The sequence below is a fragment of the Peromyscus leucopus genome, chromosome 6 (genome assembly GCF_004664715.2).
Source record: "Peromyscus leucopus breed LL Stock chromosome 6, UCI_PerLeu_2.1, whole genome shotgun sequence".
Taxonomy (NCBI): domain Eukaryota; kingdom Metazoa; phylum Chordata; class Mammalia; order Rodentia; family Cricetidae; genus Peromyscus; species Peromyscus leucopus.
Window position 1 is genome coordinate 65,865,133 of NC_051068.1, and position 264,645 is coordinate 66,129,777.

A 264,645-nucleotide genomic window follows, 5' to 3' on the forward strand; every position below is an offset into this window, starting at 1 on the left:
GATACTGGTTATAAATTGATGCTGATTCCAGACCACAAGAAACACTGTGGCCTTCCATTAAAGTAGGGGTTTATGGAGGTCAGGTGATTAATGGAATTTTGGCTGAAGTCTGACTCAAAGTAGGTCCATTGGTCCCCAAACTCAGCCTGTGGTTATTTTCACAGTTCAGGATGTATAAATAGGATAGATATACTTAGAAGTTGATAGAATTCTCACATTGGTTCGCTGACCTGTGGATGAGGGCTATTATGGTTGGAAAGGCCAAATGGAAGCCTTTAGAGTTGTCTTTACCAAGGAAAACAGTGAATCAAAAACATTATTGCATCCCAGCAGAACTGCAGAAAAAAGTACCATCATCAAGGACTATTTGAAAAATGTATGGTTGTGGTGGTAACATCTCCCTTTAACTCTCCTATCTGGTTAGTGCAGAAGACAGGTGTATCATGGAGACTGAGAGCTGACTATCAGAAACTTAATCAAGTAGTGACTATTGTAGCAAATGTGGTGTCCTTACTTCAGAAAATTAACATATCTCCTGATACATGGCCTGGTATATTGTATGCAGCTATTGTTATAGCAAATGTCTTTTTCTTTGTACCTGTCTATAAAGACTACCAGACGAAATTTGTTTTCAGTTGGCAAGGCCAGCAGTATACCTTTATTGTTTTATCTCAAGGATAAATTAACTCACCAGCCCTGTGTCATAACTTAGTTAGAAGGGATCTTAATCATCTGTCTCTTTTACAAAATATCACATTAGTGCACTATATTGATGATATGCTGATTGGACCAAGTGAGCAGGAGGATGCAACCACTTTTGACTGGTTAGTAACACATATGTGCATTAGACAATGATGAATAAATCCAGCCAAAAATGAAAGACCTTCTACCTTAGTGAAATTCTTAAGAGCCCAGTGGTATGGGGCATGCAGAGATATTCCTTCTAGTAAGTAGGATAAGTTATTGCACTTCGTCTCTTCCAGCCACAAAAAAAATGAAGTACAACGTTTAGTTGTTGTGGAATAATCTTTTTGTACACTGTGAAGATGTGACACTCTGATTTGTTTAATAAAACGTTGAATGGCCAATAGTTAAGCAGGAATTTTGGGCAGAGGGGATGCTGGGAAGAAGGCAGAGACACCAGAAGATTCAGAGCAAGCAGGATGGGCATTATGGAAATGATGTAATAAAGCCACAAGGCAGAAAGTAAATTAATGGAAATGAGTTAATTTAAGTTATAAGAGCTAGTTAGAAACAAGCCTAAGATATCAGCTGAGTTTTCATAATTAATAATAAGTCTCTGTGTGGTTATTTAGAAGCTGGCTGGTGGGACAGAGAAAGACTCGATATAAATGATGCCCAATGTGGGGCACATATTTCCACATAAGACTGGAGAAAGCTTAAAAAAAAAAAGATTCCAAACACACAAAAACAGAGCCAAATGCAGTTTCCTAGTCCCACAGTCTCTCACATGGGCCATGGTACAGACACATCTCCCAGCCACTGCCTGCTGGCAGTGTGCCATGAGCTAAGCTACGAGACAGTTTAAGATTTTGCTCATACAGACAGAAAATGTTACAGATACACAGTAAAGCAGGTTCAGACAGAAAAAAAACTCTGAACAGGTTACAGGGTGTTTTAAAATGTATGAAGGCTTAAGAAAGAAAAGAAGATGAGTATAGACCACCATAAAAAAGTAAATGTTTGTAAATAATGAAAAAAGAATAAGCCATATAGAGATAGAAAATACAAAGGGAGTCTGGCTCCTGTATGGTGTGGTATTGATCTTAAATTTTTTGATTGCTGATGAGCAAACAATAGATGCTGAGAGATACTATATTATAAAAACTACTAAATTAAACCAACTTATATATTTTTAAAATATCTTAACTTCAAAATGAAAGTCAAAAATATGTTATTTTGGGGAAGAGGTTATGCTTTTGTTTCCACAGAAAATAAAAGGCTGTGGATTCGTTCAAGGTTGATAGAGATCAGATTTGATTGAGGGAGACCACCTGAAAATCCTGGCTACATAGAAATAAACCTAGAAAAACTATAAGACAAGTGAAATATATTTTATATGCTCATACATAAAAAAGTCATATTTGGCTGACTTACGTACAATGCACAGTTCATACTTGTATTAATACAGATATGTATGTTACTTTGAAAGTTTGTGTGTTTTTAGAGCAAGGGGACCAGACACCATTGAAAACAGATGGCCCAAGTGATCCAGCCTCTCAGAATGCCTCTGTTGCAGTTTCCTCAGAGTTCTGCATCTAGAACAGCTTCAAGGATACTGCCTGAGATGGTCCAGTTGCAGACTATTCTAGTCAGGATTGCAGATAAGCCTTGTGCTTTCTCATTGTACAGAGACTGAACAACAAATGTTATGGCTAGCTTTCCCAGGACATGACAATTATCCCAATTTTCTCAGGGTCCCCCAAAGATGCCAGTACCCCCAGACAACAGGAAGCAGTCTAGAGAACACAATGCCCACACTCCCAAGAGTTGGTGTGGTGGTTTTTTGGTCATTTGGTGGGTTGTGGATGTTTGTCATTGTTTAGGGGGTTTGGTGGTTACAAGTTGTTATTGGCCATGGTAAGGGAGAAAGCTAAACAAAGGAGATTAGAATCAGGGATCTCTTTCTGAAGGGAAAAAGGGGGATATATTATAGAAATGATGGGATAAAAGACTGGATTGTTGAGTCTACTTTTGAACAACCACTAGTGTCAAATATTTTACATTGATATGGATTTTTGTATATTGATACAAATTTAAGGTTATTTTTGTTATGTGGTATATATGCTTCTATTCATGTTTAAGATATTGTACCTAGTTGGGAAGTGGTGGCGCATGCCTTTAATCCCAGCACTTGGGAGGCAGAGGCAGGCATATCTGTAGATGTAACCAACAGTCTTATTAAATAAGAAACACAGAACCAATGTAAAAGAGAAAGCCGAGAGGTCAGAGCTCAGAGCTAAAATCTCACCCTTCCTCCTGCGGTGTCCCAGCTTCCCGAAAGGAGCTATATCCTGTTTGTCCGTCTTTTTATAGTATTTTGTTCTGCCTTCTCATTGTAAACCCAAACACGTGACTGACTCATCACTGTCTGTATGTACAGCCCCAGTCTTAAAGCATATGTCTCCAATGCTGGCTGTATCCTGAACACACAGAGATCTATGGATTAAAGCGTGTGCCACCACTGCCACACTTTGCTATGACTCTAATAGCTCTGACCCCTTGGTAACTTTATTTATTAACATACAATCAAAATCATATTTCAGTACAATTAGAATACCACCACACATATCTCTGTGAGTTCGAGGCTAGCCTGGTCTACAAAGTGAGTTCCAGGAAAGGCTCCAAAGCTACATAGAGAAACCCTGTCTTGAAAAACCAAAAAAAAAAAAAAAAAAAAAAGATATTGTACCTATGGAGCTCATTTTAAAGTGTAATGTAACTTTTTAGTTCTTGAAAGCTATTTAGGATAATAAAGAAATACAGGTTAATAGTCATCTATAACAATCAAACTTATAGTCACATTAGGTATGTTTTCAAGGTCAAACAGAGGTACATTTTAAATAGATAAGTGATCTTCAAATACTTCAAAGACCTAAAGAATATGGCACTTAAAATGTTTCAATAATATAAGGCTTTTTATGACAGTGATACACATCTGCTCCTGAAAGTACCAATTTACTTCAAAAAAGGATGATGGGCAACAAAGAATCTTCAATTAGAGTTTACTTTCTTTGTGGCAAAAGCTAGCCATTTGGGCAAAAAGCTGCCCTTGCCTTGACTGTTGACAGTATACTGTTCAAACTGGACAAGCAGGACACAAAAGAGTGATTGCCAAACTTTGCCAAGACAGGATAGGACAGTCCTTCAAAAATTTATGCTTCACAGAAAAGTCTGCCAGATATTCTAGGCCTGTAGGTCAAAGGTGGATGCCCCAACATTACAGAGGAAACGAGTGACTGTCCAGGCAACCAACTGTTTCTGTCATTTCCTATAGTTTTGGAAATTGCTTGCTCTGCACTTCCTTCAGGTAATATTATATCCTTCTTGGGTCTTTGATGAGGTTTAAGACTAGAGAGTTATACTTAGAGTTTTCCTTAGTAATGATAAAATGTAAATTAGGTACAAAACTATGGACTCATCAAGAGATGATAGTGGAGTATTTTCTCTGAATTTGCTAAATGTAAATGGACTGGACATTATGACTATAACTCTTGATAATTATTCTTATTGTATATAGATTCATTTGTTAAAGTGAATACCTTTCCTTTCTATTTAGACAATACCTGATAATTGTTCTTATTGTTTATAGTTTTACTATGTTAGAGTTAAAATGTTTCCTTTTTATTTAAACAAAAAGGAGAAATGTTGTGGAATAATTTTTTTGTACACTGTGATGATGTGTCATTCTGATTGGTTTAATAAAGAGCTGAAGGGCCAATAGCTAGATAGGATTTTTGGGCAGAGAAGATGCTGGGAAGAAGAAAGCAGAGACACCAGAAAACAAAACAAAAAAAAAGTATCAAAAATTTCCCAGGGGACTGCCCTGAGAAGATTTCTCCCAGAGTCCTGGGGAAGATGCTATAGCCATCATGGAGTAATCTGAGGGGGAAGAATCTAAGTGCCCACACTCTTATATCCATTTGCCTTATTTCTCTAAGACAAAATTTTATCTACACAGCTTCAGTTCCATCCTCACACTCAGCTCCTCTCTGTCCTCTCGTAGCCCTGACTAAGCCCTTCTGCTATTGATCTCATCTTCATTCTCCATTCCTCCATCTCCCATATTTCCTTCCTCTCCTACTCTCTTGGCCTGATTCAAATCCACCTACAATCTGCAGAAACTTTTCCTTGCTGCTTTTCCTCACCCTAACCCAGACTCAGGAATTCTGCCCCTGTCTTCACTCCACCTGGTTATGCAAAAAAAACAAAAAACAAAAAAAAAAACAAACAAAAAAACCCTTTGTTCTGAGTCAATACCTCTGGGATGCCACTAGGTCTGTGAAAGAAAGAATGCTCTGAGTTTCACTTGCACAAGAAATAAAGCTATGCATTTACACATGTGCCTAGGCCTAGAAAGACAGCCATTGTCTCCATAGGGGTGTTACCTAGTACAGATCAGCAGTAAGTCTGAGAGGCTTATACTGTTTGCCATAATGACCTAGGAGTTATGGGCTCACCAGAAATTGATAGTAGGAAACAGCTGATATGTTAAAAGCCGAATAACATCAAATATTCCTTGATATTTGACTTCTCCTCTAGAAGGATTCCTTGATCCTTCAAGGCACAGCTTTATCATATACAGCTGAATCTCTATTTCATATTCTTGCAGCCTGAAGCAACAGAGCAAGCAGGATGGGCACTACAGAGATGAGGTAATAAAACCATGAGGCAGAAAGTAAATTAATAGAAATGGGTTAAGTTATAAGAGCTAGTTAGAAACAAGCCTAAGCTATCAGCTGAGCTTTCATAGTTAATAGTAAGTCCCAATGTAGGTATTTGGGAGATGGCTGGTGGGACAGAGGAAGACTCGCTACATTTAGTGGGCCTATCTGGATTCTGGAGACAGCACATTCTTCACTCGAGTATATTACTCCAGTCCATATACCAAGTGACTCAGAAAGTTGCTAGCTTTGTGTGGGGCCTGGAACAGGAGAAGGCTCTCCAACAGGTCCAGGCTGCTTTGCAGACTGCTCCATCACTTGGACCATATGATCCAGCAGATCTTATGGTACCTGAGGTGTCAGTGGCTGATAGCAGGTTGCTGTTTGGTTGCTCTTTGGCAGTCCCTTGTAGGTAAACCACAGAATGGACTATTGGGATTTTGGATCAATGCTCTACCATCATCCTCAGACTACTGTTTTCCCTTTGAGAAACAGCTATTAGCCTGCTATTGGGCCTTAGTGGAAACTGAACATTTGACAATGGGCCACCAAGTTACCATAAGAGCTGAGCTGCCTATCATGAGCTGGGTGTTATCTGATCCACCAAGCCACAAAGTAGGATGTGCACAGCAGTAATCTATTATCAAATGGAAGTGGTTTAGACGTGATTGGGACCGAACAAGTACAGAATGCACAAGCAAGTTACATGAAGAAGTTGCCCAAATGCCTGGGGTTTCTACTCCTGTTACAATGCCATCTGCTGCCCAACGTGCACCGATAGCCTCATGGGGTGCGCCTTGTGATTGATTGACTGAGGAAGAGAAGATTAGGTCTCTGTTTACTGATGGCTCTGCACTATATGCAGGCAACACCCAGAAGTGGTCAGCTGCAGCATTACAACCTCTTTCTGGGACAACCCTGAAAGACAATGGCAAAGGGAAATCTTCACTGTGGGCAGAACTTCAGGCAGTACACATGGTCATAAATTTGTTTGGGAAGAGAAATGGCCAGATGTGCAATTGTTCCCTGACTCATGGACTGTAGCCAATGGATTGGCTGGATGGTCAGGGACTTGGACAGAGAATGATTGGAAAGTTGGTGAGAAAGACATCTGGGGAAGAGGTATGTGACTAGGTCTTTCCAAATGGGCAAAGGATATGAAGATATTTGTGCTCATGTAAATGCATATCAAAAGGTGACTTCAGCAGAAGAGTTCAGTAATCAAGTAGATAGGTTGAGCTATTGTGTGGACAGTCAGCCTCTTTTCCCAGCCATCCTTGTCATTGCCCAGTGGCCCATGAACAAAGTGGCCATGGTGGCAGAAACGGAGGTTATGCATGGGCTAGACAACATGGACTTCCAGTCACCAAGGCTGACCTGGCTGCAGCTGCTGCTGAGTGCCAGATCTGCCAATAGCAGAGATCAATGCTGAGTACCAGATACAGCACCATTCCCTTGGGTGGCCATTCAGTAATCTGGTGGCAGATTGACTACATTGGACTACTTTCTCCATGGAAAGGACAATGCTTTGTCCTTACTGGAATAGATACTTACTCTAGCTATGGATTTGCCTTTCCTGCACATAAGGCTTCTGCCAAATCCACTATCCATGGACTTACAGAATGCCTTATCCACTGCCATGGTATTCCACACAGTATTGCTTCTGACCAAGGAACTCACTTCACCCAGAGAAGTACGACAGTGGGCCCATGATCTTTGGAATCCTGGTCTTACACGTTCCCCACCATCCCAAAGCTTGTCTGATAAAATGATGGAATGGCCTTTTGAAGACACAGTTACAAGTGCCAATTAGGTGGCAATGGCCTGGAGGGCTGGGGAAGAGTTCTCCAGAAGGAGGCACATGCTTTGAATATATCTGGTATTTAGAAATAAATCTAATATATGGTGTCTTAGTTATGGTTCCTATTGCTGTGAAGAGACACCATGACCATGGCAACTCTTATAAAGGAAAACATTTAATGGAGACTCACTTACAGTTCAGAGGTTTAGTCCATTATCCTCATGGCAGAAAGTAAGGCAGCATGCAAACATGGTTCCAGAGAAGCTGAGAGTTCTACATCTTGATCTGCAGGCAACAGGAAGGAGTCTGACTGTCACACTGAGTGACACACTACTACAACAAAGCCATACCTCCTAATAGTGCCACTCCCTATGAGCTTATGAGGGCCAATTACATTCAAACTACCACATTCCACTCCCTGGCCCCCATAAGCTTATAACAATATCATAATACAAAATGCATTTAGTCCAACTTCAAAAGTCCCCATAGTCTATCACAGCCTCAACAATGTTTAAAAGTCCAAAGTCTCTCCTGAGACTCACGCAATCTGTAATCCTCTGTAAAATCAAAATCAAAAAGCAGATCACATACTTCCAACATATAATGGCACAGGATATACATTACCATTCCAAAACATAGGGAAGGGAGCACAGTGAGGAAATATTGAACCAAAGCAAGACTGAAAACCAGCTAGGCAAACCCCAAACTTTGCATCTCCATGTCTGATATCAAAGCACTCTTCACATCTCCAACTCCTTTTAGCTTTGTTGACTGCAACACACTTCTTTCTCTTGGGCTGGTTTCACTCCCTGTTAGTAGTTCTCCTAGGCAGGCATCCCATGACTCCGGCATCTCTAACATCTTGGGGTCTCCAAGGCAATCCAGGCTTCTCCTTCACAGCTTCACACAATGGCCTCTCTGGGCCTCCATTCAGGGACACCCTTGACACATGCCTGGCCTCAGCAGCTTTCCTTAGTCATGGAGAAATATTCCAGAACTCCTTTCTCATATCCTTGACTCTAAAGCCAGAATCATGTGACCAAAACTGTCAAGACCTGCTGCTTGTTGGGGCTGGAACATGGCTCCCTCATTCAATTACATCTTGATCAGTTTTCTGTTTTCAATGGTTTCCTTCACTGCCTAAGTTTGGCTGTCCTGAAACTGGATCTGGAGACCAGGTTGGCCTCAAACTAAGAGATCCACCTGCCTCTGCCTCTGGAGTGCTGGGATTAAAGGCATGCACCACCATACCTGGCACTAAACTGTTCTTTAATTCCTTTTCAAGTTGGAAACTTAGCTGGGTGGGATCTTGCCTGAGGTCACCACTCCCTTTATTCCATTTCTTAATCTGTTTATCTCCTTGAACACAAGACTTATTAGCTTCATTCCACTTCCTGGTGCTTCTTTTCTCCTCAAATTGTTCACTTTGTATTTCTCCTTGTTCAGCTTGCTTCTATATATCTTCATTAGAGTTAACACTAATAACCACATGACGGAGTCTATGCTAGGCTGTGTTGAGATTTCCTCTGCCAGTGGAGTTAATCCAAAATCTCTTCACTTTAGCCTTAGGCATACTCTTCAGACAAGGTCAAAAAGCAACCACATTCTTCACCAAAATATTACAAGAATGATCTCTAGGCAACATACTAAAATTCTTCCCCTCTGAAACCTCTTGAGCCAGGTCCCCACAGTTTACATCTTCCATGCTTCTACTAGTATGGCCTATTATGCAGTGCTTAAAGCATTTCACTGATTTTCTAACCCAAAGCACCAAAGTCCAAATTCCTCCAAACAAAAACATGGTCAGGCCTATCACAGCAATACCCCATTTCTGGCACCAACTTCTGTCTTAGGGTTTCTATTGCTGCAAAGAGACACCATGATTGCGGCAATTCTTATAAAGGAAAACATTTAATGGAGACTCACTTACAGTTCAGAGGTTTAGTCCATTATCCTCATGGCAAAAAGCAAGGCAGCATGCAGGCAGACATGGTGCTGAAAAAGCTGAGAGTTCTACATCTTGATCTGCAGGCAACAGGAAGGAGTCTGACTGTCACACTGAGCATAGCTTGAACAAAGAAGACCTCAAAGCTCACCCTCACAATGACACACTTCCTCCAACAAGGTCACACCTACTCCAACAAAGCCACACCTCCTAATAGTTTCACTTCTTATAAGATTATGAGGGCCAATTACATTTAAACTGCCACATATGGTATGGTTTCTTCCATAGCCAGGATCCATGGGTTCAGGAATCAAGGGATGGAAAAGAGAATAATTTCACTCACTATCACACTTAGTGACTACTAGGAAAATTTTCTTTCTGTCCCCATGACTTTAAGTTCTGCTAGCCTAGAAATTTTGATCTCACAGGAGGAAGTGCTCCTACCAGGAGCCACAAGAAACATTATTGAACTGGAAGCTCAGACTTCCCCCTGGACACTTTGGGCTTCTGATACCATTAAGCAAAGAGGCTAAGAAAGGAATAAAAGTGTTAGGAGGGATGATTGATCCAGATTACCGAAGAGAAATTTGATTGCTTCTAGAAAGATTATGTCTGCAATATAGGGGATCCTTTAGAGCACTTCTTAGTGCTACCATGTCTGGTGATTAAAGTCAATTGTAAACTACAACCTAATTCAGGCAGGATGACAAAGGACACAGACCCTTCAGGAATGAAGGTATGAGTCACTCTTCCAGGAAAAGAGCCAAGTGTGGGTTGATTTTTCTGTCCTGCCTAGCCAGCTCCCAAATAACCACACAGAGACTTATTATTAATTATAAATGTTGGCCAATAGCTTAGGCTTGTTAAAATCTAGATCTTACAATTTAAATTAATCCATATTTCTTATCTATATTTTACCATGTGGCTTGTTACCTTTCCTCAGTATGGCATGTTTATCTTGCTTCTTCCTGTGTTTCCTGGTACTCTGCCTTTCTTTATCCCAGAGCTCTTTCTGTGTCTACAAGTCCTGCCTAACCTCTTCTGCCTAGCTATTGACCATTTAGCTCTTTATTAAACCAATGAGAGCAACACATCTTCACAGTGTACAAAAAGACTATTCCACAACAGCCAACATCTGCTGAGGTGCTTGCTGAGGGTGGAGGAAATACAGAATAGGTAGTAGAGGAAGGTTATAAATACTAACTAAAGCCATGTGACCAGTTGCAGAAACAAGGATCATAATTGACATGAATGTTTCTGTCATATTTTGTTAAGCATGTGTTTGTACATATATCTGTGTTTTCTTTCCTTAATTTCTTTATAATGTGATATAACATCAATTAAGAGAGTATCAGAAGTTATTGTATTTAAGTTTGAGATTCTAAAAGACTGTTCCTCAAGGGACAATGCCATCTATTCTAAATGTTTGCAGTTGTATAAGGGATAGTTATATCATGTTAGGTGTAATTATGATCTGACTTAAATATATAATGCATTTGCAAGTGTACATGGGACAGTTTTATCATGTTAGATGTAATTATGACCTGGTTATTGTTTTCACTTAGAAATTAAGCATGACTTAAGGAGATATGATTGTGTATCAAGTTGATAAGGAGTGGACTGTAATGGCTATTCTTGGTTATCAACTTGACTAGATCTGGAATTAACTAAAACCCAAGTTTCTGGGTACATCTGTGAGGGAAATTTTCTTAAATAAATCATTTGAATGGGGATACCCACTTTTAATCTGGATCTTTTGAGGTGGAAGATCCACCTTTAATCTGGGCCACATCTTCCAGTGACAGCCTATATAAAGGACATGGAAGAAGGAAGCTTGCTCTCTGTGTCTACTTGTTCTTGTTCTGTAAGTCCATTCCTTCACTGACATTAGAGCTTACTTCTTCAGGATTCTGGCATATGCTGGAGACCAGCTGAGACATCCAGCCTCATAGACTGAACGGATACTGGATTCTTATCTTGGACCTTCCATTGGTAGACAGCTATTGATGGACTAGCTGAACTACAGCCTGTAAGCCAGTCTAATAAATCCATTATATACATACATATATATGTACATATATATACACATACACACACACACACAACACACACACACACACACACACATATATATATATATATATATATATATATATTATATATATATAATATATAGATAAAAAAAAGAAATTCATTCTTTAAGTTCTGTTCCTCTAGAGAACCCTAATACACCAGCATACCCAGCACTTGGGAAACTGAAGTAAGTGACTGCTCAGAGACTGAGCCAGCCTGAGATTTTATATTAATAAAATGCTGATTGGCCAGTAGTCAGGCAGGAAGTATAGGCAGGATAAGCAGAAAAGGAGAATTCTGAGAAGGGAAGCTGAGTCAGGAGACGCCAGCCTGCCATCCAAGGAGCAGCATGTAATGGCACACAGGTAAAGCCACAGAATACGTGGCAACATATAGATTAACAGAAACGGGCTGAGTTTAAGTGTAAGAACTAGTCAGTAGTAAGCCTGAGCTAACAGCCAAGCAGTTTTAATTAGTATAAGCCTCTGTGTGTTTACTTTGGGTCTGAGTGGCTTCGGACCAGGTGGAACACAGGAAAACATTTAGCTACAGAGATACTCAGTGAAAACACTATCTCAAAACAAAACAAAACAAAACAAAAGCATCTAGAGATATGGCCTAGTTGGTAAAAAGTGCCTTATAAGCACAAGAACCTGTGTTCAATACCATTATGTGACAGACTTGTTCTGGAAAGGGACCGACAACAGACCACAGTACAGATCTGACCGAAGTCCAACGTGGAGAGCCAGTGAGTTCTATTAGGGTTGCTTACAGGAATATGGGTAGGGACTTTCTTATAGGCACAGAAATGACTTAAACAAAGCTGTGCCATCAAATCCCATCTCAGCATGGGTGACAGACAGCTCACAAAAGCTCGAAACCTGGAGCACCGCACACGCTCTGCAGCAGCTCACCAGATTGTAGTGTCCTTTCCAGGTTGGTAGCTTAGTGCGCCTGACCCTCTTCCAGGCTGCTTGGTTGGTCTTAGAGTGCTGGACTGTCTGATAGTCTTCTTTGTACCTTGGCTTGTCTGAGAATGACCCTAAGTGGTTCTTATTGCTTATATATGCTTGGAGAGGGAGGGGCCTAGTGAATCTGGTCAGTTTCAGGGACTTTCTGAAGCTATTTTGAGTTGTCCACTTCCTGTCTTAAGGAGCGTCTCTGTAGAATAGAATGTCTTCCCTTCCCTTTGAACATCCTGCCCTAAAACATCCTTTTTCACCTCCATTTCATATCTTACATTTTAAAGAGGAAGGTTTTAACTTGAGAGGAAACTGCTATACATCAAACCGCTAGATGTAGCATGATCCTAATTGGTCTTAATACTAAAAACCCGGAGTCAGATATTGGGGTAAGTGCTGAAAGATCAGAGAAGTAAAGGAGCAGCCTTTACTTCTTTACTTTACTTTACTTTACTTTTACTTTACTACTTTACTTACAGTCACTTCTTATCTCCACAACTCCTCAGATGGAAAAGGGCTGAGCTCCTGTCTCTGTCCGGCCATATCACTTCCTGTCTCCTGTCTGTACAGACCTCCAGACCTCTATGGTTACCTAATGGCTACCTCCACCCTCGGATCTTGAAGCAAGCTTTATTTGTTAGAGCACAGACAAAGCATCACCACACCTAGAACTCACGCACAAAGGCCGAGTTTTGGTGGTGTTAACTGGGAATCACATTGCTGGGAAGGGGGGCAGGGTGGTGGTGCTTGCCCACCAGCCATTCTCGGCCTGCTCAGGACGCCAAGGCTGTTCAGAGACCCCCATCTTCACAAAGGGGATGAGGTTGTTTGGCACGGAGGCAGGAGGCTACCCACGGTTGTCCCTGGTCTCCACAAGCACACCGTGCAAGAGCACACTAGCTGTTAAGATAAGCACTCAGAAATTTCAAGTCGTTTCTAAAACAAACAAGATTCACAAATACCCTCCCCAAGGTTAGAGAAGCAATAACACCTCCAACTGGCCCAACGACGCTGGTCAATAGTCCACTGTCCTCATCCACGCCTGGGTGGTTTGTGTGTGTGTGTGTGTGTGTGTGTGTGTGTGTGTGTGTGTGTGTGTGTGTGTTACAGCTGTCTTTAACTGCTCATGGTCCTAAGAAGTAACCCCAGTAAATTCACTGGCTCACTAGGATAAGCTTCCGTAAAATTGTTGGTGTTCTATCTGATGCTGGTGTTCTATCTGATGTTCTATCTGATCTATCTCCCCAGGAAGTCACATCTTACATGCACACATACACCTGCACACACACACCCACACCCACACCCACACAAACTATAGCAAAGTTCATTCATCAGCCTGTGCAGGAAAAAAAAATAGGGAAATCTGATTTTAGTAGGTCCTAAATAGATGCTTAATCAGTTTCTTTTCTCTTTTGCTAACAGAGGTGGCAAGCTAGGAACTTGGAACGGATCAGGTAGGCCAAGACCGAGGCAGGCAAAGGGAAAGTAGTACAGGGAAGAAAAAAAAAAAGCCTGCAGAGCTTCCCCAGGCAAAAGAGACAATTCCTCCTCTCCTGTCTCAATGCTCCTTTTTACTTCAGTCTTGGGACCTCCTGATCAGCGACAGTTACTTGAAGAGATTTAGAAACCGTGATTTCACGAAGGGGGTGTGTGTGTCATGAAAATAACATTGCCCTGGAAAGGCTTTTTGCATTGAAGGAAAAAGCAGCGCCAAACAAGACACCCAAGCCAATCCGAGGGAAGCCGAGAGGGCAGGGCCGGCCGGTGGGCGTTCGGAGGGGCGAGGGCACTGCTCAGAGAGCGCCTGGGAGCTTGGCAGGGGCCGCGACAAACGAGTGGAAAACGAGCCGGCCGAGGAGGACGGGGCAGCAGCGAGCGCGGCCGACAGAGGCGCGGCCGGCGGACACTGCGGAAACAAAGGTCGAACCTCGAGGACAGCAGCACCGGGAGCAGCTAGGCCGCGACGCGCGGGCCGGGGGCGCGCGGGGCCGCCAGAGGTTGGGCGGCGCCAGGGAGGGGCGAGCGGCCAGCCGGGGCGAGCGGAGTCCGCTGGCGGGGGCGGGGCGGGGCGGGGCGGGGCTGGGTTGGGCGGGGCGTGGCGGGCGGCAGCGGGCCTGGCCTGAGCGAGCGCGCGCGGGGGCGGGGCCGGAAGCGCAGCGGCCGCGACGCGGACGCCGGGAGCGGCCGAGCGGGGAGGCTGTGGCTGGCGGGCGGGCGGGCGGGCACGGAGGCCGAGGCCGCGGCCCGGGCTCTCCGCGCCGCTGTGGAGGGCGCCCTGGCCCTTGCCGAGCCGCAACAATAGTGGGAGCGGGCCGCCGGACGCGATCGGCCGGCGAGGGGAAACGAGAACGACGGTCCCGGGCGCTGCGGCGAGAGAGACTTTGGGAGCCTGGACGTGCAGGAGCACACAAGCGCTGCCTGAGGAAATTGTCTCAGAAAAAGGCCGATCTGAGGCTGGGGCTGAGCACGGGACTGGGCTAGGTGGAGGAACCTGCAGGTCGAAAGGGAAAAGGGCATTTAAGATATCCTGGGGTTTTGGCCAATGCTACCATTTTGAAGGTAAAAAGCATTGCGCTTCAGGTGTTTTGTGATTTTTTTTTTTTGTGTGTGTGTGTGTGTCTGCACAATTGGCTCATTTCAGAATTCAAAACCTTTAATGTAAAAGATCGGTGTTTTGTTTTGATTTTTAAAAAATCCACAAATTTTGCTTCCCAGAGCTCCACTGGACTTCGTGTTGTGTACATACTGCTGTATGGTTTTATTTATTTTAACTGTGCAAATCATCTGGAAGATTTTTTTTTTTCCCCGAGTGCCATTTCGGATTTGTTCAGCCCTTTTTTGTTTTGTTTTGTTTTCCTTCCCTGGCATTTTAAGCATTTGGAAACGAGAGGTTTTTCAACCTTTGGAGCTTAAGGGTTCCCTTGTCAACAGAAGGACAGCTGGGAAAACTGGATTGAAAGGATGGTTTTTATCTGGCTACAGTTAAGACTGATATTTTGAAGTCACATTCTTTCTGTGGTTCGTTTTTTTAGCCCAGAGTGCTACCCTTAAAGAGATTTGTGGTTGACGTTTTGGTTTCTAAGAAGGTCATAGTTTTTCCTCTTTCGTTTCTTTTTATTTTTTATTTTTATTTTTCCATTTTCTTCTTCATTTTTTAAGACAAGGAAAGGGAGGGTAAGGGTCCAGAAAGGAGGAGACCATGTTAAGTGGTCGAAGTAGAACGCGTCTGCAGTTACCAGGCTCCTGACAGCTGGAGGAAAAAGGATTCAGTCTTCAACTTGGGAGGCCTTCCTCTCACCTTCCTTAAACATTGCAAGGGATTCAGGCCTGATCGAGACGTCCAAAGAAGCTACAGGATTCCGGAACTGTGGAGACACCAAGAAACCATGAGCATAAGATTACCCCATAGTATAGACAGGTAAGTTTGCAGATGATTTGGGGTTTTTCCAACACTTAACTAAAAGGACTGGGAGGAGGTGTTGTGGTTTGACTGACTGAGCTGTGGGATAGGTAAGGTAGGGACCGTGGTCTATGGGTATGTCAGTATCCATGTTTATAGTCCCTCTGTGTGTCCATGTCCAAAACCTACCTCCTAATTCTGAGTCATTTATAACCAGTAAGCAGTGCAGTGGAGAGGAGGGGAAGTGTTCTCAATAGCTTTTGCCTTAGACCGGGTGTAAGGCTGACTACACCTGAGTCCCCCACTAGCCAGCCTAGGGATGCCAAGCTTGGACCCAGCCTGGTCATGGGAACCCACGGGGTGACTGGGGACTAGCTTTAGATATTTGAGGAGGGTAGGGGTGACTGGCAGGGTTGTGGGCCTCCATCAGGCTGACTGTTATGGATGGTGGGACACAGTGGTAGGGGTGGTTCCCATTTAAAATGAGGAAGATGCTGCTCTTGGCCTGAAATGCTGGGACAGAAATATATCCCGTATCCATATAATCAGAATTTTCACCAGTGGTTGAAAGCACTCCAAAATGTTTAGGCCACATTAGAATTTCTTCCTCCTCAAGTTCAGAGTTTACATTGAGACCTACCAACAGTCTGATGCTTGAGGTTTAATTTTCCAAGCTGTTCTTAATAAGCTTGACTCTGCAAAACAGGCCTTCCCTCTGCTTGAAGCCGGAAGGAGTTGTTTTGGCTCTTAGGCCCTTGAAATCAGCTGGAGGCACATGATGCCCCTTCCCCCATGAGCCTGATCTGCCTTCCCGTTGCTGGTAACATTGCAGCTCGATCAGTCTGCCCTCCACAGGGCTGGTACGACTTCAGCAGGTGTCTGTCTGCCTTGTCATTTCTTCCTTCTGCTCTTCAGCTCTTCACAATCCTCCGAGGGGGTGTGTTTGGTGGACATTCCACACACCCTGCCTGAACAGAGAGGGAGGTGGCTGGAAGAGAACAGTCAAATGAAAACATAGTTTTAGGAGGTAGGGAAGAAAACCTGTAAGTCAGCAGCTGCCCTCTCTGTCCGTTAACCTTTGGTTATACATGCTAATAGTAATTTCCTTTGGACTGCGGAATGCGGCCTAAAATGCATAATGATCTCCCCAACACTGCTGTTGTGTTTTCTCAGGGTCCCAGTTAGATCCGTTTAGTCGGTTTCGGGTAGGGAAACTGCCTTGCAGTAGGGAAAAGGAGGCAACCACGAAGGCAGTGTGGCCAGTTGGCATCTCCCTTCCCCTTCCCGTTGTGGTCTTCTGTAATTTGCCCCTGGGAAAGAATAACTGAAACTGTCAGAGCAAGGAGGTGAAGGTGATTGCATGTCTGCCCTTTACGTTCTTTAGAAGTTGGGGGATTAGTACACCCAAATTAAGATTTGGGTGTCGAACAGTTTCTATTAATTCAGGGGTGTGAGCAGATGGCAGCCAGGTATGAAGTGGTGAGGAGGCAGTGGGGGCTTTTGGGTTAGCGTGAGATGCTCCTCTAGGAGCTTTCGTAACTTCACAGATCCAGATCCCAGGGTCCCAAGCGCTTTCATTGGAACATTTCTGTGAGGCAGGCAAGCCAGATACTATTCACGTTTTGCAGATGAGGAGACTGGGTGGACTTCTGGTTGGTCCGGTGCCATTTAGCATTGTCTGAGGAGTGTCAGGATCTAGTCTCAAACCTCAGTCTTCTGATTCTGGATCCCTGGGTCTTTTTGTTGCCCCTCCTGTCTACAGGGGTCTAGAGACTCACCATCTAAATGAGTCAGACACCATTTTGCTCTCTCTCTTAGGCAGTTGGGTTAGGTGCTTGTCAAGTGTTCCCCTGTACTTTGGACCTATAATCTCTGGAGTTAAACACCATGTTCTTCCATGGGATAGTGCAGTTTGTAGGTGAGACTTCTTGCCTTTATCTTGCCTGATTGTCCACCCCAGTCACAGGGTCAGTCCTGGAACTGAGATCCCCTTCAGGCTTCCTCTAGCTGACTTCTCTCATCTTGCCACCTTACCTATGGGGTTACACTGTTGAACTAGGCTCTGTACCTTACAAATGTAAATAAGTCACAATCTTCTTTTTGTCACTAAAGCTGGCTTCCCAACTTGCTATGTATCTGGGATTCACAATCCTCCTGCTTCCACCTCCCACGGGAAAATTTAGTCTTCTGCTGTGCTTGTAGGGATGGATTAGATGGAAACATTGGTTGCAAATTATCATGTCAGGGCTTCTGTTCTCGTCTAGTTTATCAATTTATTGTGTAAGGTTACGGTATGAGTGTTTTAGAAAAGTATTATTTCTTATTGAAAACAGTCAACCTAATTGGGAAGTCGGCATGGTGGCACATGCTTATAACCACAACCCCAGTACTCGGGAAGCTGAAGCAGGAGGAGTTACAGGATTGAAGCCACGGGCCACAGTGGATTTAAGGCCAGCCTGAGTTACACACCGAGACCCTGTCTCAAAAACACAACTCTCCCAAAGGCCACGTGGAGGTGCCACTGGTCTGAGCCCTGGAAGCAGGGCCTGTGTTGGTTTACTTGGTTTTGACCTGTCTGCTCAGGTTAGCGCCTGGCGTGTAGTCTTTGCCCCATAAATACTCAACAAATGCATGTTCAGAGACGCGAACATACCAACAAGTCGTGTCAGTGACTTCATCACGTAGTTAACCTAGGGTACATTAGAGAACATTTCCTTGGCGACATGTATTCTCTAGAAGATAAAGGGGCGGGATGGAGGCCCCTTATATTTAGAGACAATGTGGCTTCAATAAAGAAGACTGGGCTACCTACTTGGCAGCCTTTATATCAGTTTTCTCCTAGGGCCATAGAAGGCATCAAGTGTCTTTAGATAACTTTTCTCTTCATGATCTCCAGTTGTTAGTGAAGGGTGAGAAAATCGTGGCTGCCCTGTCCTTTGCAGTTTTTGTTCATAACATCTTTTTGGCCCTTCATTTGAATTGCGTTTGTATTGCAGATAGAGAGCATGTCTGATTCCTCGGGGTAAATGGTTTCGGGGGCTGGGTAGGTGAGGAGTTTGCATCCACAGAACAGCTTTTCTCTGCACAATGGTAGCTCATTTGAAGACCAAACCAGGAAAGTATCGTTATGCCAAGAATTCTTGCTCTTCTCCATTTCCTCCTGTATAAAGCAGAAGTGCCACACTAACGTCATTTCTAGTTTACAAGTTTACGATTGTGCCATTTGAAAATTGCTTATTATATCTCCCTTACAGGGCTGTTGAAAGACACAAATCAAATGAGATAAGATATTCCAAATTGCTTTTATAAATTGTGAAACTATATAAACTAGATGGTAAATTCATGGATTTGATTTAACTTTATGTACTACTTTATGAATTAAATAACCCCAAACAAATTAAAACTGGTGTGGTGGCACACCTTTAATCCTAGCACTTGGGGGAGAGAGGCAAGTGGATCTCTGATTTCAAAGCCAACAAGGTCTACAAATCAAGCCCGAGGCCAGCCAGGGCTACATATTGAGACCCCTGTCTCAAGACAATAATAACAATAATTTTACAACTTAAGGAGTATCAGAAAGTTTTACTATTTTGAGAAATTTAAGAAGAATGAATACATTTTTTGTTGCAGAAATGTACAAGGTACATGAAGTGTACACATAGTACTGATTGGGAGTATAGCTTAGTTGGTAGCATGCTTGCTAGAATGCAGGAAGATCTGGGTTTAATCACCAGGAATGCATGCCTATAATCTCAGCACTCTTGAAGTGGAGGTAGGAGGATCAAAAATCCAAGGTCATTCTTGGCTTCATAGGGAATTTGAGGCCATCCTGAGCTACAGACCCTGTCTCAAAAAGAAAAACAGCAATACTGATAGGTGTGGTGGCCCACCCTATAATCCCAGCAGTTGGGAAATTGAGATAGGAAGATTATGAGTTCAAGGTCAGTCCACTGAAGCCTTGTCTCAAAAGACCAAAAAGGAATAGTTTTCCAGTGGACACGAGAGTATATTTGTGCTCGTGTGTGTGTGTGTGTGTGTGTGTGTGTGTGTGTGTGTGTGTGTGTGTACATGGTTGTGTGCACACATGTATGTGGAGTTCAAAGGTTGACATTAAGTATCTTCCTCACTCACATTCCATCTTACTTTTTAAGACACGGTCCTCACTGAACCTGGAGCTTGCTGATTTAATGAGGCGAGGCTGGCTGGCCAGGGAGCTCCAGGAATCCAAACTCAGGTCCTCATGCATGTAGGGCTAGTACTTTTCCTACTGACTGTCTCCCCAGCTCCTTCCGAGGCGGCGTTCTGATGAATGGAAGAGACTTCTGCTTTGCCTGATTAGGCGTCTCTTTGTGTGATACAGTTCGAATTTGTGGCTTTTGTTTTTTCCTCTTCTTTTTTTTCTTTCTTTTTGCATTCTAGGCAAGTGCTCTACCACTAAGTTTCACTAGCAATCCCAGGAAATGTTTGATTGGTGATCCCATGCCATTGTAGAAGAATCTTTCAATAGAAATGCGGACCTTCAAACTGTTACCATCAGGGACCTCTTCCACCTGAGATTCCTGTCTCTATAGAACTCAACAATCCCCGGATATTTAATTTAGTGTATATTCTTATTTAAAGTACTTTAGAAGACTGGTTTCCCAGCACAGCAATCCTGATCTAGAACAGCAGAGTAAGTGCCCTGAATTGCTAGGGATTTTCCACACATGGAAACCCATGTGTCCATCTAGAATATGAGATAGGAGCTGACAGTGGATTTGCAGAAGAAATATTTGGTGATTAATCAGCATTATGAGCCAGCAGCAGGCTAAGCTTAATTTTGATACTCAAAATGTCCTAATAGAGCAATCTAATACTTTTTTTCCTGGTCAGAATACTGTCTGGCAAAGAAACTGCCCTCCAGTTTAGGAGTATAAACAAAACATAAAGGTGATTGCATCCATCAGAAGCCAAAAACAGATCTTGGTGGAGACTGTATAAGTAGCCCCTAAATGAACACATAGATAAGGGGGTTCTAGAAGCCTACAGCCTCTATGGAACAGGGTGTGGAGTCTGTGTCCCTGACTGCTTTAAAGATCCAGGACTTGTGTGTGTTTGAAATAGGTTGCTAGCTCTAAAATTCAGTAATTTATACTGAGTCTGCTTCACATTATCATAGTGGCATTACTATTAAAAATATTTTACTGGGAGTGGTGGTACACATCTTTAATCCCAGCACTCAGAAGGCAGAGGCAGGTAGATCTCTGATTTCAAGGCCAGCCTGATCTACAGAAAAAACAAAATATAAATTAGATTTATATTTATAAATTATTTATATTATATATTATATTTATATTTCAAAATTTAAATTAGAAATTAAAATAAATATCCAGCAAATAAAAAAAGAAAAAAATGGAAGACATACAGCACCCAGGGATAAGTTTCTAAGCCATATGATAAATCTTCCAATTAAAATTTTAAAATAATAAACTAGTAAAATATATTTTTGGGTTTGTAGTTGTTGTTGTTTTACTAGACAGGGTTTCTCTGTGTAGCCCTGGCTGTCCTGGAACTCACTTTGTAGACCAGGCTGTCCTTGAACTCACAGAGATCTGCCTGCCTCTGCCTCCTGGGTGCTGGGATTAAAGGTGTGTGCCACTACCACCTGGTTGATCACTTCCCCTTTTTATAATGTATTTTTTTATCTTATGTATATGTGGGTTTGGTCTGCATGTATGTCTCTGAATCTTCTGGAACTGGAGTGACAGATGGTTGTGAGCCATCATGTGGGTGCTGAGAATTGAACTCAGGTCCTCCTCAAATCAGCAAGTACTTCTACATCTCTCCAGCCCCTTCCTTTTTTATCTTAATCACTGTGTTGGGGAAAAACCCAAGCTTAGACCTGTAAATGTCTTCCATGGCCACTCCTCCACCCCATTGGTCAAACAAGATAAAAGAAGTTGCTGAATCTAGTCTCAAAAAATTAAAGACTATAAATCATATTGGAGTTTGTAGGGAAAATGCCAGCCTCTTGAGTTAATAGATATGGATGCTGGAGTCAGCTTTGCTTCTAGGTACATGGAAAAAATGCTTACCTGCTCTGGATCTTCATTTCCTTAACCAGAAAAATTAGTCCATTGGACTAGTCAGCCTCGAAAATTTTTTCCTTGAAATTATAATGATCTTAGAGCCTCTGGAAATGATGCCATGCTTTCAGTGAGCCAAGACTTTTTTGGTTAGCAATTATTATCTTGTCTCCCTGAAAAGTCATGAAAAAAAGGAGGGAAAGAGTGCCTGATGAAAAGGGAAAGAAAAATAGAAATATGGGAGTGTGGGAATGTGAAGAGGAACTGTTGTCCCTAATACAATTGGAGGCAATAGATTTAGAAAGTGTTTAAAGACACCCAGGTTAGATGGATTTGAAGGGAGAAAATCACAAGAATGAAAGAATGATATTGATAAAAAATGGTAGAGGATGGGCTGGAAAGATGGCTCAGTGGTTATGAGCACTTGTTGCAGAGGACCCTGGTTCGATTACCAGCACCCACTTGGTAGCTCACAACCATCCGTAACTCCAGTTCCAAGTGATTTGACACTCTCTTCTGACTTCTGTGGGTACCAGGCATGTACGTGGTGCACAAATATGCTTACAAGTAAAATACTCATATGCATAAATAAATCTGAAGAAAAAAATTTAAATAAGCAGGAGAGGAGTAGTTAAATTTTTTTTTTAGGTGGAAGGGAGAAGCCATTTTGGGCAAAGGGAACATGAACAAAGCTAGAATGGGTATGGACTGAAATGGTATGCTTAAGGGTCTCTGGAGCAGAGAAAAATTAAATTGATAATGTGTACAAGGTGGATGATAGTTCAGACTTTATGGAGGATTCTGCTGAGATTTATTATAGGATGGTTTTTAAAACAATATTTAAGGTCGGTTCGATGTTTCCGTGGGTTAAGGTGCTTGCCATCAAGTCCAACAACTTGAGTTCAACCCCTGGAACCCACATGGTTAAAGGAACCACTTCCTGAAAATTGTTCTGGCCCCCACATCATGTGTGCTATGGCAGTTATGAGTGCACATACACACAATTAATTGTAATACAAGACTTTAAAAAGTGGTGAGTAAAGTTGCAAATGCTGGTGTTGATATTTGAATTAGAAGAGTTCAAATTTGAGAAGTCTAGCTAGAAGTTTTTATAGCAGTCTCTGCAAGAGATGAGTTTCTTCTGTGTCCGAATAGATGGTGCCAGTGAAAAGAAAGAAGAGACTGGGTGCAGATGGCATTTTGGAAGCAGAATCAATGAGGTATGTTCGGGCTGAATCTAATGTGACTCCTGACTGTGAGACCAGTTGACTAGGGAAGAGACAGTGCTATTGATAGACTATCAGCTTCATTAACAGTCATTTGTCTCCCACTGGTACCCAGCAGTTCACTGAGTACAGAGTATTGAACAAATTTGTCTTGCTAAGACTCTTGGGTTAGGCCATTTCTAACGAATAGTTTCTGAGTCCTTCAGTGCAGTCTTTCAGAGAGGTGGGGAAAGGACAGTTGGTTTTGGGGTAAGCTCTTAGGAAATTGGGTCATGCTTTGAGAAGATTGGCGTATATTTAATGGATCCTGATTAATCATACTCTATTCGTAAATATCAAACCATATTCAAGGGATTTAGAAACCATACTAGTAGATGGGTACAGAAAACAGAGGACTTTAAGGGCGAAGGTTGTTGTGTGAGCCCCACTCAGCCACTGACTAGCTATGATCAGGATAATTTTTGTAAAGCCTTTTGTGAACTCTATAGTATAGTGGTAAGCGTTGTCAAAGAAAGTGGTTGCCAAGGACCCAGATTGGCCTAAATTTAACCTCACTTATCACTGGAAGACCCATGCTTGGGTTATCCATTCTTCTGTTGAGTCAACTGAGAATTGACAGGTATGGCTCTGGGATCATGGTGAACAAAAGCAGGAGTGGCTGAAAATCAGGTAGCTAGCTGGCATGATAGCACACGCCCTTAAACCCAGCTCTCAGTAGGCAGATCTTTGAGAGTTTGATGCCAGACTTGTCTGTACACTGAGTTCCATGTCTCAAGATAAGGAAGGAAGGAAGATAGATTGCTTAGGTGTCTGAGATCTCAATCCAAGGCAAATTCTATTTTGCTTGGAACCTACTTGTTTTTCTTTTTTAGGCTTAGCTGTCTAGCTTGGAACTCATGGCTTCCTTCTTTCTTCCTTTCAGCCTACAGCTTGCTAATTGTGGTCATATTGCCATTTCCTACCATCAGGTAGACCAACCTATTTCTGAGCCCACTGCATTCATTTTATTTTAACCCCTTTGTAACAAATGTTCTGTCTCCTCCAACCCCATTAGCCTTTTATTTCCTTAGTAATTAATACCACCAAACTCTACCATACATTTCTGTTACTCCTTCACATACATATAGCAGTTTGATTCTATTATTCTTTATTTGTGCAAAAGAAATGGTATAAAAGTTCATTTTAAAATAAACTTTAAAAAACTTGCAAATAAATAAAAACATAACACATCAAAATTAACCAGACTCAGAACCTATGAAGCTGCACATTAAATTTATGCACCATCAAAACAACAAAAAACCTACAACAGAATTAGAACTAGAAAAGCAATTACCTGTGTGTCCTCTTTCACAACTTGGATTACTTGTGTTTCTCATCCCCTTATATTAGCTTTTCTCGTTCTCTTTTCTTAAGTTATACTGCACTCATCAGGTATTTTTGTTTATATATATTTTATTGTCTAGATCCCACATATAAGAGAGAAAATGTGATTTTTTTTTTTGAGATTATGTGACCTCACTTAATAGTATACATTCTAAGTCCATCCATTTTTCTGCAATTTTTTCTCAGAGCCAAGTAGTATTCATATATATATATATATATATATATATATATACACACACACACACCAAATTTTCATTATCCGTTTTCCTGTTATTGAACAACTAGGATGATTCTAATTCTTTGCTATAGTGAATAAAGCAGCAGTAAAATAAAATCGGAATTTATGTAAAAGCTCATGCATAGCACCTAGCACATAGAAGACTTTGATAAAAAAAAAAAAAAAAAAAGTGGTGCTGTCCCTATCTTCACATGTTTTATGTCGGTTGTCACATCTTGTCCTGGCAGTAAAGGTTCAAGAACAGTGTGTCTTTTTTGCATTTCTGGGTGACCTTTAGTTCCTGGTTCTTGTTATATTAGGTGTTCTTTATACATAACAAATACTATTTCTAGACTTGAACTGTAGCTCACTTTTGACATTGCTGATTTCCTAAGAAAATGGTTCTAAACACTGCTGCCAGATGGGCTGGAGAGATGGCTCAGCAGCTAAGAGCACTCACTGACTGCTCTTCCAGAGGACCTAGGTTCAGTTCCCAAAAACTAACAACTGCCTGCAACTCCAGTTCTAGAGTATCCAATGCCCTCTCCTGGCCTCTCTGGCACCAGTCATGTATGTGGTGCATAGACATATGTGCAGGCAAAACACCCATGTGCACAAACACTGCCACCAGGAGCTGAGGTCAGGAATCCTTGTTCATAGCTGGGCGGTGGTGGCACACGCTTTTAATCCCAGCACTAGGGAGACAGAGGCTGGCGGATCTCTGTGAGTTCGAGGTCAGACTGGGCTACAGAGTGAGTTCCAGGACAGCCAAGTCTACACAGAGAAACCCTGTCTCAAAAAAACCAAAGAAAGGAAGAATTCTTGTTCATGTTGGATAATAGGCCTTGGGTACTTGGTAGTTATTGTGGGGACAGGCCAATCTTGTTTGAATTCTTGCCTTCAGCTTATCAAAGCTTTAGGGGTTTCCCCATCGGCAGCTTAGTTTCTAGGCTGCCTCTCCCCGACAGGAGTCTGAAGGCAGGATCGACCCTGCTGTTGTCTGTGCTGCCTACCCAGCGCTAGCTCAATTCATTCCACAGAGTAGAGCCCTTAGAAGCTTCTCTCCAAGAGACTGCGGCAGCAGAGAAAGGCCACTGTTGTTCTGGGAGGTGGTAACTGAAGAGAGTATAGTGAATAGCTGTGTGAAAGGGACCTTGTGTTAGGCAAGAACTGCAGACCCTCTTTTCAGAGCCCCAGAGACAAAGGAAAACACCACTTAGGTTTCAGTGTCTTCACAGGAACAGGGGTTCAGTATTAGGGGAATTCATTCATGTTGTCCCTCACATAAGGTTAATATAACAATCCTCACATGCCATGGTGCCAAACACATGGATTCAACGTGAATAAGATGCCTACTGTCCTGTCGAGGACTGGATGGTTTTGTGGAGAGAAGATAGATGTGAGGGAGTACCTAAACTTACTTCTGATAACATTTGGAATAGATGGGAAGGATACCTTGAGGTTTACAGACTTCCTGGAAGAAGAGACCTTCAGATTGGGACACAGAATGATAGCCAGGAAGGAGAGAGGAAAAGAAAATTAGGCAAAGAACATCTTCCTCTGAAGAGCAGTCTGAGCTTACTAGGTGGGTATCGTGGCCTTGGGAGTGCTGCTGGGCATGGTGAGGCAGGAACCACTTCATTCTGGGTTCAGGGAGAGGAGAGGATATGGAAATGGTGATAGACAGCCAGAGTTTAGTGAGAAAAGGAGAAGTCTAACTCCCTCTTTCTGACAAGAGGACTATTTTTCAAGATAGGACCGTGTGCCCAGGCCAGAGGTTGTTCGTCTCCAGTGCACATCAGAATCGGCTGGAAATTGGCCTGCTTAAAATATACACCGTTGGGCCCAGGTCCCTAATTCTGGCTCAGTAAGTCTGGGGCGAAGTTCCAGTCTCGTGAGAATTTGCATTTTTAACAGCTCAGGTGATACTGATATCTGTGTTCCATGCTTTGAGAGTGTCAACAGTGCCTAGTGACATCTGTGCTGTTAATTAGCTCTTCATTTTGTGGGTGTGGGATGTGTGGGTTTCTGAAGCAGGGTCTTACTGTGTCAGCAGCCTCGGATGGCATAGAACTCACTTTGTAGCTCAGGCTGGCCTCAGACTCAGTGATTTTCCTGTGTCAGCTCTGGAGTGTTGCTCCCGCTGCTGTTAGCTCTTGCGTTCTTACGGCAGCGCCTTTTTATTATTATCAACTGTCTGTGTCTAAACTTACACCGACATGGCTCTGCTCTCTTCTGTGAATTTCTTCAGTGGATGGTGAACACTGTGCCCTTACATCTACCACACTGTTAGAATCCTGTAAAGACTGCTTAAATGGGTTGAACTGAACCACATACATCACCTTCATCTGTGAAACCTTCCTCAGCCCTTTTCCTAGGGTTGTTTATAATTCCAAATTCTGCTTTAGCCCTGGAGAAGTAGCAAAAAAAAAAAAAAAAAAAAATCTCAGAGAAATGTCAAAGCTAACTGCCTAAATCAAATACATCTAATTTCAGTTTGGGACTAAATCAAGAGAATAAATTTCCTGACGTGATTCCCTAAACTGATGTGAGGTTCTGGATCATTCAATAGGAAGGACCTTTGGAATATCATTGATTTCTCTTAAAATGTTGGTACAAGTTCTCAGAATATTCATTCCTCCTGAACATGCTTCCTATGCTGTTGTTCTCAACCCTTGTAGTAGCCCACACCACGACCAGGCTTCTCTTCTCAAGGCTTTGAGGTTCTGTACTAGAGCCTTGGGCACTTCTCTTGAAATGGGGCCCACAGACCACACAGTAAGGTTACCAGAGCACCCAACCTTTAGTCTCTCATTGTGTCAGGGGCAAACTCCATGATAATGGGTTGTTTCTCATTATTTCTAGGTTCTCCATACCAGTGGCTCTGAGCCTGAGATGAAGGTCTAGATCAGGGTGATGGGAGATATACAAGGCCTGGCAGTTCCTGGGTCAGGGGTTTTTCTAACACTTCAAACCTTAAAGTCATTTAATTAAGAAATTAGAAGCCAGAAATCCTAGTCTGTGTGTGACGGCATATTCCGCCCTCCCCTGCCCCCAGCCTTAGGATAATAGCTGCTCTTCTGCGTTCCTGGAGACACACTCATAAAGTAGACCTGAACTTTAGGCCCGGCACATTGATTAAGGAATAAGCAAGACATGGCTTATATATTAAGTGTTAGGTAGTCTTCTCGGCTCTGAGAACACATTGGACTTTCTGTGGAAGCAAGACCTTCCACAAGCAATTAAAGAATTACTAGTTGTAATGCAAAGACCTGGATTCATAACTCTTAGGGGAAAAGCAGGAGGAAAGATGTGACAGGATTAAAGGAAATATGAGACAAAACTTGACGTGTTTTGTTTGTGTGTGTGTGTGTGTGTGTGTGTGTGTGTGTGTGTGTGTGTGTGTGTGTGTAAGTGGGTAGGACAGTAATCACCAGGGAGAAAAGGACTCAAAGGATGGGGATTTTAAACCGAACCCTCTCATGCCGCTCTGTTTCCTGTCAGTGTGCTGCTAGCTAGCCTTGGGCATTGCAGAGTCCCAGCTCCTTTTAGTTTATGTTTTACGTTTATTTATTTTTCTTGTGTGTGTGTGGGGGGGGGCGGGGATGCCATGGAACAAGACTGGAGATCAGAGAACCTTAATGACAGTCCATTCTCTCTTCTTACCACATGGGTCCTGGGGGTCAAACCCTTGTCATCAGGCCTGTCAGCAAGGACCTTTAGCTGCTGAGCCATCTCACCCCGCCCCCATCAGTCCCCCTTATGGATAGAGAAACAGGCTTAGAAAGCCTTGGTGACTTGCCAAATGTCCATGAGCTGAAAAGTGATGGAGCTGCGGATTTCTTGTTTCCTTTTTAATTCAGTGCTTAGCAAGTCCTGGGATGACTAGTACTGTTCCTGTTTTCCTACACTCTTGGCGAGGCTTAGGTGGCAAATAACTGCAAATCTTGTGAGGGAGCCAGACCTCACTGTTGCTGGACAGTGGTGAAGATGACCTCTAGGAATCAAGGCTCCTGAGTTGCTCCATATCTTCCAGCTAAAATGTCCTTGCCTTACAGGCTGAGGTTTGTATTTGCCATCCAGGAAGAGGGTGACTCCGCTTTTGTCTTCTGGTTGGTTAATGATGGGGAATGAGGAGTACCCTGGGGCTGGGAATTTCAGTGAGGTTGAAGAAAATCAAATCTCAGAGTCACTTGGCGCTCTACCACCAAGCAGGGTGGCATCTTTAAGCTGCTCCAGGCTTATCTTCGTATGTAATACACTTTAGTAGCTAAAACTGTGTATAAGTAAATGATTGGTAAAATATACCAGAAAGTGTATAGCGTTTTAAAGTATCTTTTACTTAGTCTTTGGCAGTTTCATAAGTGTATACAGTATGTCTTGATCCTATCCACCTCTAGGACCCCTTCCCATTCCCTCTGGACACCTCTCCCAACATGTTCTCCTCCCCAGTGTTTTACTTTTATTTTTTATAACCCACGATGTCCAGTTAATACTACAGGTGGCGTGTTGACTGCTCTTAGGCAGACTCTGTGCAGGTAAATGAAGTTAGTTTCTGAGTGCAACAGCCACGTTATATCCAGAAGACAGCATTTCACATCACTCCTCCCCATCCTCAGGCTCTTAGGTTCTTTGTGCCACATCTTCTGCAGTATTGCCTGAGCTTCGGGGTGGGGAGGGATGATACAGATGCCAAGTTTGGGGAGCTCCCAACAGTCAGTTATTCTCAGCACTTTGGTTAGTCACAAGTCTCTGTGTTAAATGTTGCTGTCTGCTAAAAGAAGCTTCTCTGACCAAGATTGAAAGCAGCGTTATCTAAAACATAAATATTTAGAAGGCAGAGAGACAACATGTCCATTTGTAAAAATATTGGTGGGTTCTACCCGAGGGTATATGACTTCCCAAGCCATGGGCTTTTGACCAGGTTCATGGAGCAGACCTGAATTCCCTCCTGTGGAGTAAGCCTTACATCCGTTCACAAAACAGTTGGTTATCCCCATAACCTTCCTGTCACTGGTGCACCAGTAGGTACCTCTTGCCTGGCAAATCGGTATGTTGTCATTGAAGATCCACTTCTGAGTAATACCACTGATGGCACTTCTCCCTGCACCAGCCTGGCTGCACCTTCGCACACTAGGAAAGTCCGTCAGCGGGGAAGAAGTTGTCAGATCAATCCCAGCTTGACTTCTCTGGCTTGTAACCAGTGTCTTCAGCTGTAGGGTCTTTCCACTTAGTTCTAATAGTCAAGCAAGAACAGTGACAATGGACTGTGCTGCTTACAAGGGAGTAGGGTGGCTGTCCCACAGCTGGCACTGAGATTTTCATTCAGTAACCCATGTCTCCTGGGAAAAGCATTATCCACACATGCAGCATGTCCATATTCCTTTTTTTTAAAATTATACTTTTTAATTAGCGTACAAAGTAGTGGATTTCCATGACGTTTTTAGACATTTAGTTTTGATTAACCAGTCACGCATCCTTTCCCTCCTTTTTCCTCACCCCAGTTCCTTCTTAAACCTTTAATCTCCAATATTCCCCTCCTCCTAATTTCATATCATGTGTACTTCTGTCCCCTCCTAACTCACCTAGGCCCTTTCTAGCTCTCCACCTCCACCAACACTGCCAATTAAACACAAATCTAAACAATTTGAAGCTAGGACCCACGTATGAGAAAACATGTGACAGTTGCCTTGCTGGGCCTAGGTTACCTGATTTAGTGTAATGTTTTCCAGTTCCATCCACTTTCCTGAAAACAGTTCATAATTTCATTTTTATTTACAGCTGAGTACAGTTCTATTACATATATGTAGTATGCTTTCATAATCCATCAGCAGTTACTGGACCTCCAGTCTGCTTGCATTTTCCAGCTGTTGTGGTTAGAGCAGTATGTGCATGGATGTCCATGTCTCTGTAAAACAGGGTGGAGTCCCTGGGTGTTTGCTGAGGAATGATACAGCTAGGTTGTAGGGGTTCTGTTTTTAGAAGTTTTGGGATATCTCCCCACTGACTTCCATAGTGGTTATACCAGTCTACATTCTCACTGACCGTGCTTTCCCTGTCCTCACATCCCTGGCAGCATTTGCTGTCATTGGTTTCTTGATGCTGGCCATTCTGAACGGAGTTAAGAAGAAATCTCAAAGTAGTTTTAAATTGCACTTCCCTGATGGCTAAGGATGTTGGGCAGTGTTAGAAAAATGTTTATGAGCCATTTGTATGTCTTTGAGAACTCTGTTCAATTCCATTTCCCTTTTTTTTTTTTTAATTGGGTTGTTGTTTTCTCGATGTTTAATTTCTTGAAAATTTCTATATATTCAAATTGTGCAATGGTCACCATTGTCTAATTCCAGAACATTTTCGTTACACACACCCTAAATCTTGGGCTGTAGCAGTTGCTTCCATTATACTGTCTCCTAATCTAAAAACCACGACTCTGCTTTCTGTCACTGTGGACTTGCCTACTGTGGATATTTCATATAGGTAGAATCATGCAATGTGTGGCTTATTGTGGCTGGCTTCTTCACTTGTGTGTTTTAAAGCATATTATAAATGTAGGTTTTTATGGCCCAGTAATGTTCTATTGAATGGATAATATCATTCTTAGTTTATCCATTTGTCAACTGGTGGATATTTGGAGCTTTTCCAGTTTCAGGCTATTAGGAATAATGTAGCTATGAACATTTATGTACAAGTTATTTTTAACTTTATTTTTAGATTTATTTATTTATTTTATTTTGTATTTATGAGTATTTTGCATGTATGTGTATCATGTGTACCGTGTGTGTGTGTTTGGTACCTGAGAAGGTCAGAAGAGGTCATCAAATCCCCTGGAACTGGAATTATGGATGGTTGTGAGCCACCATATACATGCTGGGAATTGAACCCTGGTCTTCTGTGAGAATAACAGTACCCTTAACCACTGAGCCAACCAACGTGTTCAAGTTTTTGTAGAGACATATTTGCATTTCTCCTGAGTATATAGTAAGAGGGGAATGGCTGATGATACAGAAATCCAAACTGATTTCTAAAGTGGTTTCACCATTTTATATTTCCATCAGCAAACTATGAGAGTGTGGTTCTGAAGAGCACGCTAGTGTCTGTTATTGCCTGCCTGCCTGCCTGCCTGCCTTGCTTCCCTTTTTCTTCTCAAAATTTTTTGTGTATGTTGAACAAATTTATTATTTTTATTTGTGTGTGGGGGCATGTCTGTGTGTTGTTCTTGAGTCTAGAGAGGGCACCAGATTCACTGGAGCTGGAGACAGGTGTGAGCTCTCTGAGCTGGGTGCTGGAGTGTAAGCTCAGGTTGGCTGGAGGTGCAGCAAGTACCCTCACTGCATCTTTCAGCCGCTTTTTTTTGTTGGTCATTCGTTGGTTGTTGATTTAGTTGATTTAGACAAGCATTGAATGTAGTGAAGGTTGCTAACCCAGCTGTCTGTCTCCTTAGTCTCCTGATGTGGGATTACAAGCAACTCTTCCATCTCTCTTGTTTCTTTTCTTTTTTTTCCTTCCTTCATTGTTTTTGTTTGTTTAGTTTTTTTTTTTTTGGTTGTTTGGTTGGTTGGTTTTTTTTTTTTTTTTTTTTTTTTTTTTTCCGTGTAATTTTGGTTGTCTGATTCGCTTGTAGAGCAGCTGCTTGAACTCACAGAGATCTGCTACTTGCTTTTATTCAAAGCAGTCTCCATCTACTGCTGTACTTTATTCTCACCATCTATCTGCTTGTGAGGGAGAGCTTAGGGATCCAGAGGAAGGATTGCTTTCCAGGGAACTTTAGTTCCTGTTTTCTCCTCTCCTTGGCTACCCAGGGCACTGCTTTTGACAGCTCTTTTAGAGTTGCCTCCCTTTTGATCCAGCCTGCCCTCCCTTGAATGGAGTACCTTCCCTCCCTCTTAGTGATTAACTGGGGAGCTACTTATCTGTGTGGTCACCCAGTTTGTCCCCCAGCTCTTGGAGAGCCTTTCCTGTGCAAGCTATAAGATTAGAAAGTGAATTAACTAGGGCAGGAGGATTACCAACTCTAAAGCTAGGAACTCTTGTCAGAAAGATGCAGGGAAGGGGTGCTGAGGAGGAAAGATGAGGTAACAGCCTACTGGCGGCATGAGCCCTGCTGGATGGAGTCTGTGGTCCTTTTCCCTGTACCAGCCTTCTATACTGTCTTGTGTAACAACTCTCGCCTCTCCCTGGCACCTTCTCTGGCCCTGTGTTGTGTGTTCCTTGCTCTTCCACCTGCCTTGGAGAAGATAATGAAGGCAAGTGATCTCAGCCTTTGACTAACCTAAAGGCTAACTGGGAGGCAGAAGGCCTTAGAATCTAGAAGCGATGCAGTGCTTTCTAAGAGGGCAGGTTGAAGGCCCTGGCCCTCACCAGGAATGCTCACAGTGGGGTTTGGTAAAGATAAAGAGCCTACTCTCCTTTTTGATTTTACTTTGAAGTCATAGTGGGCAGTTAACGGCTTCAAATAGAGATGTTTGTTGATCCCACGTTGATGTGCTGGCTTTGCACTTGAGGTTGTAGGGATTTAATATTGATAAGCACACGCTTAAGCTACAGTGTGTGGTCAAAATATGAAAAGAATAGTCATACAAGATGCCAGGGCAGTGACATCTGACACATCTTTTCAAGGGTCAGTGGGCCTAATTGCTGAATTAATGGCCTTTTTATTTAACTGTGGCACACACAGATTTCCTACACTGTGGAGAGGAATCGGTTTTTGTTTCCTTCCCCTGTGCATTTAATCTTCAGTGTTGTTGTTCAGAGATGGACTGCAAGTGAAATAAATGTAAAACACTTAGCAGGCTGGGCACCTCCCTATCTACAGACACATTTTTTTGAGGATTAGTAAATTGGCTAGTTTAATTGCTACTTCATCTAACTTTCATGACTTCATAGTCCACAGCCACTTATTTTGAGTTATAATAGTCCCTTACATTTGTGCAACACTTTGCAGTTTTAGAGTTTTTTTTTTAAACATAAGTTCTTTTTATAAAACAGCTTTATTGAGATATCATCACATGATGAAGTTTACCCTTCAGGGTATGCAGTTATCATTGTAACCTAATTCCAGACATTTTCATCATCCCCAAAAGAAATCTGTTAGCTATTAGCACTCACCCTCACCATACACTTACACAGACCCAACCACTAATAGACCTTTTGTTTCTATGATTTACCTATTTAGGCATTTCATATAGTATGTCATTTAGCATGGTATTTTGAAGGTTCATTGTTTTATAGCATGCTTAATTCTTTGTATCGCCAATTAATAAACTATTGTATAGTTAGTACTACTTTTATCCATTCATTGGTTGGTATGTATTTGGGATTTTTTTTTTTTTCTGTTGTAATATTACTGTGAATATGTAGGCACAATTTTTTGGAGTCGTGTTTTTCTCTCTCTTGGGTATGTACCTTTGACAGAAATCGCTGTATCATCATATGGTAGCTCTATAGTTAGCATTTTGAGGTACTGTTAGAATGCTTTTCAGGATTGGAGAGATAGCTCAACAGGTAGAATACCTACTGTGCAAGTGAGGACTGGAGCTCGGATCCCCAGAACCCATGTAAAGGATGGGAGAGTGTGGTGGCTGCTTGTAAATGAGTGTGAAAAGTGGAGATTGAAAATCTCTGGAGAAAACTGGCTTGTCAGAGCTATAGGTTCACTGAGAGACCCTGCCTCAACACATAAGGTAGTGTGCAATCAAGGAAGACACCCGTAATCAACCTCAGGACTTCATCCACATGTGCTGTCACATACATAGCACATACATACACCCCTCCTCCAAAAAATGTTTTCAAAAGTAGTTGCACCAATTTACATTCTATCAACAGTTTATGGGGGCTCCAGTTTCTTCAATGTATGAGGGCTTCTAGTTCCCCAGAGCTTATCAGAGGTCTTTTTCTGCAGTCATCCTGTGTGTATACTGGGATTTCTGTGTTTTGGGTTTGTATTTTTGTTACTGGTGTTGGACATCTTTTCATGTGCTTAGTGGTCCTTTGTACATTTCCTATTCAAATCCTTTGCCTTTTGTTTTTGTTTTGAGACCAGATATCACTGTGAGGCTCTGGCTGGCTTGAACTTGCTATATAGACCAAGCTAACCTCAAACTTGTGGTGATTTTTCTGCCTCTGCCTTCAGAATGCTGAGATTCCAAGCATGTCTCATCATACTTGGCTCTTTGCCATTTTTAATTTGAGTTGTTTCTCCTTTCATTGTTAGTGGTAAGAGTTTTGTTTTGTTGCTGTGCTTTTGGTGTCAGATCTAAAGCCATTGCCCAACCCGAGGTCTCCCAGTATTTCTTCTAGACGTTTTATTGTTTTAGCTCTGTTCTGGTTTTGTTTCCATTGCTGTAGTAAAGACCATGACCAAGAGAAAGTTGGGGAGGGACAGTTTATTTAATCTTACATTTCCAGGTAACATTCCATCACTGAGGGGAGTCAGAGCGGGAACTGAAGCAGAGACCATAGAGGAACACTGCCTACTTGCTTGCTCCTCATGGCTTGTTTAGGCTGTTTTCTTCTATACCACAGGACCACCTGCCCAGGGGTGATATCACTCACAGAGGGTTGAAGCCCTCCCACATCAGTTATTAATCAAGAAAATGTCCCACAGACTTATCTACAGGCCAATGTGATGCAGGCATTTTCTCAATTGAAGTTTCATCTTCACAGATTAAAAAAAAAAAATCTAGTCTATGGGTCACTTGAAATAAGTTGTGTACATAGTAGAAGATAGGACTTTAATCTCATACTTTTATATGTGGCTATCTGGTTGTTCAAGAATTTTGTGTTGAAAATACTACTCTTTTTCTACTGAATTGTCTTAGTAGCCTTGTTGAAAATCAGTTAGCCCTTGGGGTTAGGCAGATGGCTCAGTAGTTAAGAGTGTACACTACTCTTCCAGAGGGCTTAAATTCAGTTCCCAGTACCACATCAGGTGACAAACAACTGCCGGTAACTCCAGCTCCAGGGCCTTCACTCACACCGCACATACCCATACACATGTACACATAAGTTAGAAAATAGTATGTCTTTTAAAAAAGAAAATTACTGGAACTGGCCATGATGGTCCACACCCTTAATCCCAATACTTGGGAGGCAGAGGCCAGTGGGTCTCTGAGTTCGAGACTAGCTAGGTCTACATAGTAAGACCCTGTTTGGGGGTAGGTTATTGAACCCATAAATGTGAGTTTATTTCTAGGTCTTAATTTTAATCTGTTGGTTTATGTATGTCTGTCATTTTTGCCAGTATCACATTTGTAGCATAATGAATTTTGAAGTTAGTAAGTATACGTATTCCAGATTTAAGTATTTTTAAGATTGTCTTGGTTATTCATTTGTATTTACATGTGAATTTTAGAATGAGCTTGTATATAAAGTTGTGGATTACTCTCTTAACAATATTAAACCTCCTGATATCTTTCTATTTACTCGGGGTTCACCTGATAGGATCCCTAGTGAGTTGTAGTCTTCAGGGTACAAGTCTTAAGTCTTGGACAAATCTTTCAAATATTTTTGCTAGTCTTCCTTTTGTCTTTATAGAAAAATGTTTTCTTCATTTTTTGATATAGATAGAGTGATAGGGAAAGATTGGTAGAGTGACAGAGGTGTAGGTACAATGTCAGTGTTAACTGGATATTGATATTGTATCCTGCAACTTGGCTGAGCTCAGTAGTTTATAGGATTTGTTTCTTTTCCTTTCTCTCTTTTTTTCCCCTTTCTTTCTTTCTTTCTTTCTTTCTTTCTTTCTTTCTTTCTTTCTTTCTTTCTTTCTTTCTTTCTTTCTTTCTTTCTTTTTCTTTCTTCCTTCCTTCCTTCCTTCCTTCCTTCCTTCCTTCCTTCCTTCCTTCCTTTCTTTCTTTCTTTTTTTTTCTTTCTTTCTTTCTTTCTTTCTTTTTATTGTTGTTGTTCTTCTTCTTTGTAGAATCTTTGGGTTTTCTAAGTCAAGATTATGTCATCTGTGAAGAGTTAAATCTTCTTTTCCAGGGCTGGAAAGATAGCTCAGCAGTTACAAGCACTGGCTGCTCTTCCAGTGGTCTGAGTTCAATTCTCAGCAACCACATGGTGACTCACAACCACCTGTAATGGGATCAAATTCCTTCTGGTGTGCGTATAGACAGAGCATTCATATACATGAAATATATGAATAAATAAATCTTTTAAAAAAATCTTCTTTTCCTCCTGCCTAATCTGGATGGTTTTCATTATATCTTCTTGTCTCTATTGCCCTGACTAGATCCTTTACTAAAATGTTGACTAGACATGGTGATAGTTATTATTCTTTATTTTTATTCCTAATCTTAGAGTCTCCATCTTTTTAACCATTACAAATGATGCTACCTTGAAATTTTTAGATCATCCTCATTAGGAAGAGGAAAATTTCTTCTAGCCCCACTACTATGTTACTCTGACAGCAATTGATTGTCATACATTAAACCAGCCTTGCATTCTTGAGATAAATCTATCTCACTTGGGCCTGTGTCTCATCCATTTTCTATGTTGCTAGATTCAATTTGCTAATGTTTTAATGAAGAGTTTTGCATTTATTTGAGCCTTACAACAATCTGTGATTATAGTCCTCCAGAAAAACTGAAGCATAAATTAAATAGTTTGCTTGTGACTACATAATGTCAAGACTGAAACAGGAACAAAGACTTTGCCCTCGTAGCATAAATAACTCACTATTGGTTTCATTTCTTTGGACTGTTTGTTTGAGACAGGGTCTCACTATGTAGCCCAGGCTTTCCTTGAACTCACAGAGATTCATCTGCCTCTATCTCCCAAGTGCTGGGATCGAAAGCCTGTGCTACCACATGCAGCCTGCTTACTTAAAAACTATTATCAATACCATCCTGGACTGGAAACTCCCAAAGAGGGCCTTTGTAATGCTCTCATCATGGCCATACATTAGGATATCATATTGATTGCATTTTGGTTATTATTCCTGTGCTTTTCAATGTGCTCGTTATATCTCATGAGCACTAATGATGGGCAAGGTATGTGTATGATTCCACTTTCTTTTTTGGTACTCAGGACTAGTGATGCCTGTCCATTCCCCTTGCCTCAAATCTCTTAAACAACTCTTTACCTGGAATTGTGTACTTATCCCCTCCCCCACCTCTGTCACCATAGCAACTGCTTTACCAAAGACTATAATTGCAGAGAATTTACTGAAAGAATCTAAAGATTACATCTTTTCTTTGTCCACTTTTTCTGTTGTGTATACAGTCAGACTGTTACACATTTCACATTGAATCTAACCACTTAGATATCTGGAAAGTTTTTTATAGCAGCTTGCAAGAGAGAGTAGAGAATACAGGGCAAACATTTGCCCATGTCCATGTTGATGGGAGACACATGGATCTTTTGAATTCTCAAAGTCTACATGTAACACAATTGCTTCATCAATTTCAGCATTGTAATTTATCCCTTTTTTAGGAATTCCTGCCACTCCTTTCTAGCATACAGGTTTTTAACATTTTTTAATGTGCATGTGTGTTTTGCTTGATATATGTCTGTGCAACACTTGTGTGTGTCAGATCCCCTGGAAATGGAGTTATAGATGGTTGTGAGCTGCTATGTGGGTGCTGGGAATCAAACTCAGGTCTTCTGGAAGAGTAGCCAGTGTTCTTAATTGCTGAGCCATCTCTCCAGCCCCTAGTATACAGCTTTGAAAAGACACTTCATGGACCAGTAAAGTAGATAAGTGAGTAAAGGCACCTGCTGCATCCTGATGGTGGAAGGAGAGCACCAACTCCCAAAAGTTGTCCTCTGCCCTCCTCTTCCAAGATGCACATACATCCATAACACACACACACACACACACACACACACACACACACACACACATACACGCATATTAAATTTCAAAACAATTGTCTTAGTATTAAATCCTTGAGAGCATATCTTCTGCAAGCCATATACTAATGTATTACAAAGGCAATAAAATGCATTTTAAAAATTATCTGTCCTGATTATTTGTGTTGCCTCTCCACTGATTTGTGTATTTGGAACTTGCCTATGTATTAACCAATTAAATAACCATATGCATGTTTAAACATAAAATGCAAGAGTATATGTACTTACTAATTTTCTCCCATTTTAAATTCAAACAGCATTGCCTCATTTTATAATTTAATAGCATTCTGAAAAGGACTGACATTTATTGCCAGCACAAAGAATGTGTTTCTACATCTCTATTTGAGGAGTACATTTTATAGTCTCTAATACAGATCCAGTGCTGTAGTGCTGTTTTTTCTTTTAATAGCTTTGTTAAGATATATTTGTTTGGCTGGGTGGTGGTGGCACACGCCTTTAATCCCAGCACTCGGGAGGCAGAGGCAGGCAGATCTCTGTGAGTTCGAGGCCAGCCTGGTCTCCAAAGCGAGTTCCAGAAAAGGCACCAAAGCTACACAGAGAAACCCTGTCTCAAAAAAAAAAAAAAAAAAAAAAAAAAGATATATTTGTTTATATACATGCATAGATTTATAGAATTTAATTTGATGCATTTTGACATGTGTGTGCATATATGACACCATCTCCCAAATCAGGATAAAGAACATAACCAACATTGCTCTCAAAAGTTTTCTCATGCCTCTTCTAGAATCATAATTATGTACCCTCTTATGTTTGACTTCTTTCACTTAACACAGTTGGTTTAAAGTTAGTCTGTATTGTCATGTATATCAGTAGTTTGTTCCTTTACATTGCTTAGTATTCTATTTTGTAGATAAACCTTTTATGAACACCCACTCATGTGCAGGTCTTTGTGCAGGCATGTATTTTACTTTTTGAGTTTTTTCCTTGTGTAAGTATTAGAAAGATGGCTAGGTCATGTGCTAGTTATGTGTATAATGCGTTGGTCTGGGCAGTCGTACTTTATTGTTATGAGTGACATAGATAAACATCTGTATGTGCCTATTTGCTGTTGTCTTAGTTTTCTTTGTGTTGCTGTGATAAAACACTGACCAAAACCAACTTAAGGAGGAAAGGGAATTGTGCATCATTAAGGGAAGCCAAGGCAGGAATTGAAGTAGAAACCACAGAGCAATGCTGCTTACTGGCTTATTTCTTCTGCTCAGCCAGCTTTCTTATGCAGTCCAGGCCACCTGCCTAGAGATGGTACAGCTCCACGCACACAGTGCACTAGACCCTCCTCCAGGATCAATTAGCAAACAAGAAGATGCCCACAGACAGGCTCATGGGCCAATCTGATGGAGGCTACTCCTCAGTTGAGGCTTCCTCTTACCAGGTATGTCAAGTTGACAACCAAGATCAGCCATCACAGCAATGTATATGTCCTTTGTCCTTCTTTCATGTGTTTAAGTTTTTTATCCGTCTTAAAGAATTTTATTTATTTATTTATTTGTGAGAAAAGGCCCTGACTGTCCTAGAACTCTGTAGACCACACTGGCCTCAAACACACAGAAATCTATCTGCCTCTGTCTCCAAATGCTGGGTAAACGGTGTGCACCACCACTCCTGGCCTAAAGAAACTTTAACACTTACTTTGTGTGTGATTGAGGGAGGGTGATGGACATCAGAGAATGTGGTGGTTTGAATAGGTATGGCCCATAGACTCATGTGTTTGAATGCTTGGCCCATAGGGAGCACTATTAAGAGCAATAGAAACTCTAAGACAGGGAACAACTTAAGAGTTTGTCCTTTTTCACCATGTTGGCTCAGGGGATCCAACTCAGGTCGTCAGGTTTAATGACAAGTGCCTTTACTTAGCCATCTTGTCAATTTTTAAAATTGGATATATTGCAGTATTGGCCCAGTTATTGCATTGTGAGAGCTCTGTGTGTTCTGGACAGTTTCTGTGTTGGATGCCCTTGCTTTGTCTCTCCTGGACTGTGGCTTGCTATCTATGTCTTTGCTCTGATCTCCCTTGGACTGTGGCTTGCTATATTTTTGCCACTGTTCTCTCATATTCTTGCTTCATTTTGTCTTAGAAAGATGTCATTAAATTTGCACACAGTGAAGTACATTGATGTTTGAAGAGCAAACGTTCTTAATTCAGATGAAATCTAGCATCAGTTTTTTTTCTAAAGTTTGTGCTTTATGTGATTAATCTTTGCAACTTCAAAGTCTTAAGGTTTTCTTCTAGATTTTTTTGCTTCTGTCTTTTAACTGTGTTATGGTTTTGGTAACTTGTACTGTGTGTGACAGAGCAGTGAAGTCTGTTGTTTGTATGGTATGCACTTGTTGGAAGATTATTCTCTGTCATTGAGTTACACTGGCCCCAATGCAGAAAACTAGTCATCAGATGCACTTAGTCTACTCTGTCATTGACATGTGCCAGTCACAAGCTTTTATGATTGTTGTAGCTTTAAACTACACCTAGAAGACAAATAACACAATTGTTCTGCCTTCAGAATTATTTTGAGTTTTTCTGTATTGTTTTCCTTTTCATATAAATTTTAGAACCAGCTTGTCAGTTTCTACACAAAAAAAGTAAAGTAAAAAATGTTGAAGCTATAACATTTGACAATCACTTTGGAGAAAATTCCATTTTAGCAATATTCAGTCTTTTGACCTATGGACATGGTATATTTCTCCAAATATTTATGTCTGTTTTTGTGATGCTGGGGTTGAACACAGGCAGTAGGTTTTTCGCTATTTCACAAGCACTTTGTACATAGTAGCTCCTTCTGTCCTAGCAACCGTAAAAGGAACTATACAGCCCAGGGTAATTAAACATGAAAGTTATGATCTTCCCCAAGGTCATGAAGCTGGTAAGTAGTAGAACTTGGTTTCAGATCCTGCCAGTTTGGCCACGTCTTAGGTTTCTATTGCTGTGATAAAACTCCATAACCAAAAGGAACTTGGGGGAAGGAAGGGGTTTATTTCATTCTACATTTCCACATCACTGCTCATCAATGAAAGAAGTCAGGGAAGGAACTCAAGGCAGAAACCTGGAGGCAGGAACTGATGCAGAAGCCATGGAGGAGGACTGCTTACTGGCTTGGTCTCTGTGGCTTGCTCAACCTGCTTTCTTATACAACTCAGGACCACCGCCCGGGGAGGTACCACCCACATCAATCATTAATTAAGAAAATGCACGACGGACTTACCTATAGGTGAATATGATGGAGGCATTCTGTCCATTGAGGTTCCTCTTCCCAGATAACTAGCTTATGTCAAGTTAAGAGCCAACCAAGAAAGAGCTTTGGAATCTTGGCTCTTGATCACTATCCCGTACAGTCTCTGAAATTCCCAGAGCAGATGCAAAAATGAGAAGTAGAAACATCTTTATCGTATTGGCAGAATTATTACTTAGCTGACTGGCCATGAGAAAGACGTAAGTGGGAGACAGAGTGGAGAATGGGAAATGAAATTTTCAGTGTATTGGACTTGAGTATCTATAGGATATCCCCCAGGAAGTTTCAGAGAGGAGTCTGAAACTTGAGAGAGTCTTAGCACTGAGAAGTATTATAAGGTTGGCTAAGGCCGGAACAGCCTGAAAAACATGAGAAACCCCAGGTAAAAGACATCAGCATTGTCGAATGAGGTGAGACGTCCATCTCAGTGAGATCTGATAAATAAAACCCTTCAGATTTTTCAGTTGATGGGCTGGCTATTAATAATATTATTGAAAATAATTTCATCAAAGTTCTGGCAGAAGCCAAATTGAAATTCCTTTGAGCAGTCAGTAGAAGGTGGAGACATAGAGATGGTAAATGTGCACCACACTCTCGACGTCTAGATGAGAGGCAGGCCAGGAGACTGCTTGGTAATAGCTAGAGGGAGAGGCTGACTATGTCAGGAAAATATATTTTCCTCAGGACCAAAAGGATGTGGTTGTGGTCTCAGTAGGTAGAGCCCAGAGAAAGTGATAGGGTCAGAGTCATGAGTGAGATATGAACTTGTACTAGAAGTAGAAGAGACTAGGTGAGTGTTGGTGTAGTGTGAGAGGTTGAGGGAGAGGTAGAAAGTTGAAAAAAAAAATGTATAAAGGCTCCAATTATGTTGGTACTATAAGAGTATCTTTATATTTATTATAGCCTTAAAAATGGTAGTTGAGGAGAGCCGTCAAGTTTTGGAGTAGTGGAAGAACTGGCCAAGGCTAATAAAGCTGGACCATGGCCTTGAAAGCCTGACCATGGCTGCTGGCCTTGAAACTGCTTGCTATAATGCACAGTGGTATGATTTTCCCCTCGCTGAGTGTAACTATCTAGAAGTCAGAGCAGAGCCCACAGGTGGACTCTTTGGTTGGTCAAATCTAATGAGAAAATTGGACATGCAAAAGAATCAGGATTCCTGCAAACAAGAAATCAAGAAGCTGCTGTCACCTGAGAAAAAGCGAGACGGGTGTAGTGAGGTCTCTAGAAAGCCAGTATGCTAAGATTAAATATGTGTGGAAGAGGGGATTGAATCTGTGCATGTGTGTTTGTTTGTTTGTTTGTTTGATTGATTGATTGATCGATTGATTGATTGATCGATCGAGGATATGTTTATTGGGATGTTTCCCACTCATCTTGATTCAGATACTTCCACTACCACTTCCTCCTAGAGGAACATCCTCCTGTCAGCCTTGCTTTTATGTGTGTAGGTGGACAGGACAGTGGAGCAATCAAGTCTCAAGACAGCATTTGGGTGTGACCAAAGACCACAAGAATTTAAAGAATCTTGGGCATTTCACATCCATAGCATAGGGATTGGGGCTCTGCATCAGGCACTGCTTCTTCTGTTTCCTCTTCTGTTGGGGAAGGACGAAGGTGATCCTTTGTGAGAGGCATGTTAGGGAAGTCACTGTAGGAAGGCAAATCTGTGTTTTTGAAAGTGGTCATGTTGTGAGTAATGTCAGGATCCAAAGTGTAGTTACACAGTAAGTACTAGAAGTGAAACCATAGGAATTAAAGGAAAGTATATTTAAGGAATTCAAAATGGATTGTGAGACCCCCCAGTTTTTTTGTTTTTTTGTTTGTTTGTTTTTTTTCTTTGCTAGACAGAATGAGCGGAGAGGGAAATATAAACATTTGTATCATTGATAGTATAGTATTTTTACTTTGAAATAGCTCCACCCACTAGAAAAGGCTTTTGTTATGTGGGATATGGAGAGGGAAGGTTAGGAATAGACCCCAGTACAGTAACAAGATGGGAATGGAATTCAGTCCTGCAAAAAGACAGGTCTCCATAATATGGAGCAGCCTTGACCAACCTCAGTCCAAGTAGGTAGTCTGTTATTGATGTCCAGGCCCAGATGGCTCCATGCCCATCTCCACCACCATGTGCCTGCCCAGTAGCTCCCAAGAGCAGCACCCTTACCTAAAGACTGGAGACAGTACCAAGGAAGGGGAGTCTGACTTCTGTCTTGTCCGTTTATCCCTTCAGTCTTGCAGTACTTCTTCATGTAAACTGTTAATATATGACCTAAAAACATGAAAATGGTGATGAATGATTACTCTGTGCCAGGCATTGATCCAAATGTTATTTAGTACTTAACAATGCTGTGGGGTAGGTTCTCTTTTTATCTAGAGTCAACATAGATGACCCATTGCTACCTAGACAGAGCACTAGGCATCCAGCTAGCCTGTGTGTGAAATGTGAGGAAGTTGTATGAGAGTAAGTGCCAGGAAAGACCTTTTTGACATAGCCTTACTGAGATACATTTCACACATCATAACCTTCATTCATTTGACACTTGAGGGGTCTCTTAGAATGCCCACAGTTTTGCCATTACCGCTGCTAAGTTTCAGGATTCTTTTAAGGCCACAGATGGGAATGTCATAGTCTTTCCCTTTGCTGCTGTTTTCAGCTCAGCCCTAGCTAGCCATTCTTTGTGAATTTGCCTATTCTGAATATTTCACAGACATGAAATCATGCAACATAAAGTCTTTGTGGCTGTCTTTTGCTTGGCCTGATGTTTTGAAGGCTCTTCTATGTTGTAGCTCCTATCACTTCTTTGTGGTTGTTTTTAACTGCCAATTAAGATGGCATTACTTTTTCATTTGTTAACAGACATTTGGGTTGTTTCTTCATTGGGGTTTTATAAATTCTCTTGTTGGAAACATTTGTGTATATTTCAGGTGAAAGTAGGTTTTGAACCTTGGGAGTTGACTGCTGAGCCATACAATGCCTGTTTATCTTTTTGAAAAGCTGCCTGTTTTCTGAAAGTGGCCACACTGGTTTGCATTCCTACCAGCAACTTGTGAGTGTTCAGGTTTCTCCATGTCTTAATCTACATTATATATTTTTGCTCTGGGCATCCTGGTGGATGTAAGGTAGTATCTCATTATTGATTTGGCTGGAAAGTCATAGGGAACTAATAACAAATTTTATCTTTTAAGGTTTTTATAGGCATGAGTGTGCACATGCATGTACATGTGGAGAGAAAGGTATATTCAAATATTTGCCTATTTCTAATCATATTTTATTGTTGATGTCCAAGAGTTTTTACATATTTAGGTTATAAGTTCTTTAACATATGTGATTTGAAAATATTTTCTCCCATTATGTGTGTTGTTTTTTCAATCTCTTGATGGTATGATTTGAAGCACAAAAGTTATTAATTTTGGTGAAGTTCAATTTTTCTTTTTTCTGTGACTTACACTTTTGATCTCATATCTAAGACACCATTGCATAACTCAAGGACACAAAGACACAGTAGATTTTTGACGTCAGGAAGTGTGAGTCCTCCAGTGTTGTCCTTTACTCAGTATTGTGTCACTCTTCATTCTCACATGGGTTTTATGGGTAACACTCTGTGCCAAAACAAGTCATGAAAATCTGAGGTTCCAGTAAAGCTTCATTGAACTGTAGCTTCATATTCCAAAGTCTCCTTCCCTTTGAGATGCCTTGCTGCTTGATTTTTTTCAATGTTTTATGAATTTCGGGGTACAGATTTTTGTATATATCTTGTCAATTTATTCCTATTGCTTTAGTCTTCTTGCTGTTCACATGGGATTGTTTTGTATGTTTGTTTGTTTGTTTGTTTGAGATAGGGTTTTACTAGGTAGCTCTGGCTGGCCTGAAACTCTTTATGTAGACCAGGCTGCCTTTAAGCTCATAGAGATTTGCCTGTCCCTTTCTTCTAGGTGCTGGGATTAAAGGCATATGCCAATATTACTTTCTTAATTTTACTTTTATATTGTTCATTGTTATATATAAAAATATACTTTTTGTTTGGCAATCTTTTGTCTTTAAATTGTTTTTGTTGTTTAATGCTTTACTTTTGGATAACTGGTGTTCAGCATATCCTGTGTAGAATTGTGGATTTAGATGTAACCTTTTGCATTTGTACATTGCACAGAGTTAAGTTTGTTTTGTCTGTCTCCAGGCTTCTCAAGAACTTAAGTCTCCCAAGGACATTTTATACCTTAAGATATGTCCTAGATATCGAAATCATTTCTTTGTACCAGTCAATACTTGTTAGCCATTGACAAAGGTGAACATGTAAAGGTGAGCCAGGCATTGTGACAGACACCTAGAATCCCAGCATTCAGGATGCTGAGGCAGAAGGATGGGGAGTTCAAGATCAACCTTGGGTGCAGAGTAAATTCTAGGCTGTCTGAACTACAAAGACAAACTGGCTCAAAAATGTGATTTTAAAAAACACAAAAATCTAAGTTACTTAGGAAGCATATTAAGTATAAATTTGTTTCATATGTGATAGCAGATTTTTCATAAAGATGAAGAAGGTCATTTGACAGTTTTGATTTTAAAAGTCTAATGGTATACAGAAATCTTGGAATTAAACTGCCTCCAGGATTTCATTAAGTCCAGTCTTATTATTTACAGGTAATTTTTTACTAGGCAGTCTGACTTTCAACTTCCAGTAGACTTAATACCAATTTGTAACTTTTTTTGTTGTTTTGTTTTGTTTTTCGAAACAGGGTTTCTCTGTGTAGTTTTGGAGCCTGTCCTGGAACTCACTCTGTAGACCAGGCTGGCCTCAAACTCACAGAGATCTGCCTGCCTCTGCCTCCCGAGTGCTGGGATTAAAGGTGTGCGCCACCACTGCTGGCCCAATTTGTAACTCTTAATCCTAACTGTAGCCTTGAGGCTCAGTAGTAACTAGGAAAGGGCTGGCGAGGTAGCTCTGCGGGTGAAACTCTTGCCGTGGCAACCTGAGTTGATCCCTGGGGCTCATGTAGAGGTGGATGGTGAGAACAATTACACACGTTGCTGAAACACATACACATCATGTTCACGCACAATAATAATAGATTTTTTTAAAATAGCTAAGTGGAAAAGCCTTTGAAGGCAAAACCATGCCTTAGTTTTTGTTCCTCTCCTTATCCTGTGAAAGAACAAGAAATGAAGCAGGGCTCGGGAGAAGCAGGTGAGACGTTCTGGGAAGCTGAACAGAGGGAGATCTAGGATAAGCTGCCCATTTTTCCAGCTTCTCCTTATGTCATCATCTTCACGATCTGGATGAGCCAACTGGCTACCCAGGGTAGACTCGTTCATTCCAGTTCTCCCTCTGCCACCAAGGGACCCCTGAAAGTTTTATTTAACGGCTCCCCAGTGAGCTTGGGCTCTCTCTGTCTTGGTTACTTTTCCTGTTGCCGTGACAAAATACCCTGACAAAAGCAAGGCTTCCTCTGGCTCACAGTGTGAGGATGCATCCATTGGGTCGTGTGGCTCACAGTGTGAGGATGTAGTCCCATGGGGGGGGTCGTGGTGGCTCACAGTGTGAGGATGCAGTCCATGGGCAGGGGGAGTCGTGGTGGCTCACAGTGTGAGGATGCAGTCATGGGGGGGGTCATGGTGGCTCACAGTGTGAGGATGCAGTCCATCAGGGGGGGGAAGTCGTGGTGGCTCACAGTGTGAGGATGCAGTCCATGGGGGGGGAGTCGTGGTGGCTCACAGTGTGAGGATGCAGTCCATGGGGGGGTCGTGGTGGCTCACAGTGTGAGGATGCAGTCCATCAGGGGGGAAGTCGTGGTAGCTCACAGTGTGAGGATGCAGTCCATCAGGGGGGAAGTCGTGGTGGCTCACAGTGTGAGGATGCAGTCCATGGGGGGGTCGTGGTGGCTCACAGTGTGAGGATGCAGTCCATGGGGGGGTCGTGGTGGCTCACAGTGTGAGGATGCAGTCCATGGGGGGGAGTCGTGGTGGCTCACAGTGTGAGGATGCAGTCCATGGGGGGGTCGTGGTGGCTCACAGTGTGAGGATGCAGTCCCGGGTGGTGGCTCACAGTGTGAGGATGCAGTCCATCAGGGGGGGGGGTCGTGGTGGCAGGAGCTCATCCGCAGTCAAGGAGCACTCAGCTAGCTTTCCACCTCAGTCAATGTAATCTATATAAAGCTCAACAGACGTTCCCAGAGGCTAACCTTATCTATGCCCGAGGCTTGTCTGCCAAGTCGACAGTCAGTACTACCACAGGCTCCTATAGAGTATCCAACACTTGCTAGCTTAAACAATAGACATTTACCTTTCTCAACTCCGAAAGCTAGAGTCTGAGATCAGAGTGAGAGTGGGGTTGAATTCTGATGAAACATCACTGGCATGCAGTTGGACGGCTTCTCACCCGTGCTGATATGGCCTTTCCCCACACTGTGCTTGTGAAAAGAAACAGCAGTCTCCCTGGTACCTGTTTTTTCTATGAGTGCCAATCCCACCATAAGTGCCATACTCTCATGACCTCACCTGACCCTAATCACCTCCTAAAGGCCTGTTGTGTGATCAAACTTTTCCTGGGGAGATACAACACACGTCTACCACCCCAGATAGGGAACCCATGACAGATACCATCAGAGTCCAACTTGGTGAACCAAGAGTTTTGTTGGGGTTACTTACAGTAATATGGGTGAGGGATCACTTACAAGAGCAGAAATGACTCAAAGACAGCTGCATCACCAAAACCCACCCAGCATGGGTACCAGCTCACAAAGCTGGGAACCTGGAGCGCAGCCTACTCAGGTCAGTGGGTTGCAGAGGGACTTTTCCAGATGCCTCAGGAGAAAGCATCTTCCAGGCAGCTGGTCTAGTCTGAAAATCTTTGCAGCTTTTCTCCTCACAGAGTCTTCTTTGCAGCTCAGTTTGTCTGAGAGTCTTTGTCGCTTGACTTCCCTCTAAAGGGACTCCCTGCTTTTATTGCTTACTCTGGCAGGGAGGGACGGAGTGAATCTGGTCATTTTCAGGGACTTTCTGAAGCTGTTTTTGAGTTGTTTACCTTCCTGCTTAAGGAGCTTCCTATAAGATGAAATGTAAGCTGTTACACTACAAGGCCCTGTCTCCAGATTCCATCACATTGGGGCTCAGGCCTTCAGCGTATGAATTGGCTGGGTCCAGATGATTGTGTAGACACAATCCCTCAGTACATAGCAAAGATTCATTCTGCTCCAGTTTCTCAGATGTGAAATGATGTGAAATTCTCTCTAGCTTTTAGCTTTTATATGTGTAAAGTGTTTTTGCATTGTTTTGTAGTTTGAGATGTAGGAAGTATTTTCCCCCTACGTTCTCTGAAATAACAGAACTTCATAAGATTGGATTCAAATATCGATAGTCTTATCTTGTTCTTTCTTCATTAGGTACTTTTTGAGTGCTTCTGCTGTGTTCCAGGAACTATGGCTGACACTGAGACATTAATAGTGAACAAAATAACAAAACTTCTTGTCCACTTTGAACTTAACATTTTTAAAATTACATTAGAGATGAATTAAAATATATGAGGTAATAATGACTAAGGAGGTAAAATGGGTAATACTAGCAATGTGGTGCTTACAATTTTAGAAAAGGTGATCAGAGAGGAGGTCACTTCAGGTAATAATTTAGTTAAAGGATGGGAACAAGTGTTGACTTCTTTATGGCCAGATTGGAAGCTGAGATGCTCCTAGGGAAAGAGCCTTAATTCAGAATCTTACACGAGCCAAACCTGCTTCTTGTTCTTAGATGCCGTCTACTCACTTCTGCCTGCACTCTGCTCTCCTCAGCACCCCTCCTGTGTTGTGTCAGACACTCTGCTCTGATGAACAGTCTTACAGCCTCTTGGTAAAACAGTCTGTAATAGGATGTCCCATTCTTAGCCCAGCGCCGCCAGAACCGAGCGCGTCTGGCTTGGCGTCTGCAGCAGCACCTGTGGAGTGTGACATGGGACAGTTCTCTGTGCTCCTCTCCCCCTCTCGGTGCTCAGTTGTGCTTGCCCTCCTCTCTGCTTTCCCCACATCTTCCTGTGTCACCCTCTGTCCAGGTCTTGACTCCCATTCCCTCACTCTAAGTCTGTCTTTGGGGCTTTCCATTTTTCTCTTGCTGTGTTACCACCCATCTGTGTTTCAGCTCTAACCCGTACCTTCTCCCTGTATTTTTATTCTTTCTTGTACCTTGTGATGCCTATGAGAACAGAGATAACCCGGGAGAGGAGTTCTGTCCATTTCTTCAGAGTAAGTCACGTGTTGGTGTCAGTAGCCTCCCCTGACTCAGCTGTCTGCACATTCAGACCTGCAGGGGAAAGAGTCCGACCTTCAGCCTGTAGTCAGTTAGGATAGAAACAGCTGCTAATCTTGGCCAGTCTGGCCTTGCAAGAGTCTGTCCTCCGACCCACGCCCGTGGCACATTCACACTTAATAAATTATGGGGATGACATTCCACATTAGTCAAGTCCTTAAAGGTTGAGTGTGATCCAGGGAAGGCGGTAGCAGCAGGTGAGGAAACCTGGGTGTCACTGTTGCTGCTGTCTTCACACTTACCTCTCTGACATGAGCCTGCTGTTCCCAGGAACAGTCCTAGGTCCTCTCTATGGCAGTCTTTTGTCCATAGAATCATTTTCAGTACCTTTTCCCCCAAGTCCTGGAGAGACCCAGAGATGCAAGATTCTGCCCAGGTCTGCCCCGTTACTGCAGTGCTTTTGGTTGAATGCATCCTAGCTCCTTCCTTACCTCCTCCTCAGTCTTCAGACCAGAGCTAGAAGGACCCTTGTAATCGTCTAATTAACCAACCCTCAGATGCCTGGTCCATAAGATTGTGTGGTTCCATTGTGAATATCCCCAGTTTCTCGTTAGCCATCTGATCCCTTAGATTTGTGGCCATCCCAGTTACCCATTGTCATCTGGTTTGCCAAACAGATGGATTGGACAATGCAGAATGTGTGAGTTCTGCATCTTGTGGTAGATGCTCTGTGTGTGCACGCGCATGTGCGTGCACTAAACTACCACTTACTCATCCAGCTGGCCAGCAGAAAAGGAGGGAATACAGAGACACTTTAAAAGTGGAAAGGTGTCCTCTTCCCTTCGAAGAGCTGATCCCCCTCCTGGGGAAGTGAGAGGTACGGAAGTACACCGAGAACCCTTCGGCACAGTGCAGAACTTTTGAGAACCAGCTCCAGGATGAAGTGTTGGTATGTTGGTCATGCTAGATATGTCAAATGTAACTACAGTGGTGGATGGAGTGCCTGTGTATTGTGTGTTTTTCTCTTGATCTTGGTGTAAGAAACTAAGCGATGACGTGTTTATGACAACTAAGATAAGCTAGCCTACAGGGAAGATCAGTCAAGAGGCACTAAATCAGAGAACGCTTCCTGGAGTTAACTGTTTCAGGTCAGGTTTGGATGAAATTGGGTCTGTGCTCGATTGCTCTGGAACTTTTCTCCTTCACTTGTGTCACCACAGTTCTGGGGGCTCTAGAAACTGCCCTGACAACCTTCAGCTCCAGAAACCCTTCAGCATTTTTAAGTCCATTTCCTATTTGGAACACCATTGCATCCTTATTTTCTGTACCATCACCTTTGACATCACCTCCTGAGAGTCCCTGGAGGTGATCCAGTGTTAGGTGACTTCCTAAAGGCTTTCAGCATTATCAAGCAGGGCTCAGTGGAAACCTTAGAGCCCTGAAAATCCAAGGAGCTGTAAAGGAAAGCATACACTTTCTAAATGATTTGTTTGACGCAGTCCTAGAACTAAACTAAGCAAATCTGAGGAAGAGGCGGCACTGCGGAGCGGAGCGGAGAAAGGCGGCGCTGTGCAAAGTGCTGCTGTGCTGGGGTTTGAGTAAGGGGAGCGTCAGTCCTGCCATTGGGGGGAAGAGCAGCACGTTTAGAAATGAGGGCACTGCTGCTAGTCCTTCCTGAAGCAGGCTAGGAGCAGGTCAGAGAGCAGTGGTGACCCTCCAGGACCCGCTGCTAGCTGACACAAAGTTAGAATCCTAGATGCCTTTGACCTTCAGTATGTCATATTCCACATCCTGTTTCCAGGACTGATCCCATTCTGGAGAGTTGGAGGCTGCTTTCTTCCTTCCTTTCTCCCCCACCCCCTTCAGGTTTCTTTTTATTACTTTTGTATGTATGAAGGGTGGGGGAGAATGTCATATGTGTGGAGGCCAGAAGAGGATGTCAGATCCCCTGGAGCTGGAGTTACAGGCAGTTGTGAGCCACCATGTGGGTGCTGGGAACCAAACAGTTCTCTGCAAGCAGCCAGTGCTCTTAACTGCTGAGCAGTCTCCAGCCTCAAGGTTCCCTTTCTTGTTTCACAGAGCCCCTTTCACATTTGGGAGAATAGAGGACTCTCCTCCAGGAGGCTCCTTTCCAGTGTTCTCTGTGAGGGAGAGGAGGAAGATGAAGGGGAAAGAATGTTTCTCTTTGTGTGAATGTTATTACCATTCAGCATTATTTATATCCGAGAGTTGGGTTCTTTATTTTCTCTCTCTACTTCTTCAGTTTCCTGGAAGTGGGGTAAGGGTAGGAAGAGAGGACAAATGGAAATTTCCGTTGCATCTCTCCACTGTGCAGTGGTTGAGATGGGGTTGGGGTGAGTTGGGGGTGGGGTAGAGAGAGATGGAGTCAGCCCTGGAGGGAGAACTGCTGAGCTGATGGTATGGGTCTAATTATTCCTCTGCTTTGAGCTTGCCTGTAATTGTGGTTTCTGGGAGCCAGCACGTCCTGGAAATCTGCTGGAACAGCAGAGATTTGGGGTTTCCGCCTGGGATGGAGTTGAATTTTCCACTTGGAATAGCTTGCCCAGCACCCATTTCTGACTGGTAGCAGGATGAAGCCCTAAAGTTCAGAAGGGACAATAATCAGTATAGTTGTGTGACATAGAGCTTCCTTTGGAACTGAGTAAGAGTTATATACTCTGAAATTCTAGACATTGTTGAATGATTCAGGGAGGCCGTAGATAGCTGGATCTGGTGAAGGGCAGATGCTGAAAAGTTAGATCAAACTCTGTTCCTTATCTCAGGCAGGGGATTTACATGTCAGTTCCTCCTTTTTATAGGATTGTCCCTAAATAATAATAGGTGGGGAAATATTTACTAAGTCATCAACTTAAGTTCTCATTTCTCGTGGTAATAAGGTGTGGTAAGAGCTGGCATATTCTGAACATATATTATGTACCCTGCACCAAACACCTTAGTGAATTCCACCATTTAACCTCCTAATGATGCAGTGTCATAGTTATCTCAACATCGGATGAAGCTGAGAGGTTAAATATCTGGCCGGAGGCAAATGAGGATGCACTTCTGGGTTCGCACCTGAGACCTGAGTTCAAGTGCCACCTTCAGGTCTCATGGACCCCGGAGTCTCAGCCAATTACTTTATCTTCTGTAGATGTTTTCAGAGTTGCTCTGAGTATCAAATACAATACTTTCTACTCAGCCTGTGTGCCACCCAGTATTGAGTAAAATATAAAGAGTTTTTAAAAATTTCTGTAGTACTGGGTATGGGATTTAGGACCTTGTGCATCCTAGCAAGCTTTCTATCACTGATCCCTAGTCACCCATCCCTCAGTTTTTTCAGACAGGATTTCACTATGTATTTCAGGCTGGCTTCAAACTCAAGATCTTCTTGTCTCCACTTCCTGCATGCTGAGATCACAGGTATGTACTCTGTACGGCCATAATTTGAATTTGAATACAGAGGAAGCAAGCAGCCAACATTTGCTTTCCTGAGTTTGAGATCTGAGGTTTCAAAACACTGAAGTAAGTTAGGACAGATCTGTGCTAAAGTAAAAGTAGATGTTGAGAACTCCATGTTTCTCTCTAGCCAAAGAACAAAGCATTGGTGAGACATTTCCCCTGTGGTACTGGGAATTAAACCCAGGTTCTCATGCATGCTAGGCTAGTGCATTTTTACTAAGCTACGTCCCTAGCCTTTGAAAGCAGCGTTTATAGTAGATGTGTTCTTACACTGAACTGCTTGGGTTCAAATACCAGCTCCGTCTTACTGGAAGGTTGTAATCAAGCTTGCCTTTCCATAGTCCTGCTTCCTCATCTGTAAAGTAGCAAAGTTGTGTCTGCTCAGGAGAGTTGTTGCTGAATGCCAGGACCTGGCTTGAGCATTTTAAAGATATGTTTTTAAATAATCCAATCCTAGAAATCCTGTGAAGTAGTGGATACTATGATTATCTCTGTTTTATGAATAAGGAAGCTCAGGCAAGAAATTAAGTAAACTACTTAAGGTGACTTGGCTAATAAGAGTCTGGGGCATTAAAGACTGTAGAAGAGGCTCAGGGGCCTGTGCTTGTAAGTGTGCTTTATTTCAGTAAGTGCTTGAAAGCAGTCTGCCTCTTGCTTTTATCATTACTCTGTAAGAGCGTGCTAAGCATATGCTCAGCACTGTAGGGTTGGTCAACACAGGAGATGGCAGGCAGGATTTGGGCTCTTAAGTTGTTTATTATACAGTTGGAAGGAGACATGACCAATACTGATGAAGTAATGTGAAGTAAAGTAATGCAGTATGAACTCAAAACACACTAAAAGGTAATTTCATTCTGAAAAGGTTATTGGGGAAGTTGGACCAGTTAAGAGAACTTATTGGAGATTGTTATATTTGAATTCAGTTGTAGGAAACTGTGCTGAAGGGCAACAGTGAACCATTTGGAGTCCTGGGGTTTGGAAAAAGTTTGAATTTCAAAGTTAGTCATTCATCATTCAACACATTTTCATTGAGTATATATTTAGACACCACACATTGAGGCTTTAATCATCCTTAGACCACATTTCTGATGATGGTTCTGTAAGATGTTATCACCCATTGATGTCATAGTCATCTTCGTTTGTCTAAGTACACTATGATGTTCAAATAGCAATTAAATCACCTAACACGCTTCTTGGGATATGTCCCTGCATTAGGCAATACTCAGTGGAGACTGAGATCTAAGTGGATTGCTCAACTGCAATTGCTTCTCCCCATCCATCCAGATTTATCTTCTAGAGATAACATTTGCAGATTGGCATTTTCCAAGTTGAAGTACTGTTATTTCCATACTGTGGGTGGGCTCTTGTTATCATAATAAAAAATCATTATAATGTGGCTTGTGTCTGGATAAAATCAGTATATGTCCCTGGTCCCTGGGAAAGAAGTAGAGTGTATCTGGGTCATTCATTTCTTCTATCCATTACTCCCCAGCACACCACACTTTAGAACTAAGACTGTACTCTAAATTCTCAGACCCATAGTGTACCTTATTTAAATCTCTCTGCTACCTGATAATAAACTTAGTCAAATTGCATGCTCTGAAGCAGATGTTTGTCATTTATGTTAATCTATGGAAAGTACTATAAGCCCACTTTCCTGAACCAGTAATTTTTGTCTTAATACTCTTCATTGTCCCCCTCAAAATAAAATTTGATTCAATAGAGTGTGTGTGCATGTGTGTGTCACAGCAACATTGGCTGGAGGTAGCAGAAGCTGTTCTACAAACCCCTTGTCTTCCACAAAATGGCCTTGGACCTCCCCCAGTAGGAGACAGCAGCTGATTTCCTCTTTGTGTGAACAGACTGGTCCTGCAGACTTGAAAGACCTGGATGGCAAGATGACTGGAGCATTCTCTTGGTTTGTAGCCTCCCCGTTCCACCTACAGTGAGGCAGACACAATCTGAGTTTGTTGCTGTGGATTATCTTAGGCTAGTGTGGCAGACTGAATGTAATTGGCCCCTATAATCTCATAGGCAGTGGTACTATTAGGAGGTGTGGCTTTGTTGGAGTGAGTATGGCCTTGTTTGAAAAAGTGTATCACTGGGGAAAGGCTTTGAGGTTTCCTGTGCTCAGGATACTGCCCAGTGTCTCAGCTGACTTCCTGTTGCCTATAAGATGTAGCACTCTGAGCTCCAGCACCACCTCTGCCTGCACGCCGCCATGTTCTCTGTCATGACAATAATGAACTGAACCTCTGAAACTGTAAGCAAACCACCCCAATGAAATGTCTTCCTTATAAGAGCTGCTGTGGTCCTGGTGTCTCTTCACACAGTGAAGTCCCTAACTGAGACAGCTGGGTAGGTTTGTGCTGCAGACAGTGCCTTGTTTCTATCGCACCAGCTTGTCCGTCAGCCCGAAGGCATGGTGAGGATCAGAAAGAACCAGAAAGATCCCTTGCTGATGGAACTGTAATGAGAGCTGCAGAATCTGGCTACAAGAGAAATTGATTCAATTTTCCCTGGTTGGCCTTCTGTCAGTATCCTATCCAAATATGTGTTAAATTGGAAAATCCATGAGGGACAAAGAATTATGCAGTATTAGAACAAGAAAGGACCCATAATAATTTGTCTCAGCCTCTCACTGAAGGGAAGACAAACCAAGGAACAGAGAAGAAAGGGTGTATTGAGTTCCTACCCTATCAATTAATAGTTTTTCTCAATCTCATTACTTCATCTGTAGAAGAAAGTAGCAGTGTTACCCCACCATGTTATTGTCAGGATTATGTGAGTTCCTCGTTCATATTAATGTTTGTTATTTACCATTTCTTCTGATTTTTCATGGGCATGCAAAAAGACAGAGTTGGTTTAGAACCCAAGTATCTCACTGAACCCTACCCGCTTGCTTCCAGGGTTTGTTCCTTCTCTCCTGTGGCAGCCTCGGTGATTTTCTTCTCTTGGGCTTTGTCTGCCTTTACCGCTCTCAGGCAGATCTTAGATCTTCTGAGACTTGGTTTGCTTGTGATGTCAACTTGTACAGCTTGTAAGTGGTAGAATTGGTACCAGTGTCCCAGTCTCCTTATCTTCAGATGCTATCTTAGATACTGTTCTTTTCATCAAAGGTGATCATTTGCTGGAGGACACACAACAAAAACAAATCAATGTTGATTAAACATGATGGACAGTAGTGAACCATCTATATTAGAGATCTCTAAGATGGGCATATCTATGTTGGATAATTCAATTCATGTATTTTGTTTTGCATGACAGGTTGTAATTGTTTTGGCAGCAGCAAACTAATTATATTTGTCTTCAGGCCCTATACAAGAATAGCAGCCTTTTATAAAGTATTACTATATGCTGTGCATCCGCTAGATACTTATTAATTATGCCAGTCTTGTTTATTTTTGAGGCGTCTCACTATGTAGCCCTGGCTGGTCTAGAACACACTGTGTAGACAAGTCGGGCATCAGAATCTCAAAGATCTACCTGTCTCTGCCTCCTGAATTCTGGGATTAAAAATATGCACCACCACACCTGGATGTGCCAGTTTTTAAATAGTGCTGTATGATGGTTAGTTAGTATTATAGTTTTGTAGATAAGAAAACTAAAGTATGCAGAAAGTAAATTATTTGCCTTAAGTCACAGATATCAAAGGTAAAACCAGGGTGCAAAACCCATTCTGTTTAATTCCACAAGCCATCACACTGCTCCTTGATAATAATCTGAATTACCAGACATAGCTCAGTGACACTATGTCAGACATAGCTTTATATGAAGAATATGTAACAAATGAAGTAGAACCCATTGGAGGAGCTAGGGAGATAGTTCAATGGTAAAGCATTTACCACACAAGGATGAAGACTGGAGTTCAGATTCCCCAGCTCCCACATGAATGTCGGCTAGGTGTAGCTCTGCAAGCCCAGAGCTCACGAGGCAGAAACAGTGAATCCTTGGACCAAGATGGCTAACTAGACTTGCCAAATCAGCAATTTCTGGGTTCTAGTGAGAGGCCTATCTCAATATATATATTAGGTGGGGAACAATTAGGAAGACAATTTGACATCAACCTCTGGCCTCTACCACCACCACCACCCACACCACCACCACCACCACCACCACCACCACCACCACCACACCACCCCCACCACCCCCACCCCACACACACACATACTGGAGATCACACACATGAACATTCATGCATAAGCACACATAGCAAACATACATACATACACACAAAAGAAACCCCATAATGATATCTAGTACCTTGTGTGGTAGTTTTACTTTTTAAAGACTTGTTTATTTTTATTTTATATTTATTAGTGTTTTGTCTGTATGGATGTCTGTGCAATGTGTGTGTGTGTGTGTGTGTGTGTGTGTGTGTGTGTGTGTGTGATGCCCATAGAAGCCAGAAGAGGGTGTCAGATCCCCTAGAACTGGAGTTACAAACAGTTATGAGCTGGTAGGTGCTAAAAATCAAACCTGGGTCCTCTAGAAAAGCAGCCAGTTCTCTTAACTGCTGAGCCATCTCTCCAGTCCCCTGTGTGCTAATTTAAAAAATTAGGAAAAAATAGTAACTGTGAGTCTGTTCTAACAAAAGCTGGTAGGGACCAGTGTAGGGTTGGATAAAGCGTGAAAAAACGATGCACAGCCCAGAGTTATTGTGATTGATTGATTGTTTGTTTCTTTAGATGATATTTTTCCTTTGTTTATTTATCTGTTGAGAGTCATCTAGGCTGCATCCATAAATTGAATATTCTGAATAATTCTTTGGTAAACATGAATAAGCAAGTAACTCTAAGCTTTGCTGACTTACACACCTTTATAATATTCCAAAAGAGGTACAGATGGCCCAGAGGACAGTTCAAGTTTTATCAAGTGAAGCAGCCATATTTGGCCCCTCACAGTCACTGCTTTAGTTTCAACTCATACTAGAAATGTGTATAGGCTCTCTCTTCCCTCTGTACATGCTCACTGATTTTTCTTTTTTTTGCCAGTTATATTGCAGCTTTTACTTTTTTTCTTTAAGAATCTATACAATGCATTTTAATCATATTTACCTCCTCCCAACCCCTCCCAGATCCATCTTCATTCCATACCCATCCAACTATATGCATCCTTTTTTTACCCCCATGATTGTCTCTCATTTGAAAAGAACAGGGTTTTAAGAGATAACAACCAAACATGACAAAATAAAACATAGTAAGATAAAATAAAAACCATTACATTGAGGCTGGACAAGACAACCCAACAGAAGGAAACAAGCTCCAGGAGCAGGCACAAGAATCAGAGACCCACTTATTCACACACTTAGGAATTCCATAAAAATACTAAGCTGAAAGCTGTAATATTTACACAGAGGTCCTGGTGCAGACCGTGTGCTTGCAGCTTCAATCTCTGATTTCATATGAGCCTTGCTCAGTTGATTTAGAGGGTCTTGTTCTCCTGGTGTCCTCCATCCCCTCTGGTCTTACACTCTTTCCACCTCCTTTCCTTTGGGTTCTCTGAGCTCTGAGGAGAGGGATTTAATGGAGACATCCTATTTAGAGCTCTGTGTTCCATAGAGTCTCTCTCAGCATGGTGTCTAGCTGTGAGTCTCTGCATCTGTTCCCATCTCCTATAAGAGGAAGCTTCTCGGATGATGACTGAATAAGGCAGTGATCTGAGTAGAGCAGAATATCATTGGGAATCATTGTGTTGATCCCCTTTTCGTCCTTCCTTCCTTCCTTCCTTCCTTCCTTCCTTCCTTCCTCTCCTCCCTCCTCCCTCCCTCCCTCCCTCCCTCCCTCCCTCCCTCCCTCTCTTTCTTTCTTTCTTTTTTTTTTTTGACCAGTAGTGTTCGGCTTTTTCCCAGGTCCCTGGGCTATCTAGTCTCTGGTTCTTGGTCACCCAAGCGGTGTCAGATATGGGTTCTATCTCAAGGACTAGGCCTTAAGTCAAATCAGACATTGGTTCATTACTCCCACAAGCTCTGTGCCACCATTGCACTATCTTGCAGGCAGGGCAGATTGAAAGTCAAAGGTTTTGTGGCTAGGTTGGTGTTTACGTTTCTCTTTTGGTAGCCTAACAGAATACCTTCCCCACCAAAGACACTAGAACATGGGGTGAAGGCTCCATGTAGGCACCAGCTCTACTTCTCCATGTTCAATGAGTTGTGTGAGTGGTGTTCTCAGCGATAGGGTCCTGCTGTCCATTTGCAGAAACAACCTATTGTCTTAGCAATGGCCTGGGTTGTTTGAGGCAGCTACTTTTGCTTCTACAACTGAAAAAAAAAAAAAAAAAAAAAAAAAAAACTGTAGAAGTTCCCTGGGGTTGTTTATGTTTACTATCATATCGTCTGCAAATAAAGATACGTTGACTTCTTCCCTTCCTATTTATATTCCCTGATCTCCTTCAGTTGCCTTAATGCTCTAGCTAAGACTTCAGGTACTATATTGAATAGGTATGAAGAGACAGACAGCCTTGTCTCATTCCTGATTTTAGTGGAATTGCTTTGAGTTTCTCTGCATTTAATTTTATGTTGGCTATAGGCTTGCTGTGAACTGCCTTTATTATGTTTAAGTATGTTCCTTATATCCCTAATCTCTCCAGGATTTTTATCATGAAGGGATGGTGGATTTTGTCAAAGGCCTTATCTGTATATAATGAGATGACCATGTGAGTTTTTTCCTTTAGTTTATTTATATGGTGGATTACCTTTATTGATTTTTGTATGTTGAACCATTCCTGAATCTCTAGGGTGAAACCTACTTGATCATGGTGGATGATCTTTTTGATGTGTTCTTGGATTTGGTTTGCAAGTGTTTTATTGAACATTTTTGCATCTATGTTCATAAGAGAAACTGGTCTGAAATTCTCTTTCTTTGTTAGGTGTGTATGTGGTTTGGGTATCAGGGTGACTGTGGGCTCGTGGAATGAATTGGGTAATTTTCCTTCTGTTTCTATTTTGTGGGATAATTTGAAGAGTTTTGATGCTAACTCTTCTTTGAAAGTCTGGTAGAAATCTTTGCTAAACTATCTGCCCGCCCTTTTTTGGAGGGGGGCGCTGGGAAACTTAATGACTGCTTCTATTTCACTAGGGGATATTGATCTATTTAAATTGCTTATCTAATCTTGATTTAACTTTGATATGTAGTACCTATTGAGAATATTTACCCATTTCTTTTAGATTTTCCAATTTGGTGGAGTACAGGTTTTTAAAGTATGTCCTTCTGATTCTCTGGATTTCCTCAGTGTCTGTTGTTATGTCCCCTTTTCATTTCTGATTTTGTTAATTTGGATATTCTCTCTCTGTATCTTCGTTAGTTTAGGTTTGTCTATCTTGTTGATTTTCTCAAAGAACCAACTCTTTGTTTCACTGATTCTTTGTATTGTTCTCTTTGTTTCTATTTTATTCATTTCAGCCCTCAGTTTGATTATTTCTTGCCATCTACTCCTCCTGCATGTGATGGCATCTTTTTGTTCTAGAGCTTTCAGGTATGCTGTTAAGTTGCTAGTATGAGATCTCTCCGCTTTTTTCTTTTTCTTTTTTTCTTTTTCTTCTTTTTATGTAGGCACTTAGTGCTGTGAGCTTGCCTTACACAGTTTGGGTATGCTGTGTATTCATTTCCATTGAACTCTACAAAGTCTTGTTTTTGTCTTGACCCATTTTTATTCAGTAGACAGTTGTGCAGTTTCCTTGGGTTTGTGATCTTTCTATTGTTTCTGTTGTTGAAATCCAGCTTTAATCCATGGTGGTCTGATGGGATGCAGGGAGTTTTTTCTATTTTTCTTGCATCTATTGAGACTTGCTTTGTGTCCTAGTATGTGGTCAATTTTGGCAAAAGTTTCATGAGGTTCTGAGAAGAAGGTATATTTTGTGTTTTTGGAAATGTTCTATATCTGTTAGATCCATTTGGTTTATAGTGTTTGTTAGCTCCAGTATATCTCTGTTTATTTAGTTTTTGTCTGGATGACCTGTGTATTGGTGAGAGTAGGGTATTAAAGTCTCCACTATCAATGTGTGAGGGTCAATATGGGATTTAAGCTATAGTAGTGTTTCTTTTACAAAAGTGGGTGGGTGCTGTTGTGTTTGGAGCATAGATATTAAAAATTGAAACATCTTGGTGGATTTTTCCTTTGAAGAGTATGAAGCATCTTTCCCCATCTCTTTTGATTAGTTTTGCTTTGAAATCTACTTTGTTAGATATTAAAATGGCTAGACCTGCTTGGTTCTTAGATCCATTTGCTTGGAATATCTTTTTCCAACCCTTTATCCAGAGTGTATGTCTAGCCTTGATGCCGAGGTGTTTTTCTTGGATACAGCAGAAGAATAGATCCTGGTTTTGTATCCATTCTGTTAGTCTGTTGTGTCTTTTTATTGGGGAATTGAGTCCACTGATATTGAGAGATACCAGTGATTGTTGATTCCTGTTACTCTGGTGGTGGTGGTGGTGGTGGTGGTGGTGGTGGTGGTGGTGGTGGTGGTGGTGGTGGTGGTGGAGGAGGAGGAGGAGGAGGAGGAGGAGGAGGAGGAGGAGGAGGATGTGTGTTTGTGCGGGTGTATGTGTTTGTGCTTCCCTTCTTTTGGATTTGCTGGTGTGAGATTATTTATTCCCTATGTTTTCATGGGTGTAGCTAACCTCCTTAGGTTGACGTTTTCCTTCTAGCACCTTCTGTAGGACTGAGTTTGTAGATGGATACTGTTTAAATTTGGCTTTTGCTCAGTATAGTAATCTGGGCTGGTATCTGTGGTCTCTGAGTCTGCAACACATCCATCTGTCCAGGCCCTTCTGGCTTTTAGAGTCTCCATTGAGAAGTCAGGAGATATTCTACTAGGTCTGCTTTTATATGGTACTTGGTCTTTTTCCTTTGCAGCTTTTAATATTATTTCTTTGTTTCTGTGTTTAGTGTTTTGATTATTATGTGCTGAGGGAACTTTTCTGGTCCAATCTATTTGGTTCTGTATGCTTCTTGAACCTTTATAAACATCTCCTTCTTTAGGTTAGGAAAATTTTCTTCTATGATTTTTTTGAAAATATCCCTTGGCTGCTGGGCAGTGGTGGCACACGCCTTCAATCCCAGCACTCGGGAGGCAGAGGCAAACAGATCTCTGTGAGTTTGAGGACCAGCCTGGTCTATAGAGTGAATTCCAGGACAGCCAGGGCTACACATGAAACCTTGTCTCGAAAAACAAAACAAACAAAAATTCCTGGGCCTTTGAGCTGTGATTCTTCTCCTTCCTCTATTCTTAGTATTCTTAGGTTTGGTCTTTTCAGTGTCCCAGATTTCCTGGATGTTTGTGTTGAGATTTTTTTTTTTAATTTAACATTTTCTTTGACCATTTCTTCTATGATATCTTCAGTGTCTGAAATTCTCTCTTCCATCTCTTGTATTCTCTTGGTGAAGCTTGTCTTTGTAGTTCCTATTCAAATTTCTAAATTTTTCATTTCCAGAATTCCCTCAGTTTGGGTTTCCTTTATTGATTCTATTTCCATTTCTAGGTCTTGAAAACTTTTATTCATTTCCTTCCACTGTTTGTGTTTTCCTGGATTTCTTTAAGAGGTTTATTAATTCCCTCTATCTCTCCAACAGGCGTGTTTCGGTGGTTTTCTTGTGCCTCAGCTATGTTGGAATGCTCAAGGCCTGCTGTGGTCGGATAGCTGGGCTCTAGTGGAGACATGATGCCCTGCTGTTGTGTTCTTACACTGGCATCCAGGCATCAGGGATGAGTGATTATAGGTCTAGGTGCTGGTTTCTAGGTTTCTCTTGGTTGGGTGGGTATTTTGTTCCTTGTTTTCTGTTTCTTCCCTGGATTTTCAGAGTATGATGGCTGCATGTTGCCTGGTAGGAAATTTTCTTTGAACTTGGTAGTTGTTGTCACTGAGGGTTCCAGGTAAAATGTGTTTCTGAGTATTGAGAGCTGACACTTAGGAGTGGGGATAGGCTAGGAGTCTAGGGGTTCCAGGAAGGAGGAGAGCAGAGTGTACAAACAGGGTCTGCTTATTTTGTCTCCTTAGAATTGGGGGAGACGGTGAAGAAAGGTCACCCGGAGGGTCGGCTATGGCACTGGGGATGAGACTGATACATTGGCTCTAGAGGGACAGAAGGAGAGGGCAAGATCTACAGCCTACCCGCTTTTTTGGCAGGGTGGTTTTGGTTTAGCAGTGAGTGCCTGCCGGGGCTGGGATGAAGCAACATGTGAGGAGAGGAAGCTTAGGCAGGGAAGGTCTGTGGGCTCCACAGGAGACGGGGACAGAGGGAGGGAGCTGCAGCTGGTGTTCTGTTGCAGAACTAGGGATAGGACTTGGAGGCTGGGTTTGGAGGAGAGCAGGGAGGGGGGAAGGTCTTCGTCTAGCTTGTCTGTTTCCCAGTCTGGTCAGCTAGGTTGGAGGCCGGAATACTAGAATGAGTTGAGGGAAGGGAGGTTGAGGAGGAGATCTTTGTGATCCATCCGTTGGGGATGGGGTCAGAGAGGATTGGGAGACCAAAGCAAATTGTCTGCTACAGAGCTGGGCATGAGACTGGGGTGGGGGTGGATCTGGAGAAGCAGAAGGAGACCTGTGGCCTACCTGTTCCCTGACAGGATCAGGATTGGGTCAGCAGGGGTGCCTGCTGGGTTAGGGGCTGAGGCAAAACAGCTAGTGGGGAGAGGGAGGTGAAGAGCTGTGGGATCCACAGGAGATAGGAAGAGGCCAGGGAAGGCTGCCATGCTGTTCTGCTGCAGAGCTGGGCATGAGACTGGGGGACTGGGTCTAGGAGAAAGAGAGGGAAGAAAAATCTGCAGGTGGCCTACCTGGTTTTCTGGTAGGCGAGGCCTGTGGGCAATACAGGTTTTGACTGCCAGGAGTTGAAGGTGACCTTCAGGGCATCTCAGGCCAACCAACACAGGAGTATAGTTGGCAGCTACATGGAAGATGCTTTGCAGAAATACCTGCTAGGTGCTGTAGGGAACAAGTTAACGCAAGAGTTGCTCTCCCTTCCTTTAGTGTGAAGGGCTAGAGGCTCTGATTGCAGAAAAGGGCAGAGCATGGTTCGTCTGTGGCCAGAGTTGACTAGACCAGGGCTGTTCAATGGAAACAACTCTGTAGTTTAAATTTTGTAGTAACTACATAAGAGTGGTAAGAGACAGGTGAAATTCATTTTGGTGGTATGCATTTCATTTAACTGATTACATTCCAAATGCTGTTATTTCAATATAAAAGGCTATTGAGACCATTTATTTTTTACACTAAATCATTGAAATCTGGTATGCATTTTTATTTTTGCAGCACATTTCTGTATGAACCAGGTACCGTTTGGCGAGTACTCTTAACATGTACTATTCAGTGCAAGACAAGGCCATAAAGAGTACCCAGCATCAGCTCCCGGCAGCCTGCCCACAGGACTCTCTCCCTTGCCTCTCCGGCGTATTCTGACTGGTAGCCCTCTCCTGCGGGTGTATGTCCTCTGCCCCACTCAGTCTCTGGGCTCTGGTGGTTTTTCATCAGTACACTCTGGTCACTGGTGGTCAGGCTCACCTTTTAAAAAAACTCTATATGATCTTACTAGAGATGTGCTATGCCTTTCAGTAATACCCACATCTCTTCCATGTAAGGATGATGTGTGTGTGTGACCTGCCCAGTCCTGATGTCATTCTGTTTCCTACCACTGCTGTGTTGCTTTTCAACCTGCAGGGCTTTTGACATGCTAGCTCTCACTTAATTTTCATAGCTGCCATATGGGATAGGTAGGGCCGAGCAAGTAAACCATTTATCCATATTATTTAGGTGGAGAAACAGACTTGAGGAACTTAACAGGAGCTTTCCTAAGATTCTCCTAATAAGCAGCAGAACCAGGCTGAAACTCAAGTCCTTGGAGAATCTTTCCAGTTCCGTCTCTTGCTAGTTTCATTTCCTTCTCTTTCTGTAGTGCATTGGTACTGACAGTTCACTGGGGTCGCTGTGTCTTTTACTTTTTTCTGTGCCTATAAATGTTATTTCCTCCCTGTGTATTCTTCTACAACAGAGCCACTGCCAGAATCCTATCCTTTCCTGAGGACCCTGGGTAAAATCCTGCTCTTTACACATCCCTACTTTGGCCGGTCAATTCTCAACTATAATATGTAGTTACAACACATTTAAACATGTTTTTGCTTGCTTAGCAGATGCCTCACTGATTAGTATATGGGACTGCATCCTTTTCTAGTAGAAGATGATACATTTAGGTATCCTTACAGTGGCTCATATTTCTTCCCTTCTTTCCCATGGAAAGCCTTCCTACTTCATTTAGTCTTTATTAAAACTATGAAGTTGTGAATTTAGTTCTAATTTATATGTATGGAAGAGGTCACCCAAAGCCAGACATGCTTTTGATACCTTGATGTAAAATTTTGTTGCCTGTATTACCTATTACAAATGTGTCCTATATTATGTCTTCTGGGGCCACTGTGTGCTTTAGAGTGCAAGACATGACCACTGTTGAACTGGAAGGGTAGATGCCAATCAGAAAACACTCATACGACAATTTAGTTCCTGTTGAGGTTGGCACCATAGAGGGAGGGTTTGGGGAATCCAGTGTAGCTTCCCTGAAGTAGACCTAAAGCTGAATCCTAAAGAATGAATGAGTCTCAGAGAGTTGAGAACTTGTCAAGGGGGGTGAAACAAGAGGAAGGGACTTGTAAAGTTCCTGCAAACCATGTTCAAAAAATGTCAATTAAAAAAAAAAAAAAAAAAAAAATCTAGGCTGGGCATGCTGGTGCACGCCTTTAATCCCAGCACTCAGGAGGCAGAGGCAGGCGGATCTCTGTGAGTTTGAGCCTGGTCTACATGGTGATTTCCAGAGCTACAGTGGGACCCTGTCTCAAGGACACAAAAACAGGGAACCCCTGAAGGGTGTTGAATGTTCTGACTCATTTCTCTAAAGGACAACTGTGAGGGGCAAGCAGTAGCTCCTACAAGAGTTGAAGCTGAAAGTAGATGGAAGGAGGCCAGGTCTTCCAAGGTGAAGTCAGAGGTGCTGTAGAGGCATTGTAGAGGCCATGCTATGGAGGTGGATTCCTGGGGTGCCAGGCAGTCATGTGAGAAGGGCTCAGTTGATTCAATTACAGATCAAGGAACTTGAATTTCTGGCATGGGCCTGCATAGCACTGCTAGAGAAGAGAGTGTGTGGCCAGAAGCAGGGCTGGGCTGCGGCTAAGGACATTGGCTTCAGTTTTAACATTCTAGCTGTAAGGAGTTGGTGAAGGTGAGCTGGTCTTTTTTTTCCATAGCCTTTGAGAAAGCTAGTGGTACCACATTTTGTTGTTGGAAATCAGATTGGGGGCAGGGGGAGAGGACTGAACCTAGACTTGGGATTGTGTTTTAACTGCAGAAGCTGTGGGGTTGGAAGGGATGTTGTTGATTTGTTGTGTTGTGGTTTGGACTGTGTGTGTGTGTACAAGGAGGAGTGTATGCGCCCATGCATGCATGTATGAAAGGAGGCCAGGGTAAACTGCTGGTGTCATCTGTTGTTGTCCAACTTAGTTTTTGAGACAGGCTCACGGACTGGCTAGAGGCTGGCCACACTTGTCTGTTAAGCTATTGCTCTGCTAGCCGAATCCTCCTCCTCTAATACCCTCCTGAAATTAGAAAGGAGAGCTTTCCTGGCCATGGCCTGCCTGGGACTGGAGGCCTATGGATCTTGTTCACCTTCCATGTACAGTACCCTTGTTCATTCTAGTCCTCTTTCTCTTACCACTGACATTTGTCACGCATAGATCACTCTGATCCTGGGAGGAAAACCAAATAGTGAAACTATTAGTCTAGGATTTTCAAAGCACTTAACCGATATTCCCTCTTTCAGAGTCCTCAACAGTTCTGGAAGAAAGAAGGTGTGTCTTGCTTCATTAAGTGTACTGGGTGGGAGTGGGTGTGCCCACTCCACACATGGCATTGTGTTGGAACTTGTCCAGTAGCACAGGAATATTCTGGGGAAGGCCTCAAATAAAGACCAACAGGTGTCATCAGTATGTGTTCATTTCACACTTGAGAAAACTGAGGATACTTCAAAAGGATTTGGGTGTTTGTTTGTTTGGTTTTTTATTTTATTTTGTGTCTATGAATTTTTGTCTGTTTGTATATACACCATATGTATGCAGCACCCACAGAGCCCAGAAGAGGACAGTTGTAAGCAGCCATATTGGTGCTGAGAACTGAACCCAGGTCCAGTGCAAGAGCAGCAAGTGCTCTTACCCGCTGAGTTCTCTCTCCGTGCCCCAATAAATTCAAAAGTTAAGGGATTTGGGGGAGGGGGGTCAAATTTAGTGCTGTGAGCCCAGTATGAGGAGGGCACATAACTAAACCCTACCACTTGTGTATGTGGTGTGGCTCAAATGGGAAGGTATCCTGGCAGTTGGGAGCCAAGGAATACCACAAAATCCACACTCTACAGCAATCCTTACACAAGATATTTTGGGGAGGGAAACCCCCAGGAGGGTGGCTGAAGCAGTAGAGAACTGGGCAGAAGACAGGGATTATATAGAGGTTTAGGGGAGGAGGGGCAGAGAGAGGGGAGGAGCTTTTCAGGGTGGCCTAGGATTGGAGGAATTATGTGGCCTGATCTTAAGGCAAACTCAGATTGGTGGTATTTTTTTCTGTAGGGTGTGGCCTGGCCACTGTCCTCAAGGGACTGGAACATAGCTCTTAGGGAAAGTTAGAAAAGTCTGGGGGTGGGCCCTGGCCTTTGGAGCTTCTCAGGGGCAGGGCCTAGCCATTGAAGATGGACTTAGAGTCAGGAGCGGAGCCTAAAGGGGAATCTGTACAAGGCCTGAAATGGCTCACTGGGTAAAGCTGCTTGCCACCAAGCCTGATCGCCTAAGTTCATTTCTCATACTCAACACAGCAGAAGGAAATTGTCCTGACATTTTGGTGTACAGTATGGCACACAGACACATTGATGTGTGTGTGTGTGTGTGTGTGTGTAAGAGGGAGACAGGGTTTCTCTCTGTAGCCCTGGCTGTCCTACAACTTTCTATGTAGACCAGGCTGGCCTCAAACTCAGAGATCTGCCTGCCTCTGCCTCTCAAATACTGTATGCCACACCATTTGGACACAAATGAGTTCCAGGACACCCAGGGCTACAAAAAAAGACCTTGTCTAAAAACCCATGATGATGATGATGATGATGATGATGATGATGATGATATGCAGATTCATGAAGCATTTCATGTTTTTGAGTCTCACTGGATGCATGAACCACTCTTAAGGGCAGGCCCCATGCAGAGCAGTAGGTGACAACACAAAATGAACTCAACAATAGTTTTATAGACTTTCAGTCTCATATTCTGCTTTGTTTGGGCATTTATTTATTTTTCTTTCTGATTCTTTGCTTGTAGATTATGGTTTCCAATTTTGTGCTATTATGGATTTTGTCTGTCTGTCTGTGTTTCTTGTGCTTTTTCTTTGTGTTTTTCAAATTTTTTATTCCAGTTTGTTTGTTTGGCTTTCCTGATTTTGAGAGGGAGAAAGGTGTAGAATTGGGTGGGTGGGGAGGAAGGATCTGGGAAAAGTTTGGGTAGGGGAACCCTGATCAGAATATATTATATGAAAAAAGATATTTACAGTAAATACATATATATGTATATATACACACATATATGATAGTGGGTAGAATGATAACCTGTTAATGCTGACTATATGAACACCTAGAATCACCTCCACTTCTTTTTAAAAGAGATATAAAGCAAAGAACAATCAGACTGCAACCCTCAGAACCAGGGAGGCTACATAGCAGGGGGGACCCTAGGATGACTGTGGCTTATAGTAAGTTTTGGTTTTACTCAGTCACTGGGCAAGCCTCAGTGAAACATTTCACTATTAGGAAACATTTCACTATTAGGATATGAATTTGTACTGTATCAAGCTGATAATAGAAAAATAAATAAATAAAAATGGAAAGAAAAAAAGAACTACAATACAGCTGGGAGGTGGTGGCGCAGGCCTTTGATCCCAGCACTCAGGAGGCAGAGGGAGGTGAATCTCTCTGTGAGTTCAAGGCCAGCCTGATCTACAAACTGAATTCCAGGGAAGGCTCCAAAAGCTACACAGACAAACCTTGTCTCAGAAAACAAACAAAACAAAAAAGAACTACAATATAAATGTTCAAATGTTAACTGTCTTACTGTGCTAGTGAGTCCCAAAGCCTAGTCCTTGTACCTCTCTCCCCTGGGTAAGCAGAGAGCAGTGAAGACTTTTTGAACCATTTCACCTCTTATTGGTATATTTATTAAAAATATAGGTGGCAGAACTTGCCAGGAAGTTACAGGGGCAGGCTGTAAGCTTGATAACCTAAGTTTATTTCCTGGGAACCACATAGTAGAAGGAAAGGTCTGACTCCCAAAGTTCTCATCTGACACCCCTCCAGCAGGCCAAGGCAGGAATATTGTGATGTGCATATGTACACACAAGATAAATAAATAAAATGCAGGGGCTGAGGAATGGCTCATCAGTTCAGAGGGTGCACTGCTCTTGAGGAGAACCTGAGTTTGTTAGCAACTTCAGTTCCTCAGGCTGCCTCAGGCTGTGCACTCCCAAGCTCATACCCTCATCCGAATCTACATAGTTCAAAACAATAAACCCATAAAATGTAAAGAAAAAAAAAAAAGACGGTCTTACTGTGTAGGCATGCACTATCATAATCATCTTCTAGAATACGTTTTCAGATATATATACTCGCTTGCCTTTTGAGTATGAAATAATGAGAGTTCCTTTTATATAGCTTACATTAAAGCTAAAGTTATCCACAGTAGAGCCAACCTCGTTGGCGGAGGTGTGGGTGAGCCAGCCCTGAAGTTGTAAGCATGGGAGAGTTGTTCCCACTACTTGTCTGCTGTATGGTGTGTGAGAGGGTAAGAGATGCCCCCCATTACCCCTTCCCCTTTACCACCTGCAATAGAGGAGAGAGCTGACCATGCCCCTCACCAAGGCAACACAACAGAGCTGCCCAGTGGTCAAAGGTGAGGGTGACCCAGCCCCCATGTTATGAGCAAAGGAGAGCTGTCTCCATTATTCATCTGACATGTGGTAGCATGGGCCGAGGAGAAATGCCCCCACACACACACCTCCTGCCCATCAACACCTGAGACAGATGGAGGAGCTGGCCCTGGGCAACACAACCGGTAGGCAATACCTACCCTAATGATGTGGGTGTGGGAGAGCTGACCCTGAGGGTGTGAAGGCAGGAGAACTGGCCCCGCCCCTCACTCATTGCTGCAAGAGGTGAACTAGCCGGGGCAATGCTGCAGAGCTCACCCTGGTGGTGAGGACAGGGGAGAACTGGCGGGTGGACCAACTCTACAGCTGCCCAGGCCTAGAACCAGGGTTATGACTTGACCTGCCCCAACATCCACCCCATCTGTGTATCATCTGGAGCATGTGAAGAGACCTGACCCACAGACCCAAAGCTGCGGGATCTCCACAACACAGGGCAACAACAGAGTATCCAAGAAGAGTCATAGTGTAATAGAAACCAGAGTTCTCAAACCAAACCAATTACTTTTTGCAGTGAACACTTGCAATTTTTTTCTCTTAAATTTTATTTTATTTGGGGGGCGGTGCAAGGGACAGAGGGCAGATTTGAAGGGACAGGGAAATGAATAGGATCAAGATACATCATGTAAAAGACACATAGAATAAATAAAGACAAATTTAAAAAAAGCTAAAGTTGTCTTAGAACCTGGCATGGTGGAGCACTCTTGTAATCCTGGACTCTGGAGGATGAGACAAGAAGATCCAGAGTTTGAGATTAGAGTGGTCTCCGTGGTGAGACACTGCTTTAGAATAGTTAACTGGTAAGAAAGAACATTGCCCCAAACCTCTCACATTCCATCTTCACCTCTATTCAAAGTCTTTATGTAAAATTGTGTCATATATAAAATGGAATGTTTCCAATGAATCTTATCATTATCAAGCATTAACATTTTTTTATTTGTTAATAATCTGGAGTAATTCATGTACTGAATCTCAGATTCAGTCTGAGGCCAAAAGAAGTGAGAAGACCATGATTCAACAGTTTTATTGTTAGTGACACTGTAGTAATTCTAGAGACCATCTTGGTTGTATTATGGAAGAGAGAAACCAAGTAAATATACTGGCATTGTTCAGGAGAGGGATTCTCACTATCTGAAAAGGAAGAGGAAGTTTGGAATGGAAGGCTGGGAATGTAGCTCTGCAGTAGATTGCCTAGCATGTGTGAGTCCGAATTCAGTTCTTGACAGTGAAAAGAGAAAAAGTGTGGAATGGAGAAAGTGAGGAAGCATCCTGTCATACTGATTTCAGTTTGGAAGTTGTCACTTTGAACGTAAAGTGTGGGAAGTATGTTGAGAGGACCTGGAAAGAAGGACATTGAGGAGTAGTGTCTGGCAGATCCTAGCTGCTTGTGTCAAAGTCCATTTCCTGTCCTACTTAAAGGAACCAGGGGTCCTCAGAAAAACGTTTTATTCCAGGTCGACATACGGAACAAGGTGAAGGGGAGTGTCTTTCTGTGTCAGAGAACAAAGACATTGTCAGTGGCAGATGGGGACTTGTTAAAAAGACGCAGGGTCTTGTTTGTAGACGTTGCCATTTCCTAGTTGGGACTTGTGTTTGCCCTCTTATCTGCATTCACTTTATGCTGAATAAAGTTCAGCATTACAGTCCATACTTTTTAAAAGATACTATCTTTAGTTATGTTTATACGTGTGTGTATAGGTTTGTGCCTGAAGTTCCTGCAGAGGCCAGGAAAGGGCATTGGGTGCCCTGGAGGTGGAGTTCCATGCAGTTGTGAGCCACTCAGCTTGAATGCTGGGAACTGGACTCAGGTCCTCTGGGTCTTACCAGGTCCTTCCTCACCCCCAGTCTCCAGTCCACACACAACCTAGGGCGTATCCATGGAAGTGAAAGGACAGCATTTGGGAGTTGGCTCTCTTCCTCACCTTGGTGGGTCTGTCATGAATGTCACACTCTAGGCCAGCTGACTCTCCTGTCATTCACCACCTCCTTGTAGGAATGCTGGGATGTGCTACTACATCTGGCTTTTCATGTGGGTTCCAGAATTGAAACTTAGCTCGGCAGGCTTAGTTGGCACCGTCACCCACTGAACTAGGGAACAAACAACAAAAAAGCATTCGAGTCAATCCCAACACTCTGGAGGCAGAGACAGGCAGATCTCTCTGGGTTCGAGGTAAGCCTGGTCTACATGGGGAGTTCCAGGCCAGCTAGAGCTACACAGTGAGACCCTGTCTGAAAACAACAGTAACAGAAATTCAGTCCTCCTTTTGGGCCACCAACCCTGTGTGGAGCCCCAGTGTCTGGCCTGGCACACCTCCCACCTGTGCCACCATATCAGCCAGCGGTTCCTTAAAGAAACATCTTTCAGAAACCTGGTGGCTTTGTGTCACCCATACCTGTGGCATCCTAGGCAGTAGTTTCACAGGTATTCTTGAAGGAATTGTGAAGATATGAACTTTTTTTTTTTTTTTAATGCTTTTTTGGGACATTTTCACAAGTCACCCTAAACTGCTTATGGGATGAGAAGGCAATATTTAAACATTCTTTTAAATGGTGGGAGGAGATTTCAGGTGCAGCTCTATGGTAGAGCCATGGGCTAGCATGCAGAAGGCACCAAGGGGGCAAAGGCTAATGGACTGGAATGTGCAACTTCAGGGGAGGAAACATTGGTGTGATCACTTGTTATCGGCTTAAGAGAGCGATGGAAGTGTTTCAGACGAGGAGCAGTAGTAGAGAGAGCCGGCTAGAGGGATGGCTCAGCCGGGAAGAGCTCCTGCCTCTGCCTCCCAAGTGCTGGGATTAAAGACATGCGCCACCACTGCCCAGCTAGGCCAGTGTAATTTTAATTCCACTTCTGGTGTACAGAGAACTTGCTGGCTAACCAACCGTGCCAAATTGGTAAGCTCCAGGTTCCATGATATTTCCTATCTCCAAAACAAGGTGGAGAGCAATAGAAGATGTCAGCCTCTGCACCACCCCCGCCCCGCCCCACCCCGCCCCCCCCGTGTGTGTATGCACTGGCACGGGCACTTTTATGCACACCTATACCACAAGTTGCCCTTTGACATCCACATGCACCTCCCAAAAGATAAGTAAGTGTAAAGCCTATAAATAAAAACAGGGAGGGGAGGGGAAAGAAGGGAGAGGCTGGCAAACAGTGTGACAACAGGTGGGTCTAGAGCAGGGTTCGCAACCTTCCTAACGCTGCAACCTTTCCTCATGCTGTGCTGACCCCCACCATAAATAATCTGCCTGCTACTTCAGAACTGTAATTCTGCCCCCGTTAGGCATTGTAATGTAAATATCTAATGTGCAGGCTATCTGATGTGTCACCCCTGTGGAAGGGCTGTTCGATCCGAAAGGAGTGGCACCCACGGGTTGAGAACCACGGATCTAGATGAAGAGTGTTACCCTCTTGCTCCTTCAGCTTTAGTACTGCTTGAAATTATTCAGAACTAAATATGGACCAGGGTAACTTGGTGGAGAGAAGGGGTGTAAGCAATTAAAAAGGAGTATGATGGAGGATGGGTAGAGGCCATAAGTGAACATAGCATTTTTTAGGTCTGTTAAATGTAGAGAAGTAGTCAGGGATGAATTTTCAAAGGTTTTAGGTCGACCTGATGAAAGGTATCATTCACACATCTAATTGTGTAGGTCGTAAAGGCTGAGGAATCGTGTTCTTGAAGGGCTGAGGGAATGATGTGCCAGAGTGGGAGAGTGAATGAGGTGATTTGAGTTGGCAGTGGTAGTTTGTTGGTAGCTTGTTGGTTTGTTCCAGTATTTCAGGCTTGAGGCAGTGTACCTACTGAAGGTGTCATTGATAACACATTTAAAAAAGACAGTCCTAGTGTTAGAAATAGGGGTTCCAACTGAAGTTTCTGAACAAGGCAAACTTTACTCTCAATCAAATATGGTGAGTGAAGAGCAAACACATAGAAACAGGAAATGCATTTGTCATGTTAGAAGAAGGTTCTAAAGGACCTTGAAGTCTCTAGTTGGATAATCTGCCTCAGAAAACCTGTCTCTGGAGAGTGCATATTTGGGTGGAAATCTCTACTCTCCGGGGTGAAGCTAAATGGAACCTGACCTTTGGTGCTACATTTCTATGGAGGAAAGACCTGCAAAAGCTATGTTTTTCTTCTGACAACCTCAGTCTCATGCCAAACTACTTTATTCTCTCCTTTGCCTCCTCCCTGGTCTCTCATATTTTAACCTGAAGTCTTCCTCCCAGATCCGTACATGGACTTGAAACCAGGATGACCCAAACTTTCTCTTTCTCTTTCCACCTACCAGGCCTGCCTAACAGGCACTTCTTCCTCCTTCACTTCATCGCTCATTTTCCTTCTTTAAGCTCTTAGTTTAAAAAAAAAAAAAAAATGTATGTGTTCACATAGGTAAGGGTACAGTGAAACCACCAAATTAGACCACTCCATGGGTAGAAAGAAAGGTTTATTGGTGATCAGACTGCCAAGGCTATTTATCAGTAACAGAGAAGAGCAAAGTGGTGGAAAAGCAGTTGGATTTTATGTGACATCCAGCAGGGTGGGGTCTTTGAGCTGATACCGGCTGTTCAGATTGATGGGAACTGGATGCCCTTATAGAAAGTAGTTGACTTTTTGGTTAGGATTAAGGGAGGTTCCTGGTGGTTTAAGGGAAGTTTCTGGTGAGCAGAAACCCACCTTTAGGCCTTTGTTAGGCAATAACAATCCTGTTTACCAGGCCAAAATCATTGGAGGTCCAGGGGTTGGGGGTGGGGACCTAATGTGATAATCTGCTTGTTCTCCATCATACCAGCCCTGTCGTGTATTGTTGTTTCGGTTTTTTAGTAGAGCCTATAGTGGCTGGTCACGTCAGCTGACCTTTGTCCATGCCCCCAGCAGTCTTCCTCAGTAGATAATTGACACTTGCTTTCAGTTTTGTAGCCCTGATCATGCCACAGCTCAAATGCAGTCCTGCTAAGCTTGAACTCAGTGTTAGACTTCATGCTATGACTGAGTCTTCATGCTATAGACATATAGACAGAAAACTGTTTCCAAGTTCAAATAAATCTTCTCAGTTTTGCTGGGCGGTGGTGGCACACACCTTTAATCCCAGCTCTGGGAGGCAGAGGCAGGCGGATCTCTATGAGTTCGAGGCCAGCCTGGGCTACAGAGTGAGTTCCAGGACAGGCACAAAGCTACACAGAGGAACCCTGTCTCAAAAAAACAAAACAACAACAACAACAAAATCTCAGTTTTGATAGGGATATGGAAAGCCAGTTTCCTTCCAGAGTCAAGAAGAAGGTAAGAGGAGGCCCAGGGTATACCAAGGGAAAAATGGACTTGCTCTGGAAGTCTCTGGGTAGATTCAGAGCCAGCTTGAGATTGGGAGGAGGATGTTGTGGGTACACTGCAAAAAGCAGAGGAGCAGTTGGCACCGAAGACAGTCTTGACAAGCCCTTTCCAAGAGGCCCTTTCTGGCAGGGGGCTGCCAACCCGATGCTATGGCTAATAGCCTGGTTAGTATTTACTTCTGAGTACAGGATGAGACTCTGATGAATTTTAAGTAGACAAATTGGTGAATTTGCATTATAATAAGCTCATGACTATCAACTCCCGGCTCTGCTTGGTCCTTCGTTCTATTGAGATTTTTCTTTTGAACTAACCATCTCCAGTGTCTTGTCTGTTTTATGTTGTTTTGTTTTCTTTCTCTTTCTTCCTCCTGTCCTGCATCACTCTCTCCTGGGTCCTTCTTCTTTGATGTCTTCCTCTCTGACCCAAAGATCAGCCAGTAAAAAGCAGTCTCACCTGTCCAGGTAAGAGGGATGCCTCTGGTGGAAAGATCCCCTGCTTGGCGTTTTTAAAATTTGTGTAGGGTGGTGGTGGTGGTGGTGGTGGTGGTGGTGGTAGTGGTTGGTTGGGGAGGAGGGAGTACTGTTTTGGTTTTGACGCTACAGTTTGACAGTATAACCCAGGCCAGTCTGAAAAGGCCAGACTGCCTTGAACTCAGCAGTCTTCCTTCCTCAGCCTCCCCAGGGCCAGGGTTGTAGTCATCTACCACCTCGTCTGGCTCTCTTGAAAAGTTAGTATCCTCACAGAGTTCAGAATTAAGCACAAAAAGAATATAATGAGAGGTCTCTCGGTCCTGTGCCTATTCCCCAGGCAACCACTTTCCCACCTCGGAGACAACCAATGTTGTTTCTTTTATACTCCGCAAAGATATGCTAGATGTTTGCATATATAGCAAATATGCAAACATACCATCTTTTCCCTTTTATCTACTGCTTGAAATGCCCACATAAATCTCTTCTTTTTCCTTAATAGCATCATAGAGGTCATTCGTTACACACAGTTCTGTAAGGACAAGTTCTGTATTGTTATATAGATATGAGATCATTTCTGGTGCTCTCATTGTGCACAGGGATTCTGTACATAAGCTTCCACTTAGTCACTATTTACAGCTAGGATGGGAATTGCCCCTTCCTGAGAGCAGCAGCGACTGATTCTGGAGCTGTGAACTTGAACTCATTCTAAAAAGCCAAGCTACAGCAGTGTTCTAAGTTTGTTTTCTGTTCCTGTATCAGTACTAATTAAAGAAGAGATCAATAAATAAATCTATTGATTGGTGATATGTGGTACTTAGAGGGTTTGGGGTCTTAATTTATAAGCAGGATACCACAGGCTAGCTGTAGTATGGTCTGATTGTGAGGTTGGAGTACATGGTCACCAATAGACCAGACTCCTATTCTTCCATGGTATCCAGAAGGTAAATTGACTTTTCAGAGGCTCAGGCTATTGGTATGCTCCTGTTCAGGTTGCCATTTCCCTGTTCTGTTAGTTCTAAATGTCCAGGTGCCTCCTTAGAGAGGTGAGATATTCAGGGACAAAGAGATGAAGCCATTCAATGCTCTGCTGTGCTCATAGAGAGAGGCCTCTGTATGTGCCAGCCCACCATGCCCTTCCAGTCTCCTCCTCTTTTGCAGATCATCACCTAACACTAACTAGCTGTTTGTTTTCCTTGCATTCATTTTCTCTGCTGCTCCGTTCTGTTCCATCAGCCCCATTGCAGCCTGGTAAGACCCAGCAAGCACATGGATGTTGGCACAGTCCTGCTGTTGTCTCTCTCTCTTGTCTGACTCTCTTCATACCTGCTGAGGATTAAAGAGACCATTCTAGCCCTGCCCAGCCAGGATTCCAGATAGGTGGTGTTGCCAGCAGCATAGACATGATTAATCTCCTACTGGGATGACCAGGTTACAAAGTGGATAGGTTAGCTGTCGTTGTTCAAGACTCTGGACCTCCTTTAACAGAGCCTCTTCCACTGGTCCCTCCCTGCCCAGCTTAATGGTGTGTTTTCTTTATTTCTTCTCCAGGTTAAGTAGCCTGTCTTCTCTGGGAGACTCTACACCTGAACGCACGTCCCCATCCCACCACCGCCAGCCCTCTGACGCCTCTGAGACAACAGGTAACTAACTCCCTTATTGATATCAGCACATAGACACAGGTGTCTACCCCAGTGGAGAAATCCTGTACACCCACATGGAAAACACCTACACTTTATGTTGAGCACATATGTGTGTTGGGTTTTATGTTAGGAGTTTTATATCAGTTGTCTCCTTATGCCAACCTAGGAAGTGGGTTTTATATTCTTATTTTGCAGATAAGGAAACTGAAGCATGGAGAAGTTAGGAAACTTGCCCACCCTCACACTTATTGGAGACAGACTTGAGGCTTGAAACAAGTTCTATTCTAACTCTAGAGCCAATGCCCCTATCGTCACAGAGTGCTATCACATTATACAGTGTCTGGTAAAAAGCCATGGCAAAGACAGTTTGTATCCACTTCACCTTTCTCCTTTCCTTCCTCCCTTTTTATTCTATGCATGAATATTGATATGAATAAGAGGATTTCTCCTGACATTTATCATTCCTGGGCTTGGCAAGGAAACGACCCTAAGTTATCTTCACAAGTTATCCAGCTCTGTAACATCAGTCAACAAGCTTTGGAGTCCCATTTGCTGTGTTCACTGGGTATAACAATGTAAAATTTCTAGTCAACCCACAGGGCTATTTATCTTTAATACTAGACTTGAGGAGTACTGCTGGACTTAGCCCTACCCCTTCCTCAATCAGTATCATTCATACAAGCCTAAAGGGACAACCATTTCAGCACCTTAGAGAAGGGTCACTTCCCTTGTAGGAAAGAAAGTTGATTACAGGTGTTTACCAGTCACTGGGGATGGTATATATTACAGCAGTGTATGTGGACAGGGTGAATCTGGGGAAATGGGTTAGTCTGGGGAGGCTACTTAAAAAAGAAACTGGCTGGCTTGGAGACACTGACCTTCCGGTGTGACTGCCTGCCCAAATCCTATCCTCCACCCCACAGGTCTTGTTCAGCGCTGTGTCATCATCCAAAAGGACCAGCATGGCTTTGGCTTCACAGTCAGTGGGGATCGAATCGTGCTGGTGCAATCTGTGCGCCCTGGTGAGTGCTGTGACCCTCCTGTCAACAATGGGCAGTTCTCAGAAGGCGTGCGTGCGTGCGTGCGTGCGTGCGTGCGTGTAATGGTGCTGTGTGACTTGGAGACTGTTTGAATGGGGGGGATCCCCAAGGGGACAGTGAATGAATTATTCTAGAACTAGCTCCCTATGGACACATGGGGAAGTCTCCATCATACTGAGCCAGTAGGTAGAATCTTTCAGTTGTGCCCAGCAACTTGATGTTTGGTTGATTCCAGATGTAGTCAAGTTGACAACCAAGATCAGCCATCACAGACCAAGTGGTAAAGTACATTGTGACACACACACACACACACACACAATAAATAAATAAATCATTTTAAAATGTGCTATATATGAAAAACTACTGGCAGATAGCTTGTTAGATTTTCTTTTACTCTAGCCCCACATTGGAACACCAAAATGTAGTTGGTTGGTTTTGCTCTTTTGGGGGGGCCTGCCACCCAGCTTCAAATAAATCACTCATGGGGGCTTATTCTTAATTATAAATGCCTGTCCTTAGCTTGGCTTGTTTCTTGCCAGCTTTTCTTAACTTTAAATTATCCCATCTACCTTTTGCCTTTGGGCTTTTTCCTTTTTCTCTGTATATCTTACTTTCACTCTTACTCCGTGGGTGGCTGGGTGGCTGGGTAGCTGGCCTCTAGCATCCTCCTCTCCTTGTTCTCTTGCTCTTCTTTTCCTCCCAGATTTCTCCTTCTATTTATTCTCTCTGCCTGCTTGCCTCACTTATCCTTTTCCTGCCTCGCTATTGGCCAGCCAGCTCTTATTAGATCAATCAGGTGTTTTAGACAGGCAAAGAAACAGCTTCACAGAGTTAAACAAATGCAACATAAAAGAATGCAACACATCTTCGCATCATTCAACAAATGTGCCACAGCATAAACAAATGTAACACATCTTAAAATAATATTCTACAACAATAGCTTGAAATTAGAGAGGAAGTAGGTATCTTGGCTGAATATATAAACATCAGGGTACTTATAATAACTAGTAATTTAAAAAATTAAACTTGAGATGGGCATGGTAGCACACACTTTTGATTTCAGTACTTGGAAGCAGTAGACAGATCTCTTTATGTGTTTAAGGTCAACCTGGTCTACATACTGAGTTCCAGCTAACAGAGACTACATAGTGAGTAACAAATAACAAAACAGAAAAGAAAAACCTCCAGACGTTTTGGCATACACCTTTAAACCCAGCACTTGGGAGGCAGAAGCAGGCCAATATCTTGAGTTTGAGAGCAGCCAGGGCTACAGAGAGAAACCTTGTTTTAAAAAGCCAAAATAATAATAAATAATAATATAAAAACCTACCCAAAGAGGCCAGAAGAGGGCATAGGATTCCCTGAAACTGGAGTTACAGGTGGTTGTGAGTGGTTCTGGGTACCAACCCAGGTCTTCTGCAAAAGCAGTAAGTGCTATTAACCACTGAAACATCTCTCTAGCCCTAAATAGTACATTTTAGATGAGGGGAGTCTTAATTTCTTAAAAAAAAAAAAAAAAAAGCTATAATGGAGAGTAGACTTTATATACCAGAACCATCTAGATGTACTTTGTGAGGAGTTTAACAGATAAATATAACTTATAAGATTTAATGACCATCTTGGGGCAAATTCACAAAATACAATATTTATGCTACTCATTAACTTGTTTTTGTTAAGTGTTCTTGTGCTTCTTGGGTATAAATTAAGGCTAAGAATAGAAGCTATTTACAACTATATAGTGAACAAAACCTCTGCACCCTCAGTTGAAAAGGGCAAAAGCATGTTCTTCCGAGCACCTCTCTTGGTCAGCCGTCAGAAGACCTTAAGATGATCTGTCTCAAAATGGTCCATCTCAAATGAAGAAACTGTCAATGGTTTAAAAGGTCATTTTAGTAGGATGTCATATCATTATCTCTAATGAGAAGAACCCAGAGAATGTCTTTATGAACTTCTTAAGACTTATAAGCCCCCAGTTTGAAAGCTATTGTTTTAATCTATTTCTTCAGTTCTTAATATTACTTTACTACCTATATTTAATACAGTAAACTTACCTTTCCCGTGGGATAATAACAAATAACTATCTGACCTTAAAACATTCCAATGAAGCAAAAATACAGTTTTCTCAGATCCTAGCCGCACTTGTCTCCCACATTAGCCGGTTGTGAGAGCTAGGTGAAGAGCAGCAGGTGTGACTTTATGAAGTCCACTCTAGATTAAAAGTCACCATGTTGCTGGAGCAAAATTGGATGTCCACCCAGGATTTGAAGTTCTGATATAAAATTTCAGAGCAGGTGATCTAAGACGGACTTTGGTGTAGATCCGGTGGCCTTTAGGAGTGGTTATAGGACTTGGCTGACTGGCTCTTCTCCCTCCAGGAGGTGCAGCCATGAAAGCTGGTGTGAAAGAGGGTGACCGGATCATCAAAGTGAGTAAACTTGACCTCTCCTCCATCTTACAGTGGTAGCAGGTTCAGGGGCTGCCTAGTGATTTGGCCTATCTTGTACTTCATTTCAGTACTAACGCTGGCAGCCAGTAAATCAGGGTGGTGCCATAACGGGGAGGGATGAAGATAGCTGGTTTTGAGGTTCTAGGCTCCTCAAGTTCACTGACCTTGAAGCATTCTGGAATAGCTTTTATTTATCCATACTTCACAAAATACAAAAAATAAGGTTAAGAGGAAGCAGCTGTGGCCTTCGGGTTCTTACCTTAGTCTGACCTCACACAGTGCTGACATGAGAGAGTCTTCTGAATGTAGGTCTGGCTTTGCAAAATGGAGTCCTGACTTAAAGAAGTCCTAGCTGCAGAGACTTCTTCTCCAGTAAGGAAGAAGCCCATAGGGCCAGTTAATACACACAGGTGTAACTGAAAAACATTCATGGATGGAGGCACGGGTCTTCTCCCTGAAAACTTAGAAGCCAGTTTGGAACAAACTGACAGTGTGAATTTGAGTAAACACATAACCAGAGGTAACTAAAAGCATTGGGAAATGGCTTCCTAAAGAAATAGCATTTTAGACTTGGAAAAAGCTTTCCAGCACTGTTACTCAATATTATTTGTCTCTCCAACAGGTGAACGGCACCATGGTGACCAATAGCTCACACCTGGAGGTGGTGAAGCTTATCAAATGTGAGTTGGTTAGGGCATACCAACTAAAGAAAATAGACTTGGTGGATTCTGGGACAAATTGGCAGGTTTACTGACCTGAGAGGCTTCATTTGTAGGTAGATATTGAGGCAGCTGAAATCTTTAGTCTTAGCATGAATGATCAGCTTAAACTGCTGCAGAGCCCCAGTATGATGTCAAGTAGCAGCACTATTAGTCTCACAATAGATAGCTTCATTTTTAGCACACCATCATTGCCACCACTCCTGGCCGTATCCTACTAAGACCACATTTCATTTAAATGTCATTCTGTTCCATTCACATCTTCCTTATTAATTTCCAAAGGAGGCAGAAGAGGGCCGAAAATACTCTAGCCAGGAATACCTAACAAGTGAGCCTATACAGATAATCAAATAGAAGCAACAATATTAAGGAAGCAAATAAAGAAGGTGGGAATCTTGGGAGAATGGAGTTTGAGTGGCTGTTGTATACCAGACAGGGAGTGTGCTAGGCTTTACATTGGTTCAAAGTTCAGTGAGCTTAAGAAGGGAGCTGGGCACGGTAGTGCACCCACACAACCCCAGCGCCTAAACTGAGGGAGGAGGATCTTGAGTTTAAGGCCATTCTTGGCTACATTGAAAGACTACTTTGAGCTGGGCAGTGATGGCACACACTAGTCCCAGCACTCAGGAGGCAGAAGCAGATGGATCTCTGAGTTCAAGGCCAGCCTAGTCTACAAAGCTAGCTCCAGGACAGCCAGAGCTATATTCAAAACAAAACGAAACTATCTTGGGGTGGGGGCGGGGAAAGACAGACTACATTGAAAAAGCGGGGGGGGGGGGGGGCTGGGTTGGGTTGGGTGAGGTGGCCATAGGGAGTGTTTCCAGAGTCATTTATGAGTGGAATTTTGGTTGAGGTCTCTGTAAAAGATTGAGAACTTGGTTGGTGCAGGGCAAGAGGGCAGAAATTAGAAAATGGCTAAAACTAAAAGGAGATTTTAATCTGTAGGATTGTGGGACTTAAAGAAAGGAGAAAAATAATTTTCTTTGTGGTTTAACTCCTCTTCTTGAACAGTGGCATTCAAGCAAGCCTCTTTTTCTTTTCTTCTAGCTGGTGCTTACGTTGCACTTACCCTCCTGGGCTCTTCTCCTTCCTCCATTGGTGTCTCTGGGCTCCAGCAGAACCCATCTCTGGGAGGAATACCCAGAGTTAACCCCATGATTCCTCCACCACCTCCTCCTCCACCCTTGCCACCTCCACAACACATTACAGGACCCAAACCTCTGCAGGTAATAGTTTTCCTGATGCCTACTGATCACTCTAGGCCCTAGAGTCTAGAGACTCTTTGAAGATCTCCCTCAGTGGAACTTAAATTGAGTGGGCTGTGGTAAGCAGAGATAGGCCATAGAGACATGTGAATACCACCAAAAAGTTAAACAAAAATGAAGTCTGCATAAAAGGATGTTCATACCTTAGTGTCCTACTCCTTTGTGAATGCATATGAGGCTTTACAATAGCATCCTCACTGTGTGAAGACTCTCACAGGGCACCTACCTGGGCCCCAGGTATGGAGAGAAGCATCCTTTAGAGATGGTTGCCAGTTGGTGTTGAGAGGGTGTGCTTGAAAGTCCAGGAGGAAGAGCCTGACTTTCCAGAGCAAAAGGGGTTCCTGGAAGAGTGAACTGTGGAGGACAATCAATAAAGGAAAGAGTCAGAAAGAAGAAAAATAGGTAGTCCTCAAGAGTAGAAAAGCCCATGTGAAGGAAGACTTGAAAGAGGGCAAGATGAAGAGATGTGTAACGAACAGGATTCTAGGTTGAATAGAAGACTGAACCAGTTCTTTGAGAATTTAGAAAATAATTCAGTATTAAAGCTGATTACAGCCAGGGTATCTAAGAAGTTCGGTAGTTTAAAAAAAAAAAAAAGATTGCATGTTTATTGCATGCTAGCAAGGTATTGAGTTCTCCAGGATGTGCTCCTGATTTGGGATTTACTCTCAGCACCTTTCCTCACTCAGGAATGAGCACACAGGAGAGAGTTAAGCTGTTGAGCTTGTCCCCAGGTCTCACTGCTGTCATGTTTCCATCCCTAGGATCCTGAAGTTCAAAAGCATGCCACTCAAATCCTCAGGAATATGCTGAGACAGGAGGAGAAAGAGTTACAGGTGAGATCACTGTGAAAGATAGCCCGGCCTTTACCTTGGTGAAGGAATCTCTAGCGGTCTGCCTGTGTGTGCAACTGAATTTTGTAGACCATATCCAATTAGAGTAAAACATGTGGTAGAACACATACTTGAGACCCTAGGTTCAATCTCCAGCAAACAAAAAAGTACTGCCTCAAGATTATTAAAGACCAGGACAGGCACCAAAGCTACACAGAGAAACCCTGTCTCAAAAAACAAAAAACAAAAACAAACAAAAACTAAAGAGTTGCCTTTGGTCAACAGAGTTTGTTAAAGCAGACCAGTGGAGTGAGTAGGATAGCAGAATCCATGGCTAATACATTAGGATGATGACTGTGCTAACTAATGACAAATAAATAAACAGACGAAAAGGAGGAACTAGTAGAACTCAGGAAAATTGATGTTCACTGGAATAGTTCTTAAGAGGATTCCAAGGAGGAGAAAGGTAAGCATGGGAGATATAGGGATGGGCAGATGAACGCTGGGCTAGACTGATGAGGGAGAGGATGAAGAGAGATTGCCAGTCTAGGAAGTGATGGGCAGAGAGACCAAGAAGATTAATTTGGCTGGAATAGGTCACTCTATAAGAACTTACTATGTATAACACATCGTTTTAGTTCCTGTGGTATATAAAAATGGAGATGAGGTAGTTCCTCCCTTCAGTTGGCCTCAAATCTAATGGGGGAAATTTCAAATTCTAGTAAGAGGGAAGTAGGAAGAACAAAGAGTCTGTAATAAAAATGTTACCATGGCACGTAAAAGCTTCACAGTAGAAATGGTGTTTGGTGGGGTTTGGAAGAGTGGACTTTAGATAAAAAGAAGGGGGGTAGCCAGGATGATAGCACATACCTTTAATTCCAACACTTAGAAAAGAGAAGTAAGTGGACCTCTGTGAATTTGAGGCCTGCCTGGTCTGCGTAGAAGTTTGAGGCCAACGGTGGCTGCAAAGAGAGACCCTGACTCAAAAATAAACAAAATTTAAAAGAAAAAAAACAATATTTGAGGGCATTGTTAGTGAAGAAACAGCTTAGGTCAAACTGGAGTTGTAAAAACACACTTAATCAGTGTGCTAAGTATTCCATAGAGCAATGAGTGGGGGTGACCTTAGAGGTAGGAGTGGGGTGGTTGCAGAGATAAATGAGAGATGTACCTTTCCTTTAAGAAGTTTCAGTAATACCAAAGGACGTGATGGAATAAATGAAGGTATACTACATCATAAAGTGTTACTTATATACTCACATTGGATTACTAAGACACTGTCACAATATAAGGCTAGACATACAAGTCAATGGACTAGAATTCGGAGCTCTGAAATTAATCTATACATTTACAGCAGCTTGTTTTCAACAATGGTACTAAGACTATTCAGTAGTGTTTGTCTTGTCAACAAATGGTACTAGATCAACCGGATATCTACAAACAAAGAATTAATCTGTACCCTTATGTCACATAATTAACAAAATTTAATTAAAAATAGATTAATAAAATCTCAATAAATAAGCGCATAAAACTCAAGATGGAGAAAGGGGGGCTTGATCTGAACTGAACATGCACAGATGTTTTTCTTGTCATTATTTCTTCAGTACCGTATGTACAGAGCATTTCCATTATGTTAGATATAAATAACAAAGAAAGGAAAATATTAAACTTTTAGAAGGAAACATGAGTATGAATCATCATAACCTTGGATTAGCCAGTGGTTTCTTTATGGTACTAAAAGTACAAGCATTCCCCAAAAAAAGATAATTGGATGTCACCAAAATTAAAACGTTTGTGTATAAAGAAATAAAATAAAAAATAAACAGAAGGGCAGCTCACAGAATAGAAGAAGTATTTCACAATCGTATATCTATTAAGGATCTTATTACCTTAGAATATGTAAAGAACTCTTCCACTTCAAGAATGAAAAGACAAATAACAGGACTGGAGAAATGGCTCAGATACTAAGAGCACTGGCTGTTCTTCCAGAGGACCCAGGTTCAACTCACAACACCCACATGGCAGCTCTCAACTGTCTAGATCTAACTCCAGCTCCAGGGGATCCAATGTTCTCTCTGACCTTAGTGGGCTCTTCATATATGTGGTACTCAGACACACATGCAGGCACAATACCCTTACACATAAAAAAAAAAAAAAAAAAGACACAGTTAAAAATTTGACAAGAGGTATGATGTTTTCCAGTGGTTAGAATGCTTGCCTAGATCCTGAATTCAATTCCTACTCATCACTAGAAGCAAGCCAACAACGACCAAACTTAAAAAAAAAAAAAAAAAAATTATGTAGGAAACTGACTAGTTCAAAATGGTATTTGAATATTTTAGATATTTTTATAAGCTTTGTTCTTTTTGACGTGTTTTTATTATTTTTTTAAGAGTGTGTGTGTTCAGGTCCCTCAAAGTCCAGAAGAGGGTGTCAGATCCTCTCTCCAGCCCCATAAGCTTTGTTCTTATACTAAATAAAATGAGCCAAGAATTTGAATAGTTCTCTAAAGAAAACACAAGTCAGGCATTGTGACATATACCTGTAATTCCAACACTTGAAATCTGAGGCAGGATCGCAATTTGGAGGCCAGCGTAGATTATGTAGTGAAAAACAGCCCTAAAAATAACAAAGAACTACAAATGGCCGATAAGCATGTGAAAAGATGGGGAACTGCTTCTCAAAACGACAAGATACTAGGACTTTTATAGCCAGAATAATGGAAAGTTGCATGCTGTTAAGAGTTGTAGACAAACCTGAGAAGTACTTGTTTATGTTCTGTCTGCAAGCTCATTATCTAATCTATTTGCATCACTGATGGTGGGAATATAAAATATACAGTCACAGGGAAACATTACGCAGTTCTTCCCGATGTTAAACACAGATACTGTGTAACCCAATAAATCCACTCCTAGATAGGGACCAAGAAGAACTGAAAATACATATTCACACAAAATTTGTACATGAACATTCATGACAACTATCTCTGTAACAGCCAAAAGGAAACAACCTAGAGTCTATCAACTGATAGAAAAATGTGGTATATTTATAACACGGTAGGATATTTAGCCATAAAAAATAATGGAGTACTGATACATGCTATAAGTGGAAGAACCCTGAAGGCATACTAAATGAAGGAGGACAGACAAACGTTCACAAATGTTGCAGTTCCATCTATATGGGATGTCCAGAATAGGCAAATGCTCAAAGACAAAGTAGTTTAAATAAGTTTTAATTATATGAATTATATCTTAATGACAAACTTGAAAATAATTTTGGGCACCGTGGAATCCTGAAAGCATGAGTGATTTATGCAGTACCTATCAAAGCTTTCAGGAGGTGACAGTTGAGTGGCTTCAGTCCACTGTGACCAAAACACTGAAGTAACAGTGCAGGACAGTGACTGGGAAGTGATTCAGGTCACTTAAAGATCTTGGAGTTTCTGCTAAAGACTGTGGGAATTGATCAAAGATTTTCAAAGCAATCTTCTTAAGAGATGTGTGGTTTTGGAGCTGGAGAGATGATTCTGCCGTTAAGAGTACTTAAGGGGGGCCTGGAGAGATGGTCCTGAGTTTAATTCCCAGCAACCACATGGTGGCTCACAACCATCTGTAATGAGATCTGGTGCCCTCTTCTGACCTGCAGGATACATGCAGACATTATACTGTATAATAAATAAATAAATAAATAAATCTTTGAGGGGGGAAAAGAGTACTTAAGGGTACTTGCCGCTCTTGCAGAGGACCAGAGCTCATCCACACTGGGCCACTCACAACTGCCTGTAACTCCCTTCTCAAGGTACCGGATGCCTCTTCTGGCCTTTGCAGGTACCTGCACATACATACACTGAGGCACGTGCACACACGCTAAAGAAATAAAAATAAGTCCGTGTTAAGTGATTGACATAAAGAAACTTTGGTGGCCGCTACCATAGTATACAGGAGATGATGACAGATTTGACAAGAACTAGACGTTAGAACAAACAAGAGAGAACAGGAAAGAGACGTCTCGGAAGTCACATTAGGGAAACTTACCATCTGGTAAGGAGAAAAAAAATAGTAAAGGATGACTGTGAGTTGGGTGCCTGGGGTGCCATGGGTGGAGTCAAATAGGTCACAGGAGCAAGACTTACAGGACAGAAATGAAGGTCAGCTTTCGGTGAATTAAGCCTGCCTGTGAGGCACCTAAGTAGATATCCTCTGGAAACAGCTCTGGAGAAAGGAGATTAGGGTATCCTCAGCAACAGCATAGTCATTGAAGCTGGGATCTGGCTGAAAACAACACAGTAAGTTACAGAGGCAATATCTAAAAATGGATTGAAGATTTGTGTGAGCTCTGGTACTGTTCCAACCTCTGATCTCCACATCGTTTGCTGCTGTTTGATCTTTTAAAGGGAGGGTAGCTGCTGAGGTGGTGAGGAAAGCAAGAAAAAATGGGCTGTGGCTTAAAAAAAAAAAAAAAAAACTGGATTGATAGAAAAAATTGTATTGTGGAAGTTTGCTTTTAATTTAGGGAATGTAGATGTCTTTAAAGGGAAGGAACCACTTGAAAAAGACTTTAAGGGTATCTGAATGGTGTCTAAGAAAGACTCAAAGCAATCGGTGGTTCAGAGTGCTCAGGAATTTGACTTCTGAGTCAGGAGAACAGATGATGCAGATGTTTTGAAATGGAGTCATGTTGGAAGAGTTCTTTTCAGATAATATGATCTGCTGAGACAGGGAATGTTTGGGGCTTGATAGGCATGGAAAAGATTAAATCTAAAATGTAAGGAATTTTAACAAGGTCGGCAGGTAGCTGGAAGCTTCAGATGAAGTCAGTTCATGTATAAACCTAACATCTTCGTTTAGTAAGTTTTACTGCTGATTCCTTTGTACAAAAGCATATCACCGCCACAGCCACTCTGGCGAGCATGTTAGACGGTGTTATTCAGATCTTAGGGTCATCTCATGATACAGATACTGTCGTTTCCATTCTTGACAGATGTAGTCAAGCTTGCCTAAGCCTACACAGCCAGAGGTGCCAAGATACAATGCCAGTCTCCTCCGCCCTGAGCTCTCGCTCTGCTGCCTGCTGTAAATGCTTTAGAGGAGGTAGAACAGACACTTCTAATGAAGCAAGGCTTCTGGCTTCTCTAATTAAGCTTTTCCTCTCCTTAGTTGACATTGTCATTATGTTAGGTTTGCCATAACATTTTCTGTGTAGTGATCTGGATGGTCACTTCAATACTTCACACAAGTGCAAGTTGAGGAAGATCTCATGTACGATGTGGGACCTCATCCAACCCTTAAAAAGTAGGTCAGACTAAGGAAGGTCTTTTGGTTTTTTGGTTTGATGTTTTTGGCTTTTTCCTTTCTTCAGCTGTTTCATATATTCTGTTTCCCACCAGTCACCTCTTTTTTTTCTAATCCTAAATGATCTAATCCTAATGATCCTAAATAATCCTAAGTAGATGCAAGCATCTACTAGCAGACAGAAATCTCTTCTCTTCTCTGTTTTGTGATAGCTGCCTGTTCTTACTGCTGGTAAGTCATCTATCCTCTACTAACCACTCCTCTGCCTTTCCCCCCCTCCTCCTCCTCCTCTTTCTCCTCACCCCTCCCTAGCGTATCTGTGAGGTGTATAGTCGGAACCCCGCCAGCCTGCTAGAAGAGCAAATCGAAGGTGCCCGGCGGCGAGTCACTCAGTTACAGCTGAAGATCCAGCAGGAGACTGGTGGCTCAGTGGTGAGTGAGTGGTAGTAGGCATTGCTCCAGGGACAGCACCATGCGGAGGGACCAGTATAGAAGGAGAAAGGCAGAGCAGAAAGCCTCTTGGGCCATGGCAGGATGAGCACCAAAGAAGCTGAGTCCTACTGCAGTACTACCGGTGATACCATAGAAAGACACAGCCCTGTTTCATGCCCTGCTACTGAGAAGAAGAAATAGAAATCAACTAGTCTGCTTCCGTCTACTAATTACTCCTCCCTTCTGAGTAGTTTCCTCAAGAGTGTGTATTCCTACTCTGGCATCACTCAGCATCGTCTGGTAGCTTTCCTTTAAGGATCTCCTCAAAGGAACCCAAGTCTTTCCAAGTCAGCCTCGGTTAGTCAGTTGAGAAGGAGCCAAATGTACTTTTTAGAAAATGCCACACAGGTGGAGGTTGTTGATCTATTCTTCTCCTCGGGGACTTTACTATCTTGCTTATATCCATCAAGCCTCAGTTCTTTGGTAAGCATAAGTACTGACATTAGGAAATTATGGTATCCAAGACAGTAGTTTCCCTAACCCATAGAAATGGTTTAAGGTGGAGCTGGAGAGATGACTCGCAGTTAAGAGCATTAGCTGTTCTTCCAGGGGACCCAACCCCTCCTCTGGCTTCATGGGCATAGCACACACATGGTACACATACATGCATGCATGCAGAATACCCATACACATAAAATAAAAATAAATCAATCTTTTTAAAATATTTTTTGAAATTTGATTAAGGCATTTGGCTTTCTTTTTAAACTGTTCTGTTCTGAAGTTGGTAAGAACATAGGCAAATAAAACTTTAAAAATTCACGTTTCTGAAGGAACTTTCATATCATATGGTAGATGGCTTAAATTATGGACATAGACCATCTAGTTTTGATTGCCAGGTCTTGTTCCCCTCAGCTTTCAGACTCATGGCCAAGTAACCTAACCACTAAGAGCCTCTCTTCATTTTCTCATTTATAGAAGGACACAACAATCCACCTAGTAAGATATTGCTGAACTGAAGCATGCCACCAGCACCGCGCATGTGTGTGTGTGCGCGCATGTGTGTGTGTGTGTGTGTGTGTGTACACATGTGTGTGTGTGCACACGTGCGTGGGTGCTGCCACTGTTGGTGTCTGTGTAACAGGAACCTGAGATTCTGAGTTGAGAATCAGGACATTAGAGCTCTAGCCCTAGTTTTTTGTTTTGTTGTTTTCATTTACAATGTGGCTTAGAAAGATCAGTAAACATCTGAGCTTCTTTCTGTCTCCTTGTTTGTATCATGGGAATAACCTCTTCTACCTGGAGTTGCTGAAAGATTGAATGCAGTTAAGGACTGAGCTCCATGCCAACACCAGTACTTCCCCACAGACATGGATTTTTTTTTTTGGGGGGGGGGGGCTTTTCGAGACAGGGTTTCTCTGTGTAGCTTTGCACCTTTCCTGGGACTCACTTGGTAGCCCAGGCTGGCCTCGAACTCACAGAGATCCGCCTGGCTCTGCCTCCCGAGTGCTGGGATTAAAGGCATGCACCACCACCGCCCAGCGACATGAATGGTTTTTAAAAAAATCTTTTTATTATTTATTTTTATTCTATGTCCATTCGTGTTTTGCCATGAGTGTCCGGTCCCATGGAACTGGAGTTACAAACAGTTGTAAGCAGCCATGTGGGTGCTGGGAATTGAACCTAGGTCCTCCGGAAGAGCAGCCAGTGCTCTTAACCACTGAGCCATCTCTCTAGCCCCGACACAGATATTTAACATCTTTCCTCAGTGCAGGCTTGGGATTTTTTTTTATTCCTTGATGGTTAGAAAATCCTTTCCTGTATCCAGCCCAAATAAAGCCTCTGAAGTCCAGGGTGAAAAGTGAAGGGAGGTTTTTCGTTAATTCTTACAATGATGGTAAAGCTCCTTTCCACCATTAGGGGTCACCACCTCCTCAGGCTGCACATATAAAGCGGGGCATTTCCCAGCAGTAAAGCAGAAGTGGCCATGTGCTATGAAAGCAAGCACAGCTCTGACTGGAGGAAGGAAAGAGGAGAGGGGGAGGCTCCGAGACATTTCCTACCCTCTGGTCTTCTCTTTTAGGACATTCTTCCACTCTACGGTGACACCAGCCAGAGAACATCTGAAGGTAAGTTCCCATGGTCCTCTGGTATATACGAGTTCTCTTCTACGTTGGTCTCTCCCAATAGGGCAGATTCTAGAATAATGAGGAAAAAGCGATACCCATACACAGGGCAGTTGGATGTAGAGAAATAAGCGATGGCTAAGTAAGAAACAGGAGCTCCTGGGGTGACGGGTCCAGACAGCAGCTTGCCTGACAGATGTGGCACTTGAGAGCTTAACAAATTCTTACGAAGAGGGCTGGTGACAAAAAGAGAGTTAGGAGTGAGCTGGAGACCAAGAGCGGCTGTAAGAGGACGCCAGGTCTTATTTTAGGAGGTGACGGGTTCTGTGCCCAGATGCAGATGGAGGCAGAAGCTGGCTGTGAGGAGAGGTCCTGAGGTGAACGAGTGGAAGGAAGGGCAGCTGACAGAGAAGGGAAGGCGGCAGCCCCCCTTCCTGCCTGGTGCCCAGAATAAAGGCCGCTCTTCACTCAAGGCCTGAGATCTTTTCTAAACCGTCTGAACTGCTTTCTTCTCAGGCCGCCTCTCTCTGGATTCCCAGGAGGCCGACAGTGGCTTGGACTCTGGGACAGAGCGCTTTCCCTCCATCAGTGAGGTGAGTGCCGGCAGGCACGGGCCCATTTAAAATGTGTGCATTCAGTTTCCCACCCCGGGGCGCGAGACGGCTCTGCTGCCCGCCGGCTGCTGAAGGCCCTGGCCGGTCATCTGGACACCTCCTCTACAATTCCAGTTTTAGGGGTCTAGCCACTGTGTCTGGTTCTGAAGTGCTCTGACATGCATCCTTCTGCTGGATTATCACATCCGGCTTGTATTTTATCACAGGCGATTGGCTCTGTTGTGGTGTAAAGTGTAAGGTGAAGAGGTGGCCAGTGTTATCACTGGACTCATCTTTGACAGCACGTTAGTGAACCCCACCAAGTCAGGTGTGATGCTTACTTACTTTGCTGCACATCTTTTTCTACTTCAGCCATGAATTTTCAGATTTTTTTTTTAATCTCCAAGGTTACCTCTCTTCCAGATGCTCTCAGTTGGCATGTAAGATTATGAATATAAAAATGAGTGGCAGAATGATGACAACAGTAAAATGTCTATTTAGCCAGACTTATTAAACATGGAAATAAGTGTTTTTTAAAAAAGCATACTAAAAATGTAATTTAGGTAACATTTGGAATTTCCTTGTCTGAGTGCTGGTGACTGACTATTGGGGAGAGAATGATGGGTAGCTGTAAGAGAACAGATGTGTGGGAAAGTCACCAGAGAGTGGTGGGGTGTACTGTGGGCCTAGCTGACCTGTAGTTTGCATCCATGCAAGGTGATACATTTGGCAGTGAAGTGTGTGAACAGTGACCAAAACTTCCTGATTGAATATATACCACAAGCTCTTTGGCCTTCAGTGACTCTCGTGACCTTTCTGAGGCCTGGCTCCCTGGGAAAAGTGGGTTGAGTTTCCCTCATGAGTTATTAGAAGGTTAGTGGAGTAATATATAATCAAAAATGTTGTGGGTGTCAGCGCGTTACCATTACAAAGCAAGCTGAGTCCAGAGTGTTGTCTGAATGAGGTTCCTATCACAGAATTCTCTTCCTCTAGTCTCTGATGAATCGGAACTCAGTATTGTCCGACCCTGGACTAGACAGCCCTCAGACCTCCCCTGTAGTCCTGGCGAGAGTGGCCCAGCACCACAGGCGACAGAGCTCAGATGCACCCGCGTTCCCACCGGACGACCAGGTGAGACGGGAACCACCCCAGTTTGTCTTTCTGCTGGAGGCTAGGGTTGTCACCAGTGTGTAATCTTGAAGAATCTGACTAAACTCTGCTCTGGCAACCCGCAAGGAGATAGTCACCTAGAGCACAAATAGAAAAGAGGGAAGTCAAGTAGATCGGTTTCTGTGTGAAGAGTCAGTAGATGTGTCTGTCAGGACACCGAAGATAAGGGAAAGTCTGCTGGTAGATCTTTTCATGTCTGGATAGAATAAAAAGTAGTGTCTGTTCAGAATGCTTACCTTCCCTTAGCAAAACTTTGCTTCAGTCAAACTGAGGGCAAGGGGATGAATAACAGTGAAATACAGTGATGTAACTGTATGAAAATGTCATAATGAAACCCATTTTGTATGTTAAATAATAAACCTTATTACAGGAATCCTAATACAGAAAACAAATAAAAGTTCAGCATGCTTGCGATCTTTCCTTGTTAAGCTGCCTTCCAAGCCCCGCCCTCAGGCTCCTCAAAGAGTGCAAAAAGGGACTTGAAAGGCCCTGCTCTCAAAGGTGGGACTAGGTCTGGGAATATTTCAGAAAGACGGATATTGGCTCAAGGCAAAATCCTTCAAAGAACCCGAGCTGTGTAGCCATGGGTGGGATTGCCTGTCATAGTACAGAGAGATGCTAACAGACACTGGCTTCCTAAAACAGCATTCTGTAAAATTCACCACTGTACTAATGTTTTTCCAAATCCACATTCCAGTTGCATAGTGTTATTTTCCTTATAATGTATTTTCTTCGAGCTTAATTTTTTATTCCTTTTGTTTGTTCGTTAGAGACAGTGGCTGTGTAGACCAGGCTGGGCTTAAATGCATAGAGATTTGCCTGCCCTTATCCTAGGGTACCGGCATTAAAGGCATGTACCACAATGCCAGACTAAGCTTACTTTCTTAAATTCATTTTAAAGGATATTTGTCATTGCTTCAAATTAAAACCAGTACCACACACTGTAAATGCAAGGTAAGTGTAAGTAAGGCAGCACACATGTTTAGAAATTATTTTGTAAAGCCTCATCTAGAAACATACAGAATAAAGGAGAAAGAAAGCTGCCATTTATGTTAAAAGGATGCCTCCTTCATGAGCCATCTCCGGATGAATGCATGAGAAGCTGGTGGCTAGCACCTCCAGAGCCTCAGAACAGAAGAGAGACGTCATTGATTTACCCTTTGTATCATTTTGGCTCCCAAATTATGTGACTGTATCATGAATTATAAAAATACATAAAATTCAGGGCTGGAAAGATAGTTCAGCAATCAAGAGCACTGGCTGTTCTTCCAGAAGACCCAAGTTAGGTTTTCAGCATCCACATGACAGTTCACAACTGTATTAGTTAGGATTACTATCACTGTGATGAAACACCATGTCCAAAAACAACTTTGGGAGGAAAGGGATTATTTGTTTACACTTCCACATCACAGTTCATCATCAAAGGAAGTCAGGACAGGAACTCAAGCAGAGCAAGAATGTGAAGGCAGGAGCTGATGCAGAGGCTAAGGAGGCATGCTGCTTACTGGCTTGCTTGGCCTGCTTTCTTATACAAACCAGAACCACCAGCCCAGGGACAGCACCTCCACAATGGCCTGGAACCTCCCTCATCAATCACTGGTTAAGAAAATGCCCAGCAGCTGGCTCTTCTGGAGGCATTTTCTCTCAGCTGAGGCTCCTTCCTTTGAGGTGGCTCTAGTGTGTTATCAAGTTGATATAAAACTAATCAGAACAACAACCGTCTGTAACTCCAGCTCCAGAAGATCTCCCACCCTCTTCTGGCCTCCACAGTCACTGCATGCATGAGTATATAGACATACATGCACGCAAAACACCTGTACACATAAAATAAAAATAAAGAAATTAATAAAAACACATAAAATTTATTATTTAAATTTAACCTAAAATATTTTAATAATAACAAAAGTTATCTATTTAAATTTATTATCTATGCATAAATTTTATATATTATCATATTTTCACTCTAGCTAGATTCTTTTGCTTGTAATTAAGTCTGAGGTGGAATTTCCCTTTGTGAAGATATAAAGATAAACTAAGCAGGCTGAAGCTTTATTTGGATTAATCAAAGGGATTGAATGGGAACTGAAATTAACTCTCTTACACTTTGACTGACTACTGTTTAATGTCATGTCTAGGTACCACCTAAAATTGTTCCAGCCTCACCAAATATCACTTCACCTGAAATCACCCAATCAACCAGTGGTAAATTTCTTACCCTGGAAGGCATTGGTGTGAGGAAGTTCAGAGGTGTTATTTCCAAACTATCACTTTTTGATGAATCATTTTAGCAGTAGTAAAGGTCAAGAACAGTGTTTATTGTAATGAAGTAGAATCTATTAGTATTTAATTGATTTTTTTTCATTATAAAATGAAATTTTATAATGTAAGCTGGGCATGGTGGTGCACAGCTTTAATCCCAGCACTTGGGAGGCAGAAACCGGTGGATCTCTGTAAGTTCAAGGCCAACCTGGTCTACAGAGTGAGTTCCAGGACAGCCAGAGCTTTGTAGGGAGACCCTGTCTCAAAAGGGGAGGTGGGGGGGAAGGAAGGAACTGTATAATGGGAGGGTTTTTGTTTTGTTTTGTTTTAAAGATTTTGTTTATTTATGTGTATGAGTATTTTGCCTGGGTGTATGTCTGTACCACATACATACTCAGAGGCCAGAAGAAGGCATCAAATCCCTTCGAACTAGAGTTACACATACGCATAAGTAAAAATAAAATAAAATCTAATTGAAAAAAATACCTAAAGTATACAAATACTGTAAAAAAAAAAAAAAACTAAGAGAAACTTTAAAAAACAGCAAGAAATCAAAAACTCAGTTAATAAATGGGCTAATGAAGTGAAGAAACAGTTCGCACAATATGGGATACAGCCGGGTGGTGGTGGTGCACGCCTTTAATCCCAGCATTTAAGAGGCAGAGGCAGGTGGATCTCTGTGAGTTTGAGGCCAGCCTGGGCTACAGAGTGAGTTCCAGGACAAGCTCCAAAGCTACACAAAGAAACCTTGTCTTGAAAAACAAAAAACAAACAAATATATATATATGGAATACAAATGGTCAATAAACTTGAAAAGATATTCAACTTCACTAACCATCAGGGAAATTAAGATGTTGAGATCCATCTTATCCCATACAGAATGGCAATCATTAAGAAAACAGGTAACAGGGTGGTGAAGGTGTAGACTAAAGGGAACCCTTATATATTGCTGGTAGTATAAACTAGTCCTGGCCACTGTAGAAGTCAATATGAAGATTTCTGAAAAACTAAAAATAGGTCTACTGTGTGACTGTCATGTGACACTATTTCTGGGGCAACCTGAACAAACATCTGCTTACCCCAGATAGAGAACAGACGGCAGACTAAAGTATGGATACCACCAAAGTTTAACTGGGTGAACTTGAGTTTTTATTGGTGTTACTTATGGGAGTATGGGTGAAGAGTTAGTTTTAGGAGCAGAAATATTCAAAGATAGAGGCATCATCAAAAGCCCACCCTAGCATGAAAGCTGGAAACCTAGAGTATAACTTACAATCAACTTGACAAGAGTGTCTCTTCCAGGCCTGAGGGTGTTTCTCAGCAGTCTGTTTTTCTATGCCTGGGGAAGGAGTGGCCTGGTGCATTTGGTCAGCCCCAGGACTTTCCTGAAGCTTCTGAGCTGTTTACTTCCCAAGTCATAAGGAGCTTCCTGCAGGATGGACTGTTTGATCTTAGAGAATATTGCTTTATAACGAATGATGGTCTGTACCACTCCAGATTACAGACACTTGCACGTCCATTTTTACAGCAGCACAGTTCACAGTAGCTGAGTTATGGAACCAGCCTTGGTGTTGAGCAACAGAGGAATAAAGGAAATGTAGTGCGTGTACACTGTGGAATTTTTCAGCCAAAATGAAGAACCAACTCTTGTCATTTGCATAAAAATTGATGCAAATGGAGCTAATTATAAGAATAAAAACAAATTAAAAGAGACAAATAGCGTATGTTTTTGTTCGCCTGCTATTTTTTGGCTTTCTGTAGATATAGAAAATCATGTATTGTGTCTGTGACATGACTGTCCCCAGAGACAAAGGAGACCAACAGGAGGAAGAGGCACAGGGGAAAGCATGGAGCAGGGGAGTATGCTGGATATCCAATAGATACTTGTACAAACACTTCCTTTAAATAAATTTATTTCTAAAAAGTCTCCGCGAGCAAGCTAAAATCTGGTCTTGTTGGTGCTTCTGCCAGAGCCTAGGGATCTAGATAGCGTGGGCTTCAGAGACTGGGTGATTCAAGGCTGGAGGGTCTTGGACGTGTGAGAGGCTCTCAGGGCCTCCCTCTTCCAATACGTTCAGGGTCTTTCAGTCATTCTGGGGTTAGAGGTAGGTGGCTGTCCAGAAAAACAAGATAAAGGAAAGTGTTAGGGAGAGCTCCTTGAGAAAGAACCCGAGTAGAGTAGGTAGTTCCAGAGCAGAGCCTTCTTAGAGAATCACTAAAGATGGGGCAGTGCAGTCACTAGAAAAACAGTGATGATCCCAGCATTTGGGTGGCAGAAGCAAGAGGACCTTGTGAATTTGAGGCCAGCCTGGTCTAGAGAGTGAGTTCCAGGACAGCCAGGGCTACATAGTGAGACCCTGTCTCCAAAACAAAAAAACACATTTGGTAACTCAGGGAACCTTTAGAACAATCTGATGTATAAAGCATTTGAAAAGTTCATGTAGTATGAAGTCTCTTGGAGTCATTACTGGTATGTCAGTTAGGATTAGTATTTTATTAAAATTCATGGAAAAAGAAAAGAAAAAGAAAAACTGGGATAAAGGGTTTGTGTTTTAACAGGTAATAAGGATCTACCACAGATTGTTAGAGCAGACAAAGGAAATAATGCACGTTAGTTAGTGTTTGAGGAGGATCAGCCCCGTCCTTCCTCACTGAGGGAGAGCAGATCTGCTCTGATGTCTCTAGCAGTTACTACTCCGTATGCTTGCTTGTCCACACTAGTCGGCAGCGCTGTGGTGGTTGCAGGATGAGATTTGGAGAGTGTCTTTAGGGAGAACGGTGGGGATTTGGTCTGTTTAGGAAACCACAAGTCTCCAGCCCAGTGGTCCATTAGGTGCTGTCAGCTAGCTGTTTGTTAAAGGACACTCGTTCCTCATCCTCTGCAAACAGAAAGAACCTTTTCCTGTTGCCCATCTTCCTGTGTCATGTGACCAAGCAGTTCTGTGTGCGCTGTGCCCCACCCAGAAGCGGTTGTCTTTCTGCAAGTGGAAATGGATACATCTGTGCGAACCTGGAGGTGCCGGTAGACCCGAATGGCCTCTCTAGAGCTAGGCCTAAAGAGATGCCACTGAGGGAGTTGAATCCATGGCTTCTGTAATTTCTCATCTCTACGTCTCAACTCTCTTTCTCCTTCAGGGTGTAGATCAAAGCCCAAAGCCTCTGATTATTGGCCCAGAGGAAGATTATGACCCTGGTTATTTCAACAATGAGGTAACAGTTTTCTGGTTTACTCCTCTTATCTTCCTCCCTTGCTTTCCTACACTGCCCTTGACTGGAAGCAGTTTGATTGGCACCAGCTATGAAATGACCCTATGGGAAAGGAGGCTCAGCTAACAGAGCCCAGAAAGTAGAGAGTGTGAGAAGAAAGTTGGCTTTCTGTCCCCTATCTCTGTGCCTCCTAGCCATTCTCAAGTTTTCTGCCTTCCAGAGCGACATCATCTTCCAAGATCTTGAGAAACTGAAGTCACATCCAGCTCACTTGGCAGTTTTTCTGCGTTACATCTTCTCTCAGGCAGACCCTGGTCCACTGGTGAGTCACAAGTGTCAGTCTTGCTTGAGTGCCTGCTTGTGACAGCAGAGAGAATCTCCGACCACTGTGCCTGAGCTTTCTGTGTATCTAGTTTTTATGTCAGATCCATAGGCAAAGTCAGGCATCTCAAGGACAGACAAAACAGATAAGAAGATGACACCTGTTGTATCATGTGGCTAGCCATTCCTGTACCCTGAGAGATATCAAGAAGACCTAGGCCAGGAACACTGTCATTCTCCATCATTTTAGGAAGTCTTCAGAGTTTTTAAATGAAAGTAGATACAGACTGACTGAGGAGTTGAGAGAATCACCCTTGCAGATTTGCAATGTGGCTATAAAGCATTTTAGCAGGAGCAAAACACTAAAGAGTCTTCCATGTGAGGTGATGGCAAGAAGAAATACCAGCAGGGCTGGTGGCACCTTCCTTTAATCTCAGCACTCAGGAAAGAAAGGCAAGTGTTCTCTGAGTTCAAGGCCAGCCTAGTCTACAAATGGAGTTCCAGGCCAGGGCTGCCCAATAAGACCTTGTCTCAGGGGCGGAGGAAAGGCATTTGAGGAGATGGATGAAGTCCACGGTGCCCCAAGGTGATGCACAGAGCATCACTTACAGCCGTTCTCATTCCTCCTAGCTGTGTAGAAACAAGGGTTGGTTGATGGTAGAGGAAGGCTGGTGGTGTGTTCTCCAGAGTATAAGGAATGAGTTGCGGTTTTTTTTCTTTCTGGAAATACCACAATTAGAGTCCAGAATGAACATTGATTTGAACAAAGGGAATTCATTGAATACCTGTTTGTTAGTCCCAAATGCATCTTAGTCTCAGACGCATTCCTGAAAAAGACAAAGCATATCACCAAGAGAAACAAAACAAAAGCCCTCCAGGAACAATATATAAACAAGTGAAGACACCACTAACAATGTCAAGTGTGCAAGGAGACAGAGTAGAGGAATGATCGACCTGAAACATGCTCATGGGAAGGAAACTGAAATTGTTTAGGTTTTCAGCCTCAACATTGTTGACAGTTTAGACTGGAGAATTCTTTGTTGTAGGAGCTGATCTTAATTTGGGGATATTTAGCCACTTACTGGATCTACCCCTAGATGACAGTAGGAACCACTCCCTAGTAAATTCAGCAACTCAGAATGTCTTGAGACATTACCAGACATCCTCCAGGTAACGTCAGCCCGATGAAGATCCACTGCTCTAACCCAGTTTCTCTGTCGTTCCAGCTTTTTTATTTGTGTTCAGAAGTTTATCAACAGACAAATTCCAAAGATTTCCAAAGAAGTTTGGGGAAAGACATCTGGAGTATTTTCCTAGCGAAAACTGCGGTAAGGCTGTCATGGGTTGGATTACAATTCCATACTCTGCATCACAAGCAGAGGAAAACCAAACAAAATATTCAGGCCAAGTAGAGACAGGTTGTTTTGTTTTGTTTTGTTTTAACAAAAATGTGTTTCTTGGGCTGGTTCCCACTCATCTTGAACCAGGTGTGTCCAGTGCTGCTTCCTCCTGGAGGAGCATCCTTCTGTCAGCCTTGCTTTTCCTTCTATAGGCTGACTGGACCCTGGGGCAGCCAACACACAAGACTACTGTTTGTGCATGGCTCTTAATCTCTGAGCCATCTCTCCAGCCCCTATGTGCATGGCTAAAGACCACGGGGATTTGATAGCATCCTGGGCATTTCCCATCCATAAAGTAGGAATCGGGGCTCTGCACCAGGTGCTTTTTCCTCTCCTCCTCTTCTGGAGAGGGATGAGGGAGATCTTTTGCAAGAGGCATGTTCTCGTAGGGAGGTCGTCACCACCAGAAAGCTAGAGACAGGTTTTTAAAGACCTTTGCTCTCTAAGAAATTAAGATCCTGGATTCTGGTCCTGCCTCTCAAAGTTCTACTTCCACCAGGGCTGGGGATGGCTCAAGGGCTAAGAGCACATGTTGCTCTTCCAGGGGACCCAGGTTTGATTCCCAACACCCACATGGGAGTTCACAAACATCTGTAACTCCAGATCCAGGGGATATGACCCCCTCTTCTGGCCTTCACAGGCACTAGCCACCCACATGTTGTACAGACATACACACAGGCAAACTCCCAAACACATAAAATAAAATATTTTTTTTATTTAAAGGATTTCTCTCCTCTGTATGTCTCTTTATTTCCACATATAGAATGTACACTACCTTTCTTCACAATATGTAGAGATAGAACAGTGGTTCTCAACCTGTGGGTCTTTCGACCCTTTCACAGAGGTCGCCTAAGACCATCAGAAAACACAGATATTTACATTACGATTCATAACAGTAGCAAAATTACAGTTGTGAAGTAGTAACAAAAATAATTTTATGGTGGGGGGTCACCACAGCATGAGGAACTTTATTGAAGGATCGCAGTTAGGAAGGTTGAGGACCGCTGAGGTAGAGGGTTCTAACCTCTTTCCAAACCTTGTCTGCCTTTCCTTTCCTGGGTGAAGAGACAGGCCCAGGAGCATCAGGTGATCTGGGTCAGTGGGGCAAGGAGAGTGCAAGTTTCTGAGATTCAGCCAGACTTGCTGTCATCCCCTAAAGAAGGAGTCGAGAGGGAAAGCTTGTAGTGTCTGGGAGGAATGAGCCTCCCTGCATCTGAACTGGGTTCTCAGGGAAGTATCAGGATCCTGCCTGGAACATCTGCCTGCAGATGACATTCATTATCTTGACTTTATAGTCTGATCAACTAAACTAATTCCACAATGATTTTATCTTCTTGCAGCTGGCTACGAGGGCTAATGAGGTTAGGGAAATTTGGTTTTTCTTGGTGTTTTGCATTTATGCCTTCAGTGGGTCTTGAGGAAGGAGGTTAAAGTGCCAAGTACTCTCTGCCATCATTTACAAAACCGCATCAACATCCAGCCACATGGCAAGAGATTTAAGGGCACATCCAGAGTATCATGCTAAGTGCAGGACTAGGTGACACAGCCAGGCAGTGGTGGCGCACACTTTTAATCCCAGCACTAGGATGGTTGAGACAGGAAGTGATTTGGCTAGGCAGAAAAAGGAATATAAGGCGGGAGGAGACAGGAGCTCACTCTCTTACAGAGGCTCTGTCAGGCTGAGGAGCTGGTGAGGTAAGAGGTGGTGGCTGTGACTTGCTCTGCTTCTCTGATCTTTCAGCTTTCACCCTGCTATCTGGCTCCGGGTTTTTATTATAAGACCATTTAGGATTCGTGCAACAAGAGGGGAAGGGTAGGTATACAAGAGAACAGATAGCATCATCACCAGGTCCTGTGTACCTGTCTGGCTGCTTGGTGCTTGCAACCTCATTACTTCTGCCCCCACTCTTTGTTTTATAGCCTCTCAGAGTGAAGATCCCTGAGATGTTGCAGGCCGAAATCGGTAAGTTGACTCATGGGTCAGGTTGCCTTTTTTAGTGCCCTTTTTATACTGAACTCTCGGGAGACACCAGAGACAAAGAGACAGAGTCCCTGTCCCTGGGTAACTGTCCTGTACTAGGAGGCAGAATGCAGAAATGGTTACTCCAAAACACTTCACACTTAGAACAGGCATGATTAGACACCACCCTAGAGCTCACTCTGCCCTATCACAGGAGGATATTGGATCGGCATTAGGAGACCTGAGCTCATTTCTGCCAGCTTTCCATGGGACCTCTGGACCTTACCTTGTAGGCTCACTTGTATGAAGAAGAAATTAAACTTAACCAAGGATTTCTAAGCAAGGACAGATTGATAAAGGTAACTTGTAAAATTACAGAGACCAAGCCTTACTCCATCCTACCTGCTAAGTCAGAAGCTCTGGAATATTGTTTTGAGTGGATTTTTCAGTTGGTTGATTCTAGGGTGGTTGGGTTTTAGTTTGCTAAGTTCCATAACAATACAGATAACAGGAGTACCAGAGTCAGAGTGGGGACCAAGGACTGGATGATAATGCTGTGCCTTCCAATTCCAGAATAGTTGAGGCAGTGTAAAGAAGATAGCAGCTTGGGGCTGAGGATGCAGCTCAGTTGGTAGAATGCTTGCCTAACATGCACTAAACCCTGGGTTTGAATCCCAGTACCCCGTAAACCAGGTATAGTGGCAAACCTCTGTAATCCAAGTATTCAGGAGGTAGAGACAGGAAGATCAGAAGTTCAAGATCATTCTTAGCTACACAGCACATTTCCAAGGCCAGTCCAGGATATATGAGACTCTGTCTCAAAAAAGAACACCTTGAGAAGTTAGGCACAGGTAGTGTTTTATAAGCTGGAACTGGGAGTCTGCATTTGAAAAGAAACAGTTAATGGCAAAGACACAGGGAAGACAACCTACATGTACACACAGAGCAACTTGCTCAAAAACAGACTGAGAGGCCCAGCATGGTAGCACATGCCTTTATTCTCAGCACTCAGAAGGCAGCAGTCAGAGCTCTGTGAATTCGAGGCCTGGTCTACATAGTAAGTCCCAGGACAGCCAGGATTATGTAGTGAGACCCTGTCTTGAGAGAGAGAGAGAGAGAGAGAGAGAGAGAGAGAGAGAGAGAACAAGAGAACAAGAACACAAACGAGGTTGCCATTTCCAAGGCCTTGGGCCAGCCTGCACGATGCTAGATGGCAGAACAGGACGGGCACCCCTCTTGGTTCCATGAAGTGTGAGAGGCTTCTGGTTTTTTAGGCCTTTGAAATGGTGTCAAGGCAGTAGAAAGAATAAGTCTATAAGAAGACTGCTTGGTGGTGTCAGCAGACATTTAAGCATATACCCAATGAGAAGGGGCTTCCGTATTTCCTCTCATGAAGCATTAGATATCCAGAGAATAATTTTGTCCTTGACTTTGATAGGACCAGAAGAATGATTCAGTCTTAAGCCTGGCAACTTAAGTTCACTTCCTGGAATCCATAAAGGTGAGAGGGGAGAACCAACTCTACAGAGTTGTCCTCTGACCTCCACATGCACACCACAGCACATGCAATAATAAGTGAAACATGTTTTTAATTAACTAAGAAAGAAGACATTGTCTGGGTGAAATGCAGGCCTCCACTGCTTTCAGACTAATGGGCCAAAAAGCCAGTTTTTCCTCGCAGCCTCACAGGATGCAAACACCACTTAAGGTGCTCAGAAGTTCTCTCCTCCTCCCCCAACCTCACCTATTCTGCCTTCCCTGCCCTCCCACTACAGACCTGCGCCTGCGGAATGGCGAGGAGCCTCGAAGTGTTCTCTGTGAAGCTCAGGAGGCAGTCATGCTGGAGATCCAGGAACAGATCAATGACTATAGGTTTGCAGAGCCCCTCAGTGTTCTCTGCGCCTCTGGAGTGTGTGTCTGACTTTCCCTTTCTGTGAACACACATGTTCAGTATAACATGTGTTTCCCTGTTGTATCTCTGGTGTAGATCAAAGCGCACTCTGGGGCTGGGCAGCCTCTATGGTGAAAATGACCTACTGGACCTGGATGGGGACCCTCTTCGAGAACGCCAAATGGCTGAGAAGCAACTGGCTGCCCTTGGAGATATCTTGTGAGTATCCGATTTCACTGGTACCTCTGAACTTCCCAGAGAGGTTGGCAGATCTTGTAGGACTGTTTTCTACTTCCCTCTACATCTTGCATGATCTCTTTGACCAGAAGACAGGAGATCCTGCTGCATTTCTTGTGCTGAGGGCTCCACTCTCAGGCCTAGAGCTCTGACGACAGTTCACTGGTGGTTGTGACAACACAAGGCTCCAAGAATACAGTGAGCTTTCTGCTTCCCCTTCTAGCCCTGTTACGATCTTCCTCCTTCTTAGCCTCTGAGTTCATGGCTAATACTCAGATGAGACTGCAGCCTGCCCAGGGAGGGAAGTGTCTTCAGGAGTGGTCAGGACTGGCTTCAGGAAAGCGGCCAGTTTTTCACAAGCACAACAGAAATCTAGAGCACCTTCCTGGGAGCTTCGGCACAGTTCCTCCTGCTGTGCTGTTTTCTCTTTGTTTTTCATTTGATTTCATGTATGTGTGTGTTTCGCCTGCATGTATGTCTGTGCATCATGTGCATGCAGTACCTACAAAGGCCATAAAAGGGTGTCAGATCCCCTGTAGCTACAGTTACAGACAGTTATAAGCTACCATCTGTGTGCTGGGAATCAACTCAGGTCCTCCAGAAGAGCTGCCAGTGGTCTTAACCACTGAGCCATCTCCCCAGTCCCTCGAGTCCCGTTTTCTAAAACATGTGTTGAATCCCAGGGCAGGATTGATGACTGAACTTCTGAGCCTAGAGAGCTTTTCTTCCCGGTATTGTCTCCTGCTCAGGAGTGACCCTAGTCAATCTGTTCTGTCTCTTTGGGCCTCACATACTAAATGACAAAAGTTAGCCTGAGTGACCTTGGTAGTGTCAACAACATGAGCCTTTCCATTTGGCAAGTATCGTATGTGTGTCCACTGCGCCAGACACTTGTGCATGCGGCATCTAGTAGACAAAGTGGCCATTTCCTTCGTGGGGATTATGTAATGATGGAAGGAGACGGCACTATGTGAGAAGTGAGTGGACTGGCAGTGTGTGTGAGATGCCACTGTGGAGGAAACAGAACAGGGTACAGACAGCTGGAGTACCGGAGTTTTAAATAGGCCAGCCCAGGGGAGCTACCTGGGAAAGAGACTGACCAAATCACCCTTGACATCTGGGAAAGAGCGTGGCAGAGAGAAGATGTCGGGTAGAATGTGCTCAACACTGAAGAACAGTAAAGGGAGCAGTAGAAAGAGCAGAGAGAAAAGTAAGGGATGGAGCCAGGTCACGGGAGAGGCAGCGCGGTGGGGAAGACTGTAGTCTTCACTTAGCAAGTGAGGAGCTGTTGGAGCTGCAGGAGGCTGCACTGTCCTGGTTCGAGGGATCGGCAGGTACTCCCGATCTGCTATGTATTCCAGAAAGGCCTTGTACAAAAGAAAGTACTCAGCGGCCAAAACCAAGGTTGAAAAGAAGAAGAAAAAGGAGAAGGTCCTTGCTACTGTCACAAAACCGGTTGGTGGTGACAAGAACGGCGGGACCCGGGTGGTGAAGCTTCGAAAAATGCCCAGGTATTATCCTACCGAAGATGTGCCTCGGAAGCTGCTGAGCCATGGCAAAAAGCCCTTCAGTCAGCACGTGAGAAGGCTTCGGGCCAGCATCACTCCTGGGACCATCCTGATCATCCTCACAGGGCGCCACAGGGGCAAGAGAGTGGTTTTCCTGAAGCAGCTGGCCAGCGGCTTGCTACTTGTGACTGGACCTCTTGCCCTCAACAGAGTTCCTCTGCGAAGAACACACCAGAAATTTGTCATCGCCACCTCTACAAAAGTTGACATCAGCAAGGTTAAAATCCCCAAACACCTGACTGACACTTACTTCAAGAAGAAGCAGCTGCGCAAGCCCAGGCACCAGGAGGGGGAGATCTTCAACACTGAGAAGGAGAAATACGAGATTACAGAGCAGTGAAAGACTGATCAGAAAGCTGTGGACTCGCAGATTTTGCCAAAGATCAAAGCTGTTCCTCAGCTCCAGGGCTACCTGCGATCTCAGTTCTCTCTGACGAACGGGATGTATCCTCACAAACTGGTTTTCTAAATTGCTAACAACCTAATTAAACAACGTCATGTGTAAAAAAAAAAAAAAAAAAAAAAAAGAGAGAGAGACGGGAAGCCGAGAAGTTCAGTTGCAAGGCTTCTCCTAGAAATCCCTACAAATGATAGTAAAGCAGCAGCCATGAACGTTGTGATAGCTCTTGGTGGAGTTGAGGAACAGAACCAAAGAGAACTTTCTAAAACTTGAGTGTGGGGTATGGAAGAAAAGTCAAAGGAGAGAGTCCAGGGATTTCTTACCAAAGCACTAAAAAGACCATCGGTCACTCTAGGTGCAGTTGATAACACAGGGAGCAGTTTGGGACGTGTTAAGTCTGAGGTCTCTCTGACATGTCAAACTACAGTTCTGAAGACACAGCTGCTTGTGTGACTCTGTCATGTGGTGACAGAGCTGGGCTAGCAGGGGCTAGGGTTACAGCTCAGTGGTGGAGCAGTTGCCTAACAAGCACAAGACCCTGGGTTCCACCTCACTAAAGAATAAAAAACAGCTGAGCCTGGTGGCACACGCCTATAAACCCAGCTATTTTGAGAGACTGAGGTGCCAGGCAGTGGTGGTGCACACCTTTAATCCCAGACTTGGGAGTCAGAGGCCTCTGGGCCTCATGTACTAAATGACAAAAGTTAGCCTGAGTGACTTTGGTAGTGTCCTCTGAGTTCGAGGACAGCCAGGGCTACGTACACAAACCCTGTCTTGAAAAAAACCAAAAAGGGGGTGGGGGCTGAGACAAAATTCAAGGCTTCCCTGAACTACTGAGAGGTTCAAAGCCAAACTTTGTAGGATCAAGATATATAATAATAATAATAATAATAATAATAATAATAAATAATAATAATAATAATTAAAGGTGGAGGATATAAGGATATAGCTCAGAGGTAGAGTGATTGCCTAACATGTACAAGTCCTAGGTTCAACCCCTAGTACTAATGAATAATAAAGAAAGAGGAAAGAGGCGTGGAGAAGACGGGGAAGAAAGGATAGGAAATCTGGATTAGAAAGAAAGTCACACAGAAAGCATGGCCTTTGCAATCCAGCCTCCTGGCCTTCAGTAGTGAGGTGGCACGAATTACTTCTGGGATGCAAGCAGTAGCTGACTGAGCCTGTTGGGAGAGTCTAGGGACCCAACTTACAGTAATTTCTATTTTAAAATAATGTAATTCTTTCTTACCAAATGGGAGTCTTGTGCATCATTTTTAAATTAAATGGGTTTGTGTATAAATAGCTTATAAAAATGTCTGTCCCATAATAATACCCAAACATTGGTTGCTGATGCCTAGATGCGGTCTCCAGGTTTCATCTTGTCCTTCTGATGACTTTGTACTTGACGCAGAGCCGAGGCTGGATTTGCTGTCCCCCTTTGTACTAGAAAGATGCCACTGTCATTGTCATCATTGCCAATTGAATCCTTGAGGAAATAACTCCCACCTCCTGAGCGTCAAAGGCTCCAGAGCTATGACCTTGTGTCCCCTCCCAGCCCCCTCTTTGCTCCAACCTCTGCCCAGAGAACAGCCTATCTCAAGGTCTGAGCCATCTGCTCTTTCATTACAGGTCCAAGTATGAGGACGACCGGAGGTGAGCAAATCCATAGTGTGGTTCATTTGCAGCGTTCAAGGTGGGAAGAAGTGGGGCTGAGCTCCCCTGTGCCTTTTATTTCTGCTCCCCACAAGGAGGTTGTAATGTTCTAGGACATGAGTCTGGGCAGGGTCAGTTCCCAGGTAACTAGCCGTTAACATGCAGGACTGAGAAGGTCCAGATCCTTCATGCATAAGGAGTACTGCCTGGTATATGAGTCTGCTCCTTGGTGTGACAGGCTGGCCCTCAGCTCCTGGCTTCCCAGGCGTGCTTCTGTACGTCTTCCCACAATACCCCTGAGTCTCTCTTCCCACTTCTTTCCCTGAAGAGAGATTTCAGCTCCCGAAGAAATAATGGTGTTAGAATCGGTCTGTGATGGTGGCTCCAGCAGAGAGGAAAAGCATCTCCTTTGTGTTTTTTTTAAATCTTACATATTGACCTTATTATTTTTTGTCAGCCTAAAATGTGTTTGCATTCCCTGCCTGCACACACTTTGTAAGGGAAGAGATGGGCCATGTAGCCCAAGTGGGAGAGTTGCTGTACTGGCTTCACAGAGCAGATAATCTGCCAAATGCATTGTGAGCACAGAGCTCTGGGCAGTTTGATTTGTTTGCGGCAATTAGAGGTGCCGTGACTGCCCTTTCCTCTCTCTTTCTCCTCGTTCTCAGGATGGGGGCAGGCGAAGGCAGTATGCCCACTTCAGACCCCCATGTATATGTCTGAGGGTGTTGGCTACAGACTTAACCTGTCCTCCAGGCCTTAGATTTTAGGGACTTTGTATTCCCATCCCCTGACCATCATCCCTTCAGGGGGAGAGAGTACTGCTTAGATTGCTCGTGGGACCAATGAAGAGCTTTTGGCCAGCTTCTAACTGCTGTCACATTTGGCCATCCAGACTTCACTGTGAATATGTTAGCTCATAAGTACCCCTTTCCTTCTCCAAGAGATGGCTGTGAGGAGATTGTCCTGAGCTGGGTTTTGATCCTTCAACCTTCTATTAAGAAACATGACTTGACCTGGTTCACGACACTCCTGTCTTGCAGTGTTCCCATGGACTTTGCCCTTAATACCTACATGGGCCATGCTGGGATCCGTCTTCCGGAGTGGAGACCCGTCAGCACAGCAGAAAAGGCCCAGTCTGCTCCTGACAAGGACAAGTGGCTGCCCTTCTTCCCTAAGACCAAGAAGGTAACAGAGCTGCCCTAGAACACAGCTGACTTGGAGCAGTCCTCGTGCTGTGTAGACCAGGAAAGCCATTTCACAGCTTTCCCGCTACATCCCCCTCCTTTCTCTAAACCCGACCATAGGTGGAGCAAGTCCATTAGGATAGAACCCTGAGTCAGCTTTCCAGTTATTTGTTTAGGGCCGGTCTTGAACAGGGCAAGAGTGATTAGCAGTCGTATCTGAGTGTTGGAACCACCTCCAAACTAGTGTCTCCTGTCTCAGCAGAGCAGCAATGCCAAGAAAGAAAAGGATGCCTTGGAGGACAAGAAGCGGAACCCCATCCTCAGATACATTGGGAAGCCCAAAAGCTCTTCTCAGAGCAGTGAGTATTCTGGAGAGCAAAAGCCTTGGCCATCCTTTGGTAGAGAACTCAGCTCTTCGCCTACACAGGAAGTGGAGGAGGGGCTTGCTGTGTTTCTGAGAGCTAAGGCCTCAGTCAACCCTGGAGACTGTGGCTTCCTCTTAGTACTGCTGCTTCCCCCCCTTGCCACATCTAGTGCAGTCTCAGTGAGGGAAGGTGAGTGTGAGGAGCCAGAGGGGCCGAGCTTACCCTTGGGTCTCAGTCCGGGAACTCGGAAGCAACTGTAGCTACTGAAGAGCTAGCTCTATGGAAGAACTTCTGCCTTGGAAAGACTGCCCCGGTGATCTGTAGTTCCGGTCTCATCCCTGGGGTTCTGTGATCCTTGTGTTTTGGGCCCTTGACGAGGGGTTTGAGTGACTGATAAGTAGGACCGGCCGGGGTGGGCCAGCTCCATGATGCCATCGGTAACTAAAGCACTGGCCCCCGTTGGTTTCTCATCAGCCGTGTATCAGATGTTTAGAACTGTCAGTGTTGTCAGCCCTGAGCTTCCGTGGGCATCTGCGTAGTGCTTTTGGCCTGCATTGAACTCGGTGGCATTGGGGCAGTGAGGAAGAAGGGACTCTTCCAGATCTGTTTCGGTTTTTTTTTTTGTTACTACCTTTTCATTTTTTAGCTTGATACAGTTTTTATTTTGACTCTTGCAACATTAAATTGACTTTTCATGGTTTACTTTTGTTTTTCTTTTAGCATTTCATATTCCCTTGTCCTCTGTGGAAGGTAAAAGGACCATTTTCTTCGGGTTTATCTTCTCATTAGCATCAATTTTCCACCTCGGAATTTTTGCTGTCCCTTTTCCATCTGGTCCTCTCTGGTCCCTCCTTCCTCCCTTCTTTTCTTCTCTTCATCTCTTGCGTGTTCCTCCTTTCTGCTACAGCTCCTCTGTGGCACAGACCGCTGGCATCTCTTCTTCCCTGTGGTGACTGCCAGACCTTTTACCTTACTTGGTTTCTTCTGGGTGGGAACCCCCTCCCCCAGGTGGGGTTCCCTTGAGTTCTGGCAGAGACCAGCCTTGTCGCTGCAGCTTCCCCTGGCCTAGCCTTTGCCCTTTAAGGTGTGTTAGCTTGTTGTCTCCGTAACAAAGTATCTGAGATAAACAACTTAAAAAGAGGAAGTTTTTGTCTAGGCTATTAGTTTCCAGAGTTTCAGTCCATAATCCAGGCCCTATTGCTTTGTGGTATGGTTTAAAAAAAAAAAATGCATTGTAGCTAGACAGCACACCTTTAATCCCAGCACTCAGTGCAGAGGCAGGCAGATCTCCATGAGTTCAAGGCCAGCCTGGGCTACAGAGTGAGATCCAGGACAGCCAGAGCAACCCTCTCTAGAAAAACAAAACGAGGGGGGGGGGGGGGGGGGGAGAACATTGTAGCAGCGGTGTGTGGCATGTGGCAGAGAAAATGAAGTAGGAGGAGAAGGTGCTAGAGTGCAGGTGTCTTTTTCAAGGGCATAGATCTCCTTGTGACCTCCTTCCTTCTAAGTAGACTAACACCTCCTAAAACACTACCACCTTCCAATCACATCATTAGCTGGGACCGAGCTGTAAACATGCAAGCTTTTGGGAGACTGTGTAGACCCTGTTAGACTGCAGTGTGTACTGCAGGGAGATAGAAACAGGAATGCCTCAGGGGTTCATTGACAGTTAAAATAATAGTTTTTTTTTCTAATTAAATTGCAAGTTGCTAAATTAAATTACAATTACAAAGAAAAAATTATAATTTTTCTTTTATTGTATCACCTATTCCTGCTTAGGCCCTTCAATGTAGTGAAGGGGGATGTTGAGTTGGAAGCCAGACCAGACTACTTAGTTGAGTCAGTAAAGTACTTGCCACAAAAGCATTAGAACTTGAGTTTGATCCCCTATACTCATAAGAAAGCTAGGTGTGCTGGGGCTGGAGAGATACTCGGTAGCTAAGAGCACTGCCTGCTCTCCCAGAGGACCCAGGTTTGATTGACAATGCACATGGCAGCTTAGAACCATCTGTAACTTCAGTCCCAGGGGATCTGAGGCCCTCTCTGGTCTCCAGTGGCAATAGGCACAAAAGTGGTACAGAGAGATACATGCAGGCAGAGCACCCATATACATTAAATAAATTAATTTTTAAAAAGCCAAGTAGAGTGGTATGCATGTGTAATCCATCAGTGAGGAAGAGGCAGAGGGTTCACTGACCAGCCAGCCCAACTGAATCAGCAAACTCCACATTAGTGAGACCCTGTTAGGACAGGTAGACATTTCCTGAGGAATAACTTTCAAGGTTAGGTTACACATACACACTCTCTCTCTCTTTCTCTCTCTCCAAAAACAGTAATTGATATAGGGCTATGAGGGTGGTGCAATAGAGCATATGATCAGCATGTGTAAAGTCCTGGCTTTGATCCCCAGCACAGCAAAAATAATAATAAATTACACATATTAACCCATCAGAAACTTAGAGCCTCTATCAAAATGTCACAGGATCAGGCAAATTTCCATCAGTGAGGTCCATGTGTATACAATTAAATGATATTTTCAAATTATGCATGGTGACATAGTCCTATAACCCTAGAACTTGGGAAGTAAAAGCAGAAGGATTAGGAAATCAAGATGAGCCTCAGCTACATAGCCTGGGCTACATGAAATCCTGTCTTTAAAAAAGGTACAAAAAATGTCTTCTAGGTTCTACAGTAGTTTGTGCATAGAGAAAGAGAATGGAATACAGTCAGATTCTGTTGCTAGAATTAATTTTATGTAAAAATGGCATTTTAAAATAGTATCTTTAGACTTATTTTAAGTTACTGACATATCATGCTATCTTAAGCCATAAAAATAATTCTTGAAAAAAGAACTGTAGATGTGGAAAAACAAAAGAATAGCCCTGAAATCCAGGCCCATCATTGGAACCCAGCTACTCTACCTCTGAGCTGCGTTCCCAGCTCCAGGCTCATAACTGCCAAGATCAGTTCTCATTTGCCCTGCCAAGGAAAGTCTAAGGCACTCCAGGTTCTTCGAAGCTGAGCAGTCCCACTGAAGGAGCTTGCTTTGTCAGCTTGAGAGAGAACAGTCATGCACAAGGTTGAGTAAGGTTGCGGAGCCCAGGAGAGCAAGATAAAGATGGCAAGGGTCTATGTGCTCTCCTTTTTCAGGATTATTTTTCTTATTTTTAATTGTGTGTGTAGGTATGTTCACGTGAATGCAGGTGATTGCAGAGGAATTAGATACCCTGGAGCTGAAGATTCAAGCAGCTCTGAGCTGCCTGATCTGGTTGCTGACGTCGAACTCTGTTTCCCTGGAAGAGCAGTGCATACTCCTTCCATGCTGGGCCTCTTCAGCCCCATACCCCATCCATGTGTTCCTTAATTCAGATTTTATCACTCGGATTGCTTGACTGGATTTGGGCTTCTAAAATTTCTAGGACATCAGACCCCACTGCTAGGAAGGCTCAGTTGACACAATCATCTGCTATCACCTGTTTGTCTGGTTGCTGATAGCATAATTCATGAGCAGGGGGACCGTGGAAGTCAGAGGTCAGCCTCAAGTGTCAGTCCTCGTGAGACATCACCTTGTTGTTTTGTGATGATCTCTCTCACTAGGACCTGGGGTTCACCAATCTGCTAGGCAGGCTGTCTCCATCTTCCTAGTACTGGGATTACAGGCACTTGTCACCACGCTGGCTTTATGTAGGTGCTGGGGGTTCAGCCCTGGTCCTCACACTCATGCAGCAAGCACGTCAGTGAGTGAGCGATCACTCCAGCCCACACAATTCACTTTTTCTTAGTTCCGTTGTCATTCAGAGACTGGAGGAAGGGGAGCAGAGTCTACTAGTGAAACTTGGCTGGATAAAAATGTGCTCCTTTCTGTTCCTCCTTGTTCCGCTGCACTACTTAGCCATACCAGATCTCAGGGTTACACGTGCTTTTTGCCACAGCCACACTCTGCACAGAGCATGCCTAGACATTTTTCAGGTAGCCCATGAGATAGGAGTAGGAGATTCTGCCGTCAGTTTAGGCTATCCCTAGGTTCTTACCTAATCACCCAGACAAGGCCATCATGGGTGCACAACAGACCGTTGAGTTTAGTGACCCCCAGGCCAGATGCACATTCAGTCTAGGACAGGTCCTAGACAAAAGCAAGTGATAGTAACAGCCCTGCTAAACATACACCCAGCCACTTACTTAGAAAGTGTGAGAAAGGGGCCACCCTAGCCATCTGCCTCAAGGGTGGGGCTGTAAGTGTAGAAGAGAATAGACAGAAGTTTTTTGTTCTCTCGGGCTTGGGAATCTTCCTGTGAAAGTCAGATTTTGCAACAAGGAGGTCTGTTTCAGACAAGGAGTCTAAACTGTACATGTAGAATCTCTAAAGTCAGTCTTGATGTCCCCAGTTCCCTGGGATACTTTCCCAAGCCCTGCTCTAACCTCACATGACTCAGGTTTGACTTGAAGAAGAACTCTCTATCTCCTCTCTGGCCCCATTTGCAGGGTTTCCAAGTGTTATGTCTTAGCGTCTCCTCCCTCTCTGTCCCTTGCTTGTTCTTGAACAAGACTGGCTCCCTAAGCTGTTAGCTTGGGAAAAGAGCTAGAATTCAAATACCAGAAGAGAGTAAAGTGTTACATCTGCTCCTAAGAGGTCATCTCTCATCGATTCTTTAATGATGGAGCTCAAAGCTGGCAGGAGGAACGGGATGGAGAGTTGTGGGCAGGGAGGGGAGCGTGTAAAAGGGATAGAAATTTGAAAAGGGCCCGAGATTTGGCAACATGGACAGACTCCATGTAACTGTGTTTTTGGTCTTCCTGGGTTTCTTTTTTTCTTTTTTTCTTTTTTTTTTAAGACCTGCTGTGTGACTTCAGGAAAGCCTAGTCATTGTGTTCAGGTAGAGTGTGAAGAGAAGACCTAGGAAGGGAGAGTGTCCATCCAGGAGCACAGGGCATGCTCAGAGAGGAGTCAGGACTAGACCACGTTCCCTGTCTTCTGGTGCCATGCTTCTCATCTGTGCTTGTTCACTGCTCTGTCTTCTGGGCTAGAGGGAGTGAGGGCCCTGGGACAGAAAGCATAGTACCCTTCCTTCTCTTTTTGCCTGCAGTTAAGCCAGGCAGTGTGAGGAACATCATTCAGCACTTTGAGAACAGCCATCAGTATGATGCCCCAGAGCCGGGGACACAACGACTCTCAACAGGAAGCTTTCCTGAGGACCTGCTGGAGAGTGACAGGTAGCTGTAGCTGGACGGGGCCCACCAGCTGCCCAAGACATAGGGCATGGGCAGGCTTCCGCACTAGGGTTTAATTCCCACTGCCTTGCTCCTCTCCACGAGACTATGAGGTCGCAACTAGAGCCTGCCCACCCTAAGTAGCTGCAGAAAGCATAATGTGTTGACAATTAGGCCCGTGGAAGGTCAGGAAGGCAGCCTCCAGATTGACCCCCTAACTACTGAGCAGCTCCATCCCAAAATGGAGCTGCTGGATTACATTATCCAGCAGCCAATCAGGAAGCACTGGGTGATGTGAATAAAAGACTTTGGAGGGGACAGAGGGAAGTCTTGGAAAATAAAAGACCCAGAGAGACACAAGAGTCTTTGCCTATTAAGAAGAAAGTTTAAGCTAGGTGAGATGTCGCACACCTTTAATCCCACCCAGCACTAGAGAGGCAGAGGCAGGAGGATCTCTGTGAGTTCCAGGCCATCCTGGTCTATGTTGTCTCTGGAAAAAATAATAATAATTTTTAAAAATGCTTAAAAAGGCGTTTCTGCTGACACTTTTAAAGACAAGCAATAACTGGGAATGAGTCATCTGTCTCAGCAGACCATAGCGTCAGTTGGCTCAAGACAGATGATTCTTCCCTTGGAAAAGAAAAGGAGGACAGGTGTGGTGACACGTGTCTGTAATCTCAGCACTCCAGAGACTGAGACAGGAGGATCACTAGGAGTTCAGTGCGAGTCTAGGCTACAAAATAAGACCCTGTCTCACAAAGGGTGGGTCGGGATTGGACTGTCTTGTTTCTGCATCTCCGTCAGGTATCAGGTTCTAAACAAGGATGTGTGTGTGTGTGGTTTACACACATGCTCTGAGATTTCCTTGCTCCTGACTGCCATGCAGCTGTCAAGTCATAGCTACAGCCAGCTTTAAAATGAAGACTGCCTCTAGTCAGAAATGTCTGTGAGATTCCTCAAGTTGTTCTTGAAGTGCAGTACTGTAGCCTTCTGTATAGGAAAATAATCCTGTTGTACAATCAAGCTACTGAGGAACAGAGGTAGACAGAGAGGCAAGTTCGAAGGCAGCAGTGTAGATATTGGAGCCATTTTGCCTTTAAAATAACCATCTAAGTCAGAATTCTTGCTTGAATGCAAGTTTATTCTCTCTGTTTTATATTAGCCCTTCATAAAACTTAGTGCAGGATTTAGCCATAGTAAGAGTTGACCAAGATTTTAGAACAGTAACCTTTAGACTTGTACTGTGGAGAGAGGTTGAATTCTAACATCTGTAGGTAAATTAGATACAAATTACAGAATTGCTGTGACAGCTGTGATAATTTGGATATGTCAGATATTTAAGTTTGGGAAACGTCAATACCTTGAGAAAACATTTGGAAACACTTACAAACTTGCACTCTTGCCCTTGCTAGGTAAATCTGCTCTACCTGAGACAGTCACCAAAATCTTAAAAAATAAAAATGAAATCCAAAGCAGAAGCCTTTGGATTTTTTTGTAAATTCCTCAGCAATCTTGGGAGATAGTGTGCACAGGAAGACAGTTTAGATTGCTGTAGATACTTGGCAAGTGTTGAGTGCCCAAGCGTTCTTCTAGGAAGTTCCAAGGCTTTGCAGCCCTCTAACCCTACTGGAAGAGGTTTGTAGTGCTGACTGAGGACCCAGGAAACAATGTGAGTTGATCTGGATTAGAATTGTTCTCGTAGCTTTCTGAGGGGTACGTTCAGTAGGACATCAGTGGTCAAGATGTTTGCAGTCCTGAAGACAAATTCAGACCCTCACGAGGTGAGCTCTGTGCTTACTCCTCTGAAAGTGTAAATGAAAATTCAAGGTACTTGGCTCCTTGTTGCAGCAGCCTGCTTTACTACCAAGTGCTCTCCAGACATCTCAAGGCCTTGTGTGGTTCCAGGCACAGAACAAAATATAGATTAGTAACAAAGGACCAGCCCAGCAGGGCATGTTGATGCATCCAGGGGCATCTAGGGGTCAGAGATGCCCACTGTGTTGAGGCCGATGCACTGCAGGACTCAACAGAAATCAGTTCTCAGTTGTCAGCGTCTCACCAAGCCCCAAGGATGCTTGTTAGCCAAGCAGGACATCCAGAGATGAAGCCCTGCCTGTCTAACCCAGCCCTGGAAGCATTTTCCCAGCCATTCCTCCCTGGAAAGGAAATAGAAGCACCTTTAGGAAGGGTGCTGTCAGAGTAGGGAAAGGAGAAATCTACGTCACAGCTAGAGATAGAGTGCTTCAGCAGACAACATCTTCTGACACACAGCCTGGGGAATTACAGAACCAAGCTATAGGAACCGTAACTATACCTCCCACAAAGAGGATCAGAGTCAGAGAAGAGAGTAGCTGGTCCAGAACAGGCCATGGGATGGCCTCCAGGGCAGTGGACCTTATGGCTCCTGATGAAGAACTGTAGTATCCATGGGTCTTCTGAAAGGATCATGGTGTCCTAGGCATCTGGACACACCACAAAACTGATGCTCTTAGCCTCGCGGTTCTCAGCCTATGAGTCGCAACCCCTCTGGGAGTTGAACGATGATCCTTTCACGGGTGTTGCCTATCAGATACTTAGGATTCATAACAGTAAAAAATGCAGTTATGGAGTAGCAATGGAAATAATTTTGTGGTTGGGGGTCACCGCAACATGAACTATATTAAAGGGTCGCAGCATTAGGAAGGCTAAGAACTGCTATCTTAGCTCCTGTCTTCACCTTGCTCATAGCTCAAGGTGAAGAAGACAAACTGTCCAGTAAGACCACCAAGGAGAGCAGAGAGTCTGTAGAGCAGCCAGAGTGGCTTGTCACTGTGCAGCTTCTGGACCCTAATGTTTGGGCCTTTCAGGGCCAGGTGGAAAACCTGTGGTATTGAAGCACCTTTGAAGTGGGATGACAAGTAAAAGCTAGCCACAGTGTCAGGTCTCAGTTTCCTGTCCCTCTCTGGCAGTTCACGCTCAGAGATTCGCCTGGGCCGCTCTGAGAGCCTCAAGGGACGGGAAGAGATGAAGCGATCTCGGAAAGCAGAGAATGTGCCCCGATCTCGAAGTGATGTTGACATGGATGCTGCTGCTGAGGCCACTCGTCTTCATCAGTCAGCCTCGTCCTCTGCCTCCAGCCTCTCCACCAGGTGAGTAACCTCCAGTGGACTCTATTGCTGGTTAGTGTGGTTAGATGTTTTATCGTCATCATCATCATTATCATATATTCAGAGCTGGTATTTTCTCCTCAGGTCTCTTGAGAACCCAACCCCTCCCTTCACACCCAAAATGGGCCGCAGGTGAGTGGTGAGCATTGTGGTACCTCTGTTTGGTATCTCTGGGGCACATCTGTGTTCAGCCACCTTCACACATCTAGGGATGGCCAGATGTGCGTCTCTTCTCCATAGGCTTGGTAAAAGCAGATGGGGGTCGGGGGCCAGGCTGGAGAGATGGCTCAGCAGTTAAGAGCACTGACTGCTCTTCCAGAGGTCCTGAGTTCAGTTTCCAGCAACCACATGGTGGCTCACAACCATCTCTAGTGAAATCTGATGCCCTCTTCTGGTATAAAGTCGTAAATGCAGATAGAGCACTCATATACATAAAATAAATAATTTTTTTTTTAGAAGAAGCAGGTTGGGTAGGAAAGTGACAGACTCCTTGAATGTAAGTTACCTACAAGTGAAGCTGAGCTCCCCATTTTCTCCAGGAGCATCGAGTCCCCCAATCTGGGGTTCTGTACAGATGTCCTTCCCCACCTTCTGGAGGATGATCTGGGCCAGCTGTCTGACCTGGAGCCAGAGCCAGATGTCCAAAACTGGCAGCATACCGTGGGCAAGGACGTGGTGGCAGGGCTGACGCAGAGGGAGATCGACCGGCAGGAGGTCATCAATGGTGAGGAGAACCTGCCGTCCCCCTCATCTCCACGCTCGCCTGTGGGTAGAGAGTCTCCAGGGTCACCTCACTCCGGCCTTAGCCCAAGAGGAGAGAAACCAGCACTCCACTTCCCCAAGGAGAAGTGTGGTGTGGGGACCAGACCAATGGTTCTCAGTCTGTGGGTCTCATCCCCCCAGGGGGCCGCACATCAGATATTTACACCACAGTTCCTAACAGTAGAAAAATTACAGTTATGAAATAGTAACGAAATAATTCTATGGTGGGGCTCACCACAACACGGGGAGCTGTATTAATGGTTGCAACATTAAGAAGGTTGGAAACCCCTGCTCTAGACACTTGCTAATCTTTCCCCGCCTCTCCTTGTCACAACCCCTGCTCAGAGCTGTTTGTGACAGAAGCATCCCACCTGCGCACACTGCGGGTCCTGGACCTCATCTTCTACCAGCGCATGAAAAAGGAGAACCTAATGCCTCGGGACGAGCTGGCGAGGCTCTTCCCTAACCTGCCTGAGCTCATAGAGATTCACAGTAAGGAGCCTGCGTCCCCCCAGTCTGTTCTGCCGCCTTCCACTCCGTTCCAGCTTGAACCCCGTCTTGATCCTCCTAAGTAAATAACCCCACTACTCACTACTCCTGCCAAGAGAAGCTGATGGATAGCAGTAAAGGTTCCCAGACTTCTCCATGGCCCTACTGTCAAAAATGCCTTTTCTCCTAGTCATAAAGTGTCTAGCAGTGTGGCTCAACCCCAGGCATTTCTGCTTCTCCCTTCTTACCACAGATTCCTGGTGTGAAGCCATGAAGAAGCTCCGGGAGGAGGGTCCCATTATCCGAGACATCAGTGACCTCATGCTGGCTCGGGTATGGCAGGGAGGAGATTGGAGGAAGCGAGATCCCTTTACCTAAGACTAAGGAATTTGACAGAGAAGAGGATAGCCTGGGGGCGGGAGGGGTGCTGCTCCCTGGCAGGAGTGTGATGCCTGGACCATGTCCTTTCTGCCTCTGCAGTTTGATGGCCCTGCCCGAGAGGAACTCCAGCAAGTAGCTGCACAGTTCTGTTCCTATCAGTCCATAGCCCTAGAGCTAATCAAGACTAAACAGCGTAAAGAGAGCCGGTTCCAGCTCTTCATGCAGGTATCCTGGGCTGTGTCTTACCCTCCCTCAGCTCTGTCATGCTCACCAAAAATCTCCTAACCTCTCCTGGCCCCAACCTTGTCTCCTCTGCTGAGGAGAGCAGCTAGCAGTGACCTCTGACCACCCACATCACTACACCAGTACTATAAAGCATGGCCTCTAGAGCCAAAGACGCCTTTGGTTGAGAAGTACTCTGGACCAGCAGGCAGAAGGCCTGGCTTGCCTACCGGAACTAGTGTGTACTTTTCTGTAAAGTGGGAATGATACTGCCCTTCTGTTCTGACCGTCAAAAGACAACAACCTGGCAACCTCAACCCCTCCCTAAATGTTGAAGGGAAAACTGCCACCATTTTCAAGTGGCCCACCTGGGGTTAGGACATTTCTGCTCGTCCTTGGCATTTTCACAGCCACCTTAGCCCAGAACCCTACAGGCAGCTCCCACTCACTCATTGACCCTTCCCTCTATCTGCTTCTTGCTGTCCAGGAGGCTGAGAGCCACCCCCAGTGCCGGCGGCTGCAGCTTCGAGACCTGATCATCTCTGAAATGCAGCGGCTCACCAAGTACCCACTGCTGCTAGAGAGCATCATCAAGCACACAGAGGGTAGGGCCCGGGGAGGGCTGGTGCCGTGTGGCCTCGGATGTCCTTGCTTTGTCACAGTTTTGTGATCTTGGCAAGCCTAGACCTTGAGGTCCTTGGTGTCTTCTTCCTTGTCCTGGTACAGTAAGTCTCAGAGAGAATGATTGTAAGTGTGGTTTGGAAATACGAAGCCCTGCACAGCAGGGAGAGCAAGGCCACTCCTGGTTTCTGCCTGTGGGAGCCCAGCTGGGAGACCGACTCCCACATTTTACAACAGGGTCCTCTTGAGGAATAAGGGATAAGAGATACTAGATAGAAGGACAGAGGGGAGAGAAACAGAAACACAGGAGAGCCTCGGGAGGGCCTGGATCCTTATCCACCGGCCCCTCCTGACTCTTCTAAAGGGCTATTTATAGAAATGCCAAGGGGTGGAGCAAAAGACCTCCCCCTAGCTCAACTAAGTGTAGACCCTTCCGATCACCTAGAAACCATGCATATGGTCAAGCAATCCTCTAATGTATCTCTGCTGGGTAAAGCAAGCTCAGAACTCACTAGGAAACTTTTGTGGACCTCCACAGGGGCCTTTATAGTAACCAGGAAGCATGGACCCAGGGGCTGGCCCTTGAGGGCGTCTTGGCACCTCTGGGCAACTGTGAGCTCCTACCAGGGCTATACTGGATTTTAGACCCATTAATACCTCTCCTGTGTGCCTCTGCAATGGACAAAAGCTCTAACCAGGGGACTAGCAAGATGACTCAACAGAAGTCCACAGAAAAGGATAGAAGAAGAGAACCAACTTGACAGAGATGTCCTCTGATCTTAACATAGGCACTGTGGCATGGGTGCCCACACATACACATACACAACAATATTAAATAAGCAACTAATGCTAAACTATATGTAACACAGAGTGAAGGCAGAAGCACTAACTATCGCACATTTCCCCCGTTTGGTAGGTGGCACATCTGAGCATGAAAAGCTCTGCCGTGCCCGGGACCAGTGCCGAGAGATTCTCAAGTTTGTAAATGAAGCAGTGAAGCAGACAGAGAACCGTCACCGATTAGAAAGCTACCAGAAACGCCTGGATGCCACTGCCCTAGAGCGGGCCAGCAACCCCTTAGCAGCAGAGTTCAAGGTAGGAGGTGGAGGCTACAACACTGGCAGCCCCTCACACATCCTTTCTGGGCTCCCTTAGGAGCAGAACTCGAGTCAGGGCCCAGAGAGTCTTAGAGGACAGAGACATGGACTGCCTGTGATAGGGTGGCATGGTCAGGCCCGGGGAGACACACCCTATTAATGTCACTCATCCCTAGGTGAAGAAGAATGGACAGCCTCACCAAGTAAAGACTAGATGTTGGGACTCAGCCTAAGGAAATAGAATGGGGTGGGATGTGAGGTACGGTGTAATAATGTAAAGGGAATAAAGCTGAAGAGAAGGTCAGGAAAAGCAACACTGTCTCCTCGGACAGCACGTAGTAGGCCACATGAGATCCCAAGTCAAAGCCCTTGGGGTGTGCCCCAGAGCACCACAGGCGCAGGGCTTCATAGCACACACCACTTCTCTCCATCCCTGCCAGAGCAGGGTTACGGTAACAGTCGTTTCCTGCCCACTGATTCCAAGCACCTTAGCATGATACCCCTACACAGTGGTCTCTTAAATACTCGTGTGAATGCAGTGATGGTGTCTGCTTTACAGAGCCTGGATCTTACGACAAGGAAGATGATCCATGAGGGGCCCCTGACCTGGAGGATCAGCAAAGACAAGACCCTGGGTATGTGCCAGGGACTAGAAGTGGGAGGGGACCTGTGGGAAGTTGTGCTTCCCCGGGGTTCCTTCTTGTCTGCTGCTCTAACGGGGTAGTGGAGTGCTGGGGAGGCGTACGCAGTGCAGCCAGCATGGCATTACGCACCGTGTGGGAAGGGAGGACATAGAGGCAAAAGAGCCTCCTAGTCCTGGGCATGGGCATCTAATAGCCTCTGGGTGGGTGAGCAACAGGGATTGTCTTCATTCCCAGACCTCCAAGTGCTGTTACTGGAGGACCTGCTGGTGCTGCTGCAGAGACAAGAGGAGAGGCTGCTGCTTAAGTGCCACAGCAAGACAGCTGTGGGCTCCTCAGACAGCAAGCAGACCTTCAGCCCTGTGCTAAAGCTCAATGCTGTGCTCGTCCGCTCCGTGGCCACAGGTACCCATGAGGAGATGAGCCAGCGAGCCTGGGGCTCTACAAGACTCAATGTCCTGTGTTCCTTTCCTATCCTGACCAGTCTAAGCAGGAGATTTGGTCCACGATGGGCAGGGTGAGGGGTGGATAAGGGACCAAGGTGAAGATGGACAGCCTGATGCAGGGGGTGGTCAACCTTAAAGGACCATGATGGATGGGATGGGTGCACTGGGTGGGGCTGACGACAAAAGCAAGATTGGAAGAAATGAGAGTCGGCATAAAGAATAGGACAGATCTTGTTGCAGGAATTCCTTTGGGCCGGGCAGAATTTGGAAAGAAACCACACTACTGCACAGGCCCAAGTCCAGGAGTTTGAGGTTGCAGGGCAAAGTGTGATAGTGAGAAAGGGCAGGAGTCAGCAACCACATTCTCTGGGGTCACCTTCTTCTATGACACCTGACCTCCCTAAGCAGCTCAAAAAGGATGGGGTAGACATGGAAAGATTCGGTAAGCCCTGAGCACAGTATGCACATCAGCCCTCAGTTAGTAGAGAAAGAGGGAAGTAGGACTGATCCTGACAGATGTCACTGGGAACCCATAATTGCCAGTATCTTTTGTGGGTGAGTACCAATTGATGCTGATGATCCAGCTATATCTCACAGTGTTTTCTTCAGGTTGGGGCCCGTGTCTGCCATGCCCAGTGTAGACTCTGCCTTCCTTTCCTCACGCAGATAAACGAGCCTTCTTCATCATCTGCACCTCTGAACTGGGCCCTCCCCAGATCTATGAGCTGGTTGCGTTGACATCATCAGACAAGAATATGTGAGAATTGATTGTGGGGTCCCATGTAACTTCTGTCCCCTTGGAACCAGAGTGGTGTGTAGAAAAACTTGAACAGTGAGGCCAGGGCTGGGCCCCAAAGCGCTTCCTGGATGGAGGACCAAGGAGAGAAGTTAGGAGACGACATAGGCCATCAGCCCAGGGTATAACCAGGCCTTATAACCCAGGCCCTGGCTCCTCCCAACACTGACTGCCAGAGGTGGCCTGCCACAAGGGGCAGAGACAGGTTAAACCAGACACGTTCTTCCCCTCTGGGTTTTCATCTGTGTAGTGTTATTTTGGGAGCGGGGAATGGGGTCTATCAAAGTGTTGTGGTAGCTATGAGTCATACAAACTCAGGGGAAGAGCCAATGGGAAGTGTTGATAGAGATAGAGGCCTGCTAGCAAAGGGTCCTTGAGACAGGATGTGGAGAGGGCTTTGAAGGTTTTTGGCAGTGGGGTCCACAGAGGACAGGGGCTGTTCCTGGCCTTATTCTCACCACTGTTCTTATGTTTCTGCCGAGCAACAGATGGATGGAGCTCTTAGAAGAGGCTGTGCAGAACGCCACCAAGCACCCTGGAGCTGCCCCAACAGCCCTCCATCCCTCACCACCAGGATCCCAGGAGCCAATCTACCAGGGCTCCCCCACTAGCAGGTGTGTGCTTAGCTCTCCCGCCCCCAGCACCATCCCCATCCAACCTGCCTCTTTCTTGGTGCTCCTCAGCCTTTCGTCACTCGGGCAGACAGCCTCCACGGGGAAATCCCACTGGGAAGCAGCCCGGGCTCTGACAGATAGGGGAACGTGCCTCTGCTGCTTGGCCTCCTGACCTCCCTGCCCTCACCCACTACCTCCCACTTGGATATAACGCCGACTGCCCCTGAAGCAGGGTGTGGTGTAGAATGCAGCCAGGGAAGCTAGGCCAGCGCCACCTGCTGCTTTGCCGGCCTGTGCTGCCCATTCAGGTGATGAGGCCCAGCTCCTTCCTTGCCTGTGAACGATATGAGGGCACCAGTCTGGGTCTCATGACACCTTGACCAGGCTGGCAGAGCTAGAAATTAACACCAGGTGGGTTTCTTCCCTCAGGGTAGAAATAAATGACTCGGACGTTTACCATACTGAACCAGAACCCAAGGAACTGTCTGGAGGTAAGGCCACTCGCCTTCTCGTGGGAGACCAGCATAGTCCATTTTTTTTTCTTGTAGGTATGGGTCAGATTAGGGTGTCAGGTGATGGGAGAGTCCATCAGGGCCAGAGACATGACAAGTACCATTTGACGAAACGAGTAGAGGAGAAACGGGAGCGTGGGGTCCAGGAGAGACTGACAGCTGACCGACCCCGCTGCCTCTGTGGGTAACGGGCCAGCAGGAGAAAGGCCCTGCCTGCTGTGGACAGTCAGGGGAGTGGGTAACCAGGAGCTAAGACAGCATTTGGGATGGGATGTAGAAGCACAGTTTTCAGGTAATTTCTCTTTGAGGTTGTTTGTTTTTAAATCACTTCAGATCTTGCGTGTGAAGAAAAATGTAGAGTTCCCAGCCTGTGTCACTCACTCTCTTTTCCTTCCACGTAGAGTGTCTTCTCTGTCCCACATGTCCTTCACAGCTCTGTCCAGCAGCTATTGTTGTGTGTGTCAATTCATAGTATAACCAGCACTGCGGATGCCCATGCCCTGATCTAGTCTGTCTTCTTTCCATAATACTCGACACCTTCTAACAAATGCCCCATTTCCTAGTTTATTTTGATTCCGAGTCCCTCCACTAAGACCTTAAGGCTCCACCCCAGACACAGGTCTTTATTTGTCTGCTGGTATGTGACAGGGGTCTGGTGTGGTGGTGGCCACAGGAGGTGCTCCATGAATTTCCATAGAGCTTACCAACCAGTGTCCCCAAGCCCTGGGTCCACAGCTGGATGGACATGGGGCCACCTCATACTTCTCTCCCACGCCCTAACACACTCATCCAACACAGGCCCTGGGCTCCCGCAGAGACTTCAAGAAGAGCCTGAGCTGGTAGCACAAGAAGAGCCTGAGCAGGAGGAGGATGCAGAGGAGCTGAGAGCCCTGCCTCACCCTTCCCCCTCCCTGGATGGCGAAAACAGAGGCATCAGGACAAGGGACCCTGTCCTTCTGGCCCTCGCAGGCCCTCTCCTCATGGAGGGACTTGCTGATGCTGCCCTGGAGGATGGTGAGTAGATCCTGTCATTGGCCCTGGTACCCCAGTAGCATAGCCTGTATGAATTTCACCTTCTACCTACTCAAAGGCTCTCACTAGTTATACTCGAGGGGAGCTGGATGCAAGAACACCAGCTAGGTGGCCAGAAACCCACCAGCTCCACCCTTACTTAGACTGCAGCAGATGGACTGTGTTAGTGGCGGAGCAGTGTCCCCTCATCTCCCCTGAGCTCCCCATTCCTGGGCTGTGTGCAGTCCTTCACTAGGGAGGCCATCACTGTCGTTCCTGCAGTGGAGAACTTGAGGCACCTGATCCTGTGGAGCCTGCTGCCCGGCCACACTGTGAAGACTCAGGCTGCTGGCGAGCCTGAGGATGACCTCACTCCCACCCCTTCCGTCACCAGCATCTCCTCTCACCCCTGGGACCCAGGGTCCCCAGGGCAGGCGCTCACTATAGGTGACAACACCCAGCTTCTGAGGCCAGAGGAGGAGGAGGAGGATGTGGCTCTCTGGTCTCTGGCACACCTGCCCCCAAGGACCAGAAATTCTGGCATCTGGGACTCTCCTGAGCTGGCTAGGAATCCAGCTGAAGAGGCTTCAAGCACAGGACCAGCAGGAAATTACAAAGTTGTAAGGAAAGGTAAAATACGTTGTGTCCATTGTGTTCACACTTGTGCTGGGGTGGAGATGAGTGTTGCAGGCAGACACCTCTTTTCCCATCTTTCTCCTGGATCCTGTGTGAGCAGACTGGCATTAGGACCTGGGGGAAGAAGACATGTTGATGTGAAGAGACTTTGGAGTCAGACAGGCGAGGCTCAAAGCAGATCTCATTTTCCTTCTGTAATATAGAACATTTTCTACCTCCCTCCGCAGCCAGCATGGATCAACTTCCAGGAAAGGCTTTTTGCTATTCTTCACTGAAGATGTAGTCTAAAGAAAAAAATGTCACTTTTCTTCCCAGGAGACTTGGGCTTAGAAAGATGAGGCCACATGTCTTTAGCCTGTTATTCCAGAAAGTGGCTGAGCACACAGGGCTCAAGACAAATGTGGGAAGACCTTTGGGGCTGCTCTGGGAGCAAGTGCACAGAGTGGTAGAGGCTGTCCCAAGCTGGGGACACTGTGGGCAGCTGTGACAACCCCAGCCAGGTTTGAATAGACCAGTAAGGCTGTGGAGGAGGGAGGCTTCCTGAGGAGTGTGACCAGAACGGTGACACCGAGCCTGGGCCACTGGAGGCCGAGAGGATTGTCTGACATCGGCCCCTGTGCCTTTGCTGCCCCCTGCCCTGTTGGCCAAAGGCTGCCTCTCCTGGGCTTCTGGGGACTGACCGGCCTGCTTCCGCTCTCCCAAGGTGACTTGGTGGAATGTTCTCTGCAGCTCCTGGGACATGGCCATGTATGATCTTGTACTCACTTTGTTCTTTTCTTCCTTTATTCTCGCTATCCCCCCCGACATGTCCACTTCTTCCTCCCTCTCCTTCACGCTCTCTCCCTCCTTCCCTACCTTGTCTCTCAGTCTCTCTTCCCACTGGTGGTGGTGGTGTCGGTGCGGCCAAGGTGGCGGGCAGCAAAGTTACCCCTGCACTACCAGAGAGTGGCCAGTCAGAGTCTGAGCTATCTGAAGTGGAAGGCGGAGCACAGGCTACGGGTAATCGACGACTTCTCCTTGAAGCCCAAGCCAGGCCAGGCCATAGCAGGGGTTCCATGGGTTCTTTACCCACAAACGTCCTCTGTGCTCCCTGAGCTGAGATGGTTGGGAAGTAGCTCATGAGCCCCGAGACAGGAAGGAGACCTGCACCTCCAACTCGGAGAAACCACTCACTGGGAGACAGAGGCCCATTTCAGAGCTTTCAGCCTATGCTCAGGTCTGGAAGAAAGCAAGAAACTGGCCAATGCCCACACTCCAGTGTACCCACCCTGACATCCTGAGCAACCACTTCCCAACCCTGTCCACTACTCGAGCACTGTGATGAGAGAAGCTTTGCATGGCTTTGCAGGTTCCTTGTGTTTCTCCATGGTGGGGCTCTCCAGGGACCCTTGACATACTTCTACCCGCTGTCTCTGAGCTCCCCCATCAGTGATGGTGACATGTAGGGCAGTGCTGACATGCATCAGTAGACTATGAACTGAGACCATTGAAATACTGCTGTCTGCTGCTTTCCGGGGGGCCTAAACCTCTTGCCCCTTCCTCTCATGGATGGGAGCCGCTCTGCGTCTCCCTCAGCATAACACCTCCATCTAGCCCCTTCTCCACTCTCATCACTGAGCATCTTCCCCGGCAGGTGGCCAGCCTGCGAGCCTTGCCATCTAAAGAGAACAGGGCCTCTGGGAGCTGGTGGGCAGCATGGGCCTGCATGCACCAGGTTGTCTGTAGAAGCCTCCCTGGCCTGTGCTGCCACAGGGCACACTGAGGGAGTGGGAGAAGGACTTAGGCATCTCTGCTTGTCTAATTTCTTTCTCTTGCCCTTGGTACAGGGAACTGTTTTTATGTCAGCATGCCAGCGGGACCTCTGGACTCCAGCACTGAACCTACCGGGACACCCCTAAGTCCCTCACAGCCTCAGCACCAGAGGAGGGGCGTTGGCGATCAGATGGGTTCCAGCTCTTCTCCCCACAGCCCGGTCCTCAGGGATGTGGGTGCGATCTTCCATACCATTGAGCAGCTAACCATCAAGCTCCACAGACTCAAGGTAAGGGGCGTGGCCTTGGGTCAGAAAGCCTTCCTTCCGTCCATCACCCGGGACAGCTATACACTCACATAGTAAATGTTTTGGGTGTGTAGCTGTGCATATACACATAAATGTGTATGGAGCTGAGCCTGGGGCTTCACATATGCCAGACAGACGCCATTAAGCTACATCCCCAACTCCGGAAGTGTGTGTCTTCACTGGACGCCTAGGCCACCTTCATCTTCAGCTCACCCTGCCACACCCTCTGAGCCTTAGCCCTGGGACTCAGACACTCTCCTCCTACAACTCTTCCAGGACATGGAGCTGGCCCATCGGGAGCTTCTCAAGTCCCTTGGAGGAGAGTCATCTGGTGGGACCACTCCTGTGGGCAGTTTTCACACAGAGACAGCCAGGTGGACAGACCACTGTCTCTCTCCTCCAGCCAAGGAAGCCCTGGCCTCTGACTCCCAAACCAGTCAGGAACAGGGGTCCTGCCCTGAAGAAGGTGAGTGAAGCCAATTCCTGCGTGTGGCACCTTGAGAGAATGCATAACTAAGCAGTGAAGGGTGGTCCCATGACTTTCCCCTCGAGGTGTAACCAACACGTTCCCTCAGCTTCAGAAAGGGATCTTTGCCAGGCATAGTGGCACACCCCTTTAATCCCTGCACTCGGGAAGCAGAGGCAGCTGGATTTCTGTGAGTTGAAGGCCAGCCAGGACTACATAGTGAGAAAAGGCGTGTCAGAGAACCACCTCAGCTGTCCGCTCTTGCCTTCCACCCTGAGGCAGGGTCTGTGTTCACTGCTGGGTAAGCCAGGCTCGCTGGCCCGTAAGTTTCTTGGGGGTTCTCCTGTCCACTGTCCCTATTGCCAGAGACCTGGGGCTACAGATCTGCACCCCCACATCCAGGTTTACGTAGATCCTGGGGATCCGATCTCCAGCCCTCAGGTGTGCATGGCAGTGCCTGTCCACTGAACTCTCTCTTGAGCCCAGAAAGGAATCTTTTTAGGGAAGCCACACAGAGGCTCCCTCCAAATAGGGACCAGAAGAGAACCCCCTTCTTAAAATCCTTTAAGTATATGTGGATACTTTGTCTGCATGTCAATCTGTATACCACATACATGCAATGCCTAAAAAGGCCAGCAATGACTTTAGTACCATGGAACTGGAGTTACAGCTGCTTGTGAGCTGCCATGTGGTGATGGGAATTGAACCTGGGTCCTCTGAAAGAGCAGCAAGGGTTCTTAACTGCTGAGCCACCTCTCCAGCCCCCAGAACCCTCTTTTTATGTTGAGGTGTTCATGCACCAGGAGGGCCTGATTTTACCTCTGCTGCAGGTTCTCAGTGGCTCAAATCTGGATTAGGAGGGAAGGCCACTGCCATGGCCTGACTTAAAACCCTGACCTGTCTTGGTTTTGGAGGCCATACAGAAGTGGAGTTCTCATGGACCTGCTAAAGTCCCCCAAGAAACAAGGATCGGACTGACAAGGTGGCTCAGTGTTTAAAGGCATTTGCCACCCAGGCTGACCGTGAGTTCAAGCCCCAGGACTCACACAGTGGAAGGAGAGTCCTGACTCCTGCAAGCAGTCCAGCTTCCACACACTCCATACACATAAGTCAGATTATTTCCATACAAATAAGGAGAGTTTCTGGAGAAGAAAGCTTTGTCACCGACAGCTGGTGTTGAAGAGTGAGCCAGGGACTTGGAACAGCATCACAAACCTAGCCCGCTTCTGAACCCTCGCCTTCCTCCCACAGGCTCCGACAGTGCCACAGATACAGCTGCATCACCAGGACCATAGCCATCCATCCAGACAGCCAGAGCCTCGGCTTCTCCACTCGGCCAGAGTCTGGCCTGAGCCAGAGCGCAACACTAGGAGAGCCAAGCCTCCCCTGGAAAGATGCTGCAGAGGCCAGGGAGAGACTTGCATGTTGCTTGGTCTGTTCACATTGGACAGAGTCCAGTTTCAGTGTCTCTTCCTATTAGCCAAGTCTCCATGGTTCTCATCTCCTAAGCATGCTGAGCACCACAGAACGGCCTCCTGCAGTGATCGACCCCTTTACCCCACATAGCTCCCTGCATGTGTGGGGTGTGCCGTGTGCATAGTACCCTCAGGTGTGCAAGTCAAAGAGGAGGCTCTTGTGTAAATGCACTTTTTTCCTCTCCTCCTTCCGAGGCCGCTGCGTGCCTGGCTCTCCTCTCGTCCCCTTACTTTCCTTTAAATATGTCTATTGTATGTGCGTTTTTGCCGTTGTAAATAACTTAGCCGTTCTTCTGTCCCTGGCATGCTCACCAGTCAGAGACAGCTAAGAGGAGAGCCAGTCAGCAGCCCAGCAGGGGTGGGGACTGTCTGTGTCCCAGACTCCAGCCCTGCCTGTCAAGCTCCAGGCCCCCTCTGAAGCCGAGGCCTTCTCATGTCAGATGAGCCTGTGGGGAGCGGCTTGCCTGACCCACGCCCACCCCTCCCCTCCCTGCCCCCTAGAAACAAGTACAGCAGGTAGGGAACTCAAAACAGACCCTAAGAGAGCAGAGTCCCTGCGTTACTTCAGGACCCTTCCCCAGGGGTTCTCCATGTCCTCACTCCACTCCCCACTGGTGAACATACACACTGTGCTAGGTGTATATATACATATATATAAATATATATAATATATAAAATAGAGATATGGAAATGACTGTTTTGCTGTTAAAATAATGTATACTCTTATTTTCCTCCTTTCATGGTTAAGATTTTTTTAAAGAAAAGTTAAATATTCTTCCATTGTGGTTGTATGATTCTTAGACTGATACAGGACGTTGGTTGTGACTGGTCAAGAATGGATAGAGGGAGCCAGGAGAGCCCCTGCCACGCCATCCCACGCCAGGTCTTCCCACCTCTCCCCAAGTTTCATGTGTGTACCTTCTCAGAAGAGGTTGGGCAAGTGACCCTGGCCCAAAAAAGATATTGTGGTTACTTCACACAAAGGAACAGAGATCTCAAGACCTACCCTCAGCTATAAAACGTGAAGAAAGGTCACCTCACTGCCCCCATACCTCTCCTTCCCATAGATCAGGATTAGCCATGGCTGTTGATCAAGTGTAGGACTGAAGACAGAGCTTTAGAGGACCTGGCAGACGTAACTGGAGAAGCCATAATGGATGATCATGGTGCACCTTGACAGTGCTGGGACTCAGAGCAGTGGGAGATATCCCTCCAGCCAGTGCTGAGGCAGCCAGTGCAGAAGATGGAGCTCTGGTAGGCAGAGGGGCTAGAGATGAGGGAGGTGTCCTCTTTACCTTGGTTGGAGATTCCCTATAGGTTGACATGGGCTCTCCAAAATTTAGTGGAGACAGCCTGGCAGCCCTGACTCTAGATGTCCATGATTTCAAGTTGCTGACTTGCCGTGTCTAATGTTTGGCCTTTGCTATGCAAATATGAATACAGCACCCTCTCCCTAGCCTCTCACAAGCCAGGCAACATGGGTTGGAGAGAAGCAGCAGGTACTGCTGGGAGATGATGGTTCCAAGCCTAGTCCCTCCATCAGTTGTGGTGACGGACCGCCATCATCCTAAGGCTGTGTGTGCTGGCAGAGGTGGTCTGGGGGATGCTGCTGGGACACTCGGGAGATAGAGCAAGGGCCCTGGCTTTGGAGCCAGGAGCCAGGAGCTCAGTTCATCCCCCAAACAGAGACATGGTGTAATTCAGACCACTACTCTGCCACATCCAGCCAGGCAGTATGAACAGACACAAGAGCCCAAATGTTCCAAACAGTTCTGGAGTGATTTTCAAAGAATAGCACAGCAACAGACTATGTTACTGGTCCATGGTATCTTCCAAGGAGATAGGGCTGCCCATGGAGGCCTAGGTAGCTGCGGCCTCGTCCTCCCTGACCTTGGCCTTCACAGGGTCCCTTGGCATCATCAATTCCTGAATCATGGTGTATGTTGGACACTGCGGGTCAAAGCAGTTTTTCTGAAAGGAAAAAAAGAACATTAGCAAGATTGAAGATTTGGCTTCGGGAGAGAACAATGCCCTGGACAGTGTTAGGGCTGGTGAGCAGAGGAAGGCAGTCATGCCATTGCTAACTACAGAAAACAAGGGTTGCTGCATTGAAAGAGAGGATCAGGACAAGGAGACCTTCTGGAAACGGACTAGGCACTCACCGCCAGGGACAGCCACAGCAGCCCCAAGGGGCCCTTGGACGAAGAAGTCCTGGACTTGGAGACCTGGACCTGGTACTGCACAGCGGTGAGGAAGCCTTCCAGCCCCACCTCTGTGATTCGGTTCCCTGAGCGGAGGAGGCATGGAAGTGGCATCTGGCGTCACATCTGGCAGCCTGGCCCCCCATCCCCAATTCTCCGGGCAGGACTGACTTTAAGTGGCCCTCTACCCCATTCTTCCTGCTTCCCACCCAGCTGTCTTACACCTGTCACTGCTGCCCTGGACCCCCTGACCCCGCACTGCCTCTCAGCTCCAGCCCCGAGGGTCTGACAAAGCGAGGCTCGGCTATTGGAGAACTGAGCACACTCCATGCTGTGGCGGCACTCCTTAGCAGGACGGAGCCTGGGGAGTCCCGCGGTAAGGGCAGGTAAGGCTCGAAAACATACGGAGGAGGTTGAGGTGCAAAAGGACCTTGTTCCCGGGCATGAAAACCTTCCCATCTCGGTGCTCCACGGGCTCCAGGAGAGGGTTAACCATCTCTGTAGCTTCAACCACCAGCTGCTAAAGCAGAAGACTAATTGCAGCAGAGGAGAAGGGAGCTGGTCAACGGGCCATTCATTCATTCATTCATTCATTCAACATACAGTTTTTGAGTGCTGTCATAATTCAGGCTGTGTCCTAGGTGCTGGAGAAACAAAGATAAATAAGCCCATACCCTCAAAGAGTTCCTTGATGTGGGGAGCCAGAGGATTGAACAAGAGTGTGGTGTGCCAGGGCCCTTGAGAGCAGAGGACTGTGGGAGTGTAGGCCTTGAAAGAGGCAGCCTGAGAGGGAAAGCTGAAGGTGTACAGACATTCAGATGAAGAGGGGAGGTTCCCCCAAGCAAGGAGCACAGCAGATACAAAGACCCTGGAGCCCTGAGTCCACATGGGACTGGGGTTTTAAATAGGATTTGTAACCCTTCCATTAAAGAGCAGTTGGAAAACTGATGGTCCTGTTGAGAAGGAACAGTTTGCCCAAGACAAAGGCAAAGACTGTAATGTGGGGTGTAGAAAGCCATCCTCCTTCCATCTGACTTGTTCTTCTGCCAGAACTTGGCTTGGGTGCCAGGAAAGACTCTTAAAAGGACAGGGCTGTCCCTTTCAGAAGTATGTGACAAGGTTGTGGAGTCTCCTCATGGAGAGAACAGAGAAGACAGGATGACAGAGAACTGGGAATCAGGAAGGAGGTGGCCCAGGAAGGCTTCCTAAGGAAGGCGGAGTCACACAAAGCATGAAAGGGGATCCAGCAGCAAAAAAAAAAAGGGGGGGGGTCTGAAGGAGAGTCCTGCATGGGGCAGTGTAGTGACAAGTGCCTTAGGGGGCACCTGAGGGGCAAAAGCATCCTTTGTCCCTTTGCAATGTTGGAGGGGCTGGTGGTGAGCTGAGGACCTCAGAGAACAGAGCCTCGGTTTTGCAGCAGACCCCAAGTGGGGCTTCTAGACGTGGAGGTAAAGGGGCCTGCCACCTGGGAAGGGGAACGGGGAGTTGTGAGCATCATCTAGAGACAGCCACCAAAGCAGTGAGATTGGGGTGACACGTACCTCTGACTCCAGGAGGATGCTGCGCTTCTCTTTGCTCCCTGTCTTCATCCCTTTCCCCTTGCTCATCTTCTGCTCAGGGATGGTTACCTCTGGGACCAGAAGGGAGCCAGAATGCACAGTGCAGACCCCCTGACACCACCCAAACTCCCCAGAGAAAGGAGCTTGGTAAGGCAGAGTCCCTGAACTTGGGGGCAACATGGGAACATCAGCAGTGAGCTCCCGTCGAGCTGGATGGATTCCTTTTCTGAGGACAGCCATAGAGGCCTAGTCCTGAAAGATAGGGTAGTGGGTCACAATGTCTAGGCCAAGTGGAGGGTCACCCATCACTTCAAGGTGAGGAATAAACAAGGCCTGGGGAGAGATGTGAAAGAACAGCTCCGGCAGACACGGCCAGGCCAAAACCAGGTGCCTGCACCCTGCCCAAGGCTCTTCTGTGTGGGAAAGATTCCCATAGAAGGGTGGGTGCTCAGACTTACTCCCCTTGCCTGCCTTTGTGGCATCTTCTTTCTTAGGGGTTCCTTGTGTAGGGGACTGCCCGGGACCTGACTTCTCTTCCTTCTTTACAACTTCCTACGAAGGATGTGAGAAGACGTAATGGATATCCACCCTGCCTCCCACAGGGAGAGTATATGAAGGCTGAGCCTGAGACACCTTCAAAGGCCAAATCCACTTGCCCGTCTTTCTCCCACCCTGTGCACCATGGAAACTCCTCCCCTGCCTGTTCAGGACCAAAGTTCCCTTTTGCCCAGCACACCTACCCCTGACTTCTCCTTTTTCTTGCCCAGACCCTTGGGTGTTTTTAATGTCTGCATCTTTTCTGGTTTGTCCACCAAAGTAGCATTGCTGATGCCCGCCGTCTGAGACTTCTCACGTTCCGTTTTGGAGTCTCCATGTCGGGAGGAGGAAGGCTGTACTCACAAATGGGGGTGGGGGGTGCAGAGAAGTAACTAGATCCTTTCCCTTTCCTACCTCCCTGCCTATCAGTTGGTCTGGGACAGAGTTGCTGTTGGCAAGAAGGAGCCCAGAAATGGGTGAGAATGAGCTGGAGGCTCAGGTTTTCATCAGAGGAGGGGAAATAGCTCACTTTGAATTTATTTATTTTTGTTGTTATCTGTTTCGGGACTGGGGATCAAACCCAGTGCCTGTGTGTGGTAGGCAAGCACTCTGTACTGTACTATACCTCCAGACCTTGGGTTTATTGAGCCAGGGTCTTACTCTGTGGCTCAGGCTGTCCTTGAACTCATCTTTCATCTCCTCCTTGCTGACAAGGTTTACATGACCCCCAGCCAGCAGCTTTTGTTGAGCTAAGTTCTAAGCAGTATTCCAAATGCTTTATAGTAACTCATTTAATCATCTCACTTCTCTGAAGAAAGTAACAGTTACCCCGCCTAGTGGAGAAAAGTCAGGCTCAGAGGTTAAGCAGTGAATTCAAGATCAGAAACTGGTGACGTGGTAGGGAGGATTTCAAGCCCAAGTGGTCTGCATAGTCTCTTTTAACTGCACTCGTAACTGCCAGAGTGGCTGTGTAGTTAGAGCGCCAAGTTGAGCTTGGTAGGCGCGGGGGAGTCTCCAGAATCCAGAAGGGCAAGAGGATGGAGGGAATTTGAGTCATGGGCAGTGGGCAGAAAAGCACCCTTCCTGGGACCAGGCCGCTCCTCACCGATCGCGACGACCGCTCCTGCGTTCCTTTCTCCAAGAGCAGGCGCCGCCGCTCCACCACCTCCGTGTGGGTCAGCTCGAAGGGGCGCAGGACCTGAGGCAAGGCCAGCTCCCCACGTCAGACGCCCTGCGTCAGAGCCCCTGCCCCTCCCAGCGTGCAAGCCTACCTCAGCCAGCTTCAGTGCGCCCTTGTCTTGAATGCGGTTGTGCGCCAGGGACAACCAGAGAAGAGAGCGATTCAGTCTCAGGCCCTGGAGAACGGAGGGCCCTGTAAGCCAAGGGCAAGCCAGCATCCCCAAGCCGTCCTGCCACACAGCACGCACATCTGCAATGTAGCCCGCTCCCTCGTCCCCGATGTGGTTGAATCCCAGGTTCAGCGAAACCAGGGTCCGGTTGCTGTTGTTCAGTGTGGACAGTGCCTGGCCTAGGAGCTGCGCCCCGTGGTCGTCGATGCTGTTGTTCCTCAGAGATAAGTGAGAGATCCTGGGGCGGGGAGAGAGGCCCGCGGTACTGGGCTTGCTTCTATCTGATCTGTAGGTGGAGGGGCAGGGATCAAAGGTGCCTGGGGACCAGGAGAGGGAAGGACTAAAGATAACCTCACGTGGGGGTAAGCCAAGAAAGGAGAGTGAAGCCCAGGAGTCTCACGTGCTGTCGAGTCCCATGAGCTTGTAATAGGACTGCTCCGGTAGTGGGTTCCCCTCCAGAGACACCTTCCTGAGAGTGAGAGCGATCAGGGCCTAGGGATCACCACTGAGGCCATGCAAGGCGGAGGGGAGCAGAGTGGAAGTGTGGACCTTTGGGGAGCATCTAGAAAACAGAGCCTAAGGATATCCCCCAATATAGGAAGTATATCTATGACAACTCCCCAGACTCAAATTCCAGAAGCATGACCACATCAGGGGCCAGTTTCCCTGAGCTGACCTGTAGTACAATGGTCTCTAAGATGGCCTTCACTGAGTCCTACTTCTGGGTGCTCAGGCCCTGTGCCATGGAATCCTGTCCTCTGCCGTGTAGCTAGAACTAGTGACAGGTGTGTGTGTGTGTGTGTGTGTGAGTGCAAGCACGTACACGGTCCCCGTCCCCCCCAGATCCGCCTGCCTCTGCCTCCCCAGTGCCGGGACCAAAGGCCTGCGCCACCACCTGTCTCTCCTGGTTGTTTTAAACCACTACGTTTTGGAGTTACTTTGTTACATAGTAATAAATCACTACAGCGCCCTCTATGAGACGATAGCTTCTCTCACAGTCCTAAGAAAACAGAACCAATGGGTGGAAACTTCTCTACTATTTCACATTGTACACAATTCTTGCCCAGCCTTTTGGGCTGCCTTGTTTCATATGAACGATTCATTTCCCATCATCTTACGCTGATGTAGCTGGTTCGTACATTAATGAATTCACAGTTCTTTTTCTGTTAGCTCATCTGTCTCTACTTTCCCAAGTAAAGATCCAGCCCCTGCGCTCAGGGAGCATCCATCCCATACACGGAAGGAAAGCCCACTGAGGGCCACTAATTATGAAGCAAGAGTGTTGACTCTAGGGGCCAGGAGGAACCTGAAAAGGGGCAGACAGCTCGGGTGGCTTTGTCCTTTGTACAGAAGCTGCAATTGTAGCAGGCTATCTTAAACCTGGCTCTGCCTCCTTCCCATCCACCCCACCATTCCTAGGAGGCTAGCCTTAGCGCAGGTCTTCCTGCACGGACTCGTGTGCTGGGCAGCACGCCCAGCCATTCCCCCACACCCACACCCACATCCCCACACTGCTGCAAAGCAGTGTCCGTTCCTGGGCCTCGGGCCCTTCGCTCCCTGCTCGCTGCCCTGGGTCATTAAACAGGGCTGATGGGGCGGAAAGAGGATTAGACCTCAGAGGGCTCTGTGGACGCCGTGTGGGCTAAAACCGTGGTCTCGGGTGTGAATCCCACCACCCAACAGACACGGGCTGAGCCCCATCTCCACACAGATGCCGGCCTAGGCCTACACATGGGACTTTGCTAACTCTGCAGGCAACGGCTTCCCCCTCACACACCCCAGCCAGGCCGCTTAGACACTGGGGCCTGACCACAACTGACCTGAGTGTGGAGGAACAGAGAGGCAGAAGGGCGATGAAGGTGGTCAGGGTCTTATCCGTCAGCCCCACCTTCCACAAGCTGGTTTTAGAAACAGAAACAGCTGGGCACCACCTCGTTAGGAAGCCCCCTTCCCACAGTCCCCCAGGCACACCCTCCACCACCACCACCCCCAGCTGAACTCTCTCTCTCTCCCCCCTCTCCTCCCCCAGAGGCTGACCTCCCACAGTGTCCCTCACTTGATAGCTTGCAGCTGGCTGAGGGAGGGCAGACATTTGGAGAAAATACCCAGAATCCGATCCTCAAGTTTCCAACCTAAGGAAAGGCCAAAGGCATCTCAGGCCTGGGAAGGGCCTGATGTGAACTGCTGTGAGCCAAGTAGTGGGAAGTGATTGATGCTCAAGGGGGATGGGTAGGGCTGAGGGAGGGTAGGGCGGGCGGGAGGGCAGGCAGAGCTCGCCTCGGATGTAGATCTCTTTCACGGCCTTGCTGTCCTCCTGCTCGACCTCCACCTGAATGGTGGGCCGGAAGAACACGTATTTGCTCTCCAGGCTGTTCTGGCTGCAGGATGCTGAGAGCCGCTGGTCGTCTAGAAGACAGGGTAGAGTGTGAAGGCGTCCACAGCCGTGAGGCTCGCCCCCGCCCAGTGAGTGAGTCGGGCGGGCTATGGCTCACCTTGGGTGGGTTTTTCTGACATGGAGGCGGAAAGGACAAAGTTCTGGTTGGGCCGAGGCCGGGTGACGACTTTGGGAAAGTCCGTGTAGCCTGACCGTATGCAGAGCTCGGCGAAGTCTGTCTCCAGGATCCCAGAGCACTGGTACTCCTCTGCGGGGGCGGCAGCAGAGTGAGCCCGCGCTCAGCCTGCCAGGAACCTCCGTGCTCACGGCAGCCCCCAGAGGCAGCTACTTTGCTAAGACCCATGCTGAGAACCCTGGAGGAAGGCCAGAGGGCGCCGCCGTATCCGGGAGTATCTAAAGGAACGTACTCCGTCCTCCACTCCCACACCGATGCTAAATGGCCCCACTCACACTTTGAGAAATGGGCCACCAGATGGAGTTTCCTCTAAATCTACACACCTATCAGGCATCTCTGCCCTATGTGAGACCCACGTCCGCCCCTGCCAGGCCATACACTGGCAGCCGTAAAAGCGTCTGTGCCCTCTACATTGCCCACATTGTCCAGGGTCCCTTGAGTTCTCCCATGCATCTGCCAAGGCTGCCTAGGCCGTCCTTGCCAGAGCCGTCTTTACATCTCTTCAGGCAGACTTCTGACCCATCTCGGGGAGTCTCGGGTTTGCATATCCCAACGCCCTCGCAGTCCCCGACGCCATTTCACCCTGCCCTTCCTCATACTGCTGAGTCTTACTCCTCCAGGCCCACCCTTGCATAGTCCTCCTTCCAGCTTTCTTCCCGTCCGTCTCCACCCAGCTAGCATCCCAGGCTGGGACTCGGTCAATGCTGCGCCCCTCACCGCTCTCTCTCCAGTCCTTCACCAACTCCCTGTCCGGTGCCAACTACCCCAGTCCCTGGACTAGGCTACTCAGTCACAGCTCCGCTTCCTGCTCCCCGTCTCTCCTCTTCCTCAATTCTCCGTGCACTGCCAGTGTTGTTCTTCCCTGGCACCCTCTGGAGATGCAGTCTTGCTTTGTATACAGCCCAAGTGTTCCGAGGAATCCTGCCTCAGCATCCCAAGTGCTGGGGTTACAAGTGTGCACCCTTTATGTGCCCAGGGAACTCAACCCTATCTTCTCTTCCCTGGGAAAGATGCTTTTTGTCCAGATCTTCGTAATCCACCTGTCCCTGGCCACTAGTAGGGACAGGGAAATGGCACCTGGCAAAGGGTGGACCATCAGAGTCTTCCCTCAGGTGGTTTTATCTCCATTCCAGGGACAGCAGGGTCCTGACCCTCTTTGGTAACAAAAGCATCAAGTTAGTATCAAGACACCCTCTGACAAATTCCCTTTTGCGCTTCATTGGTGAAAATTGGGTTCTGGCACTTGCAACAAGAAAAGCCATGGCCCTATTCATCTAACGTTAATGGTTTTCTTTAAATATGCCAAAGCAGAACTGTGTCCATGGCCACAGGGCAGATACTCAAAAAGTAACTGTTGTCTAAATGAGTATCTAGAGAGCTCTGTTCAAGACCCCTCTCACAGCACCATGGGATCTTCACACCCCTACCCCAATCTTCTTTGACATCAATTTTTTTAAACTTTTTTTTAATTTTATAATTTAATTTTACATATCAGCCACGGATTCCCTTGTTCTCCCCCCTCCCACCCACCCCCCTTCTTTGGCATCTCTTACCCCATCTTACTGTGTATGTCAGCATCCCCAGGGAAATGTGTATTCTTTAAAGCCAAGCCCTGAGGAGATCCACCTTTGATCTCAGCGGAGATGGAATTCTGAGTTCTGGACCAGCCTAATCTATACAGCAAGTTCCAGACCAGATTTGATTTAATAATAATAATAATAATAATAATAATAATAATAATGCCAAGCTCTGGGGCTCTGATTAACCCGACCCTAGCCCTGCCAGCAAGCTACCGGGATTTTTCGGCTCCTCCTCGCCCAACGGAGGCAGGGCGGTTGCTGGCTTCTCCTTAGCGGCCCGGTCCCCCTTCTTGGTTATCGCGCCGGATGACTTCTGGGCCCCAGGACGCGGTGTCCTAGGTGAGGTCCCTGGAGCGCTCGGCTCAGTTGACATGCTGGTGGTTCTGGACCCCTCAAGTGAGCGGGAAGATGAGACAGGGCTCTGCGGTCCTCACGCCACAGATCTCCACTCCCCAGATCCAACTGGCCGGAAACCGCGGGATCCGCGAGTCCCTCTCCAGGACAACCGAGCTCGGTTGGGTGGCGCTGCTGCGGCCCCAGCAACGGCAAAGAGTGCACGTGATGGGCGCCTGCTGGCCCCCGGGCCCGGAGCGAGTGGGCGTGGTTTGGGACTGCTGGGGTCCGTGTGAACAGACGGGCTCAGGCAGCCTAGGATCGTGTGGAGCCCTGACAAGGTGGGCAGGCACCTAACAGTCCCTACTCACGGAGCTGTGGACAGTGGGGGCGACCCTGAGCAGGGAGGTGGTAATGGTTGGAGAACGTTCACAAGGGGGCTCAGGTTCATTCTCTAGAGAGCGTCCCTAGTGGTAAGGGCCCAAGCACGCTGTTCAGGCTGACACTGAGTTCTCTCCTCAACCAGCTCTATTCAGCCTACTGGAGGACTGGGGGCCCAGTCTGATGCTGATTTGATCCAGGAGGTCCCCTCCTTACCATTTTGCTATCCCGGGCCCCTTTGAGTTGCTTTGCTTCCTCTAGCCTGGCACCCCATTCAGTGCCGGCCGCTTCATGGCCCCCAGCACTGAATTCAAGCCCTGATGAGCTGCTCCCTGCAGAGAAGCTACTTCTGAGATCTCCAAACGAGGCTCCGAGGGGCACTGCGAACGCAGGAACTGGTATTTACCGCAGTTATCATTGGTACTATATCACTCAGCCACTCAGCTTTGAAAGGAACATTTATTGACTGCCATGTGCCAAGGGAAACCAACAGTGAGCATAAACACGGAGTCCTGCATCCAGGGAGCTTGCGGTCCACCTCCCTGCTAGGGGGAGGCGGAGGGGCTGATCTAGGACCGTGGAGATCACATCAGAGTGCAGCCTGAGCTAGCACATGCCTTTCAACCCAGCACTCAGGAGGCAGAGGCAGGCAGACCTCTGAGTTCAAGACCCGCCTGATCTACAAAGTGAGCTCCAGGACAGCCAGGGCTGCATAGAGAGACAATGTCTCAAAAACAAACTGAAAAAAAAAAATCCAAGTCCTGCCTGGCACCACCCCTGCCTTCTGCAGGTGCACACGGGGAAGAAACAGTAGCTACAAAGGAAGAGATGTGGGGTGGGGTAGGGATTCTGTGGGGTGCGTGAAGGACAAGCAGGAGTCAGCAAGTAGCCCAGGAAGGCTGAACTCAGAAGTGCCAGTCCCTGGGGGAGGAAGAAGGATGGCAGATAGCCTTCTCTCCAGAAAAGAGTAGAACGGGACAGAAGAGGTAGACTGCAGGGCCACTGAGGCCTGGGGAAATTGACTGTGTGTAGCCCAAGGAGTACCAGGAGGATGGACCACACAGGCAGGGAGCAACCCTCTGAGCAAAAACATGGAGGATTACCACGGGAAGGGCGGCAGGTAGTAAGGACCTGCTGTTGGAGCTAAGTTGAAGCTTGGAGGCTGGCCGCCTGGGAAGTGCGCAAGGCAGAACCTGTGCCTGGCACCTTCTGAAGTCCACTAGACACACACACACACACACACACACACACACACACACACACACACACACACACACAGAGCCCCGCCTAGGTATATACACAGAAAAGGTACCCAACACATACTTTTAAAATCCATCTAAAATCAGACTTATATACACAACACTCAGCCCAGCAAACTATGTCCACAGAGCCTCGGGGACTCGAACGGTGGGTTGGAGAAAGGAGTTGGACAGTTGGCCAACTAGTGTCTCTCCCTTGGTGGAAGCGTCTCTCCGTTCACTCCGTCAAACGTGCTTCCTCACGGCCTGCCGGTCCAGTCCCTGCTCCCGGCAGGGTCTACGGGCACACTATCCCATCCCCTGCTGTCTCCTCAGCGGTCCTGGCGCCGAGGTGGAGGTGATGGAGGATGCCGTACCGGGGCAAGTCATAGTGTCCAGGGATGTGGCTGTTCTTGGGCGAGTCATAGTGGCCAGGAGGCAGGCCTGGAGGAAGAGGGGGCATAGAGCCCACAGACTCTTGATCTGAAGACAGAGAGGACAGGATGAGGTGACTCCTCCACCCACCCCACCCCGGCTTCCCCTCCTATTCCAGGCTCTTTCTACCCACAGAGAAGTGAATGGCAATGTGCATACGTGGGCTGGCTGGGCCAAGCGCCCGCATGGACGGCTCTGAGCAAAGCCCTCTGCCTCCCAGCCACCCCCACCTGTCCACCTCAAAGGATGTGAGGATGCTGTCCCACAACTTGGTCTCCACTTCTCTGGATGCTAATTCTACCCCTCTGGTGCTATACAAGCACCATCTCAAATGCCCAACCTTCGGGTGAGGATCAGACCCGAAGAAGCAGGGCAACGCCCCCAGTGTCCTGCCTGGTTTGAGACCAAACTGCCCAAAGGCTTTGCCCTTGCCATATCATGCCACTGTTTCCGTCTCTTCCCCTGCCCTTCTCCTTCCCATATGCCAGGGCCCTGCAGCCCCTGCTGGGGGCACCGGGGGCAGGGGGGGCTCACTATGGCTCAAGGGGGTGGGCTGCTCATAGGTGCCACTGTCCCTCTGTGGCTGCCGTTGGCGCCGCTGGCTGTCCCGGAGGTGAAGAGGCTGCCTGGGAGGAGACACTGATGGAGGGCCCTTCATCTCCACATAGCTGCTCTCCCGAGGTTCCCCAGGCAGGCCCGGCAGATCTCTGATGGTAGCATAGGGGTTCTCGGTGCTCAGGGACAGAACGCTTGCCCCCAGCCCCTCTCCAGAGGTGGGACCTGCGGGTCAAGGAAGGAAATCAGGCTCCTTGGAGGCACTGGCTCCCTGACCCAGCTTCCCTGCCCCTCCCTGGCTCTCTGCTCATACCTTTATGACAGAATGGTCCCGGGCCATTCCTGTGGCCATAGCTGCAGCTGTAACTTCGGTCCAGGTGGCCGGAGCCTGAGGGAAGGCAGAGAGGACAGACCTCAGGTCCCTTCTCAGGCCTCTTCTGGAACTAGGCTCTTCCCCGATCCCAACCCCATCAAGACGACCCAGCAGGGGAGGCTGCCCCCGTTCAACCCCTCAGCCTCTGCCTCCAAGCGCCTACCTCTGTCCTGGGGTTCTCGTCTGTGCTTCCAGTCAGCGGGCAGAGTAGCGTGGTTATCACGCCCATGGGCTCTGCCTGGCCGCTCGGGTGCCTGGGAGCCGACAAAGAGCTGACCGCCTGGAACCTGACGGGGGAATGATGGGGCCAGAGGCGCAGGGTCGAGGCTTTCCTGAGCAATGAGTCGCGCCCCCACCCACATGCAGAGCCCACCCCCCTCGATGCACTGACCTTGTTAGGGGGTGGGGGGTGGGGGGAAGCACTGAGACAGAGTGTGGTAGCTAGGGTTGGAGTAGTAGTGGCTGTAGCTCGGAGAGACATCTGCAGGACAAACACGGGTACCAAGTAGCTCGGAGACAGGCGGAAGCCAGGACCACAGCCGCCTGGCCTCCCTGACTCCTCCCATTCCTCCACCCCACATCCCCGGAGGGGGGGGGGAGCGTCGGCCACACCCCACTGCCCATCGCTCACCTCAGCCCCGCCCCCGCTCACCTGGCATGACGTAATCCGAGCCATCCAGCCGCCCAGAGCTGTAAGCCACTGCCAAGTGCTCGTGCTCTTTGCCCTTTTGCCAATGGCGGTAGCCAATGAACAGCGCCACCAGGGCCACCACAAGGGCGCCCAGGACTGCAATGCCAATCACGGCACCCAGTGAGTTGTGGGCCACAGGAGAGGTGGGCATTATGGTGGAGGACTCCTGGCTTCCTGTGAGATGAAAGTAGGCACTGAGATGGGCAGTTTAGTGCTGCTAGTGGACGTGGGCGCACTCCAGGGAAGACAGAGGTGGTGTGGGGGCCCCCGGGTCGCAGCACCTTGGAGCGTCAAAGCGTCCAAGGACTCACCTATCTTGCAGGGTGCACCACTGTGTCCTGGGGGGCAGACACAGGCCCCCGTCTCTGGGTGGCACCTCTCTCCAGGACCACACTGGCATACCTGGGAGCAGTTGACACCAAACACTCCTGGTGGGCAGCCTGGATAGAGCCAAGGAGGCAAGTAGGGGGGTCACAGAGCCGGCAAACTGCAGCCTCCTCCTGGATGAGGGCTGTGGTGTACTCAGGGACTCAGCTCTCCATACGTACCTTCCAGGCAGTAGGGTCCAGTCCAGCCTGGGGTGCAGGCACAGCTCCCGTCCTGGGGGTGGCAGGTCCCTCCATGATGACACTGGCAGGCTTGGGAGCATTTGAGTCCCCAGTGGCCTGGGGGACACGCTACAGGAGACAAGGGGCTGTCACCCCCTCTGCATGAACTCTCAGCCCTCAGTACCTCTGAAGTCTTCAGCTTGGCCTTTTCTTGGGGACACCCAGGCTCTGAGGGGCATCTACACTCTGATGACTCAGATGTTCATTTCCAGCCATCCTGACCCACCCTGACCCACCCACTTGACATCTGCTCTCGACTCCCAACAGCCATTTCAAAATAATGTACCCAGTGCTGGGGAGCCAGAAACTTCCCAACAGCCCCCCCGGGGGGGGGGCTCAGCACGGGGCTTGTTTTTTTTCTCTTTTCAAATATCTGTCTCCTACCTGGGTACTGGGATTACAGCCTAATACGTTATCTCTGTGTGTGATCCTAGCCAATAATCTAATAGCAGACACTACTGAATTCTATGCAGAAAACAAACAAACAAAACAAACAAACAAACAAACAAACAAACAAAAACCACTGCCCCAGAGCTCCTTTACGCCCTGACGCAGAAGTGCGGTCTCTGGGCAGCCATTTCTCCCTTCAAAACATGCTTCTGCTGCCTGGAGGAGTCGCTCCTTTATCATCGTATAGCTATGTGGGAGATGACACACAATCTAAATAATGTGAGACAGATATAAAGCAGCCATGGCTGCTGGGGGAGGGAGACCCACGTTCCCGTCAATGGCCCCACACCCGCACAGGCAAACAAACTGGACTCAGTGAGTTACAGAAAAGGAATGGACATTGGGTAGGAGAAAGACATATTAGGAGTTATGAGGGGGAGTGGGATTTGGTCAAGACACATAGTATATGCGTATGAACTCTCCAAAGAATAAAAGTAATAGGTTTTTGTTGTTGTTGTTGTTGTTGTTCTTGTTTTTGGGTTTTGGTTTCTCAAGACAGGGTTTCTCTGTGTAGCTTTGGAGCCTCTCCTGGAACTCGCTCTGTAGACCAGGCTGGCCTCGAACTCACAGAGATCCGCCTGCCTCTGCCTCTCGAGTGCTGGGATTAAAGGTGTGCGCTACCACCGCCTGGCTAAATAGTTTAAATATATATATATATATATATATATATATATATATATATATATATATATTTAGGAAGAGAAAATAATATGTTCAAGAGGTAAGTTTTGGGGATTTGCTGTTCCATAAATACCCTGCTCTTCCCAGATTCTAGAAAGGCAGAAAATTTCTCCCTCTGACATGTTCGCTGCTGCATCCTCCACTAAAACCAGTTCCCAGCACAAAGGCGATGGCAGGATTTTTCCTATTGTACAGATAACCAACTAAGGTGAGTGGGGGGGGGGGTGTCTGCCCAGAGCCCGGACCGGGCAGGCAGCAGGCACACCTGCTCCCACACAAGCTGCTACGCACGTTCAGAGCAGTCCGGGCCTGTCCATCCTGCCAGACAGTAGCAGGTCCCGTCCGAAGGGTGGCAGGAAGAGTGGTTATTGCACTTGCAGGGCACGCAGCGTTTGCCATAGCGACCGGGCTGGCAGGCTGGGGAAGGGGAGGCATGGTGACTGGGGGGTGGCGTGACCGGGGTCTCCCTTCCCACCTCCCCCTGGATTAACTCTCCCGGAGATGGGAGGCAGAGGCAGAACCCAAGCGGGGCTCCTGCATCTGCACTGCTAACAGGAGGGGGTGGAGCGCGCTCACGCCTCTGGCAGGACGGGCCTCGGAACCCCGGCGCGCACACACAGTTGCCGTTCTCGGGTACACAGGTACCCCCATTTCTGCAGGCGCAAGTGTTGCTGCAGTTGGCCCCCCAAAAGCCCTCGGGGGCAAGGCAGGTGGCAGCGTGAGCCTGTGGGAGACAGCTAAGGGTCATCTCCTGTGGCGTACGCTCCCGACTCCACCGCAGACCGGAGACCTAGACACCCGGAACGCTCACCCATCCAGCCAGCCTGGCATCGGCAGCGTCCATGAACAGGGTCACAGCCATCACGAGTGGTCACAGTCACAGACACTGGCGCAACCTTCACCGAACTGCCCCTCCTTGGAGAGGGCGAGGAGGGGAGAGCAGGCTAGTCAGCCCGAGGGGTGCTGCGCCCTCCCCTCCCCCAGGCAGGCGGGCTGTGGTCACTCACCGGGCAGGGGAGCTGGCAGTGAGCTCCGTGCCACCCAGGGGTACAAGTGCAGGCTCCAGTTTGGGGGCTGCAGGCTCCCTCGTGGGCACACTGGCAACTGGCATTGCAGCTGAAGCCCCAGGTGCCAGGGGGACAGGGCACGGAGCAGTTACCACGCTGCCAACCTAGAGAAGGCAAGCAGGTAAGGGCTGTGCCAGCTTCATGCTGTGAGCTGGGCATGAGTGGAAAAGCACATGAGCAAGCCATTGTCTGGGCCTCCTATGGCTGTCACCTGGCCTGGGCCTCCAACACTGTCTTCTAACCCATGGGGACCTCCTGTCTCTCCCACCCCACCTGGGCCTCCTCTGTCTCTCCTACAGAACACAGGAGGCTGACAACAAACCCAAGCTCAGAGTGGAGCCCACGGGCCCTCTGTGGGATGACAGGGGAAAATGGGGGCTGAAGACTCCATGCTTGGTTGAGTCTATACCACAGGATCTGAGCAGGCGGAGGAGGGGCCCACTTGCTCTCCCCCCCTGCTGATGTCGGGGTGTCCTTGCCATTTACCTGCCCCAGAGGACAGCCCTTGGGAGAGCTCCCCGGTACAGTACTGGGACATTTCTATGGACCTGAGGGTGGGAATGTCCATCATAGAGGTATCTTTTGGTCTACACCTTGTAAGGACAAGTATGGCGTTTGTAGCCTAGAGAAAAGCAAAAAATGACCAGGGCGTTTGGGCTCCGCCTGTGATCCCAGCACTAGAGGCTGAGGCAGGATGGGTGCTTGGACTCTGAGTCTATCCTGGGCTATATAGTGGGACCTCGTCTGAAAATAAATAAATAAAAGCAGGTCGGGAAAGGGAGAAGGGGGGCGGGAAAGACAGGATGAGAGAGGACAAAGAAATAAAGTGTTCTAGCAGGAACCAGCCCGGATCCGTTCCCACAGGCCCACTTCCAGTAAGTTTTGCCCTGGTGCCCTCCTCACCCCCACCCCGCCCCCTCCCAAAGACCCTGGTCCATTACCTTCCTTGCAGACGCACGTGCCGTCGATGGGGGAGCAGGCGATGGCATTTTCGCAGGAGCAGCGGGAGGAGCAGTTGATCCCGTACGTGTCGGGTGGGCAGAGGTTAGCGCAGTGAGGTCCCTGGAAGCAGAGGGACCGCATGAGTGAGGGGCCGTCCAGGCTCCACCCCGCTCCTCCTATCCCCAGGGCGGGGCGCAGCCTCACCGTGTAGCCGGGTGCGCACCGGCAGAGGCCGCTGTCGGCAAGGCAGACGCCACCGTGCAGACACAGGCAGTGCTCCTGGCAGCCGGGCCCGTGCGTGTCCTGTGGGCAGCTCTCGTTGCAGTGCAGGCCGGCCCAGCCCGGCTGGCAGGCGCACTCGCCGTGCATAGGGTGGCAGCTGTGGGCGCAGGAGGGGAGCCGTATGACAGGAGTCCCTTCCTCTGCAGAGCCCGAGTAGGGAGCCAAGGGGCTCCGTGGGAGCCTCCGGAGAGCCGGGCTGGGCCAGGAGCAACGCCCAGCCGCTCCCGCCCCGCCCCGCCCCGTCCCTAGACCCCTCCTCGATCCTTCTGTGGCACTGATGCCGCCCTTAGCTATCCCCTGGTGCTTTCTGTTTCTCTGTCTCCCTTGACCGCGTTCCCCGCAGCCCACCTGAGACTATGTTCTAGATCGCAGGTGCAGGGCTCCTGGCAGCTGAGACCGTAGAGGCCGTCTGGACAGAGGCGGTCCGTGCAGCGGTCGCCTGTGAAGCCGTGTTCACACAGACACGCGCCATTGGCAGGAAAACAACGGGCACCAGGGGCGCAGTCACAGGTCTCAGCACAGTCTTGCCCGAAGCGGCCCACGGGGCACTCTTCATGGCACCTGGGTACCGGGTTAAGCACGGCTGTATAAACTGGGCTCCACCTCCTCCTGGCCCACCCCACCCCAGCTCCCTAGAGCCACGAGCTCACCGGTCCCCGATATAGCCAGGAGCGCAGTGGCACTGCCCAGTAAACCGGTCACAGAGGCCACGGTTGTGGCAGCGACATTCCTGGGTACAGTTGGGTCCATAGAAACCCTCTGGGCAGGGCAGGGAACAGATGATACCCTGTGGGTGGGTGAAAAGTCACTTAATCCCCTTCTCATGGCCACAGGCTGTTGGACACCCCCATTTACTCAAAGCCCTCCAACCTCACTGGGGTTCTGAGGGCCCATCTCATGAAACCACTGGCCCCTAGCCCTGTCCAGAGCCACCCTCAGAGTTCTCCTGGGAATCCCAACCCCATGCACACAGCCCCCGCACCCCTTCATACCATCCAGCCCGGCGGGCAGCTGCAGGAGCCTTGGGGGACCTGAAAGACACCTCCATTTTGGCAAGGATAGGTTCTGGGGCAGAAGAAGCCAGCAGTGCCCTGTGAACAGGGCACATTACAGCTGTGGAACAGGGGTGAGGTCAGAGTGTCATCAGGAAAAACCTTCAGCTGGCCCTCTGTTCTCCCCAAGGCTGGCTACCCGCACAGCAGGAGCCTCTGGGGCAGGTAAATGGCAAGGACACCCCGACATCAGCAGGTGGGGAGAGCAAGTGGGCCCCTCCTCCGCCTGCTCAGAGGGTCCCCTCTTCGCATCTGCTCCTGCTACAGTCTTTCTACCCTGGAGAGGTCAGCACCCCAACTCTCTGTCCGCGTGTGACCTTGCAAGCAGTTCTGCCTAAGTCCTCAAGTCAGCCTCGCTCGACAACAGGCTCTCTCTCTCTCTCTCTCTCTCTCTCTCTCTCCATCTCTCTCTCATCTCTTCTTCTTCTTCTCTCTTTTTTTCTCTCTCTCTCTCTCTCTCACACACACACACACACACACACACACCACTCACACACTCCCTCGCGCTGTGATTGTGGCAATTGTTCTAAGGAACAGCTCACGAGGCGTTGATGGCTGCCTGAGGCGGCTTGGCTGGGACCCAGCAGAGCCGGACTAAGATCCTGGCCTCTCAACTCCATCATTTCCCCATGCACGGTCCGGTGTCTACGGCCCCGTCACACACCTGGGTCCTGTTCTCCCGGGGGGACAGAAGCAGGCTCCGTTCTGGGGGTCACAGGATGCCCCATGGCAATGACAACCAAGCCGGCAGGCCGGACCATAGTGGCCAGGAGGGCAAGGCTGGAGGCAGCTGGGAGGCTGCAGGCCAGAGGGGCAAAGGCACTCCCCACTCTTGGGATCACAGGAACTGCTGTTGCCACAGGGGCAGAGCCTGTCACACCTGGGCCCCCACTGTCCTGGGGCACACTCTGTGGAACAGAATGAAAGGGAGTCACCGGGCACTTAGCCTCCAGCTGGACCCAGTCTTAGCGCCCCCACACCCATACCCTCTACCCCATCTCCAGAAAGGGCAGCTAACAGCAGCGGACACCAATAAAAAGCCATCTGAGTCACTAACAACTCACCGCTGGAACAGTCGTCACCCCGCCAGCCCGGGGCACACTGGCACCGATTAGGCGCCACACAGCGACCGTGGACACACTCCTGGGCACAGAGTGCTGGCCAGAGATGGGATGAATGAGAAGAAGCCTCCATCCCGCCCAGAGCCATCCCCTCCCATGCCAGGGACCTGCAGGTCCTCAGTCCCCAGCTCCATCTCAGATGAAGACGTGGGGAGCGACCCCAGGGGTCCAGGCTCCCTGGCCCCTCTCTGTGAACATGTCTAAACATCTTGTTGGGAAATGGGGGGGGTCCTCAAGTGAGTAGTTGGATAGAGGTATGGTCAGAAAGGGTAGGGGCTGAGGTGAGGGCTAAGTCGGGCTAGGAAGCCGGCCTGCAGAGCCTGGTGACAGAGCTGAATGAAGGGTCAGGGGACGGCAGGGGCCCGTCCTTAGACAGGCTCACAGGAGGCTAGGGGACAAGAGACTGGACAACAGGGAAGTAGGTCCGGCCTCCACTCCCAGCCCTGTGACCCCAACCCCAGCTACTGCCGAAGGGGGGGATCTAAAGGAGCAGACAGCAGCACCCCACCCACCATACCCCTTACTAGGGCAGGGAAAAGTCCCGACGGATGGGTCCCTCCCATCCCATTCCCACCCTGGCCCAACTCAAGACTTACGGACGCAGGCCCCGCCGCTCTCATAGTAACCCCCACAGCACTGCAGACGTGGGCGGGATTCGGTCTTCACCACCTGACGGTACACGGTCCGGTAGACGACCCTGCAGTGGCCCAGGAGGTGGCCATCAGTGCTCTTCGCGGAGGCCCTGGCCACCTCACCTCTCCCCCTCCCACGCCCATCACACCTCAGTGAGGCACTGGAGGGCTCGGAGGCGGGCGTCCCTTTTCTGTCCCACGTCAGCCACACACACACACACACACACACACACACACACACACACACACACACACACACGGAACCAGACACACCTTCACAGGCCGCCTGGGTGCCCACACTGGACAGCCGAATGCCTTGAGGTCAGAGTGTCCTCTGAGGTCAGAGTGTCCTCTGAGGTCAGAGTGACCTCTGAGCACCAAAGTTTCCGAGCGGGATCAGGGCTCGGCCAGCCCCGGGTTCATAGAAGGATGAAGCACTCACGTGGGCCGCGGACAGCTGTGGGGGTCCTCCCAGGGCCTGTCACAGGACTCGGCTGGCAGCAGGCTGAAGGGGCGTAAGTGGGACTCCTTTGTGGTGGTGGTGAAGCTGGGGGATGAGAACAGTCAGGCCGAGGAGAGCCCTGGCCAGCGTGGGCAGGGTGCCGCAGAGAGCCAAGGCCAGGCTTCACCATGCCGAAAACCAGGACCCCAGTCTCTGGGCTTCCCCATCCAACTCCCCACCCGTCTTGTCTAGGGGCTCCTTCTAGAACTGGAATGTTCTAGGATTCCTCCCACCATAGCTGTTTCTCATCCTAAGGGCTGAAGCCATACACACGCATGCATGCGCGCGCACACACACACACACACACACACACACACACACACACACACACACACACGCACACCTCCCGATGTGGGAAGCTTGAACCTGACTGCTCAATCTTGACCCAGCCATGGACTAAAGCACTTCTGGCTAGCCTGGGCCCCGTTTTCCAGTCCTGTCCCTACCTTCTCCCCATCCCCACCCCCACCCCAGCCAGCCCCTCTGCTTGGGCTACACTACATGGCTCCCTCCCACAGGGATCCAGGGACAAGGACAGGTAAAAATCAGGGTCAGAGAGAGGGCAGAGAGAGGGCAGAGGTGGGAAAGGTCAAAGGCCATGGAGGGGCATGAAGAGACCAGAAACAGATTCCTAGGAGGAGCCGCTCATCCGGGACAAGCATCCAGCTCGGGGCCCTTCTCACCTTTCCCAAAAGGTACAGACATTGGGATCGTTGGAGTTGAGCGTTCTGGCCAGACCCAGGCCGAGGGCCAGGAGAAGCAGGGGCCGCAGAAGAGGCCGCATCACAGAGGCCCGCAGCAGGGCAAACAGCCACTGAACAGCGCAGCCAGCAGCCGGAAGGACGCATCTGCAGAGAGGCAAGAAGCAGGCATGCTGAAGAGACCAGCCCGCGGCCTCCGTGGTCCTCTGGTCCACGGGGCGGGGCTCCAGCTCCCCCAGGACCCCAGAACAGTGACCCTAGCACACTTCCGTGGCTCCGGATCTCGGCTCAGTTTGAACATTCTGACTCCAGCCCTCGTTATTCCTGGAACTCTGTGCCACCTTGCTTTTCTGTCTGCTCCCTGACAGCTCCCCCCACCACCACCCCACCACCTCCAAACACACACACACACACACACACACACACACACACACACACACACACCACACACACCACACACCACACACCACACACACACATCACACACCACACACACACACCACACACACCACACACACCACACACCACACACACACACACACACACACACACACACCACACACACACACACACACACACACACACACACCCACACACACACACACACCACACACACACACACACACACACACACACATACACACACACACACACACACACCACACACACACACACACACACACACACACTGGCTGGCGGCATGCTCATCTCTTTTAGAGCCTCCTGGTACCGTTCACTACATCACTTGACCACCCCCTGGCCTAGCAAATAAATACTAAGGACACTGAAAGGTGTGCCACGGTGTGAACTGCCACGGTGTGAACCTGGGACCGATGAAGGAGGTTCTAAGGGAAGCCAACTTGGGCTCAGTCCGAGAGAACTTTCGAATGGCCAGGACAGTTCACTACCGGATGCCACGGACAGCAAGTTTCCATCACTGTATGTGGGCAGCCGGGAGCCAACGCCACGCTAATGAAGTATTGTCAGGAGGCTCTTGCCACGGGATGGCAGTGTGGCTGTGGCTGGGCGACCACACAGCCACTGGTGTGCCCCAAGGGGCAATTTCCATCTTTCTCTGATAGCTCAAGGAACCTGGCTCCTCCTCATCTCCACACCTAGGCCTCACCCCCCGAGGGTGGGAAGAGTCAGGACCCCGGATGGGATGGGTTTTTCTCTGACCTCCCAGGCTGAGGAAAAGCTGACAGCTATTGCCCAGGCTCCCTGCTCAACTCTCCAGAGATACCCACATCTGCTTGTAATTTTTTTCTTCCGGAGGAGAGAGGTCGCAGTTACTGGCCCCTTACACCCCTGAGTATCTCTGGAATGTTGTTGCAGCCCCATCCCTGGCCCCCCACCCCCACCCACATATTCTCCAGGTCATGATTCTCTCAGCTCAGCCAGGGCACCTTCTTCTCAGATTAACATAGGGCTCCCTGACTGAGCCCAGTTCCCTACTGTGGCCCACCCCCAACTTTAACCCCCTAATAGCTGAATCCCCCCCCCCCGTCATCCCCTTTGCTCCATGCTACTGCTGCCCAGAGCAAACTCCCAGCTCCATCAATGGGCCAGAGACACTACACCCCACACATCCCCGGGGCCCCAGCTGCACCTCTAGCCAAGTCTCAGTCGACCAAATATCTCACCAGTGATGCCAGCACGGGCCTGGGGAGCCAGATGATGTCCTGGGGATCCCAGTGCTCAGGATCTAAATCCTTAAAAGAGGAAACCCAGCTAGCTCCCCACTCCATACCACCCTGTCAGGTGTGAAGGGCTCCCATTTGGCTGGCTTGGCTACTGGGCTGGCATCGTGGCCTCAGGGGACGGGGACGTGCCCAGGGAGCCACACCATGGTCAGAGGTACCCACTGCTACTCACAACCTGATCCAGCAAACAAGTCCCCAGCCTACAAAGTCAGTCCCTTCTCTCAAGGGTCCCAGACTGTCTCCTCCAACCTTGCCCTACGCACTGCCCACCACAGGGTTGGCTCAAACTGGTCCAAGCTACTCTTTCCCACCTCCCCGAGGGTGTTCCACAGCCAGGGCCATGGGCAGAACCCAGAGCTCTCCACATCTCTGCCCCTGCTCTGAGTCTGTTCCACACGCCATTCTTCCAGAATCTTGGGCTCTAGTCAGGATGCAGTCTCACCTACGAAGTCACCCATGGGTCTCAGGGCGCTGCCCTATCCTGTCTGTTCCTAGAGTCCCTATCGGGAAGATTGAATAAGGTAAAAGAAGGTTGGGTTGGGGCTGCATAAAGCCCTCCCAGGCTCACCTGCCCTTACCCCCAGGCCACAAGTATCAAGTGTTGCCCCATCTCCCCCTTCAGTTCATCTGGGGGCTCAGGATGGCCCTGCACAGAACAGGGGGTACAGTATTACGGAGATGACCAACTGGAACTCTGCTAGGCAGCTAGCTGCCTGAAGAAGGGCTATACCTTCCCTCTTCCCAGAGGCCTTCGGGGTGGGGCTGCCATGTGGAGGAGATTCCAGCTGCTCTGCTGTCCAGGGCGAGAAGCCAAGGTGGAGCCAGCAGAGACCAGTGGGTGGACAATAGGGAGGGGAGATGGGGGGGGTCCTAGCCGAAAGCGGAAGGATTTTACCTGACCATTCCCAGCCTGAGAAATAAACACAGGCCTGATGAGGACCCCAAAGCCTCCAAAGTTGGCTTCCCCCCGGGGGGGGGGGGGGGGAGGGGAGCTGGTGCAGCTGATGCCTGTCCCATGAGCCTCCAGCTACTCTCCAGTCCCAGTAGCACCCAGCCTCTATGACTACACACCCATCAAGGTGCTTAGTCCTTCGTTCCTGGCTCCCTGCCCCAGGAGACCCCTCTCGGGTCCTTCTGCTCAGCCTCCATCTCCCAGGAAGCTTCTGTTCTGACCAAGGGCTTCCCCTCACAACAGTTAGAATGTGGCCCTGTACTGTTCTGAGATGGGTCAGGCAGGCAGGGAGAGACTCCCATAGGCCACCTCTCCATCAGCCTCGTGGAAAGTGCTACTCTCCCGGTCCACAGAGGAAGAAGCAGACTCAGTAAATAGAGGAGTCTGCCCCGGAGCCACAGCCAGTGGTGTCAGAAGAGGGTGCTCCAGCAGCAGCAGAGGCCTCCCAATAGTTTTATTTCTGGACGGGGATTAGGAAACCCAGGGGCTTGATATCTTTACAGGCCCAGTTATAGGAGTAGGGAGCGGGCCAAGGGCTGGATGAGGGGAGGGGAGGCAGCTACTAGAACATGATCAGAGGCGTGGGAACCGCACTGAAGGCAGTCAAAACGAACAACTTTTCTCTCCCACCTCCACATGCAAATTGCTGGGCTCTTGGCCAGGCTCAGTTCCATTTCCTGCCTGCAAGGCTGCGAGCTACATTCCTGCCTCTCAGCCTCCAAGTCCCACAGGGCCCCTCTCCAAGAGCCCCCCTACCCTCCCTGCACCCCAGCCTCTGGGAGGAGGAAGTGAGTCTAGGGCCTCTGGGAGCTGGGAGAAGAGGGGTCCTTAACCAGAAAAGGGCAAACGGGAACGGTGGAAGACAACGTGGGAACGTCTGCAGGCCTTTCCCAGCTCCCTCACCCTCTGAGGACTGGTGTAGCGTGGGATAACCCTTGCCCTCTGGTCCTTTTATCCCAGTTCCGGAGAATGGTAGCATGCCCTGCCACAAGGTTACCGTAAAGATTAACCGGGGTGGTACACTTGGGGCCGATCTGTAACATGCCCTGCTCCATCCACAGTAGTTATACCCAACATCCACAGGACCCCCTGTGTTCCCTGGCATGCATTCCAGGAAAAACTGGGGTGGTTTTTTTTTTTCTTTTTCAAGAACCCCCACGATGATCCGGGAATAAACAGGGTTGAAAATGCTGACTGGGAGAAAGGAAGAAGGGGGTGGGAGGAGGCCAGAACCTGATCCCCCAGAATGACGGGCTGCCTGCCAGGTGCATCTTCGAGCTAGAGCCAGTAACAGGGCAGGATCCCTGGATTTCCTCCCCTCCCTCACCTGCAGTACCAACCCCAACTCTCTGATACCTGCCCCCCCCCACCTCCATTTTGTAGTCCAGGGACTCTAGTTCTGTCCCTGTCACAAGCTGTGTGACTTTGGTTAAGTCCCTTGGGCCCTCTGAGCCGCCATCCACACATCAGCCTCCCTCATAACGGACTGTTTAAAGCCTGGCACGTTCCTCACACACCTTCTCCTGGTTTTCCTCGGCACCCTTCCCTTCCATCGCTCGCCTGGTGGGTGAGTCCCCCATTCTCCTTTTTCTGTCAAGGCCGTCACAGACGGTTGAGTGGTATGTTCCCCCACACACAACACCTTTTGCCTCCCAAAGAGGGGAGGACAAAGGGACACCCATGCTGCCCTGCAGCTTAGCTTTGTGCTGAGGTGGGCATTTGAGTCCCTGTCTCTCTCTGCCCTTTCCTGAGCCGTCTTTGCCGCCAAGACTCGCTGACGTGGTCCTCCCCAACCAGGAGTGAGACCCCAGCCCAGACCTCCACGTTCTCCCCCAAAAGAGAACTCTGCCAGCATTGACTGCCCGGTGGCACCTCACACCACGGTCTCCCCAAGCACACAGGGCCCCTCCTACATCCAGCCTAGCCGGGCTCGGCACGCCAGGCATGTCTGCCGGATGGAGGAACAGGAAGCCTGAGAGAGGCAGACTGGAGGCCGGGGCAGCAGGAGCAGGGCAGGGGTGAGCGGCTGGCCTGCCACTGCCTCAGGAAACGGAGGCTGGAGGGTCTACCACGGACCTTGTTTACTCATCAGGAAACAGAGAACCAGCAGGGAATCTGACTCACAATCCCAACCAGTCCCCGCCCCAGCCCTGGCTACCACCTGGAGAGGGGCGGCTCTTTTCACCCACGGAGGCGTGGAGGGTCTTCCTCTCACCCAAGGGCTGTCTGGCCACCAGACTGGGACACGCCTGGAAGGCAGCTTCCCCACTGGCCTGCCTTCCTTACCACCACGCAGAGATGCCCTCCAGAAATTCTAATTCTGGCGGGGCAAGATGGCTTTTACCTATAACCCCAACACTCCGGAGGTGGAGGTAGGAGGGTAATTTATTCCAGGTCAGCCTGGGCTACATACAGAGTGAGCTGGAGTTCAAAACAAACAAACAAAACAAAACAAAGCAAAGCACAGAGGGCCCGTTCTGACCACTGCCCCCTTCTACCACCTTCTGTGGCTCTCGATTACAATAAGGCCAGCTACACCAGGCATCTAGCCTTGTGACAGCCACTGAAGTCAACAGCCCCACACGCCTCTCACAATGCAGCCGTCTCTGCTCAAGCCTCCTCAGGATGTCCAGTTGCCCCCGGCCTTCAAGAGCAGCCTCCACCAAGAAGTGCCTCGGTGTTCAAGCCTCCCCATCCCTCCCTGCCCTGTGGACTGAACGGGCATGGCTCCCATGGCCCAACAGTTCTGGCTGCTTTCCTTGAGTCTGCTTGTGCCTCCTGGCTCCAAGTGGGACGCTCCCCCTGACACAGGGGGATGACCCAGCCAAAGTCAGTACCTGTGTCCCTCCTCTGGGAGCAGGTAGAGCAAACCCAGACCACTCTAGGGGCTGACAGAACACTGTAGTCTAGGGAGGGACTAAGGGACAGCCCTCTGGGGCAGCTACATCCACCAGCCTGCTCTCAGTCTCCCCTCCCCATGTACAACACACTCCAACATTGGCATGGACCCATGTTTCCTCCAAACTCAGCCCAGGGCCACAGTGGACTCTTTCACTGGTCTGGGCTTGCTTGGTGGTGCTGGGAGTGGAACCCTGGTCCTTGAGCATGTTAGGCAAATGCTACACCAGTGAGCTGTACCCTAGCCTGCCCATAACGCTTATCCACGGCTGTCTGCCACTGTGTCAGAGTTGGCTTGGACAGGGCCCTTCTCCCACACACCTGGGTGCCTAACCCCAGCAGGTGGACACCCCAAACTGAGTACAGAGCACTGTAGCTTTCCTTCTGAGGCCTACCAGAGAGGCTGTGGCCTCCCCTCGGCTCCCCTCAGGCCTCCCAGAGCCCCAGACACGGTGCTGTGTGACTGGGAAGAGAAAAAGCAGATGCAGAAAAGACTAACACCGTGGGGTGAATGAAAGCTGGCCCCGCCTCTGCCATACCGGCCTGGGTCAGGAACTCCCCAGGGTTGGCATCCAAGTTCCCCGGTGCTGAGGGGGACGGGGACAAGGGTACAGAAATGCAAGGCTCTGAGTCACCTAGCATGTAGGGAATATGGACTAGATAGGAGTCCTCATCCTGGATCTGGGGGCCACGGAGTCTTCCAAACACAGGGACTGAGTCCCGGATGCCCCTCTGTGGGTGGGGGCAGCCACAGGAAGATGCCCACACTCAGGATCCTGCTTCCAGGCTGTGTGCAGGTGTGTGACACTAGTTATCACCCTGGGGAGACACAGTGAGGACTAACCTCTTCCTCCTCTTAGCTCTTACGCCTCCTATTTCAGAGATGAAGGGGGCACTTTGTGTCCCTCAGCACACAAGCCACCCAAGTACAGCAGGGCGCTGGACCAGGCCTGCCCACCATGAGTGCCCTCCCTCCCTTCCATCTCCGCGGCTTCTCCTCAGCCTGTGATCTTTGTCCTCAGCCTCTCTCCTACATCCACAGTCCTCCCCCTGGGGCTCGTCTCCCCCGTCTGTGTGTCTGGTGTGGCCTGTGTCTGTGTTTACGTCTGTCTACCCCCTCTCCTCCTGTCCTGCCCGTCTGCTAGCGTCCCCCACAGAGCAGGTACCAGGAGTCACCGCCACCTGCACCAGGCTGGAGATGAGGCCACAGGGCGCTTCTTCAGAGGAGTCAAGATATTGTAGAGCCTCTTACCTACCTATCTTTCTTCCTCTAGGTCTCCCGCTGCCGGAGCGGCGTGCCTGGGGAGGGTTTCCTCTTCTGGGACAGTCTGATAGGGCACGTCGGTGTGGAGCGGAGAAGCAAAAGCCAATCCTCTCTCTTCACCCCACACTGAGAAGAAAAGGACAAACGGGGAGGCGGCAGGGATATGGTGGCAGGCTTTGGCAGAGGTCGTCTGTTGGAGAGCAGCCGGGGGACAGACTGGGAGGGTGGGAGGCCTGTCCACACCCACCTCACCCATCCACACACAAAGAGTGCTGCTATGGGGTGGAGCTGGGTTTGGAGAACAGCCTCCATCCCTCTAGGCTTAGCACAGGCAGGGGCTGAGAACTGACCCCTGATCCTGCCCTGCCGGGAGCCGAGGCCTGGCTGAGCCTGGGAGTCTCAGCCAGCACATGCTGTTCCCATCTCTTGGGACTAGGGTCACAGTCCCCAGCTGGGGCAGGGAGCGCCAAACCAGGGAGTCACGAGTTCACGGCTAGAGGCTGGAAATGGGGATGAGAAGCGAGAGAGGCCTTGCTGGAGCCTGGGCTCCTGGGCTCCAGGGCCTGGCAAGGGGCCCACATCCCCCAGGCCGAGAGCCTTCAGAGGCTATGGGTGCCCGTGGCTGACCTCTCTCCCACAAGGTGGGAAGGGACTTGCAAGTCTACCAACACTGAACAGAGAGACCTTTTCCAGGAGCCATGCTTTCCCTCCACCACAGAAGGAAACAGGTACAGTGTTTTGTTAGTGCCTCCAGAAAGAAGAAATTGAGGGATGGAGGGGAGACAAGGATTAGGGTTCCTTTTCAGGGTTTCAGCACCGCCAAGGTTCCAGCAACCTGCACACTGGAACCGGGGGCGAGCCTTCCAGGCTGCCTTCCCTGGGCGAAGAGAACACTCCCCCAGGCTGGCCCTGGGTTCCTAATCCTCACAACCACAGTAGCTTTTCTTTCCACTTAGGTGGGTCTCTCTCTGTCTCTCTGTCTCTCTCTCTCTCTCTTTCTCTCTCTCCCTCCCTGTCTGCTCGCTCTCTCCTTTCCCTCCTCTCTCTTTTTACTCAGACAGCTCTCTCTACGCAGATCTTTCTCTCCACTCTCTCTCCTATTTATTATCTTTCTCTCCTTTCTCTTTTCTCTTTCCACTTAGACGGCTCGCACTCCCTCCACCCCCCAACTCCTCTTTCCACTCAGCGCTATGCTGGGTTCCATCCCAGCAGTCTCAGGCTCCAGAGCCCAGGGCTGGGCTGGTCACTCACCTGCCTCGGAGCTCGGAGCTCGGCTGCGCGGCGGCGCGGCGTGTGCACCGCCGACGGGTCCCGCTAGCCGACAGAGCTGGCTGCACAGGCAGGAAGGGGGTGGGCCTCCGCCCGCGCCCAGGCAGGAAGTCCGCGCAGGGAGGCTGGAGCCGGGCCGGGTGGGGTCAGGCCTCCGCACGCCTGTCTGCGAAAGTGGACGAGGAGAGCCGCCCAGCCTGACAGCCTTGCGATCACGATCAGCGCCCGCTCCCGGCGTCGCTGTCCACCCGACGCCCCTCTTTCCTGCCCGGCGGCGCCCTCTGGCGGCCCTCGGCGGAGGGGCGCCCCCGCCTGTCCGGTCAGGTCATTGCGACCTTTTTTTTTGCGTGGGTTGAAGCAGGATGCTGCGATATCCAGAGGCCAAGGCAAGATCTGAGCTGCTGTCCATCCATGATCCATGATTGCTCCGAAGCACTCAGCGACCCACCCTAGTCAGGGTGTAAAGCAAAGACCACTTGGGACTGTGGGTGTGGCTCATGCTGCGGGTCCTGGGTTGAATTCTCAGGGGCAGGGCTACCTTTATTTAGCCGTGGTGGATATATAATAAAAACGAGCCCACTTGGTTTGATAAGTAGTGTCCTAAAATTTTTTTTGTGGCAAAATATAAGGTTTTATCCTTTCAACAAATGTTAAGCCAACAGTTCAGTGACATCAAGTACTTCACACGTGTGCAACCTTTGGTACTATCAGTTTCCAGAGATTTTCTCTCATCCCAAACTGAAACTCAGTCTACATCCCCTGGTCCTGCTAACCATCATGAAGTCAGCCGTGATACCCCAGCTCAGTCTTAGTCCCTCCACGTCTAGCTTGTTCCACTTAGCATGGTGTTTCATTGGTTTGGACAAATGTGCTCGTCAGTATAACTACCATCCCAACAAGAGCATGGCTTAAAATGTCCATCTCTGGCTGGGTGTGGTGGCGCAAGCCTTTAATCTCAGCACAGAGGCAGGTGGATCTTTGTGAGTTTGAGGCTAACAGGTCTACAAAGCAAGTTCCAAGACGGCTAGGGCTGTTGTTACACAGAGAAACCCTGTCTCAAAATTTAAAAAAAAAAAAATCTCTGGGGTGGTGAGAGGGCCCCGTTGGTAAAGACACTTGCCACCAAACCTGATGACCTGAGTTTGATCCCAGGGACCCACGTGGCAGAAGGTGAGACTCACAAAAGTTCTCTGAGCCCACAGGGATCCCACAGCACAATCCCCTCCCGCTTAGAACATACATAGAATATTTTAAGTGACCATTCCCCTCCTCCCCCCAGTTTATCTAATCCACTCTGCAATAATGGACCCGGATTCCATTCTCACCCTTAACCCAAGCTCATGAAAATTTTGATTTGTTTTCTGTCACTAGATTTTTTTTTTCTGGAACGTCTGTGTAAATGCAATCATACAGTATGTACTCACTTGTGTCTGTCCCAGGCTTTTTCTTTGGGGCCACCAGCCAGCTCCCAAATCATGACACAGAGACTTACCATGAGTTTTGAATGCTTGGCCTTAGCTTAGCTCTTTTCTTGCTAGCTCTTATAACTTAACCTGTTTCCCTTCATCTACGATTTGCCTCAGGGCTTTTGACCTTGTCTTACTTTCTTGCTGTCTGTCTGGCTGACTGATGGCTGCCTGGCTTCTGGCCTCTGGCATGGCCCATGTTCTCTCCCCTTCTCTTGTTCTTCCCTCTCGAGCCTAGATTTTTCTCCTCCTATTTATTCTCCTGCCCGCCAGCCCCGCCTATCCTTTCTCCTGCCTAGCTGTTGGCCATTCAGCTTTTTGTTTTGTTTTGGTTTTGGTTTTCGAGACAGAGTTTCTCTGTGTAACAGTCCTGGGTGTCCTGGAAATCACTCTGTAGCCCAGGCTGGCCTCGAACTCACTGAGATCTGCCTGCCTCTGCCTCCTGAGTGATGGGATTAAAGGCGTGCGCCACCACTGCCCAGCTGTCCATTCAGCTTTTTACTAGACCAATCAGGTGCCTTAGGCAGGCAAGGTGAAACAGATGCAACACATCTTGTCATAATTAAACACACATCCTTACATCATTAAACAAATGCAGCATATACAAAAGTAACACACCTTTACGCAGTTATATTCTGCAGCATAAACAAATGTAACACATCTTTGTCCAGTTAAAATAATATTCCACGACATATGTCTATCTTCTTTCCCTCACCGTAAGGTTTCTGCGTCACTGGGTGTCCTCTATTAGCAGGTGATACAGTTGGGACTGCTACAGCTAGGTGCTGTGAGCCTGTGTGCACAGGTCCTGTGTAGTCTCCATTGTCTCTGCTCCTGGTAGCTAGTCAAGAATAGGATTGCTGTGTCGTGACAGTTACTAATTCTTGGGTATTGTGGTTTCAAGTCCTTTGTGTATAATATTTGCTGAGATTATTTCTACGTGGAAAATCAAGCTAAGAGACAGGCAGTGCTGTTTTAATGATTGATTTTGTGGTAGGTTGTTTTTGTTGTCGTCTTGTTTTTTTTTTTTTTTTATTTATTTATTTATTTATTTATTTATTTATTTATTTATTTATTTATTTATTTATTTATTTTTGGTTGTTTTTGGATTTTCCTGACAAGGTTTCCCTGTGTAGCCCTGGCAGTTCTGGAACTCGCTCTGTAGACCAAGCTGGCCTCAAACTCAGAGCTGCACCTTCCTCTACCTCCCGAATGCTGTGATTAAAGGCGTGCGCCACCACCGGAGATAATTGCTGTTTTGAGCTCAGGTGCACTGGATGGTACCAACGCTTTGGGAAGGAAACACAAAGTTGGATTTTGATGTCTATAGCTGTCCAGCAGGGGCAGTAGAAACCGTCGTGTCGCTCAAGGGCAGGCAGCAGAAAACCCGCGTTCTGCAGTGGGAAGCTGGTGGCTTTGGAAGTTAACCGATCCTGCTCATTTAAAGCAACCAATGCGGGAGGCTGCGGTGCAGAGAGAAAGTGAGGCATGCACGTGGTTCAACTCGCACTCAGACGTTCAGCTCCACGCCCTTGCTCTGGGAGCCACACTCTGCCCCCGCATCCCATTCCTGCTAAGAAAGTTTAATACTCGGGCCCCACAGATGAGGCTGCTTCTACTGTTTAACTAACAGTCGCACGAGACTGCCTAGTTCTAAACATCCACATTTACATTTAGAGCTTCGTCCACCCTTCATCAGAAACGCTTAGTGCGGGCGGCAGCGGGCTGTGGTGAATGCAGACACATGGAACCAGCCAAAATGCAGAGAGTACATGGAGGATGGGCCCCAACTGCGAGTAGGTGAAGTATGGGCCCCAACTGCGACTGCCCTAACACTGGCCCAGAGGGCACTGCACAAGGAGGGTGGAGAGAATCCACAGGAAAAAGATGTCTGCTGGACACGATATGACTGCGGCACACACAGCTCAACATTCCCTGAGGGGCATGAGGCCCCACGCCTCCCGGGGAACAGTGGAAGGTGAGCACTTACTGGAGGGGGAGTGTCGCTATCTCCAGTGGTGTGGACACTGGCGGGTTACCCTGGCCCTGAGGAACTGCCCACCCACACTCAGGCAAACCACTCCAGCTGAACTCAGTGGGCCATGTACAAGAAGACATGGTGTCGGTCGGAGAGGGAGGGGGCGAGGGAGGGGCCTAGGCAGTGAAAACGACTAAATTTATTGTGTAAGTGTGTGAAACGGAACACTTTCACCTCCCCATCCCCACTCTTCACTGCAGACCCTTCAGCCCTCGATCAAACAGGGTGGAAGATGAGGGCTGATATCTGAAGGTGTTCTCTGTACACCCACACTGACACTAGCATATGTCACACACACACACACCGCTAACCCTCTGCACACAGCGGCTTACGGGACGCGGTGAGGATGGTGAGGGTGGTTATTAAAGACAGGGGTGTCAGAGCCAAGCCTCCAGGAACCTCTTAGGCCACAGGCCAGCTCCTGGAGTTTGCTCTGTGTGGGATGAGAAGCCATTGGGATAGCTTGACCAGAGGCAGGCATGACCCTCACAGGAATATTGCTGTGCTGAGAACAGGCTGGAGGGAGAGGTGGAGCCCGGGAGCCTGGGGAAGCGGCTGCTGTGCTGATGATCCACATGAGCTCAGGGATGGAGAGACCAGAAGAGCTGCCAAGGAGCCAGGGCTGGAAGCCTCCCCCACCCTCCATGGGGATGACCTTACAAGGAGTCATAGAGACGTCCGCCTTTCAGGAACTTTGCTCAAAGCATCCCAAACTCCCAGAGAAGGCTCCCTGACAGAGCTCCGAGAGGACGCCGTGAGTGGGGACCAGGCTGTCTCACTGTCTTCTCACTCAGCTCAGCTCCCAGGGATGAAGGACCACCCTCCTAGCACACAGCTGTGTTCTCGGGGCTCCAGAGATGTGACAGCAAACACAAAGGAGAGGACCTCTGATACCCAGCTTGCATCGCGTAGGTCCTGACCAGCCTGGCCTTACAAGGAGCAGAGGGGCCTCTCAGGAAGGAAGAAGCCTGCTGCTGCCCACTCTCCTTCCCAGCCTGTCCCTCATGAACACCTGGTTACAACTGCTGACGGGCAGAGTAAGCGTCACCCTTGCAGAGGCGTGCCAGCCGATTCCCCGAAGCCTCCTGAGGTCAAATGCCCACTTCTCAGTCTGCCCCCACCCCCACCCCGACACACGCACTTCAGACTTCCAGATTCGTGCCCCCAAGATGGCCACCGTTCTGCATCTGCCCCCAGGTTCCAGCCCCTCCTGTCCCTGCTCTGCCGCCTCTGCCTCCCGCCAGCTTGCCTGGCACTCAGATCAGATCTCCGTCTTCGCCCCCCACCCACTCCAGCTGCAATCACAGCCCAGCCCAGCACACCCCCTGCATGAATAATTGGGGCTGATTTAGGGGCTATCGGGGAAAGGGGGGGCTAATGGAGCTTGTGGGGGGGCACCCTGGTGATGAGGGGGAAGGTTGAAAGGCAATTAGCTGGACAGGCAGCCTGGGCGTCACCTAATGTGCCTGTCTGCAGGAAGGGCTAGTGAGGGGCCATGGAAGGAAGGATGACCTGCTTCACCCCCACCTACATCCAGAGACAGACTTGAACTTGAGGAGAAATCGGCCACTTCCTCAACAGGAGGGTCAGGATACACCAGGAGGGAGTTCCAGGAAAGTCATGGCAAGGAGTAGGAGGGTTAAGGGTTAAGTGGAGGCACTGTGGAGGGGACAGGAAACTGAGGAAGGAGTCAGGAGTTCCTGCTGCCCCACCGCGGGGCACACACACACACACACACACACACACACACACACACACACACGCACACACGCACACACGCACACACGCACACACGCACACACACACACTGGCCCAGCTGAACCTGATCCTTCACTGGGGACTGGGGACCAGCTCCTGATTAATACCAACATTAGCCCTGAACATTCACTGTCCAGCCTCCCGTCATTAATTACCTCCTCTCCCACCCCAGAAGAGGGGAAGCCAGCTCCTCTGGGAAGGAGAAGTGAGCCTGGGGGTCCCTGAGCAGAGGAGTACCAGGCCCTTCTCATCCGGGTTAAAGGGAGGCTGGGAGGGAAAAGTTTGCTTCTGTGGCCACCATCTTACCCTCGGTACCTCCCTCTCTCTCAGCCTCCAGCGGACACCCAACAGGGAGGGCCTGCCTGGAGGAGGTAGGCCTGATCCCTAAGCCCTTCCGGCCCACATCCATCTCACAGGGCGTCCCATGCAGACAGGAAGCTGGACACACAAGGCCAAAGTTACTCCCCCATCCCATGGGAAGAGCCTGCTCTCAATAGCTGCCTGGGGGGCAGGTAAGGGCTCAGGACGGACCAGGACCCCTCCCCCAGATCTCTTCAGCAGCTCTAAGTGTGCTCACACTCTCTCTCGCATGCACACAAAACAGTCCAAGAGCACCAAGACCTGAGCCCCTCCTCAGCTTTCCTAGGTCCCCATCTCTCACTCACAAATCCTTCCTCTACTGTCATCCTTGGACCAGACCTTGTGTGGCCGCCATCCCAGAAGGAGGGGTGGGGGCTACGTGGGATCTTTCTGTGCCCCTCCCAACACCTCCATGCACCCCATTATAAGACCAAATGGGCCTGGAGACCCAGCAATCAATATCCCTCAAAGATGAAGACACTAATAACTTTATCCTTCTTGTCCTCCACTTCTCGCTTGCATTAGCCCTGACCACAGGCCCCAGGCAGCTGAGACCTGCCGTGGGCAGGCCCGGAGCTGAGTAACCCCTTCAAATCCAAGTGAGAGGCACAAAGGTAGACTGCAAGAAGGGCTTCCGGACACTTGGAACAGCAAGATACAGGGAAAGGGAGCAAAGTCTTAGTACATTTTCCAGTCCGACATCTCTAAGTGACTGCCAGAGACCTGACCCGGCCAGTAAGGGGCCATAACCCAGAATCGCCTGTCACAAGGTACCAAGGTCCCTATCCTGTCCCCCAGGTCGCCCAAACAGACAAGTCAGGAGAGACATCCCTGCTAGGACAGCCAGGGAGTTTGAGGGTTGGGGCTAAGAAGACAGCGGGCATGGGCCTTGGCCCTGTCCTCCACACAGCAAGAGAGGGGCATTAGAGGAGGGCCACAGCCCTCCACGCCTCACACACTCCACTCTGAAGCGACTGCAGGTGTGGGGGAGGGTTGGGACTGGGGTCAAAAGCATCCCTTCTCAACCACTGCAGTCCCCAGGATACCTGCTCCCACTCAGGATGGGACAGATTGCCATCCTGAGTACTAGCAGGATAGGACAGATTGCCATCCTGAGTATTAGCAGGATAGGACAGATTACCATCCTGAATACTAGTAGGGCCCCACCTGGGTCCCCAAGGCCTGAGACAGGCTAGAGAGAAGAAGAAGGAAGAGAGAAGAAATGAGCAGGAAAGAACACTGACCTAAGAACAGTCTCTCCTGGGCACCGGCTGGAGGCCGGGCCCCCTTGGGAGAGCTTTACATGTGGGTCTCAGCCTCCCGGCATCCCGGGGGTGGGGGGGGCGCTCTGCTGTTATTGTCTATCCCCACTTAGCAGAAGACACTAAGGTACAGAAATGCCGGGTGACATCACACTAGTCAACGGCAGAACTAAGCTCTAGAGTCTAGAAGTTTACCTACCAGGGCACATAACCCAGTAAGGAGCGGAAGGACTCAGCTTAGTGGGCCATGGGTGACAAGCACTCTGATCCTCTGATCGGGGCCTGGATTCCAGGCAAAGAAACTGCAGACTATCTCAGGGGCTCTGCCCTGCCGGGTCCCAGGGCTCCTGGCTGCTGCCTCTTCCCCTCCTGGCCTCTACTGGCTGGTTCCTGCTGCTATGGCCTCGGCTTGTCGTCTCTCCCCACTCCAGCCCTCACTGCTGGCAACTCTCCATTCTTTACAGCTCAGAGGGGGGCAGAAAGACGGTCTGGGGAAATAATTCAGAACACGCGGCCAATGCACACCCTGCTGGAGGCGCCTGGGCAGCCTGGCACATCAGCGACACAGGAGGCCAGAACCCAGGGTCCCCAAGTCCTGGCTTCTCTAGCGACTGCCCTGCTTCTGCCAGCACTGAGCAGCCAGTCCAGGGCCACACAGGAACATGGCAAGCTCCCTCCCGCCGCTACGTTCAGCCCCAGGGCCTGGGCAGTCAGCTAGGACCTATCCTCAGTCTGAGGGGACTCGGGCAAGGTGGGGTACCCTCCCAAGCAGCCCTAGAAACCTGTCTGCAGGGTCCTGGAAATCTGACAGCTATCCTAGCCTCCTTCTGAGAATCCAGATCTGAGGGAGCAGGAGAACCCCATGTTCCTCAGAGGCCTGTCCCGGGGCAGGAGACCCAAGACGCTCACTTCCTTGACCAACACTTGGTCCTCCTCTCGAGAGCGAGAGTGACTGAGGGGAACCTGGTTCCTGTGCTCAGCGCTCCACAGCACCCCAGCCTCTCGGAGCCTCCTTCCAGCCAGCAAGGCTCTGGTCTGAAAAGGGAGTCGAGGGGGGGATAACACTATCCTATGGCCCCAGGTTGCTGTCTCAATCTCAAGCCCCCCAAAATCCCCAGGGCCCCATTCCACCCATCTCCTTATAGCTATCCATCTCAACTGGTGCTCAGCCCCTGGGACTGAGGGCAGCTAATGGACTTGGCACAGCCAGGAGGTAATTAACAGAGAGGGGGCAGGGGCCACAGTGGGACAAGGACAGCGGTAATGGCAGTGGGACCCGGCAGCAGCGGAAGGAGTGCTTTTTGTATGTGCTTCCCATGCACAAGCCTCCATTCAGGCCAGCTAGGCGCCCTAGGTGGTCGGGGTGCTGTGTGCACGTGTCTGGATATCCATTGAGGAGGAGGCCACTAGCAGACCAAGGGTACAGTCCCTTCTTGCCCCAGGGTGGGAGCCCACAGAGACTATCTAGTGAGACCTTACTCTGGGTCAGAGAATCTGAGCTTGCTCTACCCAGCAGGGCAGCATAAGGAGATGATTTGACCACGTGCGTGGGTACTAGGTGTTTGGAAGGTATGGTGTACTTGGCTGTATGGTGTGCTTTGATCTAGCAAGGGGGAGGTCTTTTGCCTCTCCCCTTGGCATATTATAAAAAGCTCTTCTGAATAAAGGACGAGGCTGTTGGGTATTGACCCAGGCCCTCCCGAAGCTATCCTGTGTCTCTGTCTTTCTTCTCATCATCTAGGTCTCTCTATCATTTCTTAATTCCTCTCTCCTCCACCTAAGAACCCTTCAAAAGGTGGGAGCAGGTCAGAGCTGGGCTCCCACAGACTCCCACATCCCAGTGCAAAGCTTCAAGCCCGGTTACCTGAAGGACTGGTACTCATCTCTATTCCCAGATCTCTCTGCCACTTTCCCAGAAGGTTCCCCTTGCCCAAGCCACACTCCCAGAACTCTGCACCCCTTCTGTTCAGCTTCTCCCGTCATCCTCCAGTGGGGTTCAGGCATCTCCCATGCCACATAATCAACACTGGAAATAGCTCATAGGCTTTTCAGGTCTTTTCTGCTCTCTGGACTCCGAGCCCTACCCAATCCTGCTCAGTGCAGCAAACCTCAGAGCTCTGTGTCCCCAGCAGGGCCTCCAGGTCTGCTAGTACCCACTCCTCGCCCTCCACGGCCAGCCACACAGGATCAAACAGGAGTGAGAGAAAGGACCAGGCAAAGCCTGTAGGAGTCCTGGGCTCTTAGGACTCTGCCGGCCGCCGCCCTCCTGTGCCCATGTGCTCCTGTCACCCTGTCCCTTTGTGTCCCCGTCTCTCTGTCTCTCTTTGTTCCTTCCTCTGTACTCTCTTAGCTGCAATATCTGTAGCTCTCGTCCACGGCTTCACCTGCCAGATCTGATGCCTCCACTCTGTCCCCCTTCTAGGGTGAAACAGCACTGCCTATCCCAAGGCAGGAAAGGAAAGCCTGCCAACGAGGGCCCTGGGGACCAGACCCCCCCATCAATCAGCCTGCCGCCCTGGGCTAGCCCTCCATTAGCTGGAACCAGCCTGGACAAGAGGCAGACACACTGCAGGGCCCGGCCCAGGGCGATAAGAACAGATTGAATCACGGGGACAAGGCAGGGAACTGGTCACCCAGGGACAGGAGACAGCCATCACTCGCCCCAGGAGCTGTGATATTGCAGGAGCCCAGCAGGTGATGGGAAGTGATGGCTGGTGGCTGAAACGCGGTGGCCGCTGCTCCAGCTCCAGGGCAGAGACAAGTCTCTGCAGTGACTAGGAGAGCACCTGGCTCTGCTCCCCGGATGTGGTCGAGTTTGGGGATGTGAATGTGACAGAAGCCTCAGGCCCTGCAGCTAAGGCCACAAAGGAAGGTAGACCCCCATCTGCCCCAGGAGTGGGACAGGACAGCACCAGAGGTCTATTCTCAGGAAGTCTCCTGGCCCAAGCCCCACCTCCAAGTATTAATCTCGAAGCAGCAGGACCAAGAAGGGAAACATGGGAAGGAATGGGGTCCCGACCCTCCATCTCCAGGCTCTCCCCCATCCCCACCCTCCCCACACAGTACCGGGATTTGAACCCAGGACCTCACACACACCAGGCAAGGGGGTCTACCACTGAGCTATTTCCCAGCCCTCTTTTTACTTCTTGTTTTGAGACTGGGTCTCCCTAAGTTGCCCAGGCCGTTCTTGAACTGACTCCGAAGCCCAGGGAGACCCCTGAATGTGAGATTTTCCTGCTGCACTCGGCCTCCTGAGTAGCTGGGGTTAAAGGTGTGTGCCATGGCTCTGCTCCTTTAATCCTTACCCCTGTGGCTATAGCCACATTTACACACACACACACACACACACACACACACACACACACACGAGAGAGAGAGAGAGAGAGAGAGAGAGAGAGAGAGAGAGAGAGAGAGAGAGAGAGAGAGGTGTCTTTCTGTCTTGTTCAGTTGCTCTAATGTGTGCCTGCTCTCTCTACCCCCACCAGCAGCGGATACCATCCCCAGGGGCCCAACCCCCCATCCCCGGCATCAGCCTTCCCGAAATCCAGACACAGTGAGCGTGCGGAGAGACCGTCGCCAGGTGAGGGGTGACGATAAAGCGGAAGGACAGCCGCGCAGAGCAGGGCGGCAAGCAACCAAAGGGACCAGCACGAGAACGGACTCCAGAGACAGAGCCCAGCCTCTACCAAGCCCCCAAAGCCCTTCTCCCCAAGAACGGGCAAGAAACACAGCCAGGGATAATAAATATAATTGCTATCATGGTGGATGCTGGCTGGCCGTGAAGCGTGGCTACCCGCCACTCCCAGCCTGCCAGTCCCCTCCACATGCTGAGGGTGAGAGGCCTGAGTGTGGTAGCTGCTGGGTGCTGAGGGACCTGAGGGTGGCCTGACAGCCAGGCTCGGCTCCTAGCCCAGGACATCCAGATAACTGGGGGGTGCCTGTGCCAGGGCCTGCAGACGGGCGTGCACATCCTTCATGCTGTGGCGTTGCTGAGGTTCACGCTGCCAGCAGCCGCGCATGATGGCGTAGACGTCAGGAGGGCAGGCCCGCGGCCGCTCCAGCTCCCGACCCTGCGTGATGCACTCGATCGCCTGTGCCACAGGAGAGACAGAGAGGAGAGTGAACTGGGGGCTCCAGGGCGTGGAGGTCACAGGCTCTCCCACAGATGGGTCCTGGCTGGCTGCCTCTACCATACCCCGCAAACTCTGTGGCTCCTTCCTGCTCCGACTCTGGAAAGTAGGAATGATTAAGGATTGCCTCCAGAAGGCTAGTGTCACACCCAAAGACCACTTGCCGGGCGGGGTGAAGAGAGGGAGGTCATGACATGGCCAAGACCGTCAACCTCGGCCTCAGCCTCCACCTCCCAGCTGCACAAGAAAAGAGCAGTGTGGGACCACAGCCATAGCCTTTGGAGGCGGGGGGTGGGGGTGGGTGGGTGGCTGTTTCGGCTTAAAGCAGAGGCCACCCTTGCTTCTCCCTTTGTGGGCACCGCTCTGAGGGGATGTAGTGGAAAGAGACTGTAGCCATGAAGATCACAGCCAGACTCCAGGAAGGGCTGCTGGGTGGCTACAGGATCTAACAGAGACAGTGACAGCGAGATGGTTGGAGGAGCCGCCTGGAGTCTCTCCCCCCTTCTCCCCATCCCCATTAGAGGACTTAGATTATGGGCAGCACTAATTCCATTCCTTCTCTCAGTGCTTGAGAAAATTAAAATCTATAACCCTCTCCCCCACCCCACCAGCCTCGGGGGAACAGACTGCATTAGACGGAGAAATGGAAACTGACAGCTGTGAGCCAAGGAGGAGGCTTGGGGAGCCGCTGGGAGACAGAATACCTGGGGTCTGCTCTGTGGCCAGCCAGAGGGCAGGGGAGGCAGGGACGTCCTTCCCCATCCAACCTCCAGCCTCCCTGCTGTTCTATATCAGGACCGCTCTCCCACCCTCTGCTCTGCCCTGTGACTGCCCGCTGTGACCTATAAAGCACACACAGGCACGGCCTGGACTCTAGCCACCACGATCTCTAAGGGCCCACCAGGAGCCGGCTGAGCAAGAGAAGGACCAAGGGAGGGAGAAAGGAAGCAGGGAGGGGGCTGAGGGGAATGCACGGGGGGGGGGACCCCAGGATTCCCGGCAGGGCTGACCTCGGTGTTGGAGAGCTGGTACCAGGGCTGTTTTCCGTAGGTGAAGATCTCCCAGAGCACCACCCCAAAGCTCCACACATCGCTCTCCGTGCTGAACTTGCGGTAGAGGATGCTCTCGGGTGGCATCCAGCGGATGGGCAGCATGGTCCGACCCCCCACCTGCCGAGATGCACTGCAGTCACCTCCAGCGGGGGCGACCACAGAGCCATCCCACCACATTAAACAGACAGAAGGTGTGCAGGACCAGGGCTGAGGGACCAGACGATAAGACAGTTTCCCACCCAGGGCTGGGGTGCTGGGAGGGATGGGAGGCCGGAGGCCGGAGGCCACGCTACTGGAGGAAGAAGAGGGCAAGCTGGCCAGTGCAGGATCTTACGCCCCAAGTCAGGGCGTGCACAGTATGGATGCCGGGGGAGGGTTTAGGGACCCTTACGCGGTAATAGTCTGTGCTGTAGATGTCCCTGCTCATGCCAAAGTCTCCGATCTTGACCACTAGCCCCTGACCCACCAGACAGTTGCGTGTGGCCAGGTCCCGGTGCACAAAGTGCAGGCTGGCCAGGTACACCATACCTGCAGCCACCTGGCTAGCCACAGCCAGCAGCTGCCCAAGGCCCAGTGGACCAGGAGCCACATCCTCACCACCAGCCAGCAGCTTTGCATCAGGTCCATGGGACCTGAGAAAGACAGGGAGAGGGAGAAGCTAAGAGAGAGGAGGAGAGAGGAGAGGGGAGGGGGGAGCCTGGAGGACAGAGCCCCAGGAGCTGTGCAGGGATTCCTGGAACTGGGTGTAATGAAGGGAGAGACCAGGGGCAAACATGGAGGAAAGGAAGGAGGAGGCAGCTGTCTCGAGAGTCGGGGTAAGGGGAGAACAGAGTTGTCTTTCTCCATGACCAAGCCCCCCACCCCCAAGGATACTAACTCCACAATCCCTGGAGGAACTCAGTCCCAGCCTCCAGCTGCCCCTAGTTCCCATTACTGCTGTCAGCGCCCAGGCACAGCCTTGCCAAGCCGAGCTGTTTCTGCCCCCAGCCCGCTCTGCCCCACGAAGGGAGCCTCCCCAGCTCCAGGCCAGCCACTTGAGTCCCCCCTGAATCTCCTGTCAGCGTCCCCCACTTTTGTCCTTAGTGCCCAGCTGTTCCTTGGATGGTTTTCCCTTGCAAAGGTTTCCAGGGTGCCCCACCGCCCCCAAGTCCCGGCTGTCCTGATCACTTGGTGCCACTGCCCAAATACTTCCCCTTCCTAGCCTTTCTTCCTACTGGTTGGTTGCTTTGCTAGCAATGCCTTTTCCAACTTGCCAAGCGTTTGCCGAACCCTCTGAGACCAAGGCATGGAGTAGAGAGTGGAGTATGAGTGAGCACATGCCAGGGGAGAGAGACCGAGAAGGCTTCCTGGAAGAAGGGGCATTAAAACTGTGACTCCAGTCAGGAGGCTGGGCCAGGAGGCAGCGTAGCTGGGAGGGAGGTCCCGCGTGTCATCAGAGAAAGCTGGGAACACAAAGACCCAAGCCCCCTGCCCAAGGCCTCCCAGGCTCGCCTCAGATTCTCTCCTTCCCGCCCGGTGCTTCAAGGAGGATCACCAGCTGCTCCTCACACAGCCTGGGCCCCATCTGATGACATCTCTCTGGCTCTCCGCAGCCTTCCCTGGACGCTGGCTCCAAAGCCGGTCCACCTCCATGCATCTTAGGGCTGGCTCGCCTGAGCCACCCAGTGCCCCTACAGGGCTACACTGTCTCGGGGTACACTCCTCCTCAGGGTCTCTCGTAGCTAAGTCGTATCGACGGCACACATGTGCCTTCTTCACTCCCTAGAGCTGCTGGGACATCATCAGCACGAGCATCAGCTGCACAGTGCTTTCTCACCCAGGACCACGGCTTCCTCCGACTGACACATGGGACCTCCCTCCCAGCTACGCTGTCTCCTGGCCCAGCCTCCTTCCCTGGCTTACTCCTCTGCCTCTTGAATGGAGTCTTGGTTTTAATGCCCTTCCTCCGGGAAGCCTTCTCGATCTTCATCCCCCTGGTGTGTGTGTGCTCTTGGCCAGAAAGGAAGGTTCACAGACATGGTGGCTGATTCTGGACCCTGATGCTCCCACTATCTAACTCTGCCTGGTCCTTCACTTCCTGTGTGCCCCCGGGCGGGTCTGGTCACCCCCTAAGCCTTCTTGTGAAGTCACACATTTCTCAAAGTGACTACAACTATCAACTACCGAGCATCAGAGTTGTTCCACCCAAAGCCGAAGAAGTGCGTTTTGTGGGACCCCCTTCAAATGTACATCGCTTATATGCTTGGAGACTGAAAAATACAGCACTATACAAGCACACAGAACACAGAAGGGTCCTGGTGGCTGCTTGGGGTCACCATCCTTCATGCCACATCTCCCTGCAGGCCTGGCCCCTATGCATACAAATGCACATACACTCTTACAGAACCATGGTCCCAAAGCTCAGAGCTCCGGCCTCTAGCGGCTGTCCTACAGACAGACCCACCTTCACTCACCTGCCCCCTCTACTTCCCTGGGGGTGGGAACTGTGCCTTCCTGACCCCTTCCTGGTGCCGCCCCTCCTTAACCAGGCAGACAAGCAAAGGTATTCTACAGGGAAGGGACCAAGGACTGAGCCGGGGGCTGGGTCCTCGTACCGGAGGAAACGGTTGAGGTCCCCGTGACGCATGTACTCAAAGACCATGAGCAACGGGCGGCCCTCCGTGCAGACTCCGAAGAAGCGTACAATGTGCTGGTGCTGTAGCATGGTGAGAAGCTCGGCCTCACGCTGGAAGTCCTGCCGGGCACTCTCGGACGCCTCCTTCAGGGCCTGGGGGAAGGAATGGGGACGGAACTGGAGGGGCCCCAAGCCCATCTCAAGTCTTACTCCGTTCAAATACCGCCCCCAACCTGACACGATGGTCCTCTGAGGGACACGGGCCAGCAATCCCTCCCAGGCCCCTGGTCTCACCTTGACAGCCACCAGCATCTTGTCCTGCTCATTCAGAAGGTTGTAGCATTCAGCAAGGAAGACCTTTCCAAAGGCTCCCTCTCCTAGCTCCCACTTGAGTACAATGTCCCGGCGCTTGATGTGATGGACACCTGGGAGGGGCTTGCAAAGTCAGAAGGCGGCCCTGGCGTGGGCAGGATGGGGCAGTGGTAAAGGGCAGTGCGGCCACAGGAAATGGGGTGTGGGTGGGTGGGAGGATCTGGCCAGGGAGAGTCCAGTATGGGAGAGAAGGCCCTAAACAGAGTTGGGGCCAGGAGTCAGGCTAGACTTTGAGGTAGGTGGGGAGCGTCCTGGGTCAGCACAGTGATGGCCCAGACACTTTACATAGACACAGACACAGACACACACACAGACACACACACAACACACACACACACACACACACACACACACACACACCACTTCACACTCGCCTACTGTAAACACAGTTCCTCACAGGCATCACTGAAGTACTGTGGGTTCTCCATGATGTGGCCCTGGAGTCCGGAGACTTTGCCCTCGGTAGGGGAAAGAGAGCTGCCACCCAGTGTCATGAAATGTAGGGACATGGCCAGCCCATCCTCTGGGGCCAGCACAGCAGGGCCTGGGGAAAAGACACACCAACATGGACCATCACAGCCGAGGTACCATCTCCATTGTCCAGACTAGCCTGAAGAGTGCCAGGCTCTTCCCTGGCTCTTTCCCCGGCAGGAGGGAAAGAGGAGCGCCAGAGCAAGACAGTAGTCAAGGGAGGCAGCAGGAACTCTGTGGACTGGCTCCTGGCACCAAAGCACTCCCCGGGCTCCTGACAGAGCCGAGTCCCGCAGACCCGACAACAGCCATCAACGTATAGCCGCTCCTCTGAAACGATCCGGCCCCAGCCCAGCACGCAGCAGCCAGCCTGAGCCGCACAGACAACCCCTCAACAATACGCCGCACCCAGGGCACAGATGGGAAGAGCCAGCGGAAAGACCAAGCCAGTGGGACTGACGGACAGACAGACAGACAGCCCTCTGCTGCCAACTCACGGTTGATCCCAAATTTGCTTCTCTGTCCACATTTATTGAGCACGAGGAGCAGGGCAGAGAGGAAGAGGGCCGCGGAGACGGCTAGACCCACAGCCACAGAGACCTAGAAGCAGGGTCAGTCCTAAGGGCTTCTGCACTCTTGACAGTTCCACCCTACAGACGAGCCCAGAGCCAGGCCGCCAGCCCTGGGCCTGCTCCCCTCGGGACCTCAGCCTGGCTGGGAAAGCATCTAACCAAGCTCAGGACACAACAGACTGCCCTGCTCTAGCTGCAGACGGCAGCCAACGGGGCCACGCCGGCCACCCCATGCCACGTCCTGACCATCAGCTTCCACAGCCCCCACTCACCCCAAAAGGTGTCTCATCTTTCTTCTCCACTGGGTCTCTTGATGTGCTGTTGGTGTCTGTGGGGACACAGGGCACAAAGGGTGGGCCTTGGCCGGGACTGCCATGTCTTCTCCAGGAGCTCCCCACCCTGGCCCGAGTTCAGGGTCCCAGCTAAGCTGCCCCCTGTCAGCTCCGACACAACACAGCTGCCCTCCAGCCCACGCAACTCACCCACTGGCGAGAAGGAGACTGCGGCAGGAAGGAGGAGAGAAGGCAGTCAGAGGGGAGAACGGTGAGGCCCTGCCCGCCCTCCAGGATGTGCTTTCTGGGGTGGGGTAGGCTGCCGGGCCTCAGGAAAAGAGGTGCCTGGAGGGCACAACCCTCTCCTCAGCCTGGACAGACGGAACAGCTCAGGGCCTCCGCAGGCCTGGCTTGGGAGAGGGGCAACGGGGGAAGTGTAGAGCTGGCCACCAGCTCTTTTGTCCAGGACCGAGCACTCTAGCTCTGGGAACCAGGGTCATGGCAGACAAGAGGCCAGACCTCCCTGGATGGCTAGATCTCTACCCAGGCGCCTCCCAGGAGCAGGGCGGGGTTCGGGGCAGCTCTCACACCAGGGATGGGGTCCTCGGGGTTGAACTCAAAAGGGTTGTCCATAAAGGCAGCCATGACGGAGGCCGCGGCCTGGCCGTAGGGGTTGGCCGCCAGCAGCGTGTAGTTGCCGTTGTTGACGTGGGTGGGCTGGTTGAGGCGAAGGCAGCCGTGCCGCACGGTCTCGTTCGTCAGCGCCGACTCCAAGAACTGGGTGAAGATGAAGCTGGTCTCGTTGAGCACGGAGCCGTTGAAGAACCAGCGCAGGGAGGGCGCCGGCTGCCCGTCCACAGAGAAGGGTATACACCAGTGATGCTGCTCCACTGCGGTGCCCAGGTGCACGCTGGCCGGGACTGTGGGAAGAGGGCACGTGACAGGAAGTGGGCAAGAGGCTGGAAGGACGCCAGGGGAAGGGGAAATCAGGGGTGGGGTCGGGAAAAACAAGTCGTCGGATCCCAAGAACTTCTCTAGGAAACATATTTGGGAGGAAGTCACAGCGGATACCGAACGTGGCCGCAAACAGGCAAAATTCAGAGGCTTAAGGGGCACACATGGAGCCCGGTCCAGGCCTGGTGGGGATGGCCTGCCAGCCAAGCTACTTGGGAGGCAGAAGGGTGCACGTTCAAGGCCTGAGTAACTTAGAAAGACCTTGTGTCTCTAAGCACATAGAGAAGAGCGCTAGGGGGTGGCTCCGTAAGAGAACACTTGGTAGGCTAGGACTCAGCAGGTCCTGGGTTCCGTCCCAGGACATTTATAGCACTGAAGGAGAAAAAAGAAAAGAAAAGAAAGAATGAAAAATAATCAGGAAACATGGCTTTGAGACAGTCACAATCCTGAAAAACAGAAAGCCCCTCAATAATAGAAAAAGAGTATGTATGTGTAACATGTGTGTATAAACACATACAAATTTATGGGAAATCTCAGCAGCATTCATACCATGAAACATGTGTAGTACACGAAGGAATTATAGTTACTTCTGTTGCCACAGATGGATTTCACAACTATGAGGGTTGGTACAAAAGAAAATAGTTAAAAATAATAGAGTAAGTTTTCATTTATATAACGTGTAAAAAGAAACGAAATTCTTCTAATAGGGAAGCAGGCATGCAGAAAAGTATTATTATTATGTTGTTGTTGTTATTATTACTCTTTTTTTGTTTGTTTGTTTTTACAAGACAAGGTTTCTCTGTGTAGCTCTAGCTGTCCTGGAACTCACTCTGTAGACCAGGCTGGCCTCGAACTCACAGAGAGCTACCTGCCTCTGCCTTTAAAATGCTGGGATAAAAGGTGTGCACCACCCCACACCCAGCTTGAAAACTGTTATTTTTAATATTTACTTTTATTTTATGTTTATCAGTGTTTTGCCGCATGTAGGTACGTGTACCACATGTGCACCTGGTGACCTTGGAGGCCAGAAGAGGACATCAGATTCCTTGGAACTGAAGTTACAGATGGCTGTGAACCACCGTGTCAGGTGCTGGGAACCCAATCTGGGCCCTCTGGAAGAGCAATCAGTGCCTTTAAACAATAGAAAATGCTCCTAACTGCTCAACTTCCAGCCCCTGTGGAAAATTACTCCCACAAGGAAGTGTTGAGCATAAAAATCAGGATGGAAATACAGAGTTGGGACTGAGGGAGGGTGTCTTCTCAAGTCCTGGCAAGAGTAATTCCTGCCTAAAGTACATATGCCAGCTGGGTGTGGCAATTCTGTAATCCCAGCCCTTGGCTGAGGCAGGAGGATCATGAGTTCCAGGGCTGCCTGGGTTTCCTGGCCAGACCCCGTCTCTAAATAATTAAGCAAATAAATGATGGGTATGCTTGGTGTGCGTGACTGTGTGTATTTCACAATAAAAGAGGAACGGAGCTGGAACACAGATTAAAGATAATTCGTTGGCAAAGCCGGAGAAATTAGGCAACAAGCATAAAAAGGAACTGCAGAGAGGAATTCCCCTCTTTAGGGATGCTTATCTACGGCTGTACCCCCTCCATTAAACCAAAGCTTGTCCAGGAACAGGATGCAGAACTGACGTAAGCCTCCTTCGCTAGAAGTGCAGCCCTGAGTTCATTCTCCCCACAACGCTCAATTTGCACAAATGTCAGCCTAGGCTGGAGGTTCACTCCTGGGCTAGAGGAGGCTTCCCCAGGTGTCAAGTGGTTCTCCCAAACCTAGACAGCAATCCTAAGGGGCGCAAACGAATAAGGTGGGAAGACAAAAGCCTTCACAGAGGACCAGGCAGTGGGGCCAGGCCGCAGCTGGTGCCGAGGGCCTCAGGTAGCGAGCTTGGGCAGCATGCCAGAAAGAAATCCATCTCTAACCCTCCGGCCTCGAGGAGCCTCCAGGACTTCCCAAGCAGGATCAGGTTTTCGTGGGAATCTGGAAACAGCTGGGAGGGGGCAGCTGTAGAGACGCCCACTCGCCCTCCTCCCATCTACCCCCCCCTCTTTTCAGGGAAGAGGAGATGAGTGGGGGTGGGTGCAGGGGCCGTCACATGAGCTTACAGGAGACGCTGACTTGGGCAGAGACCTCAGCCCGGCCCACATCATTCTCTGCCCAGCACGTCACATTCTTCTTGTTGAGGTCACTGGTGACATTGACCAGGGTTAGCCCCAGGGATGGCAGATCTCCAGATTTCTGGACCAGGGAAGAAAGAGACATCAGAAGGGTTTCAGCAGACAGAGGCAGGAGGCAGGGGGGTAGAGCTGATGTGTTTGGGAGCCCTGTGAACCCATATGGAAGGAGGCAGGGCTGGGGCGGCGAAGGGAAGGGGAGCAGATCTGTGACAGAGAATGGTCTCCTTTGCAGTTTGTAGAGGAGCTCCTGGGTCGGAGAAATCTAAAGTACAAACAACACCTTCAAGATAGATAGTGCTCTAAAAGGGAGGCCGCAACCAAGGAGCCAGACAGCAGCCACAGAGCTCCAGCCGCCATATCCCCATCAGCTCCTCAGAGCGCCAAGCAGAACCTGGCAACTCATTCCTGGCTCACAAAGTTCTATTAAACTCAGTCTCAGTCCAAGGAAGGTCAGAAATGAAGGGACTGTGAACAGGTCATAGCAGCTACGGAATCAGCTTCGGCAACAGCATGACTTCCTTCGGCAAAGGAAAAGGATGCCACTGAGTGACATCAGAATCGCCACCGAAAGATCAAATCCAGCTCAGATTATCTTCCTAAGAAACCGTGGCTGTACCACATGTAAATTAGATGACCTTTCAAGAATTCTCAATCTTGATGAGTTCAGCGATTGTTTACAAGTTGGAGTAGGCAGAATGTTCCGATTTCCTACTCCCCGCCCCCCAGAAACTGAGTCTCACCATGTAGCCCTAGCTGGTCTAGAACTCACTCTGTAGACCAGGCTGGCCTCAAACTCAGAGATCCACCTGCCTCTGCCTCCCCACTGCTGGGATTAAAGGCGTGCACCCACCACCCATCAACTTTAGAGGTTTGGTCACAATTTTACTGGGCTCTGACAGTGGGCTGTGTCTATTCAGAAATTAGGAAGTAGACCTATGAGATGAGGGACCCCCCACTGTAAAAAGGGGAGTCAGCTCCAATTGCTGGAGACCCCTGGGGCAGTGCTGCTGGGCGGCCCTCCCACTCAGAGGGCAGAGTTGCTGAATGTGAGTCAGGGAAAGGGGACAGGTAGAGGAGAGTCGGATGCCCGCGTGTGGAGACATCTTCAGACAACTTCGGGAAGTCCCGGTTTCTGGTATCTCTTTGAGGATTTGACCTGTTACTCACACCTGTAATCTGTTTCCTAAAAACTTCCATAGAAAAGCCACGCCCTAACTGGGGTGTGTTAGCCAGTTCCAGGACAGGCAGAGCTACACACAGAACCCTGGGGAGTGGGGGGGCGCAGGGACCTCCGAAGTCCGCTGCAGCTTCGTCAGTGACCTGTGGCCAGCTTGAGAAAAGATGCAAGGCCTGGGAAGATGCTCAGATAAGAGAGACAGAGGCCAAACAACGCCTAGAGGCAGGGAGGATGTCAGAGGGCCACCATGGCTACTTCAGTTTACAGATAAGAGGACCAAAAGGCAGGTAGAAATAGGGAGTGTGTGTGTGTGTGTGTGTGTGTGTGTGTGTGTGTCAAAGTTATCCCAAGAATTAGTGGGGACTGGAGGGACAGCTCATGGGTAAGGCACTTGCCATACAAGTATGAGGGCCAGAGTTTGGATCCCCAGAACCCACATAGAGCTGGACTCAGCGTCATGGTCCTATCATTCCCGTGATCTTACAAGTGGGACGGGAGGCAGAAACAGGAGAGCCCCTGGGAGCTCACGGACAAGCAGCAAAGACAAGGAGAGAAGATGGAGGTGAGGACCGACATCCGAGCTTGCCCTGACTCCACGTGTGTGCCAATGCACGTGTGTGCCAATGGACGTGTGTGCCAACGCACATGTACGCACAGGTTTTAAAAACATGTATGCACTGTGGGAGCTGGAACCAGCTGCCCTTCACTAATGTGTTCGCAACATACCCAAGAGAACACTGCTTCCTGAGTGTCCAGGAGCCGCCAGAAGCCCTAGTAATTGCCTCTGGGTATGGAACACAGATCCTGTCCTGTCCCCAGGCCTCAGTTTCCTAAGCTAGAAAAGGAATATATGGGAGGAATGGCCTGTTAGGTCCCTCCTGGGTCTCGCATGTGAGATCCAGCCCCCTCTCTTGCAGCCAGCAGTGTGCTCAAAGACGGAGCCCCAGACCTGAGGTGGGGGTGTCCAGTAGACCTGTCCTGAGGACCTGCTGCTCCCCACGGTTGTTCCCCGCTAGCACGAGGTCTGAGCCATCCCCGTCCTTCCGGCCTCCCTGGGTGCCCCTTGGTTGCTTTTGCCTGATCTTCATCTCCTTTGGGGGGCTGCACGGCTCCTCACCTTCACTGTGGCCGTCCCTTCCAGCTCTGTGAGGATCCAGCCAGCCTGCTGCAGGGTCTGCCCCTCCACCTGGCACTGGAGAAATACGTCATCCCCCACCTCCACAGAGTCGTTGGGCATCTGGATCTTCACTGTGGGTACACCTGCCACCCGGGGGATGGAGGGACATTATTAGCACCTAAGGGTGGGCTTGTGCGTCCCACCCTGATCATGACCCCAAGCCTGAGCAGTAAGTACGCCCGGCCTCCAGAGTCCATAGGCCCTGCCAATGCTGTCCCGAGTCCCTCCAGGCAGTACCCTAGGCTTTCCCATCTAACAACAGCACCTACCACAACTGGTGTTGTGTGTGAGTGGGAGGAACTGGTCCCCAGGCCCTGATCCCTGTAGCTCCTGTGTGTGCACGCCACACAGCCCCTCCTGCTCCCAGCGCTGGAGCCAGGACAGGGCACAGGAACAGTGCAGTGGATTCCCCGACAAGGTCCTGTTGGGTAGGGGGTGTCAGGAGTCAGGGAAAGAGGGTGCAACAGGTCTGAGGAGCCGAGAGGCAGTGCTCTGGAGATGGCTGGCTACAGGGGGGTCTAAGCAGAAGGGGGCCAGGCCCATAACCAGCACAGGAACAAGACTTTGTTACTAAAACAAATAGGGCAGACTGCTGTAGATGCCAGCTGAGGCCTGCATGGCATCCCTTTCCCCCAGCTCTAAAGGGAGAAGCCAAGTCTGGTAACAAAGAAGGGTGTCTGGCCAGGCCCCACAGGCTTTAGGTACCCATCGCGCACACACGTGGACTCTTATGTGTAACTCCCTTCCAGTGCGGGCACTGGGAATCGGGCTGCCATCCTCAAGCGTCCAGGTGGGCCTGTGGTCTGTTCAACACAGCTCTGAGCCTAGTCTCTGAACACACACACAGCTGCTCCTCCACCCTGGCTTCCGAGACCAGCCCAGCCCAGCCCAGCCCAGCCCAGGACAGTCCCACAGTCTCTGCCTTGATGCAGGGGAGTGGATGACAGGCATGCACATAATCCCCAGAGCAAGCTCACAGACACAACACTGTCTCCTACCCCTCCCCTGTTCCACACAGACACAGTAACCCAGAGTCCGGCAGACATGCACGCGCGCACACACACACACAGCCCCATATCACACGCACTGGCCCCTGGCCCTGCCCCTGCCCACACACTTACAGGTCCTGTAGCGAGAGGCCCTGCACAGTTTTCCAGGAAAGGGACTCCAAAGCATTGGAGGACAGATTCCTGTGGGAGGACAGATGCCCTGAGCCAGTGACCTCACTCTGACCCAGTCTGAGGCAGGAGCATGAAGGAGACTGCTGCCCCCCCCACCCCCACCCCCCAGCCCAGGCAACTGGAACGGGCCCGGAGAAGTAGCGTGCTGTGCCTGTGGACATGTGGGAATGTAGGAACTCCTTTCTGAGTATCATCTTCTCCTTGGGACAACAAGGGTTAATCCCACTTAACCCCCTCCCTGACTGACCCCAGGGAGAGGGATCCGAGGGAACAGCCGGCTACCCTCCCCCCACACCTCAGCCCCAGCTGGCGAAGTGCTGAGGCCACAGCTGGGGTAAGGGGCTCCATCTGTGCTCCCCACCGCGGAGGGGAGGAGGACCGCAGCCCTCACCGCCCCCTCCCTGCCTAACCTCAAAACAGGGATGTCAGAGTACTTCCTCAGGCCCCCTCCCCTTCCTTCCTGTTCCTCCAAAGGCACTTCAAGCAGGAAGAGATGAGGGACCTAGGGTCATAGCTCCCCAGGTAGAGAGAGCACCCAGCCAGGGCTCTGGGCCTTGTGTCTAGAACACACTGCCACTGCCAGGACCCTGGGCTTTGAGGGGCATGCCCTAACCACTCGCCTTGCCCTGCCACCCTTGACTTAATGGAGACTGGGTTGAATAGGACCCTCACACAAGGCCCCAGAACACCACCACCTTGGAGATAGGTTAGAAGTGGGTGGGTGGGTGTCGCACCTGTCCCGCCATGTACAGCCAGGTGACCTCGGTCAAGAAACAGCTTAATTCCCAGGATCTTCATCCATCAAATGGGGACCATACCATCTCTGTCCCCAGGCTGACTACAGGCAGTCACTGCCACCAAATACACATTTAAAATTTCTTTTTAAGGTTTTTGTTTTGTGGAGACAAAAGGCTGGCCTGGAACTTGCTGTGTAGCCGTGTATGACCTGGAACTTCTGATCCTCCTGTCTCCACCTCCCCAGTGTCAGGACTATAGGCATGTATCACCACACCTGGCTTATGGGGAGGGGATCGAACCCAGGGCTTTGTGAATAGTAGGCAAATACTCTACCAACCAAGCCGTATCTCCAACCCTAAGTGCACATTTTAAGCCAGTAGATACACTAGGTAACACAACATCACTCTGGCGGTTAAATCCCCGGACCCATCTGAGAGTTTCGAGGACCCAGCCCAACTCTGTGAATGACGACAGGCCCCCAACCCAGGGAGGGACCGCCAGGGACCGAACTGTATCTTCTACCCACTCCATGCCCCTCTTTGTCCTCTGCAGCTGTAACTCTCAGGAAGGAGGAGGGTGAGGAGTAGCGGGCAGAACATGCCATCCCCCAGGGGGGCCAGGTCAGCACGCCCCACAGGAGAGGAGATGAAATTCTGACCAGAACTCAGAATCCCGCCCCTCAGTCACTATGAACTCCAGGCAGAGAGCCTGGGTGGGACGCTTATGAGCAGTGTCTCTGAGGCACAGAGCCTGGAAGGAAGGCTACAAGGCTTCTAGTCTGATTGGATGAGAATCAGAGCGCCGCCCTCCCTGAAGCAGTTCCCTGAGGAGCACAAAGCCTATCAGTACCCCAAGTCTGGAGGTCCCCCTCAGCCCCGCCCCCACCCGCCCAGCCTGACCACTCACAGGTGACTGAGCCGAGGAGTGAAATGGAAGGCATTTGGGGCCACGAAGCGGAGGCCACTCTTCACGATGGTTCTAGGGGAGGGGTGAGGGGAATTTAAGCTCTGCCCTCTGCCCACCCAGACCAGATACCCCTGTGGAGCTTCACACCCCTCTCCACCCCTTACTTTCCACAGTTACCTGGACCCCCTCAAATCCCTGAGCCTCCACAGCTCTCCCAGACTCTCAGGTCTTCCCGAGACCCCAATACACGTGGTCACCCACCACCCTGCGCCCAGTCCCACCCACCACCCTGCGCCCAGTCCCGCCCTGCCAACCCTTAGTCCTCACAGGCTTCTCAGCTCCCCCAGGCCCTGCAAGTCCCCGAATTCCAGGCGCTGCAGCTGCTGCTGGTTCTCCACGTAGCTGCAGGGAGAGGGGTGGGTCAGCAGGGGGGGGGGGATCAGCTGGGTCAGGACCTCAAAGGAGTTACCCCATGCCCACCACCCACTCGCCTCCCTCACACAGGCACATGCACCATTCACACAGGGACCCATTTCCCAGACCCATTCATGCACATGCCCCCGCATGCTGACCTGACTCACAAGTCACACACGGGCCTACATGCACGCATGCCCCCTCACCTTTACGTGCATGCAGACTCTCACATGCCTCCTGCAACACATACGCAAGTGTCCAGAAGCACACGGGGGCATCCTCATAACCCTCACCCAAGGACACACACACACGAACAAAGCTCACGTAAGCTTCTCCCATGCACACACAGATGAGAAGGCGTGAAGACACGTTAGTCAATGCACACTGCCACTGTTCTCAGCTTGGGGCTCCACCTCTCCAGCACACACACACACACACACACACACACACACACGCTCAACAACAGGGGGTCGGTCGTGCTGGGACTCACTTTCACAAAGGGACTTTCACTCCACCCAGTGCCCCAATTATCATGCCAATGTGTGCTCCCAAACACAGCTCAGTGCCTACTATCTGGGTCCATTGACACCACACACACACACACACACACACACACACACACACACACACCATATGCCCCACCCCCTCTGTCCCCTCAAAACCTTTGGTTGTCCCCCACAGCAACCTCTACTCTCCCCCTCTCCAGCACCCCTGCAAAGCCAGCCAAAAGCACAGAGCTGTTGGGGACTCCCCCAGCCCCTCCTTAATCCGTGAAGGGCTCAGGAAGGGAGAGAGGAGCATGGACCTGATGGAGTCTGAGTGTGTGGCTGGAGAGAGATGGAGATGCGGGGTGAGACAGGGAGGCTGAGTGAGGTGGAGGAGGAGGAGGAGGGTGGGAAAACAGAGTCAAAACTGAGAAGAGGCTGACAGCAGAAACGCTTGGGTCGTGCTGGTGGGAAGGACAGACAGATAAGGACGCGGAGCCACGGAGACAGAGATAAGGGAGAATTGAGAACCAGGGAGAACTGAGAGCCAGGGAGGCTGAAATCAAAGGAGGGGGGGGGCAAAGCAGCACTGGGGGGGGGGGTGGCTGTGGCTGCAGCCCTATCTTGTGGATCTGGGAGTTCCTGTGAACTCACTCCCCTGTAGTGGCATGTCCGTGTTTTCCTCTCCTCTCTCCACCCCCCTACCCCACCCCACCCCCGTGTGTGGCAGGGGCCCCTGACTCACTAACAGTTCTCAGAACTCTTCCCCTCTCTTTTGGACCTCTGCTTAGTAAAAAAAAGCAACGCGAAACAGATTCAGTCCAAGCCCAGCACCCCGCCCCCGCCCCATGCTTCCCTGATCCCAGCCTTGACCCCAATAGGACGTGTCCATCCTCACCCTGGAAGTCTAGGGAGACGCAGCTAGCCACTTTGGGGGAGGCCAGATCCCTGTTGTGTGCCCCAAGGGTTTCAAGCTACAGAGACCCAGGGAGTTGGTAAGATGTGAAGAGCTGGGTAAGTACGGGCTGTCAGGCAGTGTGTTCCACGCCGCCTCATTTGTTCGGATTCATAATCAATCTGTCTATTCGAGTCCATTAGCTCCTTGTTAGCTATGCGGGTGAGGGAGGAGGGAGAGGGCCGTGCAGGAGGCGGCGGGAGGATCGGGCCCCACCCAGGGGGACATCTCCGCTCACCACCCTGCCAACCTCCTCTTCTACTGCCCCGGCTCGCCCACTGCCCCCGTCCTGGACTGCCCTGGAGCCCGGGGAGTCACTGGGGAATGAGAAGGCTGAGGGGAACAGTCGGGAGCCTGGACTCTGGTTTGAATGGACAGGCCTGGGAGCAACCATCTAGACCTCATGCCCCATCCCATGATGCAGGAGCCTAGGCCAGACCGAGACAAGGCCATCTCCTCTCCTCCTGGTCTCCCTAGGGGCATTAGAAAGAGATGGAGTATCTCCGTTAATTACCACAAGATGCCCGAGTAACTCGGTGCCAATCACGGCCGGCTGCTGGCTCCACCAGCATGCAGAATACTCAAGTATTTGCAGCCATCACGGTGACGCCGAGTCCCTTCGAGTCAATAATACTCTCAGAGGTGTCACCAGCTGCTAAAAAGTACTTGAGCATTTTGTAACCAATTATTGCAGAATGTCAAAGTACTGCGGAGCTGAAGGTTCCTCCCAGCTCCGGACCTGGAAGCGGGGAGAATCTCAGCAACAGCCCTGATGCCCCGATACAGGTGGGGAGGCGTCGGTGAAAGGGGAGATGGGAGAGAGAGGCAACGAGCTTTCATTTCCCACATCCAAATTAAGAAGTCTTGGGGTCAGTGGGAAGGAAGGGGAAGCCCAGACACCAAGCAGGTTCCTCGCTGGTCTCCCATCCACTCCAGCTCCATCACAAATCCAGAGAAGACCTGATAGATACCCTGGTCATGACGAGGAAGAGGTTGGGGGCTGGCGTCCCCCTAAGAAGGGGACATGGCAAAAGTACAACGTGCCGAATTCTCCACACTAACCTCTCCTCCACGGGGCCGAACTTGGCCCTTGAATAAACCCCACAAAGAGCTCCTAGACCACGGGACCAAGCCCAGGTCTACCGAGTTCCCCTCTTGCTCTGCCCCAAGCCAAGCACCCCAACTACCCTTAATCCTGGGCGACATCCAGACAGTGACTGCGCGGCTTTGCCAGGGTGGTGGCAGCAGCAGCAGCAGCAGCTAAAGCCTCTGCAGCTCAGCCAAGGGCTACACGTGCCAGCCTCCTAGAGCCGCCAAGCCTGGCCCCTCCAGCCAGAGGTGAGTGCGCGCCCTCGGGGAAGGGCTGTGCCCTCCTGACCCCCGCGTCCCTCCCCCCCGCCACACACTCACAGCTCTGTCAGGTTCCCGGCGCCCCGCAGGCCGCGGAGGGTATCCAGGGTCCCTGCCCGGGTGCAGCGCAGCCCCGAGGGGCCCACGGGGCAGCAGGCCTCCCGACAGGACGCGGCGCAGGCAGAGGCCAGCATCAGCGAAGCCAGCAGGCCTCCCAGCCCCGCGGCCCGGCGATGCCAGCCCAGCTGCCCGCGCCGCTGGCCTCGCAGCATCGCGGCGGCGCCCGCCAAGCTCGGGCCGCGCAGCCGTCCGTGCGCTCTTCGCCGCCGCCGCCGCCGCCGCCCGGCCGGCCTCGCGCGACACGTGCGCGGGGCGGTGTTAAAGAGCAGCCGGCAGGAGAGCGGCGGCACCCGCAGCCCCCGCCCCGCCCCGCCCCGCCTGCCGATGCCCCCGGTGCCCCCTCCCTAATGCCAGCCAGCCTCCTTCATGTCCCTCGCGGCTGCAGGAGACCTGGGGCGGGGGACGGCCGCAGAACGCCTCGCAAGTGTCTTCTGAGCCTGGGGGTGGAGGGAGCGGCGGGGCGGGGGGGGTCGTGCTAGGAAGCTGATATGTTATTTCTCCCAGTAAAACAGCTGCACTTTCAGATTTGCCGGGGACAGGGAGAGATTGAGCAAGGAAGAGGTTTGCAGTCCAGGTCATCCCGGCCAGCTTCACGGTGCCCTTGCCTAAGAGAGTGTGCATGTCACTTGGAATAAGTTTGATGAACGCTCTCCAGACGCTAGCAAGGGAAGGGAGAGGGCCCCGGAAGGGAAGGGTTCGGCTGGACGCAGAACCTGGGGAGGAAAACAGAAGGTGCAGAGAGAGTTCTCTGCACACAGCGGGAGGGAGAGTGGAAAGTGGAGAGCTCCCGGTCCGCAAGAGGCCACAGGGTGGCGCTAGAAGCCCTTGCGCCGCGGCGTTTGCTCCCGGCCTGGGTCTTCGAGGGTCCGGGAGCGCGGTTCGCAACCCTGCGAGGATGCGCCTGCCTTCGGTCTTAAGGTCCCCAACCCTAGCCAGCCAGCTGGGGCACCAGAGCCGGGTAGGGCCAAACAGAGCAGGACTGGCATCGATCGCCGCCCTGACAAGTGCATCGATTTCTAAGAGGAGAAATTAATAGGTCTCTTAGCCCTTCGGACGCGGGAGTTGCCCGCGGGTAGAGCTGGGAACCTTCGGCCCTTGGTATTTGTGAACATGGGAAGTCCCAGGATCCCAGCATTCAGGCCATCAAAGGGCAGGTCTCGCTCATTGGCCTTCCAGGCTGCAAGTCTATAAGTCCCACGCTTAAGAGAGGGAGCAGGTCGGTACTGGGAGTGACTGGAAGTGAGTAGGACCCAGCTACCCAGTGAAGGACTCCTAGTAGCAGGTACCTTTCTGCGCCAGGCCCCAGCATAAATAGTCCCCCAAGTGCCTCCGAAAAGAGTATACATACAGAGACCCACCAACCATCCCGAGTAACCAAACGAAGGCGGAATCTCTTCTCATAGGGATCTGAGCCAGAACCAAGGGACTTGGCAGGGACACACCCCGCCCTAGTGGCCTCGGGAGGCTGGGGAGGGCTGTGAGAGGCGGAGGTCTGAGATCTTCAGGTTCCACAAGGGAGTCCGACCTGTCCAGGCTGCGGGCTGTTACCCTCTAGGGTGTCAAAACACCTGTTGGACTCCAGGACCTCCGCTCCTCAGACCAGGGCGCCCAGTCACTGCTCCGGGTCTGCAGCCCGCGGAGGCGGTGCCAGGGGAGGGAAAGAGACGCCGCCAAGATTTGGGAGCCCAGTTCCTGGCCCCCAACCCCTTCGGTATTTTGGCCTTATTTCCCCCAACACATCTGTCCCCCCACCTCCCTCAGTTGACAGGCTAAATATTTTTACATGACTTTGTGGGAGGGGCGGAGAGAACAGAGAAGTCGGCACAAACCAATCCGTTTCTGGAAAGGGCGGGAGCTGGGCGAGGTCCCTGCCGTTCCTGCCCCAGGAGCTGCGGCGACCGGAGGCTGGAAGTCTGTATGCCCAGGAGGTCCGCGGAGTCTCGGGGTGGAGTCCTGCGCGCCTCCGGACCCTCCCGGGGCTTCCGCTCCGCCTCCCTGGGGACTGTCCAGCCCCTGGACCCTTGTGTTCTGAATCCTGGGTCAATTTCTCCTTCTGGAGGCCTCTCTGAGGCTCTCCTGCTCCTGACTTCATCTCTCCCTGTCCCAGCCCTTGTCTGTGGATCACACCCGAAGCTGTGTCCAGCTGCCTGGCACAGGCTTTGTTTCCTCTGGTCCGACATTCTTTTCTATCTCCTGCTGTCTCTACTTGAGATTTCCAATCCTTTTGCCCCTGTGCCTCACCCCCCCCACCCACCCCCGACTTCGGATCGCTGGGTCTGCATCCCATGAGACCCTTTCCCCCTGGAGGACACCTGGAGGACACTCAGGACAGAGATGGTGGCCGTGCCTGCTCTGTGGCCCTGGGGAGTACACTTGCTTATGAGCCTGCTGTCCTTGGGATCTGGCCTGGACACACTAGAGGGTGAGTCCCCAGCAACGTCTTTCCAGCCCCCATCTCCCTCCAAGAACACATCTACTTGGTCTTAGTTTGTTTGTTTTGGTTTTTCCAGACAGGGTTATATCTGTGTAGCCCTGGCTGTCCTGGAACTTGCTCTGTAGACTAGGCTGGCCTTTAGAGATCCACCTGCCCCTGCTGGGACTAAAGGCGTGTGCCACCACCTCTGGCTTCTATTTAGTCTTTATTGGAACTTGGAGACTAGGATTAGCCCTCAAAAGGACTTTTCACCAGGAAAAAAAAAAATGTTAGATGAAGCTTTTTTTCCCTCTCTCAGCTCCCTAAGAGTTAAGGAGTTAGAAAGGGAATGAACAGATGTTCTCCAACCCATCACTGTTTGTGAAACTGCAATCCTGGTCAAGTCTGAGTTTGAACAGAAATGAGACTGTGAGAATTAAGGGTCTTTTCTAGGACCACTGAATGATAAGGGGCAGGCTGGGACCAACAGCTGAACACCAGGCATCATTAAACAACTTGACCTATTGTGCGGATAGGAGGCTGAGGCTGGAGAGGCAGCCCCAGGGCAGGTCTTGAACTCTAGCACCCCAGGCTTTCGTCCTGTTCCCCACCCTGGGGGTTCACCCACTGTGGGCAGAAGGGCTGCCTGAGAGAGGACTCTGTCCTGTGTCTCAGTGCTGTTCCCCACACACATTTCCCACTAAGGGCATCCAGGAAGTGTGAGCGGGACCATGTAGCCCAAACTACCCTCAGAGGCTTGCCAGGGGCTACGTGGAAACAGAAGCAGCCCAAGAGGAACGACTAAGTGCACCCCTCCCTCATCTAGCCTGCCTTTGTCCTCCACACCGGGAGAGCTCGGGAACTCAGCACTCTGGAAGTGTGAAGGGTCTTAAGATGCTCTTCTAAGTGGGGCTTCCAAAACCAAGGCAGGGCTCCCTTTCCTATACAGACAATACAGACGGACCCGGGCAAGGCGCCCTCTGAAAGGGGCCAACCACAGAAGATTTGCAGTGCATGCTGATCCACCTGAGCACCCTACCCCTGCCCCTCCTGTCCCAGGACACTGCACAGCAGATGCCAGGCAAGAGCACGGTTGTCAAAATAAAGCAGCAAGCCCGGGACTTAATGTTTAGACCCGGAGCACAGCTGTTGTTTCCCAGTGAAGCTCTGCCTGGAGCTGGTCCTGAGGAAAGGCAGGAGTTAACCTGCAGAGGTCTCGGATTTGTTTTTCCAATGTCTCGCATTAGGGGAGCTCTGGAGAGGCTAAGGCATGATGGGAAGTGGGCGCCTGAGGGAACCCCCCCACCTGCCTCAAAGAGCCTAATTGGCTTTCACGGAGGGAAGAGAAGTGTTTTTCCTTCTCGTCCTTTTTGTGTATGTACCTGCCTTGCCTAGTGTGTGCACAAGCATGTGGGGGTGGGGGGGTGCGTGCACACACCCAACAGCTAGACAGTCAAGCACAGACCACAGAGAGAAGGCACAGGGAGCTAGGCTTTCCTGTCCCCCCAACCCATCCCAGCTGTCCCTGACAAGCCCTGAGCCGGGGACAGGGCTGGCCTGTGTGGAGAATGTGGGGTGTGGTACCAGGGTGTGATATTTCTAGAGGGCCAGATGAGGAGAGAGGAAACAGACCTGGGTGTTAAACGGAAGCATTCAGATGCGTGTCTTCTATGAAGACCTACCTGCAAGCTCTCCCTAGGAGCAAGTGGAGCCTAGCATCCAGCCCCCATAGGGAAATTAGCCTGACGGCCTTGAGAACAGAAAGGCGAATGGACTGGGTCCCAAAGGAAAGGGTAGGTTTGGGATCCAGATGTTCATGGCCCATAGTCCCTGGGTGCCCAGAAGTTCCAGTCCTGAACCGGGTACCATGGTAGGTGCACACTTAGAACAACCAGGACTTTGAAGAGCGTGGTGGAAATGTAAGCAGCCCTGCTGGACAGCACCCTGGGATGTATGTATTCCCACGACTCACTGCTGAACTCAGGGTACTTTCTCCTACAGGGGTAGTGGTGCAGGGCCAGAGAGCTATGGAAAGAACACCAGACCCCAGGACTGTAGGCCAAAGACCAAGGAGCCTTTCTGGGTTTGAGGCTGGAGAGACGAATGGGGACTAGCTTGTCTACACCCCAGAATATCTGGGTGAGGTAGTCGGATGAGGACCTTTGACAAAGAGGAACTATGGAATGTCCCTTCAAAAGCAAAAAAGAGTTAGGTCCAGCGCGGGCGAGCTGGCTCCCCTCGAGGACAGAGAACTCAGTCTCTACTGCTACTAGACCATACTAGTATCAAGTACTCAGTACGTCACTCATTCACTCACTCAGCATCCTACTCTACTCAGTACTCAGCACTCACTCACTCAATACTCAGTACTCACTCAATACTCACTCAGTACTAGCTCACTCCCCCCCTCCTCAGTCACTCACTCAATACTCACTCAGTACTCACTCACTCATACTCAGTACTCACTCAATACTCACTCACTCAGTACTCACTTCTTCCCAGGCACAGTGTACATTCACACTCTCACCAAACACTCACTGAGCACCATTTTACATCAGGCCTGTACGTGAACTAGGATATAGCAGTGAGTTAAACAAAAATTCCTGCCCTCATCGAGGCTGTGCAATAAGCAAGATGAAATAAGCGAATTTAATTATGCGTAGGTTAGTCTGGGCAAATTAAAGCGGGAAACATGGGCTGTGTACACAGCAGACTCAGAAGACCAGCTAGGCGAAGGACAGATTCAGGGCTCCGGGGCAGCTACACAGTAAGCTCCTGTCTTAAAACACCATGGACTGGGGATGTTCTAGCTTCAATGTGATCATGGTGTTTTGCCGTAACAGCACTGAGCCAGGAAAAGTGCAACAGCATTAGCAGACAGTGGGAGAAGTCTTCGCTGAGGTGACTTTAGAAGTGGGGGGAGGGGGGGATGTAAGGGCAGGTGTTCCACTTACAGGAATGAAGGGCACAAAGACATGCCTAAAGCCAGGCAGTTGCCGGCATGTTTGGGAGGAGGCAACTCTTCATTAGAGCCCAGCTTGGTACCGTCCATGCTGTGCCCTCCTGCCGGTGGTGCCAGGACAGGGTTCTTTGGTCTGCACTGCACTCATTTCCTGCCCACGTGTGCCTACAGTGTGCCCCAGCCTGGATATCCGCTCTGAGGTGACCGAGCTTCGTCGGCTGGAGAACTGCAGCGTGGTGGAGGGCCACCTGCAGATCCTCCTCATGTTCGCTGCCACTGGAGAGGACTTCCGAGGCCTCAGCTTCCCACGCCTTACGCAGGTCACGGACTACCTGCTCTTGTTCCGAGTCTACGGCCTGGAGAGCCTCCGAGACCTCTTCCCCAACCTTGCTGTGATCCGAGGGGCACGCCTCTTCCTGGGCTACTGCCCTCATCATCTTTGAGATGCCCCACCTACGGGACGTCGGGCTGCCGTCGCTCGGGGCCGTGCTGCGTGGGGCTGTGCGCGTGGAGAAGAACCAGGAACTCTGCCACCTCTCCACCATCGACTGGAGCCTGCTGCAGCCTGCGCCTGGCGCCAACCACATTGTGGGTAACAAGCTGGGCGACGAGTGTGCTGACGTGTGCCCTGGTGTGCTGGGAGCTGCTGGTGAACCCTGTGCAAGAACCACCTTCAGTGGGCACACTGACTACAGGTGCTGGACCTCCAGCCACTGCCAGAGAGGTGGGCATTTGCACGGAACATGGCTGTAGCCACAGGGAGGCTGGGCTGTCCCACCTGATAATTGTTTGGTATTTGAGCCAACATATAATGTAGCCCAAGCTGGCCTGAAACTTGACATGTGGTTGAGGTTGGCCTTGAACACCTAATTCTTCTGTCTCTGTTTCCTAAGTGCTGGGATTACAGGTCTATGCCTGGCTTGCTGCCATTGTTTTTTAAATCGTTACCCTTCCTATGGGACAGGTACCTCATTATCCCATCTTACAGGAAAGGAAACAGGAGTTCAGAGAAATTAAATAATTGATGTGGCATCAGGCAGGCATAGAGTAGGTGAGGAGGGGGTTTGGGAGGAGGGGGTAGACACAAGTGGAGAGAAGTCAGCCCAAGAAACTGTCCTCTGGGACAGCAGCCAAGGATGCAGCCCGGCGACCTGGGTTGACCTCTGATCACTAGCCAGGCTCACCTGGCGTCTCGGCCTCTGTCTCCTCTGAGCAATGAGAGGGCGTGGGTGGGAGCCTGCAGAGCATCAGAACAGAGCCAGGGTCATGGTATCAGTTCTGCGCTCCCAGGAAGAGTGGTCTCAGCCCCTGTGATTAAGCTGGGAGCTGGGAGCAGCGCAACAGAGAGATGAGGTGTTGAGGGCAGAAAGGAGGGGGAAGGGATGGAAAGACTCGGGCAGGCAAGGCAAGCGTGTGACCTCGGAAGTACCCTCACAGAGGCAGAAAGAATGCAGAGGAGAAAATGGGGAAGGAAGACCTTCCAGAGGCCAGGAGCAGATCTGGGGGTCCCTAGCCCAGCCAGGAGCCTTTCTCATACTGCTCAAGGTCTGTGCCCTCACCTCTAGCCTCAACTCCGGGCAGGAGAATAACCAGATCCCTGCTGTATCAGCAGTGAGCTGCCTCCCTGTTGCCTGTAAACACAGCTGCTACATGTCCTCTCAATTTGTGTACCATGTCAACAGGCCCTGGCTGGACCCACCTTGCCCTGGCCTAGCTGATCAGGAGTGGCCAGCTGGTTCCCCTTGGCACCGTACCAAGTCACCACGGGACAGCCTAGACAGGACAGCAGGCTGCAGAGCAGCAGGCCTGATGGATAAGGTCACTGCTCCACCCTGAGTTCCGAGACTCTCTCTTTTTTCTTTTTTTCCTGGGAGAGGGTCTCTCCGTGTCGCTTGGGCTGGACTGGAATGCACTTTGTAGACCAGGCTAGCCTCAGGCTCACAGAGATCCATCAGCTTCTGCCTCCCAAGTGCTGGGATTGCAGCACAGGCCAGCTTGAGTTCTGACACACTCTCGAGGTGGAGCACAGAGAGAGGCCTCCTGCTGGCCTTCCAGCATCCATGATGGAAGGAAACAGTCAGTAGTTGTAATCTGAATCCAGAGATACCTAGGGCCGCGAAGGTCATCTCAAGAGGGGGTGGGCCAGGGTGGGAAAAGAGCATCACTGAGGGGTTGCGGAGGGGCAGGTAAGGTCTTACAGCCCTCTGCCCGCAGTGTGCCCCTGCCCCGGTGGGCTGGCCTGCACAGCAGACGGTGAGTGCTGCCACAGTGAATGTCTGGGGGGCTGCAGCCAGCCTGAAGACTCGCGTGCCTGTGTGGCTTGCCGCCACCTCTACTTCCAAGGAGCCTGCCTCCGGGCCTGCCCTCTGGGCACCTACCAGTATGAGTCCTGGCGCTGCGTCACCGCTGAGGTCTGTGCTCATCTGCGGGAGGTGCCGGGCCGCACCGCCACCTTCGGCATCTACCAGGGCAGCTGCCTGGCTCAGTGCCCTCCAGGCTTCACCCGTAATGGCAGCAGGTGAGGGGGACACCCTTGGGGTTGTCGGGGGAGCCCCCCCCCCCAGCATTTCATTGGACCGCGGCTCAGGCTCTCTGCTTGTCCCGCCAGCATTTTCTGCCGCAAATGTGAGGGACTGTGCCCTAAAGAGTGCAAGGTTGGCACCAAGACCATTGACTCTGTCCAAGCCACACAGGACCTGGTGGGCTGCACCCACGTGGAGGGGAGCCTCATCCTCAACCTTCGCCAAGGCTGTCAGTACTCTTCCTGAGCACGCCCTCCCTCCTAACTGTAGTCCATTGCATGTGGCTTCCCCTCATCCAGGGTCCTGTCCCTCTGTCCCTCCAGCTCCCTACCCTGTGGACCTGTCACCTTCCCTGGCCCTGCTCCAGTCCTATATTCCTCATCCCCAGACAACCTGGAGCCAGAGCTTCAACGCAACCTGGGGCTGGTGGAGACCATCACCGGCTTCCTCAAAATCAAGCACTCGTTTGCGCTGGTGTCCCTGGGCTTTTTCAAGAACCTCAAACTAATCCGGGGAGATTCCATGGTGGATGGGTAAGGGGTCAGAATCAGGCTGACCGGCCCCCTTTTCCTCAGCCTTCCTGGAACGATGGGGAAGGGAATTGGGTTCTGAAATTAGTTTGCTAGTAACTAGCTGTGTGAGTTTGGGGAGGTTCCTTGACGTCTCTGGCCCTCGGGTTTTCCATCTGTAAAATGGAGCGTGTGCTCCAGGATTGTGGTTGCTGCCTCTGCCGTTGTGTGTGGAGTGCTGTCAACAGTGACTCGAACACAGTACATGCGGCCCTAGTTCCCTGCTCTTCCCAGCGGAGGGCCATGATCGCGTCACCTGATCAGTTTGGTGGCCGAGTGAACCTGATGGGGGTGTATAAACCATTCTTACCACCTAGCAACCAAGGCCTGCTCACAAAGTAGCCAGTGTTCTTCAAAATGAAAAGAAGTTTCAATTGCCATCAGTCAAGCGGTTCCCCCGTGGCTTCCTCTGTCTCCTGGCATACTATCCCGTCCCCCTAGGGGTACCCATACCCAAACTGGCCAGGCGTAGCTTCTGTGTCCCCACAGCCAGTGCTGTTAAACATGAGATGAAGGAGGGAAGAGACAGACAAACTGCTGGCCTGGCTTCACTGGCAGTTCGGCAGAGGGAGGGTGGGTGAATTTCAGGATATCACATTCCTGGCCAGTGGCACAGAGCGGGTGCTCCTGAACACCCTCGTGGATGTGATACCCGTGCCCAGAGCAGCCTCTGCAGGGGAGCCCATGAGCCAGCCCCTCTCCTGCCCCAGCCCCTGCCCTTGGCAGAGCGAGGCACCTGGCTTTCTCCAGGAACTACACTCTCTACGTGCTGGACAACCAGAACCTGCAACAGCTGGGGTCCTGGGTGGCCGTGGGGCTCACCATTCCTGTGGGCAAAATGTACTTCGCCTTCAATCCACGCCTCTGCTTGGAGCACATATACCAACTGGAGGAGGTGACGGGGACCAGAGGACGACAGAGCAAAGCGGAGATCAACCCCCGCACCAATGGAGATCGAGCTGCCTGTAAGACCCCGCCCAACCCAAAGAGTGTCCGCGGGGCAGCAGAGGCGCGCGCACACGCACTGAAACACTGAGGGGGTCACCCAAGGGGGTGAGCCGCCGTGGGATCAGCGTCAGCACGAGCCTGTCCAGGCGTGCTTAGAGCGGATGCTTTCCTCTTGCCCTACCCAGGCCAGACTCGCACTCTGCGCTTTGTGTTCAACCTGACTGAGGCCGACCGCATCCTGCTGCGCTGGGAACGCTACGAGCCACTGGAGGCCCGGGACCTGCTCAGCTTCATCGTCTATTACAAGGAGTCGTGAGTAGAGAGCGGTGCCAGACGGAGGACCCTAATTTTTTTTCTTTCTTTTTTCTTTTTTCCTTTGAGACAGGGTCTCACTATGTAAACTAGCTTCCAACTCTCAAAGATTCTCCTGCCTGGATCCCAGCCTCCAAGAATGCTGGGGTCCCAGGCCTGCGTGCTATGTAGAGTCCAATTATTTTCAAGACCAAAAGAGGACAGCCCGAAAGCTAGGACCCCCGAGGCAGATCCAGCCAGATCTGCCTCACCTTCTCTTGCCCTCCATGCCTCAGTTTCCCCTCAACAAGTGAAATGACGAGGACTGCCAGGGTTTCCAAGAGCCCAGAAGATCATTTTGCTAGAAAAGCTTGGCTAATTAAGCTTCAATTCACTGTGCTAACGTTTTCTGCTGACCACATACTCTTGCCCCAGCAGCGGTGTGGGAAGTACCCACTAATCTGGCCACTTTTATGAGCATTTTTACCAGCATTTCATTAAATCCTGAAGCGGGAAAAGAGCAGGGACCAACCTTCCTTCCTCCTTCCTTCCTTCCTTCCTTCCTTCCTTCCTCCTCCTCCTCCTCCTCCTCCTTCTTCTTCTCTCTCTCTCTCTCTCTCTCTCTCTCTCTCTCTCTCTCTCTCTCAAAATAAGACACTGTCTCATGATGTAGCCCCAGCTGTCCCAGAACTTTCTATAGACCAGGCTGGCCTTGAACTCACAGAGATCCCCCTGCCTCTGCCTCCAAGTGCTGGGATTAAAGGCGTGCGCCACCAGTGCCCAGCCCTTTCTTTCTCTGAACAGGGTCTTATATATCCTGGCTGGTCTCAAACTCTTTGAATTTGTCTTCCCGCTTTCAACCCCCAAGTACTGCAGTTACAGAAGTGCACACCACACCCTGCTCACATGGTGCCGAGGATCAACCTCAGGGCGTTGTGGATGTTAGTCAAACACTGTACCAACTAAGCTACACTCCAGTCCAGAATGGGCCATTTCTTTGGGGAGAGTGGATTGATTTTAGCAAGAGAGATACTACAAGAAGGACTTCTCTCAAAACGAGTCTAAGATTCAGCAGGAGGTGTCCCAGCCAAGCTTTTAGCACAATCATATGAACAGAATGAAGGAGGCTAAGACAAGAGAATCCTAAATTCAAGGCCTGTATGGTCTGCCTAGTAAGATCTTGTCTCAAAAGAAAAAATAGAAGGACTGGATATGGAGCTTAGGGGCGGGATGCTTGCCTAGCATGCGAGGTCCTGGTTCCATCCCCAGAACCAAGGAAGAGAGTCCCTTAGAAGAGAGAAATGGATTTTTGATGGGTGGGAGCAGGGAGTAAGAAGTGCTTGCCTTGGTAGACAGGGTCTGGACCACCCATGCTGGAGGGACTTCCTGCAAATTCAAATTGAGAGGTTTTACTGCAGCACCAGCTCAGGCTCTGGCTGGAATCAGGTAGAGAGCCCACAGAAGCAGCACGCTCAACTGGCCAGGCTCTCCTAGGTCTCACTAGCAGGAGAATATCTAATGTGGGGGGAATGGAGAGTGTGTTATATACAGATTGCCGCGCTTCACCCTGACAGTCTGAAGGTTAATGTCAGGCAAGGGCTAAGAACTGTAGTTGGTGTTTTTACTCTTTTTTTTTTTTTTTAGAAGAATATTCTTTCTTTTTTTTAATTTAATTTTATTTTATGTGCATTAGAGTGAAGGTGTCAGATCCCCTGAGACTGGAGTTACAGATGATTGTAAAGCACCATGTGGGTGCTGGGAAATGAACCCGGGTCCTCTGGAAGGGTGTTTTTACTCTTTAGGGGCCCACCACTCAGCTCCCAACTAAATACACAGAGACTTATTCTTGCTTATGAATGCCTGACCTTAGCTTGGCTTGTTTCTAGCCAGTTTTTCCAAGTTAAATTATCCTGTTTCTCTTTAACTACATTTTGCCTCTGGCCTTTTTACCTTTCTTTATTCTAAATATCTTTCTTCCCTTCTTACTCCATGGCTGGCTGTGTGGCTGGTGGCTGTGTGGCTGTGTGGCTGGCCCCTGGCATCCTCCTCTCCTCCTTGTCTTGCTCCTGGCTCACTTCCCTAGATTTCTCCCCCTGTTTATTCTCTCTGCCCACCAGCCCCACCTACTTCTCTCTCCTGCCCAGCTATTGGCTGTTCAGCTCTTCGTTAGACCAATCAGGTGTTTTAGACAGGCACAGTAACACAGCCTCACAGAGTTAAACAAATGCAACATAAAAGAACGCAACACATCTTTGCACCATTAAACAAATGTTCCACAGCACAAACAAATGTAACACACCTTCAGCTAATATTCCACAGCAGCGAACCTGCGTTTCTAACAAGGTCCCAACTGAAGTTGAGACTGACGCCTCATGGGACACACTCCAAGGAGTTACTGACGTGGGCAGCAGTGGGAATTCCTCCCCACCTACGTTCCTGCAGTTCACAACCTGCACAACGATGCACAGCTGCCTCTAGGCGCTAAGAGCAGAGGATCTTAGGGTTCTTGAGGAAGGCCCCCCCCCACCAACAGCATCACTACTTCATTGTATGACTATCGTGTGCTCCCTCAGGGGCAGGCACTGAGAATCCCGGTCCAGTTCTGGTTTTGACCCCAGACCTCCTCAGTGTGTCCTATCTCATGAGGCACCTGCCCTCATGGTGCCCACTCTGTAACCCTATACCTGCTCCTGGACCATCCTGCCTCGGAGTTCCAGCAAGAACAGGCCCTTTGAGCTGGGCCCCAAGCGTCTCCTCATCTCCCTCGACTCACCTCGTCTCTGTCCGTGGGGCCAGCAAGATGGCTCAGTGGCTAGGGTAGGGGTTGCTGCACAAGCTTGAGGAACTTGAGGTTAGGTCCCTAGAACTCACATAAAAGCCAGGTGTGCCTCTGTAACACCAGCACTGGCGGGCAGAGACGGTGAGCCTGGGGGCTCGCTGGCCAGGCAGCTTAGCACAGAGAGAGAGCGCCAGGTTCAGTGAGAGACCCCATCTCAAAACATAAGGTAGAAGTGATTGGGGAAGACATTTCAGTCTCCACACATCTGCACCAGTGCACCAGTGAGGAGGACATGCCCACATATACACCATCACACACACACACACACACACACACAGAGAGAGAGAGAGAGAGAGAGAGAGAGAGAGAGAGAGAGAGAGAAGAGAGTTTTTGTCCCTGGCTCAGCATAATTCCACTCCTCTGCCTCCCATCAAAGAAACAACAGATATGAACATGGATGCGATGCCTCATGGTCCCCCAAAACCTGCTGATGTCCTCCATACAGTCCTGATTCTCTATGATCGGGAGTCAGCCCTCCTTGTATCCCTAAAACCTATGGCATCTCTCCAAGGCCTCCCTCTGGTTCAGCCCCCAAAGTCTACCCCAATTATTCCCTTAAGGCAGTGGATGTTGGCTTTGGAGACGTGAGAGCTAGCCTGGTGTGGTGGCGCATGTCTTTAATCCCAACACTCAGGAGGCACAGGCAGGTGGATCTCTGAGTTCAAGGCTTACCTGGTCTACATAGGAAGTTCTAGGACAGAATGAAAGTCAGAAACCCTCCACTAGAAAGGTGTTTCTAGAAACACAAACACATGCAGAGCTGTGTCATCTGGGAGGCTCGCAGACTTCCAGAGTCAGTTCCGGGACCTTGGCTAACACTCTGCTCATTGGAATGGTGGTGCAGGCCTATAATCGTGGCAAACACCCATGAGGCCAAAGCAGAAGAGGGCCGGTTCAAGACTAGACTGGGCTACTTGGAAATACTCTCTAAAACAGAACAAAACAAAACAAAAGCAGATTGTTCCACCCTCAGCAAGAGAGTGCTCTCTCCCAGTCCTGCTCCAGGGAAACTCCCTAGAGATGAGAATGAGCTGCTTGTGTGCCCACACCCACTTTCTAGGTTTTGTTTTAATACAGTTCAAACCTTTTTTTTGGGGGGGGGCAGGCTATTCTCATTAGGACAAAAGCTCAATAATTCCTGCTAAGGATGAGGGGTATTTGCTTACAGTTTGTAAGGTGTGGCAGGATCATAAGCCCCACCGGGTAGGTGTGTTCACATGCAGAGTGGGGAAATGGCCATGACAGTCCTGTGTAGTGGGGGAGGGTTGGTTAGAGCCCAGAGATGGACATCCCCCAGCCCTGGGGATGGGGTGTCCAGTCCATTCCAGAATGCCACAGAACACGTGGGTCCAGATGCATGTGGAACCCAGAGCTGGAACCTGTTGGATGTGGAACTACCCCTCAGCCGCACCCAGGAGCCAGGAGTGACCCTAGCCCCCCTCAAGCCCTGGACACAGTATGCCGTGTTTGTGCGGGCCATCACCCTGACCACCGCGAGGACAGCCCCCATCAAGGAGCCCAGAGCCCCATTGTGTACCTTCGAACATTGCCTGCAGGTGAGCTGAGGGCTCCAGAATGAGATGCCTGATTCCTCGTGAGGAAGATAAAGGCACACAGGTGCCAGACACAGAGAGGCTGGGGAACCCTAGAGGACAGGCGGTCAGATTCTTCGGCACTACAAAGAATTCTCTGAGCCTTGGGGGAGGCTGGGGTTGGACTTACAATAGCTGAGTGAACTCAAAGGCCTGTGAAGGATTTAGAGAACCAAAACCTGAATTCTGCTCTCCTGTATAATATTATTGCCTCCCCAGGGTTCTGGCCAGGGCACAGTTGGGAGAGTGCTTGCCTCCCCTGAATGAAGCCCTCAGATTCATCTATATCCTAGTTTCTGGAACAGAGAAAGGACAGAATGATTTCTAGGGAAGGAGGGCTGAAAGTCACAGATAGATAGATCCCTCTGGCAAAGGAGGGTGGATCCAAAGGGCGGGGCTCATTATCACGCCGTGTTTGGAAGGGGCCCCACCTCTGAGCGTCCCCCTCTTCCCAATCATAGCACCCACCGTGCCCCAGGATGTCATCTCCACGTCCAACTCCTCTTCACACCTACTGGTGCGCTGGAAGCCGCCGGTCCAGCGCAACGGAAATATCACCTACTACCTGGTGCTGTGGCAGCGGCTCGCGGAGGACGGGGACCTCTACATCAATGACTACTGCCACCGCGGTGCGCTGGGGGTGCCTCGGGCCGGGGGTACTCAGCAGTGGCGGGCGGACCCCTGTCCTGACCTCTCTCTTCTCCACCACGGCCACAGGTCTGCGGCTGCCCACCAGCAGCCACGACGCACGCTTCGACCGCGAAGACCCGGCGCTGGAGGCTGAGCCTGAGCAAGGCTGCTGTCCTTGCCAACACTCAGCCCCTGGGCAGGCCCTGCCGCCCTGGAGGCGCAAGAGGTCACGTTCCAGAAAAAGTTTGAAAACTTCCTACACCATGCCATCACCATCCCGAAGTGCGGACCTGGTGGGGAGAGCCGGGGGGGGGGGGGGGGGGGGTAAGCTGGAGAGGGTGGGGCTTTGTGGGCGGGGCCTGTTCTGGTGGGGGCCTGGCCTTGGTACGGTGCGCGGATTTGGAGGCGGGGCGCAGTGGCAGAGCGCGCAGGAGCTGAGAGGTCCCCTGGCTTCCCCAGGTCCCCATGGAAAGTAACATCCATTAACAAGAGCCCCCAAAGGTGAGCTGGGACGGGAGCGGGGAGCCCCCAAAGGTGAGCTGGGACGGGAGCGAGGGCGCGGGGGCGGCGGACGAGGCTCTGGGAACAGGCCTGCCGGCTCTGACCCATCCCATTTCCAGGGACTCGGAGAGGCACCGCCGGGAAGCTGGGCCTCTCAGACTAGGGAACAACAGTTCGGATTTTGAGATTCAAGAGGACAAGGTTCCCCGGGAGCGAGCGGTGCTGAGCGGCTTGAGGCACTTCACAGAATACAGGATTGACATCCACGCCTGCAACCACGCGGCGCACACGGTGGGCTGTAGTGCCGCCACCTTCGTCTTTGCCCGCACCATGCCACATAGTAGGTGCCCCCTCACACCGTGCACCCCCACTGCTGACTCCAAGAACTGCCCAGTCAGTGCTCGGTAACCAGCAGGTTTACCCTCCCACAAATCTCAGAGCCTCGCTCTGTTCACCGTTCCCAGTTCCCATGATTGTGGGACTTCTCCAAACTTCCCAACGTGGCCCCAGTTTAGCCTGGGTTCGAACGTGAACAAGAGGAACTGCTTGTGGCCTATTTGCCAGATGCCTCCTCCTGCAGGAGAGGCCGATGGCATCCCAGGGAAGGTGGCCTGGAAGGCAGCTGGCAGGAGCAGCGTCATCTTGCATTGGCTTGAGCCACCCGACCCCAATGGGCTCATCCTCAAGTATGAAATCAAGTACCGCCGCCTGGGAGAGGTATGTACCCAGGCACCCTATCCCAGGCTGGGTCCGCACCTCCACTCCCTTCCCAGCCTGCTGTCTGTGCTGCCTGCAGGAGGCCACAGTGCTTTGTGTGTCCCGGCTCCGATATGCCAAAGTTGGTGGGGTCCAGTTGGCTCTGCTGCCCCCGGGAAACTACTCTGCTAAAGTCCGGGCCACCTCACTGGCTGGCAATGGCTCCTGGACAGACGGTGTTGCCTTCTATATCACTGGTCCGGGTAAGACAGACTTGCTTCCCAGTCTGCCCAACCGGCCTCTGCCTACCGCTAGCCCCGCCCATCAGCCCCGCCCATCAGCCCCGCCCATCAGCTTTCTCCAGTGTTGCCAGAGAAGCAGCTTCCACCCTAACCTGTCCGTTCCTCTTCCCACCCTCCACCGCCAGAGGAAGAGGATGCTGGGGGACTGCGCATCCTCCTCACCGCCACCCCTGTGGGGTTCATGCTGCTCCTCATGCTTGCTGCCCTGGGTTTCTTCTACAGCAAGAAGAGGTGATGACGAGTCCCACATATCTCCACCCGCTTCGCCCCCTTAGCGGTCTCACTGGGACAGCACACTCGGAGGGTAATAGTTTAGACAACAGAAAGGACTTCCTTAAAGACAATAATTCTTTCCCTGGAAGGCATAGAGGAGACATACCTCCTAGCCAGGGTGACAATTCATCTTTGTTCACCTGGAAATGTTTTGTATCCTGAGAAACGCCTTGGTGTGGGCACATGGAGACTACTGGTCACCATACCATTAGCTCAAGCCGAGAAAAAAAAAAAATGAAGCTGGTTCTGCTGTGACAAGAGGAAACAACCCTAGGATGTGCCTCTACAGACGTCACCAAATCCCTCTGGGGCTGAGCACAAGAGGGACCACTGAGAGAGGACCCCCCCCCCATTTACCCCTGGCTCCACCTATTCCCAGCCTATTTGATCCCAGGACTAGGACCACAGGCAGCTTGGAAATAATGGTGCATCCATTTCCCCTTATCTACTGCAATTTCCCATTGCAGAAACCGCACACTGTACACGTCTGTGAACCCGGAGTATTTCAGTGCTTCCCACAGTAAGTCCAGGGGCACGGTGGCATGGGAAAGCGGGCAGGAGCAGGAGAGCAGAGCTCCGGGGGCCTTCTTGGTGGCTCTGAGAACAGAGCACTTCAGAAGAGACGTCCAAGGGCTCTGTGTCTGTATTTCAGAAGGGCACCTGAAATGACCTTGTAGCCCTCGGTGAAGAAACATTACCTTAGTTTGATGGTCTGGGGGTGCTGGATGGGAAGACGGTTCAGTGGGTAAAGGTGCTTGCTCCCAAGCATGAGTACCCGAGTCTGAATACCCAGCACCCACATAAAAAGTTTGGTATCACTGTGCATGCCTGCAACCCCAGCATTGGTTGTAGAGACAGGCAAGGATCCCCTAGGACTTGTTGGCCCCCCCAGCCTAGTCAAAGCATAGAGCTTCCAGTTCCATGGGAGACCTTGTACCAGTGCAATAACTCAGCAGATACACATACATCACACACACACACACACACACACACACACACACACACACATACACACACACACAATTAAACGCAAGAACAACTGAAAGCTGAGGAGGTGATTCACTATTAAAATGTTTGCCACAGCAGTTAAGAGCACCAGCTGCTCTTGCAGAGGACCTGGGTCCTGTTCCTAGCACCCACAGGGTGGCTCACAGCTGCCTGTAATTATGGTTTCAAAAATCCTATGCCTTCTTCTGGCTTCAAGGACACCAGGCACACATGTGGCACATGGACATATATGCAGACAAAAAAAACCATATATTTAGAAATAATGTATAAGAATATAGTAATTAAAATGTTCTCTGCACAAGGGTGAGGCCTCCAGATTGTTCGAATCCTCAGAAATCTTCATAAATGCTACATGGACGTAGTGGCCCACAGGTAATTCCAGCCTCAGAAGGTGGAGACAGGGATCCCCAGAGCAAACAGCTGGGACTAGGCACATTGGTGAGCTCTGGTTTTGGTTAAGAGTCCCTGCCTCAGTGAACAAGGTAGAACAGCCATGATTTCTGACATCAACCTGTGGTCTCCATGGGTCCTTACCTATGTATGCACAAAACACACACGTACACATACATATACACACACACAAACACACACACACACACACACACACACCATACACACACGAAAAAAGAACAACTGCCCTCATTTGAACAAGAGTTCACTGTTTTTTTTTTTCTTCCGAGGAAGCCAGCATAAAGTTGACACTGATACAAATGTGTAGTGACCTAAATGTTGAAGCGTGAACAATCTTTGGAAAAGTCGTCCTCTTTTCACATTAAAGTTGGATAATAGCTTTAAGGGGAGAAAAAAGAGTCAAGAAGCAGGTGAAGGCAGGACAGAGAGAGGCGCTCCTGCCTCCTGACACATGTCTCCTCTCAGTGTATGTCCCTGATGAGTGGGAGGTGCCTCGGGAGCAAATATCCATCATCCGGGAGCTGGGCCAAGGCTCTTTCGGGATGGTCTACGAGGGGCTGGCCCGAGGGCTTGAAGGTGGAAAGGAGTCTACACCTGTAGCCCTGAAGACAGTTAATGAGCTGGCCAGCGCCCGGGAGCGGGTGGAATTCCTCAAGGAAGCATCTGTCATGAAGGCGTTCAAGTGCCACCATGTGGTAAGAACACAACGAGGGTAAAGGTTATGCGGGAAGAGGAAAGGGTCTGAAATGAGGTCAGGGTTGGGACTGTAGTTAAAGTTCTAACAGGAACAGAGTCAAATCTAGAGCTGACATCAGTCAAGGTCGGGGCACAGTATTGGGTGTACAGAGAGTTATTAGGGTCTTGATTGGAACCAAGATCAGAGCTGGGCCATGTTCACGATTGTGATGATAACCAGATGTGATCAGGGTTAAGCGTTAAAGTCAGGGTAACTTTTAAGGTCAGGATCAGGACTGCCGTTGTGGCAGGAGTGAGGGTTAGGATAGGCGTCTGAGTCAGATTATCATCACAGAGAGATCTGCGACAAAGCTCTTTGTCATCCCAGGTCCGTCTCCTGGGTGTGGTGTCTCAGGGCCAGCCAGCTTTGGTCATCATGGAGTTAATGACCCGTGGGGACCTCAAGAGCCATCTCCGATCTCTGAGACCCGAGGCAGAGGTTGGAGCAAGGAAGATCCTGAGCCATATGAGGTTGGGGAATTCGGAAGCTGGGCCTCGTGTGGGTGGGGGGCAGTCCTTCACCAGCCCCTCTCTTGCCCTCAGAACAACCCTGGCCTCCCGGAGCCAGCACTCAGTGACATGATACAGATGGCCGGCGAGATCGCAGACGGCATGGCCTACCTTGCTGCCAACAAGTTTGTGCACCGGGATCTGGCAGCCCGCAACTGCATGGTGTCCCAGGACTTCACTGTCAAAATTGGTGGTACAGCCGGACCCCGGGGGGGCGGGGGGGACGACGACGAGGGAAGCCTGAAGGTAGACAGTCTCCCCTGATGCTAGCCACAGGAGACCAGGCCTGACTCACAGGCTTGACAGGCAAGCTCGCCAGTCCCGATCTCGTCCTCCATGTCCAAGAACAGGGATGACCTCCGGGATCCCTTGAGCTCACATATTCCAGGACGCTTAGAGACTACCATGGCTAGGTTTGGGGATTGTCTTCCAGGGAATCTGGTGCATGACTCCCACACCCCTAAACTCTTACTTTGCAGACTTTGGGATGACCCGGGATGTGTACGAGACAGACTATTACCGCAAGGGTGGAAAGGGACTACTGCCCGTGCGCTGGATGGCCCCCGAGTCCCTCAAAGATGGAATCTTCACCACTCACTCAGATGTCTGGTAGGGTCTGGCAGGAGCAGAGGGTTCCAGGGATGTGCCGGTGGCATCTGGGAAGGGCCTGGGACACTTCCTGGCTAGGGGTGCTGAGCAGCCGGAAGGGTGCTGGATTTAGGCTGTCTGTCATGTGCTCCAGGTCCTTCGGTGTGGTGCTCTGGGAGATTGTGACCTTGGCTGAACAACCTTACCAGGGTCTGTCAAATGAGCAGGTGCTCAAGTTTGTCATGGACGGCGGCGTGCTAGAGGAACTGGAGGACTGTCCACTTCAGCTGTGAGTGGTCTCTGCTGCCCCACCCTTCTTCACCTCTGCTCTGTGCTCACCACCCTGGATTCCAACCCAACTCTCCCGAAGCTTCTACTCACTGACTCCCGATTCTCTAGTTGGTTGTTTGTTTTTGTTTTTTGGTAGACCAGGCTGGCCTCAAACTCAGAGATTCTCCTGCCTGTCTCCTGGGTGGTTGCGCATACTTTTAATCCCAGCACTCGGGAAGCAGAGCCGGCAGATCTCTGTGAGTTCAGCAGCTGGGCTACCAAGTGAGTTTCAGGAAAGGCGCAAGCTACATAGAGAAACCTGTCTGAAAAACCAAAAAAAAAAAAAAAAAAAAAAAAAAAAAAAAAAGTGTGTGCCACCACTGCCCAGCTACTCCCAGTTTTTGTTTTTTTTTTTTTTTTTTGTGTGTGTGTGTGTGTTTTGTTGTTATTATTTTGTTTCTCAATACAGGGTTTTTCTGTGTAGCCCTGGCTGTGTCCTGGATCTCACTCTGTAGACCAGGCTGGCCTCGAACTCACAGAGATCCGCCTGGCTTTGCCTCCCGAGTGCTGGGATTAAAGGCATGCTCCCCATTCTTTTTTTTTTTTTTTTTTTTTAAAGATTGATTTATTTATTATGTATACAGCATATGTGACTGCAGGCCAGAAGAGGGCACCAGATCTCATTACAGATGGCTGTGAGCCACCATGTGGTTGCTGGGAATTGAACTCAGGACCTCTGGAAGAGTAGTCAGTGCTCTTAACCAGTGAGCCATCTCTCCAGCCCCTGCTCCCCATTCTTAACTCACCTCCATCCCTCACGTATTCATTACCCTCTGGTCCCTTCCTTCCACCAACGGATACTCCTGGCGTGGGAGGCAGAGCCGCATCTAACCCCACCTCACCCTCACCAGACAGGAGCTGATGGGACTTTGCTGGCAGCGCAGTCCACGCCTGCGTCCCACCTTCGTCCACATCCTGGATCGCATACAGGATGAGCTTCGGCCCTCTTTCCGACTCTGCTCCTTCTACAACAGCCCAGAGTGCCAGCGGGGCCAGGCCTCCTTGCTGCCTACTGAGACGGAGCCTGACCCCCCACCAACCTCAAACGGAGCTCCAGACTGCAGGCCCCCATATGGGCACCCAGGACACTGAGCATTACCCATTCTCCACCTGACTGGCCTCCCGTGGGCAGAGGAGACAGAACCCACCCCTTATAGCCATGTGTTCACCTCTCACCCTGAGTCTCCCTCAGGCAGGTCAAGAATTTGCCTGGCCAGAGAGGGAGGCTCCTGAACGGACTCACAGAGCGAGCCTGTGGGAAAACGTGAGGGCCCACAGCAGGAGAGGTCTGCTCAGACCAGAGCAGGAGTCCTGCCCGCAGAGTGAGACACTGTCCAGACTGAGGCAGCTAGTCCACCGGAGGCAGAGACACACCCCCTCCAACTTTGGGGGTTTCACCAACAGTTTGAAAGCAAATGAGTGGCCAGAGGCAGGCCTGGAGATCGCTCTACTCACTTTGGGGCCTGGAGACAAGTATCCATATCACTGCCTCCTCTTCCCTCTGTGTCCATCACCCTCCTCTGCCGCACAGACCAGGACAAAGCTGGAACCCTAGGACCCTGAGCAAGTGGGTTCCCACTGGTCCTCACTTTTCCCCCAACCCACCTCCCCCCGCTCTGCCCAGGGACCCCAAGCTTGGTGCCCCTCGCTCTCTTGCCTCAAGGGCATCCATCCCTTGATGCACAGTCTCCCCCCTTTCCAGTTGTCTCCGGGATTGCTAGCCCAGGATACTAAGGCCACGCAAGCCTCACCTTCCTCTCTCCCGTCTCCCACCCCAGCCCTCCAGGAAAGACCGGGAGACACAATAAATACTGAGGTCTGTTTGTACTCTGGCCCCAGACAACCCATTGTCTCTCCATCGACAGTGTCAACTCTGGTAGACTTCCTCTCTCCTTCTGAAGGTGGCAATATAAGATAAACACACTGCTATGAAACATTACCTCCATGAGGACCCCAGCAGCCAGGATTGCCACAACAGTGACACAGAACAATCTTGTCATTATGGGACTCTCATGGTCAGAAGTGGCCGAGGCCCTAGGGAACCCTCTGTATCCGGCCTCTCAGAATCAACCAGTCCTCACCCCTCCCCCTAACCTACATTTTGTCCACCGCTGTATCTGACCAATGGGCAGGCTTCCAGAAGCTCACAGGATGGACTTTGAGTGGCCAGAACATGGAGTGGAGAGAGGCCCTGATGACACTACCTGTCCCTACTAGTGTCCTAGCCAAGGCAGGGGACACACACCTGAGCAGGGTCTGTGGCAGGCTCCCTGGCTTCTGGGAGCAGGCTCCCTCCCTCCTTCTGGGAGCCCAGCATGTCAGCTTCTGTCCTGTATGCCTTTGAAGGATGCTAAAGTTGCACAGGGAGTGAGTCCAAGCTTGTATGTCAAAACCCAGGCCTCAAAGCTTTTTAGCACCCTGCACCCAGGCTGATGCACCGCACCCCATCCACTCACTGAGCAGGCTTGCACACAGTCCTGCAGCATCTAGGGAAACCACAGAACCATCAGGACAGGACCTGAGTGGGGCAGGTGATGAGCTGTGTGAAGCCCTATCTGGTTCCATAAATATCCTGTATCCTTGAGACTCTCGGTCCCTGGGGCACCGGGTGAGGGGTGCCGACTCCCAACCCTTGCCTGGCATTGTGACTGAAGCAACACTGCCCCCTAATGGTTGCTACCAGAACTGCATCTATCTTGGTTTTCTAGTGAGCTCTGGTCCAGCCTGAGCTGCCTGAGCAAGCCTGTCTTACAAGCAACGAAACAAACAAATAAGTAAATAGCCAACCAACCTGGACCCGGAACCTGCACACTCACACAGCACACAGATACATAGCAGTATCCATCAGTCCCTCCCACGCATGCTCCCAACCTCCTGTGCTGGACAGCACATGCTCAGGATGCCATGGCGACCTGGGAGCGGGGCAAGTGCAGGAAAACAGTAGAAAAATAGATGCTGATCTGCACGTTGGGGCTCCGCCTACGATGAAAGATGATAGCCAGCCCGGAGGGACAAGCTCTGTTGTTCGAGTCCTGAAAAGCAGTGAATTTTTTTGTTTTGTTTTGTTTTTCGAGACAGGGTTTCTCTGTGTAGCTTTGCGCCTTTCCTGGAACTCACTTGGAAACCCAGGCTGGCCTTGAACTCACAGAGATTCACCTGCCTCTGCCTCCCGAGTGCTGGGATTAAAGGCGTGTGCACACCACTGCCCGGCTGAAAAGCAGTGAATTTAACCGGTAGGAAGAGCTGAAGATTGAACTCCAGTGGGGCTTCCTCAACTATGCAGGAGGCTTTATGGAAGGAAAGCAAGCCTTCCTTCTCAGAGACAACAGGAGACCTGATAGGTGGGCCTTGGAGGGAGGGGTAGATACCTACCACAGAGAAAGAAGGGTAGACAGATCTAAATAGAATAAAAAGGCAACTTCTTGGCTCTCTACCAGCTTTCAGATTCAGACAACTCACAAGTAAGTGACCAGCTACTAGCCAGCAAAATGGTAGCAGACATGGTGGAGACAGAGACATGCCCTCTAGATTGTCTCTGTGGCTTTGCCACGGGTCCCCAACCTGTCCAGAAGTGTGCTGGCCATGTGTCTTTTCAGGGGTAGGGAGAGGAGACTAGAGTCCTCCAGGGAGAAAACTCGGGGACCCAAGGAAACAGTAGAGGCACTTGGGTGGTCCTCGGTGGGGTAGAGGTCCTCGGTGGAGTAGTGGTCCTCGGTGGGGCAGTGGTCCTCGGTGGAGTAGTGGTCCTCGGTGGGGTAGTGGTCCTCGGTGGGGTAGTGGTCCTAGGTGGGGTAGTGGTCCTAGGTGGAGTAGTGATCCTCGTGGAGTAGTGGTTCGGTGGGGTAGTGGTCTCGGTGGGGTAGTGGTCCTAGGTGGGGTAGTGGTCTAGGTGGGGTAGTGGTCTAGGTGGGGTAGTGGTCCTCAGTGGAGTAGTGGTCCTCGGTGGGGTAGTGGTCCTCGGTGGGGTAGTGGTCCTAGGTGGGGTAGTGGTCCTCAGTGGAGTAGTGGTCCTCGGTGGGGTAGTGGTCCTAGACAGAAGCAGAACCAAGACGTACCCTGGCACAGGCAGGGTGCAAGGCACCTGCGGACCCCAGAGTGTTTAAGGAAGCGAGCTTGGAGATCATTAGAATACCTTTTAGTGGGAGTCTGGCCTTCAGTGGGCCCATTAGCAAGAACAGTGAGGCCTACTCATGTCCAGAGATATGGGGAGTGGAGGGCCTATCCAGACCTGTCCTCTCAGGGTGTGTTAGGCCTGTGTCCTCAAGCAAAACGAGACCAGAGGAAGGTCAGGCTAGAGCTGAAGGCAGAGAGAACAGAGACAGCTGACTCAGAAATTAGAGTGACAGATGAGAAGAAATCCAGGGGCTTGGGGCCAGAGAGATGACTCGGCAGTTAAAAGCACTTGTTTCTCTTCCGGAGGACCCGGGTTCGATTCCCAGCACTCACGCCAGACAGTTCACAACCACCTGTAACTCTAGTAATCCAGGTAATCTAATTAACTCCAGGTAATTCGACATCCTCTTCGGGCCTCAGCAGGCACCTGCCCATATATGGTACACATAAAATACACTCAGGCACATACAATACACATAAAATAAAATTAATAAACTGTAGCAGGCTCTCTCGGACCGCCAGCTCCCAAATCATGACACAGAGACTTACTATTAGCTGTGAATGCTCAGCCCTAGTTTATGCTCATCTCTAGCTAGCTTTTATAACTTATTTGAACCTGTTTTTCTGCGTCTCCACTGTGCCTCGGGCTTTTTACCTTTCTTCCATTCTGTATGTCCTATTTTCCTGCTTTCCCCATGTCTGACTGGCTAGCAGCTGCCTGGCCGGCCCCTGGAGTCTCCTTCTCTTTTTCCCTCATAGATTCCTCCTCCTACTTATTTTCTCTGCCCACCAGTACTGCCTATCACTCTACTGCCTAGCTGTTGGCTGTTCAGCTTTTTATTAGACCAATCAGGTCCCTTAGGCAGGCAAGGTTAAACAAATGTAACACATCTTTACATAGTTAAGATGATATTCCACAACAATAATTTTTTTTAATCCAGGAGCCATGAAGAAGGGTCCAGAAAGGTTGAAACGAAAGGAGCAGACCTGACCACAGGGTCAGACAGGAAGTGAAGCTGGTGGAGGTTCCAACCTCCAAAAGCCAGCCTGCTATGGAAGCAGGAGGGCTGAAGCCGCACTGTGGTGATTTTACAGGGTGGGAAGCCCAGGCCTGACATGAGATCATGGATGACATGTGCTTTGTAAGCTCGGGAGCCCACGGCCGTCATTTGCTCACTGTGGCGTCATTTGAAAAGATGCCGCAGAGGTGCACACAGAGGCGTGAAAAATGGCCACAGTGAGCTGCAAAATGAGTTTTCTGCATTTACAGGTGCAAACCCAGGAAGCGCCTGTGAGTGTGAATACATGCCTGCGTAATAGGACTCTCCGTGAATTACATCTTCTCTCTCTCTCTCTCTCTCTCTCTCTCTCTCTCTCTCTCTCTCTCTCTCTCTCTCTTTAAGAATATGCATCATTTATAGAGTGAAAAGCAGAGTTTGTTTTTAAATGAACACTCTCCAGAGGCTCACTGGCAATGGCAGGGCTACTGGACTGACTTTGCTCTCCTTACCTGCTTTCCTACCATGTACTACGGGGGTTGGCTCACACTCTTTCTCCAAGGACATTTTTTTTCTTCCTGTGACATGGGCAAAAGTAGATTTTCTTGGATTCAGGAGTAGCAGTGTGACTTTGTAACCCTGTGATGTCTTCCAGCTGGAGAGAGAGAGAGAGGTGGAGGGAGGCAGAGCAAAGAAGACAGTTTCTAGGGGTTCCCAGCTGTGAGCTGACAGCCCTCTGCTTATAGCATCTTTGGGGTCACACATAGTGGGGGAGGGCGCCCCCAGTGCCATGGGATCTGCTTCCACCAGAGCCACCAGATGCCAGATATGGCTTCCCACTCCTCATTACACACACGCCCTACCCATGCCCGGTCTAGTCTCCTTTTCCATCCCTTCCGTGGCCCTCTGCTCACCCTCTCCGCACATGCATGAATGGACATTATACCCCTCGAAGCTCCCATCCAAATTCTCCCCACTGTGGCCCCTGTCAGAACCACACCCACACCCCAGATGCTCCTCTCCACCTACCCACAGTATCTTACACTAGCCAACAACATTCTGTGTCCAAAGTGTATTTGTATCTATTTTCAGAAAGACTGCATCAGTGGTCTGAGATCCAGAAGGACTAGCCTGAGATCACACAGCAGATAATGAAGATCCAGCCCACTCTGCCCTTGAGATCTGAGAGGGAGAGGCATTGCCCTCTCTGCTTCCTCTCTCCCCAGCCTCTAGACTCTGGCATTGAAACGTCCCCCACCCACTGCAATGGGCCCTTCCAGGGTAAGGCGATGCCCTGCTTCATACAGATACTGCCTTCAACCCAGCCAAGAGCTTCCTGTCTCCACTTTGCGCAGTGCTGGCCATCACCAGGGCTGGCTCCCATCCCGTGAGACTTCCTCCACACCTGACCCTTCCCTCCCCGCAGCGTTGATCTTCATTAAATCTCTGAACTGCCTGCAGGGCGCTTAGAACCTGCTCTGCAGTGTCCTGTGTGACCGTGAGGAGTCCCCTTAGGAAAACAGAAGCCGTCCTAGGCGATTCCCTGGGGTGGAGTGAATATGAAGGATTGGCTTTAGTGCTGTGAAGCTGAGAAAGCAAAAAAAAAAACCGTTGTGGGAAGACTCTTCTAGCTCAGGCTGGCTGGTGGAAGGGAGGACGGGACTGTCAGGGAAGGGGAGGGATGCTCACAGGTTGGAGCAGGAAGCAGCTCGAAGCAAGTATCCATCCCTACAGCTCCCCCTGTTGGTGGAACTTAAGAGAGGCCCAGACGGCAAAAGAGTCTTCACTTTGTTGCTCACGTTTTACGGATGGGGAACTGGGCCTAAGGAGATCGAAATCGACTTGCTCAGAGACCACAGCTGTCACTCATAAGTCTGCTGACACCTGTCCCACCCTATCCCTTGCCTATGAGGTGCCAGCAGAGTGCTGTGGGACAGGTGGCCATGAGTCTGCGGAAACGGATGTCGTCTGTACTGTCCCAGGACCAAACAGCCTCGAGCACCTGGTGCCATGCTGAACTTCAGCCTCCAGCAGATCCTGAAAAAAAAAAATCACAGAGATGGGACAGGGCCAGCCCCGCCCCAGGAGCCCACTGTCTCCTAGGAGAGACGTGGGGACAAATAATGGGGGGGCGCGTGTGCATGGTGTGGCTATAGAGGAGCCAAGTGTTGCAGGAGGAAAAGAGTAGGGCAGAATTCAATGTTCAGCGTGCCCGCTAGCCGGCCGCTACAGCTCCCCGGCGCCAAGGAGTGAATGGGCAGCGGCTGCAGCTTCCGGTCCGGAGCCTCCTGACTCACATGCAGGCGGTCTCTTGGAGGCCGTAACTGTGAGGACTCTCAGCCCCCCTCAGGTGTCAGGACACCCATCTCGGCCTGCTGCTGGCTGTGAGGGCTACTGCACCCCTGTAAGTCACCCCTCAACTGTGGCCTCCTCTCTGAAACCTGTCTTGACTTCCACCCATCTAGTCATTTCATCCCTGGGCAAATCACCACTCCTTGGACCCCCTTGACCTTACCCCCATGCGTCTAGCTCAGATGTCACCCTAAAATATCTGCATTTATTGACCTTTGTACACACCTCTGCCCTCATGTGTCTCCTGTATCTTTTATCCCTCATGACCAGTATTTTATAGGCTCTGGATGAATTCATGGGAAAAAAAAATTAAAAACAGCTGAGGCCAACTTAAGCCAAATCTTAAACATACGCACCAGAATACCAGAACAATTCATGGTCACTTACTGTGCCATTCAGCACATCTTCCAGTTGAAAGTCTACCTTACAACTCACAGAGAGGTATGGGACCCAAGACGTCTTCAGGGCTTCCTGTGGCGGCATCTTTGAGGTCAGCCCCTGGGCTGCAGCAGAGAATCTGCAGGTGACTGCTACGATTTAGAACCAAGTTTACACTCTGGGTCATGCTAGAGAGAAAGCAGGAGCCCTTGAGTCTCTCATCCTCCTGGCCTTCAAGCTCTGCCCTGGGTCTTGCGAACGCTGGCTGCCCTGGGTCTTGCGAACGCTGGCTGCCCTGGGTCTTGCGAACGCTGGCTGCCCTGGCCACCAGATTCTTCTATGGACTTAGCACCAGAGTCCCTCAGACTATATAGACGTTCCTCACATTCTCCGAGGAACCTGCCAGGCTCTTCTGTATGTCTCTACTGGTTTCCCATCACCTCCAGGTCACTCTCAAGTAACAAAGAATCTCTCTGTCACTCTCTCCAGACTCGGAATCCTTGGCTCTCTTTCTGATTGCTCTCCACCCTTCCAGACACGATGGCTCCAGCAGCATCCATGCCGGCCTTCAGGCACAGGAGTTCCAGCTGCTCCAGCCTCTGGCAGGACATCCCCTCCATTCCTACCCTAGGCCCAGACCCCACACTTCCCATGGCTTCCAGCAAATCAGGTCTATGGGAACTTCCGGCAGCAAAACCTCTCGGAAGGGAGAAGAAGGAAAGAGGAGGGGCTGGTGAGATGGTTTAGCGGTTAAGAGCACTGGCAGCTCTTCCGGAAGCCCCGGGTTCAATTCCCCACACCCACATGGCATCTCACAACCTCTGTAACTCCAGTTCCAGGGGATCCGACACCCTCACACAGACACACAGGCAGGCAAAACACCAGTGCACATAAAATAAAAATAAAAAAATTTAAAAAGAAGGAAAAGGAGAGGAAGAACTGAAGTGCTGGTGCCGTGGATGAAAACGACCACCTGCCTTCCGGCCCACTCACGGACAGACCCCAAGCCAGCACTGAGCCCTCGGGCCATCTCTGCTCATGCCTTTTTCTTCGTTTTGTTTTTCCAGACGGATATCACTGTGTAACTCTGGCTGACCTGGAACTTACTGTGTAGTTCATGCTGTCCTGGATCCTGGGGTGACCCTCCTGCACCAGCCTCCCAAGTACTGGGATGACAAACAGACACTAATTATGGTTGTCGGCTTGACTACATCTGGAGTCAACTAAAACCCAAGCAGCTGGGCACCTGCGAAGGGGTTTGTCTTGCTTGGACCATCTGCGGTGGGAAGACTCGCGCTAACCCTGGGCCATACTTTCTGGTGGCAGCCTATGTAGAAGGCCATGGAAGAAGGAAGGCTCTGACGTTTGCCTGCCTGCTCTTGCTGTCACTGACAAGTTCCTCCAACCTGCTGCTGAGGCATCCCTTCACTGGCGTTGGAACCCAGTTCTTCAGGATTCTGATGTACACTGAGGACCAGCTGAGACACTCAGCCTCATGGAGTGAATGACTACGGCATTCCTGGCCTGTCAGGAGACTGCCGGTGTTGGACTAGCCAGATCACAGATCACAGTGGCTTGGGAGCCGTTCTAATAAACACCCTTTGTATATGTTCATTCTATCGGTTCTGTTCCTCTAGAGAACCCTGAGTAATGCAACCACCATGCCCAGCTACCCATGACTTCTTATTAGGAGTTTTCCTAGATTTCAAGGTCAAGCCCGATGCCTAAGAGTTGTCCTCTCCTCCGAGTCCATGTACCTTCACTGTCCAAGTTGGAGAGTTCTCTCTGTTCCCCTGGCCTTTAGATGGAACCCCCAGAAGGGAATGGCAAGCTCTGACATTAGGGATCCCTTCCCATCCACCCATCCTAGCCAGAGGGAAAACCTGAGGCCTGACCTCCACCTACCGGTCAAGGGTAAGCCATTGTATGTCCCCATCATGATGTTAGGAGCTGGCAGAAGGGAGGGGACAAAGCAGGGCACACTTAACTGTAGTCCCAATTACTCAGAATGCTGAGGCAGGAGGATCACTTGAGACTATGAATTCAACAAGGTAAAAACAAGGGAGCAAGGCATCTGAACTTCTCCCAAGGCTAGACCCCTGCATGGCTAGCTCCATCTGCATTCACAGCCAGCCTTCCTCTCCTGCCCACTTCCCACACAGACGGCTGGGCTTGGAGAGGAGGAGCACCCCATATTCACCTGGGCACAGTGGGTAGAAGACAACCCTAGGCTAGGACTCTGTCAAGCTGACTCTACCTGGGTGACAAGTTGAGCCCTGTGATGGATTGTTCTATGTCAACTTAACCCAAGCTAAAGTCATCTGAGAGGAGGGAGTCTCCATTAAGAAAATGTCTTGACTGCTGGGCGGTGGTGGTGCACACCTTTAATCTCAGCACTCAAGAGGCAGAGGCAGGAGGATCTCTGTGAGTTAAAGGCCAGCCTGGCTACAGCGCAAGATCCAGGACTGGCACCAAAGCTACACAGAGAAACCCTGTCTCAAAAAACAAAATAAGAAAAAAAAAAAAAGAAAAGAAAATGTCTTCGGGCTGGAGAGATGGTTCTGTGGTTAAGACCACTGACTGAACCTGAGTTTAATTCCCAGCAACCACATGGTGGCTCACAACCATCTATAATGAGATCTGGTGCCTTCTTCTGGCCTGCAGGCATACATGCAGACAGAACACTATACATAAGAGAGAGAGAGAAAGAAAGAAAATAAATAAATAAATAAATAAAATGTCTCCATAAGATCAGGTTGTAGGCAAGCCTTAGCACATTTTCTTAATTAGTGATTGATGGGGAATGGCCCAGCCCATTATGGTTGGTGCCACTCCCGGACCTGGGTAGATAACAAGCAGGCTGTGCAAACTATGAAGAACAAGCCAGTAAACAGCATCCCTCCATGTCCTCTGCATCAGCTCCTGCCTCCAGGTTCCTGCCCTGCTTGAGTTCCTGTCCTGACTTCCTTTGATAATAACAGTAATATGGAAGTGTGAGCCAAATAAACCCTTTCCTCCCCAAGTTGCTTTGGTAATGGTGTTTCATTCAATAGAAACCCTAACTAAGATGGGTACACACACATTCCCATACTCTGGTCTCTGTGCAGACCACCCTGTAGATGAAAATTAGCCATCCTTGGATCTATGGGAGCCCTTAGTAGCCATGCTCAGGCTTCCCAGAAAGAAAGCACCTGTCTTTTTTTTTTTTTTTTTTTTTTTTTTTGGTTTTTTGAGACAGGTTTCTCTGTGTAGCTTTGCGCTTTCTGAACTCACTTGGTAGCCCAGGCTGCCTCGAACTCACAGAGATCCGCCTGCTCTGCTCCGAGTGCTGGATAAGGCGTGCCACCACCGCCCGGCAACACCCTGTCTTTTTGAAAGGCAAAAATGTTCCTGTTGTGTGCGTCAGGTGGACACAGATTCCAGAAGCAGGCTGCCCAGGGTAGCATTCCATCCTCTCCCCAAGGGCAGAGCAGAGGGCTGGGCTGGGACTCTGCTGCCTGGTAAGGGAAGTTTAGACTTCTGATTGGGGGCGGGGCGGTGTCACAAGCAGATGTCTGAAGTATAAAAAGTAGACTTGCTACTCTTTTATAAACGGAAAGCAACCATGCGTTTGAGGGGAGAGTGGGAGGTGGACATTGAAGACCAGGCGGCCCCAGTACTGAGTCCTAATGTGGAGACAGGCCAACAGGGGTCTGAAACTCCTGGCCCGACTTACGGGCCAAGGAGTCCGTACGTTCATCTACGTTTCTCCCCCTCCACGTGCCTTCCCGGTTACATTCCAGCTTTCACTGCTCCCATCACCCCAGCCCTGTCTTGGAGAGACAGCAGCGGAAGACTGAGAGAGAAACCAGGGCTGGCAGAGCTGGGGGGGAGGGGGGGGTCCTTGAGCCTCTCAATGAGGCCCCCTGTGGGTAGGCTGGGGAAACTGAGGACTGCTCTAGACCGTGGTCACCAGACCCTTAGAGGCTAGTTGCCACTCACCCGGCCTCCTCGTCCAGAGGCCTTCCAGATGTATTATCAACCCCGAAGCACCTGGCTCCACCACCCTCGTCACTCCAATTGTGAGAAAAGTACCTCTCTCTTTTGCTCTTGGACTCCCTCTACTTCCCAGAAAGAAGGCTCACAGAGGGTATGGCCAGCACATCTCACCTCCCGAAGGACACCCCACCCCACCCCCCACCTATGTGCGCATCCACAGGCTCCACTCTGGGAGGGCCCAGCTGTGCTGGATGAGTGGCTGGCACAGGCCTCCATTTCTTAGCATTTACTGATATCATGAATGTAAAGATGATGTAACCCAGCGTGCAGCAGCCTCGTGGGGTTGTCAGAGCTTTGCAATGAGTCACTGCTCAGTTCCTCCACGTGCTTATAAAGGTGGCTTATTCCCTTTTCCAGGAGTGAACGCTGAGACTCAGGACCACAGCATGTGCCTAGACCACAGGGCTGTACTGCTATACTGGTTACAGTTCATCAGAACCTGATTCCTATCCTCTCTCTCTCTCCTCCTCCTCTTCCCTCCCCTCCACACAACACACACACACACACACACACACACACACACACAACACAAAAAAAAAAAAAAAAACACACACACACACACAGAGTCCTTCTTCCTTGGTGACCTCGGGGTGGCCTCTAAAGGACAAGCATGAAGCGAGGTGGAAGTCACCTTGAAGCTGCCTTGCCTACAAAGGCTATTTGTTAAAATTGTCCCTGCTTCCCTTAGAATGTCAATGTACAGTTAGTGAGCATGCCCTATATGCCAGCAGTTTGCACAACACAGGGAATTCCACAGAAATCAGAGAAAATTTCTACCTCAAACAGCACTCAAGAGGCTCAGGCAGACAGATCACAGGTTCCAGCACAGCCTGAACCACGGAGTGAGAACCCCCATCTCCAAAATTAATAAACAAATGACGTGATCCATGCGGGAAAGGGTTTTTCTGATTTATTGAAGAAGTTGAATGTTTAATGACGACAGATAGTGATACAATCTCCCCCATTCCAGAAAGTGCTAGAATTGCAAAGTGAAGAAAGAACCCAGGCGAGGAACCCAGGAGACACCTTCAGTGATCGATGTGAACGTCATTAACAATGGGTATCTAATTATAGTCGCACTGTAGGCCGCAGTGAGAAGAGTCAGAGTCCCTTCTGTGATGCTCTGGCCAAAAACAAACAGTCCAGACAACGCAATAATGATGCATCAGAAAATCCCAACGAGAGGCATTCTACATTAAAATTTTTAACTCAAGGAGTCCAAAAAGACTGAGAAATGTTCCAATTCTTTCAAATTCTGAGTGTCATATAGTAGTTACATGCAATGTTCCAACTTAATCAGGAGATAATAGCATACATTATCAACCACAAATGGTTTAGAGGGGAAGGTTTTTTGTATTAGAGCTTGGAACTTGTCTATAACCTAAATAAGACAATTTTTTTTAAGTTAATCAAAGGTGAATTTTTTGTTTTGTTTTTTTGAGACAGGGTTTCTTTGTGTACCCTTGGTTTTCCTGGACCAGGCTGGCCTTGAACTCAGAGATCTGCCTGCCTCTGTCTCCCTAAGTCCTGGGGTTAAAGGCGTGCGCCACCAATACCTGCCCAGCCAAAGGTGAATTTTTATGGGGAGAGAGAGAGAGAGAGAGACAGAGAGAGACAGAGACAGAGACAGAGACAGAGACAGAGACAGAGACAGAGAATGGCTCTGTGGATAAAATTGTCTGAGCTTGAGGATTCAAATTCAATCCTTAGGACCCAAATAAAAAGCCAGGCCAGCAATGGGAAGTGGAGACAGGAGCATTCCAGGAACTCGCTGGCCAATAAAGTCATCTGTGTCATGTGAGATTCAGGTCCAGTAAGAGACACTATCTTAAAACATAAAGAGGAGAGCCAGGCAAGGTGGCACACGCCTTTAGTCCCAGCACTCTAGAGGTAGAGGCAAGTGTGTCTCTGTGGGTTGGAGGCCAGCCTGGTCTACAAAGCGAGTTCCAGGACAGCCAGGGCTGTTACACAGAGAAACCCTGTCTCAAAAACCTAAATAAATAAATAAATAAATAAATAAATAAATAAATAAATAAATAGGAAAGTGATAGCAGAAGACACCTATAGTGATTTCTGGCCCCCACATGAGTATATACATACAAATAAATAAGTAAAAATTAAAAAAAATTAAAACCAGAAAATATGAGCAGGGTGTGGTGGTGCACATCTTTAATCCCAGCACTCAGGAGGCAGAGGCAGGTGCATCTCTACAAGTTCAAGCCCAGCCTGGTCTACAGAGTGAGTTCCAGCCAGCTAGGGCTACATAGTGAGACCCTGTCTCAAAACAAAAGTGCCATAAAACGTGAAAAGCCTTGGGAAAGTATTTCTTCATGAAAAAACTACAAAGTACTGCTTAACATGACAAGGCTAAGGAAATAATGTTTGAGAGCACTGTGACAGTCGAGCGATGAAGGAACATCGATGATGGCCAAAGGAGTATCACCAAGATCCTTAAGTAGGTCCCGCCTGCGTTTCTACATGGCCAGGGCAAAGGGACTGTAAGTTTATGGCCATCCTGGGCAACCACATCTCAGAATCACTAGGTGGGGGTCGGAGAGATGGCTCAGCAGTTAGAGCACCTGTTTCTGCACAGGAGCCCTTGTCAGATTCCCAGCACCCACAAGGTGGCTCATGAGTGTCTCTAACTCCAGATACAGGAGATCCAGATACAGGAGATCCAGCGTGCTTGAGCACCAAGCATGCACACACTGCAAATACATACACACAGGCAAAATACACCTAAGATGAATCTAATGTTTAAATTTTTATAGAGCATACTTGGGCCTAGAGCAATAAAATTTGGAAAATATAAATCAGTCCCCACTAAAGCAATGCTCAACTCCCCCAGACTATTAATAGCACAGTGGTTGTTTAGGTGTTAGTTAAGTACCTAGAATTTGGAACATTTGGGGACATAAAAACTCTTAACATGGGTTTTCATTTTCCAAAACTACTTAAAATTAGTTTAGATCTTGAGGGAGAGTCATTTTCTTTTTTTTTTTTTTCTTTTTCTTGTGTTGTTGTTGTTTTTCAAGACAGAGTTTCTCTGTGTAGCTTTTGCACCTTTCCTGGATCTCACTCTGTAGCCCAGGCTGGCCTCGAACTCACAGAGATCCGCCTGCCTCTGCCTCCCGAGTGCTGGGATTAAAGGCGTGTGCCACCACCACACGGCAAGAGTCATTTTCTTTAGGGTTATAGCCACTGGTAAGTTGCTCACAGCCTGGTGAGTAGTTCCTACCCAAGCTCATACAGGCAACCCTAATTAAACTTAGTGAGTCAGAAAAGAGGGAGAAGGTGAGACGGTCCATGAGTAAAGACACCTGCTGCCAAGCATGAGGACCTGAGTTCAAGCCCTGGGAACTCCTGCAAGCTCTCCCCTGGCCTCCACACACCCACCTGAGCACACACGTGTGCATACATGTACCCAAAACGCACAAACGCAAAACTGTTAAAAAGACAGAGAGGAGAGGGACTAGTTGGGGACAAAAAGAGGTCAGCAGATAAGAGAAGGTAATAGAGGATGAATATGGCCATAATACTTTGTATTCCTGTATAAAACTGTCAAAAGTTAAAAAAAAATGTTAAAAATTAGTTTGGATGCCATGAAACATTATATGACACAAATATAGATTATAACCATCATATGATGCTGATACGGAGTCTTTAACAGGATACGAGATTATTTTCAGAGGTCACGGAGATGGTCAGTGGGTTAAATGTACTGGCTCCACGAGTCTGACACCCTCCTCTGACACTGGAACCCCTGCAGAGAGCTGACCGGCAGCAGGGAGTGGGCTGGGGACTGTACCGCCTGACAGCCTGCGAGCCAGCTGGCCTGGGAGACTCGGGGCAACAGCAGAAACAAAAGAGAAACCCTGCTTCAAGACCTTCTCCAACTCCTGAAAGTGGGCCTCTGGCCTCTGTGTGTAAATAAATATTTTACAAACATGTTTTTCTTCGATAAAAGTTTCCAGTCATAATAGGAAACAAAGTGTCGTATTGACATTGTACTAGTCACCTCTGTGGCTGTTGTAAAAAGTGTCTTGCAAAAGCTACTTAAGGAAAGAGACTTGAAATATGTACCTGTGTGTGTTCCATGAGCCTGAGGCGTGAATCGCCGGGAGCTGCATTTCCAGACAGTTGTGAGTTGTCGGACACTGATCCTAGGAACCAAACCTGAGTCCTCTAGAAGAGAAGAACGTGCTCTTAGCTGCTGAGCAGTCGCTCCAGCCCCAGGAAAGCGCAGCAGGAGGAGCAGGAGGTAGCTGCTCACATTGCTTCCAGTCAGGAGGCAGAGCGGGGCTAGTGCTGAACCCTCTTCAGCCTGGGACTCCAAACCGGGCAATGAAGGAGATGGCGCCACTCACAGTTAGGGTGGGATTTTCTGCTCAGTCAAAGCTTTCTAGAAAACCAGAAGCGTGTTTCCATAGTGATCCTAAATCTCATCCAATCAAATTGACAAAGCAACCTAACCATCTAAATGTCCAAAAAGTAAAAATTTCTCTAGAATGTTTACTTTGTCTGCATTTCTATACATCTTGATTTGTTTCAGAAGGTAGGTGTTGACTCATCTTTAGTAGATACCAAAACGAAACATCTAAAAACATCCGGATATGCATTCATCAGCAACTTCTGTACTTTTTTTTTTTTTTTTTTTTTGGTTTGGTTTTTTGAGACAAGGTTTCTCTGTGTAGTTGTGGTGCCTGTCCTGGATCTTGCTCTGTAGACCAGGCTGGCCTCGAACTCACAGAGATCTGCCTGGCTCCGCCTCCCGAGTGCTGGGATTAAAGGCGTGCACCACCACTGCCCAGCGTACTACTTCTTTTTCCACTTATTTTGCAGTTCCAGATGCCTCTGCTTTGCTTTCCGACTGTTGTTACTGCAGTCTGCTGTCTGTCTTCCGGGAGGCAATAGGCATGCTAACCCCAGAGAGGGCTGCCCCCAAGAAGACCCCAACCATCCTGCTAGATTCCAGACGCCAGTCTCTTACAGTAACATGATTGTGCACCTTAAATCCCAGCACTCAGGAGGCAGAGACAGGCAGATCTCTGTGAGTTCCAGGCCAGCCTGGTCTACATTGGAAGTTCCAAGACAGCCTGGCCTTCACAGTGAGACCCTATATCAAAAATAAATGAATGAATGAATGAATGAATGAATGAATAATGGAGCACTGCCTGCTGGAAGACACCCAAGCACCACCTGGGGGTCCTTCTGCCCAGGGCAGGCAGGTACCACAGCAATAAACAAGTATGTGATGGAGAGATGGGAAAGACAGAAAAGTGGAACAGTGAGTGCACTATAGAGAGAGGCAGAACTGGAGATGTGATGGAGGTGACAGGTGAGACAGAGGGCTGAGGTCGACATGCTGTCATTGCCCAGTAGGGACTGCGGATGATGTACAACAGCCTAGAGTTTATGCAGATGCAGACTCAGCCTTTGAACCTGCTGCCTGGCCACAGGATCCTCTCTGGCTCTGGGCAACGATGGAGGCCTAAGATGAGGAAAGGTTCGCTGTCAGGACTGGACCTCCTCAAAGGACCACCGTGGTCTGAGATGACACCAGAGACCATGTCAGTGTCTGTGGTCCATGCTCCTGCCCCAGGCTGTGATTAAGACTGAGATCCAGAGCCCATGCGGATGTAAGCAGTCTGTGCCGCCGCCTGATGCCTTGGTGATGTCCTCGGGCTATTCTGCCTGGGAGAGAGAGGGCATCCTGATGGGAGTGGCCTATGTAGCCACCTGGGACCATATTGAGACCTATGGCCCATGCAGCATCCTGATACAGCCAAGGGCCGTGCCGATGTCTGCAACCTGAGTTACCACCGAAGCACATGCAGATGTCTGTGGTCTCGGCTGCCTCCTGAACCCATATTAATGTCCCAGGGCCTCAGAGAGCTGGCCCCGCCCCTCTCCAGCCACGCATGGCTTCTAGCAGAGATGAGATGCAGGCGGAAAGAGACTCATCCTTCTTTGGGGGGCTGGCCACTAGGAATCTGACCATGCTCCACTGAGTATATGGACTTGTGCCGGGCGGTGGTGGCGCACGCCTTTAATCCCAGCACTTGGGAGGCAGAGCCAGGCGGGTCTCTGAGTTCAAGCCCAGCCTGGTCTACAGAGCGAGAGTCAGGACAGGCACCAAAACTACACAGAGAAACCCTGCCTCAAAAAAAGGGGGGGAGGGGGCTTGTTTTTGTTTGTTCTTTTTCTTTTTTTCTTTTTCTTTTGGTGGGTTGGAGGTCATGGGGGAGGGGTAGCGGACATGGGAAGTCTGGGAGCTGAGCACGATCCAGGTGCATGATTCTCAAATAACCAATAAAAATAAGTAAATAATTGTGTAATAATCGCCATCAACATGCTCCAGCACTGGTCTCACATAAAGCGACAAGTCTCCCACGGAGAGTCCACAGTGGCATTGTGCTGGCTTCCTCTGAACCCGCTCCTCTCCTTCCATGATCCTGCTCTTCACTGGCTTTTTGTGGTGATTCCTGTCAACCACGACTACGTGGCACCAGGGGAAGAAAACCTCAGAAGCAGAGTGTTACCACCGTGAGCCGGGCGGTCCTTGCCCAGACCTTCACCCAAGTCCATGGGCTCCATCTGTCTATCCGTTGGCTTTTGAAAATGGAGGCCGGCAGCTAGCCATCTCAGGCTCATGATCCCTTTCTGTTCATTCCTTTCTTTTGTCATTATTCCCTTTTCATATGAAATTTAGGCATTCAAAAATTAACATGTGGGACTAAATGAATAGTTCTGTGGTTACTTCCTGCTCTCAGAGGACCAGCATTCAGTTCCTCTGGACACCACCATGATGGATGTTCCCTTGCTCTAGCGCATCCTCCTGGTGGTGGTCTGAAGCATCAACCAACATATAGCATTCCTCCTTTCAAATTATTTTCTCAGGGATTTTTCACAGTGACAAATCACAGAAAATTGGTGCCTGAAAGAGGTGTTGTCATGTGCCCCTGTGACCCCAGCAGTTGGGAAGGTGAGGCAGGAGGCCATCCTGAGATCCATAGGGAGCTGCAGGCCATGCTGGGATAGAGAGTCAGTCTCCAAAACAAAAAAGGAATGAAGGAAGAGAGGAAGGGAGGGAGGGAGGAAATTGGTATTAGGGAATTGGGGTCATTGCTATGACTAAACTTGATCTTGTACTTCAGAAGGCTTGGGATTTTTTATTTGTGGGGACCCCAGAATCCCATCAAGGGTAGTGATTCCTAGCTCCAGAGAATACTGGCAGGCTGGGAGGCCCGGGAGCAGCAGCCTCCCTGGACCAAGTGGGGTTGTAGTAACAATCTCGCTGGGGCCTCCAGAATGTTTCGGGCAGAAGCACTTTCTTTCTGGTATAAGCGCTTCAAAGCCCTTCAGGAGCTTCCTGGCTTTGGTCCACTGGTGATGTCTCCTCTCTTCCACTCACACTGGTGTCAGAGTGCTGATTCCAGAAGGATTCTCACAACAGTGCTGATTCCAGAAGGAGTCTCACAACAGTGCTGATTCCAGAAGGAGTCTCACAACAGTGCTGATTCCAGAAGAGTCTCACAACAGTGCTGATTCCAGAAGGATTCTCACAACAGTGCTGATTGATTCCAGAAGGATTCTCACAACAGTGCTGATTCCAGAAGGAGTCTCACAGCATTTGGAACTTGTCTGTAAGAGGAATTTGGAAAAATGTGGAGGAAAAGGCTTAAGAAAACCTAGAACGCAGAGGCTGGGGAGACGGCTTCACACTTGACGGGATCTGTAACGGCCAGTCTTGTCGACTTGACTATATCTGCAATTAACTAAAACCCAAGCAGTTGGACACAACTGTAAGGGATTTTGCTTGACTGGATTATTTGAGATGGGAAGACCCACTGTAAATCTGGGCCACACCTCCCAGTGCCAGGCTCTATTAAAAGACATGGAGGAAGCAAGTGTTTGCTTTTTGCCTACTCACTCTCACTGGTAAGTTTATCATCGATCCTGCTGCTGAGGCATTCCTACACTGATGCCGGAACCTTCTTCTTCAGGATTCCACCATAAACCTATGAGAAATATCAAGTCTGAGTCTTTCCTATCAAATAATATAAAACTTGTGTTTGGGATAAGGAATTCAAATATTTCATTTCCCCCACCTTGTAAGACTTTTATGAAAATGTTTTAATCCTCCCCTCCCAGGAAAACCTCTGTTTACACAAAGACCCAGTGCTCTCTGCTCTAGGAATGTGATGACCCGGGGCAGAGACCATTTCCCCTCCTTCCCTCATTTACTGTGTGCCAATTCTTTTCAGACTAGCTAATGGAAAAGGATTGTGAGGTCCAACCCTAGGCAATGGAAAAAAAGACACAGCCACCACCTGAGTTAGAATAAAAACAAACCAACTGAACTTCCTGTCAGGGGGTATTTGCTTTTCTGAGCATGCTCTCTTGATTAGGGGTAAAGTTTGCCTTGTTCAGACACTTCAGCTGGAATGGTGGTCTCTTTCTTTGCAACCTTGAACTTATTTCTAAGAGACCAAAGACCATCTGAGACATCCATCCTCCTGAACTGAACAACTACTGAATTCTTGGCCTTTCTGTTGGTAGACAGGCCCTGGGAACCAGCTGGACCACAGCCTGTGAACCACTCTAACAAATTCCCTTTTAATATAGATTCATCCTGTCAGTTCTGTTCCTCTAGAGAACCCTGACTAATACAGACTACGGTCCGGGAGTGGTTCTAGAGAGACACAATCATAAGAATAAATATTTTAAAGTATCTGGAACAGGCTTTAAAATTTGCTGACACCTACCGTGTTCGAAGCCTCTCCTAGAAGCACAAAGAGCATTAAAACGCCATGGTGTGAACTATTTAATCAATTTTTTCAAATAAATGCATTTGATTATCCTGATTCACCTAGTGAGAGGAGCAAGGAATTTAGTGAAATAATGAAGCTGGCTGATTGCTTTTAGCATCACTAGATAAGTTGACAAAGAAAAAGAATGAGCTCCATGATAAAATTGAACAGCTCCAGATTCACGTACACAGCATAAAGGTTTCTAAGCGTGCCCTGGAAGGGAATCATCTGTCTGGCAGCCACAGAGCTCAAGTGGCAGAAGCCCTGATTTTAAGATTAGCTGAATTACGATGAAAATTCAAGTCCTGGCGGTGGAAGGTGTTGGTGGTGAAGTAAGGGTACTGATTAGTAAACAATGGGATCCTGTCACTCGGGATGGAAATGTGTGTGCGCACCCTAACGAGGCTGAAGATTTTGAACCCTCAAATTCTGAAGAAGTCTCTCCACCCTTAGCAGAAGATACACCCCCAATCCCCACCTTCGGAATATTGCCTTCTCTGCCTTTGCCTAGGGGAACTAATCCTTCACTGTCTGCTGAACCAAAGGTAACCTTCCCTAAAGAAGAGGCCAGGTAAGGGAATACGGGTGTTCCGCAAGGTCCACCAACAGTTTCCTCCAACCTATCACCAGACTCACGGCAAAGCAGGCTCCTAGAGGGGAGGGAGAAAGTGTGGTCCGTGAGGAGGTGTGCCTCATGACTAAAGAGCTTAATGAGTTTGCTAATTCATTCAAGCAAAAATCTGGGGAATGTGTGTGGGAACAGATTTTTGAGAGTGGGATAACTGTAGGAGGAACATAAGCCTGGGTCAGGCTGGGTTCGCTACGGACCCACAGAGGGGAAAGTCTAGGTTTGACACAGTTTACTGAGGAAAAAAAAAAGTGTCAAAGGTTTGTTTGAACGGTTGGCTGAAGCATGTGTCAAAAGCTGGCCTACTGAAAGGGAGTTGGAGATGCCTGATACCCCTTAGCTTAGCGTTGATGACGGGATTTTAAGACTCAGGGAGATCACAGTGTTAGAGTGGGTACACTGTGTAAAACCCAATCCTCCACAATAGGAAGGCCCTGAAGACACGCCCTTCACCAAAATCCCATAAAATACAAACTGGTGACAGGGCACCAGCACATTTGAAGGGCTTTATTGTTGGTTTTTTTTCTTGTGCCAGGCCTTAGGTTTGGAGATGGGGTCACCTAAGACCATCAAAAAACACAGGTATTTACATTATGATTCATAACAGTAGCAAAATTACAGTTATGAAGTAGCAATGAAAATAATTTTTAAAATTTATTTATTTTTATTTTATGTGCATTGGTGTCTTGCCTGCATGTATGTCTGTGTGAGGGTGCCAGATCCCCTGGAATGAGAGTTACAGAGAGTTGTGAGCTGCCATGTGGTTGCTGGGAGTTGAATTGAACCTGGATCCTTTGGAAGAGCAGCCAGTGCTCTTAACCTCTGAGCCATCTCTCCAGCCCCATCAACAAAAATAATTTTATAGTTGGGGGTCACCATAACATACAACAGGAGCTATAGTAGCTGTGTAGCTGGAGTTTTCTCCAATCCTGCCTGGCCCACAGTCAGGACAAATCTCTCTCACCCGCCAGTCCTGCAGCCGCTCAGACCCAACAGAGTAAACACACAGAGACTTATATTGCTTACAAACTGTATGGCCGTGGCAGGCTTCTTGTGATCTAGTTCTTCTATCTTAAATTAACCCATTTCTATAAATCTATACCTTGCCACAATGGCTCGTGGCTTACCAGTATCTTACATGTTGGTACTCATGGTGGCGGCTGGCAGTGTCTCTTTCCCCAGCCTTCCACCTCCCAGAATTCTTTTCCTCCTTGTCCCGCCTACCCTATCCTTTCTGCCTGGCTACTGGCCAATCAGAGTTTTATTTATTTATAACATACAGGACATCCCACAGCAGGATTGTAACATTATGAAGGTTGAGAATTGTTGCTCTAGAGTAATAGAATTGATAGAATAAATCTCTCTTCTCTCTCTCTCTCTCTCTCTCTCTCTGTAGATATAGATGTATGTAAAGTGAACTTATTAGAATGACTTACAAGCTTCAGTACGGCTAATCCAACAATGGCTGGCTATGAACAGAAAATCCAAGAGTCCAGTAGTTGCTCAGTCCACAAGGCTGAATGTCTCAGCTGGTCTTCAGTATACTCTGGTATTCTGAAGAAGTAGGCTCTAATGCCAATGTAGGAATAGACTTGCTAGCAAGAGGAGAACAAGTAAGCAAAAAGCAAAAGCTTCCTTCTCCCATGTTCTTATCAGGCTTCCAGCAGAAGATGTGGCCCAGACTACAGGAATATGTCTTCCCTCTTCAAGATCCAGATTAAAAGCATGTTTTTCCAAGCTCAAAAGATCTGGATTAGGGGCTGGAGAGATGGCTCAGTGGTTAAGAGCATTGACTGCTCTTCCAGAGGACCCAGGTTTAATTCCCAGCACCCACATGGCAGCTTACAACTGTCTGTAACTCCAAGATCTCACACCCTCACACAGACATACAAGCAGGCAAAACACCAATGCACATAAAAATAAAATAAAAGATCTGCATTAAAGGTGTGTCTTCTACCTCAAAGAGCTCAATTAGAAGTGGATCTTCCTACTTCAAATTAAGCAAAAATCCCTCACAGGTATGCCCTCCAATTTTAGATTTTAGTTAATTCCAGAAATTAAAGGCTACATTGGATCATGGCAAAAGGGAACCTCGGAGCTGGACGGTGGTTGCGCACGCTTTTAATCCCAGCACTCAGGAGGCAGAGCCAGGCAGATCTCTGTGAGTTCAAGGCCAGCCTGGGCTACCAAGTGAGTTCCAGGAAAGGCACAAAGCTGCACAAAGAAACCCTGTCTCAAAAAAAAAAAAAAAAAAAAAAGGGAACCTCGGCCAGAGACCAGTTTCCAGACGTGAGCCAGTTTGTAGACCCAGATCTCCTTAAATGAAGGGATGGTCATGCCCCTCTGAGGAAGGACCTTGATAAATACCCTAGAGTTTTACTGTTAGCCTTTCCCTTCCATAGTTAGTCTTCCACAGAGACATACAGCCTTTTACAAAGGTAACTGTACAGTGGGGAAAGGAACAGTCGACTGTCCAGGGTCTGTTGGATACTGGTTCTGAACTGACACTGATTCCAGGAGACCCCAAGACACTGTGGCCCTCCAGTTAAAGTAGGGGCTTATGGAGGTCAGATGATTAACAGAGTTTTATCTGATGTCTAACTCACAGTGGGTCCTGCAGGTCCCCGAACTCATCCTATAGCTATTAGATACACTTAGAAGTAGGCAGAATTCTCACATTGGTTCCCTGTGGAGTGAGGGCTGCTGTGGTTGGAGAAGCAAAAATGGAAGCCTTTGAAGTTGCCTCTGCCAAGGAAAATAGTGAATCAAAGACAATATCGCATCCCAGGAGGAGCTGCAGAAATTAGTGCCACCATCAAGGACTTGAAAGATGCTGGGGTGGTGGTTCCCACCCTCTAACTCTCCTACCTGGCCTGTGCAGATAACAGAGGGGCTGTGGAGAACGACAGTACTGCAAACTAACAGAGCAGTGACTCTGATTTGCAGCTACTGTGCCGGATATGTGGTGTGCTTGAACAGATTAACACATCGCTTGGTATGTGGTGATATTTCATTTGTGCTCTCACAAATAAAGCTTATCTGGAGATCAGAGTGCAGAGCTAGCCACTAGAGGCCAGGCAGTGGTGGCACACACCTTTAATCCCAGCACTTGGGAGGAGGAAACAGGAAGTGATATGGCTGGGCAGAGAGAGGAAGTGATAAGGCAGGGTGGAGACAAGAGCTCAGTCCTTTCAGTCTGAAGATTCCTAGAGGTAAGAACTCTTTCTAGTGGCTGGCTGCTCTGCTTCTCTGATCTTTCAGCTTTCACCCTGGTGCCCGACTCTGGGTTTTTATTATTATGACCAATTAGAATTCACCCTACATCTGGTATCCAACTTTTGGGGCACAAATCCATGAAAAAGCCACTTGCCTGTGGCTTTGCAGCCACCAGCACAGGCCGGAGCTGCACGTGGCCAGAGTCACTACCCTACCAGCTAGGTTTTCCTTTCTTTTGGGATTTTTCTGTTGCTGCCTCTCCTGAACTGCAAACGACACAGGAGTCAGCCGCTTTTGCATGTTCGCCGTGCAGACGGCTGGCTCTTTGGCTTCTTTCCTCCCAGTGGGTTGTGGGTTTTCCCTGGACCCCCTCCTTGGGCTGCTGATGTACAAAGACAGTCTACATATGATGACCACATCCTAGCTCTATGGCATGCAGCAGCTTTGAATGCTTGAAACAGAATTGAAGAAGTAAGAAAGAAAACTGAGTCATTTACAGGGCCCAAAAAAAACCTTCACTGATTTCTTATAAAGATTGACTTCAGCAGTAAATAGAATGATACCAAATTCAGAAGCAGGCAAATAACTGCCTTGAAAACCCACTCGGGCTTCTACTGTTGTACGCAAAAGCATACAACATCTTTATCAGCAGCAGCAGCAGCAGATTTGATGAAACAATTGGGAATTCTTTTTTTTTTCTTTATTTTTTTCCTTTTAAAATTTAATTTAATTTTACATATCAGCCACGGATTCCCTTGTTCTCCTCCCTCCCGCCCCCTCCCGCCTTCTCCCCAACCCACCCCCCATTCCCATCTCCTCCAGGCAAAGACTCCCCTGAGGATTGAGTTCAACCTGGTAGATTCAGTCCAGGCAGGTCCAGTCCCCTCCTCCCAGACTGAGCCAAACGTCCCTGCATAAGCCCCAGGTTCCAAACAGTCAACTCATGCAATGAGCACAGGACCCGGTCCCACTGCCTGGATGCCTCCCAAACAGATCAAGCCAATCAACTGTCTCACTTATTCAGAGGGCCTGATCCAGTTGGGGGTCCCTCAGCTATTGGTTCATAGTTCATGTGTTTCCATTTGTTTGGCTATTTGTCCCTGTGCTTTATCCAACCTTGGTCTCAACAATTCTTGCTCATACAAACCCTCCTGACAATTGAGAATTCTTAAAGGGAGGAATTAGTAAAAAGAGAGGTTCCCCCCCACCACATTAAAAAAAAATGGGAAACACTGTTACAATGGAGGGAGTTAGGTCTCTGTATGATAATACATTGGATGATTTGAATATAGAACAATTAAATGAAGGGATAATCAGTTTTACCAGGACTGACATAATGTTAGTTATCATTTTGATAATCCTTATTGTCGGTTTGATAATTCTTGGTTTAATCTAAAAAAGTTGGCTGATATGAGTGCCAAGATACAAGTTTTAGAAAAACTTATTAAAACAGATCAAAGAGATATTCAGACCCAGACAGAGGAATTTAAAGGAGAACCAAGCATTATAAGGTTAGAGAGGAACAGCCTAAGGTTTTCAAACAACCAACTTAAATTTATCCAGTAACCGATATCCAGGAATTGCCAAATGATAGATATCCCCAAGGCTGTGTAAGAGCTGAATGGACTCCTATGCAAATGTTAGATTTAAGGAGATTGAAGGAAGTGATAGTCTCACAAGGCATGCATTCACCTTTTGTGAAGCAGATGTTAAACTCATGGTCAACTTGTAAAAGAATTATCCCTTGGTTACAGCAGTCTTGGAGCCTGGTCCCCAGTTACAATGGAGGACCTGGTGGAAAGATGAGGCTAAGACCATTGAACAACGAAGTAGGGTGAAAGGTATAGAAATCTCCCAAGACCAACTTCTTGGAGAGGGCGATTATGCTGATGTACAAAGACAGTCTACATATGATGACCACATCCTAGCTCTATGCCATGCAGCAGCTTTGAATGCTTGAAACAAAATTGAAGAAGAAAGAAAACTGAGTCATTTACAGGGCCCAAAAGAAATCTTCACTGATTTCTTATAAAGACTGACTTCAGCAGTAAATAGAATGATACCAAATTCAGAAGCAGGCAAATAATAATTGAATCTCTGGCTTTTGAAAATGCTAGTGCACAATGTAAAAGGGTAATTAGGCTGTTAAAGGCAAGAGAAGCACCCGTGGAGGAATGGATCCAAGATACAATCAATATTGAATCTCATGACCATGATGATGCTTGGATAGGAGAGGTGATTTCCAGAAGTTTGAAGAAAAATTGAAGTGTCAGGTGTTTCAACTGCAGTAAACAAGGTCACCTAAAAAGGGACTGTAAACAGGGCATTCCTAGAAACAATGTTTTTCCTAAGCATAATCCAAACAGAATGCCCCTCCCTTCTGGATTATGCAGTAGGTGTGGCAAATGCCGGCATTTGAATGTAGATCAACAAGGGACAGACAAGGTAACCCTTTGCCATAGAGAAATGCCTTGAGGGGCCTCTGGCAGGCCCCCATGTCAAATTCAGTTCAGTGCTTTCCTGTCATCATGGAGGAAACTCCTTCCCAGAGCAATTAAAGAACCTAATGCCTACTGTAAAAAAAAAAAAAACATACTGTTCTGTATGATAAAACAGTTTAGAAGATAAAACAAAAATTTCAGGAGAAACCATGAATCAAAATTGATAAAGGTTAGATTTGAACAAGAGAAACCTCTTGATTAGAAGAGGTGATAGTTCATCAAATAGCGTGACCATCCAATTTAAACTAACTTATACCACTAACAAATGCTTTTCATTTGATCAGATATAACTCCCCAAAGTTAGGGTTGGGGCAAGAATTTGTTTTTGTCTTTTCAGAAGAATGAAGGCATCCAGCTAAGGAATCTGAAGATCACTGAACAAATGAGATATGTGAAGAAAAAGGACAAATCATCCAAAAAAAATGTCCCAAGAAAAACAGTAAATTGGTGTGCTAATATATCACATTTACAACAGGATAAAATTTCATGAATCTTCACAAATGTTTGTTTCTGCTGTTCTCTACAGACACTAATGCAAATGGTCTTTTGTAGTCCCAGTTCAATTAAAAATTAAAGCTGGCTTTGGAGTTGGAGTGTGACTGTCTCCTTCTCTAAACCCAAGCATGCTTGTTAAAGTGAAATCCAAAATCTATGCCTCATGTCAGAAGACCCACCTGATATGGTACAGAAGAAAAACCAAATTTAGGGACTACTAATCTCATGATCCTTTGGTTTTATTTTGACTCTTTAAAACTCTTTCATAAGGTATGAATATTATCTCAAAATTTATAAAATTAATATATATATTTGTAAACTTTTTTCACAGTATTAGTAGTCATATAGAGTATTAACTAATTCTAGAAAAAGGCTTCATCTAGCTTCCTGTACATGATTTCAGGTCTGAGTCTCTATCAGGTAACTGGGAATTAAGATTTTGTACTCTGGATGTACATAACAAATATTGATTCTTTAACTTGAGATTTGCTGCATATGACATTTAAAATGTTTAAGTTTTCTGCAGTGAACCATGACCACGCCTAGCAGTGACCTTTGAAATGTCCAAAAGGAGGATGGGACCCCACAATGACTATTCCATATGAACGATGATAACACCACTAAGCTGAAAAACACCACCAAAAGATTGGCTTTGAACTACAAACTGCTCAGGACCATTTCAAGGTGGCTGGCTGAGATGATCCAGCCTCACAGACTGCTCTAGCCAGGACTTGAGACAAATCCTGTACTTTTCCATTACACAGAGACTGGACAACAAATGATACAGCTACCTCCCCCAGGACTTGACAATGAACCCAAGTTTTTCTTTTCAGGATCCCCTAAAGATGCTGTCATCCCCAGACAACAGGAAGTAAATTTAAGAACATAATGCCCATATTCCCAAGAGGTGGGTGGGTGGTTTTTGGTCGTTCAGTGGGTTATGGATATTTGTCATTGTTTTCCGTGGTTGGTTACAAGTTGTTATTGGTAATGGTAAAAAAAAAAAAAAAAAAAAAAAAAAAAAAAAAAAAGAAAAGAAAAAAGAAAAAAAGCCTTTAATCCCAGAACTCAAGAGGCAGAGGCAGGCGAATCTCTGTGAGTTCAAGGCCAGCCTGGGCTACAGAGTGAGTTCCAGGAAAGGCTCCAAAGCCAAACAGAGAAAGCCTGTCTCAAAAAAAAAAAAATTCCTGAACAAAGGAGATTAGATTCAGCGTTCTTGTTGTGAAAAAAAAAGAGAGAGGATATAGAAATGATAGGATAAAAATGAATGGAAACACATGAACTATGAACCAAAGGCTGAGGGTCCCCCAGTTGGATCAGGCCCTCTGAATAGGTGAGACAGTTGATTGGCTTGATCAGTTTGGGAGGCAACTAGGCAGTGGGACCAAGTCCTGTGCTCATTGCATGAGTTGGCTGTTTGAAACCTGGAGCTTATGCAGGGACACTTGGCTTAGTCTGGGAGGAAGGGACTGGACCTGCCTGGACTGAGTCTACCAGGTTGATCGCAGTCCTGGGGGGGGGGGATTTGCCCTGGAGGAGGTGGGAATGGGGGGTGGGCTGGGGTAAGGGGAGGGGGTGGGAGGGGGGAGAATAGGGGAACCAGTGGCTGATATGTAGAACTGAATGGTATCGTAAAATAGAATAAATAAAAAAAAGAAATGATAGGATAAAAGGGTAGATTATTGAATCTACTCTGAAAAAAAAAGGGAGGGTGTAGATATGATAGGATAAGGGTAGATTATTGAATATACTTTTAAACCAAAAAAGCAACTAATAGTCTTAAATATTTTACATTAATGTGGATCTTTGTATATTGATACAAAGTTGAGATTATTTGTTAGAACATACTGTACATACATTTCTAATCTTGTTCAAGGTATTACACCTATACCGTTCATTTAACAATGTAATGAAAATTGCTAGTCCTTGAAAGTTATTATTACAAACTATTTAGGATAAGAAAGAAACACAAGTTAGGCAGTGGTGACACATGACTTTAATCCCAGCACTCGGGAAGCAGAGCTAGATGGATCTCTGTGAGTTTGAGGCCAGCCTGGTCTACAGAGTGAGTTCCACGACAGGCACCAAAACTACACAGAGAAACTCTGTCTCGGGGAAAAAGAAAGAAAGAGAGAGAGAGGGAGGGAGAGAGGGAGGGAGGGAGGGAGGGAGGGAGGGAGGAAGGAAGGAAGGAAGGAAGGAAGGAAGGAAGGAAGGAAGGAAGGAAGGAAGGAAGGAAGGAAGGAAGGAAGAGGGGCTGGTGAGGTGGCTCAGAGGTTAAGAGCACTGGCTGCTCTTCCAGAGATCCTGAGCTCAATTCCCAGCAACCACATGGTGGCTCACAACCATCTGTAATGGGATCTGGTGCCCTCTTCTGGTCTTCAGGCAACATGCAGGAGGAATATTGTATACATAATAAATAAATAAATCGAAAGAAAGAAAGAGAGAGAGAGAAAGAGAGGGAGGGAGGGAGGGAGGAGGGAGGGAGGGAGGAAGGAAGGAAGGAAGGAAGGAAGGAAGGAAGGAAGGAAGGAAGGAAGGAAGGAAGGAAGAAAAACACAGGTTAGTAGTTAGTCACCTATTACAATTAAACTTGTAGTCATGTTAGGTATGTTTTCAAGGTCCAACTGATATATTTTAGGTAGACAGGTGGTCTTCAAACATTTCAGAGATCTACAGAATATGGCATTTAGGATGTTTTAATAACATAGATTTTTTTTTATTATGACAATGAGACATGTCTGCTCTCTTTTTTTTTTTTTCAGAGAAGATGATGGGCATCAAAGAAACTCCATATGGTGTTTACTTTCCTTGTAGAAAAAGTTAGCCAGTGGACAAGAAAATGCCCTTGCCTTGACTGCTAACAGTATGCTGTCCAAAATGGACACGCAGGACCCAAAAGAAAGGACTGTTGAACTTTGCCAAGGCAAGGTGGGACAGCCCTTCAGAAAATCCTGCCAGATATGTCTGTCATACATTCTAGGTCTGTAGGCTGAAGATGGATGCCCCAACATTGCAGAGGAACCTTGGGTGACTGTCCAAGCAGCCAGCTGTTTCTGTCATTCCTCGCATTTTTTGGAAGTCACTTACTTGCACTTCTTGCTTACTCGAGTAATATTATTTCCTTCTCGGGTCTCTGATGGAGTTGAAGACTTTACAGTTATAACTTTTCTTGTTGCCAGATCCAGAAAAGCAATTCATTAAAGAGGTGCAAAGTGTATATAATTGAGAGACATTAAAAGATAATTTTGGGGCAGGCGGTGGTGGCCCATGCACTTAATCCCAACACTTGGGAGACAGAGGCAGGCAGGTCTCTGTGAGTTCGAGGCCAGCCGGGTCTACAGAGTGAGTTCCAGGACATGCTCTAAAGCTACACAGAGAAACCCTGTCTCAAAAAAACCTAAAAAAAAAAAAAAAAAAAAAAAAAGTAATTTTGGTAATGCAAGTTAGAATAGAAAGTGAATTAGGTACAATCTTGCCGGGCGGAGGTGGCGCACGCCTTTAATCCCAGCACTCGGGAGGCAGAGCCAGGCGGATCTCTGTGAGTTCGAGGCCAGCCTGGGCTACCAAGTGAGTCCCAGGAAAGGCGCAAAGCTACACAGAGAAACCCTGTCTCGAAAAACCAAAAAAAAAAAAAAAAGAAAGTGAATTAGGTACAATCTTCTGAACTCACCAAGATAGGATAGATACAGAGTATTTTCCCTGAATTTGTCAATTGTTAATGGACTAGATATTGTTTAATTATTTATTGCCTGTATATATTATATATAGTTATTGTACTTATTATATATAGTTTTTCTTATATTAGTTATAACATTCTTTTTTATTTTAGACAAAAAAGGAGAAGTGTGATGATATTTTGTTTGTGCTTTAACAAATAAACTTTGTCTGGAGATCAGAGTGCAGAGCTAGCCACTAGAGGCCAGGCAGTGGTGGCACACACCTTTAATGCCAGCACTTGGGAGGAGGAAACAGGAAGTGATATGGCTGGGAAGAGGAAGTGATAAGGCAGGGTGGAGACAGGAGCTCAGCCCTTTTAGTCTGAGGATTCCTAGAGGTAAGACTAGAGGTAAGACGTCTCTCTAGTGGCTGGCTGCTCTGCTTCTCTGATCTTTCAGCTTTCACCCTGATATCTGACTCCAGGTTTTTATTATTAAGACCAATTAGAGGGCTAGAGAGATGGCTCAGCAGTTAAGAGCACTGTCTTCTCTTCCAGAGGACCAGGGTTCAATTCCCAGCACCTACATGGCAGCTCATAACTGTCTGTAACTCCAATTCCAGGGGATTCAACACCTTCATGCACATAAAATAAAGTTAAAAAAAAAAGACCAATTAGAATTTGTGCTACAGTGGGACATGGCCTGGTATATTGTGAGCAGCTATTGATATAGAAAGGCTTTTTTCTAACCTGTCCATAAGGCCACCAGAAGCAATTTCCCTTTAGTTGGCAAGGCCAGCAGTATACCTTTACAGTTTTACCTCAATGGTACATTAACTCTCCAGCCTTATATCCTAATTAAGTTCGAAGGGATCTTGATTGTCTTTTCCACAAAATCTCACACAGGTCACAATATTGACAACATTATGCTGATTGGACCAAGTCAGTGTACGGTTGAAACCATTTTGGACTCGTTGGTATCAGAGGATGGGGAATAAATCCAACCAAAATTCAAGGACCTTCTACCTCAGTGACATTCTCAGGAGTCCAGTGGCGTGGGGCAGGCAGAGATGTTCCTTCTAAGGTGAAGGATGAGTTATTGCACCTGGCCCCTCCCACCACCAAAAAAGAAGTGCAAGGCTCAGTGGGTCTTTGTGGATTCTAGAGTCAGCACATTCCTCACTCAGGTGTGTTACTCTGGCCCACATACCAAGTGACTTGGAAAGTTGCTAGCTTTGTGTGGAGTCTGGAACAGGCGAAGGATCTTCAGCAGATCCAGGATGCTGTGCGGGCTGCTCTACCACTTGAACCATATGGTCCAGCAGATCCAATGATACTTGAGGTATCAGTGGCAGATCAGGATGCTGTTTTAAGGTGAATCACAGAGGAGACCTTTAGGATTTGGGTACAAGGCTCTACCATCATCTGAAGAAACTGTTCTCCCTTTGAAGACAACTCTTGGCTTGCTATTGGACCTTAAAGGAAACTGAATTTTGACAATGGGACCTGAGCTGCCCATTATTCAGCTGGATGTTATGTGACCCACTGAGTCACAAAGTAGGCCGTGTACAGCAGCAATCCATTATCAGCTGGAAATGGTGTGTACGTGAACAAGACCTAACACTGAGTCCTCTGGCCTCTACATGCAAACAGACACACACGAGAAAGCCTAGAAAACAGTAAGCAGAGATTAATAGACAATTCTGGTGGCCTCTCAGAAAACCAAAATGGCTGCAGGGTGCCTGTGGCTTCTCACAGGAACAGGAGTTCTATTGGGAATTGAATTAGAGCCCATTCATGTTACATTACAGCAGAAAACCTGGTTATATTTTCCCCAAGCCTTGTAGCTAGAGTTTTCCCGGTCTTGCCTGGCCCACAGTCAGGACAAATCTCTCACCCACCAGTCCCGCAGCTGCTCAGACCCAACAGAGTAAACACACAGAGACTTATATTGCTTACAAACTGTATGGCCGTGGCAGGCTTCTTGCTATCTGGTTCTTACATCTTAAATTAACCCACTTCTATTAATCTATAAGTTGCCACATGGCTCGTGGTTTACCGGTACCTTAACATCTTCTCATGGCGGCAGCTGGCAGTGTCTCTCTGCCTCAGCCTTCCACTTCCCAGAATTCTCTTCTCTGCTTGTCCCGCCTATACTCCCTGCCTGGCTACTGGCCAATCAGTGTTTTATTTATTAACCAATCAGAGCAACACATTTAACATACAAAACATCCCACAGCAAAGCCTGAAACTTTGTGCAAGGCTATTTAAAAGTGGCAGACATAATTAATGCACTCAAATACCTTTGAAATACACTCAAATACCTTTGAAATAATACTGTTGGTGAATAGCAGCGCTGAATGGAGTCTTGAGCAAGCCCTAATAAGGTCCAAAGCATGTGTCCTGAACAGGGTCCTGTCTCTTTTCTTACTTGAATTAAACTCTCAAAACCAGATACAGTTATGCTGTTGGATCCTAGCACAGACTACATGCCTGGCCAATACACAGTAAGTGACCTCAGGAGGCTGAGGCAGGGAGATGGCCTAAGCAAGGTCCGCTTGGCCTACATAGTGAGTCTGAGCCTGGCCTGGGCTACATAAGGATACCTTGTTACAAAACAAACAAGCAACTAAGCTAACAAACAGTTGGACATGTATATTACTTAGTATGTGGTGAAAATGATACATGTGCACCAGGCTTAAGCTGGTCTGGAACACATAAGTATATTCCATGAGCAGCTGGTAGCACAAAGAACTTGCCTTTATTACATTATTGATTCTTTTCCAAATCACATTTTTTGGCCTCACTTTGGGTGGGAGGGCTCTATATAATAAACTGACAGATACACCAATATGGCATGTTGGTACTACCCAAATGTATAACTCCACTCAGGTGCCCTGAAGGACAGTGGGAAAGGGGCAAGCATTGTCATGCACTTTGTGTATGGAGACTGACAGTCCAGAGTAAAGATGGATACACGTGCTTGGAAAGTGAGAAATCAGCCAACTATTAGTCCTGGAAGAAATAAAAGGGGAAAGTTGGGGAAAAGAGATAAATGTGTGGCAGGGCCATGACTAGGGGGCATTTTCAGGACCCCTGAGACTGTGTACCTCAAAGCTTATGGTCCAGGCACTTCACTTGCCTCACTCAATGCCAGCCCTGACAGGGGAACCGATGGAACCCAGGATTCAGATCTTTGGGCCTCAGCACCAAGGAGCATCCGTCCTGGAGGCCATGAACAATGTGGATATGATAACTCGGCCTGTGCGGGTTAGCCAACCTTTCACTTCAGACTCCAGTCAACCAGGACAGTGAGCCGACAGTCACACCAGACTTCCTGGCAAAGTGGAAGCTCTGCCTAGGCCCAGGATCCAGCTGTCTTTTCACCATTGCTGAGAGCGAATGCTGAGTATCGAACTTCCTCAATGCAGAGGTTAGCGTGAGCTCTCTGCCTGGCACTATGCTTTAGCCGGAGGAGAAATATCTGCCCATGGGGCAGCAGGAGGGATTACATCAGATTGCTTCCTCTTTGAGGGGACAGCAATTTGTATAACTCGAGCATCATCAACCACATGCAGACAGAATGCCAGAGCTCCTCCATGTGGCCCTGCACGTGGCTGTCCCAGACCAAGGGAGCACTTTGTGGCAGAAGCACAGCTTGCTATATAGCCCAGAGTTTTCTGGTCTTATTCCATTACCCAGGATCACTCAGCGTATGAACTGATGGAATGACCTGCCAAAGACTCAGGCAAGCACCACTGGAGGACAGCGCTGCATGAGGCTGACACTCTCTCAGCAGAGAGGAAGTGTGCTTTATGCCGATGCTCCCAAGATGGTCCTATGCCTCCTATAACCAGAATACACAGATCTGGAGACAAAGGGCAGGAACTCAAAACAGTTTCTCTCAGTATCAGTATGTGTGAACTTCCTCTCACCATAATACTAGGGTTTTCCAGGCTACAAGGTTTTCCTAATTGCCCATAGGAAAATATTGCTACCAGTTGGTGGAATAATAATTCCATTAAGCTGGCAGCCATGCCAGGTGGGGATCACACCGTGATTCCAGCACTCAAGAGCCTAAGCAGTAGGATTGACACAAGTTTGAGGCCAGGCTTGACTACACTGTGAGTTCTAGGCCAGTCTGGACCCCAGAACGAGATGCTGACTTACAAAACTACCCACTTCCCCCAAAAGGAGAGTTGGAAACTACAAGTACCACCCATTCATTGGTATCCTCATGCAGTGAACAAACAGCCCAAAGGAGGAGTTCCCAACACCTGCTAAGACAGTCAAGTCAGGGGCCTGGAGAGATGGCTCAGTGGTTAAGAACATGGGCTGCTCTTCCAGAGGATCTGAGTTCATTTCCACATGGCAGCTCACAACTGTCTGTTACTCCAGTTCCAGGGGATCTGACACCTTCATCCCAATGCACATAAAGTAAATTTTTTAAAAAACTATTAAAAACTATGCCTTTAGTCATAGCACTCAAAAGGTAGAAGCAGGCAAATCTCTGTGAGTTAGACACTAACCTGGTCTACATAGCAAGTTCCAGGCCACATAGACTCTGTCTCAAAAAAAATAAAAATAAATAAATAGAAAGAAAGACAGACAGACAATAAAGTCAGTCAAGGTGGCCACAAGGAGTTGGGGTGGCTGTTAAACAGTGGGGCAGGAAGAGAATGTCCTACAGGCAGACACTCCCTGAGGTATCTTTTAATACCTCATCAACTGATGAGTGTTAGCAGATAACTACATTAGCCAACAGGGCCAGGACAGCTTAGATGTAGACATTGGAGAAATGAAGCTCTGGACTCTCCCACCTGGGAAAAGCTCGGACCTAAGTGCTCCTGGAGATGGGCGTGAGGAGGAACACCGTGACTGTCGAAGCTTCTGGACCAGTCCCGATCAGAGACTGCATCTTCGTTACTGTCTAAGGAAACTGTCTCAGCCACCATTCCAAAGGGAATGTTGTGAATGGCTGGGTCTCTAGCTCCCTTCTTGGAGGGGATAAGGAGTTAAAAATATAAAAAAATAAAAATAAAACCCTTTCTGAAACAGGGTTTCTCTATGTAGCCCTGGCAGTGTGTAGATCAGGTTAGCATCAAACACATAGAGATCCTCCTGCCTTTGGGACTAAAGATGTGTACCATAATGCTGGGTAAGAATGTCTTCTATTTTTTTAACAGGAAAAAATTAAATAGAAAACCATAGAAAAGGTCAAAGGATTGACTCTATTGAACATAAAGCTTGTATTCAGCTTTAGAATCCATTCTTTGTTTTTTTGGGGGAGGGGTGCTTGTTGAAGCTCACAGGTTACAAGAATTCTTTTGAAAGGCAGGGTCTCAGATATCCCAGGACAGCCTGCAACTTGTCAGGTAGCCCAAGGATGACCTTGAATTTCTGATCCCCTGCTTCCACCTCCTGAGTGCTGGGATGTCCTGTTCAGCGTTCCCTTTACATCATGTCTGGTTTATGTGGTGCTGGGGATGGTAGGCAAGCACTCTACCAACTGAGACACACACACACACACACACACACACACAAACAAACCGTCAATATTTTTTGACTCATTATTTCCAAAGCGGATGCCTGGCCCTAGAATCTCTACGCCACTTGTCAAAGCCTCATTCCTCACACCTTTTTTTTTTTTTTTCTCGTAGCCACAACTAGAGTTCAAGTTGAAGTCCTCAGAACGCAGTCTTCACACCCCATTTACAAAGCTGATCTCTCTCTCTCACCATCCTTTCTCCTTTGTTTGTCTTGGTTTTTGTTTTTCAAAACAGAGTCTCTCAGTGTAGCCTTGGTTGTCCTGGAACTCACTCTGTAGACCAGGCTGGCCTTGAACTCACAGAGATCCTCCTGCCTCTGACTCCCAAGTGCTGGGATTAAAGGCCTGCGCCACCACTGCCTGGCTCAGCTTTCTATGGTTTGTTTTTTTTTTTTTTTAATTAAAAATCATTGTTTTGCAATGAACTCACAAACAAAAACACCACACAGCTAAATTAAAGTAGCCACTCAAATGCTTGTCCAACCTCAAACTCTGTCCACCCCAACGATCTTCTATGCAGTTAGAATGGCCATTCTGAAACTGTGGGGTTTTGCTCACGATTTTATACTTTGGCTGTCAATCACGTTTTTTATGCATTTAACCACTACCAAAAAAGGACCTTGGCAGGGTTGAAACTAGAAAAGCAATTAGCTTTGTATGCTCTTTCACAGTTCATGCATCCTTTGTCTAGGTTCCGTCCTCCCTCAACACCCTTTCTCAGTGTCCTTTCTTTTTTTTTTTCTTTTTCTTTTTTGTTTTGCTTTATTTGTTTTTTCAAGACAGGGTTTCTCTGGGTCCCAGTCCTGGCCATCCAGGAACTGGCTCTGTAGACCAGGTTAGCCTCATGCTCATAGAGCCTGGCCTGCCTCTGCCTCCTGAGTGCTGGGATTAAAGGCATCACTGCCTGGCTCCTTTCTTTTTTTTTTAATTGAAAAAAAATCTGTAGGATATATCTTGATTATGTTTTCCCCTCCTCCAATTCCTCCCAGACAGAGTCCCCCACCTTCCTACCTACCCAAATTTATGTTCTTTTTTCTTTCTCTTTCAAAAACAAACCAAAAATAAAAATAAAACCAAAAAAAAAAAACCTAAAATCAAAACAAGCAAAAGACCAATACGAAGGAAAAAAGCCAAAACAAAGCAAAATGAAACAAAATGTCCTCAAAAATACCACTGAGTTCATTTTGTGTTCGCCAACTACCCACTCTTGGGCATGGGACCTACCATTGTACTTAATAGACCAGTGACATTGCATTGGAGAAAACTGATTTTTCCCTTTGTCAGAAGTATCAGTTGCAGATAGCTTCTTGGTTAGGGAACCCATGTCCACTTCCCCATCTTACTGGGACCTAACGGGTCCTGTGCATGATGCTGCCATGGTCTCTGTGCGTTCACATGTGCATCAGTGCTGTAGTGTCAGGAAGACGCTGTTTCCTTGGAGACATCCATTACCTCTGGCTCTTACAGTCTTTCCGTTGCCCCATCTAAATAGATCCAGAGCCTTGAGGGGAGGGGTTTGATGAAGACATCCCATTTAGTACTGAGTACTACAAAGTCTCTCACTCTTTACACATTGTCCAGTTGTGAGTCTCCATGTTAATTTCCATCTACTACAAGAAGCAGATTCTCTGATGTGGGTTGATCCAGCACTGACCTGTGGGGACAGCAGTGTGTTATTAGGAATCTTTTTAAAATTTTGTTTAGTTTTGTTTTTGTTTTGTGAGACAGGGTTTCTCTGTGTCATCCTGGAACTCACCCTGTAGATCAGGCTGGCCTCAAACTCAAGAGTTCCACCTGCTTCTATCTCCTGAGTGCTGGGATTAAAGATGTGCGCCTCTATGCCCAGCGTGGAGAGTCATTTTATTGCTAATGTTCCTTTAGTAGAATAAGGAGAGTAAGTTTTTCCCTAGACCATGATCTATCAAGTTGCAGGTTCTTGGCCACTTTAACAGTGTCAGGTATGAGTTCCATCTCATAGAGTGGGCCTTAAATCCAACCAGAAAATGGTTCGTTATTCCCATAACATTTGTGCCACTATTATACCAGTATATCTTTCAGGCAGGTCACTGTTGAAGGTCACAGGGTTTGTAGCTGGGTGATATTGATGACAAGCTTTCTCCTCCAGTAACACGCAGAGTACATTCTAGTATTATGTGTGCTAGTGGAGAGGGGTGAAGTGTCTACCTGAGCATCAGATCAACTTCTCCATGTTAGATGGCATAAGTATTGTCTTAAGTAATAGAGCCTCACCATCAAGTTGTGAAGAACAACCAATAGCTTTGACAATAGCCTGTGATGTCTGGAGGTTTCCATGGGACCCCTTAGGCAAACATTTATCACCGTTCTAAATGTTATACCATACCCACACTTGCAGCTGTTGCGTGTGTGTGTGTGTGTGTGTGTGTGTGTGTGTGTGTGTGTGTGTGTGTGCTTTATAGTCATATGACGGAGAACATGCTGCTTTCTTTTCTTCACTTAATATTGTACATTCTAAGTCTATCTAATGTCCTAAAAATTTTGTGATTTCATTTCTCTTTGTCACTGAATAATATTACATTTTATATACATACAAGATTTTCATTATCCATTCATCTGCTGATGACATCTAGGTTGGTTCCACTTCCTTGATGATGTGAATAAAGCAGCAATAAACATGGGGTGCTAATATCTTCGTAGTGAGGTAGGGAGCTCTCAAGGTGTGTGCCCAGGAGTGAATAGCTGGGTCATATGGTAGTTCTGGTTTTCCTTCTTTTGAGGAATCTCCAAACTGATTTCCATAATGGCTGTATTAATCTGTACTCCCACCAATGGTGGATAAGCGTTCCTTTCTCTCCACTTCCTCTCCAACGTTTGCTGACACAGAGAATCTGTTGATGACAGCCATTCTGACTGGGGCCAGGAGGTATCTCAGAACAGTTTTAAATTGCATTTCCCTGATGATAGGGATGTTGAACACCTTTTAAAACACAAATGACCATTTGTATTTCTTCTTTGGATAATGTCTAGTCAATTCATCTGCCATTTGTTGATTGGCAGTTTCCTTGATATTTAATTTCTGAAATTCAATATAAATTCTAGATAGTAACTCCTTCTTTTGGGGGTTTTGTTTTGGTTCTGGTTTTTTTTTTTTGTTGTTGTTGTTGTTGTTTTTTTTTTTTTTTTTTTTTTTTGACACAAGGTCTCTATATGTAAGCCAGGCTGGCCTTGAACTCACAGAGGTCTGCACACCTCTCAAGTGCTGTGTATAACCATGCCCAGCTTCTAATAGTTTCTTTTGCTGTGCAGAAACTTTTATTTATGTGTTGTGCCATCTTTAATACTCAGACCAGTTCCTGTCACGCTGGTATTCTGTTCAGAAAGCTCTTACCTACCCCAGTGTCCTGCAGAGTATTCCTTATGTTTTCTTCTAGAAGTTTCCATGTTTAAATTAAGGTCTTGGATCCATTTTTAACTGATTTTTGTTCAAGATGAACGATGTGAATCCGGTTTTGTTATTTTTCGTGTGAATATCCAACTTTGCCGGCACCGTTTCTTGACTAGGCTTTTCCCACTGGATGCTTTTGTCTCCTTTGTCAAAAATTCGGGGGACACAGCTTTGTGCGTTTGCTTCCACGATCTCTGTGCCGCTGCATCGGTCCAGTCTTCTGCTTCTGTGCCAGTTCCAGGCGGCTTTGATCATAGCTCCGCCTGAAGCTGGCTGTTGCGATGTTCCAGCTGTTGTGATATTCCAGCTGTGTTCTTAGTCTTTGGGATGCTTTGCTATTTGTGGTCATCTGTGGCTCCAGATGAATTCTTGGATTGTTCTTTCTGGATCTGTAAAATATGACATTGGAATTTTATAGGTATCGCATTAAATCTGTCGATTAGTTTTGGCTGTACAACAGTTTCACATGACTAACTCCGCCAGTCTAGCGCCATCTAGAACCTTCTTTGATTTCTTTTTTGACGTCTCGAAGTTCTCCTTGTAGAGTCCTTGCTCTTCTTTGGTTAGGTGTGTGCCTCCTACTTAGCTTTTTGGAGCTATTACAAATAGGATATTTTTCTCTCAGAGAGTACATTGTTGGCATATATAAAGGCTACTGTTTGGTATTGATTTTGTATTCTGCAATGCTGTTATTAGAGCTAAGAGTTTTCTAGTAAATTCTATAGGGTCTTTTCCTTTTTTTTTTTTTTTTTTTTTTTTTTTTTGTTTTTCGAGACAGGGTTTCTCTGTGTAGCCCTGGCTGTCCTAAAACTTTCTCTGTAGACCAGGCTGGCCTCAAACTCAAAAATTTGACTGCCTCTGCCTCAGAGTGCTGGGATTAAAGGCCTCCTGTACCACCACTGCCTGGCAAGTCTTTTCCATTTCTAAGTAATGTTAAATACCACGTTGTGAGGCACAGGATCTGGTCTCCTGGGTTGACACCAAAAGATGCAGAGGATGCCTCCTGCTCCGTGTAACCTGCTTCTGTTCTACCCGGTTCTACCTCTTAAAAGGCCCACAGCTTCCCAGGACAGCACTCACTGCCTGCTTGGAATCATATGTTCAAAGCACGAACCTGTGGGGACAGTTCAGACTCAACCACACCTGCCAATCCTGCCGTTTCTAACAGTGACCTGTGTAGTTAGAGAACCCCCTGAGGTGGCTTAGTGTTTCCCTAATCCATTATCTGCTCAAGGATGGATGTCAGGCTTCTTTTCTTTTCTTTTTTTTTTTTTTTTTTTTTTTTTTTTTTTTCAAGACAGGGTTTCTCTGTGTAGCTTTGCACCTTTCCTGGGACTCACTTGGTAGTCCAGGCTGGCCTCGAACTCACAGAGATCCACCTGCCTCTGCCTCCCAAGTGCTGGGATTAAAGGCGTGCGCCACCACCGCCCGGCAAGGCTCCTTTTCTTGAACTCAGTGTCTCACGGATCTCATTTGGCTATAAGTCATCCCCCCAGCCTCCGGAGCAATGGCTCCATGGGCAAAGCCCCTGCTGTACAGGTTTGTGGACCCGAGTTGGGAGCTTCAGTGTGCACATAAAAACTGGGCACATGCCTGAAACCCCAATGCTGGTTTAAGGGGAGATAGGTGAATCCCAAGGGGTTAAGTGACCAGTCAGTCCAGCTGAAATTATAAGCTCAAGGCTCACTGAAAGACCCTGTCTCAGAATATACGGCCGAGAGTGGATGAGGAAGATCTCGCTTCACCCTTTAGTTTCCATGTACACACATGGGTAAGTGCACCTGTGGTATAACACATATATCACATAAACACAGACACATACACACAGCAAAATTCTTCCAGCAGTCTAACCCACATCCTTCCTGTGGCTGCCCTGCCCCTCCGTCTTCACGTCTCTCCTCAAAGCAAAATTCTATGAATCTCTGAGAACTGGTAGAACGCTTTCAGAGAAGGGAGAACGGTCAGATAGCAAGACCTCCTCAACACTTAGTAGAGTAAGCCCCCAGCACCCCGTTGCCGGCCTTCCAGGGCCAGGACTGTCTGTCGTCTTCCTGGGCTTTCCATGACGTGGGTCCGCTTCATGACCGAGGAGGTGGGTAAAGCGACGACGTTTCCTGTCCCTGGGGGAAGGAGTGAGAGGAGAGATGAGCTGCTGGCGAGTGTGCACCTCTCTTGAGAGCACCCACACCTGCCTCTATGGAGTTCTGCTTGGCTCAGACATGCCCCCAAGGTACGTGTGAAGTTCAAGACTCTCCTACCCCTTCGGCCTTCCTGGGCCTGAGCTCCCACATCCCAGTTACAGCAGCTGACCCAAGCCAGAGCGGCCATAGTGTCCACAACGCCTGCTCCATCTTGGGGGGCTCCCTACTATGCATCCCTGCAGGCAAGGGACAGGGTCTTTTGAGATTTTTAGGAGACTGGAACAAAAGGGTAAAAGAAGATAACAGGCGGAAGAACCTGGACAGGAGAGGGCCTGGCCTGAAGGGATTCACCTCTCCACACAGCTTCCAGGCCGTCAGAAGGCCAGCCTCGTTCCCAGGGTTTCTTCTTTATTGACGAGCCTTCTTTGGCCGTCAGGCCCTCTGGACCCGCTTGACTCTTTACTCCCGTCCCTGAGATTGCCACCCACTTCCCTGGCACACGCTTACACTTACGCTGTCGTCATGACTGCCCCTGTCAGGAAAAGCCCCTTCAGGGATGTTTGAGAGACACTCTAAGCCTGGGGTACAGGAGAGAGGGAGGGGCACCACGGCCACCCCCGAGAAACCCCGGCAACCCCCTTCGTTCCCACAGGGAATCATGAAGCCCCCTGCCCCACCTTCAGCACCTTCCAGCCCATGAACTTGACCCAGGGGAGATGCCAGGGCCTGAATTTGGGGAGCAAGCCCAGCATGCAGGCTCTGAAGGAACAGGAGGTTCAGCTGAGCCCCAGGGCCACACACACGGTGGTAAGTAGAAACATGGAGGGGTACAGTTGCCTCATCCACTCCCACCCCCTCAAGGATGAGGGCAAGCACACGGAGACAGGGCCGAGAAGAAAGGCAGCAGGGATGAGAGGCAGGCTGCGGACAGGGACGGGTGCAGAGGAGGAGGAAGTGGGGCGCCTCCTTCCTGTGCACAGCCTTCCACCTGCCTCAGTTTCTGTGGCTCTGGAAAGCTCAGGCCCAGTCAGCAGGTGACCGGGATCAGGTCAGGCACTGATGCCGCTGTCTGCACTCTGGGTCAGCACCTCCGTGAAATGCCCCAAACACGTAAGATCCTGTTTCAATCCCTTGCCCTCCCAGTCACCAGCTCAATGTCCTTTACCAGAGAAGAGGCCCCCCCTCCTGCCTGGGGCGACTTCCTATACCATCCCCTGCCCTCTGGGGCCAGGATGGAAGGCCATCAGAAGGCCAGAAGAAATCTACGTCAGTGGCCTTGGGAAGGACTTTCTGGACAATCTGACCCTAAAATAGGTGGAGGGACCCATATGAAGATAAAAAAGGAGGCAGCTTGGGGTCAGAAGCCCTCTAATCATGGCTGCTTCTGTCCCTGACGTCTCTCATGTCCAGGCTCCTGCCTCAGCCCCAGGAGCCGCCTGGGTCCTAGGGAATGCTCACAAGGAGGAAGAGGTACCTGGGAAAGGAGACCTGTCGCTGCAAGCTGAGACCCGAGCATGGGTCCAGAAGACCCAGGCCCACTGGCTCTTGCTCAGGACCGCCCCTGTTTGGTTCCACGGCTTCATCACCAGGAGGTGAGTCACAGGGGACGAAACCCCGAGAAGGCACAGGGGCTGTGGATCTGAGTCAGTCCGGAAATCATGACAGCTAGGAAGGACTCCAGTTTCCCAGGCCTTTCGCTGAGGGGGAGCTCTGGTTCAGTCCGCTCTGTGCCTCAGTTTCTCTCCCGAGGCTCGTTTACCCTACTGGCTCTAGGCCTCCTATTTTCAGCCCCTCTCCCTCCATCTCCGTCAGCTCCGTCCAGCCCTCTCCTCTTTCTTCCTACCCTTGCCGACCCTCCATTTCTCAACCCCACTTTTCCTTCATCTCCGTAGTCCAGGTTCCGACTTCCAGCCATGCCTATTGAGGCTGGGGCTCCCCCTCCAGACGGTCCTGCAGGATGAAGCCCAGGGCCCTCTGAGCAGGGAACCCCTCATCTCCACCTAGCCGTGATATACTTGCTTGGTGGGGGGTGAGGGTTCCCTCAGGAGAGCCTGAGAGACAGAAAGGAGGTCGCAAGGGTCCGAACTGACCCCACACTTCTCTCCAACTGTACAGGGAAGCCGAGAGGCTGCTGCAGCCTCAGCCTCAAGGATGCTATCTGGTGCGCTTCAGCGAGAGCACGGTGACCTTCGTGCTATCCTACAGGTAAGGGGCCGTCTTCGGCCACCCGGATGTGGGGCTTTGTGCTAACCAAGGGGCAGGCTCCTGTGCCGACCCGCACTCTCCAAGGAGGGTTCGGGGCTCTCCCCTCAGCGTGGCAGGGGGAGAAAGGGTGTGTCTGACTCAAAGTGGCCCCTCCAGGAGCCGGACCTGCTGCCGTCACTTCCTCCTTGCCCAGCTCGGGGACGGGCGTCACGTGGTGCTGGGCGAAGACAGTGCGCACGCGCAGCTTCAGGACCTGCTTCAACACTACACAGAGTTTCCCCTCAGCCCCTATGGGGAGACGCTCACCCAGCCCCTTGCCCGCCAGGTGAGCCCTTACCCTAAACCCACAACTGAGGCCCATGTTGTCGTTGCCGCCCCCTCCAGGATCACAGTCAGGTCCAGGCTACTGGCATCTGCCTTCCTCATCCCAACCCATGACCCGGCACACTTGCCTACCCACGCCTCTTCCAGAAAGGCCCATGACCAGACCAGCAGGGCAAAGGGAGGCAAGCGAGGCAATCAGGTTAAATTAAGCTAGGTTTACTGAGTCTCCGGAGCAAGGGTGAGGAGGAGAGGTCCTGTAAACAGAACTATGGCCATGACAAGAGGGCACCTCTCTCATAAACCTTACTTACCGTAGCAACGACAGACAGTCCAATGATGGCGTCAAGTGCGGAGACTGTGGCGGAAGCCAGGGGATGCAAGGCCCACCACTTCGCTTGGCAGGAATTGTCAAGGGGCCCCCACCTTCAAAAAGTGCGGGTGCCTCTGACCACTGTGTGTTAAGAGTGGCTCCAAACACTGAGGAAATAAACAGTGACCCCAAAGCTATCCTGGGCTTCACGAGGCAGCTGTTCTAGGACAAGACTGACTCCATGAGCAACACAGAGAACAAACCGATCGCAGAAGCAGTGAGGGTTAGGAAGAGGGTTAGCGAACGGAGAGTCCCAGGGTTGGCACTGTCTCGCACAGGGACAGCAGAGAAGCTGGGGACATCGAAACAGAGACCTGAATGCGTGGAAGAGGGAGGTTTGAAGACAGCTGGAGGCAGAGCATTTGGAGCGAAAGTAACAGCCACAAAGGCCCCGGAGTGGGAGGTTGTTTGAGGTGTTGGAGAATGATGAGCAGTGAGGGAGCTGCCGTGGGTGGATCAGGGTGGCTGATGGACGGAGAGCCGGAAATGGGGTCAGAAGAGTGGGGTAAGGGGCCTGCGGCTCTTCCGAGGGTCTGAGGTGCTATTCCAGGTCGGATTACACTGGACAGTTAGAAGCAAAGGCCTGACCAGACAAGTTCATGAGGGCCAGGCAGGGCGGCTGGAGAGGGAGACGGCTAAGGTGTTTCAGGTGAGGGGGTGGGCTAGTGCAGGGGAGCAGCCTGCTCCTCCAAAAGGGTCTGCTGGCTGGTGAGAAGGTGGAGCTGACAGCAGAACTAGATGAGGAAGCAGGAAGATGTTGGGATGAAAATGAGAAGAGGAGCATGTCTTACCCAGAGAGAAACGTGTGTCAAGTAGGAGGCTGGGGGTCGGGGTGTAGCTAGAGGGCCTTGTCTGGCTCCGGGCCCTGGGTTCAATCCCCAGATCCACAGGAGAAAAGCAGCTGGAGGCCACAGAGCTGGATCCAGTCTGGGACAAAGGTCAGAATGGGAACTGGGCCCAACACTAACCGAGCTTGAAGGTGTGGGTCCTTCTAGAGCAGGAAGCCTGTGTGTGGATGGAGAGAGGGGCAAAGAGGCTGCAGAGAGTGGAAGGATTCCGTGCGGGGTGGGGGAGTCACGCACCTAACGACGGTGCTGGCTGTGGGAGAGCCTGGAGAAGATGTGCAGAAGTGAGAGACCGGCCGAGGCAGAGCTGATCTTCGGTTGGGTTTGAGGTCGGAGGTGGTGAGGAACTGAGGCTGATTTTCCTGCCGATTGGGCAGCAGGGTGAATATACGGCTTCCTGGGGGACGGGCAGGGAAGTACAGGTGAACACCAGGAGGAAGAGTGCTCATTTGGATCTAGAAAGCCTTGAGTGGATCGTAGGAGCCTGAGGATGGCCGTGGCATCCGGAAGCAGAGGGCACATGGAGCCCTTCATAAGGCTAGCCTTAATGCTGAACTAAAAGCTTAACTACTCAGGGGTAGTTACCAGGGAATAACTACCTAGGGGTAGTTACCAGGGAAGGCTCATCTCTCCCGAGGTGGTCTCTGCCCCTAGACATTTAGTTTCTGTCTTCACATATTAAACTTCTTGAGCCTGAAGAAATAAGGCCCAGATGTCATGGAGGTCTCTCCCCCCCATGCAGATTGTTTTGAAGGTAAATTCTCCTAAACCCTCCTGTTTCTGCAGCCACGAGCATAAAGACTGTCTGGGCCCTGTATTCTAGATGAAGTTCAGTGCTCGGCCCGCCTGTGACCAGAGTTCACTTCCATCCACAGTCCCCAGGCCTCAACACCTTCTCTCCCTCTTCCTCACACAGAGAACTTGGCCCATGCCACACTTCTCTCTTCAGCTCTCCCTGCCTCGCAGCCCTGTTTTTCCTCCACTGCCCGTCATCCCCACCCCACCTCAGTCCTTCAGACCTCCTTCTCTCCCTGCAGACAGCCCAGCCGGCTGGACTTTCCCTGAGGACCGAATCAGACTCTGGAAGCAAAAGACAGGACGATCCAGACAGCCAGAGCAGCCTGCTCATCCAACAGGGGCAGGCCCAGGCCCCAGCACACAAAGAGGAAGTGTGGGCCTCCCAAGCCAAGGAGGTACGAGATGAGATGAGTGGGGACCAGCCTCTGGAGAGGGGGTCAGCATCTGGAGAGGGAATCAGCCTCTGGAGAGGGGGTCAGCCTCTGGAGAGGGGGTCAGCCTCTGGAGAGGGGGTCAGCCTCTGGAGAGGGGATCAGCCTCTGGAGAGGGGGTCAGCCTCTGGAGAGGGGATCAGCCTCTGGAGAGAGGATCAGCCTCTGGAGAGGGGGTCAGCCTCTGGAGAGGGGATCAGCCTCTGGAGAGGGGACACAGGACAGAGGGAGAGGCCAGGAAGGTAGGGACCGCATGGTGGAGGCTCAGGCTGAGACAGGCCTGAGCTTAGACGTTGTCTCTATGGTTCTCATCACTTCTCTTCCCTGGCCTTGCCTTTTCTCCTAGACTTCACAGGGATCCAGACCCAGGCCTCCCATCCCAGCCAAGCCTCAGCTTCCTCTTGAAGTCTATACGCGTCCTACTTCCCGACCCCATCGGGCTCTACCCGTTCACCCCATCTACCAGGAGCCTGATGAACCCATAGCCTTCTACGCCATGGGGCGGGGCAGCCCTGGAGAAGCCCCCAGTAATATCTACGCTGAGGTAGAGGGGCCATCAGGAGTGGCACCCACTGGGCACCCCATCCTCCAGAAGTGCTGGTCCAGGCCTGTCTCAGGAGGCCAGGCAAAGGCGGTACCAGGGAAGAAAAGTTCAAGAAGGCCAGCAGAAAGAGGGAGCCCCTCCTGAACAGCAGGGCAAGGTGAAGTCGGCGGGCTGAAGAGGAATGGAGTGGTCCATGCGGCCGGAAACCTTGGCCCAGCTCCAGGCCTGAGACTGCTCTGTCTGCTCTCCTGGACATTCCCACGGGCTCACCTTTGCCAAGCCCTACCTGCCCCTACTTCAGAAAAAAAAAATTAAGGGAGACAGGGTTCCCTCAACCTTCCTCCTCCCAGCCTGCCTCTTGACTGTCAGGCCTTCCTCAAACAGAGAGACACTTGGAATCCCACTTGTCACCCCCAGGGGACTCAGGAAGTGGCCACTGCACCCCTGTGCTCACCCCTTTCAGGCTCCCCACTGAGAGTTTCAGTCACATCTGGAAGTGGTATTGTGATGCCATGAGTCAGACTCCCCATACTTCAGGTCCTTCCTCAGACTTCCTCTCTGCGGGCACCGAAGTTCCCTGCTCTGCCTGTGCCCGCTGAGCTCACCTGGGCCCCCTGCCACCTTCTGCCTTCACAGTCCTGTCTCCATCCAGGCTCCCCATGTAGTTAGTGTTGTCTTTGGGCTGCCAACCAGCTCCCAAATAAAGACATGGAGAGTTATTATTAATCATGAATGCTCAGGCTCAGCTTAGGCTTGTTCCACTAACTCTTTTAACTTAATTTAACCTCTTTCTAGTCATCTACCTTTTGCCTTGGGGCCTTTTACTTTTCTGTCATTCTGTATGTCCTACTTTCCTGCTTCCCCCATGTCTGGCTGACTGGGCCCTGGCATCTCCCTGGCATCTTTTTCTTTCTCCCTCAAGCCTAAATTCCTCCTCCTGCTTATTCTCCCTGCCCCAAATCCCACCTATACCTCCTCCCTCACTATTGGCTGAATTCAGCTTTTTAAAAAAATTTATTTATATTTTATGTGCATTGGTGTTTTGCCTGAATGTATGTCTGAGTGAGAGTGTTGAATCCCCTGAAACAGGAGCTAGACAGTTGTGTGCTGCCATGTGGTTGCTGGGAATTGAACCTGGATCCTCTGGAAGAGCAGTCAGTGCTCTTAACCACTGAGCCATCTCTCCAGCCCTGTCATTCAGCTTTTTTATTAGACCAATCAGGTGCCGTAGGCAGGCAAGGTAAAACAGCAATACATCTTTACATAGTTAAACAAATATTCCACAACATAAACAAATGAAACACATCTTTACGTAGTTAAATATTCCACAACAAACAAATGCAACACATCTTTACATAAACACATATTCCACAACATTCCCCTGGTTCCAAAGCCACTCAGATGTCATTCAGGCCAATACCTCTCTCTCTCTCTCTCTCTCTCTCTCTCTCTCTCTCTCTCTCCTCTCCCTCCCCCCCCTCCCTCCCCCCTCCTTCTTCTCTCTCTCTCTCTCTCTCTCTCTCTCTCTCTCTCTCTCTCTCTCTCTCTCTCACACACACACACACACACACACACAAAGTGTCCTCCTGTGTTCCACATCCTTACCTCCCAGAACCTAGCTCTCCAACCAGAGATGTGGGGTCCCTAAACATCTCTACCCTTTTTACTTTAATCTCTGTAGGTCGCTAACATCTGCCCTCTCCCCCAGTTCCAGCCCCTGCCATTTTCTCATCAAGACTTTTCCAGGAACTATATTTTTGTTGGTGTTATTTTTGAGACAGGGGCTCACTGGCCGGCCTGGAAGTCACTATGTAGACCAGACTGGCCTGGCACTTACAGAGAGCTGCTTGTTTCAGCCTTCCAAAGGATGCTGGGATGATGGGTGTGCATCAAGCTTCCGTCTCACTACGAAGCCGATAGACCTTGAACTTCTGACCCTACAGCATCTACTTCCTGCATGCTGGGATTACAAGTGCGTGCTCCCGAGCGGCTCGTACAGCACCAGGGATCAAGCTCGGGGCCTGTGAAGCTAGACAAACCTCTTCACCCTCTGAGCTCTACCCCAGTTTCTCTAAGAGCTTCTCAACTGGTCTCCTTCGAACCAAGCCTGTCACTTCTGACCCATTCTTCCCTGAGGAAGCCAGAATGGGCTTTCTGAAGCAGCTGCCCCCCCCCGCCCCCAGGTCCTCCGTACTGAGGTGAGATCCCACATCACCAGCCTCACTTTGAGCACTCCATTTCTCCAAACTCACCAAGACCTACCAAGCCTCTTCTAGCTTACACACACCTGCTCTGCCTATAGCAGCTCCTACAAGCTTATCTACCTGCTGCCTGGCAACACTTCACCCCACCTGGAGGCCGTTTGCCCTTCTCCCTGGAAAGCCTTCCCTGGCCTGACCTCCTAACACACTTGCTGGGCCCCTGGCCGGCTGGGACACCCCTCTCCCCACCCAGCATGACTCACTCGGGGCAGCCCTGGGGAATACTCAGCTATCTCTAAAGTACCAGCCCAGTGCTGGGCACAAAGCAGGTGCTTAGGAAGGGAGGGGGACTGGAGAGGAGGAGAGACGGGGGAATGAATGGACATGGGCGGGAGTCTACATGCCCTCTCTGGAGGCCAAAGGGTTAAGACCAGATCCCTTTTCCTGGAGACAGCATATAGCCAAAGTGGCAGACAGTGTGAGCCAGGGCTGTCCTTCTGTCTGCAGAAGACAGGTGCTCCAGAGCTGCATTCTGAGAACTCTGTGACAGAGCAAGGTCCTCTCCCTCCTCATCAGCCCTCCCCTGGAAGCATACCCTGTGCAGACAGGTGCTTCAGAACAGAGAACAGGCCTGGCTCCCCTCCGGCCTCATCACCGGGTAGTATGTCTGATCTGAGAGAGGCTAGCTTGGGGTATTTTGTGCCCTGAGACCTTCATATTCACCTGGTCCTTTCTTAGGAAAGGCAGGTGGAGAGACTACAGGTGAGCTGTGCTCCTTCATCTACCGCAAGGATGGCAAGGAGGTGTCATGCCGCATGCCAACTCCAATCCATTGGTCTCGGCTGCCTAGAGCGCGGCATTGGAAAGGATATTAAGGTCACGTCCAAGCTCAGCAGAAAAGAGCACCGTGACTGATGAGTGATGTCTGCTGTGGGTGCAGGAGCGGCATTTCTTTTGCCCGTATCAATTAAGTTCAATTCCCTCATTGTGCAAATAATGAAACGAAGCCAGAGAGGGAGAATGCCTGGGCCAAGGTCAAGGATTAAAACCTCTGTTCAGGGTTCTCTGTCCTCAGCCTGAATCCTCTCTTCTCCACAAGAGACAGAAGAGATTTCCTCAACTAACAAGCCTGCTTGCTTTCCAGAGTTCTGTACTGGGGCCTCTCTGCACCCCAGCTTCTCCTGTCCCCTTAACAAGCCTGCCCTCCTACTCCAAAGCAGCCTGGAGGTCACAGGAACAAATGTGGGGTCTTCATCACAGCAGCACACACCCTGGCTCTCCTGAGAGTCACCACGAACCCAATGCAAGGAAGTGTACTAGGGAAGCCATCCTGCCTCCCAGGCCCTGGGTTTTCCTCCTGAAGAAATTGGCAACCTTTAGGCAACCTTGGCCCTCTGAGCCTTCAAATCTGGGCCCTAGTCCAATGCTACTGTTGTCTGAGGGATGGTTTGGTGAGAACAGATGTTAGAATTTGTTTGTTGGTTCTTGTCTGGCTAATAAATCATCACCAACAATCTCCCTCCGCAGAAATCTGTCCTTTCAGCTCCTCCACCCTTTCCTCTCTCCCACTGTGGTTCCCAGGGGTCTAGGGGTTCAAAGACACTTAGGCAAAGTTATAGATCTTTGGGCTGGAAGTTGAGAATCACTAGGGCAGGCTCCCTTTGCCAAGCGCTTCTCCCCTAGCTGGGGTAGGCTGGATGGGCAGCCAGGGACCTGGGAGTGAATGCTATAGAGACGAGGGGGCGGGGGGGATGATGTAAAACTCAGGAGGGCACCTTAGGAGTTTGTGAACCCTTGGAAGATGCAAACTCCTGAAACAGCTCCGTGATTCTCTTGGGACTTCTGAAACTCCTGGGCTTAGGCCCTTGCCTCACTCAGGAGCCCATTCTCTGCCCTGCCCCACCCTGGGGTATCTTCTCCCTGCCCCACCCTGGGGTATCTTCTCCCTGCCCCACCCTGGGGTATCTTCTCCCTGCCCTGTCCAGACTCACTTTAGGACTGACCTCCCGCCCCAGAGCAAAACTCCCCTCCGGGGTTGTGGCCAGGGAGAGAGCTACCTTAGGTCTCGCTTCCCTCTCACTGGAGGCTTTCCGAGGCTGGCCATGCATGGTCCTGCTGGCTCCAGACAGAGTCCCCTGAGTCCCTGGACGTGACCTTTGCTGCTGCTCCCTAGCTGGCTGGCATCCTGATTCTGCTAAAGCTCATTTAAGGCAACCCGTGCCCTTTGGGTCGCAGGCTCTTCCCTCCAGTTTGTTCCAGACAGCAGGATGCTGCCACCCTCGCAGCTCCCCCAGCCTGGCACCAGCCCCAGCTCGGGTGACGAGCCAGCTTTCCCTTCTCCGCTCCTGGGCTGAGGCTGAAGAGCCGTAGGTGCTGAGTCATCAGTTAGGGTTCCTTGTCTGCTGAAGATCTAAGCCCTGGAAGATGAGAGCGGGGAACACGTGCCTCCACCCCAGAATCAGAGAGGAGGCTGAAAGCACAAGAAAGGTCTCACAGGACGCTTGTGTAGTCACTTCAGGGAAGGTTCCGAGCAGGCAGAAAAGAGTAACTGAGGCAGCAGGGGATGAGAGCAGGAAGTCAGAGAGCAAAGAGCTTCGCTAAGCTTCCAGATAGCGCGTGGTGGGCAGGTGTATCTCCTCGGGGCATTCTACTGTTCAACAGTGCAGCCTTTGGGCTCATATCAAAGGTAGCCCCCAAAGACGAAGTGGGACTGAGGCCTCACCAGCATATATGGGTCTCACATGAACAGCTTTGACTACTGAGGGGCTTTGGAGATCCTTCATGACATCTAAAGAGGGTTGTGGGGTCAGAGAGGGGAGGTGACAGAGTCTTGATACCAAGGGGTCCCACAAATATGAGGATAAGGTCCCTGCCCTGCCAAGGCTCTCAGAGGTAGCCCAGGCCTGAAGATGGAATCAGGGTGGGTATAACTCAGAAGCAGGGCACCTGCCTTGCATCCATAAGGCCCTGGGCTCAGTCCCCAGCTTATGCCTACCTGGGCTCAGTCCCCAGCTTATGCCTACAGATCCACAATGCTGACTCTCCCTGCCCTGCCGGCTTCACTACAGACCTGAGGTCTAGGGCTGCAATGCGGCCCCAAGATGAAAGGCAGAATCACCTGAAGACGGAAAGGGAGTTATAGGGAGCAGGTCCCTCTCCTCCCCAGCCAGGCTCCTCACATGGGAGGTGGGGACCGGCTCAGTCTTCTCTGGCCATTCCATCTGCTGCGGCTAGTGTCAACCGGACGGAAGCTAGTCATCCAAGGACAAGCCTCCAGGCACACCTGTGCTGTGGGGACAGTGTCTAGATTAAGGCCAGCTTCTGAGAATGTCTGTGAGGGACTACTGCTCATCAGTGTGGGAAGATGCACCTTAATTATGGATGGAACCTGTTCCTTCGGTTCCTGGGGATCCTGGACTGAGAGGAGAAAGGAAGCTAGGCAGCACACACTCACTGCTGTTTCCTGGAAAGGCGGAAGCAGTGGCTTCAGGCTCCTATTGCCTTGGCTCCCCTGCCATGACATGTCTGCAGTGTGAGCCGGGATAAACCCTCTCCTCTTTGATGTTTCTGTCAGAATATCGTATCACATCAATAGGAAAAGAAACTAAGCCACCAACCCTTCTGCCCCTTCCGGGCACTCGGGCCCAGACTGCTCCACATCTGCCAACAGTCTGCTCCCCGGTGGAAAGCCTTGCTGAGTGCAGGCAGTTCCCAATGCAGATCCAGCAGTCCTCAGACCCAGCCTTTGGCCATAGTGACTGATCCTCACGACTGCCATTTCCCCGCTCCCTCGGCGATGTCAGTAATGTCACTTGTGGTCGTCTCAGGGCAGGGGGATTGGAAAGCAGCAGCCATCTAAAAGGGGCTGTGGGCGGGTCATCCTGAACTACCTCTATACAGCCCTCCCCTGAAAGCAAGCTGTGGAACCTTTGCTGTTAGCCATCTGCGGCTGTCTGGGAGGCTCAAACCCCCTCATGACAAGACCCCCAACTTTCGCCGGGCAGTGCCCAGCACTTGGGAGACAGAGCCAGGCGGATCTCTTGAGTTTGGGGCCAGCCTGGGCTACAGAGCAAGATCCAGAACAGGCACCAAAACTACAGGAAAAAAAAAAAAAAAAAGGTCCCCATCTTTCTGCAGTTTGAGTCCAATCTTCAAATACCTCAGCCTCCTCGGTTCCTGTCCTGGTCAATGTGACTCAACAGAGGGATGTTGCTTTGCTTTGAGATTTTGAGGTAGGGTCTCATTCTGAAACCCAGGCTGGCCTTGAACCCAAAACCTCCTGCCTCTGCCTCCAAGGGCTAGGATACAGGAGTGCAACACCACAACCCATTTGTGGTCAAGGCTTCTCACCTTCTAGCCTTAACTGTTGCTGTTAGGCCAGTTTTAGCCAAATATCATTCCTACTGCCCCTCTCTCTAATCTACACCTGCCTTCTCTTTCCTGTTAACCAGAGGCCAGGCTATCACCCCTGGAAAGTGCCTGTTTCTTTCCCCTTTTCTTGACCCCCTCCCCAACCCCTCTTAGAAAGGGTCTCACTCTGTAGCCCAGGCTGGCCTGGAGTCAGAGGTCCACCTGCCTCGGCCCCCACAGTACTGAGATTAGAGCATGCCACCAGATCCGGCCTACCTTTTGGATCTTGGAAGTCTCACACTCATGGCCTCAGTCATCCTGCCTCCACCTTCCAAGCGCAGAAATCATAGGTGTGAACTAAGATACATGTCAGCTTTTCTCTTGGTGACTAGGAAATTCCAATCACCAAATAAATGTCATCTTTGGTAGGACTACAAAGTGGCTTTTTCAAAAATATGGCTGGGAGCTGGTGAGACGCCTCAGCAGATATGAGCCCTTGCTCTTGCATAAGACCTGGGATTTGGTTCCCAGCACCAACACATGGTAGATCACAAGTATCCTTAACTCCAGTTCCAGGGGATCCTGATGCCATATTCTGACCTCCATGGGCACCAGGCACGCATGTGGAGCACATACACACATGAATGCATCACATAAAACACAAATATGCAAAAGAATGTTTATTTTAATTTTATGTATATGGGCGTTTTGCTGGTATGTATGTCTATGGGTGCTGGGAATAGAACCCACGTCTTCTGGAAGAACAGCCAGTGCTCTTAACCTCTGAGTCGTCTTTCCTGTCTGACAATTATTTTTTCTAAAGCCGGGCGGTGGTGGCACACACCTTTAGTCCCAGCACTCGGGAGGCAGAGACAGGCTAATCTCTTGAGTTTGAGGCCAGCCTGGTCTACAGAGTGAGTTTCAGGAGAGCAAAAGGCTAAACAGAAAAATCCTGCTTTAAAAAATAAATTAATTTTAAAAAATTATTTTCTTTCTAGAGTGGGGCATAGTGGAGCATGCCTGTAATCTAGCACTTGGGGGACAGGATTAAGCCCTGGTCAGTCTCAGCTACATGGTGAGTTCAAGATCAACCCAACTGTTTTAGTGACCATATCAAAACCAACTTCTTTTAAAAGGTAGCTGCAGACTCTTTGAGAACTGAAGGTCAAAGGCTCATCTCTTGCCAGGCAGTGGTGGTCCACCCCTTTAATCCCAGCACTCGGGAGGCAGAGTTTGAGGCCAGCCTGGTCTACAGAGTGAGTTTCAGGACGGCCAGGGCTACACAGAAAAACCATCTCAATTAAAGGGAAAAAGGAGGGTGGGCTCATCTCCTGCCTCCCAGCAATGTAGGGCACTTCCTACTCCATCACAGTGCAGACTCTGAAGACAAGATACCAAATGCAGGGTGGTAACACAGACGACAAAGGCTGCCCTTCGAGTACACTGGACACAGAGAGCACCTGGCACAAAGGGACCTCAGACTTCTGAGCCCCGCTGGGTCAACTATCGCCTGAGACATCCATCTGGAGGCAGCCCTCAGCCTTGCCTGGCCCCGAGCCTCAGTGGGCAATGGAGGATCACTGGAGCTGATGTTCCC

General features: G+C 48.7%; 7 protein-coding genes and 1 pseudogene across 25 annotated transcripts; 4 read left to right on the top strand and 4 right to left on the bottom strand.

The window, feature by feature from the left end:
• The first annotated feature begins 14,401 nt into the window (after positions 1-14,401).
• Positions 14,402-131,398, top strand: Arhgef11 (Rho guanine nucleotide exchange factor 11). 10 transcript variants are annotated; one of them, XM_037206743.1, is made up of 42 exons: positions 14,402-15,604; positions 22,807-22,871; positions 77,590-77,681; positions 78,605-78,703; positions 81,097-81,146; positions 81,790-81,847; positions 82,934-83,112; positions 83,916-83,987; positions 89,588-89,707; positions 91,788-91,833; positions 92,347-92,423; positions 93,417-93,554; positions 98,988-99,062; positions 99,280-99,381; positions 100,607-100,708; positions 102,701-102,743; positions 104,516-104,612; positions 104,728-104,850; positions 108,466-108,489; positions 109,533-109,677; positions 109,936-110,035; positions 110,762-110,791; positions 115,126-115,252; positions 118,198-118,377; positions 118,480-118,527; positions 118,935-119,119; positions 119,503-119,649; positions 119,900-119,979; positions 120,127-120,252; positions 120,737-120,854; positions 121,787-121,965; positions 122,527-122,602; positions 122,846-123,013; positions 123,721-123,811; positions 124,339-124,464; positions 124,894-124,955; positions 125,775-125,990; positions 126,270-126,617; positions 127,491-127,622; positions 128,450-128,664; positions 128,959-129,148; positions 130,400-131,398. In XM_037206743.1, the coding sequence occupies exons 2-42, from the start codon at positions 22,807-22,809 to the stop codon at positions 130,441-130,443; spliced, it is 4,695 nt and encodes a 1,564-aa protein (XP_037062638.1). In that variant the 5' UTR covers positions 14,402-15,604; the 3' UTR covers positions 130,444-131,398. The 10 variants fall into 10 exon arrangements, with proteins under 10 accessions (XP_037062638.1, XP_028713466.1, XP_037062639.1 ...); XM_028857633.2 differs by lacking the exon at positions 22,807-22,871 and adding an exon at positions 76,000-76,032; XM_037206744.1 differs by lacking the exon at positions 22,807-22,871 and adding an exon at positions 76,000-76,032 and having other exon boundaries at positions 109,939-110,035.
• LOC114683359 lies at positions 100,730-101,243 on the bottom strand (annotated as a pseudogene).
• Positions 106,155-106,939, top strand: LOC114683349 (60S ribosomal protein L6). The gene has a single exon (XM_028857643.2). It carries the CDS (start codon positions 106,219-106,221, stop codon positions 106,774-106,776), a length of 558 nt encoding a protein of 185 aa, XP_028713476.1. The 5' UTR covers positions 106,155-106,218; the 3' UTR covers positions 106,777-106,939.
• Positions 131,399-132,383: 985 nt separating the features above from the next.
• Positions 132,384-141,346, bottom strand: Lrrc71 (leucine rich repeat containing 71). 8 transcript variants are annotated; one of them, XM_037206754.1, is made up of 15 exons: positions 140,633-141,344; positions 138,762-138,911; positions 138,547-138,675; positions 138,326-138,401; positions 138,090-138,167; positions 136,670-136,738; positions 136,348-136,507; positions 136,192-136,275; positions 136,026-136,118; positions 135,124-135,273; positions 134,842-134,935; positions 134,366-134,454; positions 133,255-133,341; positions 132,786-132,910; positions 132,384-132,594 (listed from the first exon to the last, which is right to left on the bottom strand). In XM_037206754.1, exons 1-15 carry the CDS (start codon positions 140,790-140,792, stop codon positions 132,555-132,557), a joined length of 1,584 nt encoding a protein of 527 aa, XP_037062649.1. In that variant the 5' UTR covers positions 140,793-141,344; the 3' UTR covers positions 132,384-132,554. The 8 variants fall into 8 exon arrangements, 7 of the variants coding, with proteins under 7 accessions (XP_037062649.1, XP_028713474.1, XP_037062648.1 ...); XM_028857641.2 differs by having other exon boundaries at positions 133,230-133,341; XM_037206753.1 differs by having other exon boundaries at positions 133,255-133,344.
• Positions 141,347-141,573: 227 nt separating this feature from the next.
• Positions 141,574-160,706, bottom strand: Pear1 (platelet endothelial aggregation receptor 1). Its single transcript, XM_037206750.1, is given in 28 exon segments — positions 141,574-142,753; positions 142,756-142,854; positions 143,341-143,586; positions 143,675-143,749; positions 143,898-144,021; positions 144,126-144,152; positions 144,154-144,215; positions 144,387-144,599; positions 144,737-144,865; positions 144,974-145,102; positions 146,456-146,581; positions 146,741-146,864; positions 146,866-146,888; positions 146,976-147,027; positions 147,029-147,079; positions 147,172-147,335; positions 148,173-148,293; positions 148,378-148,552; positions 148,804-149,016; positions 149,106-149,242; positions 149,448-149,568; positions 150,172-150,415; positions 150,572-150,664; positions 151,225-151,325; positions 151,703-151,807; positions 152,446-152,610; positions 159,273-159,406; positions 160,532-160,706. Coding segments are annotated over 26 exon segments (3,105 nt in total). The 5' UTR covers positions 152,547-152,610; positions 159,273-159,406; positions 160,532-160,706; the 3' UTR covers positions 141,574-142,703.
• Positions 160,707-171,165: 10,459 nt separating this feature from the next.
• Positions 171,166-188,724, bottom strand: Ntrk1 (neurotrophic receptor tyrosine kinase 1). Of its 3 annotated transcripts, XM_028857661.2 has the most exons (17): positions 188,498-188,724; positions 185,561-185,635; positions 185,234-185,305; positions 183,530-183,598; positions 182,678-182,829; positions 182,349-182,491; positions 179,983-180,115; positions 177,507-177,836; positions 177,127-177,144; positions 176,917-176,972; positions 176,570-176,672; positions 175,999-176,145; positions 175,524-175,654; positions 175,210-175,382; positions 173,007-173,247; positions 172,574-172,732; positions 171,166-171,524 (listed from the first exon to the last, which is right to left on the bottom strand). In XM_028857661.2, exons 1-17 carry the CDS (start codon positions 188,707-188,709, stop codon positions 171,339-171,341), a joined length of 2,400 nt encoding a protein of 799 aa, XP_028713494.1. In that variant the 5' UTR covers positions 188,710-188,724; the 3' UTR covers positions 171,166-171,338. The 3 variants fall into 3 exon arrangements, with proteins under 3 accessions (XP_028713494.1, XP_037062653.1, XP_037062654.1); XM_037206758.1 differs by lacking the exon at positions 177,127-177,144; XM_037206759.1 differs by lacking the exon at positions 173,007-173,247.
• A 294-nt stretch (positions 188,725-189,018) lies between these two features.
• Positions 189,019-210,526, top strand: Insrr (insulin receptor related receptor). The gene is given in 25 exon segments (XM_028857662.2): positions 189,019-190,979; positions 194,104-194,357; positions 194,359-194,656; positions 196,147-196,450; positions 196,541-196,683; positions 196,843-196,987; positions 197,774-197,988; positions 198,157-198,283; positions 202,420-202,592; positions 202,595-202,657; positions 203,155-203,322; positions 203,411-203,530; positions 203,533-203,605; positions 203,783-203,824; positions 203,944-204,164; positions 204,405-204,541; positions 204,621-204,783; positions 204,948-205,053; positions 205,563-205,615; positions 206,980-207,209; positions 207,578-207,688; positions 207,793-207,952; positions 208,239-208,368; positions 208,502-208,636; positions 209,529-210,526. Coding segments are annotated over 25 exon segments (3,900 nt in total). The 5' UTR covers positions 189,019-190,891; the 3' UTR covers positions 209,770-210,526.
• A 40,200-nt stretch (positions 210,527-250,726) lies between these two features.
• On the top strand, positions 250,727-257,064 carry Sh2d2a (SH2 domain containing 2A). Its single transcript, XM_028857669.2, has 7 exons — positions 250,727-251,069; positions 251,633-251,787; positions 252,391-252,572; positions 253,096-253,185; positions 253,342-253,510; positions 255,762-255,917; positions 256,300-257,064. The coding sequence occupies exons 1-7, from the start codon at positions 251,036-251,038 to the stop codon at positions 256,639-256,641; spliced, it is 1,128 nt and encodes a 375-aa protein (XP_028713502.1). The 5' UTR covers positions 250,727-251,035; the 3' UTR covers positions 256,642-257,064.
• The last annotated feature ends 7,581 nt before the right edge of the window (positions 257,065-264,645 follow it).

Excerpts from the sequence above, each read along its gene's own strand:
- Ntrk1 (XM_028857661.2), bottom strand. The coding sequence starts at position 188,709 with ATGCTGCGAGGCCAGCGGCGCGGGCAGCTGGGCTGGCATCGCCGGGCC. Across the intron at positions 176,673-176,916 it reads AAGATGAGACACCTTTTGGG|GTCTCTGTGGCTGTGGGTCT; the intron begins GTGAGTGGGGGC and ends CCCTGCTTCTAG. Across the intron at positions 175,655-175,998 it reads ACAGTACTTCAGTGATGCCT|GTGTCCATCACATCAAGCGC; the intron begins GTGAGGAACTGT and ends AGCCCCTCCCAG.
- LOC114683349 (XM_028857643.2), top strand. The coding sequence starts at position 106,219 with ATGTATTCCAGAAAGGCCTTGTACAAAAGAAAGTACTCAGCGGCCAAA.
- Arhgef11 (XM_037206743.1), top strand. The coding sequence starts at position 22,807 with ATGGTGCCAGTGAAAAGAAAGAAGAGACTGGGTGCAGATGGCATTTTG. Across the intron at positions 77,682-78,604 it reads TGACGCCTCTGAGACAACAG|GTCTTGTTCAGCGCTGTGTC; the intron begins GTAACTAACTCC and ends TCCACCCCACAG. Across the intron at positions 78,704-81,096 it reads GGTGCAATCTGTGCGCCCTG|GAGGTGCAGCCATGAAAGCT; the intron begins GTGAGTGCTGTG and ends TTCTCCCTCCAG.
- Lrrc71 (XM_037206751.1), bottom strand. The coding sequence starts at position 140,792 with ATGTCAACTGAGCCGAGCGCTCCAGGGACCTCACCTAGGACACCGCGT. Across the intron at positions 138,402-138,546 it reads GAAAGAGATCTACATCCGAG|GTTGGAAACTTGAGGATCGG; the intron begins GCGAGCTCTGCC and ends GCCTTTCCTTAG. Across the intron at positions 134,455-134,841 it reads CACAAAGGCAGGCAAGGGGA|AGGTAACCATCCCTGAGCAG; the intron begins GTAAGTCTGAGC and ends TTCTGGTCCCAG.
- Sh2d2a (XM_028857669.2), top strand. The coding sequence starts at position 251,036 with ATGGAGTTCTGCTTGGCTCAGACATGCCCCCAAG. Across the intron at positions 251,788-252,390 it reads CCAGGGCCACACACACGGTG|GCTCCTGCCTCAGCCCCAGG; the intron begins GTAAGTAGAAAC and ends TCTCATGTCCAG. Across the intron at positions 253,511-255,761 it reads CCCAGCCCCTTGCCCGCCAG|ACAGCCCAGCCGGCTGGACT; the intron begins GTGAGCCCTTAC and ends CTCTCCCTGCAG.